Raw genomic sequence first — 264,784 nt, forward strand, 5'->3', positions numbered from 1 at the left:
CACCCCCACTTTGTCACACACCTAGCAGTGTGACGTTCTGATCCCCTCCCCCACCCCCACCTTGTCACACACCTAGCAGTGTGACGTTCTGATCCCCTCCCCCACCCCCACCTTGTCACACACCTAGCAGTGTGACGTTCTGATCCCCACTCCCACCCCCACCTTGTCACACACCTAGCAGTGTGACGTTCTGATCCCCACTCCCACCCCCACCTTGTCACACACCTAGCAGTGTGACGTTATGATCCCCTCCTCCACCCCACCTTGTCACACACCTAGCAGTGTGACGTTATGATCCCCTCCTCCACCCCACCTTGTCACACACCTAGCAGTGTGACGTTCTGATCCCCTCCCCCACCCCCACCTTGTCACACACCTAGCAGTGTGACGTTCTGATCCCCACCCCCACCTTGTAACACACATAGCAGTGTGACGTTCTGATCCCCTCCCCCCCCTCCCCCACCTTGTCACACACCTAACAGTGTGACGTTCTTATCCACTCCCCCACCTTGTCACACACCTAACAGTGTGACGTTCTTATCCACTCCCCCACCTTGTCACACCTAACAGTGTAACGTCTATAGGTGACCCCAATGTTGAGTTTTTGAAAAATAAATTAAACATTTTATTGCACTGCAGCTGTTAATTTATTTCACTATATCTGTGTAGAAGTATGTAGACCGCTAGACTGATATATTGGCAATAATTTATTTCATTATATTTGTAAAAAAAAAAGGATGTAGACCGATAGACTGATATATTGGCAATAATTTATTTCATTATATTTGTAAAAAAAAAAGTATGTAGACCGATAGACTGATATTTTGGCAATAATTTATTTCATTATATTTGTAAAAAAAAAAAAAGTATGTAGACCGATAGACTGATATTTTGGCAATAATTTCTAACACAACCGATCAATTGCGTGATACATTTAAACTGTGGGCCTGGCTTTTGTTTGAAATATACTTCCTGTAGTCCATTTAGTCGAATGTGACACTCTCCCGAAAGCCAAATGTATAATGGATATTTTACCTAAGAAATATAAGTAATCAAAATATGTAATTTTTTTTTTATTGATTGCTAGCCGTGGCGTCATAAGATCGGATGTCTCTCGGTGCCGTTATTTAGGGTTTGACCACACTTCTGGTTGAAGGTGTCATGCCATGATGGATGATAATGATCATCAATTTAAGTTTAACAGCTTTTTCCTTTCCTTCGCCCAGTTAGATAATGTCAATGTGACTTTTCGATTTATGAAGCAGTCATCAGTAACTGCATGTACCCACACAATCTTTTTGTATACAAATTGATTTATTTTCATAAGAAATGTCTTGTATTGCTTATATCGTGCGTGTGGGATACGCCTCCGAAAGTCAACTTTCTAAATGGATAATTGCCTGAAGAAATATTAAAGCCCACATTTAGTGTGTACGTTTTTAAAAAATGCTTCTTAAAAAGTAAAATTTAATGAATTTTTTTTTAATAACTCAAATTCTAAATATTTACAATGTGTTTTTGTATGCGTAAATTTAATGCAATTACTAACATTACAAATACGTCAACACTGCATGGTGTTCTTCACTAATTTTTTTTTTAATTTAGGATATTTTTGGGAAATTTTGTTTTCTATGGACAATCTAGCCTGAATGCCGTTCTAGCTTTTGACATTATTGCAATCTTGTTTTATTGGAAACTAGGCATGCTGCCCAGCTTCGCTTAGGCTTTCGAAAACATTGAGAATTTGAATGCTTAATTAATTCGCCCGAGGGTCGGTCTACGACCTCAGGAGTTATAAAGAGGTTCCTACGTGGACATTTTTTTTTCGATTTATAGCTCATATAAGGCGCCGGTCAGTCGAGGTCAGTTTTGACCCCCTCATCGTAGACTTTTTGGCCAACCGGCCCCCCTGTTCTGTCGCCCCAAGGCAAGATCCTGCCAAATTTGAAGCGCCGAGAAGTGCCCTATCGAGCACCCGACAACTTTGCTTTATATATTATAGAGGTTAGCAAATTGCATAGATAAACAAAGATTTCAATAAAGTAATTAAGGCCTGAAATACTTTAGTATAGAATTGTATTATTTGAATAGATTCTAAATCTAGGTAGGGTCTACATCTGTGTAAGTCTAGTTTTTCCGTAGATCTAGATCATCTAGATCTAGATCTAGAATCTTTAGATCTAGATGATCTAGAATCTCTAGATCTAGAATATCTAGACCTAGAATCCTAATAGAATTTTTTTTTTAAGTTTAGCCCGAGCAAAATTGTATTGTAAAAATTTTATAGCGTACGTAGATCTAAATATTTGAATTTGAATGAAATGTTCATTTCTTTTTATTCTAAACACGGCAGATGACATCATTAGTTACATTAGTGACGTCACTGTTTTATGCATTCTTTTTCACAACTATAAACGCTTTTCCTGTTGCATAATTAAAACTGTTTTTCTGCATTCGAATACGCCTTTATTTTTTATTTTTCTTCTTTAAATAAAGTTGTGGTTATACATTTAAAACATCTACCATATTATTTTCAACAAACGTCCGTAGCAAGTTCTCCATATATCGCTGAAGATTCTGACGTGATATCCGGCGAAAATATTTTGAGGACAGACAGAGAGAGAGAGAGAGAGAGAGAGAGAGAGAGAGAGAGAGAGAGAGAGAAGTGCGCACATGGTCTATTATATATTAGGAAAACAAACAATAATATCGACCATTTACTTGACTGGTTATTTAGAAAAACAGTTCTCAGCCCATTTTTATGAAATAAACTTATTAAAAGATCTTCTGCAGTATTAATAAATTTAAAAAATTTGCGATAGTTATCGTTTGTTACACAAATTAAATGTCAATAATTATCCTTATAAATAAAACGCTATCTAGACCACTCGCCTGAGACAAATGTAAAGTCTATTTTTACAACTCTTGTTTGGTTCTATTAAACAACAGACGGTCATTATATAACGTTTATAACTTTATTTGCAGATAAACATAGAATTTTATGACTTTTTGGAATTCACAAGCTAAACTTATCTGATTGTGAACAATAATCAAGCCTAATGGCTTCATTACTTATAAGGGGAGTGTTTAAAACTTGTCCAATGCTATTGTTAACGAAGTGTGGAACTTCCATAGTGTCCTATAATGAGTATTTTTTTCCTAAAATACAAATTAAAAAGTTTTTTTACTCAAAAACAATAAAACAACATGCAGTAAAAAGTTTCAATTTGCATCAAAGTGCCCAGGTGTCAAGAGAAATTTATTTTTTATTTTTTTGTAAAATATTCAAGTGCAGCCAAGATGAGGTTGAATCACTTACAAGAAAACATCCAAGTTTGGAAACCATGTCTCTACAACTGTTAGAGGAAAAAGTAAATTTGTTGTTGTCTTACAATTTACCTTTGTCTTTGATCACTAAAAATGTAAGGCCATGGCTACACACTTCACTCGAGGAACTTAGCAGGAGGTTGGCGCTATTACAGGCTAGGTCCTTGTTGAATGACAATCCTGTCAGAAGTCAGGACAAAGTTTTTAATTCTTTGGGATGTGGTGGCAAGCAATTTGATATTGGATACAAGAACATGTGTGATGAGCTTGATGCATTAGAAGAATGTGCCAATAAATCTAAACATATTGCTCTAATATTTCGTTGCACTCAAATGGATGTTGGTTTACTTATTACTCAACATCCAGATTTGGGAACAATGTCTGTACCACTGCTAGAGAAAAAAGTAAACTTGTTGTTGTCTTACAATTTACCTTTGTCTCTGATCACTAAAAATCCAGGACCTCTGTATTTTTCATTCGATGAAGTTGGCAGGAGGTTGGAGCTGTTACAGGCTAGATCCTTGTTGACTGACAATCCTGTCAGAAGTCAGGACAAAGTTTTTAATTTGTTGGGACGTGGTGGCAAGGAATTCGATATTGGATACAAGAACATGTGTGATGAGCTTGATGCATTAGAAGGATGTGCCAATAAATCAGAACGTTTTGCTCAAATATTTCGTTGCAATCAAAAGGATGTTAATTCACTTATTACTCAACATCCACGTTTGGACACCATGTCTATACCACTGCTAGAGCAAAAAGTAAACTTGCTGTTGTCTTACAATTTACCTTTGTCTCTGATTACTAAAAATGTAAGGCCATTGCTCAAAACTTCACACGAGGAACTCAAAAGGAGGTTGGAGCTGTTACAGGCTAGGTCATTTTTGACTGACAATCCTGTAAGAAGTCAGGACAAAGTTTTTTATTTTTTGGGATGTGATGGCAAAGAATTTAATATTGGATACGAGAACATGTGTGATGAGCTTGATTCATTAGAAGGATGTGCCAATAAATCTGAACGTATTGCTCAAATATTTCGTTGCAATCAAAAGGATGTTGGTTCACTTATTACTCAACATCCAGATTTAGGAACCATGTCTATACCACTGCTTGAGCAAAAAGTAAACTTGTTGTTGTCTTACAATTTACCTTTGTCTCTGATTACTAAATATCCAGGACCTCTGTATTTTTCATTCGATGAACTTGGCAGGAGGTTGGAGCTGTTACAGGCTAGGTCCTTGTTGACTGACAATCCTGTCAGAAGTCAGGACAAAGTTTTTAATTTGTTGGGACGTGGTGGCAAGGAATTTGATATTGGATACAAGAACATGTGTGATGAGCTTGATGCATTAGAAGGATGTGCCAATAAATCTGAACGTTTTGCTCAAATATTTCGTTGCAGTCAAAACGATGTTGATTCACTTATTACTCAACATCCACGTTTGGACACCATGTCTATAACACTGCTAGTGAAAAAAGTAAACTTGCTGTTGTCTTACAATTTACCTTTGTCTCTGATCACAAAAAATCCAGGACCTCTGTATTTTTCACTCGATGAACTTGGCAGGAGGTTGGAGCTGTTACAGGCTAGATCCTTGTTGACTGACAACCCTGTCAGAAGTCAGGGCAAAGTTTTTATTTATTTGGGATGTAAAGGCAAGGAATTTGATATTGGATACAAGAAAATGTGTGATGAGCTTGATGCATTAGAAGGATGTGCCAATAAATGTGAACGTATTGCTCAAATATTTCGTTGCAATCAAAAGGATGTTAATTCACTAATTACTCAACATCCACGTTTGAACACCATGTCTATACCACTGCTTGAACAAAAAGTGAATTTGCTGTTATCATACAATTTACCTTTGTCTCTGATCACTAAAAATGTAAGGCCATTGCTCCACACTTCACAAGATGAACTTAGCAGGAGGTTGCGGCTGTTACAGGCTAGGTCCTTGTTGACTGACAACCCTGTCAGAAGTCAGGACAAAGTTTTTAATTCTTTGGGATTTAAACGCAAGGAATTTGATATTGGATACAAGAAAATGTGTGAAGAGCTTGATGCGTTAGAAGGATGTGCCAATAAATCAGAACGTATTGCTCAAATGGTTTGCTGCAATCAAAAGGATGTTGATTCACTTATTACTCAACATCCACGTTTGGACACCATGTCTATACCACTGCTTGAGCAAAAAAAAACTTGCTGTTGTCTTACAATTTACCTTTGTCTCGGATCACAAAAAATTTAAGGCCATTGTTCCACACTTCACACGAGGAACTTAGCAGGAGGTTGGAGCTGTTACAGGCTAGGTACTTGTTGACTGACAATCCTGTCAGAAGTCAGGGTGAGGTTTTTAATTTTTTGGGATTTGATGGCGAGGAATTTGATATTGGATACAAGAAAATGTGTGATGAACTTGATGCATTCGGAGGATGTGCCAATAAATCTGAACGTATTGCTCAGATATTTCGCTGCAATCAAAAGGATGTTGATTCACTTATTACTCAACATCCACGTTTGGACACCATGTCTATACCACTGCTAGAGAAAAAAGTAAACTTGATTTTGTCTTACAATTTACCTTTGGCTCTCATCACTAAAAATCCAGGACCTCTGTATTTTTCATTCGATGAACTGGGCAGGAGGTTGGAGCTGTTACAGGCTAGGTCCTTGTTGACTGACAATCCTCTCAGAAGTCAGGACAAAAATTTTAATTTGTTGGGACGTGGTGGCGAGGAATTTGATATTGAATACAAGAACATGTGTGATGATCTTGATGCATTAGAAGGATGTGCCAATAAATCTGAACGTATTGCTCAAATATTTCGTTGCAATCAAAAGGATGTTGATTCACTTATTACTCAACATCCACGTTTGGACACGATGTCTATACCACTGCTTCAGCAAAAAGTGAGTTTGCTGTTTTCATACAATTTACCTTTGTCTCTGATCGAAAACAATCCAATGCCACTGTACCACACTTCACACGAGGATGTTAGCAGGCGGTTGGAGCTGTTACAGGCTAGGTCCTTGTTGACTGACAAACCAGTCAGAAGTCAGGACAAAGTTTGTAATTCTTTGGGATTTAAAGGCAAGGGATTTGATATTGGATACAAGAACATGTGTGGTGAGCTTGATGCGTTAGAAGGATGTGACAATAAATCAGAACGCATTGCTCGAATATTTCGTTGCAATCAAAAGGAAGTTGATTCACTTATTACTCAACATCCACGTTTGGACACCATGTCTATACCACTGCTTGAGCAAAAAGTAAACTTGCTGTTGTCTTACAATTTACCTTTGTCTCGGATCACAAAAAATTTAAGGCCATTGTTCCACACTTCACACGAGGAACTTAGCAGGAGGTTGGAGCTGTTACAGGCTAGGTACTTGTTGACTGACAATCCTGTCAGAAGTCAGGGTGAGGTTTTTAATTATTTGGGATTTGATGGCAAGGAATTTGATATTAGATACAAGAAAATGTGTGATGAGCTTGATGCATTAGAAGGATGTGCCAATAAATCTGAACGTATTGCTCAAATATTTCGCTGCAATCAAAAGGATGTTGATTCACTTATTACTCAACATCCACGTTTGGACACCATGTCTATAGCACTGCTTGAACAAAAAGTGAATTTGCTGTTATCATACAATTTACCTTTGTCTCTGATCACAAAAAATCCAATGCCATTATACCGCACTTCAAATGAGGAACTTAGCAGGAGGTTGGAGCTGTTACAGGCTAGGTCCTTGTTGACTGACAATCCTGTCAGAAGTCAGTACAAAGTTTTTAATTATTTGGGATGTAATGGAAAGAAATTTGATATTGGATACAAGAATATGTGTGATGAGCTTGACGCATTAGAAGGATGTGCCAATAAATCTGACCGTATTGCTCAAATATTTCGTTGCAATCAAAAGGATGTTAATTCAATTATTACTCAACATCCAGATTTAGGAACCATGTCTATACCAGTGCTGGAGCACAAAGTGAATTTGCTGTTATCATACAATTTACCTTTAGCTCTGATCACTGAAAATGTAAGGCCATTGCTCAAAACTTCACACGATGAACTTAGCAGGAGGTTGGAGCTGTTACAGGCTAGGTCCATGTTGACTGACAATCCAGTCAGAAGTCAGGACAAAGTGTTTTATTATTTGGAATGTAGTGGCAAGAAATTTGATATTGGATACAAGAACATGTGTGATGAGCTTGATGCATTAGAAGGATATGCCAATAAATCTGAACGTATTGCTCAAATATTTCGTTGCAATCAAAAGGATGTTGATTCACTTATTACTCAACATCCACGTTTGGAAACCATATCTCTACCACTGCTAGAGCAAAAAGTAAACTTGTTGTTGTCCTACAATTTACCTTTGTCTCTGATCACAAAAAATGTAAGGCCATTGCTCTACATTTCACACGAGGAACTTAACAGGAGGTTGGAGCTGTTACAGGCTAGGTCATTGTTAACTGACAATCCTGTCAGAAGTCAGGAAAAAGTTTTTAATTATTTGGGATGTAATGGCAAGAAATTTTATGTTGGATACAAGAACATGTGTGACGATCTTTATGCATTAGAAGGATGTGCCAATAAATCTGAACGTATTGCTCAAATATTTCGTTGCAATCAAAAGGATGTTGATTCACTTATTACTCAACATCCACGTTTGGAAACCATATCTCTACCACTGCTAGAGCAAAAAGTAAACTTGTTGTTGTCCTACAATTTACCTTTGTCTCTGATCACAAAAAATGTAAGGCCATTGCTCCACATTTCACACGAGGAACTTAACAGGAGGTTGGAGCTGTTACAGGCTAGGTCATTGTTGACTGACAATCCTGTCAGAAGTCAGGAAAAAGTTTTTAATTATTTGGGATGTAATGGCAAGAAATTTTATGTTGGATACAAGAGCATGTGCGATGACTTTGATGCATTAGAAGGATGTGCCAATAAATCTGAACGTATTGCTCAAATATTTCGTTGCAATCAAAAGGATGTTGATTCACTTATTACTCAACATCCACGTTTGGAAACCATATCTCTACCACTGCTAGAGCAAAAAGTAAACTTGTTGTTGTCCTACAATTTACCTTTGTCTCTGATCACTAAAAATCCAGTGCCATTATACCGCACTTCACACGAGGAACTCAAAATAAGGTTGGAGTTGTTACAGACTAGGTCTTTGTTGACTGACAATCCTGTCAGAAGTCAGGACAATGTTTTTTATTTTTTGGGACGTGGTGGCAAGGAGTTTGATATTGGATACAAGAGCATGTGCGATGACTTTGATGCATTAGAAGGATGTGCCAATAAATCTGAACGTATTGCTCAAATATTTCGTTGCAATCAAAAGGATGTTGATTCACTTATTACTCAACATCCACGTTTGGAAACCATATCTCTACCACTGCTAGAGCAAAAAGTAAACTTGTTGTTGTCCTACAATTTACCTTTGTCTCTGATCACAAAAAATCCAATGCCATTATACCGCACTTCAAATGAGGAACTTAGCAGGAGGTTGGAGCTGTTACAGGCTAGGTCCTTGTTGACTGACAATCCTGTCAGAAGTCAGTACAAAGTTTTTAATTATTTGGGATGTAATGGAAAGAAATTTGATATTGGATACAAGAATATGTGTGATGAGCTTGACGCATTAGAAGGATGTGCCAATAAATCTGACCGTATTGCTCAAATATTTCGTTGCAATCAAAAGGATGTTAATTCAATTATTACTCAACATCCAGATTTAGGAACCATGTCTATACCAGTGCTGGAGCACAAAGTGAATTTGCTGTTATCATACAATTTACCTTTAGCTCTGATCACTGAAAATGTAAGGCCATTGCTCAAAACTTCACACGATGAACTTAGCAGGAGGTTGGAGCTGTTACAGGCTAGGTCCATGTTGACTGACAATCCAGTCAGAAGTCAGGACAAAGTGTTTTATTATTTGGAATGTAGTGGCAAGAAATTTGATATTGGATACAAGAACATGTGTGATGAGCTTGATGCATTAGAAGGATATGCCAATAAATCTGAACGTATTGCTCAAATATTTCGTTGCAATCAAAAGGATGTTGATTCACTTATTACTCAACATCCACGTTTGGAAACCATATCTCTACCACTGCTAGAGCAAAAAGTAAACTTGTTGTTGTCCTACAATTTACCTTTGTCTCTGATCACAAAAAATGTAAGGCCATTGCTCTACATTTCACACGAGGAACTTAACAGGAGGTTGGAGCTGTTACAGGCTAGGTCATTGTTAACTGACAATCCTGTCAGAAGTCAGGAAAAAGTTTTTAATTATTTGGGATGTAATGGCAAGAAATTTTATGTTGGATACAAGAACATGTGTGACGATCTTTATGCATTAGAAGGATGTGCCAATAAATCTGAACGTATTGCTCAAATATTTCGTTGCAATCAAAAGGATGTTGATTCACTTATTACTCAACATCCACGTTTGGAAACCATATCTCTACCACTGCTAGAGCAAAAAGTAAACTTGTTGTTGTCCTACAATTTACCTTTGTCTCTGATCACAAAAAATGTAAGGCCATTGCTCCACATTTCACACGAGGAACTTAACAGGAGGTTGGAGCTGTTACAGGCTAGGTCATTGTTGACTGACAATCCTGTCAGAAGTCAGGAAAAAGTTTTTAATTATTTGGGATGTAATGGCAAGAAATTTTATGTTGGATACAAGAACATGTGTGACGATCTTTATGCATTAGAAGGATGTGCCAATAAATCTGAACGTATTGCTCAAATATTTCGTTGCAATCAAAAGGATGTTGATTCACTTATTACTCAACATCCACGTTTGGAAACCATATCTCTACCACTGCTAGAGCAAAAAGTAAACTTGTTGTTGTCCTACAATTAACCTTTGTCTCTGATCACTAAAAATCCAGTGCCATTATACCGCACTTCACACGAGGAACTCAAAATAAGGTTGGAGTTGTTACAGACTAGGTCTTTGTTGACTGACAATCCTGTCAGAAGTCAGGACAATGTTTTTTATTTTTTGGGACGTGGTGGCAAGGAGTTTGATATTGGATACAAGAGCATGTGCGATGACTTTGATGCATTAGAAGGATGTGCCAATAAATCTGAACGTATTGCTCAAATATTTCGTTGCAATCAAAAGGATGTTGATTCACTTATTACTCAACATCCACGTTTGGAAACCATATCTCTACCACTGCTAGAGCAAAAAGTAAACTTGTTGTTGTCCTACAATTTACATTTGTCTCTGATCACAAAAAATCCAATGCCATTATACCGCACTTCAAATGAGGAACTTAGCAGGAGGTTGGAGCTGTTACAGGCTAGGTCCTTGTTGACTGACAATCCTGTCAGAAGTCAGTACAAAGTTTTTAATTATTTGGGATGTAATGGAAAGAAATTTGATATTGGATACAAGAATATGTGTGATGAGCTTGACGCATTAGAAGGATGTGCCAATAAATCTGACCGTATTGCTCAAATATTTCGTTGCAATCAAAAGGATGTTAATTCAATTATTACTCAACATCCAGATTTAGGAACCATGTCTATACCAGTGCTGGAGCACAAAGTGAATTTGCTGTTATCATACAATTTACCTTTAGCTCTGATCACTGAAAATGTAAGGCCATTGCTCAAAACTTCACACGATGAACTTAGCAGGAGGTTGGAGCTGTTACAGGCTAGGTCCATGTTGACTGACAATCCAGTCAGAAGTCAGGACAAAGTGTTTTATTATTTGGAATGTAGTGGCAAGAAATTTGATATTGGATACAAGAACATGTGTGATGAGCTTGATGCATTAGAAGGATATGCCAATAAATCTGAACGTATTGCTCAAATATTTCGTTGCAATCAAAAGGATGTTGATTCACTTATTACTCAACATCCACGTTTGGAAACCATATCTCTACCACTGCTAGAGCAAAAAGTAAACTTGTTGTTGTCCTACAATTTACCTTTGTCTCTGATCACAAAAAATGTAAGGCCATTGCTCTACATTTCACACGAGGAACTTAACAGGAGGTTGGAGCTGTTACAGGCTAGGTCATTGTTAACTGACAATCCTGTCAGAAGTCAGGAAAAAGTTTTTAATTATTTGGGATGTAATGGCAAGAAATTTTATGTTGGATACAAGAACATGTGTGACGATCTTTATGCATTAGAAGGATGTGCCAATAAATCTGAACGTATTGCTCAAATATTTCGTTGCAATCAAAAGGATGTTGATTCACTTATTACTCAACATCCACGTTTGGAAACCATATCTCTACCACTGCTAGAGCAAAAAGTAAACTTGTTGTTGTCCTACAATTTACCTTTGTCTCTGATCACAAAAAATGTAAGGCCATTGCTCCACATTTCACACGAGGAACTTAACAGGAGGTTGGAGCTGTTACAGGCTAGGTCATTGTTGACTGACAATCCTGTCAGAAGTCAGGAAAAAGTTTTTAATTATTTGGGATGTAATGGCAAGAAATTTTATGTTGGATACAAGAACATGTGTGACGATCTTTATGCATTAGAAGGATGTGCCAATAAATCTGAACGTATTGCTCAAATATTTCGTTGCAATCAAAAGGATGTTGATTCACTTATTACTCAACATCCACGTTTGGAAACCATATCTCTACCACTGCTAGAGCAAAAAGTAAACTTGTTGTTGTCCTACAATTTACCTTTGTCTCTGATCACTAAAAATCCAGTGCCATTATACCGCACTTCACACGAGGAACTCAAAATAAGGTTGGAGTTGTTACAGACTAGGTCTTTGTTGACTGACAATCCTGTCAGAAGTCAGGACAATGTTTTTTATTTTTTGGGACGTGGTGGCAAGGAGTTTGATATTGGATACAAGAGCATGTGCGATGACTTTGATGCATTAGAAGGATGTGCCAATAAATCTGAACGTATTGCTCAAATATTTCGTTGCAATCAAAAGGATGTTGACTCACTTATTACTCAACATCCACGTTTGGAAACCATATCTCTACCACTGCTAGAGCAAAAAGTAAACTTGTTGTTGTCCTACAATTTACCTTTGTCTCTGATCACAAAAAATGTAAGACCATTTCTCAAGACTTCACCCGAGGAACTTAGCAGGCGGTTGGAGTTGTTACAGGCCAGGTCCTTGTTGACTGACGAGGACAAAGTTTTGTATTATTTGGAATGTAGTGGCAAGAAATTTGATATTGGATACAAGAACATGTGTGATGAGCTTGATGCATTAGAAGGATGCACTTGTCCATCTGAGTATCTCCAAATGAGACTTGAATGTGACAAAATAACAGCTGATTATCTATCATCTAGTCTATATCTGCGTAACATCAAAACAAATAAACTGAAATGTTCTTTAGACTTTTTTCTTAACGAAGCAAAACTAAATTCAGATTATGTAATTGTGCATAGAAAACTGTTTAAATATTCTGTGCCTAGATTAAAACAGAGATGGGATTTCAGGCAGGCTGCAGGTATACCGGTCGATAACTACTTAAAGCTGTGTGAGAAAAATGGAACTTACAAGAGATTGAATGCAGAACTTGTTGCTTTAGAAGGCTGCCGAACAAAAAGTGAATATTTACAACAGAGACTAAAATGTTCTAAAGAAACAGCTGATAAATTGCTCTCACCTACTAAGCTAAAGGGCACCAGTATCACCAAGATAAAATCTGTTTTAGATGTCTTGTTGTCGGAGATCAAATTACATCCAGAATATATGTTAAAACACTCGAGTCTATTTAAACTTTCTGTTCCAAAGTTGCGTCAACGTTGTAAAACACCCGACTAGCTCCTTGGTTTGTTTTCACAATTTTCCATTACGTCCGCAATGGAATAGGATGTCTACTCACATCATAATTTTGTTTGTATTAGGTTTTTGTTTATATGTATTTTAGTTTCGTGTAGCCTATCCATTTAGTCACAACTTGTTAATGTTGTGGTTAACATTTTGTTACAAGTATGTTGCTGTAAATTGGTACTTGAATACAGAATGTAAAAATTGTACCCACTAGCAGTTTATCTATGTAAAGATTATGCTTTGCCTTATGTTAGATAATGCGACGTGTTTGCTATAGTAGATCATTCCTGTAAAAGTTGGGGAAACATGATGAAGATGTTATGCCATGTCAGTAGGCTAACAATGATTGGAGGCTCCATACTGCTGTCTCCACAAAAAATATGAGTGCGTGCAGATTGGTGTCTTGCAAGATGATTGGTGTCTTGTAAGCAGATTGGTGGTGTCTTGTCAGTAAATTGATGTCTTGTCCGCAAATTGATGTCTTGTCAGCAAATTGATGTCTTGTCAAAAGATTGGTGTCTTGTTAACACGCTGTTGGCTTGTAAGCAATTTCGTTGTGTCTTGTCAGCAAATTGATGTCTTGTTAACAGGCTGGTGCCTTGTTAGCAGATTAATGTCTTTCCCATTGGTCGGTGTCAGACTAACAAAGATAATTTTTTTTGTTAACATTTTGTTGACTTTGGTTCTTTTAAAATTCTTACATTAAAGTATGTTTCAAAAACTGTCATTTGCTTGTGTTTATTGTGATCCATTGTGTCAATTACAATCATGTTCGAATGTTGGGTGGGTACGTTTATTTCAATCTCACAATTTACTACAGTCATCATGGAAGATAGACTGTCCAACATATCTTATGTTAACTAGGTCTAAATCAGGTTTTAGAGACAGATATAATTCACCTGTCTATCTAGTAGTTAAAAGTATTGTGTAGTCAGCATAATGTCCATTTTTCTTGACTTTTACCCAAATTAATTCAGGTACTCTTCAGAGCTGGACAGACTCAGTGAAGGCCCAAACATTCAATTCCTGGAATCCGAGCTTAAGAATTACACGTTAGCATTGTTGAGTTTTGCACTTTATAATCCCACTCCTTTCTTCTTCTTCGTTCTTAATTTAAGAGTTGGTATTGAGTCGCACCACTCCTTCCAAATACTTTAAACATCATTCAAACATCTGAATAACTTGAAACAATGTTACTCTGCTTGTCACTTTTTCTAAAAAAGACTTTACCAATATTAAATACTTTTTATAATACAACCAAGCTATAAGTGATACAGTACACTTACTTAGTTAGCTAAATACAAGTTCTCTTCCAAAATAATGATGTTGTCGTAGGTAACACTATTGTCTCGCGTATCGTGATTAGCAATGCTGCAGTGTAAGATGACGAAGAATGGATAAGTCACACATCTTTTTAATAAAAACCAAGTGATTACTACATACAAGCAGGGTTTCTTTCAAATATTTTTTTCTCTAGGTCAGGGGTAGGCTATTGAAACTTTCTTAAGGGAGTGGGGAGAACAAAGGTTTAGTTACAAAGGTTTAGTAACCTACACACCAAAGTTACAACTTCTATATAAATATATTTTTAATTATTTCCTTGCATTGGGAGGGAGTGTGTACAAGTAACCTACACACCAAAGTATTTAAGTGTTAATGATATTAGACAACAAATTCTACTGTCTGTGTCAATGTTTAGTTCTGTAATTCCTGCAAATGATTTTGACAACAAATTCTACAGACAGACTGATATATATATATATATATATATATATATATATATATATATATATATATATATATATATATGGTGCCCTGTCAAAACGGCCCGGGACAAATCGGCCCCGTCAAAACGGCCCCGTTAATACGACCCCGTCAAATCGACTCCCGACAAACCGACCCCGTCAAAATAGCCCCGTCAAAAGGGCCCCGACTTATTGGCTCCCGTCAAATGGGCTCCCGTCATATTGACTTGCGACATATAGGCTCCCGACAAATGGGCTCCCGATATTTAGGCTCCCGACAAATGGACTCCCGACATATTAACCCCTGACAAATAGGCTCAGGACATATTGGCTCCCGACAAAGCGGCTCCCGACATATTGGCTCCCGACATAAGGGCTCAAGACAAATGGGCTCCCGGCAAATGGGCTCACGACATTTTGGCTACCGACAAATGGGCTCCCGACATATTGGCTCCCGGCAATTGGGCTCCCGACATATTGGCTTTTGACAAAATGACTCCCGACATATTGGCTCCAGAAAAATGAATGATATGACCACTATTGGCATAAAAGTAACCATTGTGTCCTACCTCCAATACCACCATAACCTCTTTTTAATGCCCGAATGAAATTATTTTTTCATGAACCAACATTAATTCACAAACAAATCGAGCCCTTAACAGCTGAATTCCACCAATTCTAAAGTTTTGATAATGTTTAATTTACAACAGAAAAGATCTGTTGCTTAAAAGCGAGCACAGAAGTGTAAATGTATGATTTTGGTCTACATGATGTTAACATGATAACAGGATTTTGTTTTGATAACCTACAAGCACAGTGGCGTAGCGAGGTTGGGTGTCACCCGGTGCGGCACTTAATGGTGTCACCCCCCCCCCCCCCCCAGAGGCGTTGCGACCCTTTCCGGGGACAAACTTTCAAGTTTTCGATTTGCACCCCTCCCCCAAACTTTCGATTTGCACCCCCACCCCCTCAACTTTTTCTCTATATATTTTGCTATTTTTTGCCTTGGTGTCACCCCCCTAAATGGTGTCACCCGGTGCGGTCCGCACCCCCCCCCCCCGCCCCCCCCCCCCCCCCCCACCCCTCGCTACGCCCCTGTACAAGCATATTGCAGTTAGGAAGGTATAGCGTGGACCCTTCTCCCCACACAATGAGTTGGAACAGCCTATAACCGACTCAATTATGGATGTCATAGATAGATGACCCTTAAATTAAAACATACTATATTTTATAATAGATAAACTAATATAAAATAAGGCCTGCCGAACAAGAGATGCATACGTTGTATTACATAAGAGTGTTGGATAAGCTAACTCTAAAGAATATTGATGAAGGGGTCCCACTGGCAGATGTCATATTCAATGAGACCGCTTTGCCGGGAGACTTAGTCTCTACAGAAACGGTATTGTCAGTGCAGTGGCGTAGCTAGGATTTTTGGGCCCCTATGCAAAAATTATCAGTGGGCCCCTTCGTCAGCCGTTAGGCCAGTGGCGTCGCTAGGTCGGGTCTCACCCGGTGCGGCACTTCGTATTGTCACCCCCTCCCAGGAAACAAAGTATATATATATATATATATATATATATATATATATATATATATATATATATATATATATATATATATATATATATATATATATATATATATATATATATGTGTGTGTGTGTGTGTGTGTGTGTGTGTGTGTGTGTCGGCCTACATAGGCCTAAAATTTATATATATGCCACATACTGGTACACGTACGTGTTTAAGCTTTAATCACTGCTGACTTAATAGTAACGATGTTTATCTACAGTCTGTTTATAATACAATTGGATGTAGCATTGTTTTCTTTATAGTTTACGTTTACGTCGTGGTGTCACACCCCCCCCCCCCCCTCTTGATATAATTTTTTTTTTGTACTTAGAAGACTATTTAACTTTAACTAATGGATCTGGAAAATGGCATTTCATTCTATAAATTTTACAATTTTTTGCCTTTGGTGTCACCCCCCCCCCCCCCTAAATGGTGTCACCCGTTGCGGTCCGCACCCCCCGCCTCGCCTTCGCTACGCCTCTGCGTTAGGCTACAGAGGAGTTAAACGAAGAGATCAACTTCTACTTACGATGGATATTTTTTAATATATAAATATTCTGAAGGCAACATTTTGTATTTTATATGTCCTGATTTTGTATTTATACTATATTATTATGCTTGCCTACTACTGCTAAAAAGTTTATTTATAGGCTGATTCTCTCAATGTCTTGCACAACAAAGAAATATAGCCTGTAGTGTTATTATAACGATCGGGCTCTGTTTGACCCACAAATACAAACACTGAATCCCACTGCCGAAACGGTGGGGGGGGGGGCTTTTTGGAACTTTTAACCTTTTTCTTTTTTTAAATTATTTATATGTAACAAATATTAAAATTCCATTGTAAAAGTTTTAATTTTTTATGAGGGAAAAGGGCCCCTATGTGCCTTGGGCCCCCATGCCTTGCTTACGCTAGCTTTACGGTAGCTACGCCACTGTGTCAGTGGTCCTTATGTCTGGAGCCAAATTGACAGGAGCCTTTTTGTCGGGAGCCAAAATGACGCTAGCCTATTTGTCGGGAGTCGTAATGACGGGGGCCGTTTTGTGGAGAAACTAAATGGCGGGAGCCTATTTGTCGGGAGTCGTAATGACGGGGGCCGTTTTGTGGAAAAAACTAAATGACGGGAGACTATATGTCGGGAGCCAAAATGACGGGAGCCTATTTGTCAGGAGCCTTATTGACTGGAGCCCTTTTGTCGGGAGCCTATATAACGGGAGCCTATTTGTCGGTAGCCTAAATGACGGGAGCCTATTTGTCGGGAGCCTATATGACGGGGTCCATATGTCGCTGGCCCTTTTGACGGGGCCGATTTGACGGGGTCGTTTTGACGGGGTCGTTTTGTCGGGGTCGTTTTGACGGGGCCGTTTCGTCATTGGCCGAATTGACGCCGCACGATATATATATATATATATATATATATATATATATATATATATATATATATATATATATATATATATATATATATATATATATATATATATATATATATATATATATATATATATATATATATATATATATATATATATATATATATATATATATATACGTATAGTGAGCTTAGTAATTTGAAACAATGTCAACAAAATTCAGACAAATAAAATTTGGTGTAGCTACATTTTTTGTTTCCGAAATTCAAAAGAGACACATTGGCTTCGTTTGGAGACTAGTGCAAACCGTCTTAGTTCTTACAGAAAAACATTATACGGCCTTCAGCCTAGTTGTGTAGACCTACAGACATATGAAATAGTCATGCAGTTTTAAACACGTTGGGATCCTACAGATTATTTACCTGGTGATACGGAATTTACATTTGTTGGGAAAAGTTTAAATAAAATACTTTTGATCTCAGAAAGTTAGTTTGAAGCATACATACATGTTCTTCGGATGATTATCTTTCACAAAAAAACTTTTAAAAAAAATTAAATTGAAAATTTGTTTTTCAATTAATTATTAAATTATTACAGGAAATAAAAAATGTTTTCATAAAAAACATTTTAATAACAAGCTTTTATGTACTAATGCACTAAAAAGTAGAAAATAAATTATAGACTACTATTTAATAACTACTACTATTTTAATAAATATAAAGAAAAGCGTGGGTCGCATTAGTATCTATTGGATACCTTTACTAATGTTTAGGAAGAGATCCACGCTTGTCTTTATAGTTATTTAAATAGTAGTCTATAATTTATTTTCTACTTTTTGGTGCATTAGTACATTAAAGCTTGTTATTAAAACGTTTTTATGAAAAAAAAATTTTTAGTATTTTACATGTTTTTATTTACAATAGAGTTTCATGACTAAAATCCATTGCGCGCCTATTGAACGTGAAGACGGGCTATTTAACTTGATGACGCGTGTGGTGTGGTTGGATAGAAATGCCTACTAATTTGGTCAAAATTTTAAATAATTAATAAAAAATTAATTAGGCGTCCAATTAAGTCAAATTTAATTTCAGATTGCATTGTCTTGTCCCACGTGCCAACTGTGAACCGAATCTGTCAGTTAGAAGTGTCCGAATATTCGCTCGAGCGTTTCGATCTAGACAGACTGACGACAGACAGAGGAAGTAAGTTAAATAAAAGCTTATAAAAAAACAAAAAAAAAATCGTGTAAAAATAAAACTCCCAGAAAATCGATATCAGTTAAAAGGTTCCAATAGGAAGCCGGAAACTAATGAGCCGGTTGGGCGTGTTCACTCGGTCGTTACTGGCACTAACAGAATGTGACATGACGCTCTAGACTTGTTCATTCGTTTGTTACTGGCACTAACAGTATATAGATGTATCAGATTATAGAAACTGGATACAATGATTTAACTTCAGGTGTAAAGATATAGATTTTTCTGACTCATGTTGGCGTGCGGAGTGCGGAAAACACACGGATTCAAACAAGAAACCTGATTTGGGGAGGTAAATGCGCTCTACTACACATCCACATCTTCTCGTTAGGGCTGGTAAGTAGGTCACCAACCGGTTCTACGGATCAATAAAACCTGCATGAGCCATAGAACTGGTTGGTGACCTACTTACCAGCCCTATTTTAAAACTCATGCCGTACGAATAGCTAAAATTAGCTTATAAACTGTAAAAATGTTATGTCTGTTTGATGGAGTGTTAATTAAAATTGATAAAAAGTGAACTCATAAAAAACGAAACAAAAAACCCCGTAGTATGAAAAACTTTTAAGTCAAGAGATTATAAGAATGTGACCACCTGTTTGATTTATCAGTCAATCAAAACATTGCATGGAACAAAGTAAACAAAGCGGTCTTTGTGAAAGTGACTTTATCTACGTCACTACATGATTGAATGACTTCACTGCGATATATCAACCGATCTTTTTAAATCTAATTAAAGAATAATCCAGTAGAAATTGAAACCGCGTCCCGAGCTAAATAATGATACCTGTACATTTCTAAGATCTTTTTTTTTGACGTAGATATATTGGCGTGACAGTTTTAATGACTTTGTGTCAGTCTATAACTCCTATCGAGTTGAGTGGTTTTTTTGTTGTGTTTGTATGGACGTCAGTGTACGATAATGTAAACACTACAAAACGTGCGGGTTGAAGGTCACTGTACAAGAATGTCAACACTGCAAAACATGGGCTGAGTGTCATTGTAAAATAATGTAAACATTTTTTTAAAAAAGGGTTGGTTAAACGTTAAAAAAAATGGATATGTAAACTGAACAATGTAGTAGTTTAAAGGTTAGTAGAAACATTGCACAGGCGCTGTGAGAAGTGTATTGTGACTGTGTGTGGTAACTATGTGTGGCAACTATGTGGTAACTGTGTGTGGTAACTGTATAGTGATTGTGTGTGGTAACTGTGTGTGGTAACTGTATAGTGATTGTGTGTGGTAACTGTGTGTGGTAACTGTGTGTGGCAACTATGTGTGGTGACTGTGTGTGGTGACTGTGTGTGGTAACTGTGTGTGGCAACTATGTGTGGTAACTGTGTGTGGTGACTATGTGTGGTAACTGTGTGTGGTGACTGTGTGTGGTGATTGTATGTGGTGACTGTGTGTGGTGACTGTGTGTCGTGATTGTGTGTGGTGAACGTGTGTGGTGAACATATGTGGTGACTGTGTGTGGTGACTGTGTGTCGTGATTGTGTGTGGTGATTGTATGTGGTGACTGTGTGTGGTGACTGTGTGCGGTGATTTTGTGTGGTGATTGTGTGTGGTAACTGTGTGTGGTAACTGTGTGTGGTAACTGTATAGTGATTGTGTGTGGTGACTGTGTGTGGTGATTGTGTGTGGTGATTGTGCGAGGTGACTGTGTGGTGACTGTGTGTGGTGACTGTGTGTGGTGATTGTGTTTATTGTGTGTGGTGAATGTGTGTTGTGATTGTATGTGGTGACTGTGTGTGGTGATTGTGTGTGGTGATTGTGTGTGGTGATTGTGTGTGGTGATTGTGTGTGTGGTGATTGTGTGTGGTGGCTGTGTGTGGTAATTGTGTGTGGTGATTGTGTGTGGTGATTGTGTGGTGACTGTGTGTGGTGACTGTGTGTGGTGATTGTATGTGGTGATTGTGTGTGGTGACTGTGTGTGGTGATTGTGTGTGGTGACTGTGTGTGGTGATTGTGTGTGGTGATTGTATGTGGTGATTGTGTGTGGTGATTGTATGTGGTGATTGTGTGTGGTGACTGTGTGTGGTGACTGTGTGTGGTGATTGTGTGTGGTGACTGTGTGTGATGACTGTGTGTGGTGACTGTGTGTGGTGACTGTGTGGTGACTGTGTGTTTATTGTGTGCGGTGATTGTGTGTGGTGATTGTGTGTGGTGACTGTGTGTGGTGACTGTGTGTGGTGATTGTGTGTGGGGATTGTGTGTGGTCATTGTGTGTGGTGACTGTGTGTGGTGATTGTGTGTGGTGACTGTGTTTATTGTGTGTGGTGACTGTGTGTGGTGATTGTGTGTGGTAATTGCATGTGTGGTGATTGTGTGTGGTGACTGTGTGTGGTGATTGTGTGTGGGGATTGTGTGTGGTGATTGTGTGTGGTGACTGTGTGTGGTGATTGTGTGTGGTGACTGTGTTTATTGTGTGTGGTGACTGTGTGTGGTGATTGTGTGTGGTAATTGCATGTGTGGTGATTTTGTGTGGTGACTGTGTGTGGTGATTGTGTGTGGGGATTGTGTGTGGTGATTGTGTGTGGTGATTGTGTGTGGTGACTGTGTGTGGTGATTGTGTGTGGTGATTGCGTGTGTGGTGATTGTGTGTGGTGATTGCGTGTGTGGTGATTGTGTGTGGTGACTGTGTGTGGTGACTGTGTGTGGTGACTGTGTTTATTGTGTGTGGTGATTGTGTGTGGTGATTGTGTGTGGTGATTGTGTGTGGTGATTGTGTGTGGTGATTGTGTGTGGTGATTGTGTGTGGTGATTGTGTGTGGTGACTGTGTGTGGTAACTGTGTGTGGCAACTATGTGTGGTAACTGTATAGTGATTGTGTGTGGTGACTGTGTGTGGTGAACGTGTGTGGTGATTGTGCGAGGTGACTGTGTGGTGACTGTGTGTGGTGACTGTGTGTGGTGATTGTGTTTATTGAGTGTGGTGAATGTGTGTGGTGATTGTATGTGGTGATTGTGTGTGGTGACTATGTGTGGTGATTGTATGTGGTGATTGTGTGAGGTAATTGTGTGTGGTGATTGTGTGTGGTAACTGTGTGTGGTGACTGTGTGTGGTAACTGTGTGTGGTGATTGTGTGTGGTGACTGTGTGGAGATTGTGTGTGGTGACTGTGTGGTGACTGTGTGGAGATTGTGTGTGGTGACTGTGTGGTGATTGTGTGTGGTGACTGTGTGGTGACTGTGGTGACTGTGTGGTGACCGTGTGGTGACTGTGTGGTGATTGTGTGTGGTGACTGTGTGGTGACTGTGTGGTGACTGTGGTGACTGTGTGGTGACCGTGTGGTGACTGTGTGGTGATTGTGTGTGGTGACTGTGTGGAGACTGTGTGTGGTGACTGTGTGGAGATTGTGTGTGGTGACTGTGTGGTGACTGTGTGGTGACTGTGTGGTGACCGTGTGGTGATTGTGTGTGGTGACTGTGTGGTGATTGTGTGTGGTGATTGTGGGGTGACTGTCTGGTGATTGTGGGGTGACCGTTCAGTGTATGATATCTGGCGTATGTTGTCTGTGTTTGATGTATGATTTCTGTTTGGTGTATAATGTCTGTTTGGTGCGGGAAGACCGTGATTTGGTGTGTGATGTTCATACAGCCGAGTTTAGACAAAGAATTAAAATGTCTCTTACCTTCTGCCTGTCTTCTTCTACCAGAACATCAACACCCGGTCACTGAATTCTAACTCGATACAATATTAGGTCACTGCATTCTAATAACTTGATACAACATCAGGTCACTGTATTCTAACTCGATACAACATTAGGTCACTGTATTCTAACTCGATACAACATCAGGACACTGTATTCTAATAACTTGATACAACATCAGGTCACTGTATTCTAACTCGATACAACATTAGCTCACTGTATTCTAATAACTTGATACAACATCCAGTTACTGTATTCTAATAGCTCGATATAACATCAGGTAAATGTATTCTAATAACTCGATACAACATCAGGACACTGTATTCTAATAACTTGATACAACATCAGGTCACTGTATTCTAACTCGATACAATATCAGGTCACTGTATTCTAACTCGATACAACATTAGGTCACTGTATTCTAATAACTTGATACACCATCCAGTTACTGTATTCTAATAGCTCGATATAACATCAGGTAAATGTATTCTAATAACTCGATACAACATCAGGACACTGTATTCTAATAACTTGATACAACATCAGGTCACTGTATTCTAACTCGATACAACATCAGGTCACTGTATTCTAACTCGATACAACATTAGCTCACTGTATTCTAATAACTTGATACAACATCCAGTTACTGTATTCTAATAGCTCGATATAACATCAGGTAAATGTATTCTAATAACTCGATACAACATTAGGTCACTGTATTCTAATAAGTTGATACAACATTCGGTTACTGTATTCTAACTCGATACAACATCAGGTCACTGTATTCTAACTTGATACAACATTAGGTCACTGTATTCTAACTTGATACAACATTAGGTCACTGTATTCTAATAACTTGATACAACATTAGGTCAATGTATTCTAATAACTCGATAAAACATTAAGTCACTAAATGCCACTTGATACAACACTAACTCACTGAAATCCAACAACTTAAAACAACATAAGGTCACTGCATTCTAACTTGGTACGTCATAAACTCACTGAAATCCAAGAAGTATAGAAAACATAAGGTCACTTAAGACACTACACATCCCTATAGAAGTCCATCTACTTCGATGTGATCTGTGTGTAAGTCAAAATGTAAATAACGTGTTATAGGATTGTTCTTCTTGTGTTCAATTCAAAGTGTGTATTGCAAATAACGTAAAGATTGTTCTCCCTTGTGTGTAGTTTTGATGTGTCAACCAAGTATTGTTTGTGACAGGGTAGCGAGTGTGAATGTGAGCGAGTGAGTTCGTGTTCTGTGTCCCACACCTCCCCTCACCCCCAGACCTCGGGTGTTACCTGTTGATATCCGAGTTCATACCAACATGAACACGAACTCAGTCGCTTACCTGTGATACTGGGTCTAGGATAGTGTACCCCCGGGTCCCTACCCCCCCCCCCCCTCCACACACATGAATTACCCATTGTAATTACCTCACTGTAAATGACCCCCAAAGTAGCTACTCATGTTTGTTATCAATTATATAAGAAACCGGCTTTCTAAAACAGTATTTGGCATTCTAATTATAGAATGCTTGAATTCAAGTTGAATTAGATCACAGAGTACGGAATGAGGACTGTAACAGAACCAATGACCGCCATCACGGTTGGATGGACCACCTCTCATCACAGTCTTGTAGTTAAAGAAATGTTTTAACTTACAGAAAAATATGTCTGTTATGTGATGGAAGTTTTAGTTCGTAGACTACCCACATAATTGATATATAATACAGACCAACTTACCCGACCTGTCAGACATTTAGGGGTGTTGCTTGCAACTATTCTCTAACAATTTCAACTAGAAAACATAAAAACAACTAAATAAGTTTAACTGCCTGTTTATTGTACTTCTCACCTAGTTATTAAGCCAGGGCAATTATAAGCTGGTTATAATTAAACAGTAAAAATGCAATTACTTTTATAATCAGTACAAAGAGAAAAAAAAACAAGTTTAATATCAATGTGAAATGAAATTTGTTTCTAGCAATTCAGCAGTGCATAGATGATATAATATCTCCACAAACACACAGCAAAACACTAGAACAATTGGTCAGCCACTCATCCACATCTAATATACTATCTTATACATTCACACTAAGCAAAATAGGTAAAAAAAAATCGTGTGCATTCACTCTAAGCAAAACATGTAAACAATCTTGTACATTCGCGCACTAAGCAAGACATCGAAACTATATTATGTCACTTGACTAATGACACAGAACAATGCAAACAGGCAAGCTGTGTTCTTTCACCACTGGCCAACAGACACAAGCAACAACATCCATTAAACACAGGCTATGGTCCTGTGTATCTAAAAAAAATTGTTCATTCACCACTGGCCAACAGACACAAGCAACAACATCCATTAAACACAGGCCATGGTACTGTGTATCTAAAAAAAATTGTTCATTCACCACTGGCCAACTACACAAGCAACAACATCCATTAAACACAGGCCATGGTCCTGTGTATCTAAAAAAAATTGTTCATTCACCACTGGCCAACAGACACAAGCAACAACATCCATTAAACACAGGCCATGGTCCTGTGTATCTAAACAAAATGATGCAGTACTGAAGCTATGTGTGAAACCAACACATCAAGTATTAGTTCACAAAGAGATAAACCATCCTACAATACAGCTTCTTAATGTCTTGTTGATTCAGGCAACTTCTACTCCCCCTCCCCCTTTTCCATACAAAATTAAACATACAAAATTAAAAACCTTTTATTTTATAATGTTATACATCTTGTATCAGCAAACACACACACTGGCTATTTGTGAATGAGACTATCACAGGTGCAGTGATAATCTCAAGCACAATTACCATCTCAACAAAAACATTTGAAGAATTGAACTGCTAGCTTCAGCTCTTGTATATAATAATGTTAATTAGCATGTTGATCAATTACACAGTATGGGGAATATTTCTTGAAAACATATTCAGAAAGTTACTGAAAAAAATATTTACAGTGAAACATGTACATTTAATCACAATGAGTAAGACTAGAACTCTAGTCAACACATTAGCACATTCATTCTTGCATAGATATTCCTAAAATGTAAGTTTACTCAATAAAGAAATGCTCAGTATCCGACATGGTGAACTGAGCTAAAGAACAGTGGACCACAAGATGGCAAAGGGATAAAGAGTTTAAAAAACTGAAGTCTTACAGCAAGAAAAAATGTTTTCTACACTATACCTGAAGGAGCTATCAACATCTCAGTTTTTGTTTTTATGCAAATGTTAGTCTTCAACTGTACTTGATACAGCCGAAAAGTTGGATACTTGAAAATGGTACATGAATAGTTTTTAACATTTGTATCATTTAGTTTAATTTAAATTATTATGCATGACAGAAGTTTTTTTTCCAATTTATTATTTTTAAATATTGATCAACACAGACACCTAGTATGAATAAAATATTATGTTAAACATTTCAGACATCAGTATAAAAAAATAGTACAGGCCAACAAAAATATTGCTAGCTGATGCTTGATCCTAACATTTTAACCCAATATTTGGCATACTCAAGTTGTAGTTGCGCCTATATTCTTTTAACACACACTTAGATAGTTTGAACCAACCATTCTAGCCCAACATTTAGCAAAGTAGTTGCGCCTATATTCTTTAAACACATACTAAGAAAGCTTGATCCTAACATTTTAGCCCAACATTTAGCATATCAAGAAAGTGTTGCGTCTATATTCTTTAAACACACACTTAGCTAGATCCAAACATTCTAGCCAACATTAAGAATACCCATTATTTTAACACACACTTAGATAGCTTGATCCTAACATTCAAGCCCAACATTTAGCATACCCAAGAAATTGTTGCATCTGTATTCTATTAACACACACTTAGATAGTTTGATCCTAAAATTTTAGCCAACATTTAGCATACCCAAGAAATAGTTGAGTCTGTATTCTTTTAACACACACTTAGATAGTTTGATCCTAACATTTTTGCCTAGCACATCCATCTCCCATAGGTCATCTTAGCAAATCCTAATATCACGTAAACAAACCTTTCCTGTAAATTCAAGCACCAGACAGCCTGCGCTCAGTGAAAGATAACCTACAAAACAAAACAGTCATTAGGATAATTAAGTAGTTATAAACACCAATTTCATCAGCCTCAATACAATATCGTACCTTTTTGTTACCAATACTATTATTGCGATTATATTATTGAACAGAAAATTTTATAAATGTTGTCACTAGATATCTGACCTGAGAGCAAATTCAACTACTGTCTATTGTCAGTCTCTGTGTGGCGGTTTGATCTTTTATGGGCTGGTTTTTTCCTGTACCTGCAAACATACAAATTGGGGGACAGAAATTATCATCAACACGTATAATATTTAGAAACAATCAGATGTGTAATATTTAGAAACAATCAGATGTGTAATATTTAGAAACAATCAGATGTGTAATATTTAGAAACAATCAGATGTGTAATATTTAGAAACAATCAGATGTGTAATATTTAGAAACAATCAGATGTGGAATATTTAGAAACAATCAGATGTGGAATATTTAGAAACACATGTGTAATATTTAGAAACAATCAGATGTGTAATATTTAGAAACAATCAGATGTGGAATATTTAGAAACAATCAGATGTGGAATATTTAGAAACAATCAGATGTGTAATATTTAGAAACAATCAGATGTGGAATATTTAGAAACAATCAGATGTGGAATATTTAGAAACAATCAGATGTGGAATATTTAGAAACAGATGTGTAATATTTAGAAACAATCAGATGTGGAATATTTAGAAACAGATGTGTAATATTTAGACACAATCAGATGTGTAATATTTAGAAACAATCAGCTAAACCAGGGGTTCCCAACCTTTTTTTACTCTAGAGCACATTCTAAAATACTGGTAGGGTGGCGGGAACCACCTATTTTAAATCGACAAACTCCTTCCAGAGGCGTAGCGACCCTTCCCGTCACCCTGGGACAAAACTTTCGATTGCACCCCCCCTCATCTTTTCGATTTGCACCCCCCCCCCCCCCTCAAACATTCGATTTCCATCCCCTTCAACCTTTCAATAATGTTTATGAAAAAAATTCTGTCTCTGTCAAATAGTGAGAAGCGGGCACATACGAATCGTTCGGCGGGCGCCATGGCGCCCGCGGGCACGGGGTTGGGAACCCCTGAGCTAAACTATAGGGTGCTTGCAATTTTTAAAACGTAGTAGTCAGGGTGTGTGTCATTGAACAAGCCACGGTTTACCCTAGCTCATCTCAATCTAATAATCTAGCATTGCTTAGTTACTTGTAATATCTCAAACCTATCAGTGTCTAACCAATTTATCATTGAGGTTAGTGGAAATGTGAGCAGACCATAACAAAAAAAAAGAGTTTTCAATGTCCTGCTATACAGTAGCCAACAGACCAGTTGTAAAAAGGCCATTCAGGGTCCAGGCATGTCAGAAGCCTACAGGCTCTATCAGTTAAGCACTTACTCTCTCCAGTTTCTGTGATCTAGAACAGTGAAGTCCTCTAAGTCTGCTATACAGTCTAGACATGTCAGCAGCCTACAGGCTATTTAAGTTGAGCACTTACTCTCTCCAGTTTCTGTGATCTAGAACAGTGAAGTCCTCTAAGTCTGCTATACAATTCAGATATTCTGACAGCTTTATCAGCTCTGTGTCAGTGCTGCGATTAACCCTTGAATCTCGGAATGCTTTGATCTGTAACCAAAATACATGAGATTTTTATTGTTGAGAGAAAATGTACATCACTATATTTGACTATAAACTAAAGAAGTATAATAACTTTCATAATCATGAGTATGAAAATTAAGTGTAGATTAGCTACTTCTGCTACTAGTGTAAATGAAGGAATGTTTGATCATAATAATATAGAGCCACTTGCAACTTTCCATTACTTATGTCAGGTACTCAACAACAGCTGGGTGGACTCAGGAAGGTCAGACAGTGGTGTGCTAGGAAATAACTAGATATTTGTGTTGTTTTCTTAACTCTTCAAGTCTACATATAACACCTATATAAAATATAGCTCCTAACTGATGCAGCTAAATCTATTTGTTATGAACAGTTTTTTTTACAATCAACCACTGACAATCAATTAAAAATCAGTAGCAATAGTGTATTTAAATATAGACTGAAGATAAGTAATTTAATTTTTAAAAAGTGTGCGAGGTCTTAAGGATATTCAATACCTACCCTCAAACCAGACTGTGGGTTCATAATAAAATTTCTCCTCACATCATCAAACATGATAGTGTTTTTCTCACTCCACTGTGGGTACTTGCCCCATATGACACCTAGTGGCTTCACCTAGGTTCAAGTACAACTCAATTAGTTTACGATTGATAATTAATGGTTTGAAATGATAAATTAGTTACAACGATGACGAAAGAAAAGAAAAAGATACAACTGATAAAATCCTTTCAAGGAAAGGACATTATTTAAGTATTTTTATTATTTAAGGTAAAAGTACTTGTTACGTTCGTGTTGGTTTCAACTCAAGAGACGATTCGTATTTACTTCAATACATTTATTCTGTCTCAATTCTTTACACATAACAGACAAGCCCTCATCCTCACCGCTACCAACTGACCGCTGCCCCCCTACAATCGTTCACTCGCCCTTTTATACCCGCATTCGACCTTGGGATTACAATACATAATACATGGGGGTTACTACACACTAGGGTGAACTCAACTCACACACGCACTCTCCCCTAAGTTCGAGACTATTCTACCCTATTCTAACCTGACCTCAAATGACCCGTAACAGTACTGTAAAAGTAAAGTTTCCTTTCAAACCTAACAGTATACTGTAGTAAGCTGGGAACGTGGGGACTTGGACAAAACAAAACCTACCTCAATAACACCATACTTGGGTGTGTGTACTGAAATCATGGCATCTGCATCCAGGTAGAAACAAATCTTGTACTCTTGATGTGTCGACACACCAAGGAGATTCAGCTTGGTCTCAATCCACTTCATACCAGTGGCGGCTGAAACACAACATATGACCTCATCAGATCTCAGCGGGACATGGTTCAACAGAGGAGAGACAACAGTACAACATTTGATCTCATCAGGACATGGTTCAATAGAGGAGAGACAACAGTACAACAAACTCACAAACAACGCAACAATCGCTATCAACAATACAATGAGAATGCATTTACATGTATAAAGACACTTTTGTTTAAATCAGACACCTCGCATAAACTTTGTTGTTTCTATTTTAAATCTTTTAATGCATTTTTCTTTAACAAACTAGTGTAGCAAATGTAATAAATTATTTGGAGTTGTATGTCATCAGCATACTTATAGGTGCACACCCAATTGGAGTTAGTTAGTCCACTGTTAAAAGTTAACACTAGAGTAGCTCATGACTTACACCAGATAACAATGTCATAGCTCTTGTAGGCCTCAGTGAGGAATTCATGTAAGTACGGACGCATCAACTCATTTGCTTGCTCTGCTGTAGAGCGATGATCTGCAACACATAATAGCATTTTGTATCAACCTTCAGGTTAATAAATAAAAATATCTCAATGCGAATAATATTCTATGCTGTACTATTTAACTATATAATGTTATATTATACCATGGAAATATCTGTAATTATGTTATATTTGATAAGCTTTGATTTGGCTACTTTATATTAAGTCATAATCAGTAAGCATAGGGTGGAAAGAGAAGGTAGTTCAGGATTCAGGTTAGAATTGGGTTTAATTTCTTCCACAGTTAAATTTGGTATTGGGGTTTTAATAACTCTGAATCATTATAACAATTAGGAAAATTCAGGATTTTAATATAATTCGAAAATTTAATAGCATAGTACCAAGTACTTTAGGGAAAGTAAAGGCAGCTGAGCATTGTGCTGATCACACTATCTCTTCATATGCTGAGGTCACAGAAACAAGTGAACTCTACTTCACTTGCCCTATAGACCGTCAAGTTTGAAAGGGAACTTTTTACTTTTACTAAGTATGATAAATGAGAAATATTTCCTTACCAAACAAGGTGTAATCAATGTCTAAAACAAGTAACTTTTTCCCAGGTCGACACTCATTCAACGTGTTAATTTGATATGTCTTGATTCGACGCTCAATTTTACTCAGAAATTCTTCCCTGTAACAAACAGGCAATAGACAAATTTCTACAGAATTTCTTAACGGTTACAAATAATACAAAACTAAGTTTATATAGAATAGAAAAACAAGAGCTTTAAAGTTAAGACAGTTCCTTCTATTTAAGAGTATTTTACGGAATTTTAAAAATTAAGCATATCATATGTTTTAATTTAACAAGTTATTGAATAGTATGATAATATAAACTATATACCTATTTTCTATAGCTATTTCTTCCTCTTCTATATCAAAGTCATTGATAACTTCAGGCAGATCTGCTGGGGCCTCACTTACTTTTTCCTTAAAAAATTTTAACATATAATTTGTTGCTTTGTAAAAAAATAAATAGTTTTTAATTTAGATCTCATTACTGTAGATACCTAATTTTTTATTTTTGTAAATTCCTACAAAACATATATTTTCTGTTTGAACCATCATAAATATTGAATTAAATATAAATGCAACACAGACAGGAGTTATGACTTACAATTTGGTCCTCTTTAGTTCCCATAAGAATGAGTTTCATATTGGGACGTAACTTTAATGCCGAAAGTGGTGTCTCATCTGTAAGCTCACTGGCTAATTGGACAAAACAGTTTCAGAATTAGACACAAATCAAACACAAATTATGTCAAACAATAAAGCCACAGAAGTTATTGTGGATGATTTTAGATACAGATGTCCGATAATACTCTTCCATAAAATAGGAGTGCTGGGTTGTTAGTAGTATTGTAATCTCGACTAATTTTATGGTTAGAAATTAGGGTTAGACGTATGGTAGGATTAGGGTTGGGGTTAGGGACAGGTTTAGCAGTGACATTAGCCAGCAATGTGTGCATTTAGTTAACTACCAGTAACCTAACACCCCCTATTAAAGAAGATTCAATTATCGGACACTGGTATAAAAATCCCCCGTTATTGTTAATTGGGAAAATGTAATGATTTATTACTACAGTCAGTGTCTTGTCCAGACTTTCCTCTCCAGGGGGGCACGATATTTTCGGGGGGGGGGGGGGGGGGGGAGGGGCGACAGTTGTTTGGGGGTATCGGAGCGGACACTGATAAAAGTATATATTTTCTATATAAATTCCATTCATTGGGGGAGGGGGGGGGGGGGGGGTAGATCTAGATAGATATAAATAGGCCAGAGTGAGTTCATTTTATGTTGACATTTTATTTTTAGACTTCACTGTACAACGCAGATCTGATCATTGGCCAGACAAACACACTGTCAGACACTGGTATAAAAATATCATCCTTAAATATATACTCAATGCAACAAGCCCACAGGTTGGTTGAGGCCATGTCGGGGGTTTGTTCTGATAGGCTGCTAGGGATAAAAAGGGTCAACTCCAAATATTGACCGTTTACTAGATGTCTTGATTTAGTCTAGTAGTTAGATCTAGATCTAAATTTAGACAGATTTAGATATAGAACGGCTGCTTTCACTGAGGCGGGGGAAGGGGGGATGGAAGGGAGGGTAGTGTCGAATTCACTAACTTATTGAAGAACTGAAAAGTAGAAAATAAAACAACTAAAAAGAGGCGTAGCTGCAGGTCAGCTCATTTTACTTAATTTTAGACTGATCCTTGAAATCTCAATCTAATAGTAAATAGAGAACCTAGATAGAGTCTAGAATAGATCTAGATATAGATCTAGATCTAGATCTAGACCTAGATCTTCAATCTAGAATAAATAATTTTATATGTAGTTTTATAGTATTATGAATTATTATGTAGATTCTAGAATCTAGATCTAGATCTCTAGATGGTCTAGATCTAGAATAATCAAGAATCTAGATCTAGATAGAATCTAGAGTAGAGACAGACTCAGAGACCCCTAGCTAGACTAGCTACAAGCTAGGATTCTAGTTCTAAATCTAGATCTAGATCTAGATCTAAGACTCTAGATCTAGAAAAGTTCTAGATTCTAGCTAGATCTAGAGACTTATAGAAATATAGATCTAGATTCTAGATCTAGAGTCTGGATTCAAACAGAAAACAACTGCAGCAAACTTTTTTTTTTAACTTGATTCTTGAGCAGACGTGTCAAACAACACATTTACCTACGTTTAATTTTTAGTCCGAGCAATTTCTGACGATTAGGCTGGACAGAAGTCTTACTGTATATCGCTTCTTTCAAGTCTTTAACGGTATCTCCTCCAGACAGCCCTGTTATTTTGTATTCATCTTTCGAAAACTTAACAATCAAATCTCCCACTTCGTCCGCCATTTTGTCCGATTGTTGTTAAAAACTAAGGTAGGCCTACCGGCTAATAACCAACGAAACCTAGCCTAGCTTTTATCTTTTTTTACTACTTTAGTGAAGAGGGGGGGGTGCTATTAGACCTAGATTAGTATGTTAGGCCTAATAATAATCCTTGTTGTTTTATTTTTTATCTCGTTATTATAGAGTATACAGACTGGACTTCAATAGTCATAATCAATAATTATAGATCTAGACTCTAATACTTATATCAAGAGCTAATAGTAATAGAGCCTAGTCAAATCAGTATTCTCCCTTTATTGGTCTCAACTTAAATTTCTGTTAGATCTATTTTTTGATCTAGTTTTGCCTGTGTGCTCTTAAACTTTAATGTATTGATGAGAGTAAAGCAGTTTATTTAATAATGGGATTTTATTTTTACTGAGCTTATTAAAATCAATTTGGGTTTATATAGAAAAGGATGTATTCAATGAAAGTATATTAAATTATTACAATAAATTGTATCATTATATTTAACTTATGACGTTACTAATCACAGAACTGACAGGCAAACAATGTAATAAAAAAACTAACACCACTTGTTTTTATTGCAAATATATTTTAGTTTTTTTTTATTTGTCATTTTGTCTTCACAATTTGCTTTGCCCTTCAAATAATATGTTTTCTCCAGAGCAAAGGATCAACACAAAAATATGGTGAACAACTTTTTTACATTTAACAATAGAATATTCAAATGGCTGAACACACAAATCACAAGACAACCAAGCATACAGTATGCAAGGGTGAAAATGAAGAAAGATTTTGATGCAAACCTTATTTGCCGAAATGTTTGTAATAAATTTTTTAAAAACTTGCATACTGGATACCTTGATGAGATGTTAACAATATATATATATATCCCTGCTGCAAACAACCACTAGGCTAACACAATTAACACAGATTAAATAATAACACTATGTGATCTCACATTTAACTCTTGGTTTACTCTTATTAAGAGAAAATAGAAAACAAAATATTTTGCTGCACTGTGACTAGGTCTTTAAATGTAAACAATAGATATATGTTAAATTTGTTTCAGATTAAATTTAACTTTTGAATACTTTTAGTCTGTGAAATAAAACATTTATGCAAACACCAGAAAGTGATTTGATACAAGCTAATAATAATAAAAAAACTTAAACTTAGCAACTAAAATTTTATTATTTTTGGCAGTGTAGAAACAAAAAGGAGTACAAATGAGAAGGATTTACTTACAACAAAAAAGTATAATAAAAACAGGCTATCTATAAAACAATGCATGACAAATGGTCCACAAATATGGGAACAAAATGGTTTGTGTTACAAAACATATATGCACATGATAAGATGAACATGATTTTCGTGGAATCATTTACATAGTTGTTCACTATAACTATTAGGGTTGGACAACATAAAATCTTTGGACAATTGCCAATTAGTAAGCTAATCATTTGATCAGATCCATTCCAGTTGAGCCTAAGCTCCTTTTATTTAGTTCAAAAGCCAAAAATTTTATGTTTTTAAATGTAACATAAGTGCCAATTAAAAAGCTATGGTTCCAAGCTCAATTAAATATGTCATGTAATTAAATATATTTCTTCATTATTATTCAGGTAAAGCACATGGTGTCAGAACTGTGCAGAGACTTTTAAATCATGGAATTAAATTTTACTTTGTACACCCAACCTTTTACAGACTGTACATCTTCAAAGCACTGACATAACTGTACATTTAATATTATCAAAAATGGTTGCTTCTGGGGAAACAAATTCATGTTAATATTTAGAGTACTTTTGTACTTTTTCTGTCAATATTAAACAACACTATCATTTAAGATGGTATGTAATATCAATGCAAATAATTAGATTTTGCCTGTCACATTAAATCTGCCATATAACTGGAACACCCACTGAGTCATCTCAGAGAACTAGGGATAAGGTTTTATTACAATTGGTTACTTTCTTGTATTTAAGCATAACATGTTGAAACAAAAGCAGAACTGATCAGTACTGGCCTAGATGGTGAGGTTAGTCTTACCCAGCTAAGGCATGTTGCAAAAATAAAAGCTTAGCAAAAATGAATGTGTATGAAACTACAACAAGCTACTAAACAAGTACGTTTTAGTAGACATACAGCAAAAATCAGAAGCACTTTACTACCTGGTAATTATTATATTGTTGTTAATTATTATAAAAAGATCAATACACTTCTAGATTACAATAAAATGAAACACTTTTAAACAATGAATGAACAATTTGTCTTAACTTTTAAAATGTTCCAATATTTACACCAAAGAAGTTAATCTAAAAAATTTAGAGGTTTTACCTAATTACTAAACAAAATTCAGTTATTTTTGTTAAACATAGCTTTAGTTAATAACTCAAAACACTTAGAAAAATTATTAACTCTACCGTTAAAATAAAATGCAGACATAAATAAATAAGCCAGGTGGTAAAGTGCCAACAAAAAAAAACAACATGAAAGTTGACCAGGATAGTGAGTGTTCTAGCTAGAGCAAAACTACTTAACTAACTTTTTAAAATTGAATAAATAAAAGTATTTCATTAAAACAATACTTGTATGTATTGTAGCTCAGAAATTTACAGAATAAATATGAAAATACTTTTACAATCAGAAATCTCAATGGATAAAATGCTTTTCACCGAGTAATACCTACAACATGTACTAACCTTTGTTTGGGCGTTTTTTCATACAATTTTATCTAACTAATACAACATGACAAAATGTAATAAATTAACCCTACTAGAGTACATCTGAAAATAGAACAATGACTATTCAATTTATCCAATACCAAATAAAATAACATGTCTAAAAGTATTATTCAACTGCTACAGAAAACTATCTTTAATTAATTTGAATAGAAACTTAAAACAAAATATTATGAAATTGGTTAACCTTTATGTAGGGTGTAACTGTAACTATATTATTTGCCTGCTGAAATGAAAGTTTTCAAGTCCATAGTTGGTAACTCATTTTATAGAACTGACAAACTCCCATTTGTTGATAACATGACTTGTTTCTTTATACTCCTTTTTAAAGCCATTATGTAGTTTGCGAGAAAAAAAGATTTTCTGGGAATCAGTTCCACAATGAAGATTTCTATCCATATTTTCCTCTTCTTGAAATTATCCACTGCAATGTTTTGTTTATTTGATCATATTAACTCTCCAGACGCTAGCTTGCTTGTGACAAGGGACGGCTTCCTGGCTTGAATATTTTCTGGAGTCGGAATGGTCTCACCAACAGCTTCTGCTTTAATTATCTTTTCTGGTGGTGGTGGAGGTTTAGACTTGGCACTGAGTTTTGCTTTAGCCATGGCATAATCCCCAGAGTCAAAGTACTTTTGCTGAGGAAATAAGTAAAATAATACATATTTAAACAAAAATAGTAAAACAAAGCTAGATAAGTTTCATTAAATTATTTCCATGAAACAGCATGAAGTATTCCTTACCTTTAGGCCTACTTACTTACATTAATTTAAATTATCAAAAGAAAAAACACTTTTAACAACTTACTCCTCCTTTCTGAAGTCTTTTATTTAAAAGAGCTGATCCACCTCCACCTTTAGCAAGATTTGGATACTTGGACTTAAGCTTTTCTTCTTCCCTCTGCTCAACCTGTTTTTTGTCCTGAAAAATAAATAGACCTACTGAGTACCTAGTATTTATATTTAAAGAACTAGAGATCTATTACTATCTATACATTTTAGGAAGTGGCTATTAGGACCCGGGTCCCAATAGCCACGGCCGCTATTGGGACCCGGGTCCTAATAGCCTCGGCCGCTATTGGGACCCGGCATTAAGTTCGTTAAGCATTTGTACAACCTGTATTAATATCTTACTTTTTATATTTATTTGATTTTTTCTTGTGGATTTGCTAGCATTTTGTTGTCTTTTAATGTAATTAGTTATGCGGATTATCTAGCATTAGTTCTTGTGTTGCTATTCCTAAATACCCTATATTTAACTGTATATACATAATTATTAAATACATAATAGTTATTCTAAGACATCGTGGTCGAGTGGAGAACGCAGTACCTCCCGTATCTCGATCAGGCACGGGATCGAAACCTATCAAAGCTCTCGATTTTGCGAGAAGTAAGTGTTTTTATCTAAGTTTTACAACTGAGTTATTTGCGTGTCTTTTTTAGTTGTTTTTTTTTTAAATAGATTTTTTTTTCTAGATTTAGGTTTTTAAACACGTCAATCATAAACATCGATGCTCCATTGATCGCCCGCTCACGTTTTCTGGTCAGCTCAAGAAAAATACAGACACGGTCTAGCCATGGTCACTGCCAGTTCACTTTGCTTTAGATGTGAACAATGTAGGCGTATAGCATACGTCATAGCAAGACCAATGCTATGCGCTTGTCGAGATTTGTCGTCGTTGTAGTCCCCCCCCCCCTCCCAGCCCAGCAAGAGGGGAAAAAAGAATTTGGAGTTCAAATGTTACATATTGCTTCTATTAAAGCGTACTACAATGCATGCGAGACATTCGTGTTCACGAAAACGGGCCCGGGAGCTGTTGTCTGCAGCCTATAGAGCTATTTTATACAATTATATATATATATATATATATATATATATATATATATATATATATATATATATATATATATATATATATATATATATTGAACGGATAGACCTATGAAATCAAATTATGTTTAACAGAAGAAAAAATAAATAAAACACATTTTTACATGCGCGCTCAACATCCGCTCGGCAATAGAAGTTCATACCATAGGCCATAATTACGTTATAGACCTAACGATACCCACTCATCAAAACATTTGTCAGTAATGATATCGGGTATTTAAAGCAAGATCTCAATATATCATTTACAATTACAAGGGAAAAAATCACAACAGAAAAGATACATTCTGCATCTTAAAAGAATTTTTGTATAACTAAATCTAAACAATTCTATTGGCTGGTCCCAATAGCGGCCGAGGCTATTAGGACCCGGGTCCCAATAGCGGCCGAGGCTATTGGGACCCGGGTCCGAATAGATGCATCCTACATTTTAAACTCAAGTAGGAACCTTCTAGATCTAGATCTATAAAATCGAACTTAATATAATTTATAATATTAATTAATATAAAATGGAAAAAAAACTGTTATAGAATTCTGCAACTGAATTATTTTCATTTCAGATTTTTGTCTGTAGGCCCTGGACTCAAGTCCTATTTTAAATTTAATTTTAAAAAATAGATCTAATGTCCCCATACAATTCATGTCATTCAGGCTCACATTTATCTAATCTAGACACATGATGTTTCATTAACACCTTAACAACATTGTGTAACCGTACAACACTAGATCTAACTGAAAATACAATATTTATTTCACCACAATCGTACAAAAACATCTCTACTCTCACTCAAGCACCACTACGGCGCTACTTTTAGGTCTAGAAATTTGGATCTTACTTCTTGAGAATTTTCTTCATCCTCCTCTCTTACTGTTTCACATGTCCTATCTTCACTAGCATCTGAAGCCATCTTTCAAAATCAGGAAAAATTTGCAATTGTGTAATTCTAAAATATAAATATTCCTTGTTGCTTCACACACTGTTGAGCGGTGAAACAAAATGGCTTTTGACTGACGTCACTGTTTTCTGTGTACTTTGTTAGGGCATACTAATCACCAAGTAATTGCATCCAAAAAATATAAACCTTAATGTAAGTAATGTGGGATCCAAATACAACTATTGTAAAAATATATCAAACAAAATGATTTAACTGAATATGTCTGTATTAGTTTTAATAAATGAAAAAGTGAGACTGGCGCTGGGCATCCCGTGGGTCGTTTGATTCTATACTCAATATGCTGAGGCGAAAATCCTCAGTTCAAGTGAAAAGCTAATCTAATCTAACCAGGTTCAAGTACATAACTAAGTTTTAAAGAAATACGCGATAACTGAAAGATTTCTTTTAAACCACGAAGTCTATCTTCTCTCAATCTCTCACACACGATGTAACGCTTTGTTGTTTCGAAATTTCACACGTTTCAACTTCATATAGATCTATATAGGCCCTAGGCCTACAGTAAAACGTGAAACTGTAAGATATTAATCATTCAATGTCGTGAACGTTTAGGAAATAAATGCAGTATCAAAGAGATAATACGGGATATAAAGAAAAAGATATCTCACAATGTAAGCTTACAATGGAGAGGGATTAAGTCAGCGCGCATTCTAACTGCAACTAAGGGAAAGAGAAACCCGCTGACAGAGTTGCTTACTATCAATCATCTACTCTACCGAGCGAAATAGAATTTTTATACACAAAAAATATACTTCAAAAAGCTGTGCCTCCCCCCCCCCCCCCCCTCATAAAAAATCACTCTCTTAATATAAAAATTTATATGTCTACACATTTAATTGTGAATATCAAAACAGATCAATAATTACTTATTAGTATGCAATATGTATGCTTAATACTATTCGTTTTTACAAAAATATGTTGTCTACAATTAGATTAAAATATTTTGTCATCATAAACGCTAAAATATTACAGCCTAATAAACGTCTTTGAAATCAGAGTTGGTGTAAAACCACGCTTTTAGTTCTGATAGAAAAACTAAATTTAATCACTGGAATATTCTGAATAATAGCCTACATATTACTAAAATGGTCTTGCAGTTTTTTTTTGTTTTTTTTTTGTGTTCTTTAAAGATCATTCTTTTAACATAATGATAAGGTATGGGTGAGATCACTGTATTGCTCACACACCTCTTTACTGGTGATTGCAAAAACAATATTCACATAGTTTTACCTGTTTCAAAAGCAATAATTCTGGCGGCATGGAATATGGGTCAACTTCATTCACCACTGCCCGGTGACTTTAGGTCTATTATACTACCCAGCATGTACCTAGGTGTGACATTAATGTCGCTCTACACAATTACGGCCTGTCCAGTTCTGGTGGTGAGGTGGGGGGGGGGGGGGGGGGGGTAACCAACTCAGAGTGAACATAGCGTCAGTTTTTAGGTGACTGTTCTAAATATACATATAAAATTATACATATATACTGATTCAGAAATATATTGAAATAAGTAACAGTGGTATTATGACAATAACATTTTTAAAGAGGGGTCAATGGTGGTGATGGTTGTAGCCCCCCCCCCCCCCTAACCTCCCCCTACCTACGCCACTGGTCGTAAGTTAAAAGAAACAAAGTACTATCTCGCACTTTCATTACCCCCGCAAAAAGGACATCAAGACTTAATCTCTAATCCGAGTAACCGAGACATCTTAGGGCCTTCCAGCGTCATCGTACATCTGATACAGAAACAAACAGCGCCATCTCACATGCAGTAAAGCGACTGCGTTATGACCACATTATAAGCGCCATCTTCTTCTTCTTAGTTCTTAATTCTAGTGTTGGAAGATATCCCCTCCAACACAGTATAAGTATTAGGTGTCAACTTGTTATGCGCCGTATAGGCAGCTGACTCCGATTTTAGGCTGCTTTTCTTTTTGAATTTGGTTCCAGAGAATTTGTTTAACCAAGAACACAGTAATATTGGGTTTTGGAGTTGTCTCTCCTAGATGAGTGTCTGTACCCAGCTATCGAGCCTCATCTAACCGGTGGTTTGAACTCGGGACTTTCCGGTTCAGCAAGTATACCATAATTTCAGAGGCAGGTGCATTTTGTTCAAGGTACATTGTGAACGTGAGTTTGTCCAACGATAGTTTCTTCCAGGCATCTCTTCGGGGGGGGGGGGGGGTCTCTCCGCCCCCCTCCCCTCCAAAGAGTCTACCCCCCCGCCCCCCTAACGAAATGGAATTTATATAGAAAATATATACTTTTAACAGTGTCTGCCCCCCCCCCCCCCGGAAATTTTAGTCCGCCCCCCCCCCCTCCGAAAATTTCAAGTGCCCCCCCCCCCCCCCGGAGAAAAAACTCTGGAAGAAACACTGTGTACAACAACATTAATATCTAGATCTTGCACCAGCTTTATAAAATAGATAATGGTAGTATGCAGGTGAGGCTATCCACGAAAAATCATCATGCTTAATAAATTTACAAACCGGAGAAAAACAATCTTCCATTGAATATGAATACAGGCGTAAATACCCTATCGATTGAATGTTATCAATCCACAATCCAATTGTAAATAGATATAAATATTTTGCAGCTAAAAGCGAAAATCATTTAGCAACAGCCAAGAAATTTTATTCAAGCAATTATATGATTTAAAAATCCTCAGTAAATAATCTAGAGAATGCAATCATTGAGCAACGAAGGGGAAATAATCAATGTGCATTCAAGATCAAGTAATCATCATTTAAATTGATGTGATGAATGTGTAATCAATATCAAGTAGGGGGGGGGAATCAGAAGCGATACTTTATGGCTGAATGTTTTTAAACCTCAGCTGCCATTTTTAATCTCATGGAATGGCGTGCATAGAATTCTTACAACCCATTTCTGAGCGATATGTGAATGCATTGAAAGGGAGGTAAAAATATTAAATATGGTGTATAATATGTTACCTCTCTTAGGTATACATTTCTACACTAAATTTGTATAAATCATATTTACTAATTTTTAGCATAGTCATTTCATAACATGTAGGCCTAGGTTATTTTTTTTTTAAGTAAAGAAGGTGAGATGAAAAAATTCGAACGGTAATTTAGAACCAGCAAAAAAAATTATACCCATTACATCTTTGGTTGCAGTCAGTGTACATGAAACCACCCCAAATAATGAAATATACCGAAACAAACAGGCCGCGCTATGATTTTAGCAGCTGTCGGATCGACGACCTAAGATAGACTTCAAAGATAAAGAAGAATTATTCAAGGGGCGCTACTGAGATCTTAGCAAACGTATTTTTTATCAACTAGGATTATCTACCATAGTTGATTGATTTGGCTGAATTAAGTTGGGGGTCATCCATTTATTCTCATCCGTTGAGCTTGTTTTTAAACACATTATTATACATATATTTATATGTAGTTTTATATATTTTTTTTAAAAAAATATTTTTAAATGGGGGCGTCCATAAATGACGTCACACTCGTAGGGGGGAGGGGGGGGGGGTCGTAATTTTGTGACGGTGTGTGATGAGGGGGGAGGGAGGTTAGATGGTGTGACGTCACACTTTTGCATTATAAATAAGCAATGTTAGAAAACGAGTTTTAGCCGTTATTTCGCGTTTTAGAAAACGGTTTTAATAAATTGTAACAGGAATTGATCAAAATACTCTATGATGACAGAGTTCTGAAAAGATATCGGAAAAATCAGTGGCGTAGCGAGGTCGGGTGTCACTCGGTGCGGCACTTAATGGTGTCACCCCCCCCCCCCCCTCCCCCCAGAGGCGTAGCGACCCTTCCCGCGGACAAACTTTCAAGCTTTCGATTTGCACCCCCCCTCAAACTTTCGATTTGCAGCCCCCCCCCCCTCAAGTTTTTCTCTATATATTTTGCTATTTTTTGCCTTGGTGTCACCCCTCTAAATGGTGTCACCCGGTGCGGTCCGCACCCCACCCCTCGCTACGCCTCTGCCTAAAACTATCTCCAACGATATACTATCAGGTGAGATGGAAATGGAAGCAGCTTCCCACGAAATAATCGGAAAAAAAATGATGATGCTGGATGAGCACGTCCTTAGAATGGATCCAGATGACATCACAGGAAAGGCGCTATACTGGACGCCTCAAGGAAAAAGAAAGCAGAGAAGACCAAGGAATACGTGGAGGCGCACGGCGGGGAAGCAGCTGGCACAGGCAGGACTGTCATGTGTGACTGCCGGGAAAAAATGCTAGTGACCGATACAAGCGGAGGGAGCTTTTTGTGGCGGCCCGAAGTGTCTTTGGCACAAAAATGGAAAATATGATGATCTATTAATTATAACATTTTAATGACTAGATTACCACTCCTTTCGATTTGCACCCCCCCCCCCCTCAAATTTTTCTCTATATATTTTGCTATTTTTTGCCTTGGTGTCACCCCCCTAAATGGTGCCACCCGGTGCGGTCCGCACCCCCGCCCCACCCCATCGCTACGCCTCTGCAAAGGCTTTCTTGGCTTTAGAGATGTGTGTTTAATTTCAGTGGTGCTGTTTTCTTCATAATTGACAATGCTGCCTCAATATGTGAACTCTTTTACTTTCTGTACTTGTGTGTTGTTTATTTTAATAGCTTGACCAGAGGTATTTTGCTTCATAACTTTGGTTTTGTTAATGTTTAATTTGAGTCCAAATAATTTGCTAAATAAATAAATGTATTTAATTTTCCTCGCATGTTTTTTGACTACTTGCTAGTAGGTTATTATATCAGTTCAGGTTGGATAAAGAAAATGTTACATTTTTATCTTATATCGTATGTGCATGATATACTTAAAATAAACTGCCTAAATGTACAGACACACGTAGGTAATTGTTACACTAAATGTATTGAACGGACATTAAGGAAAACAACATAAACGTTAGAATAATATCCAGCGAATAATATCCAATTCAGCAAAACGTTTCAAATTTTAAAACATTTTTTAAAAATGTGAATTCCCGTCGGGTCTAAAACGCTGGCTAAGGTCTAGAAAATCGATTATGAAATAGCCTCAAATTGAACTCACCATAGCACAAGTGCAATGCTAGTATCAGAATCCGATTAGGCTTATCTGAATAAACAAGCACTATCCGATTATGTCTATTCAAATTTCTTGCAAACACGGATCGTTATTTCTGTTTCTTTTAGACCTACTCTCATGGCTTGTCGTGTTTTGTTTAAAAATATATTGATCATAGCAATACTATCAAGTAGATTATAGTAAGTATAGTGTTTCAATCTGTTATGGTCTTGTTTAGATGTGCTGGACCCAAAAAAAAAAGGTTTTAGAGTTCCGATTTTAAAAACTTTCAATGTCGAAGACGAGTTCAGTTTCGTTGCCTTGACTCAAGTTGTTTTAAGTTGTGCATTGTCAGTGTGTGTGTTTGTGTGTGTGTGTGTGTCAGTAAGTATCCGTGTGTTTTTGTGTGTGTTTGTGAGTGTTTAAAGTATGAGACTATTCCTAAACCCAATGGAAGAGGTCGTATGAAAACAAGTCACTTTATTTGCTTCAATTAAAAAAAGTTCCGAAACTATACCCTAACCCTAAAAATTAAAAAAAAAAATCAAATCACTCCTCTTAAAGTGCTTTAAGGGGGCAGTATCACCCAGAAATTTGAAAATTGACAATAAAATTTGCCAAAAAAAAACTATTATACATACACACATAAATCTTTTACCATAATAGTAAATAGCAAGGAGCTATAAAACAGCACATAAAAGAAAGTTAACGTATGATGCAAACATTTTTTAAAAATAATTTTACCAAAAATTTTTACTAAGTAATTTTTGGCTGCGGTTTTCCAACATTTAGGACCTGCCTATGTCCGGGGCTAGGAGATATCCATTGTGACAAATTTTGAAAATTTTAGAATTTTTCAAAGTCAGACCAAATTAATTGAACTTTGAGAATTCCTAAAAAATTTAACTCTCAATAGAATACTAATATCCTAGTCCCGGACGTAGCCAATAACGCAAGGAAGGTTTATACCAAATTTTAAGTACTTTACTTATGGTTTCGAAAAAATGTTTACAAAAAATTAAAAATGTGATAAAATATTAACAAAATAATTTTTTGACAATTTATTACCATACATATATTCTACAATTTATATACTGTATTATAGCAGAAGAAACGTTACTATTGCTGTACAAATTTGACATTTGTATGTCAAATAGTTTTTTTTTGGTGATAGTTTTTGTTTCCCTCCCTTAGTCTGGGTGATACTGCCCCCTTAAAATGCATCCCCTCTTCCTGTTTTTCCTCTTCCCGCTCGGCGCTCTCCTCCCAGATTCCATAACCAACCGTCATCATCTTCTGTTACAGAAAATGGAAGTCGATCCATAAACGCAAACCCATACAAAGACCCCACTAAACTAAATTACATCTTGAACCATGAGTCAAATGTATCGCAAAAGGATCGGCCGCTTCCGTAAACATTGTTCAAGTAAACCTACACTATGTTACTGTGCATTGGAAGAAGAGCACATCAATAATATGTTAACAATAACCTTTTTTAAAAAGTCAATGATAGCAATAACAACCGTTGAATTTACTCAATGATTCGAAAATACCACTGTTGAATTTAACGCAATGCTTAGCAATAACCACTGTTGAATTTCATTCAATGATTAGTAATAATCACCGTTGAAATTAACTCAAAGATTAGCAATAACCACTTTTGAATTTAACTCAGTAATTGCCAATAACCACCGTTGAATTCAAGTCAACGATAACAATAACCATGTTTGAATTTAACCAAATGATAAGCAATACCCACCATTGAATTTAACTCATGATTAACAATAACCATCTTTGAATTTAACCAAATGATAAGCAATAATCAGTGGCGTAGCGAGGTCGGGTGTGTGTCACCCGGTGCGGCACTTAATGGTGTCACCCCCCAGAGGCGTTGCGGCCCTTCCCGGGGACAAACTTTCAAGTTTTCGATTTGCACCCCCCTCAAACCTTCGATTTGCACCTCCACCTCAAGTTTTTGATTTGAACCCCCCCCCCCCCCCTCTCAAACTTTCGATTTGCACCCCCCCCCCCCCCTTTCAAGTTTTTCTCTATATGTTTTGCTACTTTTTGCCTTGGTGTCACCCCCCCCCCCCTAAATGTTGTCACCCGGTGCGGTCCGCACCCCCCGCCCCCCCCCCCCCCCTCGCTACGCCCCTGGCAATAATCACTGTTGAATTTAACTCAGTGGTTAGCAATAACCACTGTTGACATTAACGCAATGCTTAGCAATAACCACTGTTGAATTTAACTCAATGATTGGCAATAACCCCCGTTAAATTTATCTCAATGATTGGTAATAAACACCGTTGAATTTAACTCAATGATTAGCAATAACCACCGTTGTATTAATCTCAATGATTAGCAATAACCATCTTTGAATTTAACTCAATGATGATCAATAACCACCGTCGCTGTAACTCTCTGCCATATAGCATTGTGTGGAAAATAAAATCAATAGTGCCTGGTTGAGATTTCTTTGCTACAAATTCCACCCCCCCCCCTCTTCTGCTCACCGCAGATAGCCCTTTCTCTTCCCGTCCCTCCCCGTGTTAATCCCATAATGTTGATTTGTGCATTGGGTCTGCAAGTAAAAGTTGATAAAAAATATCAATTCGTTTTGACAGTTAATTGCGATGGTTAAAATGGACCGCAGCCATGAGTGGTTCAATGTGGAACGTCCCCTCCTATTATAAGAGTGGATTAACAATATTTTCGAGTTTATCCTGAGTCACAAAGTGGATTTAGCCCAAGACACCTTTTGCACACCAGGAACGCTAACTGAACACCTTTCGTATACGCTGCCCATGACGCGTCCCGTGTGTCACGTGGGAAGACCGTGTCTTCTAGCAAGACCAGTGTTTCTTCCAGACTTTTTTCTCCGGGGGGGGGGGGGGGGCTTTTGAAATTTTCGGGGGAGGGGGCGGTCAACATTTTTCGGGGGGGGGGGGGCGGACACTAGTAAAAGTGTATGTTTACTATATAAAAACCATCTCGTTCGGGGGGGGGGGGGGGGGGGGGGCGGTAGACTTTCTTCGGGGGGGGGGGCAGAGCTCCCCCCCATCCTCCCGAAGAGATGCCTGGAAGAAACTCTGAGCAAGACATCTTGAAGTGAGCCAACTCTCTTAGAACTCAGGGAATGGTAACCCAGAGAAGGCTGACTGGGTCATGTCTGCCGCACGCTTGACGGCCGAACCCCAGAAGACATTCTCTGAGGAGATCTTACCAACATTACCAGATCCAATGGACGACCAGTTTCTTCCAGGTATCTCTTTGGGGGGAGGGGGGGGGGCAGAGGCGTAGCGACCCTTCCCGGCGCCCGGAGACAAACTTTCAATTTGGTGCCCCCCTCGGGAGCAAATTTTCGATTTGCACCCCCCCCCCTCCCCTCATACTGCAAAAATGCAGCTAAAATGACATTTTAATTTGTTTTTACAGCCCATTTTGGCACCCCCTAAGGTCGGCTCCCGGAGACATATGTACCCCTCCTGCCCCCCCCCCCCCCCCCCCATCGCTACGCCTCTGGGGGGGGGGGGGCTCCCGAACTAAATGGAATTTATATAGAAAACATTTACTTTTACCAGTGTCCGCCCCCCCCCCCCCCCCGAAAAATGTCCGCCCCACACGCCCACATCCCGAAAATATCAAGTGTCCCTTCCCCCTCCCTCCCCCCGGAGAAAAAAGTCTGGAACAAACACAGAGAACGACCCCTGCTAAATTACAGAGGTATCAGCAGACAGGAAATGAGGCAAGCAGACTTACATAAACATATGTGGGACTTAATTAGGATAATAATTCGGGATTATAATTCGGGATTAAGACAAAACTGCAACAAGTGTTTTCTTGAAGTGATCATGCGAAATAACGAGTTGTGCATCCGTTAAAACACAGACAAGCACACAATCAGGATCTAAAGCAAAAACAAAAATAAAATTACTCGCACAGTATATCGTTAGAATGTGGTTATGCTAACTTTTTAACATATCATTATACAAGGATATGATTGAGACAAGCTAGATTATTCGACACAGTTTTTTTTAATAAGTTAAACCTAAAAGTCGATACCAGCTGTCGTAGAGCGCAGATATTAGATACAATTGCATTTGCGTGTGGATAGACTGGAACATTATATGCTCTTTCAGTCAGATAAAGAGCTGGGGAAGTAAGGAACAAGCCATGCTAGATGGAAATCCCATCCCTTTTACCTACCTTGGTCACAATATATATGAGCAGTGGGGAGTTGGGGGAGGGGGGTAACAGATGTAGATATGATAACATTGACAGACACAGAAAGAGCTGCCTTCATTCAGCTTAAGAAGATGTGGACCCAGGAGCGTAGCGAGGGGGGGGGGCGGGGGGTGCGGACCGCACCGGGTGACACCATTTAGGGGGGTGACACCAAGGCAAAAAATAGCAAAATATATAGAGAAAAACTTGGGGTGCAAATCGAAAGTTTGAGGGGGGGGGGGTGCAAATCGAAAGTTTGAGGGGGTGGGGGGGGGTGCAAATCGAAAACTTGAAAGTTTGTCCCCGGGAAGGGTCGCAACGCCTCGGGGGGGGGGGGGGGTGTGACACCATTAAGTGCCGCACCGGGTGACACCCGACCTCGCTACGCCACTGTGTGGACCTCGAGAGAGATCCACCTGAAAACCAAAATTTGCATAATCTACTCCATGATAAATTTTGTTTTGCTGTATTGAGCAGAAACCTAGATGACAACCAAAACTAGATTAGGAAAAGCGCAGGCGTTCATCAAGAGATGTCTCAGGAGTATTCTACAGATTTGCTGGCCAGACACCATCAGCAATGCCAACATTAGGCAAAGTAGCCTACCAGACGAAGTCTTTTAAAGGAAGAAGTAAGGAAGCCAAAAGGGAATTGAATTGGCAAACTTTGAAGTAGAACCTACAAGACAAGCGAACGAAAAGCCATCAAATAATATCCCCCCAAAGAAAGTCTACCCCCCCCCCCCCCCCGAAAATTTCAAGTGCCCCCCCCCTCCCCCTCCGGAAAAAAAAGTCTGGAAGAAACACTGATCCTGGTGACGTGAACTTGAGGCAGACACTGGTAGGTTTGGTGAACTCTGGAGACAGCTGACTGAGGAGAGGGTGATCGTGTGCTTCGCGGAGTAGATAATCTTCATAGCTCTACAAGAAACATTTTGCTTAGATTATTGTTCCTTCTCTCTTGTCAACTTAAGCTTAGTGTCAATGGACTCGACCGAGAATAGTCTCGTAATTTTTTTGGAAGGCCCATTAAATATTTTAATTATCATGTACGATCTTAATAAAAAATAAATATGGTTTATAAAAATCTGGCTGATTTTTGTTGGACTGTTGAAAATAATACAACTGTACCGTAGTCTTACACTCAATTTTTTTTTTTTTAAGTTCTCTGGTTTTGCAACTTCCATAGCATCGATTCTAAAAATATTACATTTCTTGTGTTCCAGGCTTACGTTTTTAGTTTTTGTTATTTTTACGGTCGCCTTGATTGCAAAATCTAAAAAAAAAAAAAAAAAAACACGTTTAAAATTTATTTATTTTTTTGCTCGTCAACTCGGTCATGTCCATTCATTTAAAGTGTTCCTGAAAAAAAAAAGTTTTGTATCTGCCTTTTTTTATGCTAAGGAGGTTTGTTTCCTTATCCCTTTCAGAATGTTGCAGAGATGAGTTATATAGATAAGTGTCATTAATTTAAATAGCCGCGATGAGCGATCCGTTGCACTTTTTTCGTATGTCGGGGCACTTATATGTCGAGATACCATACTGGTTTATGTTCTACCCTTTTCAGAGGCGTAGCGACCCTCCCGGCGCCCGGGAACAAAACTTTCGATTTGCACCCCCCTCGAACTTTTCATTTGCACCCCCCCCCCCCTCAAACTTTCGATTTGCACCCCCCCTCGAACTTTTCATTTGCACCCCCCCCCCCCCTCAAACTTTCAATTTGGCGCCCCCCCCTAAGGTCGGCGCCCGGGGACATATGTCCCCCCCCCCTCGCTACGCATCTGACCCTTTTGAATAGTAAACCTAATCTGTTTGTATATACCTCAGCATATTCGTCGACTAGATACATTACTGGGATCGTTCGCCTACCGCCCCGAGTTTCTTCCAGGCATCTCTTCGGGGGGGGGGGGGGGGGGAAGAAACACTGAACCCGAACTAGTGACGCCACTGATCGCACCCTCCTGTAAATAAAAGCTACTCGGTCCTAAATAGGGGTGTATATATATATATAGGGATATATATATATATATATATATATATATATATATATATATATATATATATATATATATATACGCACCTACGTATATATACGCCCCAATACAATCATAGATCTAGCTGTTACAGTTTTATTAGTGTTTATAACTTTATAGTCACTTAGTTAATCGATTGTAGGTCGCGACTCAAGACAGTAATGTATCGATTAACCTTAATAACTAAGCGGCAAGAAAATCTAACTCTTGCCGAGATTTACTTCGTAGTTTACATTAACTTATCTGCATACGGTATTACACCGTTTTTTATCAATAGATTAGATTGAGACTGTTAAGTTTACAATGATGCATTTAATATCAAACAAAAACTATTTTAAATATCTTTTGTTATAAATAATTTCCTTTTGCGAATCGATATTAATTTTGGTATTGTTACAGAGTACATTTTTCGCTGTGGTCCAATGCATTAAAAATCTGGCACACTTACTAGCGACAATTCAACTTCCGTTGCTTTGAGTAGGATCGCTACATGTTTAGTTAACAGTAGTTAACACCAAATATTAACTTTTCAAAATTATGCTTTAGGTTTCATTAAGGCAAGGTAACTTGGTTATCCCTTTTTAATCACCTAATTTATTGTAGTGATGTGGTTGCCATTTAGTTTTGCGTATTACCTTTTATATGTAGATTCTTGATCTATCTTCTCTTGGGTGTGTGCTTTTGTGTACTGCAGTCTGCAGGGCTAGCGTACTTCTTACTTCTTCTTAGTAACGACGGCAACGGTTGTAGATCTAGAAATCTATGTCATTCTATGTTCATGTTCTGCTAGGCCCTATGATAAGAATCTGGCTTGTTGACTAAACTTCACTAGTCTTAGGAAAAATAACTTGACATCTAGATCTAGCATTGAACATTTTACTCCTTTAGTGAAGTTTAGTGTCTAAAAATCATGGCGTTGATTATCCAGTTATTTTTAAAGTTGAATAATAAAACAAAAAAACAAAACAGGCTTAAGTTTTGGGCCCAATAATTTAATAAACTTTTTCTTGTAGTTTCTAGTATTATTGTGAAGGCCTGCTTATTACTTGATAAATGAATCAAATGATCATATCATATAGGCCTAGATCTAGTTAATTAATACTGCAGAGAGACTAGTTTACTAGATCCTCTGGAAGCTTACATAATACTAATAATACATAGAGTAAATCTGCCTGGCCCGACTATGTGCCTCGAAACGAACAACTCCATAACTCTCACTTTGAATACTAATTGCACTGTTATTTGAATGTTTTATACAGAAACATTATAATTGGTAGCAAATAGGCCTATGTCCATTTATAAGTCCATTTATATCAAACTTTGATCCATTTGAATTACCCACAGTGGGATATGACCAATTAAAAGCAACCCGTCATGTAGGCGGCCATTTTATGTTGCCGGGACAAGCAAAGCCTCCTCCCAACTTAGCGTCTTTTTAAAACGTTTATTTTTTTTTCCAGAAAAAATGAACTGAAATTGAATAGGATAGGCTACAGAACATATATTTTTATAGAAAATGCTAATTTTCCTTACTAAATACATTTTTGGGGGGTAGTCATAAGGAGGATGAAAATTTACGTGTTTTGCCTGGAAACGATTACCCATAGTAAACCATAACACAAGCATTTTTATTTGGAAGAGTTATCTCCCCTATTATTTTTTTTCCAATGTTATGAATTATATTATTTTTGGCATTTAAAAACAAATACACACTGAAACACAAAACTAAACTCATAAAATATTAATAGTACAAGATTATTTATTCAACTGAACTGAAAAAAACAGCAAAAATATGACTTAATCGGATGGAGGAAAGACCAGTCGTTTGCAGGCAAAACCGGGAAAATTTTATTCGGGTACAGGACGACTGGGTTGTCTGTTTCGGGGGCATATATTTAAAAGTTATATTGCAAATGGAAAAAAAGGGAATACATATTTTTATTCTTCTTTGGCTGAAGAGTATTTCTATGCTTTGGTTTTCATTCTATGTCAAATAGTAACGAAATTAGGTGTCTCGAACCGGAAAGAAGTCTCCGTTTCGGGCTAAGGGTGTTCGGGGCGGTAATGTTACTCTAGATCTAGATTCTATTACATTTTTTTTAAATGATGGATTTTTTTTACCAGTGTTTGATAACCCTAATTTCTAACCATAAGACTAGTAGGCCATTTAGAATACAATTTCTGGGTTTGTTTGTTTAACCCTCTTAAGAAGTAGCTTTATTGAAGAGCCAGTGTAAAGAAGTCAGGCCTACCTTTAAGATTTGCACTTGAAATCCAATTTTTTAAAAATTATTTTACATGCATGATAATATATATTATCTTTTAAGAAATTGAATAAGCTAATATGATTTTTATAAATCAGTCTTAACATTTATAAATGAGCTTCCTGATTTGCAGAATTTATCCCTGAAAAAAATTTGACTCAACTAAATTAAGTAAATTAGGGTAGTTTTCATTACGTGGTAGATTTTAAAACCATCATCAGTTTTAGAAATTACAAATACCAGTTTCTATTTAAGTCAATTAAGGGGGCACTACACCGTACATACAAAAATTTACAAAAAAATTTTTTTTAAGAAAACAAACACATGTATTGCAGTTATAAAGATATTTTATATACTTTTAGACCAATGTGAATGTGTCTTCAGCGTTAGCCGATTAAAAAATACAGAAATAAATGATTTAGACATATCATGCTTCAATCTGTTTAACTCAATAACCATTTAATGTATTGACTTAAAACTTCTAATTTAAATAAAGGAGAGGATTCCTAACAGGAGAATAGAGAGACTTTTTGAATATATGACAAAATGTTTAAGTTACAAATTTTTTGTTTTTAGATTAAAATATTAACCATGAAATCAACTTTGAAATTCTCTAAAAACAAAACTACTCAAGATAACCTAAAAAAGTCTCTATTACTCTAACAGTAATTATGTTGTGTTTCTACTGTACAAATTTCATTGAAATCTAATAGACAGTATTTGAGATCATAATTTTGAAGTTTTAAAACTGGTAAAAAAACAAAATTGTGAGAAAAAGGGGAAAACGTGTTTGAAAATGAAAAAAAACTGTTAAACACTCTTTATATCTTATCAAAAGCTTATCATATAGTTTAAGCAATGTATACAAGATACTATAATCAAAGTTTCAATCAAATCAAGCAATAATTAGTCTTGGTAATTAGGTTTAATGAGGTGCACCCCCTAAAAATAAATTGTAAATAAGAGTTATCAAAAATATTTTAAAAATTAATAAAAGCTTTTAAATCAAATAATATCCTAGTAAAAGCTTATTAAATAGTTTTAGTATGTACAGAAGTTACTATTATCATTTGGTTTCTGAAATTAAGGAGTAATTATTCTTGTAAATCAGGTTTTATAAATGTACCCCTGAACAAAAAACTTCAAAACAGGTCAAGTAAAATTTACAAAAAAATTGAATTAGCTTACAAAATAGCTACATAGAGGTACAGTATACAACTCTGAAAACATTTGCATATTACTAACATTACAAAAACAAAATAGTTACAGTAGGCCTAATCATTCTCTATTTAGAAAGCCGAAGAAAAATATGATGATCTGCCTTCAGCCTGAACTAGTTTCTGTTGGGCTATGGGTGAAATAACAGCCATCTTTCAGTATTACTAACTGTCATGTAATCCCATGATTGGGGCCATATGCCTAGATGCATGCAGAAAGACTTTCATTTGGGTTGAATCTATCATGCAACTGCTCAATATGGCATTTGTCGTCAGTTGCTAATAAACATTTTGGACAGCTTTGGCAACATGTTCTAAGATGAATGATGAACCTTTGTGAGATAGCGGTGTTGAATTATGTACCATGACACATTTGCCAGAAGCACCAGGAGGTTTTCCCTGTCTGTCAATCCTGGTGTGTGTCCTTTCATCTGTCAAAGGGACATGATTAGAAGGAGCTCCAACTTTCCACCTCAGTTCCCTGTACTGCCAGTCTTACTTGAAACTGCCTTCTTGAAGTAGGTCTGGAGATTTTTTCAGCTGCTGAAATGAGATTGAGACAATATACTGATCTATACATTCTAGCTATCAGAGTGATTTCAAGAATTCAAACAAGTTTGACAAATCCTAATACCTGCGTAAGACTTCCAATCTATCCACTCAGTGCATTACGGCGATTAGACTGCAGAAGCACTAAATTTTCTTTGCGATGGTTGGTGGAAGTAGTGTAGCTGCAACCGATGCATGTGCACTGAGATGCAGGTACTGTAGGTGCATCTAGTGCATCTGTGCAGTCCCAAGTGATGTGCATCAACCCTAGCAAGCTTGGCAGCACTAGCTTTGAGACTTCAGGCATTGACTGTAAAAATATTTAAAAATAATAAGGCATATTGTTATTTCTAGATCTATCTATTATTCTATTATAAACTATTGTTTGTATTTATAGACTCATATTTACCTATATAGATCTGGACTAGAATCTAAATTCTACTTCTAGATCTTGATCTAGGTTTTAGATTTAGAATCTCCAATCTAGATCTAAATCTAGATCTAGATTTCTAGTTCTAGATCTAGAATAGATCTAGATTCGAGATCTAGATCTAGAACGACTCATTATCGATAAGGAATAATAGTCCAAGTTTATTGATGAAAATACAATTAATAACTATATTTTAGAAAATAATTTCAGTAAAATAGTAATTAAATCAAATCTTACCGTAAAAAGAAGCCAACAAACAAAAAATGTGCACTTATTTGATAAAAAAGAAGCACTCAGGTTCGCAGATGTCGAGTAAAGGAAGTCATGCGCTGAGCAAAATAATAGCCGGTATCTCGGCAACCGCTTACATTTCGGTCATATGTCGCCTTGACATGAGCTAATTTTAGTAACTTACAACATGGCTTCGCCTGGTAACCAATGGGAATACAGCTTTTCTTATTTCCATCATGCATTCACCTCGCGATTTCTATTTTAGTATTTAAAACTAGGTCAATGTATTTAGGTTATTTAAATGAGCAATTGCAAGCCGGTCATTCTGATATACGGCTTGCTATGCTAGGTCGCTTAGTTAAGAATCGACAGGCATGTTTATGGAGGCCATTTTTCCGTAAATTTATATTTTTCCAGGCACACACACCTTCTTCAAATGCACAAATATGTATGAAAATGTCAATTTACAGTTAAAACGATAACGGCATTAGGTAAATAAGATGTTAATGTATAGAAATAAAAAATAAAAAAAAATCGAAAAAAAAATAAAAATAAAATAAAAAATCAAGCTGAGTACGGTGTTGTAGCCCCTTAAGAATTGTTGGATGTAGTTTAGACATCATTTCTTTTTTGTCTTGCAAGCGGTGCTTTAGTGAAAGTAGCTCTCCTTATTCTTTGTGTTCTACAAATCAAATAACTCCTAACAGCTTTATTAATGAAAACCAGCATATGATTAATAGATGTTTGAAAGCCTTAGTTTTATATACATGACAACATCTGTTAATACTTCATTTGTATGGTTATATCGTCCAAAATATCCTCCCTCAATAATGCCGAAAACATTGCGGGAAAATGTGTACAGCACCAAAATCTAATCGTTTAGTTAGATGTATTACTATATGTATGCTATGTCGCCTAATTTCTAGAAATAGAATTAATTATGCTTTCCTCATTGCTGATCATTTTTATTATATTTTTTTATAATTGAAAATATGAATTATTAGTTGAATTGCAGTTCATATAGCTTGAAATACTTATTCTCTGTCAATTTAAAATGCAAATATTGTCACAACACACAAAAATATACAGTAGTTCAAACTGCAATGTGCCACTCCATTCAAGAAAGCATATGTTTACTTAGCTGTTAGTCAAACTTTACAACTCTAATTCAAATTAATTTTCAAATTTTTCTTACACATTTAGGTAAGATTAAGTACTCTATTTTGAGTTCAAATCCGGGTACAAATCAGTAGTCCGCCCCTGAGTCAACCCAGCTCTGATGGGTACCTAACTCACGTTAGGGCAAGTAAAGGCAGCTGGGCATAGTGCTGACCAAACTATCCCTTCGTATGCAGAAGTCACAGAAACAAGAGAACACTACTTCACTTGCCCAGTAGACCGTCATGTTTGAAAGAGAACTTTACTAAGTGCTCTATTTACTTAGAATTAAAAGCAAACAAGAATAAACCCAGTTTTAATGGAGGTCACATGCCAAGTACTTGCCCCATAGTTTTTTTTTACAAAAGTGACGAAGGATAGGCCCACTGTCACTTTGGAATTTTTTCTGTAATAATAAGACAAAGATTTACTATATGCTAAATTGCCTTAGTTTACTATTGAAAATCGGATTATTGATACTTTTTGATACATTTTGATATTTTCATAAAACTGCCTAATTTAAGGGATTGGGTTATTAAGCTTATCCTTAGTGTAAAAGAAGATTCTATTATTGTGTCATTATTCGATACAGTATAAACTCCCCAGGTTTTTATCTATACTAGGGTTTAAATTAATTTTGTCCAGCACTTTATTTTAGCCCACTTTTATTACCACCTCTCCTAGCAACACAACAAAAGGCTTGGTTAAAGTAACAATGAAATGGGCAAAGTAAAAAAAATATTCAAGAGCAAAGATGTAAAATACAAGATTGATCACTTAGCAAGATTGATCATGTAGCATTTTTATCCTGCAGCTGTTTCCAACTTGTAGCTTCTATGTGCTTTCATTTTACTGCACCTGAATTTCAACAGTTGGATGATTTTTTTGTCTGTTTGCTAATACTGCATGCTTTGAACTTTTGTCTCATTATCTACTTGTTGCTCAGCACATAATGGCTCATATATGAACCCCACTCTAAAAGCTTGCCTACGCATCACATTTCTTGAACTCTCTCCTAACAAATATAACACATCTCACAAAAGTTTTAACCCATCTCTATATAGGTGTGTGATGTCAATAATAATAGCCCCTTATCCAGTAGGGTTCCTCAATCAAAGGTGGTTGTATCTGGTTGCTATCAACAATGGTACCATGCTCATTTAATTAGAGAATTTTTTGTTTGCTTAGTTCTACTGACCATCAAAAAAAATTTTAACATATGTTTCAAATAACTATAGATGAAAGTAGTGTATATATCAGGAGGGCATAATTTAAAATTTGCTTCTGGTCATGACATTTTTTTTTAAAGACATTAGTATTGTTAAATCTGTTTAAAAATTTTCAATTGGCCGCAGAAAATGACCTAAAGAAAATTTTGAATGTTGTGGATTACTAATTGTTAAATAGGCCTCTGTTGAAGATAGCTGAAGGCGTCCGTGCAAGAAGACTCTGGGAGACAGCTTTGACTGTTATTAATTCATGTAGCACATGTTGCTGTTATACTCATTTTTAATTTAAATTATATCGCTTGATCAGTTATTTCCTCTGTCATATAAACAATGCAGTCATCCTGTGTTGTTTGTTGTCATTGACATTAGTAATAGTGCTTAGCCTGCAATTAACCCTTTCTGCTTTAAAATTTGTTATAATAACTATATTACAATTGTGGGTTTGTGTTTTGTCATCTCTACAAAATTGATAACAAGATATTTTAAAACTTTTGTTGTTTGTATTTCTGAGATAATAAAACTAATTAGTTTTTTGTCCAAAGTTGGCTGTGAGCCACGTTTCGCCATCATATCACAAATCAAATAAGTAGCAACATGTCAATTTAGGAAAAATGTTCAGTTATTTTTACTTGCTTAGACGTGAAAGCTATTTATTTTTTAATGAAGCAAAAAAATAATTACTACCAGTGTTATCTTATATTTCTAAAACAAACACCAGAGAATCCACTGTTGATTTAAATCCCTGTGCATGGTGGACATGTGACTTGCACATTAGCATGGCAGTGATGCAACTGCAATATTGTCCCTAGATTTCTTCAGGAAAACTCCAGCTATTAAATAATAATATGCCCTTTTACTAACAAATTATTAGTTTTTTAAAAACAAGTCAATACATAGGCATATTGTGGTTGAGTTTTATAAAATAGATCCCACTACGTCATTCAGTTGTAACATAAGCTATGCTTAGGATTGTTTTTACTTGTCATCTGCTGTATTTCCCATAGCTATTTATTACATGGGTTTATTCAGAAATGTATTAATATACCTGATTGAATATTTTTTATTTTAGTTTGTCAACCTGGTCCCTTGAAACTACACAATATTTAACCATGAAAATGGGAAGGATGCGATTTCAGTACTGCAAGGTATGTGTAATTTTAGTGTGTGGTAACTTTGGAATTAGCATTTCTGTCACTGTGCTATTTCCACTCTCTTTCTTTCAAATACTATCTAAAGCTTTGCTATTTAATGAAGGTAGTAATAACTAAGCCTAGAATGTGTGTAGTTGATGTACTGATGTCATACAACAACACATGCTCTGACATGGGGTAAAAAATACTCTTAAGATTTATTTAATAACTTAAGCTCTAACTTAAGCTCTGATGTTAACTATGGTCAGCCCTATGTTGTGCCACCATTTCCCTAGTTTAATAACAATGTCATCAAACCCCCATCATGTTTCTGACAATGATTGCTTGATCCCCCAGGTTATCATAGCCACCTCTATGGTGTGGATAATGCTTGATGTATTTGTGCTGATGTATTTCACTGACTGCACCAATGGACCAAGGTGTAGTCCCCCTGAAGGGGATCCCAAAGCACTGCCTGACAAGTCCAAACCTGGTTTCTTAGAAAAAATATTCCCCAAAGGTAAGCAAGATTTTTCTGTGTTGTTTTTTCTTACCATGTACATTTGGCTAGTTTGTTACAAAGCTAACACAGCTTCCATAAATGATGTAATATGTGTCTGATGAAATTTGATTGTTCTCCCTCCACTTAATCATACAGTGTGACACGCTGAGCCAGCCTCCCCATTCATCTTGTCATGACGGCTCTATTATTGTCATATTGGCAATATGTTTCCCTGTCATTACTCACAAAATTAATTGTTACGAGTCTATAGACATGGAAAACTATTTTTTTTCTTCTTTATGTTTGAAAAAGTGTATAATGCAACATTTTTCCTGTTGATTATTGGTGGGCAAGACTCTTTAACTTATTCATGACACCACACTTAGGATAGGTACTGTGGCCCTAACCCCCCATTAAAAATATTATTTATGCAAGCTGCCAGAACAATTTCTCAATTAAAGAGCCAAGCTATGTAGCATTGAAAGGTCTTTTTCTCTCTTTTTTGTTTATGTCTTGTATAAAACCTTAGTTTTTTTGCAATCATCTTTTTTTATGTGTGCATGCATTTACTCTTGGTTGAGTTTAAGATATAGTTATACTTTAGTTGCTCCATACATACAACGTATTCATTACTTATTTGATTAGATTGTCTTTGATGTAGGTAATCTAAACTCACTATTGTGTTTACTTTATTAGCCATTATTTTATTCACCTACTTTCCAAAAACCCTGATTGGTATTAAGTTGGCAGAATAATTCTTAGGAATATATTAATTATATAGCTTTTTACCAAACATTTTAATAACAGATTAGTTGTCTCTCTTGTTCTTAAAAAAATACTGATATGAATGGAATCTGGTAATGTAGGTGTCAAGGTTTAATTGAATTTTGACAGCCCTTGGCTAAATCAGACATGGAGCGGAAATATTTGGGTGAAAGGGGCCAAATGTTTATTTTACAATAAACATTGATTTGTGTGTTAACTTTCAACTCAACTCACATTCAACTTCACTCCTCTACTTTTTTGCAGTAACAACTAAAGGTAATAGTGCCCAGCAATTCTTAGTCTGGTATCTTAGGCTCGGTAATGTGTCATTTTAAATTTATGGTCAGCCAACTTTAAAGCTATGAATAGCAAAAGAATAATTTGCCTAAGATTGAGGAAAAATTGCATTTTCTTAATTTTATTTTGCATTGAGTTTCATTTTTACAATTGATTTTGGTTTAATTTTCTTTACAAAGTGGATACCTATCAATCTATATATATATATTTCATACATTCTACCTCTTATTTTTAGATTATTTTTTTTGTGAAAATTACATTAAGTATTTTGTGTTTTTTTTTTTTAATGTTGTTTTAGCTTTTTCAAAAAAATATACATAGATGAAAAAGCTTGTCTCTCAATTCATGTGTACATTTTTTCTACTAAATGTGATTGACTATACATCTAGATCATTTCATGTAGATTGTATGTACCAATAGACAAAATTTATTTTGTGAAATTTGTGTCTTGCACATAGTTTGTAAATTAGACTTTTTAAGCCACTGCTATTTTTATGGTGAGTCTGTGTACTCTTATTTACTAAAAGCATTTATTGGTAGAGATTTTTCTGTTTTGCCACAGATCTCCTGTTAATTGCACTACCTTCCAAACTGGTGATCATTGTATTACTCTTTCTGTAATTACAAGGTACACAATAAATATTTCCCATCCTAATTACAACCTAGACAGATGGCTCTTTGCCGAATATGTTTCTGGCGCCTCATAGAAAATGGAAAAAATATAATGTGGACAAAATCAATAGGAAGGAGATAGGAAAAATGATTGAGGACTACAGTAATTGTAGTAAAGTCCCTTATAAATCTGGGCTGGGGAGAATGACACTGTTCACTTAGTTAGCTTCTCACAAAACTACTGTTGGTTTTTTTTTCTTTTGTATGTGTGTGTGTGTGTGGAAAATATGACTTTTATTTCAAGGATAAGAGACTTTGGATTAGGATCTGTGTTTTTATAATATGCGGGTGTACTTTGCATTGTAGTTCAACAGTTCTTTCTATAATGGGAGCAGAAATTGTAAACCATTTGGAGTTGTCTTTTAATCTCATGACGTTCAGCTTCCACGGCTGTGCTGGCTTCGTGGGATGAAAACCAACATGCAATCTGCAGGCTTAAAATAACACAATGGCTACTTTAAATAACACAACAGGGTTAAAATAGACCCCTCATCCACTGAAAAGCATCATTAAGGGAATAGAGTATTTCAACCTCGTCTATGTTGATCCCTTCTTTTTACATGGCAGAGGAAAACGCCAGACAACTTGAGAAACCTGGTTACGATTTTTTTATTTAATTTTTTTTTTTTTTGTGTCACATGTCGGGTCTATACGCGTCGGCCATCTTTCCCCGTGCGATAGAAATGTGGGTTGATTCAAAGGTTAACCACGTCGCTACTATAATTAGCTGTTATCGTGTTTCTATGTTCTAGCATTGCACCTCTAGATAGATCGATATTTTTTGTATCAAGTTCCTTGGTCGAGGGAAGCGTCCTTACCTTGACGGCGGGGGAAGTGGTATCGTTGTCTTGAGGCGTAGCTTGCCTGTCCGTAAGGTGATCTGTACTCGACGTTTTCCCTAGCACACCCGCCCGTCTTTAACCAAGGGACCCATGGGGATATTTGTACGCAGTCCTACCCATTGATAGTTCAGTATTGTAAAATCCAGTGTAACACATCGACTAGGCTTAGACTACGTATACCCCTCCCCCCCCTCCCAAGGAATTAGCATTTATTTATATGCAAATTATATATACTTCAACCCGTGTCCGCCCTCCCGAAAGTTACTAGTCGACCCCCCTCCCGGATACATAAAGACTGAAAGAAACCCTGATAATTTATGCTACTGACGGTACCAGTCTGTGATCCATTCAATACACAACAGTACACCAGTTGTTGAGCTGAATGTATCGGAATTACCCTGTATGCCAGCCCTTTGAGCTGTGGCTGTGTGATAATGTCATTTTGAACTGGATAGAACTCAGCTCAATATAGAGTTAGCCTACACTGGGCGTGTAATTACAAACACCTTATCTGGTTAGCGCCATAAAACACCGGCATAATTTTCTTCTCCTGCCTTCATAAGGTAAATATCAATACTTGGGTGGAGAACTGGCTCTGTCTTGCTAGATTTATGTTTCTTTCTTTGCTCTCTGGGATATCTTAACTATAGGTTGTGTCTTAAGATAGGGCAGAAATGATGGTTTAACTTACGGTTGGGTAGAAGTGATGGTTTAACTTAAGGTTGGGTAGAAGTGATGGTTTAACTTAAGGTTGGGTAGAAGTGATGGTTTAACTTAAGGTTGGGTAGAATGATGGTTTAACGTAAGGTTGGAGAGAAGTGATGGTTTAACTTAAGGTTGGACAGAAGTGATGGTTTAACTTTAGGTTGGGTAGAAGTGAGGTTTAACTTAGGGTTAGGTAGAAGTGATGGTTTAACTTAAGGTTAGGTAGAAGTGATGGTTTAACTTAAGGTTAGGTAGAAGTGATGGTTTAACTTAAGGTTAGGTAGTAGTGATGGTTTAACTTAAGGTTGGGCAGAAGTGATGGTTTAACTTAAGGTTAGGTAGAAGTGATGGTTTAACTTAAGGTTAGGTAGAAGTGATGGTTTAACTTAAGGTTAGGTAGAAGTGATGGTTTAACTTATGGTTAGGTAGAAGTGATGGTTTAACTTAAGGTTGGAGAGAAGTGCTTTAAGGTTGGGCAGTCTGATGATGTATTGAGCAGACTGGTGATGTTATAAGTTTTGGCAGCCTTGCTCAAGTGTGTCAATGTCCTTTAGTTTTGTCAGACTCAACGTCCTCTGCCTCTAGAGCTTCACTATGGGTCTTGTGTTTTTAACTGAACTACCTCATTGAAGCCGAAAACTCTAAACCTAGCGTAAGTCAGCGTGCATTAGCCTACATGACCTGAAGGGATGGTGCCGAGATAGATGGCTGATTGGTGATCCAAGCATCGAATTTATTACAGGAAACAAAATAGCCACGCCATAAATCTTTATCAATCTTATATCACACGAGTCGTTTGCCACTTTTTGACATTACGTTATAACTGTTTTTTTAATGATTTGAAATAAGTGTCATTTGGTTTCAGTTGGGGAAATTGTATCTCGATCCTTTGTCTAGGGGGTAATGGATTTTAACGCCATGGTTGTTTAGTGCGGGCTGTTGGTTGGTTCAGGCTTTAAAAATGATTAAGACCCGTCTCTAGGGGGATCGGAGCATGGATTCTATTTTAGTACACAGGCGGAACGTTCATTTTGTCTGACGTTCCTGAAGATTTTTTCCCCGCGATTCCTTGTTTAAAAAAAAAAAGATCTATACCCAGTAGTCAGGTGAAGTATTTCTAGCGTGACCAAGTGTATTGCAGCCAGCGGCTAGGCACAGTGCAACAATACAACCAAATGTTGCTGTGGGCTGTCTCTTGCGTTTATTATTTAATGAGCGTATTTTGATTCGCCCTGTTGTTGTGTTCAGCTGTCGCCACGTCTACACAGTGATCTGCTGTAGGATATATTGATTTGTAGCCTGTATCGAAGGATAACTTCCATGTTGTTGAATCTCCTCCACTTGGGGATAGTTAGTTTTCTGGTTTGATGGGCTTCCTTGACGTGGGTTAAAGGCGTCTGTAATTGACGGTTGTACGGGCTCTATGCTGCTGTGTTCCAGACAGAATGTAGTATACGTGTCTATTTCGCTTACCACCCGCAGTTTTATATTTGATATATATATATATATATATATATATATATATATATATATATATATATATATATATATATATATATATATATATATATATATATATATATATATATATATATATATATATATATATATATAAACTGATTTAGTTCATCTTTTTGTTTTGACTCACCGTAGTATTTAAATATCTGGTGTCCCTTGAAATGTATCTGTTGTTCATGTTTGTTCTGTTATTCTCTGTATCAACTGTAATGAATACCGGGATTAGTCTTTCGCCCTAATCCCTTGCGAATCATTACTATAGCTAATTCAATTAGACGTTTGGCTGAACTTAACAGCAGTTACATAATCTCTATTGATTTCTTCCGTCTAATGATATGGAGGCTTTGAATATTAAATTTTGTTTCATTATTCCCATCATGTTTCTGGACTTTGAGTTTTTAGTGTGTTAACATTCGATCGGCGAGTCATACATCTTTACAAACGGTTCTCAATCAGTCGGATGATCGGTCGGGTTGTTGTCGGTGTGCAGGATAAAGACAATGGCTTGACATGACATACATATGGTTTTTTTTAGGTTTGGTTTACACGTAATAACATGAAAGTCTATGATGGGTCACTGGTATAACAAAGGAAGACCGCTGTATTAAATTAGAATGATACGTGTGTGTCACTGGTATAACAAAGGAAGACCACTGTATTAAATTAGAATGATACGTGTGTGTCACTGGTATAACAAAGGAAGACCACTGTATTAAATTAGAATGATACGTGTGTGTCACTGGTATAACAAAGGAAGACCACTGTATTAAATTAGAATGATACGTGTTTGTCATTAGCTAGGCTAGCTGTCGTACCTAACTAAACGATCGTGTTATAACTACGCGTGCACTCTACTGTATATCCGGGTAACATTAAAAAAAATGAATCGAATAGTTTAGTTGACGAATAGTATTAAGTAAATGTTACTAGTTTGATTAGTTATGAGTGGTTTATTGATATATAAAAAAAAATCTCAGTTATGGGTCAGTTGAACAAATAAAAGGCGGGTAACCGCTGCATTAGACGATAAACAATATAGATCTTCCCGCTTGATACACCCTGTCCACGTCACCAGTTAGAGAACCGCTGCATTATACGATAAACAATATAGATCTTCCCGCTTGATACACGCTGTCCACGTCACCAGTTAGAGAACCGCTACATTAGACGATAAACAATATAGATCTTCCCGCTTGATACACCCTGTCCACGTCACCAGTTAGAGACCGCTGCATTAGACGATAAACAATATAGATCTTCCCGCTTGATACACCCTGTCCACGTCACCAGTTAGAGAACTGCTACATTAGACGATAAACAATATAGATCTTCCCGCTTGATACACGCTGTCCACGTCACCAGTTAGAGAACCGCTACATTAGACGATAAACAATATAGATCTTCCCGCTTGATACACCCTGTCCACGTCACCAGTTAGAGAACCGCTGCATTAGACGATAAACAATATAGATCTTCCCGCTTGATACACCCTGTCCACGTCACCAGTCAGAGACCGCTGCATTAGACGATAAACAATATAGATCTTCCCGCTTGATACACCCTGTCCACGTCACCAGTTAGAGAACTGCTACATTAGACGATAAACAATATAGATCTTCCCGCTTGATACACCCTGTCCACGTCACCAGTTAGAGAACCGCTGCATTAGACGATAAACAATATAGATCTTCCCGCTTGATACACCCTGTCCACGTCACCAGTTAGAGAACCGCTGCATTAGACGATAAACAATATAGATCTTCCCGCTTGATACACCCTGTCCACGTCACCAGTTAGAGAACCGCTGCATTAGACGATAAACAATATAGATCTTCCCGCTTGATACACTCCTTCCACGTCACCAGTTAGAGAACCGCTACATTAGACGATAAACAATATAGATCTTCCCGCTTGATACACATGGTCCACGTCACCAGTTAAACAACAGGTCTTGCCAATATTTGTCTACCTCCTGTTTACACATGGCGATACACACGTCCCATAAATTACCGCTGATAAGCCCTATGATAATGTGCCGCAATTGCTAAAAGTAAAAACACATCGATGGTCTAGCCTGACAATAAAGCCTCATATTTCAAGTGTCCCGGCTCTTGAGTTTAATTATCTCTGCGCATCTCGCACATCGGGAGCTGCCTCCTTAAACTTGAATATTCAATTAGAGTCGTTACTAAACAACTTAACACGTGTGTAGTGTGCATTCAGCACAATAGACATAGATGTGTGTTGTTACGTGAGTTTATTTATTGCTTCTCTATACACAAGTATGTCGTGTCTACTTGTCGGTGTTTAAACGCTCATTAAAGTTGGTTGCATATCTCTTTGTTGTATAGCTGTAGCTGAGGTTTCTTTTCCATCAACATACGTTTGATGTCTACAGTTGCTGTCGTTTGAGTAGCTTAGGCATCTACCAGTCTTTGCTTTAGGTTGTCTCATTTCTGGCATGAGCACAATCTGTCTTCTCACTTAAACATACTGACCCATCTACTAACTCATCCTAACTAACTTAACCAAGGTGACCCACCTACCCATTTGACCAACAGTTAACTCTTACAAGTGCTGAGTGCTAGGACGCGTGCAGTCAACTCCCCCATACCACATTAGTTCAACTTTTCATTAGCCTTTTCTAGGGTGAGGGTAGACTAAATCCATTTGAAAGGTTTCATTTAACTGTCAACTCGTGCAACACCCCACTCCCCCCTCCCCCCCCCCCCCCACCGGCTATGAAATATAAACTGCCCTAGCGCCCCGAGTGTTGCACATATGTCGTAGTAATAATAATAATACTTAGAGCCTGTTATTTCCTTATTTGCTCTAATTAAGCTGTAACGTATCGATAAAGATCTACTAAAAATATCAGGGTCGATACACGGTTTTATTACTAAACCAGTGTCGGCTAGATAGGTGAGCAGCTGATGAGTTTATTTTAGCAATATAGATCTCCCCGCTTGATACACCCTGTCCACGTCACCAGTTAGAGAACCGCTACATTAGACGATAAACAATATAGATCTTCCCGCTTGATACACCCTGTCCACGTCACCAGTTAGAGAACCGCTGCATTAGACGATAAACAATATAGAGAACCGCTACATTAGACGATAAACAATATAGAGAACTGCTACATTAGACGATAAACAAAATAGATCTTCCCGCTTGATACACACTGTACACGTCACCAGTTAGAGAACCGCTACATTAGACGATAAACAATATAGATCTTCCCGCTTGATACACCCTGTCCACGTCACCAGTTAAACAACAGGTCTTGCCAATATTTGTCTACCTCCTGTTTACACATGGCGATACACACGTCCCATAAATTACCGCTGATAAGCCTTATGATAATGTGCCGCAATTGCGCTGAAAGTAAAAACACATCGATGTCTAGCCTGACAATAAAGCCTCGTATTTCAAGTGTCCCGGCTCTTGAGTTTAATTATCTCTGCGCATCTCGCACATCGGGAGCTGCCTCCTTAAACTTGAATATTCAATTAGAGTCGTTACTAAACAACTTAACACGTGTGTAGTGTGCATTCAGCACAATAGACATAGATGTGTGTTGTTACGTGAGTTTATTTATTGCTTCTCTATACACAAGTATGTCGTGTCTACTTGTCGGTGTTTAAACGCTCATTAAAGTTGGTTGCATATCTCTTTGTTGTATAGCTGTAGCTGAGGTTTCTTTTCCATCAACATACGTTTGATGTCTACAGTTGCTGTCGTTTGAGTAGCTTAGGCATCTACCAGTCTTTGCTTTAGGTTGTCTCATTTCTGGCATGAGCACAATCTGTCTTCTCACTTAAACATACTGACCCATCTACTAACTCATCCTAACTAACTTAACCAAGGTGACCCACCTACCCATTTGACCAACAGTTAACTCTTACAAGTGCTGAGTGCTAGGACGCGTGCAGTCAACTCCCCCATACCACATTAGTTCAACTTTTCATTAGCCTTTTCTAGGGTGAGGGTAGACTAAATCCATTTGAAAGGTTTCATTTAACTGTCAACTCGTGCAACACCCCACTCCCCCCTCCCCCCCCCCCCCACCGGCTATGAAATATAAACTGCCCTAGCGCCCCGAGTGTTGCACATATGTCGTAGTAATAATAATAATACTTAGAGCCTGTTATTTCCTTATTTGCTCTAATTAAGCTGTAACGTATCGATAAAGATCTACTAAAAATATCAGGGTCGATACACGGTTTTATTACTAAACCAGTGTCGGCTAGATAGGTGAGCAGCTGATGAGTTTATTTTAGCTCTGACCTCTTACACACACACACACATAGGCATGCTATCTATTGTACCTATGTTAGGGTGAGCTGGATACGGTTAGCCGACATAAGTACTGTCCTAATTAACTTGATAGATACAGCCTTAGTCGACATAGTACTGTGTTGTCACCTTATGCTACCATCACTTTGGCCAGCTGGTAGCTATTATGGTAGATTATGCTACCATCACTTTGTCCAGCTGGTAGCTATTGTGGTAGATTATGCTACCATCACTTTGTCCAGCTGGTAGCTATTGTGGTAGATTATGCTACCATCACTTTGTCCAGCTGGTAGCTATTGTGGTAGATAATGCTACCATCACTTTGGCCTTCGGGTAGCTAATGTGGTAGATTATGCTACCATCACTTTGGCCAGCTGGTAGCTATTGTGGTAGATTATGCTACCATCACTTTGTCCAGCTTGTAGCTATTGTGGTAGATAATGCTACCATCACTTTGTCCAGCTGGTAGCTATTGTGGTAGATTATGCTACCACCACTTTGTCCAAAGGGTAGCTATTGTGGTAGATAATGCTACCATCACTTTGTCCAAAGGGTAGCTATTGTGGTAGATTATGCTACCATCACTTTGTCCAGCTTGTAGCTATTGTGGTAGATTATGCTACCATCACTTTGGCCAGCTGGTAGCTATTGTGGTAGATTATGCTACTATCACTTTGGCCATCGGGTAGCTATTGTGGTAGATTATGCTACCATCACTTTGGCCAGCTGGTAGCTATTGTGGTAGATTATGCTACCATCACTTTGGCCATCGGGTAGCTATTGTGGAAGATTATGCTACCATCACTTTGTCCAGCTGGTAGCTATTATGGTAGATTATGCTACCATCACTTTGTCCAGCTGGTAGCTATTATGGTAGATTATGCTACCATCACTTTGTCCAGCTGGTAGCTATTGTGGTAGATTATGCTACCATCACTTTGTCCAGCTGGTAGCTATTGTGGTAGATTATGCTACCATCACTTTGTCCAGCTGGTAGCTATTGTGGTAGATTATGCTACCATCACTTTGGCCTTCGGGTAGCTAATGTGGTAGATTATGCTACCATCACTTTGGCCAGCTGGTAGCTATTGTGGTAGATTATGCTACCATCACTTTGTCCAGCTTGTAGCTATTGTGGTAGATAATGCTACCATCACTTTGTCCAGCTGGTAGCTATTGTGGTAGATTATGCTACCACCACTTTGTCCAAAGGGTAGCTATTGTGGTAGATAATGCTACCATCACTTTGTCCAAAGGGTAGCTATTGTGGTAGATTATGCTACCATCACTTTGTCCAGCTTGTAGCTATTGTGGTAGATTATGCTACCATCACTTTGGCCAGCTGGTAGCTATTGTGGTAGATTATGCTACCATCACTTTGGCCATCGGGTAGCTATTGTGGTAGATTATGCTACCATCACTTTGGCCAGCTGGTAGCTATTGTGGTAGATTATGCTACTATCACTTTGGCCATCGGGTAGCTATTGTGGTAGATTATGCTACCATCACTTTGGCCAGCTGGTAGCTATTGTGGTAGATTATGCTACCATCACTTTGGCCATCGGGTAGCTATTGTGGTAGATTATGCTACCATCACTTTGTCCAGCTGGTAGCTATTATGGTAGATAATGCTACCATCACTTTGTCCAGCTGGTAGCTATTATGGTAGATTATGCTACCATCACTTTGTCCAGCTGGTAGCTATTGTGGTAGATTATGCTACCATCACTTTGTCCAGCTGGTAGCTATTGTGGTAGATTATGCTACCATCACTTTGTCCAGCTGGTAGCTATTGTGGTAGATAATGCTACCATCACTTTGGCCTTCGGGTAGCTAATGTGGTAGATTATGCTACCATCACTTTGGCCAGCTGGTAGCTATTGTGGTAGATTATGCTACCATCACTTTGTCCAGCTTGTAGCTATTGTGGTAGATAATGCTACCATCACTTTGTCCAGCTGGTAGCTATTGTGGTAGATTATGCTACCACCACTTTGTCCAGCTGGTAGCTATTGTGGTAGATTATGCTACCACCACTTTGTCCAAAGGGTAGCTATTGTGGTAGATTATGCTACTATCACTTTGGCCATCGGGTAGCTATTGTGGTAATTATGCTACCATCACTTTGGCCATCGGGTAGCTATTGTGGTAGATTATGCTACCATCACTTTGTCCAGCTGGTAGCTATTATGGTAGATTATGCTACCATCACTTTGTCCAGCTGGTAGCTATTATGGTAGATTATGCTACCATCACTTTGTCCAGCTGGTAGCTATTGTGGTAGATTATGCTACCATCACTTTGTCCAGCTGGTAGCTATTGTGGTAGATAATGCTACCATCACTTTGGCCTTCGGGTAGCTAATGTGGTAGATTATGCTACCATCACTTTGGCCAGCTGGTAGCTATTGTGGTAGATTATGCTACCATCACTTTGTCCAGCTTGTAGCTATTGTGGTAGATAATGCTACCATCACTTTGTCCAGCTGGTAGCTATTGTGGTAGATTATGCTACCACCACTTTGTCCAAAGGGTAGCTATTGTGGTAGATAATGCTACCATCACTTTGTCCAAAGGGTAGCTATTGTGGTAGATTATGCTACCATCACTTTGTCCAGCTTGTAGCTATTATGGTAGATTATGCTACCATCACTTTGTCCAAAGGGTAGCTATTGTGGTAGATAATGCTACCATCACTTTGTCCAAAGGGTAGCTATTGTGGTAGATTATGCTACCATCACTTTGACCAGCTGGTAGCTATTGTGGTAGATTATGCTACCATCACTTTGGCTATCGGGTAGCTATTACGGGAGATATTTCTGGCATTGTTTCAATGCGTGCACTCTAATGTACCGATGCCAGTAAACGTCGTTAAACTCGGTCAAAATGTTTAGAAAACTTATGTTTGGGTCTGAGGAAAATCTTTTTATAGACTCTCTCGTCTGTGAAAGTGATGTTTAGGTCAGAGCTTAATAAATAGTTGGGCATCACACGGTATGAGATATGATGTATCGGCCTGAGCTAAATGGTTGGTTAGAAATGTCTGTGTGGGTGCAGCAGCTGGCTGTCTCACGTAATAGCGTTGTTTCAGTCACCCGTCTCCCCCCCAGTCGGCCACTTGTATTTGTCGAACGGCAGTAGACGGGCAATAGACACGTTGTGTCAACACTCCTTCTTTACACAGTTGTGTCCCCTTGATTTGATCACACTTTTTTTTTTCTTTCTCGCTCACAATGTTTTTAGCGAGCTGTGTCCCACGATGTCTTGGTGTACACTCAAGTTTTTAGTTTTGCTTTTAAATATTGTTTTCTCCCGCTCTGGAGTATAGCCCTCCTCCCCCCCCTTCCCACACACTAACATCCATTATCTGGACTTCCCCCCCCCCCCTCCCCCTGCACCGTAGCAAAGATCAGTAAACGAGCATCACTTACGTAGAGCCAATGTTGAACTCGACTATCAGGTTTATCATCTATCTCACCCAAAGCATTGTGTGTGCCCAGATTATGCACTACCATAGAGACGTGTCAAGCTCTCTGTTTACATATGGCTGCATTAGTGTATTGTAAACACGATTATCCCCAGCTGGTATACACATGCCATCTTTTTTAACCTCCTGGTATCTCTATATCTGTCTATCCTGAACTACATCTATGTAATGAAGTATAATCTCCTTACATGTGTCTAACCCAAACTAGATCTATGTAATGAAGTATAATCTCCTTACATTTGTCTAACCCAAACTAGATCTATGTAATGAAGTATAATCTCCTTACATTTGTCTATCCTGAAATAGATCTATAGATTGTTTGTGTTTGTGCAACTGTATGTTGATTTAGATATGTTTTTCTTTATGTATCATTACCCCCTTGTTACTTAGGTACTGAATCTTTACTTTGCCTGATCTATCAAATATTATTCTATGTATTTAAAATATTTTCTTTTATTGTGAAACACTATTATTACTTCCTTCTGTTATGTTGTGGTACTATAAGGACTACTATTTTACTTTCATTTTTTTTAATTTTTTTTTGCTGGAATAACGTGGGGCTTGTCTTTCTTTATGCTGGTTAAAACATGTCTAAAAGTATATGGATGCCTCCTACACACTGGCAGATACTGTCATAACAAAACCTTCAAACACGCTGGGAAGGAGAATGTTTAAAAGGTTGTGGAAAAAAAACTGAATGAGAAAACCAACTGTCATATCAGACACCAGCCATCAATCAAGTATAACCTGTCATATCTCTGCCAACTATGGCAGGTAGAAGCTGGTCAGTTTGTTTTCACACAGTGTCACAGCTTGGGTTAGCTAGCCTAGCTCTTGTACTCCCAGACTCCCAGTACACCATGTGTGCATTCTAGAGGAATGTCAATTTTTTTTTTTTACCATGGTGTGGTCTAGGCAGGTAGGTGATTGAAGAGGCTGCCAGCCTCAATGGTTTTACAACTCAATTGATGTTAAATCACAGCCTCTGTGGTTTTACAACTCTGTGATGTGAGTCACGGCCTCAATGGTTTTACAACTCATTGATATGAGTCACGGCCTCAATGGTTTTACAACTCTGTGATGTTAATCATAGCCTAGATGGTTTTACAACTCAATGATGTTAGTCATAGCCTTGGTGGTTTTACAACTCTATGATGTTAGTCACAGCCTTGGTGGTTTTACAACTCTATGATGTTAGTCACAGCCTCAATGGTTTTACAACTCAATGATGTTAGTCACAGCCTCAATGGTTTTACAACTCTGTGATGTTAGTCACAGCCTCAATGGTTTTACAACTCTATGATGTTAGTCACAGCCTCAATGGTTTTACAACTCTATGATGTTAGTCACAGCCTCAATGGTTTTACAACTCAATGATGTTAGTCACAGCCTCAATGGTTTTACAACTCTATGATTTTAGTCACAGTCTCAATGGTTTTACAACTCTATGATTTTAGTCACAGCCTAGGTGGTTTTAGAACTCTATTATATGCTAGAATGATGTAGTACAAAGATGTTTCAAGTTGCTTAGATGTTAGTCACAGCCTCAATAGTTTAAAAACTCAATGATATACTAGTTCTTCAGGCATTAATCACAGCATTGGATCCCTATCACATGTCACTGATTATATTAGCATTCTACATTTAGCCACACTTCTGAGCTATAATGAAAAAATAAATAAATAGGTAGAATAGTTCTAAATGTAAACACAATGATGCTTTAGGTGATAAATCCTGGTTAGCACAGTGGGGTCCTTGTTTACATAATGTCATAGGTTCCTCAGTTGGGACCCCAGGTTACTTCAAGTTTAAGTGAAAATATATAAACAACCATTAAAGAGAGGCCAAAAGAGCTGGATGTTTTTGTTAGAGACAGGGCAAAGAGAGAGGCCAAAACACCTGGATTTTCTATGTAGTGGTGAGTTAGGACTGGAACTAGCACTGAGCTGTGTGGCAAATATGAGATGGCACTGTATATTAGACTTTTCTTGCTCCATTCAAGGTTCTAACCAAGTATTTGCTTGGTACAAGTAGTCCAAATTTAACACAGGATTACACATTTTATAGGCTTACATCACATTAATGTACATGATCTAGCTTTAATTGTGTTTACTTTGTTAACTTTAATTATGTTGCTGTTTATATAATTTTTATTTGCTATAAAGTATGTAGGATGTTCTTTTAGTTTAAAGTAAAATGAATTGAAAGTTTTATTCTGTTGGTTGTTTTTATAAACCTTTAAAAACATTTGTCATTTTCAAATTCACCTTTCTATGTTTATTCACTGTATTGTAGTTCCTAGTTTAAAGAAGGCCCAGTATAAAATAAGGCAACAGAACAGGTTGCATTAATGTATATGTGCAGTAGGGCCCCAGGCTACAATCTCCCTGTGGTGTTCATAAAGCAGAACGTATTGCCCCACAGTGTACCCTTGTAAACATATTAATCCTGCTAACTTTATGTAAATTATGTTTTTCTCTCAGTTGAATAATACTTTCTTCAAAATTTGATCAAGATAGTAATATTAAGAATACATTTGTTTTTCTCTATAAATTCTAAGAGCATTATCTGTAACATTATATTTATTTTAGATGACATTTGTTTTATTTAGAATAATTTTGTTGTCTTGTTTTTTTGCTTTTGTTTTCATTAGAATGTGAACAGACTTAAAACATTTGGTTTTATCTTTGACTGTCTTCTTGTATCTTTATCAGGGTTGTTGTCTGTTAGCCGTCCTAATGGTCCAGGGGATGGAGGAACAGCTGTTAAAATTCCTCCAGAGAGGGAGGCAGAGGCTAAAGATACCTTCAAGATCAACCAGTTTAATTTGGTAGCCAGTGACTTAATGGCACTCAACAGGAGTCTGCCTGATTATAGGATGACTGAGTAAACAAGTTTTTTTATTAAAATTTAAAAAAAAAAATTGCCTGCTTAGACAAATGCACACTTGCAGCAAACAGTTTCTAAAAGGTTAACATGTTACATAGTGAGTTAGATATATCAACAGGTCCCAGAATGCAAATATATCTTGACACTAAAAAAAAACACCTATTAAAAAAAAACATCTATTAGTCAACCATATGTTCCATGTATTATTTTTAAAATTATCTTTAAAAAATTATCCCTTACTGCAAATGTATTGATGGGAAATAATAACGTATTTAAAAAATATGAAAATATGTAAATTTACATTTTTTTTTATTGGATAAGCACATTGGCTGTTGTTGATAAATGCTAGCACGATAATTACAATTTCTTTTATCTGCAAGCTAGTAATAAGATGTCTAAAATTTAAAACATCTATCAAGATGTAGATTAAGTAATAATTTTATATCTTCATCTTCAGATGTAAACGCAAGAAATACCCACCTATCAAAATGTTGCCAAAGACAAGTATAGTTATAGTTTTTCATAACGAAGCGTGGAGTACACTGTTACGTACTGTACACAGTATTATAGATCGTTCACCTCATGAGCTGGTGGAGGAAATTTTGTTGGTAGATGATGCTAGTGAGAAAGGTAATGTTAGAACCTGAGTTGAACATGTCTTCTTGTTTAGTGAAGGAAATATTGTTGGTAGATGATGCTAGCGAGAAAGGTAATGTTAGAACCAGAGTTGAACATGTCTTCTTGTTAAGTGAAGGAAATTTTGTTGGTAGATGATGCTAGTGAGAAAGGTAATGTTAGAACCAGAGTAGAACATGTCTTCTTGTTAAGTGAAGGAAATTTTGTTGGTAGATGATGCTAGTGAGAAAGGTAATGTTAGAACCAGAGTAGAACATGTCTTCTTGTTTAGTGAAGGAAATTTTGTTGGTAGATGATGCTAGCGAGAAAGGTAATGTTAGAACCAGAGTTGAACATGTCTCCTTGTTTAGTGAAGGAAATTTTGTTGGTAGATGATGCTAGCGAGAAAGGTAATGTTAGAACCTGAGTTGAACATGTCTTCTTGTTTAGTGAAGGAAATTTTGTTGGTAGATGATGCTAGAGAGAAAGGTAATGTTAGAACCAGATCTGAACATGTCTTCTTGTTTAGTGAAGGAAATATTGTTGGTAGATGATGCTAGAGAGAAAGGTAATGTTAGAACCAGATCTGAACATGTCTTCTTGTTTAGTGAAGGAAATATTGTTGGTAGATGATGCTAGTGAGAAAGGTAATGTTAGAACCTGAGTTGAACATGTCTTCTTGTTTAGTGAAGGAAATATTGTTGGTAGATGATGCTAGTGAGAAAGGTAATGTTAGAACCTGAGTTGAACATGTCTTCTTGTTTAGTGAAGGAAATATTGTTGGTAGATGATGCTAGCGAGAAAGGTAATGTTAGAGCCAGATCTGAACATGTCTTCTTGTTTAGTGAAGGAAATTTTGTTGGTAGATGATGCTAGTGAGAATGTCTTCTTGTTTAGTGAAGGAAATATTGTTGGTAGATGATGCTAGCGAGTCGAACATGTCTCCTTGTTTGATATGTAAAAAAGAACTAAAACATTGAAAGCTTATTGTTTTTTATGTTGTTTCTCTTAGAACATCTGGGTAAAAAACTCGAGGATTACATTGCTACGTTGCCTGTTCCCGTTAAAGTTATACGCACAGGTTCAAGAGTCGGATTAATACGTGCCAGATTAAAAGGTTAGCTTGATAATTGTGTATTTTATCTACTCAGTTTGCTTTTTTTAGTCGATTTTTATTTTTTTCGTTAACTTTTATTAACTTAGTCATATTGCTAACAATGGTAACGCTGTATCTAATTTAATACATCTGGTATCTAATTTTTAAAAAATGAAGTATAAAATGTTTTGTAAATATGCTGTCCCACCACAAGTTTTGGACTAAAAAAACCCATCTAAAATAATATACCAGTGTAGGCACTTATGTAACTTGAGCCGGTTACCACTGTTTTAAACACTGGGGTGGATTGGCCTAAAGCCCTGCAATTTACCTCTTTTATTATTATGCTGTACTAACCAAACTGGGTTGAACAAGAGAGGAACTTTAAAACCTGAAGATATTTTTTATTAATGAAAATTAAATTGTTCAAAACAGAACTTACGTCAGCTGATTTAAAAGTAGCCATATAATAATCACATATTTAAAATGTTAAAAAATGTTAAGTTCAATATCTCCTATGGGAATTTTAATTTGAAGAAGTCTAGTTATCCAAAACTAAATTAGTTTTCAAGTAAATAACATTTGAAAACACTTTAGTTTAGACTAGCTTTAATGAAGCTAACTTATATATTTCTTTTGAAGAAGAATTAGGTATTGTGAATTTTTAAAGAATCTCCTATTCATTCTTTTAGCCTTTTGAAGATTAATTTTAATGTTGTGAGCACTGATATTTGAGTCAGGAACTTTTCTTCTTGGCCTGTTCTTGTTTTAACCATGCAGTGTCTTGCTTGTTTCAGGTGCTCATATATCTAAAGGTCAGGTGATCACTTTCCTTGATGCACATTGTGAGTGCACTGAAGGGTGGCTGGAGCCTCTACTCTCAGAAATCCATAATGACAGGTAACAATGAGCTCTATCCAACTAAAGTCCACTATATAATCTCATGCTGTTTCTATTTTTGTTAGCCAGAATACCAAAACTGAAATGCTTTTAAAGAAATAGTCTTTGCAGATATCTTTTTTTTGCTTGTTATCAATGAGATTTAGATTCAACTTAAAAAAAAATCTTAATTAATCATCCATATATTTTTATGTTTAGAATATATTGATTTTTTTCACCACTGTACTGTAATCTACTAGGCTACATTTAAATACATTACAAAAAGCAATGTTTTATTTTAATATATCCACAGAACATCAGTGGTGTGTCCAATTATTGATGTCATCAGCGATGATACTTTTGAATACATCACAGGCTCTGACATGACATGGGGGGGCTTTAACTGGAAGCTCAATTTCAGGTGGTACCAGGTGCCGCAGAGAGAACTTGATAGGAGAGGTGGTGATCGCAGTCAGCCAACCAGGTTAGTTTGGTGCTCAGAGATGACTGGGTGGAGGCTCTTCTTTTGTTAAATATTTTTTATGATTTATCACCACCACAAGAAATAGTGTCAGTGATAGTATTGATTATACCTCAAAGTCGTAATTATTAAAACTACCATATTAGACAAAAAAAACGTCGGCAATTATATTTTTAAGTGCTATTTTGTTTACAGGACTCCAACAATGGCTGGTGGTTTGTTTTCTATAGACCGAACTTATTTTTATGAAATGGGATCGTATGATGAAGGCATGGATATCTGGGGTGGAGAGAATCTTGAAATGTCCTTTAGGGTAAGTGTGTAAAGACTTTATATAATAGCTATGCAAAAAACAAAAGTGCCTTTTCAGACCAAATGGTTTCTCTGACCTGAGCAAAAGAAGTGATAGTGTGTCCAAAGCCAACTTTATGGTTATTTTGTTAATGAAATATAATTCACATATTGTCATTGTCCATAACCGATTACACACAATTTAAGCAGGTTCCTTACCAAATGTAAAAAGTGAGCGCCGTTCCAAAACAAATAAAGCAACAAATTTACAACACCCCTAACTATGTTAACTCCTTTGAGCCCTGGCCTCCCTGGCCTAATTTCTCCCATTTCCTGAGCTCCGAGGGCCAAACCAATTGTCACTTATCTACGTCTAACTTTGCCTATAACTTTTGAACCGTTTGAGATAATGAAGCCAAATTTGGTATCCAGACTCAGGATCAAACAACAATGCAGCAAGATTTGGAAACTTTTTATTTTTTCGCAATGTATGAACAGAACAATGTATATAAAACGAACACATAATTATTATCAACACGCCAAGGAGACTGAAGTTTTACAGCACCACGTGCATCAGAACGTACTTGAACAGTTTCATTGTCACTGTCAATTTCAATGTCACTGTGTTCAGTCTCAAATTCAACGTCACTATCATCACAATATAGACCAGGAATATTATCTTCTTCATCATAATCAATAAGTAGTTGTATTGCCTGAGATGCAGTCATTCTGCGTCTTTTGTTGATATTTTGGTCTTTTGCTTCATCTTTTGCACCAAATTTAGGTGCTGAAGTCACTGGCTGTGGCTCAGCTTTTCGTTTCGGCAGCATTGTACGAAATGTAAACACTTTCACTTTTCCTAAAATCTATTTTTAGAATCATAATCCTGCACTAAAAAGACAAATGCGCAGTTTTAGTCAGTCTTCCGCTAATTATATTTAATTAGACGGTATATCGGCCGCTAGGAATATGACGCTAGATCATTGGGCCGGAAAACCGGCTTTTCGGAGATATATGCCTAATGTTGAAGCCGGTTTACCGGCCTGGCGGGCTCAAAGGATTAATGTTAAATTTTTGTTTTCAATAAATATAAAACTATGCTTAGTAACATTTCTTAACATCATTCTTGTTCATCACTCAGTTATCAATATAAAATCAATAAGCAGTATTTTATTTCTTCTCATTTTAATTTTTATGGATATATTTGCTATTAACATTTTTATTTAAAAAATAAACAGCTGTAAATGATGGATTTATTGAAAATAAAATAGTTGTTTTTATGCATGTTCATTTAATTTTATTCAGATATGGATGTGCGGAGGAAAGATTTTCATTGTCACCTGTTCAAGGGTGGGTCATGTTTTCAGGAAAACATCCCCGTATTCCTGGCCAGGTGGTGTAGGGAGAATTATCAACCATAATACACAACGTATTGTTGAAGTTTGGATGGATGATTACAAAGATTTTTTTTACAAAATCAACCCGGGTAATTTACATGTTTCTTTTAAAACGGGTTACATTTTTTAAAAAATAAAATAAAATTCCGTCTCACATTTTTTGCTTGAATGTTTTTGTATGTAGGTGTGAGAGCGACAGAGTATGGAGATATATCCAGCCGAGTCAAGTTGAGAGAGCAGCTGAACTGCAAAAGTTTTAGATGGTACCTGGAGAATGTGTACCCTGAGTCACAGCTCCCGATAGATTATCACTCTCTAGGGGAGGTAATATTCTTTTCTTTTTTCAATTAATGTAGACATTTTTTTTTTAAATTTTTATCACCATATTTAATCCAACAAGTATTTATTCTTAGAAATAATACTGCATAAGAGTAGAAACAAAAATACCTGTGCTTTACAGGGGTCAGCAGTCTTTTCTTCTAAGTTAAGACTAACAAAATATATTTTATAAGCTGCACTTAGGCTTTGGTTAGTAAAGCTGATGTGCCCATGACAAATTTTTTTTTCTTTACTGTTTTATATGGTTAATATTTTTCTAATGTTTGATACTTAGGAACTGTTTCTTTCAATCATGCTCAATAAATTTTAAAAAGTAACTTTTCTAACCTAGCAGTCCATGGGGGCTGGTAAAGTAGAGTTCACCTGTTCCAGTGACATTGGCATATGAAGGGATAGTGTGGACAGCACTATGCCCAGCCGTCTTTACTTTACCTAACATGAGTCAGGTACCCATCAGAGCAGGGTGGACTCAGGGACATCCTATGGACTCAATAATGAGATCTAAATTTGAGACTGTTGGGTTAGCAAGTCAAATGCTCTACCATTTAACCATGCTGTGTAAAATTTTACGCATCTAAACCACAGGTTATTAAATGCTGTACTGGGATTTAACACAACGTAACTTGAATTTTAAAACTTACAATTTAGATTTGACATAAAATTATCATTTCTTAATGTATAATTTTTTACTTTTATTATATCAGATGCGAAACAAGGCCACAGGCATGTGCTTGGATACCATGGGACGCAAGAGTGGTGAAAAAGTTGGCTTTGAAAGGTGTCATGGCCAGGGTGGCAATCAGGTAAGATTGAACTTTTCCATTTCAATTTTATTTAGCAGTTAAAAAACACATTTTAAAAGATGTGGAATACTAAGTGTTGCTAGCATTTTACTGGTAATAATTCATTTGCATCAAGAAAAATTGCAATATTAAGATATGGAACAGCTGATTTAGAACTCCACTATTTTATATACATCTGAAATCTCAGTTAAAAACATAGAAATAGAAATGTTTTTGCCAATTATTATTTTCTGCTTAATATTTTTTCTGCAGGTATATTATTTCCTTTTTTTTTAATAGAGGTTTTTAATGACAATGTGTAATTATTTTTGTTTTGTCCATTATCCAGTCGAAACTTTAAGTTACCATTTTTTTACCCATGGTATGTTTTTTGTGTAATCCAGAGTTGAGCTTTTCTCTTGATTTTCTCCCATCTGCTGTTGATAAAAGTGTCCTCTGCTACCATTTCCACTCTAGGTGTTTTCTTATACAGCCAAGGAAACAATACAGACAGATGATCTCTGTTTAGATGTTTCCAGCTTACGGGGACCTGTCAAATTATTTCAGTGTCATGGAATGGGGGGAAACCAGCGGTGGCACTATGATGTGGAGGTAGCCACCACAGCCTCATTCTGGCTTATGTTTTGGCAACCATCTTGTTTTCTTACTCACCTGCACCAGTTGTTAACTGCATGGATAGGGCTTTTTGTGTTGGACTTTGTGTGCTTTTTTTTAAAACTAGAAGTTGGTGGTGATCTCTGGAAAATTATTGGACCTCAGAAGACAGAGATTCAATTTTTTTTATTATGAATCTATTTTTCTATTTGGATGTAATTTTATTGCTGATAAAATTTTTTTGGAAGCATTGACTGCTGGACTGGTAATCTTGTGCTGCTTGGCTTGAGTAGTTTAGTGGAATGTATTGTCTAGTTGCCTCTTGTCTTATTTACAGGTTTCAACATGACAGTTTCCAGCTTGATTTTTTTTTAATATTATTGATTGGTGACAGGTTTATCAACATATTGGGGATTGTAGGTTTATATTGATAAAAAAAATTTATAAGAGAGTAATAGCAAAAAGGTATCATTAAAGAAAAGTTGTTTTCATCATTTTATAAAAGTTTATTAAAAATTTATCATTTCTAAAAAAAAATAAAATAGAAGTACTTATAGTGCAGTGGTTCTTAACCTGGGGTTGATCAAACCCCAGGAGCGGTGAGTCAGTCTCAGTTATTCGGCGGAGGTCAAAACACACACCCTACTCACAAGATTCACCACCGGATTTTGTCAGTGCAGATGATTGAACCATTAGAAGTGTTCGACGAATGCGCTTATGAAACATGGGGTGCGGTACCTCCAAAAAGGTTAAGAACCACTGACTGAGTGGGATGTAGTTATCCCCCAATAGGCTGGGTGAATCTGTCACTTGTTGGTGTGTTCTAGCATCCCAGCCTCTGGTGGCCTGCAATGCATTTATTACGTGTCTGAATGTGTGTTGCTTGATGTTGTTATCCAGGTGTTTTGTCTGACCAAGAAACAGCAGCTGATGACAGATGATGACTTGTGCATCATCCTTGTCAGCAATGTACTCAAGTTTGGGAAGTGTGATGGGAACACTAACAAATGGGAATATAATACTGAGGTCTGCTCTTTTGTTTACTTTTGTTTATTACCTTGTAATCTGCTGGGGGAGGGTCATATGTGTATCAAGGGAAACATTACTACCTGTAGTTGCTTTTGGGGAATTCTTATTCTTACATACATAATACTTAATTTCCCAAAAATGATTGTATTTACCTAAAAAGAAATTTTAAGTTTTCAAAAAGCAATTTTTTTATATTTTCAAACTTTTAAAAAATAAACATCGAAGACTGGTGTTTTATTTATTTTACGATGAATTTAACTCATATCTTTTTCTGTAAACAGTTACATATAACAGTTTTTATGTCCATTTATATTTACCAGTACCTGACAATTAGTTTAGTGTCGATTCAACCCCTGTATTTAAATTGCATACAAATACATTTTTAAAAAGGGTATATCATTTCTTATCTACTAATATTTATACTTAAATTCTGAGTTAAAATTTTCTTGTTTGTGAAGCAAATTTTTTTTCTTCTGTTACTAATTAGGTTAACTTTATGAGCATAAAGGTTTTTATTCCGGACTAGACAATAAATTTAATTCAAATTAATTTACTAGCAGCTAAATATTTAAAAAAATAGTTTTCTTAGCATTAGTTAATAATGACTCCACCTGGATATACTATTAACAGTGGCAATGGATAATCTGAAGATCTTTGACTTCTATTAATTAAGTTTTTTTTTAGTAAGGTTTAGATTTATGACAAAGGTCAAAACCACCATAAAGATAAGATGCAGTAAACATTTACCGACAAACATTACATTTTAAAGAGATGCATTATGTATCTCAACTTTCTATTTCACCTTTATAACATTTTCTGTGTGTATTATGTCTTGAATGTAGTAACACTGTCACACTTTTAAAGATTTTAACATCAAAAGCTAGTTACTTTATATTGTCTGCATTTGTGTAACTCAAGTTTTATGCAATAGTATGTTTGTGTTGAAATTGTATAAAAAATGCAAAGTTAAGTTAATTACTCATAGAACTCTTTGAAATACATATAACACACTATTTATGTTAATTTACTGTAGATTAAAATGTAATAAGATTTTGTAAAACAGTGCCATTACAGTCTGATAGCGTAGCAATATCCTTGCTAAGTCCCACAACTCAAATAAGAGACAACAAATCCATTTTTTAAAAATATAAAATATTTCTTAAAAATAGAACTAATTTTACCTTGTAAATATTCTAGTCCAAAACACTTCAAAATCACTCCTTTTTTAAAAAAATATTTTAAATGACCAGTACATTTTCCACGGGGGTGATTTTCGGTGCATTGGACTGTAAGGGTTAATAATAAATTGAAAAGTTAGACAATACAATTTGACTCATCATTCTGTTTGCTAATGTGTCTTAATCTTTGTTTAGACTAAAGCAATTCGACATGTAAATACAGACCAGTGTTTAGGCAAGCCAGATCTTAAAGATAAAGATGTTCCTACTCTAGGTAAGTGTTTGGTGAAAGGTCTATAGTCCCTATCATTAATTTAATTATTTTTAGGGAGACTTCTCTTTCACTTAGCCATTGGTAATATCTCTATCCTTTGACATACAGCAGGGTGTAATAAATAAAATTTATGTGTGAGGTAGACCGTCACTATGTTTTAGTCATTGCAAATTCGTCTATTCTTTAACATCCAGCAACTCAATAAACGTTTTTAGATGAGATGTAGACCTTATATATGAGTTGGTCATTGCTAATCCCTCTATTCTTTGACATACAGCAACTCAATAAACATTTTTAAATGTGATGTAGACCTTATATATGAGTTGGTCATTGCTCTCTATTCTTTAAAAGCAGCAGTGTAATTAACTCAATACATTTTTTTTAGATGAGAGGTAGACCCTATCTATGATTTAGTCTATGCCAGGGAGACTCCTATGATTTAGTTATTGCTGATTCCTCTGTCCTTTAATATAGCGCAGGTTTTGATTCATTGAGTTTCTTCCCCAGGTAAATGTTCAGGCTCTGAAGACCAAGAGTGGATACTTGGTGGCCTGAAAGAAAGCGCCCTGTGATCTCTTTCTGTGATTGTGTTTTGGATGGCGAAATTGTTGTGGCCAAATGCTAGCTGATAGTGATGTTGTTTATGTGCTATACACTACTTATTTCCTAGTGAAACTGGAATCAATCTGATTGGCTGAACAAGAGGTATTTTAAAATGTTGGATTGTCTGAGAAAAGAAACGAATCAATCTGATTGGATGAACAAGATGTGTTTAAAATGTTGGATTGTCTGAGAAAAGAAACGAATCAATCTGATTGGATGAACAAGAGGTATTTAAAATGTTGGATTTCTGAGAAAAGAAACGAATCAATCTGATTGGCTGAACAAGATGTATTTAAAATGTTGGATTGTCTGAGAAAAGAAACGAATCAATCTGATTGGCTGAACAACATGTATTTAAAATGTTGGATTGTCTGAGAAAAGAAACGAATCAATCTGATTGGCTGAACAACATGCATTTAAAATGTTGGATTGTCTGAGAAAAGAAACGAATCAATCTGATTGGTTGAACAAGAAGTGTTTAAAATGTTGGATTGTCTGAACACCAGGTTCTAGTTGTGCTCATCATTTCAAATCTCCACTCACCTGTTTTATTTTATAAGTTGACTGGCTGAGGAGACCATCTTTGTTTGATTTTTCTGTTACACAGCCTTAAATCATCATCTCCTCCGTGTAGGGGATGTCAATCACACCCCGGGATAACCTGTGCTCTACAGGATGCTCATCTGTACATGAATGCAATTCACTGTTTAACTCTCTTTTATGTCAAACTTGTTTCAATTATGCATTTCTGTTGTGTTTTTCTTGTTACAAAATTTAATTTGCCATATTTATATCATATCATATTTTGTTTTTATTTTATATTTCAAATGTTTATCATCAAATATAGTGTACCTGTGTTACCTATAATTCACATTGTTTATTTATGAATAGAACTTGTAATATTCTACATTCTGAACTTTCGTCTAATTGAACTTTGTTTTAGTTTTTCCCTCTTTAATTGTTAGTCATGTTTTATTTTTATTAACTATTTAAAAATGTTTGAATACAAATTAGTCCAATATAAAAAATGTCCAATTCAAACCCTCGTTTACACTTTTGAAGAACTGAATCAAGATGAGATCTGAAGACGAGTCTATTGTTATTATAGCCCTGTCAGAGGAAAGAATTTAGAATGTGTGTTTCAGTGTTGAGATGCTGACCCAACCTTTTGTACTGTTACTAATGTTGGACCACTGTTCACATATTTTCATGTTGCGTCCAGGCGTGTTTTTTTTTACTAGTATTAAGGTCAAAGGTCACCAGAATTAAACCCAGTGTAACTTTGTGCCATTGATTTCATTCTCTCAGAGGTTCTTAGCTTTTATTCTGTGCTGTGACCTCATCACATCTCTTTTGTGTTAACTAGTATTAAGGTCACCAGAATTAAACCCAGTGTAATTTTGTGCCATTGATTTCATTCTCTCAGAGGTTCTTAGCTTTTATTCTGTGCTGTGACCTCATCACATCTCTCTTATGTTAATTAGTATTAAGGTCACCAGAATTAAACCCAGTGTAACTTTGTGCCATTGATTTCATTCTCTCAGAGGTTCTTAGCTTTTATTCTATGCTGCGACCTCATCGCATCTCTACATTTACTTTTTAATATACTTAGGAAATTAGGTATTGAGAATAGAGTTTACTGACTAGACCAATCCTTCAGAACTAGTAAAATGTTAGGCAAAGTTCAGTCTTGTATGTTTAAGATGTAAACAGTGTTTGAATCGGTTTTTTATAAATAGCAATTTATATAATGTCTGTGATTGGCTTAAATTAATTCTACTTAGTTTTTCATCTGTTAAAAGTGAATAGATTGGTTGAACTGATTGTGGAGCTAAGTTAATTGAACTGATTGTTGAAATAAATATATTGAACTGATTGTGGAAATAAAAGTAAATTTTGTTCTATGATCTAGTGTTACCCCTCTAAATTGAATCAAAGTGTGTTACGTCCCTTTAAAAATTGGTCATGAACTATTGACCCTTGCAATACAATGATTTTATTATGAATAATCTCTTCATATAATCATCTCATATCACAACAATACTTTATTCCATCAGTTTTTTAAAATTCACATCAGGGTTTCTTATCCAAATTTTGATAATTGCTTTTGTAAGATAAAAGCTTTTTGATGATTTGTCTGCTGTATGCATTGTGTGTGAAGTGTGTGGGTCTATGTGTGGTGAAAGCTGGTTCATACATCACAGTAACAATGTGACAGCTGCCCTTGTCTGAACTGTTGCAGCATGTAATATTTTTTTCTACCCATTTGTGGCCAGATCAATTTTTACTTTATGGGTGTAAGTTTGAGCTTCTGAAGATGACACACTTGACGTTTGGTTTAGTTTACAAAAAATTTTTGTTACCACTAGACGTAGTTAAAAGTCTGGAAGAATACTCATACACTATATAACACATGCATTTCAATAGCGACTTGGTGCAACTTAAAATATCTGGAGGGTGTACATATTTTTATGAAACATTTATTTATCTTTTTTTTTTGTCCTCACTACTGGTCTAAGAAACAGTATGTAAATAAGATTATATATAAATTGTTTCTATTTGGGCTAGATGTCTCTTTACCTGACATAAACTTACTTTAACCCCCTAGGGACTATGGATAAAAATGACGGTAGTGTAAAACAATTAGACTGGTTAAATCAGTACGGTCTAGACAAGATTGAGTAAATCCTTTCAGAATTTGTTATATGTTTACATTATTTTACAGCAAATTTTTGGCCTAATGTATTGTATCAATTTAAAAAAAATTACAACTGACATTAGCCATTTAAAAATTATAACAAAAATGACAAATAGTTTAAAACACATTAGCTTACTCTATCATTTTCATCAATTTGATGTTTCTATTTTTATTGCTTGCTTTGTTTGCACAATAACTTCAGGAAAATTGTTATAGTATTGTGAAGTGAAAAAAAAAATCGGTCATGGTTAAAAATGTATCCATTAAAACTAGTTGATTCTTTCAATAAATAATTGGTCAATTCTGTGTATTATTCAGATCAATTTGTCCCTTGAGGGCTAAACAATTTAGATGTCATTTCAGTGGGATTTAAATCACATTTTTTTTTCCTTTGCAATCAACTGGGTCATCCCAACTTTGTGGAGTGTCCAGATCAATTTTCTTTCGGCTAATGTAAACTGGGAGGCAGCTATGAATAGGTCAGGTTGGTCAAAATACTTAACCCTAGCAAACATTTGGCTGTCTGTAGATGATAGCACCATCCTGTATTCAGATATATTTTTTAAAGTCAAGCCTAAATAATAAGTCAAAACTTTGAATTTAGGAATGTTTGCCTCTCAGTAAATGGTAGTGAAACTGTGGCATTGTCCTATCATTTTGCTACTTTGTCTTGAGGGAGCAGGACATCCCCCCCCCCACCCCACTGTCATTTACACCCAAATAATAAACCCCTCATATAAATCCCCCCCCCCCTCCCGTAAGTGATTTAGAGAGATTGGGATAGGTCAAGAATAAGCTTATGTTACTCAAAATACTTAACCCTAGCAAACATTTGGCTATCTGGCGATGATGCCTCATCCTGTATTGATATTTTTTTTTTTGAAAAGTCAAGTAAAGTAAAAACTTTGAATTTAGGTATTTTCACCTCTTAGGCAATGATATGGATAATGTGGCATCCACCCCACCCCATCTGCCATTTACCCCCAAAGAATTAACCCCTGTTATATAAATCCCCCCTCCCGTCAGTAATTTAGAAAGTTTGGGTTAGATTAAGAATAAGCTTATGTTAGGGATAAGAAGCTGATTTTGGATTGGCAGCTGGATATTGAAAAGGATGGGTTAAAGGTACCATATGTATTCTAAATCTGGGGGGGGGGGGGGGGTATGTCAGAGACCCAGATTTTGAAATCTGGTATTGTACCCACAAACTAATCCTTTAGTCTGTAGGTCTGTACATTGATCAAACTTTAAGGTATAGCTTTATTTCAATACAACTCCCTCTCATGTATTTATCAAGCCTGTGTCATATTCCAATATTTATTTCTTGTATAACATGCTTAGTTTTAAGAACAAAATGCATTTTATTTTTAGCTAGACAGGGCCATGAAGTAGTAGAGTATATATGTGTGCAGTAGCTGGGTATGAGAGTGCTACTTGTTACATTGTTAGTATTACAAGCACAAGTCTGTTAACTATAACTTGATGCTAGGTTTAGTGGAGTGGATTGGAAAAGTGAGAGTCCAATTGTTTAGTTTTGCTATGTGCACTGTATTTTCTAGATTACTAAATGTCACCTAGCCCTTGTTATTATGAAAAAAAAAATATTTTCTACAAAGTCGTTTTTTTTTTTGTTTTTTTTTCAAGAGCTTTTTAGATTTTTTTTTGTACATAGCTTGATTAATTAATTAAGACAGGGTCTTGTTAAGAAATAAAATGACAAGTTTTCAAATTTTGGAAATGTTTTATGTTTTGTATTTCAAACATTTTACTTTTTTCTTTAATGTTTGATTGATATCTCAAGTAAAAATTCACATTTTCTTTCTGACATTCAGCTAATGGTTTATTTACTGATTTGTAATCAGAGTTTTTTTCGGGCATTTCTCCCCCCCCCCCTACAAACGAAATAGAATTTATGAAGAAAATATATACTTTTACCAGTCCCCCCCCCCCCCCCCCCCCCCCCCCACCACCACCACCGAGAAAAAAAAGATTGAAAGAAAATAAATAAGAAAATTACAAGGGAAGCAACAAAGGAAACAATGAACACAAGTCAAACAACAGTTGTGGAACACGTGTTTATTTTTCACAGCACTAATTAAGTCTGGAACCGTTTTTTACAGTGATCCCTCCCAAATGGAACAGCATTGATTTTTTTTTTTTTAATCAGCCATCAGATTGTCTCAAAACTCCACCTCTCACTGGAGTCAACTTGAGAACCACTGACTTGAAATGATACATTTTTAATGCCGTGCAAATAGCAAAAGGCCGGGTTTGTTTTACCCTAATTAAACAGGATGGCTAACCCCATTTTTTTTATAGTATAAAAAATGTTGGTTCTTCCTTGAGACAAAATAAAAGAATAGTTTCCCATCATTCTCATAGCTTCTACCACAGAACATAAGCTATTCTTTTTGTTTTATAAATTATCATACCTATTGAGGTAAATGTTTTTAGTATCATCAAGTACTGCCAATGATAAATTAAAAAAATAAACCGGGAGTGATCTCCCCTAAACTTTCTCGAATATTTTTATATAAAATAACAGGGGATGGGAACTCGGGCTATATACATGATTTTTAAACCATTTTAAATACTTAAAGTTTTAAAAATAGAATAAAATCTCGTAGACAAATTAATTGCATACCGAGTGAACGCGAAATAAAAAAGCGCATAATAGTGCGCAATATTATTAGTACTTTTAAAATTTACATTAGTTTTTTGAGAAATCGGAATTAGCGTAAATTACTACTTCCGGTCAACGGAAATTACTCAAAATTTGACAGAAGGTAGAGAATTAGATATTTTACTTACATGTGAAATTTCATTTATCTATCTGAAATAGTACTCAAGTTATAGGCTTTTGAAAAATTCAAAGTAGAAAAAGTACCACTTCCGGTTATCGGAAATCGCTCAAAAGTTGATACGGATCTACGATTTTGATAAAATACTTATATATGAAATTTCATCAACCTAGCAGTAACGGTACTCAAGTTATCGTGTTTACACACGGACACACAGACACACACACACACAGACATACGGAAAAGATTGCAAAATTATGTTTTTCCGTATCAGTGAGGTGTAATACGTCGAGATTTGTAAAAATTCTGCGTGAATGTAGAACTAGTTCTGCTAAAATTGAGAAAATTGAGAAAGAAGAGTTGAAATCTTCTGTTTGTTAATAATAGACTTGGATTCTAATAGCCAGGTTTTCTTTCAGGCATCTCCTCATTCTGTGTGCCCCCCCCCCTCCCACACACACACACTATTTCGGTCCGTTCGTCCGAAGTTTTAAATGCACCCTGAAAAAAAAACCTGCTGACAGTTCTAATTTGACATATTGGTTTAAACATTTTTTTTCTAATTGTTTTACTTGGTAAAAAACCCAATGTCCTATGAATTACGAAAGTAAATTATCAGATTCCAGAAAATGGAGTAGAACGTCAATGACGTAATTTTCAGCTAACATTAATTTTAAAACTCAATATATTTTTTTGTTGTAAAAATGGGTTAGCGTTTTATTTATGCTTTCGTATTTTTAACTTGTCATTTTGCAATACTCAAATGGGGGAAAGGGTGAGGGGGGCTTCGGATTTGTGTGTTTTTAAAAATCTAATATTGACTAGGATTTGCGAAATTTTCCAGTAATAATAAAACAATTATATGCGAATCAACACAGTGTACATACGGTTAACTGTAGCTCGGTATTTTGTTAGTTGTGTATACTATTTCAGAAATACAGAGGTTGTATCTTAAGAGTTAAAAAAAAAAACAGCTTCCCGTTTGTGGGAAGATGGAGAAAGGGGGGGGGGGGGGATAAATTGTGATTGTTTAATTTAGCAAAAAGTGCGACTTCTCTTGTAGACAGCGTCCCTCTTCCCCACCCCCTCCCCTTCTCTCCCCCCCCCCGCCCCCCACCTAACAACTAACACCCTATTGTTTATCTTTCATCTATTTTAAGCCTGATTAGTTAAAATAATAAAACGAACAGTTACGTATTTTTACGTCGTACAAACAGTTAGGCAACTAATCCATTGAACATGTGCTAGTGGCACACAATTCATAAATACAAGAGCTGCTGACTCTCCAGAATGTTGCATTACAACAGACGTACAGCCTTAACTTGGTGTCAGTGGCGTCACCAGGTCGGGCGTCATCCGGCGCGGCGACTCAGTGTGTCACCCCAATTCATCCAACACATTTTCATTTTGGTGTCACCCCCCCCCCCCCCCCATCTCTTTTATTATCTTAACAGCGTAACACATTGTTTTTTGCTAGTAAACTTCGATTTGGTGTTACCCCCCCCCGCCCCCCACTGTTTTATTATTTTAACAGGATAAAACTTTGTTTTGAAAGCGTAAATTTCGATTTGGTGTCACCCGGTGCGGGACTCAACCCCCCCTGCTCCCCCTTGTGACGCCATCGGCTGGTGTTGGCCAACACATACGCCCTAATTGTCCTGCAATCTCTTATATGACCATGACTTAGACACACAGCAAGATTACAATCACATTTAGTCCTCTCATATCCGTGTTTACTGAAACAACAAAACAAAAACAACTCCTGTTGATCAACAATAATAGCTCCCGTGGGAGGGGCCAGAGTACACAGGACACCCCCCACCCCCCGGGATCAATAATTTTACAAAATTACTTTTAAAGTAGTTTACACGGAGAAAGCCTGTCAAACAACAACACAACAACACAGACTGTTGTTGAAATAGTTGCTAATGCGAATTATGTGGAAAGGGAGTGGATGTTAGTCTTCTCTATTATTGTACCTGAATCAAAATATATTTGTTAATATTGTTTTTTTAAATATCTTAAAAAATGAATTCAAAATTTAAATTGGCGTATGTTGTCTCATATTTCAGCAATATCGGGCTATGTAAACAGGTTAGGTTTCGGCATTTCGGGTTATGTAAAAAGGTTAGGTTTTTCGGCAGTTGGGTTAGTCCTTTAAATTATTTTAATAATTTACTTTAGGCGTTTTGGACTGACTGCATTAAATCTTATTTTCTTAAGAAACGCGATTGACCTCCCCTGTTTAAAAAAAAATAAACCTCACTATTTCATCAGTACTGTCTGGTTCTAGCCTTGTAGCAAAGTAATCTCCCCTTAAAAAATATCACTGTGGCGCCTATGCCTCATGTTTGCCTAAATCCTTCCCTCGGCTGGCATATTTTCGTTTACCAGCCAACATGACACAGTAACGATCCAGCAGTTCACCAAAAACAACAAAAAACAACATCTCGCCAACGACAGCATGAATATGGGCGTAGGTTTTTAATACAAGTTCGATAACTATGAGCAGTTCGCGCACGTAACCTTAAACCAAAAAATACAATATTGATTTTGTGGTGCGGGGCTATGATTTTTTTTTTCTTGCTCATTTCACTCCCAAGTACCGATGCTGTGGTAAATTATGACTTCAAAGTCATGTGGCTTTGACTGAATCAGGCGTGTCGGAGCCGAGGACTGTGATACATTAGCACCATCAAAGACAGTTCGAGCTTCATTTTTTAGAGCAGTATTTAGCTTATAGCGTCATTAAACGGGGGGTGGGAGGAGGGGGGGGGGCTGCGGGTCCCAACCGGTTGACACTCAATCAAAGGGGGTGAAACCAAGCCGAAACAAATTGTTAAATTTGGTGTTAAAACAATATTTAATCCGGTTAAAAAGGAATGAGATAGTATGGGGAGGGGTGACACCTAAACTATAAATAAAAATTTGTTGCGAGAGGGGGGGGCCTTAAATTATCATTCCGGGTAAGACTTAACTTAGAGACGCCACTAGTATTAACTAGCATATTGAGCGCTACCAGTGTTTCTTCCAGACTTTTTTCTCCGGGGGAGGGGGAGGGGGGCACTAGAAATTTTCGGGGGGGGGGAGGGGGGGCGATAGACTTTCTTGGGGGGGGGGGGGGGCGGACACTGTTAAAAGTATAATTATATTTTCTATATAAATTATATAAATTTCATTTCGTTGGGGGGGGGGGGCGGTAAAAAAAATTCGGGGGGGGGGGGGGTCTGGAAGAGAACTCTGAGCGCTACGGAAAATAAGAAATATATTTGGATCCATCATAAGTACTCATACAGAATGTCGGTATATGCAAAGAAGATGTGCAGAGTTCCTAAGATAGGCATACACTAGTCTTATACACTAGTGTTGAGAGCAAGTCTAAATGAACACTGTTTAACACATTATTTATATGCCAATTGAACATTTTAATACTGTAATTTACATAGGTTGAAGCCCTTTATCTTATGGCCCGTAGCCCGTGTAGTGAGTGATAAAATGATCTCCGCTGACAAGCAAGTCTTAGGCACCTTCAGACCAGTGTTTCTTTCAGGCATGTTTCCGTGGGGGGGGGGGGGGGGGTTGTCCCTCCCTGCCTCCAGAGCACGTCCACCCCACACCCCCGCTTGAAACTTACAAAATATAATTTTTAAATAAAATACATGCTTTCGTTAACCAGTGTTCACCCTTCCCCGAAAGTTTCAAATGCCCCTCCCCGATCCGTAGAAAAAAAATGGCTGAAAGAAACCGTGCTGTGGGCATCTCCTTAAAGTGCAAACCACAAATGACCACAAGGGCTAGGTTACCCCCCAACCCCCTACATCAACACACATAGGTGTCATCTTCCCTCTTGTAATGACGCCGCCCATTTTACATTTCGTAACATCTAGTTACGATCGTGACGTCATACACAATGAAAAAACAGGATCCGCCACGCAGTTTTGTGAACTGGAACTCATTACAAAAAAGTAATTTTCCCTTTGGTGTTGACATTGGTTATGACCAAATCTTTCACCTGTGTTTGATTGCTTGACATGTGGTACTGCGCTCTGTTTAAAAAATAATGGTCCCTTTCTAACAGTGGGCGTAACGACAAGATTCTTTTAAAAGCTTGTCGGAATTCGGTGTTGAATATACTATAAATAACTGGGTTCAAACATGAATTGACATAACCTAGCCACGTGGATACTAGAAAAGCTGTTTCATTAATATTTGAGTTGAATGCAGATATCGGGTTTATAATAAAAAATGGCAGCCAGCAACAGAGAAAAACGCCGGTAATGACACCAAGAGTATAAGCAGCTTTGTAATCAGTGGAACGCAAATCAATTTTAAAACTCGTACCGTGGAGAGTTCTTTTTTTCTCCTCCCCTGGCGGAGTCACATGACGCGCCGTGTTTCGGATGCTCGTCACGTGACTGCGGGATACTAAAAATAGCTTAAAATACAAAACAAGCATGATGAGGCAAGGGGCGTAGAAGCTGACGGTGGAGGAGAGGATGGCGTAGAGGAAGTTGAGTTTGATGATGCACTCCGCGTCGTTGTAGGAGGTGTCGTTGGCGTGTAGGTTCAAGTGCCAGCCCATTTGGATTGGAAGAAACGAGATGAGAGCGGAGAGGATCCAAACAAAGGCGATAAAAGTCACCGCTTTTCTCGTGGTCATCCAGCTGAAATAAAACATGGCGTTTTTGATCTGTTTGTATCGATCAAAACAGATGACGCATAGGTTTAAAATGGAGGCGGTCGAACACATGACGTCAAATGAAATCCAGATGCGGCAAAAAATCCCGCCAAAAATCCACTTGTCCAAGATGTCGTTGGCCATGGAGAAACTCATCACGACGCATGCCACGAGTAAATCGGCCACCGCCAGAGAGACGATGAAGTAATTGTTCTTGCATTTTTTCAGGCGCCGGTCCGAAAACACGGCAACACACACCAACAAATTGCCGCCGACGGCAAATAGAATACACAGGGCAAAAAACAAACCCAGAACAATCTTCCATCTAGTGTTTATGTGCTCTAAATCATTGTCACTGCTGTTTGATTTAGAAACTGAACTATTAATATAATTTACGATAGATCCTTCAAAGTTTGATATCATTTTATTCATGGTTTAAAAACAAAAACACATCAACATTTGGTTCTAGAAGTTCATAAGAACAATACATTCTTTTAAATTTTACGCGTAACTTTTCTTTTCCACCCGCTAGCTTGTATCTCTGAACTTGTATTTATAATCGTGGCAAAAGTTCATAAACACTTTCTTTTACATTTTGACACTGTACAATTTTTTGTGCTAGTTTGTATCTTTGGATTTGTATGCAGACTCTATTCGGGGCAAAAGTTCATAAAAACACATTCCTTTTGATTTTTACTTTACCACTTATTTGACACGCTGGTATTTAAATCCGTATTTTATATCACACTTTTCAAGAGATTTCCAAGTAGTCTGGCATCGTGGTGGACCTTGCAGTTGCCGTATTTATCATTTATTAATTATTCCAGCAGCTGAAAAACAAAAAGAAAGTATTGATTATAAAATACCAGTAGGCCACTTTAATAAGTTTCACTGACATTGTGACATTGTGCTAGCGTGCGAATTGTCATGCCATGAAATATTGAAAGCCAGATGAGACGCAGATGAAACATACAAGAATACACTGGTGAATCCAACTAATTGTTTGTACATTAAATCTTTTAAAAAATGTATCACGGAGCTGAGTTTGGCTTTTATAAGCTGCTTGTCTCAGTCGTGGGGAGGCAAAATCTGGTGTTAGTTGGGCGGACTTTCTTTTTGTTAAGTAGAACTTTAAGGCGAATGGGGGGGGGGGAGGGGTATTTGTTAAGTAGACTTTTAAGGCGAATGGTGTATCACATGGTGGGGGGGGGGGGGTATTTGTTAAGTAGACTTTTAAGGCGAATGAATGGGGGGAGGGGTATTTGTTATGTAGACTTTTAAGGCGAATGGTGTATCACATTGGGGGGGGGATTTTTTAAGTAGACTTTTAAGGCGAATGGTATATCACATTGGGTGGGTGGGGGGGGTATTTGTTAAATAGACTTTTAAGGCGAATGGTGTATCACATTGGGGGGGGGGGGGTATTTGTTAAGTAGACTTTTAAGGCGAATGGTGTATCACATTGGGGGGGGGGGTATTTGTTAAGTAGACTTTTAAGGCGAATGGTATATCACATTGGGGGGGGGGGGAGGGTATTTGTTAAGTAGACTTTTAAGGCGACTGGTGTATCACATTATGGGGGGGGGTATTTGTTAAGTAGACTTTTAAAGCGAAATTGTGTAACAGATGTGGATGGAAGTTCACGTGTGTGTTAAACTAGTTAAATAAAATTAGCAGTGGTATTTTTCAGCTTTGAGAAGCGTCGATCTGATGAAGATATGTATTGTTGGTTATTGTGGGCGGGGGGAATTTCAACATCCGTTACCAAGGTCTGGGTCACGATATAGGATGGTGGTGTTGATGGGGTGGGGTGGGCTAGTTATGGGGGTCGGAGGCAATGATGGGCAAGAGGAATTTAAGTTTGGAGCTATAGTGATGTGGTTGGAGCAATTATGTGAGTGGGGCATTAATATGGGTGGGGTAATGATGTGGTTTGGGCAATGATGTAGGTGGGGTAATGATGTAGGTGGGGCAATGATACACGTAGGGCAATGATGTCGGCTGGGCAATGATGTGGGTGGGGCGATGATGTGGGTGGGGCAATGATTGACTGGAGTACTGTGAGAGACAGCTGTGTATCTCATCTTGTTACATATAAGCCTACACGTCCTTGTGCGTATATTATAACCCAAGTATGCGTCTGATCCCAAAATAGGTTAGTACAAGTATCCTAAAGAAATATCGGCTACATGCTGTATAGTTAACTAGAGCAAACGATGCTAATATTATGGCGGACCTTGCTGTATCGCTGAAGGACTAATGAGAACAAACTACGCCATGGTATTTAGTGAATGTTGATCCCGTCTTTACGTGAAAGTGTGTCAGGGTTTGTATGAAGCTACAGGTAATGTGCTGGGGGTGTTCTAATAATTATTATTATCATCATCATCATCATCATCATCATCATCATCATCATCATCAGCATCAGCATCGTCATCGTCATCATCATCGTCATCATCATCGTCATCATCATCATCATCATCATCATCGTTATCGTCATCATCATCATCATCATCATCATCATCATCATCATCATCATCGTCATCGCCATCGTCATCATCATCGTCATCATCATCGTCATCATTTTCGTCATCATCATCATCATCCTCGTCATCGTCATCAGCATCAGCATCAGCATCAGCATCAGCATCAGCATCATCATCATCATCGTCATCGTCATCGTCATCGTCATCGTCATCGTCATCGTCATCGTCATCATCATCATCATCATCATCAGCATCATCAGCATCAGCATCATCATCACCACCATTATCATAATCCGTATCAGCATCGTCATCATCATCATCATCACCATCATTATCATATTCCGTATCCTCATCATCATCATCATCATCATCATTATCATAATTAGTATCGTCATCATCATCAACAACAACATCATCATCGTCATCGTCATCTTCATCATCATCATCATCATTTTCGTCATCATCATCATCATCATTTTCATCATCATCATCCTCATCATTATCATCATCATCACCATCATTATCATAATCCGTATCATCATCATCATCATCATCGTCATCATCATCATCATCATCATCATCATCATCACAATCATAATCATCTTTATTTTAACATCATCATCATGATAATTCTCATCGTCATCATCATCATCGTCGCCACCTCTGCATGTCGGAAAGAGAGAGCTCCCTCCTTCAACTCCTCCTCCACTCATCTACTCCATGTTCCATCGTGCTGCTCTTGTTTTCTCATGCCCTGTGGTGCCCATCTAAAAGCTGCCTAAACCAATTTGTCGGATCTCATTTTAGCACCTGCTTCAACCATCATCTGCTGATGGGGCCCCTTTTCTGATGTGCTCTTTTTATAGTAAAAGGAAAGTGGGGCAACTCTCGTACATGATAGTGGAAAACAAAAACTCAAAAATATATGACGTCATAATTTTAATTATTTTTTTTTTAATTTTTTTTTATCTGACGTCATTTATGTACAACCTCTTTTTTTTTCAAAGAAAATCATATGAATTTTTTTTTCTTTTTAAAAATTGCAAGATATCGAAATTTCACTCAAATAAACCGTCTTTTGTCATATCTACTAGGAATGTGCCAAGTTATTTGACATTGTTTTTAAATATGTGTTTAGTTATTTTGATTCTACTGTGTACCTCAATATTGTTTACTTTGACCCCAAATTTCTCTAATATGTAAAAATTGGCCACAAATAAATTCAATATTATAATGTTTAAAGAATTTTTTTTAATGCTTGCAATAAAACAAATTACAACATATTTAACAGTAACAAGAGTTAAGTTAACAATAATTTACATCATGTCCAATATGTGATGGTTGATATATAGGGCCTACAGAAAGAAAAATAAATAACAAAAGTGGAGCCAAGGGGGAATAATTGTAGGGGTTAAGTACACAAAAAAATAGTACAGATTACAAAGGGTCAGAGGTTACTATAAATCACCTAAGTTACCTAAAAGGGGAGATGACTCTTCCAGTATCACCTAATAAAATATTAGGACCACCAGGCTTAGTGATTTACATCCTAGATGCCTAGAATTCGTAAAGGGTGATGAGTGATGTTCTGCTATAGTGTCGTCGATACAATTAAAGTTTGAATATATTTCATGTTTAAAATATTTTAAAGTCTATTTCATTCTTTTTTTTAAATTATTATTATTTCATTCTTTTTTTTTTCTGACCGTGAATAATAACAGTTTTCAGCGATTAAAAGTAATTATCAATCGTGAGAAAGATTACAACTAAATGTAAATGTTAAAAATAAAATGTGTCTTAACGATACGTGATTTTAAGAAACGGGTACAACTAATTAAAAATTACTTAGTGTTTATAATCGGTCAACGTAGTTAAGTTAGCTGATTATAATTACCGTGTCTAAACAATAAAAATACAAAAATATGTTAAGTAAGAATGTATTTTCAAAAAAATGAAACTTAAATATTGCTTACGTCCCATTATCTCAGTCACTCAAGACGAATTACCTCCCTTTAATTAATGCCACCATTTCCCCCAAGATTATCAACGTGACACGACTAGTGAAAGTTAGACAACTCAAGTGACTTTATGGTATCTCATCTTACATTATTGTATGTAGTAATCTTTAAATTATTTTTAATCAACAATTTAAATTGACACGGCAAAGTTGGATGCAGGATTTCATCTAGAATGATAGACACACACACATACAAACAATTTATTTCCAAATCACGAATAGCGCCTCCGTGATATAAAATAGGTATAATACAAAGGAAATTATTTTTGTAACCACCTATGATACATGACATTTTTTGGGTAGCACTTTAAGTATAAGTTAGTTTCAACACTCACACATAATACACAGTGACTCATACATAATACATAGTAACTCATACATAATACATAGTAACTCATACATAATACACAGCGACTCATACATAATACACAGTGACTCATACATAATACATAGTAACTCATACATAATACATAGTAACTCATACATAATACATAGTAACTCATACATAATACATAGTAACTCATACATAATACATAGTAACTCATACATAATACATAGTAACTCATACATAATACATAGTAGCTCATACATAATACACAGTAACTCGTACATAATACATAGTAGCTCATACATAATACACAGTAACTCGTACATAATACATAGTAGCTCATACATAATACATAGTAACTCATACATAATACATAGTAACTCATACATAATACACAGTAACTCGTACATAATACATAGTAACTCATACATAATACATAGTAGCTCATACATAAAACATAGTAACTCATACATAATACATAGTAACTCATACATAATACATAGTAACTCATACATAATACATAGTAACTCATACATAATACATAGTAACTCATACATAATACATAGTAACTCATACATAATACATAGTACAGCTCTGACGAGCCAGATTCCCAACAGACTAATTCAGAAGCAACTCACTCACAACAACATAGCTACATAGTCGGCTAAAAGAGACTCGACATTCAAGGGACATCACTGAGATATATATATAACATATGGGACGCAACAATAACTAACAAGACATAACGTAATTAACAACGTATATTATAATTATATTTCGTACAATGGAAGATATACATAATTGAAAAGCGCCAAGACACGACAACTAGACTGTGGATAGCACATACTCAAATAATTTGGAAAACCTCTCGTTCAACGAACGGCTAATCCTGAAATTGGCGCCAACCGTAAAGTGCAAACGATCACACATGGTACTCAGTTTATGACGCCCACTAAAAGAAAATTGAATCAAAATTTTCCAAATTTTCTCCCCTTTGTTTACATAGTTCAACTTTGGACAAACCCCTATTTTTTTCCCGGCATCCCCCCCACGTATACCCCCACCCTTTCTTCGCAAGCACTGAAGAAATATTGAATTAAAATTTTATCCCTTAGCCATTGTCCGCCCCTCCCTACGCAATTTTAAGTCCCGTCCCCCTACCGCAGAAAAATGTCTGAAAGAAACCCCCTGCCATGTAGACATCTACACAAAATGTAGCTCTCTTTAAACTTTCAATTCAGTAATTTTAATAGCAATATTGTGTTTGTGCAATACTGATAATATATGAAGTTATTTTTATAGAAATAATTAATAAATAATTATCAAGAGTAGAATTAATGTAATTTGAAAATGTATACAATGTTCTTGAAAGATTCAAACTAGGACTACGGTTTAGCTTATCCTAATTGTATTTTTTAAATTACCACACAGAATAAAAAACTGTTGCAGAGAAAATCTATAAAGTCTGCAATTAATTTATTTTTGTGTATTCAAATTTCACATCCTTGTGTATTATCTTAACGGCTGGCGTTCATTTGATTCAAAGTAACCAAAATTGTAACCTATACTAGATGCTGCAAACTGGAGAAATCAGCCTGCAGCAAAAAGATGATGCGTTTTGGGGGAATTAAAAAAAACGTCAAATTATACTGGGGTATAAGGTTACCAATGTTCAATCACATTTGAATCAAGATATTTTAGACGTATTGGTTTACAAATGATATCACTGTGCAGCGGTATTGGTGGAGTCTCTCAAAGTTGAGTTAAGAAATGCCAGAATCAGTGGCGTAGCGAGGTCGGGTGTCACCCGGTGCGGCACTTAATGGTGTCACCCCCCAGAGACGTAGCGACCCTTCCGGGGGACAAACTTTCAATTTACGTTTTTCACCCCCCCCCCCCCCGCCACAAACTTTAGATTTGCACCCCCCCCCCCCCTCAAACTTAATTAAGTGGAATTATCATTTTTCTATATATATTTTGCTATTTTTTGCCTTGGTGTCACCCCCCCCCCCCCCAAATGGTTTCACCCGTGCCCGCCCCCCCCCCCCTCGCTACGCCACTGGCCAGAATATTTAATATATTTTTTTCTTTAATTAATATATCGTCTTGAAAACTTTGAAATAAAACACCGACCAAAATTCAAGGTTGAGATTGATAGAAATTTTAATCAAATATTTTTATCTCATTTGTCAACTTAGACGTATGGGTCTTATTCTAGACTAGGCATGCTGCCCAGCTTCGCTTAGGCTTTCGAAAACATTGAGAATGTGAATGCTTAATTAATTCGCCCGAGGTTCGGTCTACGACCTCAAGAGTTATGAAGAGGTTCCTCCGTGGACATTTTTTTTCGATTTATAGCTCATATAAGGTACCGGTCAGTCGAGGTCAGTTTTGACCCCCTCATCGTAGACTTTTCGGCCAACCGGCCTCCGTGTTCTGTCGCCCCAAGGCAAGATCCTGCCAAATTTGAAGCGCCTGCGGCGCCGGGAAGTGCCTTATCGGACACCCGACAATCTAGATCTAGAATCCTAATTGAATTTTTTTTTTTTAAGTTTAGTCCGAGCAAAATAAAAAAAAATACATTAACCAAGTTGACTTAGTGGGTCTCGAACCCGCACCACCTGCGTGGTTTATAGTACACTAACATCTCCGCTATTTAGGCACCTTATAAAATACAGAGAATGAAAGACGTATTTTAAAATCTTAACTTACGCGAATATGCCTATTCTTTCAAATTAATTTTTGTATCCCAAATTAGCCAGTTCCAAACAAAGATTTTGTATAAATAAATGTTATGAGTTTAGGCCGGAAAAATTGTATTGTATACATTTCATAGTGTACGTAGATCTAAATCAAATTTGAATGAAATAGTTCATTTCTTTTCATTCTAAACACGGCAGATGACGTCATTAGTTAATGTATAAGCAATAGTGACGTCACAGTTTTATGCGTTCTTTTTCACATATATTAATGCTTTTCCGGTTGCATAAATAATACTGTTTCTCTACATTCGAATACGCCTTTAATTTTTATTTTTCTTCTTTAACTAAAATTGTGGTTATACATTTAAAACATCTCACATATTATTTTCAACAAAAGTCCGTAAAAAGTTCTTCATATATCGCTGCCGATTCTGACGTGATGTCCGGCGAAAATATTTTGCGGACAGACAGAGAGAGAGAGAGAGAGAGAGAGAGAGAGAGAGAGAGAGAGATGTGCGAACGTGGGGATTTATATATTAGGATAATATGTCATCATATAGTTAGGGTTGGTTAATTTATTTTATATTGTTCAAATTTTACATCATTAAAAATAATTATTTTTTTACTAATGGATAAGGCAAGTCTACGCAAATTGCGACCCTGTTTTACCAGCGGCCTTAAGGTGACCCCGCAAGAAGATGGCAAAAGAGGTCGACTAAGAAAAACATGGCGAGCGACCTTGAGCTGACATCACATAGATAAGCTTCACCTAGAGACAGGTTGAGAAGATGGCATAGGACAGAGGACTGTGGAGATCTGTGGTCAGCGCCCCTTACCCCAGCAAGACAGAGGACTCTGGAGATCTGTGGTCAGCGCCCCTTACCCCAGCAAGACAGAGGACTCTGGAGATCTGTGGTCAGCGCCCCTTATCCCAGCAAGACAGAGGACTCTGGAGATCTGTGGTCAGCGCCCCTTATCCCAGCAAGACAGAGGACTCTGGAGATCTGTGGTCAGCGCCCCTTACCCCAGCAAGACAGAGGACTCTGGAGATCTGTGGTCAGCGCCCCTTACCCCAGCAAGACAGAGGACTCTGGAGATCTGTGGTCAGCGCCCCTTATCCCAGCAAGACAGAGGACTCTGGAGATCTGTGGTCAGCGCCCCTTACCCCAGCAAGACAGAGGACTCTGGAGATCTGTGGTCAGCGCCCCTTATCCCAGCAAGACAGAGGACTCTGGAGATCTGTGGTCAGCGCCCCTTATCCCAGCAAGACAGAGGACTCTGGAGATCTGTGGTCAGCGCCCCTTACCCCAGCAAGACAGAGGACTCTGGAGATCTGTGGTCAGCGCCCCTTATCCCAGCAAGACAGAGGACTCTGGAGATCTGTGGTCAGCGCCCCTTATCCCAGCAGGACAGAGGACCCTGGTTGGCGACCCATACTCCAGCAGGACAGAGGACTGCAGATCTTTGGTTGATGGTCATTCCCCAACAAGGCGGAGATGACAATGATGATTTTTATAATAAGATTTTAAAATCATCATTATCATTCTCGTTGACCCATTGTGGTGCATATAGACGCAACCACACCTCGCAATCACACTCGGTTTTTTGGCAATTTCTCCAAGTTGAGTCCGGCAGCTCCTGCTTCACTGACAACTGATCTATTTTAAGTTGTTTTTGACCGACCAAATGTCCTCTTTTCTTTGGGATTCCAATGTGTTTCGTGTTGAATTTCAGTCTAGTGTCTCTTTAGTGATGTTGTTTGTTGGTTTACGCAAGGTGTGTCCAAACCATCCGAATTTGCCCGTACTTTAGCGAGGGTAAATTTTTCAGACCGCCCGACGTTCAATATGCGACATATCCGTTATCGATAGTCGGAAGATTGTTGTAATTTGGTTTGTGTTACTCTCTATATCCCAGAAACATTGAGGAGAACAGGTTTTACGTTCCTTTCGAACGGCCGTAAAGATTTTTAAAAGGTAGTCGTTGAATTTTTTTAAAATAAAAAGATTCTTACTCACTCACTTCTTTTTTGCCTTGACAACCCACTAACTCCCCACCTCCCACAACCCCTCCCACCATTTATAGATCTTGCCTTACTGCTAGATATTGTTGACCATGAAAAATCAGCCCGAATCGACACGCGGGTTAATTAATTGGTTCATTAAAGTAGAAACATGATCGCACAGCCCAAAATTAGAATCCAGTAATCATTTTATTTGAATCGAGAGAATAAAAAAATCGTGTGTTTGTGTGTGTGTGTGTGCGTGTGTGTGTGTGTGCGCGAGTTTCTGAAATGTAAGTTGATATGCCTGTGTTTTAAATTCAAGTTAAAAATCTTGGGTTGAATAGAAATATTTTTAAAACGAATTTTAACTAATTTCTACATGTAACTTGAGCACGCTACTTTTTCGATGTATATTTTCGACAAAATTGAATTGGAGAGTTATATCAAAATGATAATAACATTAGGTTCATATTTTACTTGTGGTGTTGTATTTAATTGGTGCAGTTTACACACACATATATATATATATATATATATATATATATATATATATATATATATATATATATATTCATTAAAACTATATAAACCTGCATATATATATATATATATATATATATATATATATATATATATATATATATATATATATATATATATATATATATATATATATATATATATATATATATATTACGATGGTGTTGGAAAATATAGAATAAAGCTAAAACATGAAAACATGAGGTAATGAGTTTCGTATCTGCAAATATATGCGTACAAGAATTCAGGACAGAATAAGATATTCATAAATGAAAATCACATGGTACAAAAGTACTCAATTAATTCATTGAGCATGCGTAGAATTTGTTCAGTGATGCAATGTAAAGGGAGACGATAGAGAAGGGCGCACCAAATTACATACTAGGAGCTATCTAATTAAATTCTTGGAATTTTAATTAGACGTACTAAGGTGCACTTTCACTTAATTATGGACAGTGGATTAAAATCAGCGGACGTAAACGAGGCTTTGTGAGTTCACTTTTCAGTTAGCATAGAGATCATGACGTTTTAACTCATCCTCAATCTATATAATTATATAATTCTCTTCTGAGATTAGTTAGAAAACAAGCTGCAAGCGCGCCTTTGCAGTCCCCTCTCTTCTTCTCTATCACTATCACTACCACCCCCACCCCACCCCCACATGATCTTGTGAGCGGTGTTCACTCTGTTTACATTTTACAATCATAGAGACGGGTTTAGTGACGGCTATTAGGGGCAGATAATTTAGTTTGAAACGATTTTAAACTTAGAGGAGGTAACTAAGAGGAGGGTGCTTTCACGTGGGGGCGGGGGGGGGGGGGGGGGGTAGTGTTTTTAAGCAAATATTTTCAATGGCAGCATTGGTACTGTCGAATTCACAAATTATAAATTACTGAAAAGTAGAAAAAAAACAACTAAATAGCGGCGTATGATACGCAGCGGGTCGGCTCGTACCTTATATGTTACCTACCGCTTATATAAATGATTCCCCATTAAACCGTTGGGCAGATGAAGTAGAGTTAATATGTTTCTTGACCTCGCCATATTAAGGGATAATACGGCCTATGTGGACTATACCCAGCCGACTTTACTTTCCCTAACGTGAGTTAGTGGACTCAGGCACGTTCCACTGACTTGAACCCGGATTCGAACTCGAGATTTACGAGTTAGAAGTCTAGCGCTCTACCGCTAGGCCACACCGTCTCACCGCTCATATAACATCCCCATAAACCACCCGTCCCTTCCCTCCCCACTACGTTTTAAAGAAACATCGTGTTCATCTCGTTATTTGGATACAAAACTTTGTATTGAGTTCAAAGAGTTGAGTATCTTATTCATTATCTCTCTTCTCATCTGTTCCGTAACCTAGACGGACCGTAGTGGCGCCACTAGTCTACTATTAGTCGCATTTCTTCAATCCACTCCTTTCCCCCACCATCCTCAAAGTCTCTCCCAATATCAAACCCGTCCAATCCATAATGTCGGCTGCCCATTATCTGTCTCCGTTTGTCTGACACTGTTGGCTATAATTGTAAGAAAGTTTTTTTTCTTGAACTGACATGTCCGTTTTATTTTTAGTTTCCTCGGGTCTTTATTTAGTGTCTGCTATTGCTGGAGTTTCTGGTATATCTGTTGATGGTAGCTAATCGTCTGCAAGCTAGGACTTTTACTGTGTTAGGTTCTAGTCTATCTGTTGATGCTAGTTTATCGTCTACAAGCTAGGACTAGCTGTGTTCCTAGAGTTTCTATCTGTTGATGATAGTTAATCGTCTACAAGCTAGGACTGGATGTGTTCCTAGAGTTTCTATCTGTTGATGCGAGTTAATCGTCTACAAGCTAGGACTGGCTGTGTTAGGTTCTAGTCTATCTGTTGATGTTAGTTAATCGTCTACAAGCTAGGACTGGCTGTGTTCCTAGAGTTTCTATCTGTTGATGCGAGTTAATCGTCTACAAGCTAGGACTGGCTGTGTTAGGTTCTAGCCTATCTGTTGATGTTAGTTAATCGTCTACAAGCTAGGACTGGCTGTGTTCCTAGAGTTTCTGGTCTATCTGTTGATGCTAGTTAATCGTCTACAAGCTAGGACTGGCTGTGTTCCTAGAGTTTCTATCTGTTGATGTTAGTTAATTGTCTACAAGCTAGGACTGGCTGTGTTCCTAGAGTTTCTATCTGTTGATGTTAGTTAATCGTCTACAAGCTAGGACTGGCTGTGTTAGGTTCTAGTCTATCTGTTGATGGTAGCTAATCGTCTACAAGCTAGGACTGGCTGTGTTAGGTTCTATTCTATCTGTTGATGCTAGTTAATCGTCTACAAGCTAGGACTGGCTGTGTTAGGTTCTAGTCTATCTGTTGATGCTAGTTAATCGTCTACAAGCTAGGACTGACTGTGTTCCTTCCTAGAGTTTCTATCTGTTGATGCTAGTTAATCGTCTACAAGCTAGGACTGGCTGTGTTCCTAGAGTTTCTATCTGTTGATGCTAGTTAATCGTCTACAAGCTAGGACTAGCTGTGTTCCTAGAGTTTCTATCTGTTGATGCTAGTTAATCGTCTGCAAGCTAGGACTGGCTGTGTTCCTAGAGTTTCTATCTGTTGATGCTAGTTAATCGTCTACAAGCTAGGACTAGCTGTGTTCCTAGAGTTTCTATCTGTTGATGCTAGTTAATCGTCTACAAGCTAGGACTGGCTGTGTTCCTAGAGTTTCTATCTGTTGATGCTAGTTAATTGTCTACAAGCTAGGACTGGCTGTGTTCCTAGAGTTTCTATCTGTTGATGCTAGTTAATCGTCTACAAGCTAGGACTGGCTGTGTTCCTAGAGTTTCTATCTGTTGATGCGAGTTAATCGTCTACAAGCTAGGACTAGCTGTGTTCCTAGAGTTTCTATCTGTTGATGCTAGTTAATCGTCTGCAAGCTAGGACTGGCTGTGTTCTTAGAGTTTCTATCTGTTGATGCTAGTTAATCGTCTACAAGCTAGGACTAGCTGTGTTCCTAGAGTTTCTATCTGTTGATGCTAGTTAATCGTCTACAAGCTAGGACTGGCTGTGTTCCTAGAGTTTCTATCTGTTGATGCTAGTTAATTGTCTACAAGCTAGGACTGGCTGTGTTCCTAGAGTTTCTATCTGTTGATGCTAGTTAATCGTCTACAAGCTAGGACTGGCTGTGTTCCTAGAGTTTCTATCTGTTGATGCTAGTTAATCGTCTACAAGCTAGGACTGGCTGTGTTCCTAGAGTTTCTATCTGTTGATGCTAGTTAATCGTCTACAAGCTAGGACTGGCTGTGTTCCTAGAGGCCGGGCAAATTTAGGAAGGGGCCCCAAGCCCTAGATTGGATTTTCAATTTGTTTTTTTCCGTCAAAGACTAATTTTTACGCCTTGGTATGAATGAATGAAAGTGGTAAAATGGAGAAATACCAACAAATTATTTAAAAAAATGAAAATACTAATAGAACTATCACAGCACCGTTCATGGGGGCCCATCGAGGCTTTTTTTCAGGAGGCTCGCCAAGATTTTTCCTTCGGGGCCCACCAAGCTTTTTTCCTGGGGGCTCACCGAGATGTTTTTCTTGGGGCCCAATCGGGAAATTTTTTAGGGAGGCCCAACGAGACTTTTTCCAATGGGTGGGGCACACCGTTATTTTTTCCTGGGGTCCACCGAGACTATTTTCTGGGCGACCACCGAATCTTATCCTGTGGGCCCACCGTATTTTTTCCACGGTATTCCACCCCTGATGATCTGATTAGTGCGCGCCATGTCACGCTCCATCTTCACTTGTCTTGCATGTGTTTAAGCAAGAGGTAGACAAGCAACGTACCCAATTAGACAAAAAGCTGGGCGGTCAAGAACCTCTCTATGGAGACCAAAATGATTTAAATCGGATTCAAGCGGTGCCCGTTTTAATGACGGTGCTTAGAAAGGCTTAATTTCCTATTAAGTGGACTATCCAGGTGCAAGTGGAATTATGGTCTATTGTAAAAAAACGGGACCCAATCTAAGACGGCTTGGTTGCCATGGTATTGTGCGTCTTTAACTTCAGGTCGTTAAGTGTGTTCACCACTTTACCGATATCTGTCCGCAGTCTAGCGCGGACGTGCTTCATTTATATATATATATATATATATATATATATATATATATATATATATATATATATATATATATATATATATATATCATCGGTAAATCGCTAGACTGCTAACCCGAAAGTCTGAATCCAGGTTTAAGTCATTAGAAGGTCCTAGAGTTAACCCAGCTCTGAAGGGTACCTGACTCGCGTTAGGGAAAGACTATAGGGCTGGAAATAGTGCTGACCACATTATCTATCCGTTCATATGACGAGATCACAGAAACAGACGAACTCTGACGTAACATAGCGCACCCAATGGACAGTCTGGTTCAAAAAGGGAACTTTGATATAAATATAAAATCTTGTAAGATATATAAAACTATCTTTTTATGCTTGCTATCAAAATCTCTGCCATAATTAATCGACAGATGAGACCGAGGCCAGAGATCAAGCTCGAACAATCGAATAAAAAAACTGTCATTTTTACAAGTAGAAACTGTAGCTCTAAAACATTAATCTTGGAATTACAAGTATAGCGCGAGATTTTTTAACAATCAGATGTTCAAGGCTACACAATATATAGGATCAATACAGACAGACGGAAAGATGTACAGAAGGAAGGACGGACGGACAAACAGGCGAACAGACGGACAGACGGAAGAACGGACGGACAAGCTGACAGACAGACAGACAGACAGACGGACAGACGGAAGGACAGACAGACAGACGGACGGACAGACAGACAGACGGACAGACAGACGGACGGACGGACGGACGGACGGACGGACAGACAGACGGACGGACGGACGGACGGACAGACAGACAGACAGACAGACAGACAGACAGACAGACAGACAGACAGACAGACACACAGACACACAGACACACAGACACACAGACACACAGACACACAGACACACAGACACACAGACACACAGACACACAGACACATAGACACATAGACACACACAGACACACAGACACACAGACACACAGACAGGAGGAGGAGAAAACAAACCGAAAACCTGGCCTCCGTTTTGTATCAAAATAAAACATTCATTTATTTATAAGTTTAAGCTATGACTTAAATAATTAAAAAAAAAAATTTGCAGTCTGGAAACAAGAACGCGCAACATATTTTCTTCTCGATATCAAACACAAGACCAAGTATAAAAAAAATATAGTCTATGTATTTGTAATTTTGCATTACCGGCATTCGTATAAAGGCCCTTAACCCACATAAACAAAAAATAAAACTTACCCAAGAGGACAAATGAACTCCGATCGAAGTCGTTGGTTCCTATCTGATATATTTATATTCAGCTTTTATTGTTAGCGCTGGCTAATGTTTAACATTACTAGAACCGGACACGTAACACACGAGCGTGGCTGAACTGAGAATGGTGTACGGAGTTTGTAAAACTCTATTTGGCTCGGCCAGAGACGTCGGCTTATCTGGCAAGTCTGTTAACTAAAATAAATATAAAAACTATCAAATCGTTGCACTCGATTCGCAGACGAGTGTCTGGTAAATCGACTTGCTCCTCATTCATCAAATCGGAACGCAAAGCGTAAATAAAATTGGACGACGGAGGTCAGATTTCGACCTTCCGACATCAAAAAGCAATAAAGTCAAGTTAAACTAAGCGGAAAAAAAATATCGCATTAAATTTTTGTAATGCTTTCGGGAAATGTGAAAGAGAGTAATGGGAAATCGATTTTGATATATCGCTTTATATTTTATAGTACATGTGCAGTTAAAGTCGACGTGGTAGTTAGTGAGTTAAGTAATTCTCTAAAAGTATGGAGCACTGCCGACTTATGATTCTAAACCGCGTTACTTCTTTCGTTCAGTAATTCAACTTCAAATGAAAATATCATCAGTTCCATTACATTAAAAAAAAAAGGATCATTATTTTTAATCTTTTTTTTTCAGAAATGCTAACCTGTTTAAAGTTTATATTTTTCGATTAAAACCTTTTAAAGACCGAGTTTTAAAATTTGACTTTGATATTTATTGATTAAATAATTGCGAAAGGCAATTTTCGTTTGATTTCTGCTGCAATTATATTATGTTGTCCATCTTTAAAAAAAAAAAAGAATTGAAAGAAATGATCTGAATGTAAATAGACGGCAGCTATCTATCAAGTAGAGGAACTAGGAAAAAAGTCCTTACTTCTCCCCCCCCCCCCCCACGCCCACACACCCCCGGAAATTTTCTTTTTCGGCCAACACCCTCGAGTTTAAAATAATGTGTTTTTTATTATCTTATTTTTAATGTATTAATTTAAAAGCAATAAATCATGAAAGTAATTTGAACGTTTGCCTATCTTTCACACTACAGCTAATGTAGTGTTGTTTTTTTTTTTGTGTTAGCTACTGTAGAACAAATACTACTGTAATAGATATGTTTTCACCCTACAAAACCGTTATCAAGGTGCAAGAAAAAAACATTATCTTCAGATTTTGGGCCCCATAAACGGCCTGCCCCGCCCCCTCCCCGCATTATGGGGTATGGCGGTATGGTAGTTTCGCCCCTGTGGCTGTCTTTATATCATTTATAGATGCGACAGGCATGCTAATTAAATTATATAAAATCAGAGTTTATTGGCTACGTCTTATTTAAAACCAAACTCTATTGCTTATCAATAACTTTACTGACACTACGCCAGATAAGCTACGTGGGTGTGTAACAGTATTATAAATGCCTATTAAACGAGGCCATTAAAACGTAATTAATAAATCATCTTTTAAACCTACCTGAATGTGAACTATAATTTTTTCCCCCCGAATGTTTTAAACTCACAATCGAAACGAATCCATGTATTTACTCTCTGGGTTATTTGTACGTACCGCGTACATCAGCTTTTAACTGGGGTTTAGGTGGACAGCACTACAATACAGCTCCTCTCTCGTTTCGTTATCCTCTCTCCTCCCCGCCCCATCTGTTTTTACTTCCCCCTGCCATACCATCGCGAAGTTCTTCAATGCTGCTGTCTCAGGTTGCTTTTCATCTTAAAAATAAAATGTACACCGTATGCCATTACTTTGGCGTGTTTCCCAATTAGCCTACTCGGCATCAACATTCTCGAGGGTATTTTTGTCTCGGAAGTTAATTAGTATTAATTACACGTAGAAGATAATAGTTTTAAACTTAGGAGATTGTGCAAGAAGTAGATAGGTACTAATACGAAAAGTGGAAGAGAATTGTTAATCGGTTTGTTATGAAGACAGGGGATGGTTAATCATTTCGTAATAGGGAACTGTTTATGGCTTTGTTTTAAGAGACAGATCAGTGGCGTAGCGAGGTCAGGTGTCACCCGGTGCGGCACTTAATGGTGTCACCCCCCAGAGGCGTAGCGACCCTTCCCGGGGACAAACTTTCAAATTTTCGATTTGCACCCCCCCCCACCCCCTCAAACTTTCGATCTGCACCCCCCCCCTCTCAAGTTTTTCTCTATATATTTTGCTATTTTTTTGCCTTGGTGTCACCCCCCTAAATGGAGTCACCAGGTGCGGTCCGCACCCCCCCCCCCCTCGCTACGCATTTGAGACAGATAATACTTTATTCCTTTATTTAAGGGGCAGATATTAGTTTATCCCTTTGTGTTAATGGGCAGATAATATTTTATCCCTTTGTGATAAGGGGTAGATAATAATTTATCCAGTGATACAAGGCAGATAATAGTTTATTTCTTTGTTATAAGAGGCAGATATTAATAGATTATCTCTGTGTTATAAGGAACAAATTATAATTAAAGGATAAGTTGTTGATTTATACTAAGTTTTACACAAAAATAATAATAAAAAATACTTAATTATAATGGAGACGCCATAACTTTTTTAACAAAATTGTGTCTTTTGTTCACTCGCCCATGTTTAACGTATGTTCCCGACATATTCACGTTTCCGTTCAAGCACAAGATATTCATTTTGTCCTATCCTGACTCAGTCAATTGAGGATCGCTAGTGTGATGATATAATTTGTGTACATTTCAAATGTATTACTATGTGGGTCTCTGCAGATATTGTGCTACTTCATGATCTGCATGGCTGTCTGAAGATATTTCAAAAGTGTTGCTGTGTGTGGTTGTCTCCAGATCTTATGATGCATAATATATATTTCAAATGTATTACTGTTTAGTTATCTGTAGGTAGGACGTTATTAAGTGGTAATCTACCATATTCTACATTTCTACTAAATTCTATTCTATTTTACCCCACCTTTCCCCTTCTACCCACTTCTACTCTCTTCTACTATACCCAACCATCTCTGCTGTATCATCTTCCATACGTCCCCCACCTCCCCACTGTGATCTACTACCCTGTCCAGTACGCCTAGTGTGGGGTGGGTGAGATGGATATAGAGGGTGGGGGTTAAGTGGAGTGTGGGTCGTGGTGTATGGGGTAGTCGGAATGGGTATTGGGATTAGGGTTGTGGGATATGGAGTGGGTATTGGGATTAGGGTTGTGGGATATGGAGTGGGTATTGGGATTAGGGTTGTGGGATATGGAGTGGGTATTGGGATTAGGGTTGTGGGATATGGAGTGGGTATTGGGATTAGGGTTGTGGGATATGGAGTGGGTACTGGGATTAGGGTTGTGGGATATGGAGTGGGTACTGGGATTAGGGTTGTGGGATATGGAGTGGGTACTGGGATTAGGGTTGTGGGATATGGAGTGGGTACTGGGATTAGGGTTGTGGGATATGGAGTGGGTACTGGGATTAGGGTTGTGGGATATGGAGTGGGTACTGGGATTAGGGTTGTGGGATATGGAGTGGGTACTGGGATTAGGGTTGTGGGATATGGAGTGGGTATTGGGATTAGGGTTGTGGGATATGGAGTGGGTACTGGGATTAGGGTTGTGGGATATGGAGTGGGTATTGGGATTAGGGTTGTGGGATATGGAGTGGGTACTTGGATTAGGGTTGTGGGATATGGAGTGGGTATTGGGATTAGGGTTGTGGGATATGGAGTGGGTACTTGGATTAGGGTTGTGGGATATGGAGTGGGTATTGGGATTAGGGTTGTGGGATATGGAGTGGGTACTGGGATTAGGGTTGTGGGATATGGAGTGGGTACTGGGATTAGGGGTGTGGGATATGGAGTGGGTATTGGGATTAGGGTTGTGGGATATGGAGTGGGTACTGGGATTAGGGTTGTGGGATATTGAGTGGGTATTGGGATTAGGGTTGTGGGATATGGAGTGGGTACTGGGATTAGGGGTGTGGGATATGGAGTGGGTATTGTGCAGGAGTGTGGTTTGGTTCGGTGTGGGGTGTAGTTGTGTGTGAGGTGTGGGTATGGTGTGGATTTGGTGTTAGTGTTGGGTTTGGTGTTGGATAGGAGTGTGGGGTGTAGTTCGGGGTGTAGTTTTGTGTGAGGTGTGGGTATGGTGTGGGTATGGTGTGGGTATGGTGTGGGTATGGTGTGGGTATGGTGTTGGGTAGGAGTGTGGGGTGTGGTTCGGGGTGCGGTTTTCTGTGAGGTGTGGTATTGTGTTGGTCAGGGGTGTGGGTGTAGATTGGGGTGTAGTTTTGTGTGAGGTGTGGAGCTATGTGCTTTCCCCTTATGTCATTTAAAAAACCCATCTGTATGCAGCTGTTTATAACGATTTTGAGAACGTTTATGACACTCACAATTTGTCAGCTGATAGCATAAAAGCATGTAAGCAAACCGATAGAGACAGCTATCAGCTTTGGGTTCCATGTTCTGGTGATGTGCCGGAGGGGGAAGGGGTGGGGGGGGGGGGGGAGACTCATTGTAACCGTTTTTCAACATTCGCAGTTTTGAAAATAAAATCATCTTGTATTTAAAAAAAACGAAATAAATGGAAAAGGGGGAAAGCAGCTTTAAAATTGCTTTGAGGAACTCGTCACAAAAGACCTTGTCCACCCCCCCAACCCCCCCCCCCTCCCCACCCCCATCACCAGAGGTGTGACGTTTGTCTCGGACGATCCCTTATGATTACACATACTATCGTGCGTGCTCTATACTGTGCACTCTGTATATTTGGTGTGGGAGATGTGTTCGTATTTCTGTGATTATTGTTGTAGAGATGGGGGGTGAAAAGGTGTTTTCTCTGACTGAATAAGCAGTAATGTATTACTTACTTAATCCTCATGGATCCCTGTAGAGCAATAGCCTGCAACAAAACGTCAATTCCCCCCCCCCCCACCCCCATCGTCCTATGTGAGAGTCACTTGAGTTCGTGCCAGGTTTTGCTTGTGGTCAGCTTCTCTTCTTCCCACTCTCTCCTCCAAGGTCTACATGGTTTTTCCATCCTTCGTTTTCCAGGGGATTCTATCCAGTGTTTCTCCGGGGCGGGGGGGGGGCGACGCTGTTAAAAGTATATATATATTTCTATATAAATTCCATTTCGTTCGAAGAGATGCCTGGAAGAAACACTGATACTATCTCAGTGCCATGTTTGTGAGCCTTCTCTTCATCATTTACAAGACAAGGAGACCCCAACCATCACCACCTTCTTGCTCTTAATTCACACAGTATATCGTTAGGGTCCTTCCTTAATCGTATTTCTCTGTGTTTAACGTTCCTCCTACTCAATATTTAGAATAGTTAACACATTAAGGGTGGTTTTAGCGCTTCAAGAATGGAAGCATTTGTTATGAAAAAAAATTAAAAGTATAACAACATAAACATTATTTTGTGTGCACAATGATTTTTATTAGAGGAAAAAAAGTCTACAACAGAATGAGACAAAGTATGCTCCAAACGATTCATATACAGTTTATACACTGGATGAATACAATGATATAATTGTAATGGGATTCAGTTTCCTAACAGGCAGTGTTTCTTCCAGACTTTTTTCTCCGGGGGGCACTTGAAATTTTCGGGGGGGGGGGGGGGCGGTAGACTTTCTTCGGGGGGGCGGACACTGTTAAAAGTATATATTTTCTATATAAATTATATAAATTTCATTTCGTTCGGGGGGGGGGGGGGGGCGGTAAAAATTTTTCGGGGGGGCATGGCTGGAAGAAACTCTGCTAACAGGTGGCTTCAAATATATCTTGATTCAACATAAGAAATGTACTTGCAAGAAAAATGAGTTTATTATTTTTTTCCAGATATACTTTGAATCACAAACAGTACACAAAATATTGCTCTGAAGGTATAATTACAATTATAAGTAATTACACACACACATTACCAGTTGGTGCACGCACACACAAATTACATTAAACAACTTTCACACAAAATATCTGAGATTCTCACCGCCAGTGTTATCTGTGTCCCACAACTGGGGCTTAGACACTACACAGATACCACAGATAACTGGAGGGGAAATGTTATCTGTAAGGATTTTGGGAAATTTTAAAACTACAAGTACCCAGGCTAAATAGAATAGTTAGACTGATCAGCATTAATTTTAAAAAATATATATTTCATTAAAATTTCAAGAATTTTTCCTTCTACATATAATTAAAAATTACAGTACCAATGCTAAACTCAACTAAAATGTACAGTACTGATGCTGAGCTTTACTAAAATTTTAAGTATTGGTGCTAAGCTTTGCTAATTTTTACAATATTATTTAAACTAATAAATTTACAGTAGTGATGCTATACTTCACTAAAATTTAGTTTTAGTGCTGAGCATTACTAAAATTTACAGTATTAGAGTTAAGCATTACCATAATTTACAGTATGCTTCACTAAAAAGTATGTACTGACACCATACTAAAATTGACAGTTCAAGAAAGTGGAGATAATTCCCACTATTTTTACAGATTCTTTTTAACATAATTAATTTAGCTAAAATAAAGACACATTCATTAAGTATAGATCCATCAGAGAAAGTAATGAAACGTCATCCTAGTATGTTACATGACACAAGAAACTCACTCCAGTTTAATGACTGGTCAAGTCATGTAGTGTTAGCTGAGATTTATTATGGTTAAAATCATTGTTTCTGTTGCCGAAAATTTTACTGACCACAAACTTTTCACAAATTTTAAAAACAAACAAAAATACTACATGCTATCTATGAAGATTTGTCTAGTAAAATTAAATGTAAAAAATGAGTATTTAAAATTCAAAGTTTAGTTGTTTTTTTCTCAGGAGTTTTAATTAAAAATTATTGCCAATATGAATATATACAAAGACGGAAATTGTATAAAAGATGAAATGAAAAAAACAGCAAGCCTGGGAAATTTTATTTGGATTTTTTTTTTATTCCAATAAAAACACAAAATTTTGTCAAGCAATTGATCAGCAACCACATATTTCTTACAACAACATATTCCCATAGACATTCACTAATTTAATGTACAACCCTACAAGATTTCAAGTCCAAGATATTCACATAGACATTCACTTCTATATTGTCCAGCCCTATATGAATTTAAAGTCACAAGATATTTCTATTGACATTCACATCTGTAATGTACAGCCTTATAGTCAACAGATAATAGTGCATTCATACTGCTAACTTTCCCTATATCTTTAAGTATAAATGCAACCATTTTGAAAAAAACTTTATTAAGAAAAAGAGGCCATAAATTAATGATTCTGAATAATTAATAAATCCTAGAAATGTTTACATTTTACCAACAATTTAGCTAAAATTTTACCAGACTACAATTTAGTTTAAGAAAAACATTTTAATACTAGTTTTTAAAGTACGATACACAACAACAATCAGTCCCATCGACTTCTCTTCTTCTTTTTAGATGGGCCCTCGCTGCCTAGGCCCATGCGTGAAGCCCCCCCTGCCCCTGAGGGTTGTATCATCTGTGGTTGTAAGGAGGAGTTCAGCTGTGAGGCCCCGCCGGCTGCTGCGTAGTTTTCTTCACTGGCAGATTTGTCTTGTTCAATGGCTGACACAAAGCTGCTCTTAAACTGGGACTGTTGGGGGGAGAGAAGGAGGCTATTTTAGCACTTGAATTCAATCTTTGAATGTCTCATAATGATTTAGGAATGATTGAACAAAACAAAATTATTGTTTAATATAATAGAACTAGTGTATCTGCTAAAAGGATGATTGTGTTAACTGAAAGACAGCTGCTAGCAAAAAATGACTAAAAAATGTGCATTACATTTTATTTTGTATTTTTTAAATTAAAATCTGTGCTATTGTTCAGTAAGACCATTTATAAAAGTGCTACATACATAAAAGGCAGACTTCATCGCAGAGAGTCTGTCTGACTGCGGACCTGCATTTGCTGCTGCCCTGAAACTGCTAAGACTTATAGAATCTTGAACATGTGTACTCTGTGATGGAAAGAAAAAAATTTATTCATCATTACATCCCTTTTGTGCATAATAAAAGTAGACGCCTAAAATTTATTTGTATTGAGCTGTTCTTGTCTCCATTTCTCAAAACTATAAGGCTTTCAACAAGAAATAAACACAAAATTTCTTTTTAAGAGCTTTAGCACATTAGTTTTGCATAATAAATATAATACGACAATTATTGTACTTTTGGTTATTGTAAGTGTCATGTACAAGTTTCTAATGGAAGTAATGTGAACATTTTCACCAAAAAACAAGGGATAATTATTAGATTTGGTGATACATTGAGCCATGTTGAATGGGTAACAGATCTGTGGCAAACAGCTTGACTTTCACAAGCCAAATCCATTTACAAACTATCTGGCAATCCATTTACAAACTATCTGGCAATCCATTTACAAACTATCTGGCAATCCATTTACAAACTATCTGGCAATACATATACAAACTATCTGGCAATCCATTTACAAACTATCTGGCAATCCATTTACAAACTATCTGGCAATCCATTTACAAACTATCTGGCAATCCATTTACAAATTATCTGGCAATCCATTTACAAACTATCTGGCAATCCATTTACAAACTATCTGGCAATCCATCTACAAACTATCTGGCAATCCATTTACAAACTATCTGGCAATCCATTTACAAACTATCTGGCAATACATATACAAACTATCTGGCAATACATATACAAACTATCTGGCTATCCATTTACAAACTATCTGGCAACAAAAAAAACCTTACATTTTCAGATCCAAGTCCAGGTCTTTCTTTACAGCCCAGCCCTCTTCCAGCAACAGTCTTTCCTTTTCCACCCTTGTAGCGATTCTTTTTAAACCATGGACACTGTTGAAAACAAACAAAAAAATTATTACCAACATTACTATAGTATAGTTTAAAAATCACAAGCATAGAATTAACAACATAAAATAACCATACAAACTTAAGTTTTTTAATTAGATTGATGTTTGTATTACCTTTTGTGCTAGTTCTAACAGAGCAGGTGGCACATGCTGATTTGCACCCTCCAAATTCCTCACCAAGTGAGGAGCAAACTCCTTGTCTTTTTCTGTGATGAGTGTATACGCATGGCCCTTTGTTCCTGGTTAGAAAAATACAAACAATGTGTTCAAGAGACATTATGTGGAAAAAAAATGAAACACAAAAAAAAACCTTTACACTTGACTAATTAATTATATATGTGAATCTGCATCTGAAGTTTTTAATTAGTAAGTTATAAAAAGTACCTTTTATAACATTTTATAACTACAAAAATTTATTTATCATAACTTACTGACATTAGTAAATTTACCTCTGCCTACAACTACCAGTAAGTTTACCTCTGTCTATAACTACCAGTAACTTTACCTCTGCCTACAACTACCAGTAAGTTTACCTCTGCCTACAACTACCAGTAAGTTTACCTCTGCCTACAACTACCAGTAAGTTTACCTCTGCCTACAACTACCAGTAAGTTTACCTCTGCCTACAACTGCCAGTAAGTTTACCTCTGCCTACAACTGCAAGTAAGTTTACCTCTGTCTATAACTACCAGTAAGTTTACCTCTGCCTACAACTACCAGTAAGTTTACCTCTGCCTACAACTACCAGTAAGTTTACCTCTGCCTACAACTACCAGTAAGTTTACCTCTGCATACAACTACCAGTAAGTTTACCTATACCTACAACTACCATTAAGTTTACCTCTGCCTACAACTACCAGTAAGTTTACCTCTGCCTATAACTATAACTAGCACTAAGTGTGTCCACTTACCAGCACGCCCAGTCCTACCAATCCTGTGTGTGTGTGTATCAATGTCTCTGGCCACATCATAATTTATGACTGTCTTAATGTGGGGGATATCCAAACCTCGAGCTGAAAGTTTGATCAGTGTTAAATAGAATTTAGGTATTTTGAAAACTGAATGGCATGTAAAACATGATGGTAATACTAAAGTGAAATATTTTTTGCTTATAGAAATGTTAGTTAACACACAAAAAATATCATTCAAATAATAGGTGCTGTAAATCTTTAAGCCGTAGGAAAACAGCTCAAAATTAGAGGGGGGGGGGGGGGTGGTTCAATCAAATTGTAAGTCATATATATCTGTGAGCCCTATGTGTGAGATGAACAAAGGAACTCAGTGATAAGTGGGGGGGGGGGGGGGAGATAGGGAGGGTTCAGTCAAATTATGGGCCTTATAAATCTGTGAGCCCTATGTGTGAGATGAACAAAGGAACTCAGTGATAAGTGGGGGGAGATAGGGAGGGTTCAGCCAAATTATGGGCCTTATAAATCTGTGAGCCCTATGTGTGAGATGAACAAAGGAACTCAGTGATAAGTGGGGGGAGATAGGGAGGGTTCAGCCAAATTATGGGCCTTATAAATCTGTGAGCCCTATGTGTGAGATGAACAAAGGAACTCAGTGATAAGTGGGGGGAGATAGGGAGGGTTCAGCCAAATTATGGGCCTTATAAATCTGTGAGCCCTATGTGTGAGATGAACAAAGGAACTCAGTGATAAGTGGGGGGAGATAGGGAGGGTTCAGCCAAATTATGCGCCTTATAAATCTGTGAGCCCTATGTGTGAGATGAACAAAGGAACTCAGTGATAAGTGGGGGGAGATAGGGAGGGTTCAGCCAAATTATGGGCCTTATAAATCTGTGAGCCCTATGTGTGAGATGAACAAAGGAACTCAGTGATAAGTGGGGGGAGATAGGGAGGGTTCAGCCAAATTATGGGCCTTATAAATCTGTGAGCCCTTTGTGTGAGATGAACAAAGGAACTCAGTGATAAGTGGGGGGAGATAGGGAGGGTTCAGCCAAATTATGGGCCTTATAAATCTGTGAGCCCTATGTGTGAGATGAACAAAGGAACTCAGTGATAAGTGGGGGGAAATAAGGAGGGTTCAGCCAAATTATGGGCCTTATAAATCTGTGAGCCCTATGTGTGAGATGAACAAAGGAACTCAGTGATAAGTGGGGGGAGATAGGGAGGGTTCAGCCAAATTATGGGCCTTATAAATCTGTGAGCCCTATGTGCGAGATGAACAAAGGAACTCAGTGATAAGTGGGGGGAGATAGGGAGGGTTCAGCCAAATTATGGGCCTTATAAATCTGTGAGCCCTATGTGTGAGATGAACAAAGGAACTCAGTGATAAGTGGGGGGAAATAAGGAGGGTTCAGCCAAATTATGGGCCTTATAAATCTGTGAGCCCTATGTGTGAGATGAACAAAGGAACTCAGTGATAAGTGGGGGGAGATAGGGAGGGTTCAGCCAAATTATGGGCCTTATAAATCTGTGAGCCCTATGTGCGAGATGAACAAAGGAACTCAGTGATAAGTGGGGGGAGATAGGGAGGGTTCAGTCAAATTATGTGCCTTATAAATCTGTGAGCCCTAAGTGTGAGATGAACAAAGCAACTCAGTGATGTGTGTGTGTGTAGGGGGGGGGGGGGGGCGGGGGTATTGAGGGTTCAGTCAAATTATGCACCTTATAAACCTGTGAGCCCTAAGTGTGAGATGAACAAAACAAATCAAAGTGATGATGATATAAAACACAATCAACAAACCTGCAACATCTGTGGCCACAAGTATGGAGAAATCTTTTCTTTTAAAAGCACTGATGATCTCATTCCTTTCGGCCTGGCTGATATCACCGTGGAGTAAGCCCACTGGTAAGTCAAGAACAGGTTCAATTATAGCAAGCAATAGGCGAAAAGTAATAGTGTTTAGTTTCACTTGGCAGCAAGCAATAGGAAAAAAACAATAGTGTTTACAGTTTCAATTACAGCATGCAATAGGAAAAAGGCAATAGTGGTTACAGGTTCAATTACAGCATGCAATAGGAATGTTATGATAGTTTACAAGTGAATTTATGCATCTTTTACTTTTCTTCATTTTTTTATTGTAACATTGGAAAGATTTACTCTAATATATGGCCTAATGTGCTAATATTTTATGCACCATATAGCCTGTTGACTACGATTTACACTTGTTTTTCTTTTGGGATTTGCCTCCATAGCCTTTGTCCAACCAAGAACAAACTACAAGGCAGCAGTTGTTTGATTTATGAGTTTTCTTTCCTAGATGGGTTGCTGTCAACAGCTAATGAGCCTTGTTTGCCCAGGGGCCAGGGAAAGTAACTCTGGACTAACAGGTTAGCAATCACTTCTATGTATCTGTTTAATCTAATCAAATAAAATCACACAAGGATGCAGGGGCAATGAACCTAGAATAAAAAACTTACAACTCATAAAGACTTTCACAATGAAAACATCACAATGAAACAAATTTCACATGTACACGTTTTTTTTTTGGCACTCACTTTCAAAGTCTTTTGCTTTTAAATTTGCAGCCAATTCCTCTGAATTAGCCTTTCGTGTCACAAAAATAAGAACACTGCCCTCTGAAACAAAACAAAACGTACAAGAATAAAATACTATTCAAAAAAATTTGTGTCTTTTTTTAGTTATAGAATTTTATGTTATCCTTCAGGCCTAATGATCAATAGCACAGAAGAAGTAGAGTTCAATTTTTCTGTAATTACAGCACATGAAGAGATAGTGTAGTCAGTACTAAGACCAGACACCTTTAGTTTCCCTAAAATAAGTCTGGTTCCCATCCAAGCTTGGTGGACTAGAGTCTGAGAATCGAACTCAAAGCATTTAGGTTAGTAGACAAGAGCTCTTCTGCCCAGCCATGCTATCCCATCAGAATGTTAAGTACCACAGATAAATCGTAAGTAAATCTGAAGCAAGACACACCTGATGTGAAAGACACCAACCGCCTCATCAACCAGGTCCATTTGGCTGGACCAAGGGGGAGAACTTCAACCACTTGCGTCACATCTTCATTAGCCTGTGAAAAAAAAATTTATATCACTCAATTAGACACTGACATCACAGAAAAATTGTTTTACATATTGTTATTTGGTGTTAATTTTTAATGTGAAAATATAAACTGGCCTACCTCTCCAACTTCTCCCTGGACAACTCTAACTGGATCTGCCAGGATGTCTCTGGCTAATTTTTCTATTCGTTTTCTGAAGGTGGCACTGAATAAAAGTGCTGGAATAAATGTTCACAATGTTAAACAAACTCTGAATTTTTTTTCCCCACACATCTACTTGTACATTAATACAAACAATGTAAACAATTGTATTAAGACATATACAGTTATAAATGAAAGGAATAAAAAATACAACATACTCTGTCTGTCTGGCCTTACATGATCTGCAATAGATCTGACTTGCGGTTCTAAAAAAGTAAAATTTTACAAGTTAAACAATATCAACACAAACACTAATTTATACTTTTTATCTAATTCTTTTTTTTGGAATTCAAAATTTTATTTACTAATCTAAGTTTTTGATAACCAACAAATTAAAAGATGACACATATTAGCATATGTTTTACATTTCCAACAAGCTGATGAATAAATTATTCTTAACAAAAACTCATTTATCAGCATACTTATATGTAAAATATACACACATATATATATATATATATATATATATATATATATATATATATATATATATATATATATATATATATGTATATATATATATCTATATATGTATATATATGTATATATATATGTATATATATGTATATATATATATATATATATATATATATATATATATATATATATATATATATATATATATATATATATATATATATATATATGTAACTAGGGTAGTTACCATACTGTTGTAAGAACGTATTACAGTCTGATGCAACAGTTGCAGGACTGATAACGAACACAAAGCCGCGGCGCAGTTGACAGGCTGATGCAACTAATGGTAACGATTACATGTACGAGGGGATATATGGGAAGGCGACTGGTAGAGAGGGGCAGTATCAAGTTGGTTACTGAACGGGTTAGACGTATTGTGTTAATAGGGACGATAGACATGTGCATTCGGTTATGTGAAGACTAGTGAGGACGGTTGGGGGTCAGTTGATTAATTATATTATTGTGAAGCATTTCTTTTGATTCATGTAATAAAAGGATCAATGGTAAACCTGCATCTTCGAGTATCTATATTGTGGTCGATGTTGTGTAGAATGAGTAAATACACTCGTTAACATTTGGCACTACAAGCAAATAGACTCGCTACATTTGGCGTTGTCGAGCAGAAGATGCAACTAGACTCGGTTACATATATATATATATATATGATACACAGAGTTACAAATATATATATATTCAGCACACTTATTATATGTAAAATATTCTTACCAAAACCCATATCAAACATCCTGTCAGCCTCATCATACACTAGATACGTCACTCTCTGGAGGTTTGTGACTTTTTTCTTCACCAGATCAATCAATCTGCCCTACAGGTGGGAACATAGAACTTTCATTTTGATGCACAACAAAAGGGTTTAAACAAAGATAAGCTAATTAAAACTAGTATAGAACATACATCCATTTTTTATGATGGGTCTACCATTTACTACAATTATATCAGTTATTTAATAATCTACCTTAAACTCAATATTGCAAAATAATTTTTGAAATTCCAGAAAGGATATTTTTGTTGGTTGAAAGATATTGGCTTCCACTGTAAACATGGTAATATGCTCATAATAATAAATTACAATGCAGAAGGCACTTGTTAATATGTTATATGCCTTTTATCATAATGAACTTTGTTACTTCTGTACTTTGACAATGCAGGCACAATTACAATAACAGGGGACATAACCAACTTACTGGGGTGGCCACAATGATCTCTGCCCCTTCTTGACAAGCCTTGGACTGTTCCCACATACTCCCACCACCATATGCGCACACCACATTGATGTTGTAAACTTTGCCAAACTTTTTTGCTTCGTGATAGATCTTAGAAAATGAAAATGTTAAAATGCAATCACTATGTAATCTTGTTTGAGTTCAGCATTTTATTTTTCAATTTTAAAATAATTTTTTTTTCAATTTACTGGTTTTAAACTTTATCTTCAGTATTAAATTTTGTAAAAATGTACATTATTATTAGCAGTAATACACCGTGGACCCTTTCTTCTGTTATTGGAATGAATTGTTCACTGTGGTAAATTAAATTACAACTCAGTATCAAAATTGTAACTATATTCTATTATATTTCAAGTTACCTGTTGTGACAATTCTCTAGTTGGCGCAAGGATTAAACCTATGGGACCATCTCCTTTACTTAACTCTTTCTAAAAAAATTAAAATAAAATAAACGCAAGTTTAAAAATAATAAACCAGTTTGCAAAGATAAAGAATAATGTTGATTCATGTAGTTCTAAAAACTATGTTAGTGAAATGCCATTTGCTGGATTTGTTCAACTGAATGAAGATATGTGGAATCGATGAAAGGGAATCATGTGAAGAAGTGATAAGATGATCACATAAATGATAAAAATTACAAAAATATTACAATTCATAGGCAAACTATATTTATAATAAAGAAATCTAACGAGTTAAGTCTAGTCATGACAAACCTGATCCATGATGTGTATCAGCAACGGCCACAGGAAAGCAGCTGTTTTACCACTTCCTGTCTTTGCTATGCCAATCATATCTCTGCCACTCAGTGCCACTGGTATTCCCTGTGGTGCAATAAACATTATATCATTAAAATATTTAAAAGAATCTTTAATATCCAACTAAAACACATAACTAAGAAATCCAATTTTTTAAATTTTAAATACCACACAGAAAAAATTTATTTAAACTATTTCAGCAAATAGTTCCATTGAGGTAAAAGAATTGAAAGCATGATGTAATGTGGCTGATAAAAACCTGAGCTTGAATCGGGGTAGGCTGCGTGTATTCAGATTTCCTGATGGCTGCGATCAAGGCTTCGTCAAAGCCAAAGTGAGCAAAACTGCTGACTGGACGAGGTGGTGAAAGCCCTGAGACCTGGAGAAAAATTGTTATGGAGATTTACACTGAGACCTATGACCTATCATAGTTCAATAGTTCACATGAATTTATATTTAAATCTAGCCTTGATCATTAACAAAACAATTTTTAAAACCAATTTCCAGTCAACAAAGAAGGCTCCTACAAAAGGTTGAAGCTGTAGCAGTACCTACAAAAAGATGATAATGTACCAACAAAAGGATGATAATTTAGCAGTACCAACAAAATGATGGGGATATAGCAGTACCCACAACTGACAATGTAGCAGTACCTACAAAAGGATGATAATGTAGCAGTACCTACAAAAGGATGATAATGTGGCAGTACCTACAAAAGGATGATAATGTGGCAGTACCTACAAAAGGATGATAATATAGCAGTACCTACAAAAGGATGGGGATATAGCAGTACCTACAAAAGGATGATAATATAGCAGTACCTACAAAAGGATGGGGATATAGCAGTACCTACAAAAGGATGATAATGTGGCAGTACCTACAAAAGGATGACAATGTAGCAGTACCCAATAAAGGATGATAAAGCAGCAGTACCTTAATTCCTAGTTTCCTTCTCAGGTCATCCACTTGGCCAACGGTCAGAGCTTCAATCTCTTTGTGCGGTGTATAAAAGTTTCGTTCAAATGGCTCATAGTCAATTTCTGAGTGGTCCATTGGTGGAAGAGGATCAATTACCTACATTCAGTAAGGAGAGGATTTTCAAAAAGGTCAAAATTAACAGAAATAATTTTGCATTGGATAATATTTTTAATAGTTTTAAATTCTTACAAACTGTTCTGTTTCCTTAATTAACCAATAACAACTGAATTTTTAAAACTCAAGACCTTTTTCCTCTCCATAATTGGATTTCCATCGCTATCATAATCCACAATATCCTCATCTTCGTTGATGACACCAGCGTTAGGATTTTCCTCCATGTAACGGAAGTAAGATTCTTGTACATCTTCATTATCTATGTCATCACGAGTTCCCCTGTAACAGTAACCAAAATTATTGAAGTTATTTTTTTCATCCTCTTCAAGAAATATATACCAATTTTTAGAAAAAAAGATATTGAATTTCCCCCCCCCCCCCCCCCCCCCCCAAAAAAAAAACAACAAAAAAACAAGAATATAAGAAAAAACTCTGCATTTTGTTAACAAATTTATCAACACCAGAATACAAATAGGTATACTAAACAATAAACTTTAAACAGTGAATATTTAAACTGCAAATCCAACTGGTAAAGTCAATTTATTTTCTAATAAATGAAAAAGATAACTTTACTGACTGAATTAGCAAAGTTTTCAAACAAATTTACACAAGAATAGACTTGACTATTACAATCACTTACTTTTCTTTTAACTTCTCTTCAACTGTTGAGATGCGTTCCTTGGTCTCTTCTACTATCTCTTTCTAAAACAAGTATTAATTATTAAATTTGTAATAACTATTACAATCACAAAATGCTTTTTTAAATTTAAGATTTAGACTTCTGTATTGATTGAAATGAGGAATTTGTAAAACTGCGAGGAATACAACTACTTTTTGTATTTTGTTTTGATTACAGTATTACACTCACTAAGATCTACATAATTTTGTACCTTTTTAATTCTATTTTTCAAAATTAAAATATATAAAAATAACTTTATCATTAAACAGTTTCACCATCCTAATAAATCTCTACTGTCATAAAAACCCAAAAGATGCCTTTCACATAACAAATTATCCTGGCTCACAATTTATTCAATTCGCCATACTGAAAGGAACACATTTCCTATGTAATCTTGATTCAATGTACCCATAGAAAACTAAAACAAAAATTTCAAGGTTTGCTCTTAAGCTAACTACTCAACTCTTTTCCAAAAAATATTCTACAAAAAATACTAGTCATCATAATAAAGAATATAAACAAAATGATAGTACTATTAAACAGCGATGCATTTTTTAAACTACAAAAAAAAAAAGAAATAACAACATGTATCTAACGGAATTACTTCAATGCCTGCCATGAATGCATCAAGTGGATCATCACTATCATTACTTGCTGCTCCAGGACTGTCGGAACCTTTCTGATAAGTATCTTTCTCTCCAGGTGTTTCTTCCTCTTCATCATCATTAAAATACCTAAATCAAAATTGTTTTTGTTAGTATACTCATTTTACCTACTTGTTTTCAATAAAAGTAATGACAATATCGACTGTACAGAAGATAAAGGCAGTATGTCAATTTTGTTGTGAAATCCGTGTACACCAAGAGTCTCCAAACTTTTCGTTCCGAGGGCCGCATTAACTATCAATTTTCAGTACGGGGGCCAGTTAGTTCCAGGCATGTCTTTGATTTTTCTGGGCAAAGTTCCTCAGCCATCAACAACAAATGTTTTTTCCGTGGACAAAAAGATCTCCGCGGGTCGGATGAGAGGATCTTGCGGGCCGCATCCGGCCAGCGGGCCGTAGTTTGGAGACCACTGGTGTACACTAATACTTATGTTGACAAAAATAGAAGCTACCAGAGCATTTACGTTAAATGTCACAAAACTATAATGCAAATATTTTTTAACATAAGATTTTGCACCATTTTAATATGAGAATGAGATTTCTCAACTTGTTTTTCTCAAGATAATGTTTTTGGACATACTGCATTTGTCCTCTCTACAATCAATATAAGATTTGTAAAATAAATAATGTTACATTACATAATGAAAATCACGCAATAAAAAATATGTATATAATGGAGTTGGTACTCACTCCTCTTCAGTCATAGCTCGCCTCTTTCCCACATTAGCAGTATGGTAGTTTAACGTCCTCCCTGGAACAAAAGTCTTGCTGTTACTTGCCCCTTGCATGGCAGCATATCCTGAAACGGGGGCAAACTGACCCTGACCTCTCCCAAATCCAGGGTAAGACATGGTTTAGCATGCGCTTTTCTTGAAATCAAATTCAAAGGCTGGAATACAATTATTTGTAGAAAGTGTTACTGTTATTTAAAAGTGTAAACATAATATTAAATATTATTAGGCTGAGGATGTGTTGTACATCTTTTAAGATATTGTTAGCAGTAAGTCAATTTTAGTATGACCAGTTAAAAGACACATAAATTCCAACCTTAAGTGGCAAAAAGAGGTGTTGTGTATGGATCATATTTGAATTTCACAAAGGTGGACGGACAAGCAAAAAGATAAAGAAAACAGGTATATTTTAAGGTCATTAATCCAGAGTATGTATTTTTTTTAATCACATGCTACATCCAAATCAAATATTTTGATTTTAATATTATCAAGTAAATTGTAAACCATGCCCTATTGCTAAGTAAAAAAAAGGTAATCTATCATTTTAGGTTTGTAAAATTGTCTGAGACTAGTAATGTGAAAAAAACGTGACTCATTTAATTTTAGTAAATATTTCACATTTATAGGAGGTTTTATGTTTTGAAAGTTATAAAAATGTATCAAAGTTTCACTCATGTAACTGTTTTAAAACAATTGTATTAAAACATTTCAGTAATAAATAAAGACCAGCGATGTTTACATCAGATGCAACCATGCTCATTTACTTAAGCAGCCATGTTGTTTAAGTTTTTTTTTGTAAAATTATATTCATTGTAGGAGATTCAGGGGAAACCACTCTTATTTACAGATGTCCACTGTTTATACAGCAAATCTTGCTTGCAAACACTGCTGTTTAAAGTTAATTTCTGGCCTATATTAAATTTAGCCATTGATTTGGGTTTATTATTTAGTTATCTATAATATTTGACACAATGTATTACAATGTACTTCTATTAAAGCAACTTTTCTTCACATTACTAGATCTAGCCTCGACCGATTTTACACACCAAAAATGTCCTAACCTAAATAAAACAACCTGATGGATTACCAAAAATTCCAAATATTAGGGCCTAAATAAAAATAATAGGCCTAGGCCTAATATCTTTTTTATTAAAAACTATTCCATGTTTTTGATTTTATAGCTATTGTAGCTAGTAGTTACTAGCTAGGGTAAATTTTGTTTGCCAGTAAAACTATAAAAACAAAAACTTGTAAATGTAGTGTAGTACTATTACAATAATATTATGGATAACTTTATTTTTAACAATAACATTAACAACAGTCTCAGGGCTCTCAGGCTCTTGCATCGCTGCTCAGAGCTCTGCTGTGCTCAGTGGTGTGCAAGCACCAAATCAGCTAGTTTCTTTAAAATTCATTTTTTGTTGCAACATAAATTATTTCTATTATCAGGGAATTTTAAAATATCATGCAATTACCTGTGATTTATATACAATAACGTTATTTTAAAAGTTTATTTATGTAAATTTTTGTGGGTATTTAATTGTTCGTTGTTTACTTCCCAATTGTTTTGGAAGAAAATGTTAATTACTTCCCCTGATTTTACGGTGCATAATGTTTATAAGCTAGACCAATAGTCCTATTCTGATAATTCTATCATGTATTATTTTTCTTTTAAAGTATTTTACACAATACAGAAAAGGAGAATAAAAAGGACAATAATGTTAATTATTGTTACTTAAAATAAAATTTCACAGTTTATTTTTTTTATTTGTAGTTACAAATGCTTTGTCATTTTATATACAACTCAGTTAATTTTATAGTACAACTATTTATTGGTATCACCGTATGTATTTACTGGGAGCATTCAATGTATTTTTTGACGTCCCATGATAAACTAAGAAGAACATAAAGACCTGTACTGAACTTTGAGCTTTTATTTTTAAAAGATGCTTTTACCGTCTATACATAATACAAACAACTGGTTTCATAATACAAGTACAAGATCTCCATCTGCAGACGTAAAGCTGTTTCTTAAATCCCCCTTTTCAGTCTTTTGCTTTTCTTTTGCCCACTTGAAAATCGAATGAGATGAGCTTGTCTTTACTCAACTTTACTGTTTTGTGAATGACTTGAGTACTCTTGAGTTGAGTGAAGTTTTAAGTTTATTTAGTTAGTCTGATAGTCATTAATGATTTTGAACTAAAAAACTAATTAAAACAACTTTAACTGAACTCAGTAAAATTGAGATTATATAAAATACATGGAATACTGAATACAGTATTACAGGCCTAGATTCTGGAATTGAAATATTTAATATAAATTTAAAAGTAATTTTTAGTCTATAGCTATAGACTATTACTATAGACACTAATAAGTTAAAGTAATAAATTCAATAATAGTACTTTAGTAGGGGCCTAATAAATTAAATAATAAATTAGGCCCATTTGTCTACTGGTTTGACAAAAAAGAAATTGAATACGCCATAGATGACGTCACGCTTTTTTGACGATTTTTACCTCTCCCCTCCGTCACACGTCATCACAAAAAGCCAGACATCCCCCCCCCCCCCCCCCCCCTAAAATGACATCACACCTCAGCCTACAACCCTCCTCAAAATTGCAGTTGAATTTTTTTTAAACAGCTATATTTTTCCAAAATCTTGTCTGAACTCTGTCAAAATACAGTATTTTAATCAATTGTTATTACAATTTATTAAAGCAGTTTTCTAAAACGCAAAGTAACGTCTAAAATTCGTTTTCTAACATTGCTTTTTTATAATGCAAAAGTGTGACATCGCACCATCTGAACCCCCTCCCCCTAATCACACACCGTCACAAAATTACGGACCCCCCTCCCCCTTACGAGTGTGACGTCATTTATGGACGACCCCATAGGCCTAACCTAGCTAGTAAGTTGTAGATCTAGCTACAGGCTACTTGTAACTTTTCGTCTTATATAAGTTATAGTTAGGGCCCTAGGCAGAATGAATTTAATTATAATAATTAGGGGCCTATTTATTAGTAATTAGGCCCTACGCTATTTTAATTTAGCAGATTTGGTCTCCTTGAATTTATTAACTTGATTTAAAATAATAAATGTTAATTAGCCTAAATAGGGCCTAGGCCTAATTATTTCTTAATTACTAATTAGGCCCTAAGCCCATTTTTTTTACTATTTTAGTTTGGCATTTGGTCTCCTTGAATTTATTAACTTGATTTTAAAAAAAATTAATGAAATAGGGCCTAATTATTAAGCTCTTAAGTATGCCTTTGATTAGTAATAATTAGCAATTTTATTAGGCCTACTACTAAACTTATTGTTTTTGATATGTTGTACTTCATTATTAGTGTTATCGCTTAGAATAATTGAGCCTATATTGAATTCTATGAAATTTAGGGCATGTCTAAAACAGTGTTAAAGTATTTTGATTTCTTAGTAAAACTATCTGTAATTGGGGGCATATAAGAACTAGTTATTTTTTCAATTAACAGTAGGGCCATCTGTAGAGTTTGAACCCATATTGATTTAATTAATAAGAGCCGACCCGCGGCATATAATACGCCGATATTTAGTTGTTTTATTTTCTACTTTTCAGTAATTCATAATTTGTGAATTCGACAGTACCAATGCTGCCACTGAAAATATTTGCTTTAAAACACTATCAGTAGGTCGTTAAGGACGATACTACTACTACCCCCACCCTCCTTTCCCCCAACCCCTACCCTACACAACCCCCCCCCCCCCCCCCCCGTGAAAGCAGCCTCCTCTTACTCTTAGTTACTTCCCCTAAGTTTAAAATCGTTTCAAACTACATTATCTGCCCCTAATAGCCGTCACTAAAGCCTTGTATTAGACCTGAGATGGCTGGAGAGGGGTGATTTCAAATCTCGTCCGAGCTAGAGAGAGAGGGATGGTTATATACTGTCCAAGGTAGAATTGTTTTTTTTTAAGGTTGTATGGTGTGGTAGGGCAGGTAACTATGTCCAACCAAGTTTCTCTTCTGTTATATTAATCTTCACTGCACAGTCTCACTGGTATTAATTACACTACAGAAATTCCAGAACAGGCCTTGAGTGAAGTAGCTTATAAATTAAGGTGTGCCTGATGCCCTAATTATAAACATAAGTGTCATTTTTGTGTGTGCTAACCACACTATCCCCTCTATATCCTGAGGTCAAGTAACATGTACTTATTAGATCTGGAAGGTGAATTGCAGTTAAGTCCACCCAGCTCTGATGGGTACCTAACTTAAAGTAAAAGTAGCTGGGCATAGTGCTGTCCACACTATCCCTTTATATCCTGAGGTAAAGAAGCATATGAAATCTGAAAAGGGTACTACTTTATAGCAAAGCATACTGTATTGTAAATCTGGATACTCTTTTGTAGGACATGGCATATTGTCCCCCCCCCCCCCTTCCCCCCTATTAAGGTAGATTTTCAAATTGCCAAACATTCCTTTAATTTTTGTAACAACTTGTCTTTTTTATACAGGCCTCCACATAGACAAAAACAACAAAAATGAATTCAGATTTTGTTGATAACTTGGTTAAGTTTAATTCCCTTTCAAATGGTAGAGATAAGTTGTTCAGGTATAGTACAATTTTCTCTATGCCCAAAATTTATGATCATTTTTTATTCTCATTAGCTGTAGTCTATTATTTTTCTATAATGAGAAATTTGGCTAATGTTGAAATTTGATTTGTAACTAGCTCGATGATGGGGTTTGGTGTCTAGAAGAATATTAAAGGATTGTAATCATAATCATTAATGTATCATGCACTAATCTGTAAGTGTAATTCTCATTATAGACTTGTGCAGTATGGAAGCAAGTTTGCTTGGTGGTACTTGCAGAAATATGATGTTAGTCCAGAGGTCGTTGACCGCTTACAAAAACTGGGAAATGCATTGAGTACAACTAGAAAGTGTAGGTTACACATATTTCATTTTGTTTGGAAGTGTCATTTTTAACTATCTGAAGACTATGAATGTGATGATTGTTGCTAGCTGCTGAATGGTAGCACAATCGACAGCTAGCCTGAAAATCTCAGGTTCAGATCTCTGTACTGACTCAGGACTACATGGCGTTTTTGAGTCCACCCAGCTCTGATGGGTACCTGACTCAAGTAGGTGAAAGTAAAAGCAGCTGGGCACATTGCTGAACACACCGTCCATTGTGTCCCGAGGTCAAGAAACATGAACTTGTTAGGCCTGAAAAGGGGAACTAGTTACTTAATTATAGAAAAAATAAATTAAGACTTTGGCTGCAGTTTGACAAATAAGTATTTCATTAATTCAGTTTGAATGAGAAAATGAGCAGCTGTAAACAAATTCATCTTGAAATTTTTTACTACTTTTAGTATGCAATTTGAAACCTTACTGAAAAGATATTATTTATTAGCAGTTACAAGTAAGCATTTAAGTGTTATGTACTGGTTACTGGTAGTTATAAATTGTCATTTTTACAATTATCTTATGATAATTTTCTTCATTTCTTTAACAGTTATGCAACTTGGAAGAAGTGTTGACTTCGTTCATGGTGCATTACGCAGTCTTCATTTAACAGATCCAATTCTTCGCTGGTCAATCACAATGTCCAAGCTAAACCAGGCTGTAGCTCTTCTGTTTGACCACATCATTTGGGCAGGTAGAATAGGCTTAGCAACAATTGACAAGGACAAATGGAGCAACCTTTCTGCACGCTTTTGGATTGTAACTCTAATTTTGAACCTTACCCGAGATATCTACGATATTATCACAGTAATTTCACGTGAAGTTAAAATTCGAACGGCCAAATCTTCCAGAAGCCATTACAAAAATGGAATATCAGATCACAAAACTATTAGCAAACCTAAACTGACAAATACACAACTTTTTGTGAAATGTGTCACTGAAAACCAGTCTGTCTTTTTAGACCTATTGAAAAATCTATGTGATTTGGTTCTACCCCTTGAATCACTGGGGTATGTCAAAGTTTCACCAGGTGTGCAAGGGTTAACAGGTTCTGTTTCTTCTTTAGTTGGAATTGCATCAACTTGGAACCCATTGCTCAAGCTTGTGCCGTCATAATTTGGAATGCCCAGAGTTTATTTATATTTATAGCTCATTGTGACTTGAGTGGATTACTAATTTCTCTGAGAGACATATGTTTATACACAGCTTAAACATACTATTTAAATATGCAAAAGTGTACTCATTTTATTTTACTGTATGTATTTGTTCGTTTCATTTAAATTTTCTTGTATTAAAATAAAAATGTATTGACCTATTCTGATGTTTGATACTATTAGATCATTTTGCATTCTAATACTATGTACTCCCACAGAAGAATAATTGTGTGTAAATTTATGATTGGAAAGTATTTATAAATTATAATTATGAATTATCATATTGAATAATGTTTTTTTTTTTTACATTTTGATTAAATTGAAGCTGTTTAAATATTCTCTTTGTTGATGCAAAGCTTTTATTTTAATATTTAAAAAGAACTTATTAAAACCCCCTTAATCTGAAGCTGCTTAACAAAAGATTGACTGACACAGCAATGGTGGAATAACATTTTCTGGTGTAAATTTTTTTTTATTTTTTTTGCATACATGTGATACACAACAGTAAAAAAAAAAAAAACATAAGGACTCGCATTAATACATTTTAGTAGAATAACATGAATGCATTTCACTTCAGGTCACAATCACAATAAGTTTTTTGTGTCTAGTTTGAAACATTTTTAATCTCACTGAACTTTATCACCTGAGAACTGCATTTGTTTTAGTCTTTTAAGCCTCTTTTGTATCCTTAAATTTCGGATAAAGGATATTCTAGACAACCGAGTCCAATACTCTTGTGTGTTGGGGTCAAGCTGTGATAAATCTACTGCTTTCCTTTCCAGGCGTAGATTCCACAACCAGTCTGGGTATTCTGAATCTGGCTTGATTTCAGGATCTTTTCCATCAACATTAATGTTGGCACCACAGCAAAAATTGATTAATTTTTCTGGATCAGTTTCAACCTCCATCCTGACTTTTTTAGCAGTTGCTGCAGCACCAACTTTGCTAACTGAAAAATAAAATGTAACCATTAGTGATACATCTCAAAAAGTATCTGGCACCTTTTTTAAAATGAGTTTTAAATGAGTAGGCTGAATTAGATTAAAACATTTTTTTTTTTTTTTACTATAAACATTCAATTATAAAATTCCTTATAAATGACAAATGACAGAAATCGCTTTTAAAACTAGTACATATATACTATTAAATGTTTTGTAATAAATCCAAGAATGTATGATATAATACAGAGCTTCAAATATTCTAAAAAAATCTGTTTGAATATTTTATCAAGGAAGTATTTTGCAATCTAAATCATTACATACAATTTATAGTTCTCCCCCTTTTTTTGTTGAGAATACTGTTTTTGAAACTAGCAAGTAAAGCCAATAAATATACTTTTGGACAAGCTTGAAATTTTTGTAGTAAAGTCTTCACCATAAATTCCGAATGTGTTCAACCAATTTTAAATTAACACGTTTTTCTTAACTCAGCTTCGCGTTTGTTTGTTTGTTTGTTGTTAAAATTGACATCGAAAATTAGCCCACTTCTGATTGCTCTAGAGACCTGAAATTTGGCATGCATGCTACTTTCGCCTAACAATTTCAGATGCAAACATAAAAACTACATACAGATAACTAAACAGTAATACATTTGAAATATATATTATGCATCATAAGATCTGGAGACAACCACACACAGCAACACGTTTGAAATATGTTCAGATAGCCATACAGTAGCACAATATCTGCAGAGAACTACATAGTAATACATTTGAAATGTACACAAATTATATCATCACACGATCCTCAATTGACTGAGTCACGATAGGACAAAAAGCGAATTTTTTTTTTGTTTAACTTTCGTTTTTTTCCATTTTTAACACGTTTTTATTAACTCAGCTTCGCGTTTGTGTGTTTGTTGTTAAAATTGACATCGAAAATTAGCCCACTTCTGATTGCTCTATAGATCTGAAATTTGGCATGCAGGTTACTTTCGCCTAACAATTTCAGATGCAATCATAAAAACTAGCAATTAGAGACCGTAATTAGCTTAATTTAATTACGCCCCAAGGACCATAAAATTGAGGACATGATTTCTAAAGATACCGACAAGACTTGAGGCCTATTGACACAGTTACTTCGGCCCCAATCGATGTGAGCGCGCTGGCCGTGATCGTATAGTGGTTAGTACTTCGCGTTGTGGCCGCGACAACCCAGGTTCGAATCCTGGTCGCTCAAGATTTTTAGTCCGTGTATTTATAAACACTTTTTTAAAAACCACGTTTTTCATGTGTAGCAACGGACTAAAAGGAGAAAATAAAATACTTAAAAAAAACTTTTTAAAAAACCACGTTTTTTATGTGTAGCAACGGACTAAAAAAGGAGAACGGACACGGTAACACATTGTTAACGGTGACACGGTTGGTACGCTGGGCATGCTAAAATACACATAAACACGTTTTTCCTTAACTCAGCTTCGCGTTTATTTGTTTGTTTATGGGAGATTTGATCACGTGATTCGTGAGTAGATCTCCACGCCAGCAACGTAAATTACACCCTTTCTCTGTTTAAAGCGTATCGGTCGCTCAAGATTTTTTTAGTCCGTGTATTTAAAAACACTTAGTCAAGTCATACTTAATCAAGTGATTAGATAAAGTAGAAAATAAACTATATAAAAAACTTTTTAAAAACCACGTTTTTCATGTGTAGCAACGGACTAAAAAGGAGAAAATAAAATACTTAAAAAAAAACTTTTTAAAAAACCACGTTTTTCTTGTGGACTAAAAAGTAGAAAATAACTATTTACATACATTTGATGACAAAAAACGTGGGTCGGGCAGATGGGTCGGGAAATTTGATGGTGAACGTACCCACGTTTTTTGTCATCAAATGTATGTAAATAGTTATTTTCTACTTTTTAGTCCACAAGAAAAACGTGGTTTTTTAAAAAGTTTTTTTTTAAGTATTTTATTTTGCCTAGACATATTTTGTCAACCATGTTTAACCTTTCTTAGTTTCTATTCTCCTCTGCCCAGCTTACTTTGCTTGGTGGTGGAAAAGAACCAGTTCCCTTTGACTCAAATATTATAAGTTGAATTACAGTAACATTTAACTTTCAGTAGGCCTATATGAATATAAATTTAGTAAGTCAAGGGTCAAGGTAGTAAGTTTTGAGCCTTAATAAGTGGACATATTCTGGCAAATGTTAACTTTCAGGACATTCAACTTGCTATTTAAAGATTCAATATGCCTGATAAAATCAAATTTGTTATTAGCTTTACATTACTAATTATAAATAGTATCTTAAAAATGAGGTTAATGGACTAGGAGATGTATGTGCTGTGCTCGCCATGTGGCAGGTGATGCTTCTCTCACTGACAAAGCAGTGAGTGCACCATCTGTCAAGTGCCATGTGCTGCCAGTGACAATGCTCGAATTTCTCACTTTTGGGTGAACAAATCAAATAGATACAAATCTTAATGAAATATTTTGAACTCTGTTTACAAAGAACTTTGTGAATATCATGCCAGTCCCAAGCTCTTAATGAGTTGGGAGGAGGGTTGGATTCATTTTGAAATGACAAATCAAGCTCATAGGCCAATATGTTATTTATTTTTTGGTTCATTCATTACTGTTTGGCCAAGATGATTTATACTAAATAAAGCCTACATAACAAATTTGCAACTATCCTTTCGATAAGCATAATGTTTTTGTTGCACTGCACTTGCAGCATCACACAGTCCTAGTTTTACACTTCACACATTTTTATTTGAGCTTCCAAATGAAATAAAATTAGGCTAAATGATTTTTTGCTAAATCTAAAAGTTACTGAATTTTCAATTTAAACATAACCACTGAATAATACACATCAATATTTAAAACATTAGGCACTAATTTTGAGGTTTTTAGTTCATTTTAAAACTAAATTGCTTAATTTAATATTTATTGTCACTCACAGATACGGCACGACACACCCTTCCATAACAACCATGTTATATCACTCGTACGTTTGAGCAAGCAACGAATCGGTTCGACTTTTTAATTGGCTATACACCAAAGTTCCTCATTAGTGATCAACAAATAGGGGTCATGTGGTTTTTAGAAAATATTTTAAAAATTGGTTGTGATATAGTCAGATATAGCACCAGTGTTTTTGAAAAAAACAGCTCATAATATTTGATTTCTTTTTTCATGGACTGATAAAACTAATAATGCTCTGCTGACTCGCTCATTTTCTTATACCTACACCGTTGGTATTTTAAAAGTTCAATTAATTTTAATGAAACCAGCTATTGAATTTAGCCTCCCTTCTCCAAAACAAATTTTAAAATGCTTTTCTGGCATATATAATATATATCCCTGCCACCTATGGTATATTTTTATAACGTGAAAATCTTGCCAATTTGCTCATTTTAAACAGTAATTCTAAGAAGTTCACTGGAACTAAGACGAAAAATCATCAAGTTAATAGCGAGACTCACTAACTTAAAAGCGTCCTTGGTTGCTAACCAGAACATGGCTACCACACCTTGGCCTACGATTGGGCAATTTTTTCTGCTTTGTTCGAGAGACCACCTTAACATTAACTTTAAAAATAATTATCAAGCGAAAAATGGCGTTTTTTTCGCGTATTTTAAGCAATCTAATGATGACAAAGCTATTTTTGGCAGATTTTTTTTTTTTTTTTTTTGCTTCCGACATTGAAAGGTCAAACGTAAACATGGGTACAGTTTGAGTAGCTCAAAAACTTTAAATAATGGTCTCTAAGGTGTCAAAACTGCATGCCTAGGTCGAGTATTATTAGATTGATCGTTTAGTGAAAAAAAATTGTAAATATTATGTTCGCCGTTTAAGAAATCGGCATCGCAAAAAGGTCACTGAAAGCACGTTATTTTTTATTGTGACGTCATCGCTATTGTTACGGAAGCTGTACAGTAGTATCCTCTCGCTGCTTATATAATTGTGTTTTCTTTTCACTTGACACTCCTTTTCAGCTTATTTTGCTAGCGTAATTAGACTAATTAAGCCTAATTATGGATATTTCACCTGACTTTTGGATTATACTATGACTCTAAAAACCCTTAAACCACAACGATCTGTTATTTTTTTTTTTTTTGTTGATCCCTGGAATTAGATCTAGATCTAGTAGTGAGCGTTGGTCTTTGTGTGCTTACTTAGGCTAATGACTTAGGCCTAATTATTTGTTTTCAAATTTGTTATAGCTTAATTAATTTGTCTTAATTCTTATTGATTTCATAAATTTTAATTAGGCTAATTATAATATTATTTTCACTGGTCTTCGTTGCCTCATTATTTGTTTTCAAATTTGTTATAGCTTAATTAATTTGTCTTAATTCTTATTGATTTCATAAATTTTAATTAGGCTAATTATAATATTTTCACTGGTCTTCGTTGATACATTTATTAGGCTTAATAATGTTAATATTATTACGATTTTATAGGCCTGATAGATAAATTAAATGATTTTAGCGTTGGGTCTAAGTTTACATTACTAATTAGTACTAAGTAAACCAAGTACGCATGGACTAGGACATGTGTGCTGTGCCCGCGCTGTGGCGGGCGATGCCTCTCTCGCTGACAAACCAGCGCGAGCGAGCGAGTCGTTTGACACACGAGGTCTGTGTCGATGTTTGGAATGCATAGGCATAGGCCTAATTCTCGCTCTCGGGTGATTAATTTTTATGCGCTGACATTTGAAAAATCAAATAGACACACATCTTAATTAAATACATTTAATTTGAACTTTATATTAATCTAGACCTATAATACTAATTAGGGCCTATAACTTGGGATAACAAAGTACTTGGACTAGATTTAGCGCATGCGCACACTGTGCTATGAGTTTTCTCTCGCTGGTTGACAAAAGAACGCAGGCGGGCTAGCGATGTTTGTAATTTGCATATATCTTTGCTCACAGGCGATCATTTTAATGAGATTGGCCTCTTTTTATTTTATAGGCCTAATTAATTGTATTTGATAGGCTAACTTTTCTGGTTGACAAAACTAAGCGAGCGAGATGTCTGTCACGCGCACTGCCCGTGACGCTGTTTAGAATGTATTTCTCGCTAACTTGATGAATTTGAATACTATTGCAGTGTTTTTTAAAATAAATCAAATACTTACAAAGCTTTACAATTTAAACTGAGCATAGACAAAACTTTGTAAATAACACACCTGTCCCAAGTCAAGTGAGAGAAGAGGGTTAGATTAATTTTACAATGACATCGCTATATTTTATGAATTGCCCTAATTAAGCAATGCTAAAACACACTAGTTAATAAAACATGCATGGGATTGAATATCTTTAAAAAGATTAGATCTATAGGCCTACTATATATTCTTGAACATGTTTTTCATTAATTTGAATTTAGTTTTCCTTTTTAAACACCTTTCCATTTAAAAAAAAAAATTAAATAAAAATATTTAAAAATTCTAGATCTAGATCTAATTCCATTACGTGATTTTTTATTCTGACGAAGACAGTGTACATACGAATAGAAATGCGGTAATAAAATCAAATGTACTGTGCATATTCTGCTAAAATCAAATCATCTGCAAGGTCAACCCTGCAGAGTTCGTCTCTTCAGAAAAGCTATGGCGATCTGGTTGTCACGGATTATTTTGCTTGCAATGCTTGGAGTGGCCAATTAATAAAAATCAGTAATTAAGCTCCAAATGAGTTTATTTTCAACAAATTAAGTATTTGATTAATTAGAGATTGATCTCTAGTTTCCATTGGTAATGTTAAAATCGAAAAATAACGAAATTTAAAATTAGTGAGTATCTCTACAAGTTAAGCATCCCCGGTGACGGTGTGAACGCCATTTGTTGTTAGCAACCGGCCAAGCCTCCATGGTAGCGTGCAATGCTACTAAAAATTTATAGGCCTATTTTGTTTAGCCCCAAATGAGTTAGTAACATCAAATTTAATTTTTTTAAAATTTAGTGTTGTGCTGGTTAGAGATAAAAATTAAAAAACATTTGAGTTAGTTTGTTCATCAACAACAATGTCCCATATACCTGCACATAGAATATAGATCTATTTAGCCTAAATATAAGCAGAAAAGCTTGGTTATTAATATTTTACCTATTTTCTTTGCATATGATCTAGTAAATGTAAATACATGGTTTTGAATATTCGCTAGCGGTAATGAAAGTAGGTAACATCTTCTCAAGGCCGCAGCCATTTTGAAACATGCCCTGCTAAAAAGTTGGATTTTAAAAGTTGGCTAATAATAGATCTACATTTTAAAAAAATATATCAATAAATGAAAACATTACTTTAATTTTTCTATTTTTCATGTTTTTTAACAATTAAATGAAAATGAGTGTAAACAAAATGTATGTGTTTGTTATTTCCCTCTCAGATCTAGTTTTAAATTATTATCTTTTTTAAAATATAAGACTCATAAAATTTATCGAAACAAATTATTTTCAAATTTCATTGCTAAAAAAAAATGCTAAAAATATCTCTACACTAGTTGTGTTATGAGAGCTGTCTAATGTATCCATTTCTAGATCTACGTCGTTAATAAGATTAATACCATATTTTAGAGGGGGAATCTATGTATTTGCATCGTTATGGGTAATTTTCATTCTGTTCTCAGGCTTATTGTGTCAATTATTTTTTTAGAGACGTAGACTAGAGTAGAGATCTGTTGTACGCGACAACGCCAGGAGTCGCCCAGGAGGATCAGCAGCCATCCATTATGGACCATTAAATCCATTCCTTCATTGCAACTTTCAAGTGTCTCGTCATGTTTCTAGACTAGAATCTAGATTACATTATAAAAATATAGACAAGATCTAATCTAGATCTAGGCTAATTCAAATGTTTTTTTAATGTAAACTGGCATCTGTTGTAGATCTAGCTCTTTAAACAAAATTGTTAGGCCTAAATAAGTAAATATACTAAATACTAAATAGGCTACTAAAAAAAATATTCCTAAATAAATATATAAAAAAAATAGGACCAGAGTCTAGATCTAGCTCTAGACTCTAGACAGACTTACTTACATTAGCGGAGCGCTTATTTAATATTTAGGTAGGCCCTAGTGACTAGCCTAGTCCTGGGCCTTTTAAATTATTTATTACATTAATGATTATTAATTATTAGGCTTATTTTATTACTATAGTGAACTTAAAACTATAGGCTAGTTGTTTATATTATTGAAGTAGGGCATAGGCTTAGTTATATTACTACAATAATATATAAGCAACTATAGCGTCTATAGGGCCTAGATCTACTTAAAAAATATTAATGAATGGAGAGTGTTGTAGGCCGAGACTATTTGAAATCAAATTATTAGCGTAATAAGAATTATTGGTTTAAGTCACCTTATTATATTAAAATGAATAATTACAAAAAATACTTCAGTTGTAAAGTAGGCCTGCCCCTTCAAGCTAACAGTCTATGGGGCAGGTGAAGTAGGTTATCATCCCCAAGGGATATATGGAAATCAGGAAAGATAAATGGAGACCTAAAGAAACAGGTCGATGAAGAAAATGTTGAAGGAGGTTGGCTTATCATTCATAGCTAGAGACAGGAAAAAAGGCACTCATTTGTTGATGCCATGTGGGTGTTGACAGATGATGATGATTAGTAACATTAACTAGAACTAGGCCTAATACTAGTTAAAAACTTTGTATTATTTATATGCTGGTATTACTTCTGACTCAAGTAACCCAAACGCATAAGAACATAGATGATTGATGCAACACTATAATAGGCTTTATTCCCTATCATCATTTTATTAAGTTTTTTTAAGCCTAAAAGTGAAAGGAAATACCATTAGGTTTTCTTTAATAGTAAAGTTTATTTTCACTACTCATCTCTTATCACATCTAGTTCTGTGTTAATGTTTATATTTTCTTATATTTGTGTCTGTTTTGCACTGTTGCAGATGGTGGCCCTTTAGATGACATTCCTGAAGAAAGTCCAGTTCGTGGAAGAAGTTTTTCACTTTCCCCAAAACACCAGACACTCGCCAATAATGTAACAGAAGTAACAGCAGTAAAAAATATGCCCTTACCCTGCACCTCAAGCTCTATAATTTCTCCTAGTAGAGAAGCAGAAGTATCAATGGATGAGTCCAATTCTTCACCATCCTTAAAGATGCAACCAAACAGGCTCCACCTTCAGCTTGACTTCTCTCAAGGCAGCTCATCAAGAAAATCTTCCAAAGTACTCAGTGCTTTATTTACCCACATATCTGACCCCTATTCGTGTGGAGAGGAAATCGAACCTGCTCAAATGTTTACAACAAGTCCTACCTCTCCATCTTTTAAATTGAAAGAAATGATGGATGATATTGATGTATCGCAAGATGATGAGAGTAAAGAAGAGGTAACTGTTTTGGTTGACTAAGTTAATACAACATAGATTTAAAAATAAAACATTTACCCTAGTTAAAGTAAACTTTAAAAATATTTTTTGCATCCTCATTTAAATTTGTGTTAATTTTGTAAACCAGGATTTTCTAAAGCGACAGTCTAAACCAAGTATACGACGATGTCGGTCTCTTGAAATGCGGAAACACCTGATAGATCTGTCCAACACTCCTGTCAATGCTTATAAAAAAAATGTGACCAAACGACCACCCGAGTCTTTAAATCAGGTGTGTGAACAACTTTTAACAACCATTTGTGCTCAACTCATTCAACAAAACATTCCTGACATACATTTGGAACACTAGTTTATTATATTAACACAAGTTTTGTCACATGTTTACTAGTAATACACTGGCTGAGTCTAATATGATGGTTATGATATGAAAACTTTGTTTACTCTTTTCATTTATCCTTAGGAAATTGTGTTGCCAGTCAGTAAATAATGTAACATGTAACACTTTTATATATCTACATACATTTCTTAGGCAACCCAGAACTAATTTTTAATTTAACAAATACTTCTTTACCATTGTTATTTTTATATAACATGGATTCTAAATTTGTGATAAAAATAAACACATGACTTGTAAATTAATAACATAAATATTCAATTAATTGCTGTAACTATTCCCATCTTAATTAATTGAAAATCTTCAAAATATCACATCTCAATTTTTATTTTCGCTTCTCTTTTTTTTTTATTGCACAGGAAAAATCTGTAAAACGATGTAAAGACTTTACCACTATAGTTCCAAAGATGGGCGCCATAGGTACCAAGCCAATTTTATCTAGCCTGTCTATTTCTGGTGCTTTTGTTCAGGATGAGAACACAATCCACGAACGTATAAAAACAGCAGTAGATGCCCTTGAGTCACCAGATCTGATTGCAGATGGCACAAGGGTAATAAAAGTTTTTTGATAGCTAGCATACATTTAATGATGAACAATTAATTTTTCAAGCATCTCTGGTTTTGTCCATTCTCTAATTTTGTGTGTGTGTTCTGCAGGAGTATTGCTTACCTGTGATCACAGGCAAACACAGTGACCTGAAAAACATTGATCACCAAACAGTAAGTTTACAGTTTGAATTTCAACTTTAGCTGGATGTAATATACTGCATGAAAATCATTTTACTTAATTATCATCATGAATTGTAGTTATTACTTTTATTTTATCATGATAAACAAAGATTTCAAGTTAAAAATTTGAGATAGTAACATAAAAATATGTGCATATTTTCAGATGGCTGATCTGTTGAATAGAAAATTTGAGGGCTCCTTTGATAAACTGACCATAATTGACTGCAGATACCCTTATGAATACAGTGGAGGCCATATTAAGGTCAGTTTTGATTTTTAAGATTAATAATTTTATCTTTTAAAAATAATTATACAATATTTTGTAATACAGTGTATGCATTATTTGGATTAATTTTAAGAATATTATGTTTAGTCATGGTCATTTGTCCCATTAGAAAGTTCGATTGTATCCAATCGTTTATTTCAAATTTGTAACCATCATTGTGGTATAGTGAGTGGGAGTAAACTTTGTGGTTCTTAGGGAGATGGAGTAATAGCTCTTCATTGTGGCAAGTGTTGTCTCGCCACCCCCTCAACCATTTTTCACTGACTGGTTGGACTTAGGGACATTACTTTTAACATCACATGTCCACCATTTGATAAATTGAATCCTTGGATTTATGAAAGCACAATAGAACAATATCCCTTTTCGAAACTGATGTTCCTTGGAGCAAGTGAAGTAAAGTTGGGCGCCGTGAGTTAGTTACTCATCAGAACTGGGTGGTGACAGGGATGATCTACTGGCTTGAATTCAAACGCGAGACTTTTGAATTAACGGTCTGGCTCCCTACCACTAGGCCACGCTGTCCTGTTATAAGGAGACCTTGTGAAAACTCTACAATGTTTTATAATGTCCCCTGACAATTTTTGCAAATATCAGTTGTCGTAGCCAACCATTAGCAAGTTGTTGTAATCCAGGATGCAGTGAACATCTTCACAGAGGAAGAAATGGTTGAGTTTTTGAATCTAGAGATGAAGGAGGTAACAATGACATCCCACAGACATATCCTTGTGTTCCATTGTGAGTTTTCTAGTCAACGGGGGCCAAGCTTGTGAGTAATATTATTCATAAACATAGTTGAATTGTATTTTTGGATCCTCTCTTTAATATCTGAAAATTACTGGTTTTTGTTTTTGTTAGTTTTTACTAACAGTTTGAACTTTTGTATTCAGGCTGCGACATTTGCGCAAGTGTGACAGGCAAATGAATGTCCTTCACTACCCTCAGCTGACTTTTCCTGAGGTTTACTGTCTGTATGGTGGCTACAAAGATTTTTTCCTCAATCACCCTGTAAGTGTTAAGCCAAGATTTACGTTGGTGATACTTAGGGATGCAATGTGGCTGGAAGACATGGTTGGTTGGGGGAGACAGGTCACATATGAATCTTTTCCTGGTTGTTTTTTGTTATGTGGTAATCCATTCTTTGATACACATCATCAGTGTTGTTTCTTCCAGACTTTTTCCTTGGGGGGGGGGTAGACTTTCCTCGGTGGGGGGGGGGGGGAAGAGGGCGGACCCCGTTAAAAGTATACATTATCTATATAAATTTCATTTTGTTCGGGGGGGGGGGGGGGGGGTAGACTTAACCCCCCCCCCCCCCCCCTACAAGATGCCTGGAAGAAACTCTGCACATCATCACATGAGTACAACCCCTCCCTCCCCTCCCCCATGGTTGAGGTGAGAGACATGTTTATCTGTGGGAAACACATTTGATATGGGGACACAGTTGGGAGTTGGAGACACACAAACACTTCCTCAATGATAAAACCTCTGTTGTGATTTCACCATGGTAGAGGCACATATATGTGGTGCACAAAAACTGCTTGGGTTTCTTTTTAATTAGACAGGTTTGACAAATTTTAAGAAATAATTCTGATGCATCATTAGTTAATATGACATAGCCTCAATAGTTTTTAATATTATGTATCACATTAATAAAGTTATTATGAATTTAATGAGATCTTAAAATTTGATTGACAGTGTGACAGCTGTGCTTCCTAATGATAATTAGTCAATGTTGCATCAAGATATGTTACCAATATTCTTATCTACTTTATCACTGTTCACGTTAGTTGATCTTTAATGTAGTTTTATTTCTTTCAGGAGCTCTGTGAGCCCTCTGCCTATATTCCCATGATTGATGAGAAATATGCTGAAGATCTGCGCCATTTTCGTGCTAAAGCAAAATCTTGGGCGGCTGGTGAGAAGAAGATTGCAGACATGGCATCCTAAAGTAACTCCATTCACAGAAGATCACAGACATAGCATCCTAAAATAACTCCATTTACAGAAGATAACAGACATAGCACCCTAAAGTAACTCCATTCACAGAAGATCACAGTCATAGCATCCTAAAGTAACTCCATTCACAGAAGATCACAGTCATAGCATCCTAAAGTAACTCCATTCACAGAAGATCACAGACATAGCATCCTAAAGTAACTCCATTCACAGAAGATCACAGACATAGCTTCCAATATGTAACTCCATTCACATAAGAGCACAGGCATCCTAAAGTAATTCTATGCACTGAAGATCAGTGACTTAATGGATATTATTAGAACCAGTATTGTAGTAGCCTTCTATACAATGTATTAGACTAATTGTGCCTGATGCTTGACCATTTAAATCATAAGTTTACTGATCCCAAAACAAATTCATGTGAAAAGTTACAACACTATGTCTTTATGTTGGTTCACAATGTTTAAAGTGTAGTGGAAATATTTTCTAAAATACAGCTAAGATTTATTTTTTAAACTGTACATTTAATCTGGTTTTCAAGATATTTCCTTTTTTATTCTAGACACAAAATATTTAGTGATTCTTTTATATTATGAGATTTTTATAATTTTGGTGAATTTGTGGTTATTTCTATCCATCCAATTTTTTATTCTTATTTTTCTATATATTGGAAGCACATTTGGACACTACATGCCAATATGGACCTAAATCTGTGTCTATTGGACTAAATTTAAAAGAGTTTAAATATTCTGATGGGTATAAAGTTTGATTGGATTGACACATTTTCCTGGGTTTGTATTAGTATTAAGATTTGAACCATCAAAAAATTTGCCATTATATTGTGCCTTCCTAGAAAGTTTAGATTTTTTATGTTGTGTGTTAAACTTAAATGTAGCCATCTTTAAAAGTTGAACAGTTGTCTTTGTAGACGTGTGAAATTGCTATTTTTTGAGTTATAAAATCAAAATGTAAATATATAAATACAAGCAAATATGCTTGATAAAAATTATGAAAGAATTATTTTAATTAATTCCCATCCTTTATGAGGATGGTCTATAAAAGATGACATTACACATTTAGTGTGGTGGTTCTGACTTCCGTGACAATGTCCTATGTTTATGTGAGGGGTTAGTATATGGGAAGCTGAAAACATTTTGTATTTCTTAAAATATTTTTTTTAAATGGGGAAAACAAGTCAATCTTAGAAGTATGGTTATTTTTTGGAGTAGGTGTGGCTTTGGGTTAAGGCGGGGCTGGGTGCAAATCAGCTGACATTGTATGATATTTATGGATGGCTTGATCCATCAAACGAGGATACCACAGATCTGTTCTTTATTTTATAACCCCTTGTTTTTAAATAGACTATTTTAAAATTTGGAATGTTATCAATTATTTTAGTACTTTTTATAAATTATCAATGAATACTAAATAGGTTTTCCCATTAAAAAATAAATATGGAATGTGTATGTAAAAATAATGAACTAAAAGAAATTGATGAAGTTTTAGATGATGACATTGAACGAATCCAGTGAGGAGTTTGCTATATGTTCTAATTATGTAATATCTGTGTCTGATTTTTAAATGTTATATATGTACTTTGGTATATGGTTTTATACAGTTTTTATTGTTCTTTTATGGAGATTTTTAAGATACAATTAATACAATATTTGACTTTTTTTTTTAAATAGCTCACAAATAAATATAGTATAATCCTTTGAATTGAGTGTTTTATTTGTTGTCCCAATGATGATTGACTGGGTAGGCACACATTAAAATCTACTAGTAAAGAAGAAATCTCATCACAACTTAATGAATGGTACTGAGGTCTAAGTCTACAAGCCCAGATGCAGACCAGGTCAGCCTGACAGACGAGTTGGCTTGACCACTACAGTGACATAGGCAGATACAGTGGCCTCGACCAGTACAGTGATATTGACTAATACAGCAAATAATGGGCTTAGTGAAAATCTAGCCATTACTACTGATTTAATTTATTTGTAATAAGACGATTCAGTTTTGATAAAAGAACACTTCAATCATATTAAAAAGGTTTTTCAAATTTTATTTTTAAAAATCAAGACACAGTTCAATTCACAATATGTAATTGATTTCTTTCAGTTTGGAATGTCAAATAAAAAAAAAAATCATTCGTAATTGTAAACATAGACCGATACATTATGAAGATCACCACATCTGATCAAGAGGCTTTACCTAGTTCAGAGTAGTATTTAAACAATATTTACTTTACAAATATAAGCTTTTGTATATTGGTTTTAGAAGTTAATTGAATAGAGAAATTTAAAACAGAACTTTTTAGATTATGGGTCTCTTTTTCATAGCTTTTTTAACATGACTAATGTCATAAAATTAAATCACCTAAATGACATTGTTAATTTTAGTTCTATATTTTTACCTTTGTTTTTGTTCTAAAAAACATGATATTTCTTTTATATATATATAACACATACAAACTTAGCAAAAAAATATACGGTTTCATTTTGCATCTTTGAGTGAAAGCAAAAATGTTGCATACAAAATTTCAAGGACATCGAATAAAAAAAAAGTTTGATATTTCCTATTCTATAGTGAGACTTGGGCAACTAAGCACAAATTAGTATTTAAAAAATCCACTTCAAACAAATTACTATCTAAGATCGGGTGGTTTAACGATAAAATTGAAACATTATTTAAGTGCTACAGGTTAACTATTGAGTAAAAAAAAATAAGACACAAACAAATAGATACATTTTTAAAATCGTGATTAGTTCATTTTGTTAAAGATAATATTGTTGAAACAAAGCCATAAGGATTAAGTAACAATGTAAAAAAATTGTTTTCAAAAATTGTAATACCAGTACTACAATCAAATGTATTTACATCGCATTTTCTAATTACAGTAATAATTTAAACAGTATAAAAATATATGAGGATGAGCAAGTTGAGCTATCGGAATGATTCATTTTGCTGAAACATGTTGGCGGTGAAAAAAAATGTTGGTCATGAAAACACTACGGTAAAAAATATTTGGGTATTTTATTATTTTATATTAACCATCCTAAACTGGTCTTAGAATTGATGAGGGCACTCAAGCGAGAATTACAGCTAATATTTTATAGTCAACCTCAGCGATGACTGAACAATCTGAAACTGTTACAGGGCACTACATTTGGCAAGGTAATATGCCAGTCAGCCGTGCTTACAATAAGTATGTCAGAGGGTGGGGGCAGTGTGGTTGGGTGATAGGACACACAATTGCCAGCCTGAACATTCCAAATGCAGACCCCAGGGATGGGTCTGTCTCCTGTCCGCCCAGCTCGGATGGGTACCTGACTTAGTTAAAGTAAAAGCAGCTGGGCATAGATTTGACCACACTATCAGTCTCTATGGGGAGGTCACAGAAACGGATGAACTCTACTTCATCTACCCCGTTCAGATGGGGTAACTTATGTGACAGCCGACCGGTATAAATAAATGAGAATATTCTGTTCCATCCTTTCTCAACCTGCACTTTCTAAGGCACTGTCAGAAATTAGTTCCCTAAACCTATTATTTCTGCACGTCAGTGCTTTTGTATTGCTGCAGCTATAGTGATTATTTAAAATAAGTAAAAACTGAGCAGAAACAGGATTTTTTTTTACATGTTTGGTGCTTAAAGTCGTAACCTGCTGTAATAGAAGGTGGGTGATATAATCTAGTTCACTTCCCAGCACTTCTCAATTTTAAACCTCAAACTATGCAAGTCAAACTCTAACTGTATAGGGTTCAGGTGAAATAAACAATTCTTACCAGTTTCAGAACAATCTTGAGGAAAATTTTTATAAATGCTATTGTAAAAGTAAAGTTTCCCTTTCAAACCTGACGGTCTATGGGGCAAGTGAAGTAGAGTTCACTTGTTTCTGTGACCTTGGCATATTAAGAGATAGTGTGGTCAGCACTATGCCCAGCCGCCTTTACTTTCCCTAACGTGAGATAGGTACCCATCAGAGTTGGGTGGACTCAGGGACGGTCTACTGACTTGAACCTGGATTCGAACTCAAGACTTAGGGGTTAGCAGTCTAGCTCTCTACCGCTAGACCTTTTTGTCCCAAATGCTATTGTAGAACACACTAATCTGGATTTGTTTTAAAAAATGTAAATTTAGTTCTTAAAAGACAAAACAAAAACAAATATGGTTTCTCATCATTCTCGTAACTCAAAACCATGGGAGATAGAAACAGAGCCTAATGCATAAGAAAAATCAATAGCTTGAAGGCATTTTTTCTATGTGGTCAAATACAACAGGCATGAGATTATCGAATTACACTTAATTATCACAGCATCTTAAATACAATCATTAGAACTGGTTAAAATTTGTAAAATAACACATCGAATGTAAAATTTTTAAAAATCATATCTGGAATTACTTTTGAAACATTTTCTGAACATAACCTTTCAAGTGAGGTGCATGTGTAATTCAAAACACTTTATATTCAAGTAACAGCATTACACATATATTTAGGTCAAATTAATAATACACATTCAGGTCACAACTTTACACATTTAAATCACTACACTATACATCCAGGCCACAGCAAAATCAATTCACAACATGACATGTTTTTTAATCACAGCACTCTGCATTCTAGTCACAATACTACACAATTGTGTCACAGCACTCCACATTCAACTCATAAGTTTTCCCAATCAAGTCACTATAAGACATTCATGTGACAGCGCTGCACATTTGACCTTTATAATATCTTTCATTTTCACAACAAAAATATTTTTTTTATTTCATATACTGTGCATTCTTTTTTTCTATCAAAGCTAGAATTTCAAATTTTCTACCAATGAATGAATGAATGAAACTATTTCTTAAAAAATGTCGACTAGCTTTTACAAATAAACACTGATGACTTAAATTATAGTACATTACAAATGCAACATTGCGGCTTTTAAATAAAACTTAAAAAGTAACGTAACATCAACGATAGATCAGTAGAGAATCATTCCGCTGTCCACCTCCTTCTCCCCCGACCTGGAATAACTGCAGGAACACTTCTGGCCAGAACAGAGCAGCACAAACAGATTGAGAAGAAAGGCTCCCGCCGCCCCCACCACAAAGTAAAAAGACATGTCCAGGTACGTAAGGTCTTTGGATGTGAATGTGGCCAGCTCCTGCACGGTCAGCAGGTTGACCTTCAGCTGGGTGAAATACAAACCCAGGTACACACCTATAGCGGCGGCTGAAAACAGCACTGAAATAAAAAAAATGATGTATCCATTAGAAAGAAGTAGCTAATATCATTCAAGGAACTAGAAGTTAGAATGAAGTTTCTTCTTCTTTGTTCTTAATTTTAGTGTTGGAAGGGATCCCCTCCAACACAATTAAGTATACGTGTCAACTGGTTATGCTCCATTGAGTCTGATTTAAGCCTTCTTTTATTTTTGGATTTGCTTCCATAGCCTTTGTCCAACCAAGAACAAACTACATGGCAGCAGTTGTTTGATTTTGGAGTTGTCTCTCCTAGAAGAGCGGCTGTCCCCAGCTAACGAGCTTCATCTGCCCAAGAAGTTTAATAACTTTATTATATAAAAAATTGTTTACAATTTCTTTAATATTTTACATTTATGATAAGAAGCCTGTAGTTAAAAATATCTTGAGATGAATAAAGTAACCAACATTATAGGCCTAGTTTTAGTAGTTGTACTTTTATACAACACAAAATAGTTGATACACAATGGGCTACACAGTAAAATCGGTGTGAACAGTACATAAAAACATTAAGTTTAATAGTAAGAAAACAACACCTTTTGCTTAAGTGAAAGAAGCCTAACTTTGTAAGTATCTTTTTTTGCAATCTAAAGATGCAGATATGTTACTTTTTAAAATTTGTTATTACATAAACAAGAACTCTACTTCATTTTTTAAAATTTGGCATATGGAATAACAAATCTGAAATCACTTTCAAATCCATAAATTTCAAACAAAGCAACAAATCTGATATCGCTTACAAATCTGTAAATTTCAAACAAAGCAACAAATCTGATATTGCATACAAATCCATAAATTTCAAACAAAGCAACAAATCTGATATTGCATACAATTCCGTAAATTTCAAACAAAGCAACAAATCTGGATCCACTTACATGCTTGAAAGTTCCAGACATAAAGTCCAGCTGGTCCAGTAATAGTCTCAATGGGACGCCCAAATACATTGAAAACACCAAATCCAATGGCCACCAGTCCCCAGACTATGGCCAGGACAAGCATAGTCAGGGTGGCCACATATAAAGGAAAACTAAACAGGCCAAACCATTCCATAGACTTGGCATTTGCTGAAACAAAAAGATTATATTTTTATGTGTGGTTTCTGTAATGAATTATTTAATCAAAGTTAAATATCAGAGTTGTGGAACATATAAGAAGGTAGTATTAATTTAAACAAGTTAAAGACCTAAGTATCCCATAATTCATTATTATTTACATTAAGTCAAAGTGTTTGAAGGTTAAAACTACAATTTTAAATTTTGATTGTTTTTTATTATCTCTCAGTATTAAAACAAACTGTAAAAATATTTGTGTACATTTAAGTAGGCTATGCTAAAATACATGTTATGTGTTGGTATGGACATGTGGAAGAGTGCATGAGTGCTAAAATGAAAGTTCATATCCCAGTCTCATTCACATGGGATGTCGCTGAGTTCACCCAGCTCTGATGAGTACCTGAACTACATCAAAGAAGGTAAAAAAACCGGGCATAGAACTGACCACACAACTGATTGACATGTCAAGGTCACAGAAACAGGTAAACTCTTTTACTGACCATCAGATCTAAAGGCTATACAATACAAGTTATTTAAATATGATATGGTTGGTCCTAGCCTACATGTTGTAGAGGCTATGCTGGGTATTCTCAATGACACAAAAACAAAATTTTACTCTATTCAAATATTAATAAGCTGAGAGAAACTAGTAGTTGTATATCATCTATCTCTCAGGGCAATGAATAATTAAGTAAGAGATAAACATATTCATTGTCCACTGAAAAAAATTGAAGCATCGCATTACTCATAAAAATCAATGTATCAAAATACAAGTAGATGATATGGTTGGTTCTAGCCTACATGTTGTAGAGGCTATGCTGGGTATTCTCAATGACACAAAAACAAAATTTTACTCTATTCAAATATTAATAAGCTGAGAGAAACTAGTAGTTGTATATCATCTATCTCTCAGGGCAATGAATAATTAAGTAAGAGATAAACATATTCATTGTCCACTGCAAAAATTGAAGCATCGCATTACTCATAAAAATCAATGTATCAAAATACAAGTAGAAGAATAAATTTAAAAACCGCAATGGATCAACTGATGCTTCATTCTTCTGATTAGAACAATGGTTTTGTTGAGATTTCTATTCAAAAAATAAGATGTGTTAAAACTAGATCTAATATCAAATAAAACTGAAAGCTGAACAATAAAAAAATGTTAGTTGTAAATTGAACAAGCATAGCAGAAAATAAATGAAGAAGCAATGATCTGGGAATGTTAATGTTTCAAAAAACTAAATTGAAGGTCTGATGTGACACACTGTGTAGTCCTTTCCCCAGATAACATTATTGTTACATTGATAGAGCCAATCGCTGGCTACTGCTTGCCAAGGAAGCAATATGCTAGGGCACAGTACTTTTGTTTAACATAATGTGCAGAGTTTCTTTCAAGCATCACTCAAGGAGAGTGAGGGAGGGGATGCCTAAATAGGAAAAAAATAAATAAGTTATACAGAAAATATATAGCCTACTTTAACCAATGTCTGGCTCACCCCTGGAGAAATATATTTGAAAGAAACCCTGATCAAATAACAGCACAAACTGCTGAATATCGTTAGTGCTAACATGATGCTGTTGTTCATCATAAATTGCTAGTCTTTTAGGTACGGCTAGTATTCTTGTAATGTCTTAGAAAATGCTAGCATGATGCTTTTATCATAAAATGCCAGAGACAATTCTCATGTGTAATAAGGCGCTAGCACAATGCTAATTTTCATCCTCAGCACCTTTCTGCGGTGTCATAAAATGCTAGCACAATGCTGTTGTGTCATAAAATGCTAGCACAATTCTGTTGTCTGTCATAATATGCTAGCCCAATTCTGCTGTCTGTCATAAAATGCTAGCACAATGCTGTTGTGTCATAAAATGCTAGCGCAATGCTGTTGTGTCATAAAATGCTAGCACAATTCTGCTGTCTGTCATAAAATGCTAGCACAATTCTGTTGTCTGTCATAATATGCTAGCACTATTCTGTTGTCTGTCAATATATTGCTAGCGCAATTCTGTTGTCTGTCATAATATGCTAGCACAATTCTGTTGTCTGTCATAAAATGCTAGCACAATTCTGCTGTCTATCATAAAATGCTAGCACAATGTTGTTGTGTCATAAAATGCTAGCACAATTCTGATGTCTGTCATAAAATGCAAGCACAATGCTGCTGTCTGTCATAAATTCTGTTGTCTGTCAAAATTTTGCTAGCACAATGGTGCTGTCTGTCATAAAATTGCAAGCACAATTCTGTGATTTCATAAAATGCTAGTACAATGCTGTAGTCTGTCATAAATAAAATGCTAGCACAATTCTGTTGTCTGTCATAAAATGCAAGCACAATGCTGCTGTCTGTCATAAATTCTGTTGTCTGTCAATATTTTGCTAGCACAATGGTGCTGTCTGTCATAAAATTGCAAGAACAATTCTGTTATCTGTCATAAAATGCTAGCACAATTCTGTTGTCTGTCAATATATTGCTAGCACAATGCTGTTGTCTGTCATAAAATGCTAGCACAATTCTGCTGTCTGTCATAGCGCGCTTATCTCAACACAATATGCCAGGACAATGCAGTTGCCTGTCTTCATTAAACGCCGTAACATATTACAGCTACTGTTCTCCCCGCAATATCAGCTGCCACAATTTCAGCCCGTCATTGTTATGTAGCCAAGAAAAAAAAAAACAATGTCTGAAACGTCAAGATAACAGCCACTTGAAACAACACGAACTGCAAATACTAGACAGAGGTACAGTAGCTCCAGGAAGATACTATCTGCACAGATACGGCAATCTACAAACGTAATTTTTTTTACTGCTGTTTTAATAAGGTCACGGCAATCTAAAGTATCAGAGAGGGGGGGGGGGGGGGAAGAAAGAGAGAGAATCAATTGTGCTTTGCGGTTGAGAAAAGGGGAGAGAAAGGTAAAAGGGGAAGGGAGGTTACTCTAACAGATTTAAAGAAAAAAACCTAATTTAATTAAATTTGCGTTAATTTAAATATACAATCAAAAATAATAATTGAGAAAGTTAATAAACGAACACATACGCACACTAATTACTACATCGTAGCATACATGTGAAATAAAGTAAGGTACTAGCCTTAAAACAAACTAATATGATGGTGGGGGTATCCATAAATGATTTCACATTTTTTTTTAAAAAGTAGGCTATATTTTTTTTTTCTATTTGAATTATATATTTTTCTATTTCGAGGGGGGGGGGGGGGGGGAAGCAGCGCACATTCGGAAAGATGCCTGAAAGAAACACTGACTCTAACCTTTATACCCTAACAGCAATAGCAACAACTTCACCTCTACCCCCAACAACTAAGATGTATGGCGCTAACATACTAACAACGTCAGTACGGGGAGGTAACTACGGACCATCAGAACTTCTAACGACATAATTGCTAACACAATCTACATAAGTAGGACTCAATTAGCAGCACGCTGAACTTTATCACTTTTTAAATAGTTAATAGCCACCATGGCCATTATTGAAGAGTATACCGCGGTCATTGGCCTTTAGTTTCCAGAGTAAACAAGCTATAAATAGCAGATGTCGAGTACATTTTAATGATTTTCATTTAAAAAAAAAATATCCTCGGAAGTTCGATAACTTCCCCCGTATCAATAGTTCTGCTCGATTTGTTTACCAAGTGATTATAATAACATTTATAACCTCTCAACTTTGACCCGGGCTGAGGCGTTCTTGTTTACTCGAGCTGTCTGTGATGTTAATGCCAGGATTTTTCTCGCAGATGCCGCGCCATCTGTTTGTGATGACGTCAACAACAATATCACATTGATACGCGCTAGTATTTTTTTTTTATTGCGTCTTTCACTACACAATCCGCAAAAAAACGCAAACGATATTTTTTTTTAAATTGTAGATAAAATTTTGTAAGATTAAGCAACTTTGTTTAAATGAAGTCATATTTCTAGGATGGGTACTGAGCTTTGAGAACAAAAAAAAGTCATACAGAATTTTAGCAATTATTTTGAATTTTTAAAACACTTTTAAAAAATGTGATGAAAATTGATTATGAATCAAATCTTGCTCCGGATTTGTTTAAGATTTTCATTACCGATTAGTTTTATGCAAAAAAAAAAACTTGTTTAAAACTGTGGGAGGTGTGGGTGAGCACGTGTGTTTGGGGGTGAGGGGTTTAAAGTCAGTTTAAAAAAAACATGGCATCAAGTAAAGATGACACGATACGATCTCAGTAAATGATGACGTATGGGCTATAAGTCAGCCTAGTTCTAGAAACAGTTTTGTTTGGAACACTTGACATTAAAGTACAGGCTACATCTAACATAAGTTGACCAAATCCACCAAATAATATCCAACTCGTCACAACACGCATGCCTGATGCCCTGATACAAAAACAAAAAAAAACCTGACGCGAGCATTAATCAAACGATCGATAGTTCGATCATGAAAATTTCACCATCTGGAGTTGGGACAAGGAAATCTACTTTGAGCAAATCAATCGACCTGGGCTAAAATCAATGGGAGTCGACGGTCGACTGATAGACTAGCACTCACTCCCACATGCTAGCAACAATGGAGGATTGACATGGGAGGGGGGGACGGCTTCAGGTGATGGGGCTTTCCGTCTCTTAATCACGGCACTTCACAGCAACAATAAAACCCAAGCTTTTCTGAATAACAGCACTTTAATAGAACAATAAGACAAACCCCGCCCTTTGCTGAATTACAGCACTTGAATTGAACAATAAAACCCAACCTTTGCTGAATTACAGCACTTGAATGGAACAAGAAAGCATTAAAATAAGTTAAGTTTATTAAATAAACAAATGAATATCTTAATCACAGCACTTTATTGCAACAAAAAATCCAACCCTTTTCTCAATTACAACAATAGAAAAAAAACGTTCTCTTTAATTACAGCACAAACCCCACCCTTTTCTGAATTACAGCACTTCCTTGGAACAAGAAAGCATTGTAATAATTAACGTAATCAAATAAACACACCAGTATCTTAATTACAACATTTCGTTGGATAAAGACATAAATACAATAGGTTTAGGAAGTAAACCAAACAGTCTTTTAAACACAGCCTATCACGGGGGCAAGATAGAATAGGGCTGATAAGTAGGTCTCCAACCAGACCTACTTACCAGCCCTATTACACTCAAGTTTATCAAATGAACCGATCCCAGGTTTAAAATTAAGGATTAGGGTTTAAGGTAAATCCTTTGATAGAGTTAACAAGTCCTACATTAGGCAAGGCGATGTAATCACGATGTTGGATACAAATAAATCAGCGGTGTGGAAATAAATCAAGCATATCAATAAAGGTAAAGATATGGGCGTAGTTCGTAGTATATCAACGTATCGGTCAAGCAGTGAAGTTGACTATGTTGTACGTAATACACATAAACATATTGGCCAAGTTGTGCAGCCGATTATGTTGTACTTAATACACATAAACTCATAAACGTATTGGCCAAGTTGTGTAGCTGATTATGTTGTACATGAATACACAAAAACCTATGGGTAGAAGAGTAACATTAGTACATGCTTGAAAGATCTAATTACAGTAATCTACTGAGTCAAAAACTTGTCAAACTCTCCGTGTGTCAAAAAGTAATTTAAAACTATTTCTTTACTGTAGCTTTAAATGTAGCTGTTCACATTAAAAAAAAAAATTCAGTGTGTGATGGTTAAGCTGGTGAAACAATTAATAGCCAAACATATAAAAAACATTAGTCGTCATATTAATTAGAAACAAAATGTCATTAGATCTCCTCCCTTTCTATAATGTTAGCTCATAACAAATCGCCCTACATACGAACACACAGCTCGAGTTAGTCAATGGAGACCTTTTGTAATCTACACAGATAAGTTTTATCGCGCATGCGTGCTGTAAGGACGAGGAAGTCACTTTTTAAAAACAAAACTGATCAGCTAATCTCACCATCTTAGTTTTTTTTTAATCGTAGATTTTAGTAATTTATTCGTAAAAACCCTTCCAGCAATAGTTTATAATTTAAAAGCGTACACAATAAAAGCCTATATATTATTGTAACCTGTTTAATAAGGTAAATCATTACTTGTTATAATATCACAGCTGTATACCTACACGTTACAGTAATTCATTTTCCTTGCATTATTTCACCAATGTGGATCTGTCCATACAGTTTTTAAATTTTTTATCTAGCCTCCAATTTGCGTCAGTCCAATTTAATACTGGGCTAACTTTTACCAAATTCTAAAATTTTATCCCCTTATTTCATGCTTCATTTTGATGGTTGTCTAGATAGAAGCTATGCAGTAACGCATATTTTGCGATGTTAATGTTTTTATGTATGTCGGCCTTATGGTTTGTCGGCCCCATAATGTGGCGGTCTTTTGGTTGTCTGCTTTTTGGCTGTCGGCCATTTGGCTGTCGGCATTTTATCCTACATCCCCCCCTCCCATTTATGTACGTCCAATACGATGCTAAGCTAACAACTCAAATTTGATATTTCTTGGTGACAATGATCTCATTATCCACGCCTCATCATCTGCTAACGTGACATATTAGCGGTGAAGTCGCGTAGAAAAACGATACCGCTTATTGTGAGGACGGCGTGTGATTGTATTTCTGAACAAGCGCCATCACAATCACATCGCATTAAATGTTATTTAAATAATAACCAGAACTAGACAACAGAACGTGAGGTGAACTCTCACGAAAGAATAATTTGGTTACTGTATTTAGGTATTTTAAAAAAAAAATACTTTTCCTATTTACCAAAAGGCGCGAATGACGGCTACGTCGGGAAAATGAAATTTTTTTTTTTAAACTTTATGTGTCAGCATAATGGGAGAGTGTTGACTTCCTTGACTCAGTAAATGTTAAGACATTTACAAACCAATCGAGATAGAGCTCTCAAATTTATTGAGGAAACTTTCCAGTAAGGCCTAAGTTATCATTTGCTTTAGAAACGAATGATAATTTTGAAATCTCAAGACCCATCTATTTGATAAATGGATTTTTAAAGTTAAAGTAGTAAGCATTTCCTGAATTATAATAAATATAATAATTTTAAAATCTCAAGATCCATCTATTTGATGAATGGATTATTAAAGTAAAAGTAAGCATTTCCTGAATTATAATAAATATAATAATTTTAAAATCTCAAGACCCATCTATTTGATAAATGAATTTTTAAAGTTAAAGTAGTAAGCATTTCCTGAATTATAATAAATATAATAATTTTAAAATCTCAAGATCCATCTATTTGATGAATGGATTATTAAAGTAAAAGTAAGCATTTCCTGTATTATAATAAATATAATAATTTTAAAATCTCAAGACCCATCTATTTGATGAATGGATTTTTTAAAGTTAAAGAATGCATGTCCTGGACAATGAGTAGTGGTATGAAACCATCAATACGTCTCCGTCTATCTGAACATGACAGATAGTTTAAGACCCCCGGGCAGTGTTAAAAAAAAAAGAATTCCCCCACAATAGGCCCAGGTTAGGACAGGTAGAAAGGGGTGCGGTGTGTAAACACGACGGTCGTGGGATCAGAGAGACGCCAGACAACAATATGGGGGATAACCCACACACCAGGGTTGACCAAATGCCTGGACAATGGGAGGAGCGGCATGTCGCCCGGCGCTCTCTAAACAACTGGACGTCGGTCAACACGCGAGAAATATGCCAGGCAGCTGTCCAGTGGGAGGGCGTTTCACTGCGGGTTCTGTAGAACTGTACGGGTTGTGTCTGTTGGGGTTGTAATGGTTTGTGGGGGTTGTCATTGGATGTGGGGGGTTGTCATTGGCTGTGGGGGTTGTCATTGGATGTAGGGGTTGTCATTGGCTGTGGGGGTTGTAATGGTCTGTGAGGTTGTCATTGGCTGTGGGGGTTGTCATTGGCTGTGGGGGTTGTCATTGGCTGTGGGGGTTGTAATGGTCTGTGAGGTTGTCATTGGCTGTGGGGGTTGTCATTGGCTGTGGGGGTTGTCATTGGCTGTGGGGGGTTGTCATTGGCTGTGGGGGTTGTCACGGTCTGTGGGGTTGTCACCGTCTATTGCGGGTTGCCATCATCTCATGACAGATGCCAGCGTTTCTTGGGGTTGCCACACTATGTTGGGGTTGTCGCTGTTTATTTCTGGGTCGTCATGATCTATTGGAGTTGCCATCATCTATTGATATTTGGTAGCGCTTGTTGTGGGTTGTCACTGTTTGTGGGGTAGCCATTGACAATTGGGGGTTGCCACAATATGCCGGGGTTGTCACTGTTTATTTCTGGGCTGTCAGGGTCTATTATGATTGTCATCATCTGCTGAGGGCTGTCAGCGTTTATTGGGGTTGTAACTGCTTGTAGGGTTGTCATTGTCTATTGGGGGGTTGCCACAATATGCCGGGGTCGTCACTGTTTATTTCTGGATTGTCAGAGTTTATTGGGGTTGCAATAATCTGATAGGGATGCCAGCGTATGATGGTGACATCACGTGACTTTGTTCCATACAACATGCCAGTGGCAGCAGACATAGATCGCTGATTAACTAACTTCATTTTATCAGCCTCTAACAGATAAACACAACAAATACAAGGAATTATTGCCACATTAAAAACGATAGATAAATGAATTCCACAAATTGGCTTAATGAAACTCGACTGAAGGAAAATTTAATTAAACGTGGGAAGAGAAAAAAACCACACGCTAGAATTAGCTGATGGGAAACCATTAACTGCCCCAGTCTAGTGTCGTCTATAAATGAGAGGGGTGGAGAGGAGGGAGGGGGTCCAGGTTGTTGAGACGAGGTGCTATATGGTAGAAGATAGAGACTTGACATTTTTCATTTCATATGGACCAAAATAAAGGAAAATGTGGAATATGTCTATTAGTCGCCCCCCCCCCCCCATCACCACTACACAAATACTAGCAACATCTAAGTGAAGAATTTTGAGCATTACATAGTTCGTGACGCTTCTACAATAAATCAAATGCCGCGTGCCATCATCCATTTTGGTTTTAAGGAATTGAGTTACGGTATTCTTAATTAATTAAATTTTAACCCGACTTTACCTAGTCCCCCCCCCCCCCCCCCATTTCCCTGGGCTACAAATTAGTTTAAAAATTAACTTGACAATGCGCATTGATTTTTTTAACAGTTGTGAGAGGGTCGTCACAAATAAGCTTAAACGCCTAGCCGTGATTTTTAGAAGACAGAAATAAATTTTAACTCAAGGAAGAATTAGCTCCGTGGTCATGAAGTGGGATGGTGCTATCAATATTTAGTGTAAAACTTTAATAGTGTAACAGGAAAACTTGGCGAATAACACAGATATATGTGATCACAGAATAAAACAAATAAAGTGTCATTCTTGGGCATGATTTTTATTTTTTGGACTTTTTCCAACAACTTTACCGCGAGTTTTGTCTATAAGAGAAAAATAAAAGGAAGTAGATTTCACCGGTTTTCGTAGAATATAAAGTCAATAGTACGGCCAGTTCTATGCTCAGCCGCCTTTCTCTAACGTGAGTCGGGTACCCATCATAGCTGAGTGGACTCAGGAAGGTCCTACAGAATCGTGCCCGGGATACGAACTAGAGATTTAAAGGTTTATTTTTTTCGTGAGCTCTACTCGATCGACCACAAAATCCTGCTATAATGATTCTCATCCACCAACAAATACGGGGGGGGGGGGGGGGGGGGGGCATGTGAAGCAGGGGTGGGTATAACACAGATTGCTGGCTATTTTAATGTACGGGAAACTCATTTTAAATCGATCCACATTGAGAAAAGAGAGTGGCAATGTAGGCTCACGAGGCATCGACACGAGACATATTTACATGGCTATGTTCTACCAGGTAGGTCTGGTTAATCGTTTGTCCAATGCTGTCATCGAGCTTCACATGAGACGTATTTACATGGCTGTGATTTACGTTCACATGAGACATATTTACATGGCTATGTTCTACTAGCTAGGTCTGGTTAATCGCTTGTCCAATGCTGTCATCGAGCTTCACATGAGACGTATTTACATGGCTGTGATCTACCATGTTGGTCTCATTCACATGTCTATGATCTACCAGCTAGATTTGGTTCACATGAGACATTCACATGGCTGTGATCTACCAGCTAGGTCGGGTTAGCCGCTTGTCCAATGGTGTTATCGAACTCACATGTGACATGATCTACCACGTCAGTCGTGCTGGTTAGTCGCTCGTCCAAAATACTATTGAGCTACACGCGACATGTATGAAGTAGGCCAGCTGTGGGGGCGAGCGGTAGCGGACACAACGTTTTAACGGCAATTGTTACTGGAAAGCAACCACAACTAACATCCGATCATCGGATTACTCCCAAAGGATAAGAGGCACCCATAGACCCTACACCATCTCAAAACATGTCATCAAGAGAAACTGAAGCGATAGATAACAAGAGAGTGTTGGATGGGCCATGTAGTGAGACAGGTATTAGGCCATGTACTGAGACAGGTATTGGGTCATGTACTGAGACAGGTATTGGGCCATGTACTGAGACAGGTATTGGGCCATGTACTGAGACATGTATTGGGCCCTGTACTGAGACAGGTATTGGGCCATGTACTGAGACAGGTATTGGGCCATGTACTGAGACAGGTATTGGGCCATGTACTGAGACAGGTATTGGGCCATGTACTGAGACATGTATTGGGCCATGTACTGAGACAGGCATTGGGCCATGTACTGAGGCAGGTATTGGGCCATGTATTGAGACATGTATTGGGCCATGTACTGAGACAGGTATTGGGCCATGTACTGAGACAGGTATTGGGCCATGTACTGAGACATGTATTGGGCCATGTACTGAGACAGGTATTGGGCCATGCTCTGAGACATGTATTGGGCCATGTACTGAGACATGTATTGGGCCATGTACTGAGACATGTATTGGGCCATGTACTGAGACATATATTGGGCCATGTACTGAGACAGGTATTGGGCCATGTACTGAGACATGTATTGGGCCATGTACTGAGACATATATTGGGCCATGCACTGAAACAGGTATTGGGCCATGTAAACTACCAACAGGGGCTCTAAATTGGTCTTCATACGGGAGAACGAAACTGGGGAGGCTATGGAAAACACGGAGACGCACAGCCGAGAAACAACTGACAACCAACGTTTCTTTCAGACATTTTTCTGGAGGGGCAGGGCCGGGGGGGGGGGGGGGGGTAGTAGGAACCTAGTTACAGTATATATTTTCTATTTACATTTTTTTTCTATTTCGTCCGTGGGGGGGGGGGGGGGGCTGGCGGGGACGACAGGTTTGATGAAACACAGCTGGCGATAGACGTGCTTTCTGGGGGAACTTTCAACAGCGTTGACAGTAACCGCAGCAAATACGGAAACAACTTTAAGTGTCGGCCCCGTGTGAAGCGGGTACCGACGAAAACAGGGTGCTGATGATGACGTTTAAACTTAAAGAATACATCCTAATTCAGTGTCGGTCCTTTAAAGTTCGCGAGGCAACAATATATATATATAAAACAAATCAGCTAGCTTGTCTCAAACATGCCTGTTTGACACGTTTTAACTCATAGAATACATCCTAAATTCGTCTCGGCCCTATAAGGTTCGCGAGTCAACAATATAAAAAACAATTCAGCCAGCTTATCAGAAACATGCCTGACTTGACTAAGTCCAACCTGGCATGGGTGAGGCGCGTGACGGGGTGGTAAATGGTATCGACCGGATGTGAGAGTGCTGGCGTCATCATGGTTTATTTAGACACGCTCACTACCTGGCTCGGACTGACTCAACAGATTCCTTCAATAATGAATGGTTTTATTTTTTTACTGGAGTGAAATTATGGCAACTACATTATTTTTGTTGTTGTTGTTAACAGCAGCACTGCTTCTTTAGAACATTTTCCTCAAACAGGGGGGGGGGGGGGGGGGGGGGCACGTAAAACTTTGGTGAGGGTGGAGTGGACTTGAATTGCCGGGGATCGTGTGGGAGGGGGTCGGACACTGGTTAAACTATATATTTTCTATTTAAATGACTGTATTTTTTCTATTTAGTTGGGGGTGGGGGGCGAAGAGATACCCAAAAGAAACCCCCGAGCAATAGATTTATAGAAGTTTGTTTTAAAGTAAGATTTGCACTGAAGGGTCGATTTAAAAAATCCATTTATTTACGATAAAGGATCGACCGTAAATGTCGTCACACTCGTATTAGGGAGAGTGGGGGGGGGGGGGGGGGTATGACTTTTTTAAAACTATGTGTAAAGTGGGGGAGGGGATTCAGAAAGTCTGACGACATACTTTTGCATTAAAAAAAAAGAAGTAATGTAGAGTTCCCACTCTAACTGCTTATGGTGTAGCAGACGATTGTAAATCAACCGCAGTAAGCTGCTGAGTTTACATTTCTTGCCAACACCCCATGAGTTAAAAAAATAATTTGAAACAAAGCAGTTGTTGCATGCTACTGTACAAGTTTTATAAGGAGATTACTGATCTGAAGCAATCAATAACTAGATCTAGGGCTTAAATTACTTAAAATAAAAATTGATTTGTAGAATCAATATTGACTGAGTTGAGTAATTATTTTAAGAAAGAAATAGCAGGTTTTTTTAAAAAAATTGCAATTGTTGGGGTGTGGTATGCTAAAGTCAGCCAGATGTCATTTTATGGGAGGGTGTGGTTTTGAGTGCGACAATAACAAAGGGGGGGGGGGTGAATTATAGCAGGTAGACCAGATATTGATGAGATAAATGGGATTTAAACAAATCAATGTCTTGGTGTTGTGTACACTTTTTAAAATACAGCTTTTCCTGGCAAACCATTCAAAAAAGTAGTATAGAGAGATAAAAATGCATCTAACTGAATAGACACAGTTCAGCATTTCAAAGAAGAAGAAAAATTTAGGTACAATTAACTCTGGACAACCACTTTAAGATAACAACACAGGTCTAATTTAATGACTTAAAGAATAGACTTTGCCCTAGCTTCCCACGGCATTCTTTGAGTGCTCTGCCCTTGGTTAATGCCAAGACATTTCTTTATTTAAATTTTTTAAAATTCTTTGTGTTTGTTAGGTCTGTAGAGTGGGTCACTGTGAAATATTAAAACTATGTACAAGTAAAATAAGATTTGTAACAGCCAAAGTTTGTAGCAAATGTTTGCCTAAATAGAGGCCTACACAATAATGGTCACTGACACTTGGCCTCTGGAAACTTCTAAACCATTATTTATGTAGAACTTCTTAAAAAGTAGCAGAAAAATAAATACTAGAGTTAGCAACAGAACTATTAAAAAGCTATAGGTATAAAAATGTGTTAGACAAAATATGAGGAGAAAAGTTTGATTAGAAGAAAGTGAAGCCAAGAAAATTATTTTACAGTTGAAACATATTTAATGAATTGCATATATGTGTGCATGTTAATATATACAGGTGTTGATTAAAAGAATAAAAAAAAAAACTAAATAGAATGTTGTCTATTATAGAGTTTGCAGACTTTATCTGACTGAATGTTAGTTTTGATAGTAAACTCTTACCTTAGGTATAAGCTTAAATGTGGGAAATAAAATGTACTTATTTATTTAAACTTATTTTTTAAAACTGTTTAACTCAGACAATAAAAATTTAGTTTGGAAAATTCATTTATAAACAGGCAAAAAACAAACACATCAATTCAATTAAGCCCTAAATATCCTTTTCCTTGCATTACACATAGGGGTTAAACAAAAACCATTCATATTTGAAAACAAAAAAAGTAGGATTGTACAATTATAGTGGAATAAAAAATATTTAAAATCCTACCTCCACTCTGGTTTTTGAAGTCCTGGACCATGTCAGCAAATGTGTAGTCTGCGTCGTCATCTTTGCTTGCGTATGCACACACTTTGACTGATGTGTTACAGCGAACTGCAATAGACATGTTATGTTGTTAAAACTTGAAGTCTTTACTCACTATTTACTGATCAAAAACTCTCAAGTTCAGATCAAAATGACAAGACTTCATTCAGTAGAATATAACAGAGCTCCACACTCCCAGTCCAACGGTGAGCTTATTGCTGAACAATTTTATATGGTGAAATAAAGGAAACATATTGACACATACAAGGTAAAAATGTTCCTATTTCAAACATGACAGTCCATGGTGCAGGTGAAGTAGAGTTCACATGTTTCTGTAACCTTGGCATATAAAGGGATAGGGTGGTCAGCACTATGCCCAGCTGCCTTTTACTTTTCCTAACATGAGTTGGGTACCCATCAGAGCTGGGCTGACTCAGGAACGTTTTTTTTTACGTGAACCCGGTTTCGAACATGAGACACCTGGGTGAGCAGACTAATTCAAGGCCACGCCATCCCATGAGATGGGGTGGTTTATAATTTTTTTATATGGGGGTGGTAAAGTGAAATGTTATATATCATCATTTGACACTAGCTTTCAACACAATACAAGTGTATCTGCAACATTGGTCACTGGGTTGTGGGGTAACGGTAAAGGTGTATGGTAATATAGCAGTTACTGTATTATTTAGTAGAATGTTATGTTGATAATATTATAACCGTAGTCACATTATATACCTGCTAGCAGACTGTATAAAGCTATATTTTAAGGCTAAAGAAAAGGTGTAGAAGTAACTTAAGACTGTATAAAATGTGTAAGGTTACATTAGACTAATATTTGTGTTCTGGTTTATGTTTTGGTTATTTAAGACTATAACATGTGTACATAACGCTATAAAATGTGTACTGGTAAACTGGTTACTCAAGACTATAAAATGTGTACAGGCTACTGAAGACTATGAAATGTGTACATTTTACTTACGCGCTAAAGAGCTTGGGCGTGGTCCTATACCAAAGTCAATAAGCTTGTACCCCGTGAAAAGCCCAAAAGTAATGTTGGCTGTGTATCCGCTGGCCGAGCCACCTTTCTCTGTTCCATTTGAGTGAACTGTGTCGTTGCCTTTAGGCGAGGATGTAATCCAGTGATCCGTGGCGAACGCCGCCACAATCAGCCCAACACCAACCATCGCAACTATCACAGATAACGCTAACAATTTCCGATGTGCCAAGACCATTTTGCTTTAAGTATTCATCAGCTGATCAGTATTTGAAAAGTAAATTCCCGGAAGAACACTTTTTTTTTAAAGTTGAATTTTGGGACACTTTAGCTATTTATAATAGTCTCATACAGGCCTACTATATGCTTAGTAATTAATTTTAACCACAGTTAATAATCACACAATGGGCCTAGGTAGGCCTATAATAACTTTTATTAATGAAGGTGTTTACGTTTTTTAAAGTGCAAGGCACTATTATTTCACTACTAGTTTAGGGCTCGACGCCTACTTGAATTTTGTTTGACAATAGGAACTGTAACACTAAAAATGAAAGAAAAATTAATGTTAAACTATTAAACCTAGTAGCCTAAGGCCTATCTCTTTCTAACCCTAAACTGAACTAGTCCATCAAACAAGATGATCCCTACGATATTTTAGGACACTGGTAAAAGTAGGTCTATATGTTTTCTATAGGTGCAAAAAATTCCATTTTGTACCACTCACCGACTATGTTAACAAAAAAGAAATTAAATGGTGTGGGAGGGGGGAGGACACTGGTAAAAGTAGCCTATATGTTTTCTATAGGGCTACTCAATAGTCAATAGGCGCAGTGTTTCTTCCAGACGTCTTTCTCCAGGGAGTGGGGGGAGGGGGGGAACGATGACTCTAGTAAAAGTATATGTTTACTACAAAAATTCCATCTTGTTCGGGGGGGGGGGGGGGGTAGACTTTCTTCGCGGGGGGGGGGGGGGAAATACCTGGAAGAAACTCTGAATAGTGAATAGATACTACTAATAGATAGGCCTATACTTCATACCACCCACTGACTATGTTAGCAAAAAAGAAATTACATTAAAAACCAAGAACAATGGTGTGAATTCAGAATGAGATTAGTGAATCACTGAATAGAAATATGATGAAATAAATTATTTAATAATAATATAATTATTTATATAATAATAATATAATAAATTATAATATGAGACGGACTCAATAATTTCAACTTTCAACACCTGTGTGACACACGCATGTGCCCTTTGAAAATTTATTAGTCCATTATGAAATCCACATAAAACTATCAGTAGATCACATTCACGAAAAGGTAACGTACTTCTAATCTTCTTCGTTCGCGACCTAGATATCAAGATTCTAGATCGAATTGATTGCCTTCGCAGTGCAGGGGACACTGTGTGACAGTCGGTACAGGTTGGTGTTTACCTGTTAGACTGTTAGCCAATGAGAAGACACGCACCTTTATTTTCAATGGCTGACAATCCGCAACAATAAAAGAGATGGCGAGCGAGGTTTACTATTAATACGTAACTGTTCGTTCCAGTGAAATAAAGTTAAACATTGTAAATGTTAATGTCTCCTCTAAACAATTAAAATAAAAAAAAAAACAAGATGTTAGCCGTTATTTCGTGTGAGTCAATCTCAGTGGTTCGTCGAAGGTCAAAACACATACCCGACTAATGAAGTGCTATCGGATTTTGTCAAGGGGGCGTCCATATGTGACGTCAGATGGTGCGACGTCACACTTTTGCATTATAAAAAAGCAATGTTAGAAAACGAATTTTAGACGTTATTTCGCGTTTTAGAAAACTGTTTTAATAAATTGCAATGGGAATTGATTGAAATACTCTATTTTGACAAGTTAAGACAAGATTTTGGAAAAATATCGATGTTTAAAGAAAAATTCAACTGCAATTTGGGGGGGGGGGGGGTTGTAGGCTGAGGTGTGACGTCATTTTAGGGGGGGGGGTCTGGCTTTTTGTGACAATGTGTGACGGAGGAAAGGGGGGAGGTAAAAATCGTCTAAAAAAGCGTGACGTCATTTATGGATGACCCCCAATGAGGACGATAGAATTAGAGGCCGCGGCCGATGACATAATAATTAAGTGCGACAGAGCGAGATAACACGTATAGGTATCGTGATATTTATAAATCATGGAACTTTTGACGTCACGACACACATACGTCACGCAGTTGTATCAACGCCACCTATACAGGTTCGCGTTGATCCTGTATTTACGCGCTGTTGACACGTCGTGTGATTACTTATAAACTTAAAACTATGTAGAGCAAAAAAAAAAGTAGTTGGACGAATATTTACAATATGGATTCACATGTATAATGGAACTTGATGGAAGGCAGCGTTCTAACTGCGTGATTTGCAGACTTTTTCTCCGAAGGGGGGCACTTGAAGTTTTCGCCCCCCCCCCCCCAGTCTAGATAGAAACGCAGGAGTGAAAATTCGGACAGTTCTACTTGACCGATACGATTCACAGTTGGCACGTGGGTCAAGACATAAGACAATGCAATCTGAAACTAAATTTGACTTAATTGGATGCCTAATTAATTTTTTATGAATTAATTAAAATTTGGACCGAATTACTAGGCATGTCTATCCAGCCACACCACACGCGTCATCACGTTCAGTAGCTGCGCCATCAGGTTCAATAGCTGCGCCATCACGTTCAATAGACGCGCAATGGTTTTTAGTCATGTAACACTATTGTAAATAAAGCATGTAAAGTACTGAAAAAAAATTCATAAAAAAACGTTTTAATAACAAGCTTTTATGTACTAATGCACTAAAAAGTAGAAAATAAATTATAGACTACTATTTAAATAACTAGAAAGAAAAGCGTGGGTGTCTTCCTTAACATTAGTAAAGGTATCCAATAGGTACTAAAGTACTCAAGTGACTTACGCTTTTCTTTCTAGTTATTTAAATAGTAGTATATAATTTATTTTCTCCTTTTTAGTGCATTAGTACATAAAAGCTTGTTATTAAAACGTTTTTTATGAATTTTTTTGTGTTTTTGCGCGAAAATTTTAATGTTTTTTCTTCTTTGAAAACTTAGATGTTGCTGTGTGTGTGTGTGTGCATGTGTGTGTACGTGTGTTTGAGTGTGTGTGTGCGCAGTGCGCAGTGCGCGCACTAGTAAATCATGTACCTATGATCTGAATTTGAAAAAAAATCATATTTTATTTTTCCTATTAAGAAGGGTTCGGTGAATACGCATTTATGAAGCTGGTTGGATTCGGTATTTCAAAAAAAAAAAAAAAAGGTTAAGAACCATTGCCATAAATAATATCACTCGATGCCTTCTGGTGCTACATGTAATGCTTCTTTGTATAGTCTGTCGATATCAACAGCTTATCAATCATCTCATCATTCCTAAAAAAAAATCAATTTAAAAAATCATTGAGATGTGGTATGAATCCAATTTCTAATAATCTCTGTAAATAGTTAAATGATATATGTGATAGAAAGACTATTTATTTAATTACGACCATTCCTATATTGAAATCCTTAAAAAAGCACAAACATAATGTTCGGATTAATATTATTGGGACTAAAGGCCTAAAAGTGAGAAGAGGTAGGGAGTAAAAATAGGTTAAAATTAAAATTGATAAGCAATTTTTTTTGGTTAAAAATAATTACAAATTTAGTCAAAGGGAAGCAAATCAGTTAACTATTAATTTATATGAAAATAAGAGTACCTTCCCTTAACAGATTCTCAGCAATTTTATTTTGTGCTTAGTGCTGTAATATTTCAATCTATCCAATAAACGAGGACAAGAAAATTACACCTTTAGACGTAATAGTCGGCTGGGCAGATGAAGTAGAGTTCACCTGTTCCTGCGACCCCGACCCACAAATTTTGTTGGCATTTTATTATTTTTTTTAACGAAATAAACTGTTTCCATATTATTTACAAACAAAACAATATACTGACTGATAAAAATAATATCAATCTAGGTCCATTTTTGTAAAAAAAAAAAAAAAACAAATAAAAAAAACATCGGTTATCGTTGCTTTATTCTAAATAATTTACGATTTACAAAAAAAAAAACAAAAAAAAACAAATTTTATAAAATAAAAAAAAATTAAAAACGAAATAACTGCTAAAATTTAGTTTTCCCTCTTCGTTCTTAATTTTAGTGTAGGAAGGGATCCCCTTCAACACAATTAAGTTTACGTGTCAACTGGTTATGCGTCATGGAAGTTTTTACTTGCCCTTGAAAACTGCATGAAAAAAAAAACCCTGGATACGGGTCAATGTGGAGACGGATGCAGCACGCCATCTTTACAGGAAAGATAACTCAAGGAGCCCTATGTATACAGACGGCACTGATAGACGTGGAGGCGAACGTTAAATGCCATGGGTGCAGTGTTTCTTCCAGACTTTTTTCTCCGGGGGGGGGGGGGGGCACACGAAATTTTCGGGGGGGGGGGGGGGGGCGGACACTAGTAAAAGTGTATGTTTACTATATCAATTCCATCTCATTCCGGAGGGGGGGGGGCGGTAGACTATCTTCCGAAGAGATGTCTGGAAGAAACTCTTACCCAGTCAGCACACATATATTGGCCCAATATTGGCTAAACATTGGTTACCAATATTGGCTACATCTTGGTGCAACATTGGCTTAACCTTGGCGAAACATTGGTAGTGAAACTCGGCATGATGTTGGCGCAATGTTGGCACAATATTGGCTATATCCCGGCTACATATTGGCCCAACATTGGCTAGATCTTGGCCAAATATTGGCTATATCCCGGCTACATATTGGCCCAACATTGGCTATATCCCGGCTACATATTGGCCCAATATTGGCTACATCTTGGCTCAATATTGGCTATATCTTGGCCCAATATTGTCTATATCATGGTTACATCTTGGCCCAATATTGGCTACATCTTGGCTCAATAATGGCTATATCTTGGCCCAATATTGGCTATACCTTGGCTCATCCTGTATTATATCCTGGCTACATCTTGGCCCAATAATGGCTATATCTCGGCTATACCTTGGCTCAGCCTGTATTATATCCTGGCTACATCTTGGCTCAAATTTTTATTTTTAGCATACAAAAAGATCCATTCTCATATAAGTCATAATATTTACAAAGGTAATTTCAAAATGTGAAAGAAATTTTAATCAAAATGTAGTAAAGCAGCAATACATACACAAGAACTGCTCATCTATTAAAATCTGTATTATACCATCCATTCAATTGTAAGAAAATTATAACTATACTATAAAGTATTGATTGAAAAAGAATATGTAAATAATAGTGTAGTAACTTTCATTTTGACTTTTATACAAACAAATTAAAACAAATATACAAAACATTTTCATATAATGTAACAGATGTTAAGCAGGCCTACAGTTTAAATTAAACTAATGTAAAAACTTAATTTACTGTACAAGAATACAGAAGCTGTCTTGTACTATGATACGTAAACATAACATTAAAAATAAAAAGTATAAAATATTTGTCTAACAACATTTAATTGCATAGCTCGTTTAAGTATTCTAATTAAGGTTTACATTTTAATGCTGGACCAGTCTGCCTTGTCCATAAATAACAGAACGAAAATATGTTCAGGATCTCTAGATTATAATTGTGGTTAAATAGTGTTGAAATGAATGCCATTGGGTATACAAAATGTACAATCTTTCAAAAGACAGATGGTTCGAGGGTTTATACGCATTGTGTAGAACAGGAATATCACTGCGATATTCAATAAATGTTTTTTTGTCTCGAGTATGAGGTATTTAATTATAGTAAACTGAATATATATTAATTTACTTCATTAATTAGAAATAAATATCACCAGCAGAAGTATTGTCAATACAAATGTTGCAAGCTTTTTTCAGATTGTACAGTGAAACTAAATAATGAAAGAAATTTGCAACTATTTCTTTAAAGAAAAAAATGTCAATTGTATATTTAATTTAGGGCATTAAATCTACACTAAACATACATACAATGCCAACTTAAATTATTATATTATTACAAAAGTAAACAATTTATTAATTTAAAATCAGCATTGTTCTTAGACTATTTTGGTAAGAGCATCTTTTCTTTTCATAAAGCACTTAAATGCAATATGTATTAAACTGTTAACCTGATCCATCTGATCAAATTTTTTTTTAAATCTGATCTAAAATTATTACGAAAATCACTGTTGTCCTCATTCTTGTGGACCCTTGTGGAGCTGAGAGACACAACCACACCTCTCTATTTTTATACTTGGTTTTAGGAGATTCCCCAAAGTTGGGTCCATAACACTCTGCCTGCTTGTGTTTTGTTGGTTTCTGATATTTTCCATGTTTGTTTTGGAAAACAAACTTTCTCTTTCCTTTGGGATTCAAATCCAATAAAAGCCTGGTTGTTGATTTGTGCAAGGTATGTCATAATCCATCCACATTCTAAAAAAGAAAAGTTACACACTAAAAGTCATTTATGAAATAATTACAACCATACACTGCTCATTTTGCACTAAATTTATTATGTTTATTTTATTTTGCACTGCACTGAACATACAACAAGAAGCCCCTAACATCATGTTTGCTACCTTGTAACGATATATTATATAGGTATAAAGACTGGTGGTCTGGGGTGTTCATGCTACCCAGGTAACACTTATACTGCATATATATATATATATATATATATATATATATATATATATATATATATATATATATATATATATATATATATATATATTTATAAACAAAAGTGAAAAAAAAAGACCTGGTAATAAAAAAAATAATAGTATGTATATAAATATTATAAACCCCTTACCCTATGTCTCTGAGTTAAGAAGGTGCCAGACAACTTTTGAGCAATTTCATCAACTTTATCAATTCAGTAATTGAACGATTAGACCCTTCAGAGTGATCCAGAAGTAATGCTTGTGGTCTGAAATTATTTTACTAATATCAGTAAAGGCATTAACTACACATGCTGATCATTACATGCAAGCAAAAATTACTAAATGAAAATTATTATTCACTTTGAAACAATGTAAACTTACAGTTATTAGGTGTTAAGAACATTTAGTCATTTTCTGGTGTAGCCAGTATTTGGTGAAGTATCAAGCAGTGGGGACCTTATAATTTATTAAAAGATTGATATATCTCCAGTGGGCTGATTGATACACACAACACCTGGAGACCTGAAAATAAATGGCATTCTTAGTTATTAAATATAATAATAAAATGAGTGAGTGATACAATAAATGATATCCAGATTAGATACTAATTTTTAAGTATCTCTGTTTATTTGATCTCTGTATATAAAGGATTTGTGTAGTCAACACTATATCTAGCCACCTTTTTTATTTCATAGTCTTAAATTGGGTATATATCAGACTTAGGTGGAGATGTGTGGTTGCAGCCCTTTGCTCCCCAGGGACCACAAAGGAGTGATGATGATGACATCTTATTCTCCCATAGGGAGCTGTAACAGTAATAGAAATTTGAATGACAATCTTGAATCAATTTAGAATTCTAGTTGACTAATTTTTTTCAAAATTAATACCTATCAAAATACACTGTGACTGTTTGTTTAGCATGTAGAAATTTGTTCTATAATTGTGTCTACTGTTCCTCTCTCTCTCTCTCTGAATTAATTATTAAAGACAGTTTCAAATCCTTACACAAATAGGCCTAGAACAATAAAATTAAGTTTTTTTTAAAAGTTAAAGTGAATGATTATTTATTAATTTATAAACATTTAAGCCCCCCCCCCCTTCCCCTGTGCGTGATAATTATACCTAAAGTTGAAAACCAATAAATACATCGATCTATCAATAATCAATATAACCCCAAACGTACTTGCATACTTTTCAATACAAAAAAAAAGTGCTGTCAAAATTAACCGCCCTCTGATTACGATTTTTAGTTATTTAGTATGATTAGAATCTAGATCTATCTAGATCTATCATAAAGGAGATTATTGTAAAATGTAATTATAGCCTAATGCCAAAATAAACAGAATATATAGACTCTAGTATTATTAATATATAGATCTAGCTGATCTAGTCTAGATCTAGATCTAATCTAGGCTCATTTTATTACCTCAAATAAACTACCTTTTATAACTTTTATTTGATGACTTAGGCCCATAAAGTTAAAGTTTCCAACAAAAAAATACGAGTTTTCCAGATTCTGCATACATACAGTTATACTACTTCTCACTGTTGAACTAAAATGGCTACAGTGGGCCTACCTGTTTTACTGTGACTGGATACAAAGTCTTTTGTTAAGAAAAATGGCGAAGCACCGGGATGCTGGCTTGCGAACAATAGGAAGGAATGTGAACAAAGCGACAATGGGCGACAGGGGGCCGGTGGCAGTAGCGCACACAATTTTAAAAAGATTAACAAAATGTTTAACACATCAACGTAGTCTGTTATTGATGCTATGTTTACATTAGAGCATGATATTAAAAGATAAATTAATTTTAGTTAACATATATTAAGTTTAACAAGCATATTTAACTAAAATTTCTGCAGTGAATACATAAATCAGTGTAATCTTGGCAGCCAAGGTAAAAACGGTTAAATATCAAGGTATCAAGGGATGCAAGCATGTACAAATCTTGGCTGTACCCTGGCGTAAGCTTGTCCAATGTTTGGCCATGATTACAACATTGGGCCAAGCTTGGGCCCACAATGGTATTACATACTGTGTTAGCTGGGTAATGGGTGATCCAGTCCTGTGGGGGTCCCATGTAGAGATCAGGTGTGATTAAGGTGGGAGGGGGGGGGTCTGCCTACCCATCGCGGGCTAAGTTTGGTTATTCATCTCAACTTCTGGAGGCAGTTTTACTTTTATCCTCAGCATTTTCAATGGTTTCAACTGAATTTACCCGAGGTATTTAGTATATGTTCGTTAAGTACATCTGTACGTGCTGACTATCATGAAGTTGTGTGAGAATGTACATTTTCTGTACATTTATTCAGCTTCTTCCCCCCCCCTCCCCACCCCACCCCGTCCATATAGTTGCATTATTTTTTTAACACAGCTCACCTAAAAATATGTGCATATGTGCATATGTGCAAGGTGCCTTTTGGAAAATGTTCTAGATCAGCTGACAGACAAGGGACTTGCAACTTCACTTTCTGCTAAGTAAACAATTAACCTACGTCTCTAGACTTTTAACCCAAAGATAATAGCCCCCCCCCCTCTAAATACAAAATGTATATTGAACTGGGTCTAACAACTCGCTAGGCTCCGGGAAGTAAGCCATGATGAGTCATTTAAAAAAATGTGAAATTTAGGCTACATAACATGACAGGTTTAAATGTGTAGTTTCTGTTAGGTATTTTTGTTTGCTGTTTTTTTTTTTTGAAGACTTGTTTTAAATATTATTTAATTATTCTCCGAAAAAGGCGCAACTATCCTCAAAATGATCGTATGGGGGAGCGTCCGCTCCCCATGCTCCCCCCTGCGTACGCTACTGCATCCCACCTTCCTAAAACAACCATACTTCTAACATGTTTATCACCATTTTTATTTTGCATTAAAAAAAACCTCGTTACTCCACCCCACCTCCACCCATGTAGCATTCACATTGTCACTTATGCTCCACTTCCATCCCCTTATCCACTGAGGTGTGGAAAAAACTTTCTAGATCTAAATACATTATAATAAAAATCTGTCATGCGGTCCCGCAGTTTCATTTTCAAACAAACATTTTTTTCCAGGATTGTTTATTTTTAACCTGGGGATTTCTTTACAAAATGAAAGTGTAACATAAGTAAAAGTGTCGTATATCTAGGATTTAGACCAGTATAAATACCTGGTGGATTCGTGCAAAAAAAATTATTACGTATAGAACTCCAGATCGCATCTCTTAATTTAAAAAAACATTTAAAACTAAAAATAATTCTGTTGTTCTCATTGAATAGGTACGTATTCTTAGTAAAAACTAAATTAAGCTTAAAACGGTTTTAATTTAATTTATTTTGCATTATCACTTTTCACAACGTCAAATTAATGCTTTCATTATTACGTAATAGATTTATAGGTTGGCTTTAATTATTAATACATTAATGCTTTTAATATAGCACATTGATAATTATTTTATATATCAGAAAGTATTCGAAGGTTTATAAAATAGCCTACTAAATAAATTAGAATAATTGAGCATATTGTTAGTTTTAAAGATGGGGGGGGGGGGGTGTCATTCATAAATAACGTCATTTAATTTGAGCATATTTTGTGAATACTGCATACAAAACGTTACGATACGTCAGTCGTCACACTTCCAGCGTATCTTTTTTTTTTTCTTGAAATCCTAAGCTGTCCCCTTATGAGAAGGGAATACAATATCAAAAGAATTTAAAAAAACAAACAAACGTTGCAAGTTGATTTGATGTAGAATCTAGCTAAACATTTTGCTAAGTGGAATCCTTACATCACGAGACGCTGTTTTGGCGGATTTAACACGTAGGTTACATATACAATAATATATACAATAGCTCATACAACAGCACAAACAACACCACATAAACATAGAATAAGTAAAGAATCCTCGTTAGACCTAGCGATCTATTGGGCAGATGAAGTAGAGTTCAATGTTTCTTGACCTCAACATATGAAGGTGTGTTCAGCACTTTGCCCAGCCGCCTTTACTTTCCCTAACACGAGTTAGGAACCTATCATAACTGGGTGGACACAAGCAGAGGCGTAGCGAGGGGGGGGGGGGGGGGGGGCGGGGGGTGCGGATCGCACCGGGTGACACCATTTAGGGGGGTGTCAACAAGGCAAAAAATAGCAAACTATATAGAGAAAAATGATAATTCCACCTCTGGGGGGTGACACCATTAAGTGCCGCACCGGGTGACACCCGACCTCGCTACGCCACTGGGCTCAGGGATGTTATGCTGACTTTCGGGTTAGAAGCCTAGCGCCGCCCACACCTAAAAAGGCTGTATGCTAAAGTTTATCCTCCACACCTACAAAGGCTGTATGCTAAAGTTTATCCTCCACACACACAAAGGCTGTATGCTAAAGTTTATCGTCCACACCTACAAAGTCTGTAAAGTTTATCCTCCACACCTACAAAGGCTGTATGCTAAAGTTTATCCTCCACACCTACAAAGGCTGTATGCTAAAGTTTATCCTCCACACCTACAAAGTCTGTATGCTAAAGTTTATCCTCCACACCTACAAAGGCTGTATGCTAACGTTTATCCTCCACACCTACAAAGGCTGTATGCTAAAGTTTATCCTCCACACCTACAAAGTCTGTATGCTAAAGTTTATCGCCCACACCTACAAAGGCTGTATGCTAAAGTTTATCGCCCACACCTACAAAGGCTGTATGCTAAAGTTTATCCTCCACACCTACAAAGGCTGTATGCTAAAGTTTATCCTCCACACCTACAAAGGCTGTATGCTAAAGTTTATCGTCCACACCTACAAAGGCTGTATGCTAAAGTTTATCCTCCACACCTACAAAGGCTGTATGCTAAAGTTTATCCTCCACACCTACAAAGGCTGTATGCTAAAGTTTATCCTCCACACCTACAAAGGCTGTATGCTAACGTTTATCCTCCACACCTACAAAGTCTGTATGCTAAAGTTTATCCTCCACACCTACAAAGGCTGTATGCTAAAGTTTATCCTCCACACCTACAAAGGCTGTATGCTAAAGTTTATCCTCCACACCTACAAAGGCTGTATGCTAAAGTTTATCCTCCACACCTAAAAAGGCTGTATGCTAAAGTTTATCGTTCACACCTACAAAGGCTGTATGCTAAAGTTTATCCTCCACACCTACAAAGGCTGTATGCTAAAGTTTATCCTCCACACCTACAAAGGCTGTATGCTAAAGTTTATCCTCCACACCTACAAAGGCTGTATGCTAAAGTTTATCGTTCACACCTACAAAGGCTGTATGCTAAAGTTTATCGTTCACACCTACAAAGGCTATATGCTAAAGCTTATCATCCACACATACAAAGGCTGTATGCTAAAGTTTATCCTCCACACCCACAAAGGCTGTACGCTAAAGTTTATCCTCTACACCTACAAAGGCTGTACGCTAAAGTTTATCCTCCACACCTACAAAGGCTGTATACTAAAGTTTATCGTCCACACCTACAAAGGCTGTTTGCTAAAGTTTATCATCCACACCTACAAAGGCTGTATGCTAAAGTTTATCGTTCACACCTACAAAGGCTGTATGCTAAAGTTTATCCTCCACACCTACAAAGGCTGTATGCTAAAGTTTATCCTCCACACCTACAAAGGCTGTATGCTAAAGTTTATCCTCCACACCTACAAAGGCTGAATGCTAAAGTTTATCGTCCACACCTACAAAGGCTGTATGCTAAAGTTTATCCTCCACACCTACAAAGGCTGTATGCTAAAGTTTATCGTCCACACCTACAAAGGCTGTATGCTAAAGTTTATCGTCCACACCTACAAAGGCTGTATGCTAAAGTTTATCCTCCACACCTACAAAGGCTGTATGCTAAAGTTTATCCTCCACACCTACAAAGGCTGTATGCTAAAGTTTATCCTCCACACCTACAAAGGCTGTATGCTAAAGTTTATCGTCCACACCTGTAGGGGCTGTATGCTAAAGTTTATCCTCCACACCTTCAAAGGCTGTATGCTAAAGTTTATCCTCCACACATACAAAGGCTGTATGTTAAAGTTTATCGTCCACACCTACAAAGGCTGTATGCTAAAGTTTATCGTCCACACCTACAAAGGCTGTATGCTAAAGTTTATCGTCCACACCTACAAAGGCTGTATGCTAAAGTTTATCGTCCACACCTACAAAGGCTGTATGCTAAAGTTTATCCTCCACACCTACAAAGGCTGTATGCTAAAGTTTATCGTCCACACCTACAAAGGCTGTATGCTAAAGTTTATCCTCCACACCTGTAGGGGCTGTATGCTAAAGTTTATCCTCCACACCTACAAAGGCTGTATGCTAAAGTTTATCCTCCACACCTACAAAGGCTGTATGCTAAAGTTTATCCTCCACACCTACAAAGGCTGTATGCTAAAGTTTATCGTCCACACCTACAAAGGCTGTATGCTAAAGTTTATCGTCCACACCTACAAAGGCTGAAGCTATAGTTTATCACATTTAAAAAAAATCAATTTAACTTAATTTTAAATAAACCGGGAGGGTTCCATGACAAATGATCTCAGGACAAATGATCTCAGACAAAATATCTCAGACAAAATATCTCACGGACAAATGATCTCAGGACAAATGATCTCAGGACAAATGATCTCAAGGACAAATGATCTCAAGGACAAAAGATACCAGGACAAAATATATCAGTACAAATGATATCACGGACAAATGATCTCAGACAAAATATCTCAGACAAAATATCTCCCCTAAACTTTCTCGAATATTCTTATATAACTTGGAATACAGACATGATTTTTAATTACTTAAACTTTTAAAAATAGAATAGAATCTCATAGAAAAAATAATTGCGCACCAAGCGAACGCCAAAACAAAATGTGCATAATATTGCGCTATATTATTAGTACTTTATAAATTTACTTGCGTTTTTCGAGAAATCGGAAATAGCGTAAATTAGTACTTCCGGTCAACGGAAATTACTCAAAATTTGACAGAACGTAGAGAATTAGATCTTTTACTTACATGTGAAATTTCATTGATCTGTCGGAAATAGTACTCAAGTTATAGGCTTTTGAAAAATTCAAAGTAGAAAAATTACCACTCCCGGTTATCGGAAATCGTTAAAAAGTTGATCAGGATCTACGATTTTGATAAAATACTAATATATGAAATTTCATCAACCTAGCTGTAACGGTACTCAAGTTATCGTGTTTACACACAGACAGACACACAGACAGACACACAGACATACGGACAAGATTGCAAAATTATGTTTTTTCCGTATCAGTGAGGTGTAAAACGTCGAGATTTGTTCAGTGGCGGAACTAGAAAAAAATGGCCCCCCCGCAAAATTTTTTTTTAGGCCCCTATATATATATATATATATATATATATATATATATATCTATATGTATATATATATATATATATATATATATATATATATATATATATATATATATATATAAGTAGTATATTAGGTCCCTTTTGGACCGATTTTTTGGCGGAGCAGGGGAGGCGCAGGCGCAAAGGTTATACAGTAAAATACTCGGGAGCAGGATGTGGGCCTGGTACAATGACATATAGCAAAATACTACGCCAGCTGCCGCAGGGTGGGTGAGCAGGATGCGCAGCCTGGTACAACGACATATAGTAAAATACTACGCCAACTGGGGTTGGCGGAGCAGTGAAGGGTGAGTCACCTTTTGGTGACCTTGTGACGTAATCATTGACCTTGTGACGTCATCATTGACCTAGTTACGTAATTTTAATGCGTTTTTTAATGAGTTTTAATGAGTTTTTTAAATTTTAATTAATTTTTTGACCTAGTTACGTAATTTTAATGTGTTTTTATTACGTAATTGTTTAATTTGTTTGATTTAAATTGTTTAATTACTTTGTTTATATTGTGTAATTATTATTAACGAGTTACGTAATTTGATTATTTGTTTACTTTTTAATTATTTTTATTTTGTTTATTTTTAATTTTATTTTATTTTATAATTAGTTAAATTATTATTAACTAGTTACGTAATTTGATTTTAATTACTTTGTTTAATTTAATTACTTTGATATATTTCTTTTCTTTGTTGTTTAATTTGTTGGTTTGTTTGAATGTATGTATGTTTTAAATAAAAGACTAACACTAGCCGTGTACTAGTCTTTGTATAACATCCATTTAACCAGACATGTAACATCTGTTACTTATCGATCAGCGATCCTTTGTTGACACACGCTGCGCGTTTTTAATGGGTATTATATCGATCGCAGCCGCTGGGCCATTACAGCATGATGCCCCACCTAATTAAATTGGTTATGCTTCACCGAGTTTCCCCCGCTCGGTTGACGGGTTATGGTAATTACGACGTACATTAAGTAGCTTTCCGCGTGATCCTTTGTTTTTGTCAAACACTGGACAACGGTCCAGTTAATATTGATTCCACCCACTGACCATCAGTATGATGGCCCACCTAATTAAATTTTGGTCACGCATCGTGGGTTTATGTCGACTACAAACATCCATTAGAGACACCTGTTACTCGCTAATGGCACCCGACACGTATCGATCCAACAGCGATCCTTTGTTCTTGTCAAATACCGTACAAGGGCCAAGTTAATATTGATCGCACCCACTGACCATCAGTATGATGGTCCACCTATGTGTAATTTTTATTAACGAGTTACGTAATTTGATTTTAATTTTTAAAATTTTTAAATTTTTAATTTAATTTTATAATTACTTTAATTATTATTAACGAGTTACGTAATTTGATTTTAATTTTTTAAATTTTTAAATTTTTTTAAATTATTATTTTTAAATTTTATTTTTAATTGTTGTTTACTTGTTGTTTAATTTAATTACTTTGTATAATTTATTTGTTTGAAATTCATTTTAATTAGTTTGCTTTTAATTTCTTTGTTGTACGCCGTTTGAAATAAAAGACTAACACTAGCGTGTACTAGAAAGTGTCATTGTGTATAACATCCATTTAACCCCAAGCTGTTACTTATTAGCGACAGCTTGTACTTATCGATCCGCCCGTGATCCTCCCCGGCGCTCCCCGTGGTTGCTTAATAGCGGGCTCACTGAAGCGATCACAACAGGTAATTAATCGAAGCCATTAAGTCCCTCTCCGCGTTAAGTGTGGCGACAGCTGGTGCTGTAATTAGTCACGGCTCTCGGATTTTTTCATTAGACTACAGCTGTACATGAACTATGTTCACATATCATACGCCCGGTCATTCTTTGATCAAATTAAAAAATTTTGTTTCCACATGTCATGCGAACCGTCCCTTGCTATGTATGAAAGATTAATGGTTGTAACTATTCGCTTATAGCGAGGGTCAGCGAAAACAAAAATATATTTAAGGGTCGGAATTTTCTTTCAACCACCGTTAAGTCAGGTTTTGAGACGAAACGAAGTCTCGGTAGGTTCGTGTTTTTTAATGGGCGACAGGGCGACTTGGTGCGTTGGTACGTAGGTATGCGGGGTAGACATGTTTTTTACAAGTCTGGAAAAGTAATTACGTTTTTTTTTTTTTTTTTTTTTTTTATGACCGTTCCGATTTTCTTTTGATCTGACCACCATTTGACCACACTGAGCCAGATAAATTTAACAATCGTCGCAGCGGGGTTTATTTTAAGTGCACCCCGTGCACGCTTGTTTACATTTTAAAAGACGCGTCGCGTGTCTTCCCCTTACGGCTTCCCTAATAGAGAAACGAGAGGAAAGACAACTGTTCTAAAATTAGAACAGCCTTGTTTACAGCCATGAGTATCGTCCCTTGTGAAAAAATTCGCGTCAGAATCATTAACTAAACATTCAATTTCTTTAACAAGTTAAAAAATAATTTAGGAAGACAAGGGTTAACAACATTAGACGCCACCGTTTTTGTTTCCTGCGACGACAAGGCACAATACACTTTTTTATTTTATGTCTCAAGTAGAGGGTGGGATATTTTTTCTTTGTAAGCGTGTTGTAAACAATAGGTAGACGAAGCGATTACTAAGTAAGAGGGGAGAGAAGTGACGTACATCGCGATATTTGAAAACATGGCGATGTTTAACCTCAACCAAAAAAGGCAATGAACCTAGAAGGAAGACGAATATATATCTTAGTCTTGCAGCAGATTACCTTCCCATGTTCGCTTTAGTATTACAGTTTTCATCAATCTTCTTTTTGACTTGAACTTCTTTAATTTTTAAGAAAGTTTACTTATACATAATACATTACGTCTAATGACAATTTTTTATTTTTACCACTCAATGTATTTTCTTTTTCTATATCTTACATTGTCATCTTAATTTTTGATCACCTTAGGTGGTGGTAAGGTGGTAAGGTGGTGGTAAGGTGGTGGTAAATTTGCTTAAGATTATAAACTTCAAGTTTTAAAAATCAACAACGTTATAGTACGTCGTGTCAAATGACACACCGTTAAAATGTCTACATTTAAATTTCACCAAAATAATGATGTATAAACTAAATATGATATGACGTTAACATACATATCATTCAATCTAATCATTCTAAAGTACAAATCAATAATTTTTATTTATTAAGGGGCTGGGTGAGTTATTTTTATCACTATTCGCCCTTCCCCTTCCCTTTGTCCGCAACCCCTTTCCCCTTCGCCCATCCCTAACCTCAATACCAACCGTACCACTACCCATTCTATTCCATTAAAGAGACAAAGGATTTATGACAATCCTAAAGACAAATATTTATTCAACTAATATCACAACCCCTAGACACTACTCCAACAGACTGGGATACATAACTTGTAGACACCACTCCACGTTGAATATCTCTTGCACCCTAGCTACATCGACAACTTTGTCCGCCGCCCTCGCCCCCGTCCCTAAACAACCGATAGATAAACACACCGTACCACTACCCACACTATTCCCTTGGACAGACAAAGGACAAAGTAACAGACAAACATTTATCCCCCTTCGTTTACTGTCACAAGTGACAACGTTCCCATCCAACTCCAAAACAGCCATGGCCGAATTTCGAAACCTGTCTTGTTGAAAACAAAGACCGTCCCACTCTAGTGTAAACTCTACCCCGACCAACTCCGAAACAGGGATGGTCCACGTTTTAAATCTACCTTAGTGAAAACAAAAGCCTTCCCACTCTAGACTCGGCCCCTAACACTTCCAAAACATACCTGTACTAACTTTGAAACCACCCTCGGTGAAAACTTCACCGACACTAGTATGGACTCTACACCTACCGATTCCAAAACATGAATGTTCCGAGTTCAAAACCAACCTTCACCGACACTAGTATGAACTCGGCTACCAACAATTCCAAAACATGCATGTTCCGAGTTCAAAACCAACCTTCACCGACACTAGTATGAACTCGGCTACCAACGATTCCCAATCATGCATGTACCAACTTTCCAACCTGCCTCAGTGCTAACAAAATTCCCCGACCCTAGTATGAACTCGACTGCCAACAATTCCTAAACATCCATGTACCAACTTTGGAAAACTTCACCGACCTTAGTTTAACTCTCCCTAACAATTCCAATGATGCATGTACGAACTTTGTAACCTGCCTCGGTTAAAACACCCCCGTCCCTAGTATGAACTCGGTTACCAACAATTTCTAAACATGCATGTTCCGAGTTCAAAACCAACCTTCACCGACACTAGTATGAACTCGGCTACCAACAATTCCTAAACATGCATGTACCAACTTTGCAACCTACCTCGGTGTTAACAAAAACTCCCCTGACCCTAGTATGGACTCTACACCTACCGATTTCAAAACATGCATGTTCCGAGTTCAAAACCAACCTTCACCGACACTAGAATGAACTCGGCTACCAACAATTCCTAAACATGCATGTACCAACTTTGCAACCTACCTCGGTGTTAACAAAAACTCCCCTGACCCTAGTATGGACTCTACACCTACCGATTCCAAAACATGCATGTTCCGAGTTCAAAACCAACCTTCACCGACACTAGTATGAACTCTAGCCCTACCGATTCCAAAACATACATGTTCCGAGTTCAAAACCAACCTTCACCGACCCTAGTATGAACACGGCCCCTAACAATTCCAAGGATGCCTGTACCAACTTTACAACCTGCCTCAGTGTTAGCAAAACTCCCCGACCCTAGTATGAACGCGACTGCCAACAATTCCTAAACATGCATGTCCCAGCTTTGTAACCTGCCTCGGTGAAAACTTCACCGACCCTAGTATGAACGCGACTGCCAACAATTCCTAAACATGCATGTCCCAACTTTGTAACCTGCCTCGGTGAAAACTTCACCGACCCTAGTATGGACTCTCTACCTATCAATTCTAAAACATGGATGTATCAACTTCGAAACATCCCTCTGTGTTAACAAAACTCCCGCGACCCTACTATAGACTCGACCCCTAACGATTCCAAAACATGTATGGTCTAGCTTCGAACCCTGCCTCGGTGAAAACGTCACCGACTCTAGTATGAACGGTGCCCCTACCCAACTCCAAACCTTCCCTGGGCACCCGAATAAAAAATAACTCACCCAGCCCCTTAATCAATAAAAATTATTGATTTGTACTTTAGAGTGATTAGATTGAATGATATGTATGCTAATGTCATATGATATTTAGTTTTTACGTCATTATTTTGGTGAACTTTAAATGTAGACATTTTAAACGGTGTGTCATTTGACACGACGTTGTTGTTTTTTAAAACTTGAAGTTTATAATCTTAAGCAAATTTACCACCACCTTACCACCACCTTACCACCACCTTACCACCTTACCACCACCTAAGGTGATCAAAAATTAAGATGACAATGTAAGGTATAGAAAAAGAAAATACATTGAGTGGTAAAAATAAAAACTTGTCATTAGACGTAGTGTATTATGTATAAGTAAACTTTCTTAAAAATTAACGAAGTTCAAGTCAAAAAGAAGTTTGATGAAAACTGTAATACTAAAGCGAACATGGGGAGGTAATCTGCTGCAAGACTAAGATATATATTCGTCTTCCTTCTAGGTTCATTGCCTTTTTTGGTTGAGGTTAAACATCGCCATGTTTTCAAATATCGCGATGTACGTCACTTCTCTCCCCTCTTACTTAGTAATCGCTTCGTCTACCTATTGTTTACAACACGCTTACAAAGAAAAAATATCCCACCCTCTACTTGAGACATAAAATAAAAAAGTGTATTGTGCCTTGTCGTCGCAGGAAACAAAAACGGTGGCGTCTAATGTTGTTAACCCTTGTCTTCCTAAATTATTTTTTAACTTGTTAAAGAAATTGAATGTTTAGTTAATGATTCTGACGCGAATTTTTTCACAAGGGACGATACTCATGGCTGTAAACAAGGCTGTTCTAATTTTAGAACAGTTGTCTTTCCTCTCGTTTCTCTATTAGGGAAGCCGTAAGGGGAAGACACGCGACACGTCTTTTAAAATGTAAACAAGCGTGCACGGGGTGCACTTAAAATAAACCCCGCTGCGACGATTGTTAAATTTATCTGGCTCAGTGTGGTCAAATGGTGGTCAGATCAAAAGAAAATCGGAACGGTCATAAAAAAAAAAAAAAAAAAAAACGTAATTACTTTTCCAGACTTGTAAAAAACATGTCTACCCCGCATACCTACGTACCAACGCACCAAGTCGCCCTGTCGCCCATTAAAAAACACGAACCTACCGAGACTTCGTTTCGTCTCAAAACCTGACTTAACGGTGGTTGAAAGAAAATTCCGACCCTTAAATATATTTTTGTTTTCGCTGACCCTCGCTATAAGCGAATAGTTACAACCATTAATCTTTCATACATAGCAAGGGACGGTTCGCATGACATGTGGAAACAAAATTTTTTAATTTGATCAAAGAATGACCGGGCGTATGATATGTGAACATAGTTCATGTACAGCTGTAGTCTAATGAAAAAATCCGAGAGCCGTGACTAATTACAGCACCAGCTGTCGCCACACTTAACGCGGAGAGGGACTTAATGGCTTCGATTAATTACCTGTTGTGATCGCTTCAGTGAGCCCGCTATTAAGCAACCACGGGGAGCGCCGGGGAGGATCACGGGCGGATCGATAAGTACAAGCTGTCGCTAATAAGTAACAGCTTGGGGTTAAATGGATGTTATACACAATGACACTTTCTAGTACACGCTAGTGTTAGTCTTTTATTTCAAACGGCGTACAACAAAGAAATTAAAAGCAAACTAATTAAAATGAATTTCAAACAAATAAATTATACAAAGTAATTAAATTAAACAACAAGTAAACAACAATTAAAAATAAAATTTAAAAATAATAATTTAAAAAAATTTAAAAATTTAAAAAATTAAAATCAAATTACGTAACTCGTTAATAATAATTAAAGTAATTATAAAATTAAATTAAAAATTTAAAAATTTAAAAAAATTAAAATCAAATTACGTAACTCGTTAATAAAAATTACACATAGGTGGACCATCATACTGATGGTCAGTGGGTGCGATCAATATTAACTTGGCCCTTGTACGGTATTTGACAAGAACAAAGGATCGCTGTTGGATCGATACGTGTCGGGTGCCATTAGCGAGTAACAGGTGTCTCTAATGGATGTTTGTAGTCGACATAAACCCACGATGCGTGACCAAAATTTAATTAGGTGGGCCATCATACTGATGGTCAGTGGGTGGAATCAATATTAACTGGACCGTTGTCCAGTGTTTGACAAAAACAAAGGATCACGCGGAAAGCTACTTAATGTACGTCGTAATTACCATAACCCGTCAACCGAGCGGGGGAAACTCGGTGAAGCATAACCAATTTAATTAGGTGGGGCATCATGCTGTAATGGCCCAGCGGCTGCGATCGATATAATACCCATTAAAAACCGCGCAGCGTGTGTCAACAAAGGATCGCTGATCGATAAGTAACAGATGTTACATGTCTGGTTAAATGGATGTTATACAAAGACTAGTACACGGCTAGTGTTAGTCTTTTATTTAAAACATACATACATTCAAACAAACCAACAAATTAAACAACAAAGAAAAGAAATATATCAAAGTAATTAAATTAAACAAAGTAATTAAAATCAAATTACGTAACTAGTTAATAATAATTTAACTAATTATAAAATAAAATAAAATTAAAAATAAACAAAATAAAAATAATTAAAAAGTAAACAAATAATCAAATTACGTAACTCGTTAATAAAAATTACACATAGGTGGACCATCATACTGATGGTCAGTGGGTGCGATCAATATTAACTTGGCCCTTGTACGGTATTTGACAAGAACAAAGGATCGCTGTTGGATCGATACGTGTCGGGTGCCATTAGCGAGTAACAGGTGTCTCTAATGGATGTTTGTAGTCGACATAAACCCACGATGCGTGACCAAAATTTAATTAGGTGGGCCATCATACTGATGGTCAGTGGGTGGAATCAATATTAACTGGACCGTTGTCCAGTGTTTGACAAAAACAAAGGATCACGCGGAAAGCTACTTAATGTACGTCGTAATTACCATAACCCGTCAACCGAGCGGGGGAAACTCGGTGAAGCATAACCAATTTAATTAGGTGGGGCATCATGCTGTAATGGCCCAGCGGCTGCGATCGATATAATACCCATTAAAAACCGCGCAGCGTGTGTCAACAAAGGATCGCTGATCGATAAGTAACAGATGTTACATGTCTGGTTAAATGGATGTTATACAAAGACTAGTACACGGCTAGTGTTAGTCTTTTATTTAAAACATACATACATTCAAACAAACCAACAAATTAAACAACAAAGAAAAGAAATATATCAAAGTAATTAAATTAAACAAAGTAATTAAAATCAAATTACGTAACTAGTTAATAATAATTTAACTAATTATAAAATAAAATAAAATTAAAAATAAACAAAATAAAAATAATTAAAAAGTAAACAAATAATCAAATTACGTAACTCGTTAATAATAATTACACAATATAAACAAAGTAATTAAACAATTTAAATCAAACAAATTAAACAATTACGTAATAAAAACACATTAAAATTACGTAACTAGGTCAAAAAATTAATTAAAATTTAAAAAACTCATTAAAACTCATTAAAAAACGCATTAAAATTACGTAACTAGGTCAATGATGACGTCACAAGGTCAATGATTACGTCACAAGGTCACCAAAAGGTGACTCACCCTTCACTGCTCCGCCAACCCCAGTTGGCGTAGTATTTTACTATATGTCGTTGTACCAGGCTGCGCATCCTGCTCACCCACCCTGCGGCAGCTGGCGTAGTATTTTGCTATATGTCATTGTACCAGGCCCACATCCTGCTCCCGAGTATTTTACTGTATAACCTTTGCGCCTGCGCCTCCCCTGCTCCGCCAAAAAATCGGTCCAAAAGGGACCTAATATACTACTTATATATATATATATATATATATATATATCGGGTGCAGTGGCGTAGCGAGGTCGGGTGTCACCCGGTGCGGCACTTAATGGTGTCACCCCCCCAGAGGCATAGAGACCCTTCCCAGGGACAAACTTTCAAATTTTCGATTTGCACCCCCCCCCCTCAAGTTTTCGATTTGCACCCCCCCTCAAGTTTTCGATTTGCACCCCCCCCCCTCAAACTTTCGATTTGCACCCCCCCCCTCGAGTTTTTCTCTATATATTTTGCTATTTTTTGCCTTGGTGTCACCCCCCTAAATGGTGTCACCCGGTGCGGTCCGCACCCCCCGCCCCCCCCCCCCCTCCGAAAATTTCAAGTGCCCCCCCCCCCCCCCCCCCGAAGAAAAAAGTCTGGAAGAAACACTGCCAAAGACCCACCCATATTATAACCGAATATAACCCCTCCACGTTACGGGCTAAACATGAAATTAAACATTAATACATTCAAAGGTGATATAGATCTTTTGGTTGTTTTTAGGCTTAAAAGCTAGATCATTGTATCCTAAATTTGATTAACTTTAATGTATTTAGTGTTAATAACTAATGTTCAATTAATACGTGTACTAATTATAAAACAATTAATAATATAAGGACGAGCCTTACCTTCCTTGTTGTGTGAATTAGACTCGTCAACAAAATACTTCATCAGGTAAATGAACAACTACTGACTAGTGTCTTTAACAAAATGTGCAGAAGTGGTCAGTTTACAGTTCAGTAGTTCATAGACGGTTCGTTAATCTATGCATTACATCTTATTGTAAGAGTAAGGGTGTGGTGAGGGGTAGAGGTGAGGGGTAGGGGTGAGAGGGGGGTGAGGGGGGAGGGGTGAGAGTTGGGAAGGTTCAAGGGAAGGGGACTAGAAAGTGCCGATAAACATCTACATCAATAGTGCCGACTTTTTCCGGTCGTCTAGAAGACCAGAATAGTCGCCGCAACATTTCCCCAGCCCGATTTCAAAGCGTGCCGGCAAAAACTTCAGATGCTTCGCTAAAGGGAGATAACTTAAACTTTCACAAGTTTATTGATACAGTTGTTAAAGTAAAAATGAACGCAATTATAAATGTATGACATCGAAATAAATAATTATATTTTTTGTAGAGTCCAGGCCAGTAGTTTAAACACACAATCATATATTTATATATATATATATATATATATATATATATATATATATATATATATATATATATATATATATATATATATATATATATATATATATTTAATAATGTAAACAATATAACAATCCTTTTTTGTTCTCCTAATCGACGCCACTAAAAGTAAAAAGGTAGGCTACGTCTTTGAAGTTGTCTATATGTCTGGCTGTCTCTCGAGCTATAGTCTGTGCATTTTTCTCAAAGACGTTTGCCGACTATCGTGTTTTTTTGTAACTGTAGAAGAAAGATAACTCAACCTCCACCTAATTTAAAAAAAAAAAAAATTAATTTAAAATTTTTTTTTTTTTTTTTACATTTTTTTAAAAAAATAATTTAGCCAGGATTTTTGGGCCCCCAATCGGTCTGCCCCCCCCCCCCGCATTGCGGTGTCTGGCGGCACTGTTGTTCCGCCCCTGCGTCTTTGAAGTTGTCTATATGTCTGGCGGTCTCTCGAGCTATATTCTGTACATTTTTTTCAAAGACGTTTGCCGACTATCGTGTTTTTTTTGTAACTGTAGAAGAAAGATAACTCGACCTCCACCTAATTTAAAAAAAAAAAATTTAATTTTTTTTTTGTTTTAATTTTTTTTTTTACAGTTTTTTTAAAATAATTTAGTCGGGATTTTTGGGCCCCCAATCGGTCTGCCCCCCTCCCCCGCATTGCGGTGTCTGGCGGCACTGTAGTTCCGCCCCTGCGTCTTTGAAGTTGTCTATATGTCTGGCGGTCTCTCGAGCTATAGTCTGTACATTTTTTTTTCAAAGACGTTTGCCGACTATCGTGTTTTTTTGTAACTGTAGAAGAAAGATAACTCGACCTCCACCTAATTTAAAAAAAAAAAAATTTAATTTTTTTTTTGTTTTAATTTTTTTTTTTACATTTTTTTTTAAAAAATAATTTAGCCAGGATTTTTGGGCCCCCAATCGGTCTGCCCCCCTCCCCCGCATTGCGGTGTCTGGCGGCACTGTAGTTCCGCCCCTGCGTCTTTGAAGTTGTCTATATGTCTGGCGGTCTCTCGAGCTATAGTCTGTACATTTTTTTTCAAAGACGTTTGCCGACTATCGTGTTTTTTTGTAACTGTAGAAGAAAGATAACTCGACCTCCACCTATTTTTTTTTTTTTTTTTTTTTAAATTTTTTATTTTAAATTTTTTTTTAAAATAATTTAGCCGGGATTTTTGGGCCCCCATTCGGTCTGGGCCCCCCCGCATTGCGGGGTCTGGCGGCACTGTAGTTCCGCCCCTGGATTTGTTAAAATCTCGATTTTTTTTTTTTGCACGATTACAATACTTTCTCTATACTTCGTTTATACGAGAAAGTAAAAATCCGAAATCATACTAAAAATAGTTGTCTTTATACATCACGGAAGAAATCAGCTATAGTATTTTTATGAAGGCTTTTAAAATAAACCAACTGAAGAGTACAACGTGATAATTAGACTATCGCAATTATATTATTTAAGAGTATGTAAGTCTTAATAATAAAAGATTATACTTTAAGAATTTTTAATTCAATCAGTTTAATTATATATAGACCTATATATATATATATATATATATATATATATATATATATATATATATATATATATATATATATATATATATATATATACATACATACACAAAAAACTGTTTTCATTTGTTTAAGAGAATGTCGAGGTGTTACGTAGACAATGAACAAAACAGAAAATTAGGGAGAGTTGGAAAACCAATAGGTACTGCTGTCAATAGAGCTGGGAGCAGTACTTCAAGGTAAGATGGGTTCAGAGGCGTAGAAATGCGGGAGCATTGGGGGCGGGGGTTGGTGGGGGGGGGGGGGGTGAGCGGGGGCTCCCTTTGAGAACAGTTTTAAGACATTGGCTCCTTTTTCGGAGAATTGAAATAAAAAAAACTTATGAAAACAATCACGAATAGTCAGCGATGAATAATTAACATAACGAGGGTGATATCGATGCTCCTGTCTTGTGGTTGGTGCCTAACTTTTGTTGAATGAAGGCGTCTTTTTTTTTAAACAGTGGGCTTTCTTGTTTTCATTAGAAAAGGTCTGATAAACATTTTATTTTCCAGAATGGGAAAATCTTAATCTTTTAATCCGTTGTTTGATCAAGTTTTTAAAAAAGATTCTTTGATTGTTCCACCATTCTTCAGATCTACTGACATCCTGACGCCTCAAATGGGGCAACTAGCATTAAATAATGGCAGGTAAGATCTACTCACCTGTGTATTACTCATACTATATATATATATATATATATATATATATATATATATATATATATATATATATATATATATATATATATATATATATATATATATATATATATTGTGTGTTTTTAATTTTAGTAAGAAGAAAATATGAAAGGGCAATAACTGTAACAATAAACTTATTAACTTGCTTCCCATCGTTCTGTAAAATGTTATTTTATAGAGGTCTTGTCAGCTTTGTTGTATTGAAATTAAAAATTGAAAGCAATAATGATGTTCTCCATATCAATTCATCATCATCATTCCCTTGAAACCCATCGCGGAGCATATTTTAACGCAACCACACGTCTCCGTCGTACTCGGTTCTGGGAGATTCCTCCAAGTTGCGTCCACGACATTCCGGGTGCTTCTGCTTCACTGACAACTGCCCTTTTCCAAGTTAATTTACCATGTTAGAGAAACAAAGGCGGGTGGGCATAGCGCAGGCCACACTATCTCCTTGTATGCCGAGGTCGTTGAAGCAGATGAACTCCACTTTATCTGTCGTGGTGATGATGGTGATGACACTTACATATTGCACGTGAAAAATTTTTTTTCTGAAAAAAGTTGAAGCCGTTTCACAAATGATACCTAACCCACATCTAACTTAATCTACGCAGCTGGCAAAACTGTATCTACCTTAAATCTATTTTCGATGTGTTTTGTGTTAAGTTCGACTTCCAATAAACGATACCAAAACATTTATACATAATTAAATAGGAATAAAGATCAATGCAATAATAAGTGACCTAACGTATTTTAATAAAGAAATACAGTTGAGTAAAATAATAAGGAAAACAATTTACTTGATTACAGCAGCAATGTGTACAAAGATAACGCCTTGAATCGAAAGCTTGGACGTGTTGGTCTGCCACTTGGATCAATGTCACAATCCTCACAAGGCGCTACAGCTGCTACATCTAAAACGTGGGATATGTTAAGCCTCACTGCATTATTGATTCTCCTTCTTCTTCTTAGCCCTTTTCAACTCCCAGTGAAGTGGGAACAGGGCATTACCCCCGTGTTAATTACCCCCTGGCCCAGTAGGAAATTACCCCTCCCCCGGTCATAGCTTAGGGTCAGAGCTAGGGTTTGGGCTAGGTCTAGGTCTAGGGTTAGGGCTAGGGCTAGGGCTAGGGCTAGGGCTAGGGCTAGGGCTAGGGCTAGGGCTAGGGCTAGGGCTAGGGTTAGGGCTAGGGCTAGGGCTAGGGCTAGGGCTAGGGCTAGGGCTAGGGCTAGGGCTAGGGCTAGGGCTAGGGCTAGGGCTAGGGCTAGGGCTAGGGCTAGGGCTAGGGCTAGGGCTAGGGCTAGGGCTAGGGCTAGGGCTAGGGCTAGGGCTAGGGCTAGGGCTAGGGCTAGGGCTAGGGCTAGGGCTAGGGCTAGGGCTAGGGCTAGGGCTAGGGCTAGGGCTAGGGCTAGGGCTAGGGCTAGGGCTAGGGTTAGGGTTAGGGTTAGGGTTAGGGTTAGGGTTAGGGTTAGGGTTAGGGTTAGGGTTAGGGTTAGGGTTAGGGTTAGGGTTAGGGTTAGGGTTAGGGTTAGGGTTAGGGCTAGGGTTAGTATCAGGGTTAGGCTTAAATCAATGTCTAGAGTTTGGTTTGGTTTTGGATTAATTTTAAGGGTGAGGTGAATACTTACGTTTTTCGTCTTTGTCTTAAGGTTAGGATTAAGGTAATATACAGGTATAGAGTTGGAGTTAGAATCAGGATTCTATCTTGCTGGATGGGTGGGGGTGGTATTTGACAGGGGGGTAATTGACAGGGTGTAATTGATCCCGGGGGGGGGGGGATACGGGGGATGTCCGGGGGGGGGGGGGGGGTAATGTCCTGTAGCCCAGTGAAGTATATGCCAATTACAGCACTCTTTATTGTTTTTCTATTATTAGCAATTTTTTCCACTTCTTTTCAACTCTCTCCCATCATGTGTACGTTTTTCTCTGCGCCTGATGTTATTGAGTGCTAGTAAAAAAACTATAAAAAAAAAAAAACCTTAAAATTTCCATACATGTTTAACAAAAAAGATAAATATTTTTATAATTTAAAATTAACATATTTATGTAGGCCTATATAACAGACTAAAGTAATATATTTCACTTAATGGTTGGAATTTTGTATTTATTTAGCAAAACCAGCAGTTCAGCCAGCTCCTCTGGGAAAGTGTATGCAGACAATGACTACAACAGAAAGCACAACAGAGTTGGTAAACCACTAGGTAGTGTGCCAATACCAGCCAACACCCAAGTGTACAAGGACACACCTTTGAACCGCTCCTTGGGTAGGGTTGGAAAACCGTGGGGAACCTATGCAAACAAGAAAGGGCCACATGCAGATTTGCTACAAAAGTTGATGTATATGAAAGAGGTAAATTGAGATAATTTGTTTGTGTTATGAGCGTAGGACAGGTGTGGGTATGCGGGAAGAAAGTTAAAAATAACACACTTCATTAGGGATGTGGGCGTGTGGATTTTGTGGAGCGTTTTCACATCTTAGGGTGAACATGATGCAGAATGTCGTGTTCATTGGTCATTTTTATTGCAGATAGTTAAGTAAACTCGATGTTAGGTTTTATTTCTGACAACTGTAAAAAGTATAGCAGCTAGTTTAGTGAAATACTCAATTAGATTGATGTAATTTACTAGTTTAAATGACAAATTCTAATACACACATATACACAAACACTCGAACATGCACACGACAACGCAACACACACACACACACACACATACACACCCATTTTAATACGTGAATACAAACACACATTCTCATATTTTACAGGGCGACGATTTTCCCGAGGGCGTTGAGGAAATTTATGAAAAAAATAAACTTGCTAAAGATTTCATCAACAACTACTTGGATCTGATAAAGAGAGAGAAAACGGTCAGAGAATGGCTGGAGCAAAAAGGAACAGGGTGGAAGGCTCAGTCTCATTTATCTCTGCAAACCCTTGAAAAATACAAGGGTAACGTCATCCCTTTTGAGGAGTTTGAGTTAATTTCACAGATAGGGAGCGGGGGGTTTGGGGTAGTTCACATGGCGGAATGGAAAGATGGAGAGATCGTAGCCGTGAAGAAGCTGAACGTAGAACGAGTGTCTGAAAAGAGAAGAAAACAGTTTGAAGATGAGATTGCACTGTTTTGTACCTTGCAGCATCCAAATATTGTTGGGTTTTTGGGAGCCTGTGTGGTGAGCCCCAATCTGGCCATTGTCATGGAATACATGGATTTGAGCCTTCATGAAGCTCTGCATATGAAAAAAGTGAGTTCCTTGTAGAAAACCTTAGTATGTCTTTCTTTTTTATTTTAAAGTACAGTATTGAAAAACGCTTGAAACAGCACACGTTCTGCTTGGTATTAAGTTAATGGGTAAACTATATGTGGTGAATTGAAGTCAAATGATAAGAAATTGTCACATAACACTTTTCCATTTTGGGTAATGTTTTTGGATGCATAATTTATAGGCATTTTTTTCTTTACTGCATTACTTTTTTTTAAAACTGGTAATCGAAACTTGTGTAGTTTTAAAAATAAAAAAAATATTACGATTGGTGGAGAGCAATGTGGGGATGATTGCTTAAAATCTTCTTGTTTTAATTGTGATTAACCATTTTGCTTTTTGACTAAATATTCAACTCCATAGTCTATTTAAAAAAAAAGACAGCTTCTGTGACCATTTTAATCACAGGCTTCGAAGCGAACCATCAATGTCTTTCAAAATCAATTTATCATGGGAGAAGTGTCCACTTTATATCGAAACTCACTCCACTGTAAACAGAACGCGTCGTGGCTATTCGTTCAGTCATTGTATCTGATTAATACTCATTTATTCGTTGATTCCCCCAATTCTTCTCTATAATCTAGCCTAAAAAAACGTATTAAACTATGTTAATCAACATTGCTTGAATGATTTTTTTTCGAAGGTTCATTAATATGTTAATATTGTAATTCATCTTATATTTTTTATATCTCCACAACTTATACAAATCTGTAATTGGTTTCATTGATAAACTGTTAAACTAATTTCAACGTTTTTCAGGTGGAATTTGATGATAAAGAAAAACTAAGTATAATGAGAGATGTAGCACAAGGCATTGATTATTTACATGAGAAGAGCATCGCTCATTGTGACCTGAAAACACAAAATGTTCTTCTCAAAAATGTTCCTGGTCAAGAAATAACGGACCCACAAGAAATGGTTATTGCAAAATTAACAGATTTCGGTCTAAGTATGATGAAAAAGGAAATGGGATCCGGCGCTTCTGCTGGCACCGCTGTGAGTAACATTGGAACACCAAGATATTCAGCACCAGAGGTTCTCCGGGGTGAATTGTTGAATGTGGAGCAGCTGATGAAAGCTGATGTTTACTCTGAAGGTCTACTCATCTTAGAGCTGGTGGTTGAGGAAATAGCTTTTGAAGATTTGACCATACAACAGCTGAGGGTCCAAGTTGGGGAGAAAAATTTGAAGCCTGACATTCCCAGAGGTCTGACACTAGACAAGCAACTGAAGGAGATGTTGGAGAAATGTTGGAGCAGCAAAGCAGATGACAGACCATCATCACATTCTGTCTGCCTGATGGTTGATAATATTAATAACCTTATCATTGAGAAGTGAATAATGGCGAATACATATTTCTGTGTAACCCCCAGTGGGTACAATTTTTGTCAAGCTTCTATCATTTACTCTATGCTATTAATGCCTAACATTTCCATATTTAAACAAAAACACTAGTATACTTTCAAGAAGCTCAAAAAAATAAAATAAATAAATAAATAAAAAAATTAGCTAATTAGAACTTTTACCAGTTTTTGTAAGTTTGCACATTTTACTTGTTAAGTAATTATAAAACAATGAATTTGACAAAAGTAATTTCCTTTGCCAATGCATTCAAAATTTGTATTAAAAGCAAAGTCGAAAAGCATCATTTTAAAACTATTTTATGCTGTAAAGGAAGAACGATCTGTGTGTTAAAATGATTTTATTATTTTAGACGTGTAGGTACACAATTGTTGTTTTATGCCTTTACCTAACATGGCTTACAAACTGCATTTTATTCTTTTATATCTGTCAGTAATATTATTATGTAATAATAAAAATTTTACAAAATATACAAGGGGCTAAGATTGTCCAGTTCACGCGTTGTTGTGATGTTATTTGCTAAATTGTGTGCATAATGCGTTGGTATCGTCTGGATACTATACAGAGTCAAATACCAAATACTCATACTTTCGAGTTAAAACCACTTGCATTTTTAGCGCAATTTCCATTCTGGAGAATTGCGTTTATTAACCCGTCATTTCTGGATGTATGAATGAATGGATGGATGGATGGATGGATGGATGTGTGTCCGCAGCTTTAAGTCGTATCTCCTCCTCAACGAAGCAATATCGATGACTAGTTCCAAAAGCAATTATGTTAAGCAAATTACGAGGATGAACATAGGCCATAAAAATTACGGGTTTCTTTCATGGATTTCCCGGAAAAGCCAAAAAACCTCGGAAAAAAGCAGTTTTTTGCCCATATCTCGGCAACCAGACCACTTAGCAACTTGAAACATGTACCAATCGATTCCTGCCATAATTTAGAACAATATTGCCAAAGAAAGTTTTCAAAAATATCCTTTCGTTCGGTCACAAATTTTTTTTGAATTAATTAAAATTTGGACCGAATTAGTAAGCATATTTATCCAACCACACCACACGCGTCATCACGTTCAATAGCTGAGCCATCACGTTCAATGGCTCCGTCATCACATTCAGTAGGCGCGCAATGGTTTTTAGTCATGTAACTCTATTGTAAATAAAACATGTAAAATACTGAAAAAAAAATTAATAAAAAAGGTTTTAATAACTAACCAATGGTTTTACTAACCCTGCTCTTTTCGCTACGACAGAGCTATTTTTAGATAACATAAGGAAATTGCGCTTAAATGTCACTAGACTTTTTAATTAACTTGTTTTCATATATTGTTTTAAATTTGCACCAATATCACGAATATTACGCCCCTATTTTATTGTACTTTATTTTAAAAATATTATTGAATTTTTTTTTTTGAATTTTCAATCTGACTTCCATACAACTATACAACCCAACCTGTAGTACTGTCGAAAGGACACATATCGTAGATAAAGTCAAAATGCAACATTAGATATACTATTCAAATTAGTGATAATCAGAATTATAGGTAATAAATGTACATTGATCTAGTTGTTTCCATTTTATGTGAAGATTTCATATTCTATTCTATTACTGTATTTGGTGAATTTTTCTTGATGTTGGGATATTTATTTCTCATGTAATAAAATAATGAAATAGAAGTTATCATCTTTCCTGATTTCTGCTCTTCTTCATGCTTATGTTAATATTGAGTGCGTCTCTGACTGCAAAAAGAATCAGACAATCATCAAACGAAGGTAGAAATATATGGACTATATTTCAGACCTGACGGGGAATTTTGTTGGGTCTAGAAAATTTCCAAACATTGTAGATTGACAACCGTGGACAACAGATTGAACCGAGAAGTTACACTAGGTCTAGCTTACTACGGATCTCATTGCATGTACTTCAAGAACCACATCACTCTTTGAGAGCTATCTCCACCAACCACACACGTTTTTAATCATAAATGGTTTGCTGTCCCCAGTTAACGTCATTTTTCTACTCTAGAGTGGTTACTACCCCTTGCTAACATCAGTTTTCTACCCTAATTGAGTTACTGCCCCTTGCTAACATCAGTTTTCTACCCTAATTGAGTTACTGCCCCTTGCTAACATCAGTTTTCTACCCTAAATGGGCTACTGAACCTTGCTAACGTCAGTTTTCTATCCTAGAAGGGTTGCTATCCCTTACAGTTTTCTACCCTAAATGGGTTGCTGCCCTTTGCTAACGTCAGTTTTCTATTTTATTTCTAACCTATATGCGTTGCTGTCCTAGTTGGCGAGTCATATCTGATCGTTAATCCGGAAACCATAGAAACTCCAGTCAAGTGCACTTAAGAACTGGACCTCGAATTCCCCTACTATAGCTTTTGAAATATGTGACACACTCAATATTACTGTCAGAATTACCGTTGGGCTGTTGTGAGTAAAAAAAAAATCTTTGGAAAACGCAGAAGTACATCTACAACCGAAAGACTTTATAATTGAATATTTTTACATGTTATAATAAATATAACATGTAATTATATATATATGACTATATATATATATGACTATATATATATATATATATATATATATATATATATATATGACTATATATATATATATATATATATATATAAAATTATATATATATATATATATATATATATATATATATATATGAAGAGTTGATTTTCAAAACGCGATAAGCGCCATTTTTGAAAAAAATGAGATAATGTGCCCATATTGTAAAGCTACTCAGTTACTATTAGGAAAACTTAATTTTAATCTTCACGGCGCAAAATTTTCATTTTATTTCTATTTTGTAGCTTAACAAAAGCTGGATATACCTCATTTTGCAACGAAACGCAAATTTTGGGACAAAAAAAAAGCATCTTTTTATGCAGGTACATTTCAAAAACCATTCTAGTCCTATTTATATGAGGGTTATGAACCTAAAAACAAGCTGTACTCTTCAAATTAAAGTCTCTCGTTAGAGATTTGCATCATTTTTGAAAAATGTTCAAATAACTGAAATTACTCACTAAAAACACTTTAAAGTAACAGAAAAACATGGTACAATTGTAGTGAGATGATAACACTGGGAATATAAGTGGGTCTTAATAAAATAATAAACTAAAATATTGGACATCAGATGTATTTTCAGAAAAAAAATGGATATACTGCGTTTTGTAGCTTAACAAAAGCTGGATATACCTCATTTTGCAACGAAACGCAAATTTTGGGACCAAAAAAAGCATCTTTTTATGCAGGTACATTTCAAAAACCATTCTAGTCCTATGTATATGAGGGTTATGAACCTAAATTGACAAACAGTTTTAGCATATTGTACAATGGCTTCGTGTAGGAGAAAAGTGCGATTTTCTCGAAACCCAAATTTTGGATATATTGCATTTTGAAAATCAACTCTTCATATATATATATATATATATATATATATATATATATATATATGTATATATATATATATATATATATATATATATATATATATATATATATATATATATATATATATATATATATATAAAATTATACAGGTGAAGGTGGGGCTAAAAGTGGTGCGTATATGTGCACCAGTCTATTCCCATGACCCAGAAAGCTGACAACGCCTCCACCAGCCCCTACCCCCTTAACCCAGTCGGTGTCTAACCTCATGTTTGATGGCCCCATGTTTGTAGCCACGACTTGCCTGTTACTGTCAAGAGCCATTCATTTCCCCGTCTAAGTAGCATCACGATTCCATTCAACGCCTACTATTAAAACCATCAATGTTTCTTTCAGAAATACCAGCAGAGCACGTCCATCCCCCCCCCCCCCCCTAAAAAAACAAACAAACAACGAATTGAAAAAAAATCATATAATGTATATAGAAAATACTTTACCCAGTGTTCGCACCCTCCCTCCCCCCACCCTCTCTCTCAAAGTGCTCCTTCCCACGTCACCCGGGAAGAAAAAGTTTTCTTCACTTCTGCTTGCAGTATAAAATGTTAGGTCACGACTTTCATCCCCCTCTTCGCCGTTCCGCCCCCCCCCCCCCACCACACACACGTATATAGCTACCACATTACCCCTCAAGCCCTACCTCCCCCAGCACTTATCCCCGAAAGTATGTCAACAAACTGTTCTAACAGTTGGTGATTATTAAAATCATACTGCGGTCTGGTTGTTTCATTTTCGATAAGCCTAGATCTGCATCAGTGTCATTCCAGGAATGTTTATTTTTAGCAACGGGAACTTTTTAAAAATGAAAGCATAGAAATAACATTAGTAAAACGCCGTACATATTTCTTAAATCTAGACTTATTCCCTGTGAGTTATAATAAACCCAAGGGGTACTTTTATAGATTATTGTACAAAACAATTTAAAAAGTAAGATTTATATGTGTTGTGAGTAAAAAGTCTACGTATTAAAAAGGTGGGTATGAGAATTAATTAGTAAATTGTAGATTATAATATTAATAGGCCTAGTCACAAAGTAGTTTCAATTTCATTTATTATGTATCGCAACATTAAATAAATTGTATTAAATTGTTGTTATTACAAATATATTCTAAAAATATTTTCAGTTATTTATTGTAGGCCAACTAATAAAAGATTTAGATCTACTACTCTAGGCCATAGGCTAAATTGATTATTTTTTTATTTATCAGAAAGCATTACAATCTAGACGTACTAGATCATCTAAAATCTAGATAATAGCCTTTTAAGTTATAAAATAAATTAGTAGCATATTGTTGAAAATACTGCTAAATATTATGAAGACTTAGTTCAAGTCCGTCCTCCCCTCCGTCACACATCGTCACACCCCCCCCCCTAAAATGACGTCACACCTCAGCCTACGACCCCCCCCCCTCAAAATTGCAGTTGAATTTTTCTAAAAACATCGATATTTTTTCCAAAAATCTTGTCTGAACTCTGCATAGAGTATTTTAATCAATTCCAATTACAATTTATTAAAACAGTTTTCTAAAACGCGAAATAACGGCTAAAACTCGTTTTCTAACATTGCTTTTATACAATGCAAAAGTGTGACGTCACATCATCTTAACCCTCCCCCCACCCCCTCATCATCCCTCATCACACACCGTCACAAAATTACGGACCCCCCTCCCCCCTATGAGTGTGATGTCATCTATGTAGACCCCTTATTTTTTATTATTGCAACGTTAATCTTTTAGTTTTTATAATACATTTTATTGATTTAAATACTATTTCAAACACTTTTATTTAAATGTTTTTGGCCTGATGTAGTTAGGCCTATTTACTAAAGCTTTCATTTGAATTTTTAAGATTTTAAAGTTTTATAGTTCTGTTAAATTAATTAGCTATTAACTTAATTATATGTATATAGGCCAATAATAATTTTTTTATTTATTTCAGAGAATGCCACATAATTACGTGGACAATCCCATGAACAGAAGGCTGGGCAGAGTTGGCCTGCCTAGGGGTTCTGCTGTCCATAGTGCTGGGAGCAGTACTTCAAGGTAAGATTGGTTTTGTTGTGTAGTGCATGGAGCAGTACTTCAAGGTAAGATGGTTTTGTTGTGTAGTGCATGGAGCAGTACTTCAAGGTAAGATGGTTTTGTTTTATATATAGTGATTGGAGCAGTACTTCAAGGTAAGATTGGTTGTATTTTATATATAGTGATTGGAGCAGTACTTCAAGGTAAAATGGTTTAGTTGTGTAGTGCATAAAGCAGTACTTCAAGGTAAGATGGTTTGTTTTATATATAGTGCATGGAGCAGTACTACAATATAATAGGTTTGTGTTATATATAGTGATTGAAGCAGTACTTCAAGGTAAGATAGTTTGTGTTATATATAGTGCTGGGAGCAATATTTCAAGGTAAGATGGTTTGTTTTATATATCGTGCTGGGAGCAGTACTTCAAGGAAAGATGGTTTGTTTTATATATAGTGCTGGGAGCAGTAATTCTAGGTAAGATGGTTTGTTTTATATATATAATAATAAGATTGTTTATATTATATATATAATGCAGAAATAGTACATCAAAGTCAGGTGGCTTTTACTTTTATGTGTCCATATTATCAGGTCTGATAAACATCTTGTAGGTTTAAAATATTATAAGAAATTTCAACACAAGATATTGAGACAGTCCTGACCAACAGAAATCACCCTCCCAAAGGTGTAGGACTGCGATGTAGTGAAGCTAGTTTTAAAGTTGAATTTTCTAAAAAAAATTGTTTTTTAATATAAAACAATCAGAGATGATATGTGGGATTTTTTAAAAATAAATGCATCACCATCCCTTCGGAAGAATCAAGGGAGAAATGTTCTTGTTATTTATTGAGGGAAATTTTGTCTTGTGGGTTTGTAGCATGGGAGATCATTTTCTAGCTGTCAGCATCTTGTAGAGAAATAATTGAGAAATGCTCAGGTCATTACCATGACCAAATAACTACTAATAAAACAAAATATTTAAAAATTCAAACATGTTCCACAATTTTTTTGTTTAGCCGATCAAACTACTATGTAGACATATAACTTATACATGTTCTCCATTTTTTATGTTTAGCCGATCAAACTACTATGTTGACATATAATTTTGACATGTTCCTCACTTTATGCTTAGCAATCAAACTATTATGTTGACATATAACTTTGATATGTTGCACAATTTTTATGTTTAGCCGATCAAACTACTATGTCGACAATTCACTGAACAGAAGTCTAGGGCGGGTAGGCTTGCCACATGGGACTGCTGTACACTCCAGGTATTCTGGCTTTTCCAACCAATTTGTACCCCAAAAATATATGTGTTGGGATGGCGTGGCCTAGTGGTAGACAGCTAGACTGCTTACCAGAGAGCCTCGAGTTTGAATCCAGGTTCAAATCAGGGGAACAAAGGTAGCTGGGCATAGATCTGACCACACTATCCCTTCATATGCCGAGATCTCTGAAGCAGAGTAAATCTACTTCATCTGTCCCATGAGTCTTGGGCATGAACAGGAGATGTTGATGAATGTATGTGTATCTTTATGGTCTTACAAACTTTACCACAAATAATGATTTGTGTTTTTTTTTTGTTGTGGATTTTTAACACACCTTTTAAATGTATAAAACAGTTTTCAAATTTTTATTAGACACCTTATGGTTTTTAAAAACTAGAACATCTCAGTTAAACATTGTATTAATTGTATTTTTTCATTTCGTGTTATCCTAACATTAGACAGATGTTTGTTGACATTATGACACAGATGTTAACAATTTGTTGACATTATTTCACAGATGTTAACATTTTGTTGACATTATTTAACAGATGTTAACATTTTGTTGACATTATTTAATAGATGTTAATATTTTGTTGACATTATGACACAGGCATTAACATTTTGTTGACATTATGACACAGATGTTAACATTATGTTGACATTATGACACAGACGTTAACATTTTGTTGACATTATGACACAGACGTTAACATTTTGTTGACATTATGACACAGATGTTAACATTATGTTGACATTATTTAACAGATGTTAATATTTTGTTGACATTATGACACAGACGTTAACATTTTGTTGACATTATAACTCATATGTTAACAATTTGTTGACATTATGACACAGATGTTAACATTTTGTTGACTTCCTCAGCTCCAGTAGTAGCAGCAGCTCCTATAAAACTTATGTAGATAATCCCTTGAACCAGTCTCTAGGGAGAGTGGGAATGCCCCACGGTACAGCTGTCCATTCCAGGTACATTTTACAAATTTGTTATCTTCATCCTAATCCCGCGTTAACACCTGCAACATGTGTTCTATACATGTCTAGAAAAAATACTTCATCATAACTTAATTTTGTCAGAACATGTATAGAGGGACCTACTCACTAATTGTGAAGTTTTTTTAAAATAGTATACATGTTGCAAGTGTAAAGGCTGTATAACATGTGTGGTAAAAAGGAATTATTTATTTGTGTTATACTAAAAATAATATGAACTTTACTCTTTAGTTATAGCTGTAGAATTATTTTCAAAAACTTGTTAAGTGGTTTTTTTGTAGTGTTAAATATTTTTATTATAAATTTACTAAATATATAACTTTCAGATGCAGTTTGTTAATTTGAATTTTTGCATCTAACTTTCTTGTAATGGATCTGATTTCCACAAACTTTATCATTATATATCCAGTTATTGTTAACTAAAATTTGTCATAGAAAATTATACAATTATAGATGCAAATAAATTTTAAAGTACTGCTTATATTGATAGGGATAAATAATAAATTTTTTTTTAAAGTTTGGTCACTTAAAATATTTTTCATAACTATTTTTTAATTGTTCCATCAATTTCAGATCAATTACAGATCTTTTGTCACTTAAAATATTTTCAATTGTTCCATTAATTACAGATCTTTAATCAGTTAAATTATTTTTCGATTGTTCCATTAATTACAGATCTTTGGTCAGTTAAATTATTTTTCAATTATTTTGTTGATTACAGGTCTGATAACAGCCTTACTTATAGACTGCAGCAACTAACCACAAGTGATCACAGGTATGATATAATCCTAATCCATATAACATGAAAGTCAATAACTGTAACACAGCAATTAGCCCTTCTTTCAATTTTTTAAATGCAATTTTAAAGCAGAGTTATGTATTGATGAATAATGAGTTTAAAAAATAAAATTGGAAATAATGACATTTTATTTTACATTATTTGATATTTGATTTGTTTTTTATGAAAAGTTTTATTATTATTTTTAATAAACAAATTTGATAGACATCTTACCTGTTGCATTGAAATAGAAATTTAATAAAAGAATATTTATAGTTTGAAATATTTGCAAAAAATATATTTATCCTAATCTTAACTTCATCTTTAGCCATGTGTATTTTCTACTTAAAAATCAAAATAGCAATGCATTTTTAAAGTTTCTGGCATAAGTTAGACTGCCGCTAAATTATTAGGGTACTAAAGTATATTTGTATGCATTTACATAAAATCTGTTAGAAATAAAGGTCTCTAAAATTAGCAGTGATTTTGTTTATTTGTCTACAGCAGCAAGGTGTATAAAGACAACAAATTGAACAGAAAACTTGGACGTGTTGGAATGCCACTTGGATCAATGCCACAATCCTCACAAAGTGCTAGAGCAACTACCCCAAAAACGTAGGATATTTTAAACAAAATTATATATTTATAACTTGTATTAATTTTATGACAGTATTAGAATAAACAAAAAATCAATTAAAATCTAAATCTGCAAAGAAAAGTTAAAATATTAATGAAGACTAAAAATTTGAACATATAATTAAATTTACTACTCTTTTACTATTTTGTTTACAATTTAGAAGTTTATAATCTTTTTAAATAAAAAATTAATTATAAAATTAAGACAATTAACAAATTTCACGTAGATATAATCTTTAATCTGTTTAGTACCAGTAGCCATTCAGCCAGCTCCTCTGGGAAAGTGTATGTAGACAACTACTACAACAGAAAGCATAACAGAGTTGGTAAACCGCTAGGCAGTGTGCCAATACCAGCCAACACCCAAAAGTACAAGGACACGCCTTTGAACCGCTCCTTGGGTAGGGTTGGGAAGCCGTGGGGAACTTGTCCAAATAAGAAATGGCCACATGCAGATTTGCTACAAAAGTTGATGTATATGCAAGAGGTGAGTTAAAATGTTGTAAACATCTAAGGGCTAACAGAATGATTGAAACTGAGTGTTTGTTTAATTGTTTTTTTCAATTGCAGATATATATATATATATATATATATATATATATATATATATATATATATATATATATATATATATATATATATATATATATATATATATATATATATATATATATATATATATATATATATATTTTATATTATATATATATATATATATATATATATATATATATATATATATATATATATATATATATATATATATATATATATATATATATATATATATATATATATATATATATATATATATATATATATATATATATATATATATATATATATATATATATATATATATATATATATTATATATTATATATTATATATATATATATATATATATATATATATATATATATATATATATATATATATATCAATGTAAACATGCAAGTTGAGATGTACTTATACACATAGCTGTTTACAAAATTATCTATTTAAATTTATCTTATGAAATAAACAAGATTAAGTATCGTAATTTTAAATATTGTTATCGCAGTTAGTTGAGTTACATATCAAAGTGAATTTACATCAATTAATTTTTTTTTCATTTTCTTATATATAAGCATGTACACATACACCAATATATATATACTTGTACACTAGCATATGTTAAAATAATTTACAGGGTGAAGATTTTCCTGATGAGATTGAGGAAATTTATGAAACAAACGAAGTCGCTGAAGATTTTATCAACCACTTCATGGACCTGGTCAATCGGGAAAAAACCATCAGAGGATGGCTGGAGCAAAAGGGAACAGGGTGGAAGGCTCAGTCTCATTTGTCTCTGCAAACTATTGAAAAATACAAGGGCAACGTCATCCCTTTTGAGGAGCTTGAGTTAAAAAAAAAGATAGGTCACGGAGGATTTGGGGACGTTCATCTCGCGGAATGGAAGGGTGGGGAAGCTGTAGCGGTGAAGAAACTGAGAGTGGAGCGGGTGTCACAAAAGAGGCGCCAACAGTTTGAAGATGAGATTGCACTGTTTTGTACCTTGCAGCATCCAAATATTGTTGGGTTTTTGGGAGCCTGTGTGGTGAGTCCCAATCTGGCCATTGTCATGGAGTACATGGATATGAGCCTTTATGAAGCCCTGCATGTAAAACAGGTGAGTTTTTTTTTAATAGTGGACATCCATGTAATACTTTTTAATGTTTAAGTATTGTATATTATTTGTTAAGCTCATGATAAATCCTACTTTTGTATTATTCAATAGTTACTATAGGTAACAATGGTAATTTAGCTACTGCTTGTGAATGGGATTTTAAGGTTCAGTAAGAGGGGCTAACACTTTTATTTTTTTTTTTAATTTTAGCAGTAAAAAATTCAACTTAATTTTATTAAAGAAAAAAAATTCCTCAGCATTTTATATTAATTTGTAATAAACAACACCCTTTTAAAATTATGCTGCTTTTGTTGACATTTTTTATTATGAATCATGACCTATGGCAGTCAACTAATTGTAGCCAAGGTGGCCATTGAATATAGATCCCTATCTCAGTGTTACTAATTTATGCAGTAGCAGCTATTAATCAACTAATTATTAATTTATAAAATAAAGAAAATCTTATTAGATCCATTCATAGGTTGATCCCTCCTATTTTTCTTTCTAACATAGATGGCTTTAAAATTTATTTTAATTTTCTGATCAGTGTAGTTTGATTCTTTAATGTATTATGTAATTTATATTAATTTTTAAAATTGTAATGTATCTTAAATTACATGTGAACAGCTTATATTGCTTCTTCACTCTCTACAATACTTTTTAATAATTTCTTCTAGGTGGATTTTGCAGACCACGATAAACTAAATATAATGAGAAATGTATCACAAGGCATAGATTATTTACATGAGAAGAGCATCGCTCATTGTGACCTGAAAACACAAAATGTTCTTCTCAACAATGTTCCTGGCCAAGATTTAACGGACTCACAAGAAGTGGTCATTGCAAAAATAACAGATTTTGGTCTAAGTATGATGAAAAATGACATGGAGTCAAGTGCTTCTGCTGGCACAGCTGTGAGTAACATTGGAACACCAAGATATTCAGCACCAGAGGTTCTCCGGGGTGAATTGTTGAATGTGGAGCAGCTGATGAAAGCTGATGTTTACTCTGAAGGTCTACTCATCTTGGAGCTGGTGGTTGAGGAAATAGCTTTTGAAGATTTGACCATACAACAGCTGAGGGTCCAAGTTGGGGAGAAAAATTTGAAGCCTGACATTCCGAGACGTCTGACGCTGGACAAGCAACTGAAGAAGATGTTGGAGAAATGTTGGAGCAGCAAACCAGATGACAGACCATCATCACATTCTGTCTGCCTGATGGTTAATACTATTAATAACCTTATCATTGGTGAGGAGAGAAGTGAATAAATTCAGATTAGTGCAATGGTGTTGCTCAGAATGGGTAATGTTAAAAGGGAAATATTTTTCTCAATTTTATATTTTTGGTTGCCAATACATCCTTGAGTCTGACCAGTAGCGTACGCAGGGGGGGAGCAGGGGGAGCGGCCGCTCCCCCTCTGGCCAATTTCAGCAAAGTGGCGCCTTTTTGGAAACTTTTTAAATTCAAAGTTTTAAACAATGATATTTGTTAAAAAAAATATTTTTGGTCGGCACATCTATGTAAATCACAAGATTTCTTTTCATGCAGCAATTAAGCATTATTGTTTACAGCAGCTGCATCAGTTTGCCATTCTAAAAATAACCATTACGATGCATTGCAATGTTTAAAAAACCTCTACGGTAGTACCACTTGGCAAGAGGGGTGTAAAGTTTAAGGCAACTGTGTAATGTATTTTCTAACGAATAATTGAATTAGAAAATGTTATACATAAAACTTCACACATAATTACTTTATATATATACAGTTAGAATCGTGTGATTAATTTAAAAAAATTACAATACAGAAACAAATACAACTGATGTGGCATCTCTATTTAAATTTACTTATGAGCAAACTGCGTAGTGGTGGTGAAATTTTGACAAGGTCAACAGCGTCATCACGATGAAGTAGTTGTATTCTTACAGTTTGGGCGATAGTGATTACGATTACAAATTATATGAAACAGTTACAACCCCCCTCCCCATGGACCCCTCTGTAAAAAAATATTGCCATAATACCACTGCTACTTATTTAAATCTATTTCTGTAATATATATTTGTGTAGTATATCTTTGTGTAATATATATGTATGTTTAGAACAGTCATCTAAAAACTGACGCTATGTTCACTCTGAGTTGGTTATCTCCCCCCCCCCACACACCTCACAACCACAATTGTGTAGAGCGACATCAATGTCACACCTAGGTATACACTGGGTTGGATAATTGACCTAAAGTGAACAGACAGTGGTGAATGAAGTTGAACTCTGTGAATATTGAATTTGCAATTACCAGTAACAAGGTGTGTGAGCAATACAGTGATCTAACCCATACCTATCACTATTAAAAAAAATGATCTTTAAAGAACACAAAGTAGTTAATTATAATATATAATCTGAACTCAAAGACCGATATTTAGTTAAATGTAGGCTGTTATTCCGTATGTTGTTATATTATATCGAAAAGCGTGGTTTTATACCACCTCTGATTTTAAAAACTTTCATTATGCTGTAATACTTTAACATTTATGATGACGATATATTAAATTCTGATTATAGACAAAAACATATATATATATATATATATATATATATATATATATATATATATATATATATATTCACGTATATAGAACGTGTTAAAAATTCGGCGCCTTTTTTTTGCTCTTTTCGCTCCCCCTACAACGAAAACCTGGATACGCCTCTGAGTCTGACATTGCATCTGATTACAAATAAATGTCCTCTCTTTTATCTGAATTAATACTTACACAAAAATCTCATTACAAATCCCTGTATTCACTCACACAAATCTCATAACAAATCACTGTCTTCACCTACATAAATCTCATAACAAATCACTGTCTTCACCTACATAAATCTCATAACAAATCACTGTCTTCACCTACATAAATCTCATAACAAATCACTGTCTTCACCTACATAAATCTCATAACAAATCACTGTCTTCACTCACATAAATCTCATTAAAAATCTCTGTCTACTCTTTTAGCTGAGCATTGGGATACAAATCTCTGACATTCTCATTTTTTAGACTAATAATCCTCAAATAAATTGTAAAAACTTGTCATTTTATAATGCCTTTTGAAACATAATTAAATGTAAAATTAGATTATGTGTATATTATGAAGAACAATTTGTATCTTACTCAAGCATAATTAACCTATATCTTTTATATGATGTTTGTATTTCTATGATTGTGAAATATGTCTGTTGTATATCTGTAAATGGGTATCAGTATTTCTGTTTGCAATCAGTTTTTTGTTATTTTGTTTTTACAAATTAAATTTTGCATTTCAATTTATTAATAGGAATTTAAAGGTTCTTATTAGCATTATGAAAAAGTTTGTCCATTTACAACAATTTTAGATAAACTCTTTTGAGTTTAAGTTTTTAATTGTACATTTTGAATCTTGTCAGTTTTATTAAGTGAGTAAATTCAGTAAATTTAGTAAATCAAATATCTTGATATCTGATTGTTTATTCTACACTGTAAATTACAAATTAAAATTAAAATGAATTGACTAATAAGCAACAAAAGAAAAAACAAAGAACAGCAAATAACAATTTTTTTTTAAACTTGAATATTTTTGTTTTTAAATTTTTCATACTTTCATAACATATTGAATTAGGGAAAAATTTTTTTTCTTGACCCCATTACTTTCTTTTTTACAAGTTTTATTTAAAAAGACAATTTAAATAATTTTCTTTGGAAAAGGGGAATTTGTGTATTGATAGATTAAAACAAAATGTTGATGGATAGGCCTATAACATAAAGTTCACTTTAAACTTGTTATTTTATTAGTGTTCCTTACTACATTTTATAATGTTATATCTTTTAATAATAATTATGTTACATACATAAATGAACCCTATTTGTTTTGTTTGTAATATTGAAACAATTTTTTTTTTGTAATATATATATATATATATATATATATATATATATATATATATATATATATATATATATATATATATATATATATATATATATATATATATATATATATATATATATATATATATATATATTTATATATATATATATAGGCCCCTATATATAATACATAAATATAGATATATATAAATATAATTCATAAATATATATTTATATTATATCTACAAATATATATGTGTTCAAATTATTTATTGTTATCTCAATTTTTGTTTGGACTGCAAGGACTTCTACTTATTATGTTAAGTTCTGGAATGAGCACAAAAGTTGATGTTACCATGAAAAAATTAAAAACCACGTCCAGATCTTTTAGCCATGTCCAGATCTTTTAGCCTAGTCCAGATCTTTTAGCCAAGTCCAGATCTTTTAGCCACGTCCAGATCTTTTAGCCACGTCCAGATCTTTTAGTCACGTCCAGATCTTTTAGTCACGTCCAGATCTTTTAGCCACGTCCAGATCTTTTAGCCATGTCCAGATCGTTTAGCCACGTCCAGATCTTTAAGCCATGTCCAGATCTTTTAGCCACGTCCAGATCTTTTAGCCACGTCCAGATCTTTTAGTCACGTCCAGATCTTTTAGCCACGTCCAGATCTTTTAGCCACGTCCAGATCTTTTAGCCACGTCCAGATCTTTTAGCCACGTCCAGATCTTTTAGCCACGTCCAGATCTTTTAGCCACGTCCAGATCTTTTAGTCACGTCCAGATCTTTTAGCCACGTCCAGATCTCTTAGCCACGTCCAGATCTTTTAGCCACGTCCAGATCTTTTAGTCACGCCCAGATCTTTTAGCCACGTCCAGATCTTTTAGCCACGTCCAGATCTTTTAGCCACATCCAGATCTTTTAGCCATGTCCAGATCTTTAAGCCATGTCCAGATCTTTAAGCCATGTCCAGATCTTTAAGCCATGTCCAGATCTTTTAGCCACGTCCAGATCTTTTAGCCACGTCCAGATCTTTTAGCCACGTCCAGATGTTTTAGCCATGTTCAGATCGTTTAGCCACGTCCAGATCTTTAAGCCATGTCCAGATCTTTAAGCCATGTCCAGATCTTTAAGCCATGTCCAGATCTTTAAGCCATGTCCAGATCTTTAAGCCATGTCCAGATCTTTTAGCCACGTCCAGATCGTTTAGCCACGTCCAGATATTTTAGCAACGTCCAGATCTTTTAGCAACGTCCAGATCTTTTAGCCACGTCCATATCTTTTAGCCACGTCCTGAACTTTTAGCCACGTCCAGATCTTTTACTGACTTCATATATGGACGACGCCTTCGACCAGTGTTTCCTTCAGAATTTTTTCCTGGGGGGGGAGCTTTGAAATTTTCTGGTGGTGCTTGGAGGGTGGACACTGGTAAAAGTATATAATTTCTATATAAATTATATTTCGTTCGGGGGGCAGTAGACATTTTTCGAGGGGGTGGGGTGGAGCTCCCCGAAGAGATGTCAGAAACTGCCTTCGACTATTAAAGGGATGGTTTATGCTTTTACGTTTAGCAGACTAAAAAGTATCGGCATCCTGTATCAGCTGTTTGTACCAAACTACCCAATATAGAGTAGTTTGAACAACCGCGCGAGAATTTAGGGGGGGGGGGGTCTGGCATCCCTGTGGTGCCGTGGATTCTATGTTGCTTGCCCATGCCATCAAACCAGGACCGGCGCTACCTAAAAGGCGAACTAGAAGGTTCGCCTGGAAAAACAAATTGAAAGTTTGAGGGGGATTGCAAAGTTTTAAGGGTGCCGGGAAGGGTCGCTACGCGTCTGATAATACGGGGACACAAAAATAATTGCGGGGGGGGGGGGGCGTTTTAATACATTTGGCCTAGGGCAGGGGTCGGCAACCTGCGGCTCTTTTGATATCAAGATGCGGCTCTCCAGCTCCTTGAACAATTACTAATACTTTGAAAATTGTAACTTTTGGCTCTTCCGCCTCAAAAGGTTGCCGACCCCTGGCCTAGGGCGATAAATAACCTGGCGCCGGCACCGCATCAAACACACTCTGACAGACCGCACGCCATGATGTGAACATGTGACAATGTTCTCTGGAACTTCCCTTTTTTCGATCTGAAGTGTTAAGTTGTAAGGGATCGACTCCAACACAATCAAGTATTACGTCTGGACTGGTTCTGCGCGCTTGACCCCGACGTCAGATTGTTTTTTTTTTCTCTTTTAACTTGCTTCCATAGCCTTTATTAACCATCGAGCCTCATCTGCCTAGGGATTCCACCTCGGGAATTTACTGTTAAACCAGTGTTTCTTCCAGACTTTTTTCTCCGGGTGGGGGGCACTTGAAATTTTTTTTTGGGGGGGGGGGGGGGCGGTAGACTTTTATCAGGGGGGGGGGGACACTGTTAAATGTTTATATTTTCTATAAAAATTCCATTTCGATCGACGGGGGGGACGGGGGTGGTAGAGTTTTTTCGGGGGCGGGGGGGGGGGGGGGGAGCTCCAACCCCCCCCCCCCCCACCCCCGAAGAGATACCTGGAAGAAACTCTGCTGTTAAACAACCATGAGCTTTACCGACCCAACAACGTTCCCCCCCTACCCCCCCTCCCCCCCCGTCCGTCTCTGCAACTGAAGGCTACGATTCCAGATTTGCGATCAACCGGATTTCCATTTGTCTAAAACGTCATGTTCCTTTTCAAGCCCCGCCCCCGCCTTCAGCATCCCCTCCCCCTTACAACACAATCTCTCCAGTAAGAACATCAAACAACAATATTTAGACGACATGCTGGAATTTTAATTTTACTTTCAGTTTCGTACTCGTAAGTTAACTTTCTTTTCCAGGAACAAGTTTATTTATAGCACAAGGGTTTATCCGTTTAGTTAGGGTAAAAGTAAAAGATATTTTTATTGAACATTCGATCTTAGCCTTGATGGTTTGTCATAGTAACACTCTACAAGTTAGTATCATTTTTTTTAAATTATTAGAATCATACTGAAATAAAGTAGGCATTTTTTGTAGATGTAATTATAGTGAAAGTAGCACGTACTCAAATGACAATCACTTGACACATATTGTAGTAGTAATTATTTCCGGCGTCATCTTCGTACTGATAATGTTAGATAAGTTATTTAATACAGTAACATTGACACGGCTTCGCATAAAGCTATAGATAAAGTAAACACATCACTAGGCTACTTCACAGAATACAAGTTTAAGTGTTTCAAAAACTAGTTCGCCTCATAGGTAGCGCCGGCCCTGTATATATATATATATATATATATATATATATATATATATATATATATATATATATATATATATATATATATATACATTCACACACCTTCGTAGAGAAAGAGAACAGCAATACACTGAGGCTACAATTAACTGCAGCCAGCCATCTTGTAAAGGGGAAACGAAGCAATAGGCTCATTACATAGTATGTGTGTGGGCTTATTGTGAAATGAATTGATGATCACATAAATTAATACTTATGTATTTTTATTTATAACGGGACTTTTTTTTAACAGCATGGCCAAAAAGGGTGCTAAAATGTCGTTATCTGACAGTCATAGAAGCCCTAGGTAGGATGTATTTCCAACGTGTATATAGATACATAAACACCCATATATATATATATATATATATATATATATATATATATATATATATATATATATATATATATATATATATATATATACATATGTATATATATGTATATATATACATATATATAAATTTGTAATATGTATATAATTGAGTGTGTATATCGGCATATTAATATACATATATATGTAGCCTATCTATGAGTGTTTATATGCATATAGATGAACTTATTTCTCATCTATTTTAATAGTTCCAAGACCTATGTTGATAATGATGAGAATCGCAGAATGGGAAGAGTTGGAATGGTAAAAGGTAGTGCTGTATATTCCAGGTACACATTCTTTAGCAATCTAATCTTTACTACATATAACATACAGAAGTTCCAATTTGTAATTTCAAACTACAATTTTATTTCCAGAGCTGAGCAGACTCTGACGGTTAAAATGGATCAGTTGAACTTAAGTGGTAGCAGGTGAGAAATGTGCGATTTTAAGAGATGTGGTTAAAGAAACAGGTGAAACAAGGTGTCTCTTGTAGTCAGTGGCGTAGCGAGGTTGGGGGGTGTATGCGGGGGGTGCAGACCGAACCGGATGACACCACTTAGGGGGGTGACACTAAGGCAAAAAATAGCAAAATATATAGAAAAATGATAAATCCACTTAATTGATTAATTCGAGTGTTAAATAGTCTTTTAAGAGGTGGAAATGGAAAGTTTGAGGGGGGGGGGGGTGCAAATCGAAAGTTTGAGGGGGGGCGGGCAAATGGAAAGTTTGAGGGGGGGGGTGTAAATCGAAAATTGAAAGTTTGGAAGGGTCGCTACGCCTCTTGGGGGGTGACACCATTAAGTGCCGAACCGGGTGACACCCGACCTCGCTACGCCACTGCTTGTAGTCACTCAAACAGGTGTGTCTTTATCTCTTGTAGTCACTCAAACAGGTGTGTCCTTAACTTGTGCAGCAATAGGTTTTCTTATAAACTGTGATACAACAAATGTATTACCAATAGCGTTAACTAAGCGTTGGAACATCATGGTATAGAACTAATATTCAGCGGAACATCAAGTTTACTTACTAGATTAGATGTTAAAATTCTTAACATTTAATTTTCAAACCAGTCGTTTGTATGGTTAAAGTTGTTATAAAATATTCTAAATAACAATTAACTTATATGTTTAAGTTAAAAAAAAACAGAATAAAATTCTGTGTAAACGAAACCGTTTGATTAAACTATTTTTGTTACAATGCAGCAAAAAGGTCAAGTCGGGTCAAAGAGCATCTGCTGGTGCATCAATGGGTGCAGTGCCCCGCCCAGCAGGAAGTCGAGACGGTCCCACACATAGGAGGTAAGGTCATTGGTCCCACACATAGGTCCCACACATAGGTCCCACACATAGGAGGTATAGTCATTGGTCCCACACAAAGGAGGTATGGTCATTGGTCCCACACATAGGAGGTATGGTCATTGGTCCCACACATAGGAGGTAAAGTCATTGGTCCCACACATAGGAGGTATGGTCATTGGTCCCACACATAGGAGGTATGGTCATTGGTCCCACACATAGGAGGTATGGTCATTGGTCCCACACATAGGAGGTATGGTCATTGGTCCCACACATAGGAGGTATGGTCATTGGTCCCACACGTATCAGGTATGGTCATTGGTCCCACACATAGGAGGTATGGTCATTGGTCCCACACATAGGAGGTATGGTCATTGGTCCCACACATAGGAGGTATGGTCATTGGTCCCACACATAGGAGGTATGGTCATTGGTCCCACACATAGGAGGTATGGTCATTGGTCCCACACATAGGAGGTATGGTCATTGGTCCCACACGTATCAGGTATGGTCATTGGTCCCACACATAGGAGGTATGGTCATTGGTCCCACACATAGGAGGTATGGTCATATAAGGTCCCACACATAGGAGGTATGGTCATTGGTCCCACACATAGGAGGTATGGTCATTGGTCCCACACATAGGAGGTATGGTCATTGGTCCCACACATAGGAGGTATGGTCACTGGTCCCACACATAGGAGGTATGGTCATTGGTCCCACACATAGGTCCCACACATAGGAGGTATGGTCATTGGTCCCACACATAGGAGGTATGGTCACTGGTCCCACACATAGGAGGTATGGTCATTGGTCCCACACATAGGTCCCACACATAGGAGGTATGGTCACTGGTCCCACACATAGGGAATATGGTAATATAAGGTCTCTCCGTAGGATGTAAGGTCATATGAGGTCTCTCCGTAGGATGTAAGGTCATATGAGGTCTCTCCGTAGGATGTAAGGTTATATGAGGTCTCTCCGTAGGATGTAAGGTCATATGAGGTCTCTCCGTAGGATGTAAGGTCATATGAGGTCTCTCCGTAGGATGTAAGGTCATATGAGGTCTCTCCGTAGGATGTAAGGTCATATGAGGTCTCTCCGTAGGATGTAAGGTCATATGAGGTCTCTCCGTAGGATGTAAGGTCATATGAGGTCTCTCCGTAGGATGTAAGGTCATATGAGGTCTCTCCGTAGGATGTAAGGTCATATGAGGTCTCTCCGTAGGATGTAAGGTCATATGAGGTCTCTCCGTAGGATGTAAGGTCATATGAGGTCTCTCCGTAGGATGTAAGGTCATATGAGGTCTCTCCGTAGGATGTAAGGTCATATGAGGTCTCTCCGTAGGATGTAAGGTCATATGAGGTCTCTCCGTAGGATGTAAGGTCATATGAAAACACGAGGTCACTCCATAGGAAATATGGTCATCGGTGTTTCTTTCAGGAATCTCTTCGGCACACCTCCCCCCCCATCGAAATAAAGCTTACATAAAAAATATATACTTTTACGAGTACCCCCCCCCCCCTCCCACCCAAGGAAAATTTAGTACCCTGCCCACCCCCTCAAAAGCTTTAAGTCTGAAAGAAACACCGATGATCATATGAAAACAGGAAGTCGCTCCAACACACATAAAGCATGCTCATATGTATGCAAGTACTGCCAGTCCAACATAAGAAGATATTTCAAATGAAAATACTGTCGTGATTTTTACCGAATGATATGACTGGTATGCTGGGTGAAGCTGAAACAATTGGAACATTTTCTTCTTACGAGGCTGCAGTGTTTGTTCTAGACTTTTTTCTCCGAGGGGGGGGGGGGCTCTTGAAATAGTTTGGGGGGGGAGGACACTGGTAAAAGTATATGTTTGCTAAATAAATTCCATTACGTTCGGGGGTAGACTTTCTTCGGGGGATGAGCCCCCACCCCCCCTCTCGAAAAAGATGCCCGGAAGAAACACTGCGAGGCTAAGCCCCAACATTGGTCAGTCTCCCAAAGTTTTGCTTTTTCTATCTTGTTATATTTAACATATGAATATTCCTTATGCATCTGTGTATAAAGCTATCCTGTATTATGATGTTATAAGATTAAACATTGACACTCAATTTACAATCTGGCAGCTCCTCTGGAAAGGTTTACGAAGACAACGACTTCAATAGAAAACACAACAGAGTCGGTAAACCAAAAGGCAGTGCCCCGGTCTCAAACAACAGTCGATGATAGACGCAGTTCAAATAGAAAATACAAGATAAGGCAGTTTCATCATATAATACAATATAAGGCAGTTCAAAAAAGTAATGCAATATAAGACGCGAGTCCTATGATGTGTGCCTAAGTAATTTCCATTATACTCCGTCGGGCCAGTGATCAAAATGATTTTTTGTATCTCTTTTTTTCTTGTTTGGACTTGCATTGGTATAGTCAGTGGTGCTCACATTATAATGTTTAACAAGATAATAGTCCATTATCATTAAGATTGACTTTAAATAATTTTGTTTATATCAGTTTTCGAACTAGTTCATCACAAGGACTTTATTTTCATTTTTATTAAATTTGAGATAAATGACAACAGTGAGTTTAAATCAAAATGTTTTTTTGTTTTTATCAAATTTGAGATATGTGACTAGACTACTACTCTGGCTGAAGTTTTTCTCGTGATGATACCAATATACCTGGATGTTTTTTCTATGTAGCTAAATCCTAAAAACACCAACCTGTGTTCCCCAGCCAACGTAATTAACCTGATACAAGCAATTAATTTAATTAAGCGACAGTGTAATTTAAGATGTCATATATAACAAGCAAGACTTTCTCTATGTAAAATGTGGGGGAAAAAAATCAAACAGCTAAATCAGAATTTTAAAAATGAAAGGCTCTTTATAAGAAACGATTGTTATAATGTTGTTTTCTGTATTCTTATATAACTAACATGTGTTCATAATATTGTTTCATGTTATACAAACTTGTTGTATTTCAAATATTCAAATACTAATCATAAAATAAAACGAAAAAGTATTCAAATACAAATCATAAAATAAAACGAATAAAAACATGTTGGTTTACAAAGAAGAGAGTCAGTGTGTTCGATTGCTTGTTAAATATTTTAATAAATTTTGTGTTCAAATATCAAGGCCTATAGTCTACATTAGACCCTATCGATGCCTATCCCTATATCTATTCGAAAAGTCACGCCAAACCACTTGTGTATTGATTTCTCGTTAACAAAGAGCATCCCCCATTTAATGATATACATTTAATATAGCCATAAAACTTTGCATGGGCTAAAAAAGTCAGATAAGTATATTTATGTGTTTTACAATACGTTAATTCAATACTCCCACCCCTACTTTTAATGTTTACGACCATTATAAGATTAGCATTTTTTATTTTAGTTTGAAGAGTTACAAGCAATCCCATAAAGTATAAAACTGCAGAGCTTTAAAAAAAATCTGGTTACTTCAATGATCATGTCAGCAACAACGTCATTATGTGGTAGAGCGCATGCGTAGTGAGACACAGAGCAACCAACACCAAACAGAACTCAACACCACGGTAACCAACACTAAACAGAACTCAACACCAAGTAACCAACACCAAACAGAACTCAACACCACAGCAACCAACACCAAACAGAACTCAACACCAAGTAACCAACACCAAACAGAACTCAACACCACGGCAACCAAGACCAAACAGAACTCAACACCACGGTAACCAACACCAAACAGAACTCAACACCACAGCAACCAACACCAAACAGAACTCAACACCACAGCAACCAACACTAAACAGAACTCAACACCACAGTAACCAACACCAAACAGAACTCAACACCACAGCAACCAACACCAAACAGAACTAAACACCACAGTAACCAACACCAAACAGAACTCAACACCAAGTAACCAACACCAAACAGAACTCAACACCACGGCAACCAACACCAAACAGAACTCAACACCACGGCAAACAACTCCGCTGTCCATGCCACCATTTTGATTTGGGTCCAGGTTTGGGGGTCCATAATTCAGGTCCTTAATTAGGGTTCATGATTCGGGTCAGTAATTTGGACCCATCATTCCGGTTCATAATTGGAGCCCATCAATTGGATCCATAATTGGGACCCATAATTCGGCTCCATTATTGGGACCCATAATTCGGGTACATAATTGGGGTCCATCATTCGAGTCAATAATTGGGGTTCATCATTCGGGTCCATAATGCGGGATCATTATTCGGTCCATGATTGTGGTCGATAATTAGGGTCCATCATTTGGTCCAAGTTATTCGGGTCCATCATTGTATCAGAAACACCGAAATCTTTCAAAATAAGCTACCATTACCAACGAAAGACCTTTCAAAGTCGAATTCCCTCTAGAGCATGTTTAGACTGAATCGATGTATTAGTTTATGTCTAACCGAAATATTTTTTCACTTGACCCAAAGACTAGTAGGAAGCTTAAAGAAGAGTATTGGCTATCCCTCGTCATTCATGTCAACAGGCCTACACTGTTAGTTTAAACAAATTCTTACAAACAAGCTTTATTTTGTGGGACAATTTTTGTTTCAACATACATTTTACAGTTTACGCCGACCTCCAATTTTCAAGGAAAGCAGTAGCCTATTATTCTTTTCAAGCACTGTTTTTTTTAATTTTCATTACTTGAAAGTAACCCAAAACTATTTTTATTGCGTTTTCACAACTCGGTAACGTACCGCCTATCCCACCACCTTTCGTTCAATTTTTTTTTGCCAATATCTACTTTCGTTTTACGGGTTCAAACCCGTTCCTTTCAGATCCGGCTGACAAGGAACTGTTGTTGTTGTTGTTGACGTTTAAAAAAACAATTGAGTCACCGGCACTTTATTTTCATTCACTGGAATTGTAGGCCTAATTTAGTTTCAGTATCGCTTCTTTCTGGGAAATGTATTTTTGTGTCTTTGGTTGCCATATAGATCTAAAATAAACATCATGTAGTAGACTATTTAGCCTCTGAGGAGAAGGCTTTGTGTTTATTCGGTGTTGAAGAGCAAAGTTTCATGCTTGGAGAAATTAAAGTAAGAAAAACATTATTTACAATTATATTAAAACAAAACATTGATATTATTATTAAACTATGGTAACTGCATTGTTTTTCTAACAAAGTTAAATTATTTTAGCTGATAACTTAAAAGTAACAATGATTCGTGAGGGCTGTACCGTTTCATATTTATTGTAATAAAATAATTCTATAAAATACTTACTATTTACTGTGTAGGCCTTTATGTAGGCAATTATTAAAAAGACAACATAAAATACTCTTATTAACTTAAAGACAATTGAAAAATTTCAATATTTTAATGCATTTGTGGTCTGTAACTTGTGTTACCACTAATAAAAAGTCACCCTTTCGTAACGGAGGGTAGCGGGTAGATAAAGAAGAGTTGTTTAATTTCGGTGTCCTCGATCACGAGGGCGATCCTTTGCCCAGCCGACTTTATTTTCATTAACTTGATTTGTGTACCCATCAGCGTACCCGAATTGGGTACCCATCAGCGTGCCTGAATTGTGTACCCATCAGCGTACTCGAATTGTGTACTCGAATTGTGTACCCATCAGCGTACCCGAATAGGGTACCCATCAGCGTACCCGAATTGTGTACCCATCAGCGTACCCGAATAGGGTACCCATCAGCGTACCCGAATTGTGTACTCATCAGCGTACCCGAATTGTGTACCCATCAGCGTACCCGAATTGTGTGCCCATCAGCGTACCCGAATTGTGTACACATCAGCGTACCCGAACTGTGTACCCATCAGCGTACCCGAATTGGGTACCCATCAGCGTACCCGAATTGAGTACCCATCAGCGTACCCGAATTGTGTACCCATCAGCGTACCCGAATTGTGTACACATCAGCGTACCCGAATTGGGTACCCATCAGCGTACCCGAATTGGGTAACCATAAGAGTACTTGAACTGGTTATCAATCCGAATCCTATATTGAGCCCCAAATCTGATCCTTCAAACGACTTAACCATACATTTGAAATGGCATTATAAATTAATGTTCTTTCTTCTTCTTCGTTCTTAACATTTAATTTTGTAAGGGATTCCCTCCAACACAATTGGGTATGACGTGTCAACTTGTTATGCGCCATAAAGTTCGTTGACTCCATTTTCAGCCTGCCTTACTTTTTCAACCAAGAACAAACAAGTTAGCATGTGTTTGACCTTTGATTTGTCTCTCTTAGAAGAGCTGCTGTCCCCTGCGGCGCCCCTGCCTCGTCTGCCCGGGGTTCGAACTCGAGACTTTTCGGTTTAGCAACCATGAGCTTTACCTGTAAATTAACCAATATCTTCCAATCATTCACGCAGTATCCCCCCCCTCCAACACGGATATATCGATGACGTGTTGATGTATACCATCTTTCCCGCAGCTTCTTTTATGTGCAGCGGTGACGTCAGTAGTTTCACTTTCATTCTATTATTCCGGGAATTTTTTTTTATTTATAGCTCAAGGATGTCCTTTTATATTACGTGTTAATTTTTTTATTTTTTTATTCGTATATTAAGAGATCTAAGCATGTGCTACGTGTTGTTAACATGTGCAACTGTAAACTTAACTTTATATTAATTTCACTTTGAAACTTCAGTGATTATATTTTTAAAAAATAATAATATATTGCAGGACAATAAAATATATCATAAACACACACAGCCAACTCGTTGGTGATATTTTAATTGTTCAACTTGAATTAGCGTGAAACGGATCGTGTTTTCATTTGTGGAGGCGTGATTACAACTGTTATTTTACAAGAGAGTCTAGTCTATTTTTTGTCATTGGAGAAATTTCATTAAGAATAGAGGATACAGGTAGGTTGTTTTTTCCCGGTTCTATAAATAATCAATTATTTACTACATTAATATTAGCCCCTCATCCGAAGCCTAGCAATAACTCTTTGCTAAAGGGGCAGAACCCTACTCGAGAGAGAGACTAATGACGAGCAGTGCCATTATATTTTTTACATAAAGTGTAAAGACAAGCGGTTCTCTGATCGTTGTTGCCAGTCGCCTGACCAGAGAGTAGGCCAACTACCCCCCCCTACTCCGCGGAATACGTCGACCCCCCTGGGACGATATATATATATATATATATATATATATATATATATATATATATATATATATATACATATATATAATCTCCTGTATATCGTGACTTCTTGATCTTCTTGCGGGACAATGTCAGCCATTTGGTTAAGAGTCGTGGAAATGCAGTTGCAGGGATGTCCAAGGGGCCAGGAAAATTTTAAAAGGGTCGCCCAAGTGGTCGTCCATAAATGACGTCAAACGCGTAGGGGGGGGGGGGGTCCGTAATTTTGTGACGGTGTGTGATGAGGGGGAGGGGGTTCAGATGGTGCGACCTCACACTTTTGCATTATAAAAAAGCAATGTTAGAAAACGAATTGTAGACGTTATTTCGCGTTTTAAAAAACTGTTTTAATACATTGTAATAGGAATTGATTAAAATACTCAATTTTGACAGAGTTCAGACAAGATTTTAGAAAAATTTCGATGTTTAAAAAAAATAAATTCAACTGCAATTTTGAGGGGGGTTGTAGGCTGAGGTGTGACATCATTTTTTGGGGGGGGGGGGGGGGGTCTGGTTTTTTGTGATGACATGTGACGGAGGGGAGGGGGGGGGAGATAAAAATCGTCAAAAAAAGCGTGAAGTTCCCCAACCCCTGGTTAAAATTTTTATGATGCATTTTTCTCCACCAAAGTCTGAATTTTACGCCATAGTATGTAGGAATGCTACCATTGTTAAAATTCCAACAGTTAAATAAACCGGGAGTGATCTCCCCTAAACTTTCTCGAATATTCTTATATAAAATAACAGGGGATGGAAACTCGGGCTATAGACATGATTTTTAATCCATTTTAAATACTTAAAGTTTTAAAAATAGAATAAAATCTCGTAGACAAATTAATTGCACACCAAGTGAACGCGAAATAAAAAAGCGCATAATAGTGCGCAATATTATTAGTACTTTTAAAATTTACATTAGTTTTTTGAGAAATCGGAAGTAGCGTAAATTACTACTTCCTGTCAACGGAAATTACTCAAAATTTAACAGAAGGTAGAGAAATAGATCTTTTACTTACATGTGAAATTTCATTTATCTATCTGAAATAGTACTCAAGTTATAGGCTTTTAAAAAATTCAAAGTAGGAAAAGTACCACTTCCGGTTATCGGAAATCGCTCAAAAGTTGATACGGATCTACGATTTTGATAAAATACTTATATATGAAATTTCATCAACCTAGCTGTAACGGTACTCAAGTTATCGTGTTTACACACGGACAGACACACACACAGACACACACAGACATACGGACAAGATTGCAAAATTATGTTTTTCCGTATCAGTGAGGTGTAAAACGTCGAGATTTGTAAAAATCTCGATTTTTTTTTTTTGCACGATTACAATACTTTCTCTATACTACGTATATACGAGAAAGTAAAAAACCAAAGCAAAGCACTAATAGGACTATTAGCACCGTTTCTGGGGGCCCATTGAGATTATTTTTCCTGGGGGCCCACCGGGATATTTCCCGGTAGACCGGTGGGCAGTTGCCTAATGTATAGACTCAATAAGCTTTCATTTGTTAAATAGAAACGTTTTTTCTTTATTAGAATGTCCAGAAATTATGTTGACAATGCTATGAATAGGAAATTGGGGAGAGTCGGCATGCCACTAGGTTCTGCTGTGCATAGTGGAGGAAGCAGTTTTTCAGGGTAGGTTGATTTTAAAGGTATTGACCAACGTTTTTGCAATTATTGAAGACGAATTGGTTTATTGTATGTTTTAAAATACATTCAGCTGATTCGGGAATACATTTGCAAGTGGTGATAAAAAATCTTTGCTAAACTACATAGAATTCTATTATAAAACGTACCATTGCTTTATTTTTCACATTTCAATATGTTTTTCACTATAAAATATGAGTATGACTGTGATAAAAAACAGACAAAATTGAATTGCTAGTCAGGGGCGTAGCGAGGGGGGGGGCGGGGGGTGCGGACCGCACCGGGTGACACCATTTAGGGGGGTGACACCAAGGCAAAAAATAGCAAAACATATAGAGAAAAACTCGAGGGGGGGTGCAAATCGAAAGTTTGAGGGGGGGGGGGGGTGCAAATCGAAAACTTGAGGGGGGGTGCAAATCGAAAATTTGAAAGTTTGTCCCTGGGAAGGGTCTCTATGCCTCTGGGGGGGGGGGGTGACACCATTAAGTGCCGCACCGGGTGACACCCGACCTCGCTACGCCACTGTTGCTAGTTCACACAGAGGACTTTTCAAATTAGTTCTTATGTCATAAAACGTAAAAGGCTTCAAATGCTAAAATATCTGGCCAGAATGGCATGTAAACATATTACCTTCTTTACAAAAGACAACAACCGTAGCAGAAGACGTTTTTGCCTGCGTTAAATTATTTTTGAGTAATTTTTGACACTATTCGAGTATTCGACTAATCATAGATCTAGAATCTAGGATCTAGATTCTAGATCTAGTTTTTAACCAACTGTCCAGTATGAGTTAGACTCTAGAAACTCTAGATCTAGATCTAGTTACTAGTTACAGCAAGTTTCACTAGATTACTAGATTCTAGCTAGATTATTCTAGATCTTAGATCTAGAATCTAGATTCTAATCTAATGCTTAAACTTAAGTCTTAAATGGTAATCTATCGTTTTGGGTACGTAAAATCGCCCGCGGCTTCTAATGTACGAAAAAGTTACCTCATTGTCAAGGCTTTAATTATATAGATGTATATTTTGATATATTTGTGTCAAATATTATAGATAAATGAATAATAAACCTAAATCAATAGTTAAATTACTTAAATATATATATAGGCAAGAAATTAACTTTAAACAGCAGTGTTTACGAGCAGGATTTCCTATATAAACAGCAGCCATTTGTAAAATAGAGTTGCCTTCCCCTGAATCTTGCGCTGTAAGTTAATAAAGAAAGAACTTAAGATGGCTGCTATAGTAAATGAGCATGGTTGCATCTGTTGGAAACATCGCTAGTCTTCATTTATTATTGAAAAGTTTTAATTCAATTGTTTGAAAACAGGTAAATAAATGAAACAAGGAAACATTTTTGTATTTTTCAAAACATAAATCCTCCTCAAAATGTGAAATAATTATTAAAATTTAAGGAGTCACCTGTCTTTCACATTACTAGTCGCGGGCGATTTTACGTACCCAAAACGATAGATTACCACTTAAATAAATAGTAAATACACAGTCAAGATGATCTTTCAAGATGTCATCGCTCCACATCCTACCCGACAACCATTTAATTTATAACTAGACTCTAGATCTATAATAATAATATTAAATAATAGTAAACTAAAGCTATGCCACAACACTCAACCACAACTCCTGCTATCCTCCCCCCCTCCCCCCTTAAAAAAACAAGAACCACAATTGCGGAAATAGTATTGCAACAATGTGTCAGTTTTTTTATATATATATATCTGATATAAAAATCTATTTTATAAAAACAATGCTAAATGATTTTAAACTTTGTCTTTATAGTTCAAGCTTCAGCAGTGGCAGCAGCAGTAGCAATTTCAATACTTATGTAGATAATTCTATGAATAGAGGACTTGGGAGAGTTGGGATGGAATATGGTACAGCTGTACATTCAAGGTGAATTTTACTTACCTGTCTTACATTACTTACAATTTTTTTTAACCTACCTATGGTTGCATGATTAAAATGGTGTGATACCATGATCATTGTTATTGATATCATTTTAATTTTTCTAATTTTTAAAAAATGTTTTAGTAATTTGCTACTTTCTATTGGTATTAATATTGGAATAAAGACCTATATAGTAAGCCTTGGCCTATATATCATCATTAAGCTTTGTTTAAGTTTTTAAAAGAATTATTCATAGTAATTGTACAGCAGTTATTCCAACACTTAAGTCAGTATACAGACAAAAATTATGTTAGTGGGCCTCAATGGCGCATAACCAGTTGACACGTAACGCTTAATTGTGTTGGAGGCGTGGTCGAGTCGGCAAAAAAAAACTGATGGTTGATAAATTCGAACAAAGTCTTAAGTTCAAACCCACTGGCAGATAAATCTCGATCCCCTTCAACACTAATAATTAAGAACGAAGAAGAAGAAGAAGATGTTTTTATTTTCTCATTGTAATATGTATTAATTGTACAGTTTTATGTGATCTTATCTACTTTAAGTGATATTGAAGCAATATTATGAATTTATTTTTGTTCAAAACTTGCATAGGTCTAGCCCAAGTAGTAGCAGTAGCAGTTCCAAAACTTATGTAGATAACTCTATGAATAGAGGACTTGGAAGAGTTGGGATGGAATATGGTACAGCTGTACATTCAAGGTAAATTTTACTCAGCTATCTTACAATTTTAATTGTATTTATATAGTTGCAGGATTAAATAGATAGGTTGTAATGGACATCTTGATGAATTTGGTTGTATTAATTCAAAAGCAAATTTCTATCAAAATCTTAATGTCATTTTAATTTTTCTTAATTTAAAAACTGTTTTAATTATCTGCTACTCTGTTAGTATCCTTTTTTTAAAGACATATATTTGTAAGCCTAAATAGGATATTCTTTTATCTTGATGCATTGCTGTATTAAATATTTTAAACATAAAATATTTTACATTTTTTTATTGTAACAATTGCAATATTTAGTGTTTTATCTAGACAAATTAATGTTAGTAAATAATCTGTTTAGTGAAAATAATATTTTTAAAAGTGCGAATGTTGTGTTAAAAATTATACAGATTTTTGTGATCTTAACTAATTTAAACATTGACGCAATATTATAAAATGATGTTTTTCAAAATTTGAATAAATCTAGCGGAAGCAGTAGCAGCTGCAGTTCCAAAACTTATGTAGATAATTCTATGAATAGAGGACTTGGAAGAGTTGGGATGGAATATGGTACAGCTGTACATTCAAGGTAAATTTTTTCTTTTCAAGGTAAAGGTTTTCTTTTTGGATCAATAATTTTTTTTACTAGATTGCTTCTTCTTCTTTTATTTCTGTTTTTTCCTTTTGAAAAGATCTTAATTAAAAAAACAACAATAAAACAACTGTTCTGTAAATTTAAATAAAAACTGTCATAACAATTCTGTATTTTCTATTTAAAAGTTTTGGAAGGCACTTTTTTCTCATTGTTAAAAAAATTGTTAGCATTTCTTTTTTATATTAAATATTTCACTTTATCATGTTTCACTTGTAAACAGAGACTTATGTATAAGAACAGCGTAAATATTGTGTAATGCAAGTGCTATATAGATGAGGTAGTTTATCATTTAGTAATAATTGTTTTATTAAATAAAGTGTTGCCACAGAGTCATTTTTCAACCCATTATTTTTAATTGATTTTTTATGAATTATATCAATACTTTTTATTTGCAAAAGTTTTGTTTGATATTGTGGTTGGATGATAAGAGGGTTAACAGAATAGTCGCAACTTTTATTCATTCAATTAATGATTTTGTGTACAGCTTTCTTAAAGTAATTCAGGAATGAGTTTATAATAGCCTACAGATTTGGATAATCCTTTGACACATAATTCCCCCTTAATAAAATAAGTGGCTGTAGTTTTATATCCATTTAATGAGGCTAGTTGTTTCTAAATCAATCCTACTTGCTTAGACCCACCAGTATGAGTCATTAAAGTTATTGTTCACTGACTGCATACTGATTTTGTTTTACTTAACATATACATTAGACTTTAATATTTACAACACTATTAGATATAGATGATAGCTGAAGACAAAAATGATGAGATAAGCGTGGTACTTTATTAATTTAGAAAATCTATAATTTTTGGAAGGTGATCTAACCATTTTGAAATAATTTTAACAAGTATTGAAGGGCAACAAATAGGAATATTTAAGGTTTTTTGGATACTTTCAAGACCTTTAAGTAGGCCTAAATAGTCCTTCTGGTCATAAAACTAATTGGGGAATTAAACAAAAATTCAATATTTGGTAAAAAAATAAACCTATCTATGATAGTATATGGTATGCCCTAATGTGAGTCAAATCTGGGTGGATTCATGGATGTCCTACCAACTTAAGCCTGAGATCCGAACTCGAGACCTTAGGTTAGCAATCTTGTGCTCTACCACTCGGCCACACCACCCCCAGAAAGATGTTATTACTGAGCGCAAAAGACTATTCAAAATAGAGTTTGATAGTATTCTGGTTATTCTTAAAGGAACCAATCCCCATAAATTTGCTTAGCTTGTCAAGTGTAGGATCAAATAAGATCACATCCTATATTCTTGAAAATGCATTGCTGTTCAGGACTGTGGTGCTTTTATATTAGCTACATGTTTAACATAGAATTTTTAAATACTTTATATAGGCCTAGCTCAAGCAGTAGCAGTAGTAGTTCCAAAACATATGTAGATAGTTCACTAAATCGAGCGCTTGGAAGAGTTGGGTTGGAGCATGGTACAGCTGTGCATTCCAGGTAAATGTTTTTTTTATTAACTTTCTGTTTTATGTAGTATAGTATTATAGGAATAAATATATAGGCTCTAATCCTTTCACCCTTTAATGACATTCATAATGTATTAAGAAAAAACTAAGAAGGAAAATACAACTATGTATAATTTTCATTTTACTTAATTGAATTAATTGGTAGGCCTATATAGTATAATTATGTTTGAGATAAAGGATGCCTAATTTATGAGCCATGTTGCTTAGACTTAATTCCTGAATGATTGATAAACGAATTTATTTAATAAGTGGATATTGAGTTCTTCTTGGTAATTTTTTTTCTTTTATTAAAATATCACCATCAAATACCATTTAATGATCCACAATTTTATTTCATGTCTTCAAAGAAAAATTTCAATATCAATTTTTATTAATATATTTTATAAGATTTATAGGAACATATTTTTGTTTTAAAAATTTTTATTTCGCATTTAGTTAATGAATCATAAACCACTGTTAATGGGGATGGCTGACCTTGGTGTTTTTTTTAATTTGTCAATGCAATTTAATGATAGAGATTTAGTCTGTGCTTATACTAGGCTTATTTTATATAAATTGGAAATGGCTACTCACTTGACCCCCATAATGATATGTGTTTGTTCACTCTGGCTGCATAGTTTTAGCATTTTATGAAAAAACCCCCCCTCATGTTAACAGAACAAATCAAAATATAATGCTATTTAATATCACCACACACCAAAAAAAAAAAATGGCAGTTTACTATTTGTAATTGTAAAAGTTATGTCAGACACTTTATTTGAAATAATTTTTAAGTAAAGACTGGTGCTAATGTAACAGTTGATAACTCATCAAAGCAGAAAAATAATTCTGAATTAAAGTTAAGGGTAAACACTAAAAAAACAACTTAAAATTATTAAAAACATAATTCTTATTTACAGATCTGATAGCCTTAATGACAAGATGCAGCAGCTAACAACAAGCAGTCAAAGGTAATGTTAAAATTTTTTGACATGTTATATATGATAATGGTGCATTTATGGATTGAAGAACTCACTGTATCTCAGTATGGCATTTATTTCACATGGGTTAGCTATCTTTAATCTATTTCACTACAGCATGAAGGTGTATAAGGACAACCCATTAAACCAGAAACTTGGACGTGCTGGTCAACCATTTGGATCAATGCCACAATCTTCACAAAGTGCTAGTGCAGCTACTCCAAAAAAGTAAGACATTTGAAAATAATTTCAAAAATTGTATTTTTGTTTTTAAGTTGTAGACCTATGACCAGCAAACTACATATTTTTGACACGAAAATACAAAATGATATTGTTTGCAAGATTTTCAAGTAATGTATTATTAAATCCCTCTCAGTTTATGTCATTGATAACTTTAATCAGAGGCATAGCCAGCTTTACAGGTTTGGGCATTTTAAAATTTAAATACCGGTGTTGTATGTAACTGCAACTAGCCTCATCAGAATAATGCAAGACTGAGGTCAGGTGAAAGGACCAGGGTTGAACAATGGGATAGTCTCTCTTGTTCTTAATAACAAGCTCTACAAAATTACAAATGGGAAAACATTATACTGAGTGCCAGGAGGGACAATGGACAATGACCATACAAATGGCAGCATCAAGAATTTCAACATAAGCTAATCCATTGCAATGACTCTGATGACAGTTGTCCTGGCATCTTACCAGAATGATGAAGCGTTAGGTTGATAGACGTAATCATTCATATTGTAGTTTGTTCTTGATTGGACAAAGGCTGTGGAAGCAAATCCAAAAAGAAAAGCAGGCTGAAATAGAAGTCAACTGCCTTTACAGCGCATAACAAGTTGGCACGTAATACTTAATTGTGTTGGAGGGAATCCTTTTCAACATTAAAATTAAGAATGAAGAAGAAGAAAAATAATTATCTTGCTACTACACTAAAACTCTACATCACTTTCCAGGAGGTATTTTACATTAATTTCATCATAAAAATATCTGGAAGCCTAAATACAGGATTTTAAAAGTTGCTTTAACTCATTTGCATCCCACTTATGCAGTTACCAATTCATGAAAGCCTTTTGGTTCAAAAGAAGTATTAAAAGTAGGATGTTGCTCACCTACAACTAGATTTTGAAGATGTCCTACTGAAAGGGCCTTCATTAACTAACAAAGGCATAATGATGCTTACCTCAATACAGAGATGAACACCTGAAGTTAGGCACAGATGTTCACTACTTTTACACAACTTTATTAAGCAAAAGGTGTAGCCTAGACAAAAAGGCACTTAAATGACATAACCGAGCACTAAACTAAATGTGAGAAAAAGGAAAGAAGATTGCAAGCTAGGCTTTTTCTAAAACTCATCTCTGAAGATGATTGATGGCACAACATTGAACTCAGATGTTAAATGTTTGTAATGAATGAGTTTTATTATTGTTACATATTCCTGCCATCCCTAACTTACATTATAGCTCTAGTTGTATAAGTCTACAAAAAGTTGCTTCTGTTCCAAACATGCCCTCGTGTGTCACCCTGGCTATGCCTCATACTCTACTGTAATTATTTCACAAAAAATATTAAACATAACTTTAAAGAAATTTTAAAAATTCAAATGTGTTTAATATAAACTATTAACCTGTTTAATAAAATAAGTTGTAAGTAGTTAAAATCTAATTAAATTTATTTAATTATTCTCAGATCTGACAGCAGTCATGCCTATAGAAATCAGCCATCAGCATCAACTGACAGAAGGTGAGAAAATTTATTGCTAATCTGAGTTTTATTTTTGGCTCCCAATTTTAGGATAGGCTCAAATATTGTGCTCCGTCATCTATGAAAGGAATGCATTGAAGTAGCAGGATTATCTATGGCCATATTAAATGTCTCCTTAAAATACATACAAAAGCCTACTTAACAAGATGGATCATCTCCTCTTCCAAAAACTTTAAGAGTAATACTAGATAATCAGTTGCAGCCTATTTCAGTTGTGTTAAAACAGTTTTATACAAATTGCTGCTCTGGATCTATAGACAGATTATTTGTCAAAAATTAATGTTAAACTTGAATTTATCTACAAGTCTTCAAATGTAACTATACAAATGATATCTCATTCAATACATGAAAGATTATGCTAAAAGCTTTCAATGCAATGTCAAAGCCAATTTATGCTACAACAGCATTTTATGAGATGATTTTATTTCATCATGTCAAACTAGGAGGCCCTATATACCCCCCTATACCCCTATTTATCAATAAAAAATGAGTTTACATGAACTATGCTTCTTCACTGATGTTGACTTACCATGTCAAAATTAATTAGTAAAAGGTTGTTGTCTTTGTTTACAACTTTATCTGTTCAGTGACTTCTTGATGAATGAGATAAAATGATGGTTTCTTAATAAAGCATACTGATGATAAATTGGTAAAATGACTGAAGAAAAGTAGGAGATCATCAAAGCCATTTGCTTTGAATCTTGTTATGAAAAGGGAATATATGATATCCAAACAGAAGTATTGTAATGACATTATCAATGTCCTAACCATTGCAGTTTACTCTTTTAATCACTATAACTATTGTTGGATCCTCATAAAATTTACATGTCTTCTCTTAGTCATATGTGCAATCTAATGTCAGTAAAAACTGCTGTCTATAAACTTCTTTGTATTTCCTCTCCATAGTTTTAAGTATTGGAACGACAAGAGCAGTTAAATTCTAGAAATAATAGAAAAATGTCATTGTCTTTAGATGACTCAAACCTATCTTCTTTCATCTATGGGTATGGGTTCTGATAGCTTGGAAGGTTTGGTACTTCTGTACATTCATTTTATTGTAAAAGTTGATGTTGACAAAAAAAATATTTAAGTTTATTTTCACTTGGTGGCCAGCCTAGCATGAGCTCAACTAACTCTTGACAATCTGACCTAACCAAATATTATCTATATTGGTGAATTACAGTATGAAGGTTTACAAAGACAACAAATTAAACAGGAAATTAGGACGTGCTGGTCAACCATTTGGATCAATGCCACAATCCTCACAAAGTGCAAGGGCAGCTACTCCAAAACAGTAGGATATTTGAAAATCATTTGTTTATAAAATACATATCACATTCATTTATTATTTTTGCTTTAACATCATTTTTTTTTTTATATATATATTGTAATACCTATATTTTAGACTAATAAACATTAGAGAGTATTATGTTGTATTTTTTAGAAGCAGTTCAGCAAGTTATTCAGGGAAAGTGTATGTAGACAATGACTACAACAGAAAGCATAACAGAGTTGGTAAACCACTAGGTAGTGTGCCAATCCCAGCCAACACCCAAGTGTACAAGGACACACCTTTGAGCCGCTATCTGGGTAGGGTTGGGAAACCATGGGGAACTTGTCCAAACAAGAGTTTGCCCTATGAACATTTGATGCAAATGCTGATGCAATTGAGAGATGTAAGGAACATAAAACATTATTTTTTTTATAATGCTGTGAGAAGATATAAATAACAATAGTTAATTTGCATGTTATTCAAACACCTTAGATTTTTAAATAAAGGGGGATAGTTCATGTCTTCTTTTTCTTTTCTCATCTAATCTAATGTGGTTTTTGATTCTCTATGACATCTGATCTGTAATAAGATTAAAAGTTGATACTTTCATGGAAAAACACAATGAACTTTTAGTGTTATAAGTGTCATATTAGATAATATTAAAGAAGTTATATATTCATCATAGATGTGTGTATATTTTGAGGTATAATAGTTATATTTTCTATATAATAATTTTCTAAACATTTGTTCCCATTTCTTATTTTTTAGGATGAAGAAGTCCCTGATGATATTGCAGAGGTTTATGAAAGAGATGAAGTGGCAGAAGATTTTATTGATCATTTCATGGATCTCAGGAATCGTGAAAGAACTGTCAGAGAACAATTAGAAGAAAAAGGAACAAACTGGAAGGCACCAACACACAAATCCTCTCACACTTTTGAGAAATACAAGGGCGCTATCATTCGATTTGAAGAGCTTGAATTCATGAACAAGATAGGGCATGGAGGATTTGGTGATGTCTACATGGCTAAATTGATAGATGGGCAGGTTGTAGCCGTGAAGAAGCTGAGAGTAGAGCGAGTGTCCCAGAGAAGGCGCCAACAGTTTGAAGATGAGATTAAGCTGTTTTGTACCTTGCAGCATCCAAATATTGTTGGATTTTTGGGAGCCTGTGTGGTGAGCCCCAATCTGGCCATTGTCATGGAATACATGGATTTGAGCCTTCATGAAGCTCTGCATAACAAACAGGTTAGTTATATCTTTTATTTTTCATATTCAGATTAATAGTTTTAATTTAGAACCTTATTACATGTTGATTGATTGAGTGAGTATATCAGTGAATATAATATATTTCTGATTGTTGATTACAAGCCAGCAGTAACAAATAGCCTTAGCCATCTCAAACAAAAAACTAATGTTTTAGTTTGTTGTAAACATATAACATCAGGAAAATATGCAGTGCTTTTGCTCAGTGGCTAGTTTTTTCTTTGGTGGTAGGTTGGGGTAAGCTGTGTCTTGACAAAATGTGTGCTTAATTTTCACAGAACATCCAGTGGTCATTTCCCATCACTCCTTTACCTAGTTTATCAAAAAAGCTTTGGTCTACTAAAAAGAAAATGCAGAAGTGTGACTTTGATGAACCTCCTAACTCCCCCTCATTACAAAAGTCAGATACTCTCCTCCTCCTAGGATATTTATAGATGACCCCTACTAGGTTCAAATAGAGAATTATGTTTAAGAATATAGAAGAATTTAAATACACTTAGTAACGTGAAAAATGCTTTGGACTTTGAACAGGAAAAGTCAGTCTGTAAGTAAATAAAAATATTGAAAAGAAGAAAAATTAACATTCTAGCTAATAAAGCGAAAGTGATCTCCCCTAAACTTATTCTTAAAAAGTTCTACAAATTTTATTCTATAAAGTCACCAAAGTTTAAATATATTAACAATAATGTCAAAAGTATAATAATATATTCATCTCTTGTAACAAACCAGACATAAGGTCATATCCATCTTGCAAAGAGGGATCATTTGTTATCTCCCCTAAACTTATTCTTAAAAAGTTCTACAAATTTTATTCTATAAAGTCACCAAAGTTTAAATATATTAACAATAATGTCAAAAGTATAATAATATATTCATCTCTTGTAACAAACCAGACATAAGGTCATATCCATCTGGCAAAGAGGGATCATTTGTGATCTCCCCTAAACTTATTCTTAAAAAGTTCTACAAATTTTATTCTATAAAGTCACCAAAGTTTAAATATATTAACAATAATGTCAAAAGTATAATAATATATTCATCTCTTGTAACAAACCAGACATAAGGTCATATCCATCTTGCAAAGAGGGATCATTTGTAGAGTTTTTTTTCCTGAAGAACCTTCAGTTTACTTTTTGAATTAATTTTACTGTACAATGTTAATGGACTAATCAGTTGAGTTTATTCATATGAAATTTATTTATTCCAGAGATCAACTTCTGGCCCTTATAGTTTTCTGCATTGCTTGCATTTTTGAATACATAATTATTTTAAAATTCACTAAGAAATGTGAAATTTGTATGAGCATAAAATAAATGGTAAATAATAAACAGAATATGATGTGTGGGTGGGAGAGGGGGCATGTGGAATTTCACATTGGGCCTGAAACAGTAGTCTCCTACTCAATTTGGTAATACAACTCAATGGTTAGGTACAAGGCAATTGGTTGCTGATGTGGATTTGTGTTCTTGGATCACGGCATGCTGCACTATTTTCTGTCTTCGATATTTCTATTCATTTGTCTTGATATATCAGTTTAAAACTACAAATACTATATGTTTAATATTTCTATCACAAATAGGCCTACACGAGGTCTAAACATATTTAAATGTTGTTTATTCACAGGTAGATTTTTTAGACCAGGATAAACTGAATATTATGAGAGATGTATCCCAGGGACTTGACTATCTACATGGAAGAAAGATTGCTCATTGTGACCTGAAAACACAAAATGTTCTGCTCAACAACGTTCCTGGGCAAGAGACAACCAACTCACAGGGTCAGCTCATTGCAAAAATTACAGATTTTGGTCTGAGTATGATGAAAAATGAAGTGGAGACAGGTACCTCTTCAAAACAAGCAGTGAGTAACATTGGAACACCAAGATATTCAGCACCAGAGGTTCTCCGGGGTGAATTGTTGAATGTGGAGCAGCTGATGAAAGCTGATGTTTACTCTGAAGGTCTACTCATCTTGGAGCTGGTGGTTGAGGAAATAGCTTTTGAAGATTTGACCATACAACAGCTGAGGGTCCAAGTTGGGGAGAAAAATTTGAAGCCTGACATTCGCCGAGGGCTGACACTAGACAAGCAACTGAAGGAGATGTTGGAGAAATGTTGGAGCAGCAAACCAGATGACAGACCATCATCACATTCTGTCTGCCTGATGGTTGATAATATTCAGCACCTATTGAAAGAGAACAGAGATAATTCTAGTACTAGTAGTAGTAAACTGCTGAACTCCTCTTTTAATTTGCATTCACTTAATTTTGATTAGCAGGTTCTGTTGACCATGAGAAGCTATCCATTTGCTTTAGACAATGGAACTTATACTATAGATAGCTGACCAAGCTAACTTTAACCCTTTTATTTTAGAACTGTCCAACAAAATTAGACCAAGTTATTTTAGATTTCTGAAATAATTCATGGACAAAAAACTCTTTTTCATTATATATTTCTGACTGTATACATGGAGAAGATAAATATTAGATTATTTTAGGGTTAGCCCTTTTGTCAAAACAATGTGAGATTCTAGATGAAAAAAGTGAAAGACTGGACTAGAATTACTAAAACTCACTAAGGTTAACCTATAGGGCCCATTTATTGCATTGAAAGATTACCAGTCCTCTGTACTAAATTTAGTAAATAGATTTACTACTTTACCACTAGTAAACACTAGTTTGCTATCAATGTACTTTACTATTTTCTCCACATATTTTTTAAAGTAAAGCTGAAACAGTTTTCTTTGTCAACTAGATCTAGATTATTCTTCAGTTTTATATATTTATATTCCTTACCTCAGATATTAAAAACAAACTGTCTTAGTAAATTACTTCTATTTTGTAATATGCTATTTAAACTTCTAGAATTATATTTTACTTTTTATGATGGATCAGTATGTATTGACATACTCTGGTTTTTTAAAAATCCTATACTTATTTAACCACAGTATTGTAATTATGTTCATCCATTTCATCCTGTTTTTTTGTTTTACTGAATATTGAACAGATAATCATATAAAAAAAATATCAATGGCAAGCAGTCATTTTGTTTAGTGTTTTAGTGTTTCATCACACATCACTTTTTTCTTTAAGACGTTTTAAAAGCCTACTGTCTAATCACTTCCCCTTATCGAACCATTAATATCATTTATGATTAAAATATGCAAGTAGTAAAAGTTTTTTACTAGACTCTTTTATTTCAACTGAACAAAAACCATACCCTGATGATTTAGACTTGTGTGTTAGACTTTGTGTTAATTATATCATATGAATTGTATGAATTATATACTTATATTGTACTTCATAGGTTAAAAAAAGATATATATATATATATATATATATATATATATATATATATATATATATATATATATATATATATATATATATATATATATATATATAAAGTTTTATCTATTAACGATCATTATTAGTTAAAGACGTCAGGGAAGGCATTCCTGATTTTAAGCTTTGAGTGTTAAAATTCATGCTTGTAATGTTGAAGAATCCAGTGGTGTTGTTTTTAAAAAAATTCTGTTCTACATGTGAAGCTTTTTATGTATTAAGTCTTTTTAAGTCTTACTTGAGCTGTGATATTTATCTTTTTGGTAATACTTTTGATTAATAGCCAGTGGTGTTACAGTTTATTAATTTTAATATTAATGATAATGAGATTTTTTTTTGTTACTCTTTAGTCTTATTATAATTAAAAAAAAACCAAATATTTTCTGCATTTTTTGAACAGGGTGATTGTTATTTTCCTAGAAAAACCCAGAAAGACCCAGTAAATAAATAATCTAATTTGTTTTAATGTATAAGGCGTTATTTGTTATTACTTTGTTATGTTAGGGGTGGTATAAAAGGTGTGACAGGAAGGTAGCCTATAAATTAAAATATAAGCATATAATAAAATTTTAATTTACATAATATTAACATTTTGTCTGTGGGTATTGTTTAAAAGATAATTCACAATATTATTGCTAAACTATAATTGGTTGCTTTTGTTTTCTTTTAAGAAAAGTCTCACTTGTGTGGGCGGTTTATAAAGTTTTGATGCATAAGGGTTATGTTTATATTACTATCTAGGCTCCAAAATTATTTTCTGTAATAATTTACTCAGCACTTAACTGTTGTATTAAAACAAATTGTTTTAGAAAAATGTATTAATTTTTAATTTTTTTTATCATTCTTAATTGACACAACCTTTTTTGGCGATTTTCATCTCCCACTCTCTATCTCACAGCCAGACGTTCCCCCCCCCCCCCTCCCCCCCCCCCCCGCCACACTTTAAGTTAAGCCTATTTATTTAGCCTATGTATCAATTTCTATTACAATTAACGAAAACAGTCTTTTAAAAACGTGAAATTAAGGCTAAAACTGTTACATTAAAAAAAAAATGTGTTTCTGATTTATCTCCCCCCCCCCCCCAACGGCTCCTCGTCACACAATTCCGAATAACCCGTTCCCTGCTGGATTATGGCAATTATGGCCCTCCAAACACAGATCTGCTTTGTTCTCTATCCTGAGCCATCCTTGTCAGCTGTTTCCAAGCGTAACCAAAGCTCTTGATGTCTGACTCGGTGTTGCTTTCAGACTTTTATTTTATCCGGTGGGGGGGGGGGGGGGCGGACACTGGTAAAAGTATGTTTACTCTATAAATTCTATATACATTCAAATTCGTTTGCTTCACCCCCCACCGCCACCTCGAAGAGACGCCTGGAAAAAACTCTGTTCAAGTTCACGTCATCAGGTCATTCTTGGACGTCCTTCGCTCACCACTTCAAAGCTTGTCTGGGGATGCTTATCTGCTTATTAATGTGTGCTGTAGAATTCTACAAAGGCGGCTATTTGTGAATAACTAGACTTTTACAAAAATTGTCCTTTTTCTGCTTTGTATAATATACGATACAAAATCACTGGACCCGGACATAAAACCCACCATAACATTACCGCCCCCCCCCCCCCCCGAATTTAAATTTACATAAGACGAACAAATGTATTGACAGTTTTGTTGACCAAACAAATTTAACGACCCTACTATAGACCAACCATCAGCTGCTTGTAACAAAGCCCTAGAAGATGTTGACTTGCTTGTATGTAAGCAATGACTAACACATGGCGTAAAAATAAACTCCTCAAAATGTTAACATGTGACTGGACTCTTTATTACACCTACTCGTCCTTTTTCATTAACGCTACGGCTCGGGGCTGTAACAATAAAACACTGTGTACGCGTTTTAGTTTTAATTACTACCCACAAAAATGTGTTTAGGCAGTTTCTTTCAGCCATCTACCGCTCCTCCTCAGAACGAAGTAGATTTTATACAGAAAATATCCCCCCCCCCCCCGGAAAATTTAGTCCAACCCACTTCCCCAAAAAATGTGCCCCCTTCCTCGCAGTGTTTCTTCCAGACTTTTTCCCCCGGGGGTGCACTTGAAATTTTCAGGGGAGGGGGGCGGGGGGAAAAGTGCGTCACTGGTAAAAGTATATATTTTCTATATAAATTCTAATTCGTTCTCTGTTTGGGGGGGGGGGGGGTGGTAGTTTATCGGGGTGGGGGGGGGGGGGAGTAGAAAAAAATTAAAAAGTCTGAAAGAAACACTGTGTTTAGGGTTTCCCCACAGGGATAGCCTAAACACCATCGCTCTTTTAGCTCATGTAGACACAACCCACCTCAGACTAGCCCATAGAGAGAATAATCTCCGAACTTTGGTCGAATAAAACGCTTTTTTATCTGCAGGTTTAACCTATAGTTGTCACAGCTGACTAGGAAAACATGCCGGTACAAAGTTCAGACAAAAGGGGGTCATGTATTTTAAGTGTTTATGTTAAGGAAAATAAAGGAACATATAGTTTTTGTGTGATGCCAGAGTGCCACTTCGTTTAGCCTTATTCAGGACTGTTTTAGCCTGTAGACTACTACTAACTTGTGTTGTTGATAAAGTTATTTAACCCCTCCTGCACTCGAACAAATAAGTATAAGGTTAATGACGCTATACTCGATACGGTTCATGGGGACTTAGAGATTATAGGCAGTTTCTTCCAGGCATCTCTTCCGCCCCCCCCCCCCCCCCCCCCCGAAGAAAATCTACCGCCCCCCGAACGAGATGGATTTAACATACACTTTTACTAGTGTCCACCCCCCCCCCCCCCCGAAAGTATCAAGTGCCCCTCCTGTGGCAAATATGCTCTAGCGAGTCATACCGCACATAAATAAATATAGCCGCAGCTACAGAATGACCTGTTAGTCTAGGGTTTGTCTCGTTGGACAAGAGGTCCCTTAATAGTAATATTGAGTTTATTAATGTTGTATTATTATTATTAACTGATTGCCGATATTTGGCTCAGTGAAAAGGGTTAAAATTAGGATTGAATAATTAAATCAGTTTCCAATCCTTTAACTTTTATTAATTAATACATTAATAATTGACAACGTAATAACGATACAATTTAAAGTAGCCTGGAAGGGGCGACTGGTCTCCAGGGCGGCGTGGTTACACTTCCTCACACACAGACCTCTGTACTAAGTTTTAGCCCCAAGCTGGCCGGCTGTAAAATACATTAGACAACTTCCTAACATATGTGTGATATACACATTCATTCAGACACATACAAGTTTAAAATTGTTACCCAGATAATACATTTACATTAGCCTTACATAAGGCCTACAATAAACATTACTAGGAAATATGCTTTCATTCATACATTGTTTTATATTCATTCCATACTTATTAATTAATATTATAACGTTACAGCTAATAAAAGTAAGTGTTAATTACCTTCCAAAGAAGCCACACAATCCTCTACACACGTTGCCAAACGTACGTTTAATTTCTCCGAGGAGAACAAGTGCCGTAGCACCAAAATAATTATAATGTAATAATGGCTAGTGCCTAAGCACCAAAATAAACGTGTACCTCCGAAGAGGGGAGAAGGTAGAGTGACCGGACTGTAGCGTCCCTACCCTACAGGTCACATGACTCAGGCTCCGCCCTCACGACCGCAGTCTGAGGTCGAGGCCCGGTCAGCCTTACAATACCGCCGGACTCAGGTCCAGGTGTGTACTGTTACCTGTGGGGTAGCAAGAAGGGGGGAGAGGTGGAGACACCATGATAGATATTTATAATCTATCATAACACCTCCCCCCCCCCCCGGAGAAAAAAGTCTGGAAGAAACACTGTATAGGAGGCATTTTTTGTTTTAAAGTAGCAGGCACTTCTTTGAGAATATCACATTTTAATTCCAGACGTAACCGACCCTTAGCTCGTCCTTAACTAAGCCTAAGTTATATCATCATCTTTTCACACGGGGCAGATGATGAAGAGTTGATCTACTTCAATTACCTCGGCATAGTGTGGGCAGCAGTAAGCAGTGTTTCTTTCAGTGGGAAGTGTGTGTGTGTGTGTGTTGGGGGGGGGTACCCACCAGAACTTAGGGACGTCCTACAGACTCAAATTCGGGATCCGAACTCAAGACTCTTGTGTTATCAGCCGTATACCTGTCTTACATTCCTACTATTATACTTGAAAATAATCTGTGAGCTTGAGTTGCAGACGAGTTATATTGATTATTGGGCTGCTATCAAAATGATAGTTCAGTATACCAGGCCCTGAAACGTGAATCTAATTATTGAAGCTGAAGCAGATTGTGGATGGATGTCACGACCCAAAGTTTGATAACACGAGAACTGTAACGGCAGTCTGCAGTGATTTGTATCGCTTCGTCATCCCGACACACCCCCAGTACCCAGACACGGTTACACATCTTTATCAGGCCAAAGGTCACGGTCAAAAGTATGACAACACAAAGTGTCATTGATTGCACCCGATACGCCGCTACATTTCTAAAGCGTGTAATCAAATGAACGATAACGTAAGAGCAATAGGTACGTGACTGGCAGAGTCGTCTAGTGAACAGCTGAGGTAAATACAAAGCAATTTTCTATTTATCTTATATTATATAACTTAGATCTATAGCTTATTTACAAAGTAGATGTACACAATTTAGTCTAATGTATCCGTTTACAATAACTAAAAACCCAGTTATCGTTTTATTAAAGAATAAATATCGAATAGTGGGTGAATAGCCAACTTTCGTTCACAAGCTAACTTCGTGCAGATATAAATAGAGTAAATACATGCGAGGGTAAAGGTCATAACACGAACGTGCCGCTAATCTACTACACATACATGATCTTTGTTTCAGTGTACGGCAGTGTATACGTCTATTATGTTATAACTGCAAAATAGTAGACAGGATGAAGTGCTGGCTTTGATAAAGTGATCGATGATGCTAGGCATAACATTAATCGCAGGGTATTGATTTGTGTTTCCTGTGTTATGTGTGTCTGCCGCACACGAAAGTTAGACCTATCTTAGATGTTTACATTAGCGGGTGTACGTCTATCGACGCCTCCATTTTTAAAAATTGTCTCAGAGCAGTGGCGGCAGTGAGATCGGTTATTTAAATCTTGAGACAATGTGAATATTGAGTTGTATTGTTCGTAAGGGGGAAGGAGTGTCGTCATCCTGAGTTTGTGGGTGGGTGGGGGGTAGGAGTGTCCGTCATCCTGAGTAGGGTGGGGGAGGCGGTGGTTGCGTTATTTGAAATTTCGTGAAGATATGTGATCAGGGGGAGGTCGTTGGTGATGTTAAACCTTTTCATTTAGAATTGTAATGTTGTAATGTTTGAAACTGAATTATAGACGTTATTTCGCATTTCTTACATAAAAAGACAAATTCTTTTTAGCAAATCGTAATTAAGCTGAGTTAATCTATCTAAATTCTAATCCTTCTCATTGTTCAGTTATATTTTATAAATTAATCGCTGTGTAAATTTTTATTTTATTTTGGGGAGGGGTGTGTTGGGGAGGGATGTGATGTAACTTTTTCTTTGGTGGGGGGGGGGGGGGGCATACTTTTTGTGACTAAGTGCAGTGTTTCTTCCAAACTTTTTTTCTCTGGGGGGGGGGGGGGGCACTTGCATTTTCAGGGGGGGGGGGGACGGTCACTGTTAAAAGTATATATCTTCAATATAAATTCTATATAAATTCCATTTCGTTAGGGGGGGGGGGGGAGGCGGTAGACTTTCCTCGGAGGGGGGAGGGACTCTGCTCCCCCGAAGAGATGTCTGGAAAAAACTCTGACTATGTGTGACGATGGGGAGAAGGAGAGGTCAATCATATTAAAAAGAGTGACGTCGTTTTTGAACGGCTATGTTTTTTTTTACGTAATGCACAATTGGTTTGAGTATTGTTGTTGCAATATATATATATATATATATATATATATATATATATATATATATATATATATATATATATATATATATATATATATATATATATATATATACGAGAAAAATGGCCCGTTGAGGAAGGATACACCGGGCGCTAGGCTGATAGTGCTGTCTCTTTTCTCTAAACTAAAACCACCCCCCCACACCCCCCCACCCCACCCCCCACCCACCCCACACCCCCCACACACACCACCCCCACACACCCCCACCCCCACCCCCACCCCCCCACACCCACCCCACACCCCCACACACACCACCCCCCCACCCACACACACACCACCCCCCACCCCCCACACCCCCACCCCCCACACCCCAAAAAACATGTATACCGTCCCATTCAACGAAATATAATTATATACTTTTTCCAGTGTCCGCCCCCTCCCCGAAAATTCTACCCCCCGCCCCCGAAAATTTCAAGTACCCCCCACCCCTCTCCGGGGAGGAAAAAGCCTAAACTAAAACCACCCCACCCCCCACACACACCACCCCCCCACCCCCCCACACACACCACCCCCCCACACACACACACCACCCCCCCCCCCACACACACACACACACCACCCCCCCTACCCCCCCCCCCCCCCCAAAAAAAAAAACATGTCTACCGTCCCATTCAACGAAATATAATTATATACTTTTTCCAGTGTCCGCCCCCTCCCCGAAAATTCTACCCCCGCCACCGAAAATTTCAAGTACCCCCACCCCTCTCCGGGGAGGAAAAAGTCTAAATTAAAACCACCCCACCCCCCCCCCCCCCCCCACACACCTAAAAAAACATGTCTACCGTCCCATTCAACGAAATATAATTATATACTTTTTCCAGTGTCCGCCCCCTCCCCGAGGGGGGGGGGGGGGCTCAGACGTTCTTACGCGGGGGTGGGGCTTCGCCCCTACCCGAAGAATTGTATGAAAGAAACTCTTCACGCAAACCACTTAGATTAGACAACATTTCCTCTGTATTCAATGTTTACGCCAGAATCAATGACGTCATTATATTACTGTGAGATTATTTTCAACTCTGTGCGCTAAATGTGTCGACGTCATACTTCGTTTTTCGAATTACTATGCATGTTTTTAAATTGCTTGTCTTTTCTCTAGAGCGTTCTTGTCAGACAGATAGATAGATAGATAGATAGACAGACAGCGAAACTATTATTATAGATATATATCGTGTGCCTAAGTGTGTAATGAGACCGTAGTTTTGAAAGTCCATATACCACTATTTATTTTACACATTCATAATAAATAGGCCATTTCTTAACACACTGTCCAGCCATATGTGTTAACTGACACAATTATCGTTTCTCAACAGAGTACGTCAAACAAGTATCAAAATGGCGCCTAGCCTAGACAGTGGCCTTTCTGTCAAAAAGATCGAGGAAAAAACAGGGGCGATAATAGATTATGTAGATCTTAAAAAGCTACCCCAGTTCGGAGCGCTTAGTGAGAAGGTAAACCTATTAAACACTTTAGTTTCCTGCAAAGATAAAAAAAAAATTATGTCATAGAATGCACTGTTTGTTGTTTTCTAAAAATAATATTGTAAAAGTTGAAATTGTCTTTTGCTATGGGCACACCCGTTTTTTCTAATAATATTTACTCTTACAATTGTGGGCCAAAACTATGAAGTATTGTTGTAAGTTGTTGTTATAATTTTTTTTTTAAATTTTTAAATACTTTAGAAAACGAAAAAAAAAAAAAAAGTAATGTTCACCATTTTCTTCATGTAATGATAATTTTTGTAAATGTTTGAATTATGTTACAGACTAACACTCACACACATTTGTATATGCTGATGCTTATTTCTATTTGAAAATAAAAGCATTGAAAAAAAAAAAAAAATTCTTTTTCAACAAACAAAAAAAAAAAAAAAAAAAAATGAACAAACCAAAATAAAAATAAAATTAACAAACCAAAATAACAATGGTACTTGCGATTTAATTTAAGTAACATCTTAATAAATCATGTTCCTCACAGCTCCCACACCCTACACTTTAAACACAATATACACCTGACAATGATTATTCATCTTATAAACACCCCGCACACCTCACAAACATCATAGGCTACATCTAATTAAATACCTCGTACACAGCACAAACATCATAGGCTACATCTTATTAAACATCACTTATATCTCACACACATCATGGGCTACATACAAACATCGTAGGCTACATCTTGTAAACACCCCATAACCTCACAAACATCATAGGCTACATTTTATTGAACAACACATACACCTCACAAACATCATTAAACACCATTAAACACCACTTATATCTCACACACATCATAGGCTACATACAAACATCATAGGCTACATCTTGTAAACACCACATACACCTCACACAGGCTACATCTTCTGAAACACCAAAAAATACACCTCAGATAGGCTACATCTTATTAAACAACACATACACTTCAAAACCAACAAAACACCACAAGTTTTACAATAGTCCTACATACAAACATCATTGACTACATCTTCTAAACACCTCACATAGGCTACATCTTATTAAATACACTTCAAAACCAACAAAACACCACAAGTTTTACCTAAGTCTTTAGTTACAATCGTTTTTCCTGTACCCCCCACTTATAAAAATGATGCCCTACAGTCACTCTGTCTCTAGCATGACTTTGCTCTGTCTTTCAATGTAAAAAAACAACGTTATTGTTCCACATCCTAAACGACACATAAACGGGTCTGTAACTTGAGATGTCACAGATGTTCAGATGACATTGGCAAAAGGCCTTAAAATGGGAACATATCCTAGCCATTTAGAGGTCATACGTTTATGTCGCCTTTATTAAAGTGGGGTTTTAGCCCCCCCCCCCCCCCCCCTTTCCTCACCCCAACGAGACACTTTCACTTATGGTGACCCCCCAAACACCATGTGGACGTCTACAAAAATTCAACAGAGCTATTAAAAGCTACTACACATTTACTAATGTATTGTGGATGTACCATGCAGTGCTTATTATGATATGCTGTCAAATAGCTGCATTATATTTTTTGTATACTATATTGTGTTAAGGACGATGGGTGATTTCTGTTATATAATAATATGAGATTTGCTGGTCTTTAGAAAAGTTATACAGTTATATGGGCAGACGGGTGGGTCTAAAAAATCTTCTTTCTGTTGTAATTTAATACTTGCATTAATCTTAATCTCTCATATGAAAATTGATTTTCCCCGTATAGGTAATTTACACTTGCTTTAACCCTAATCTATGTTCGATGTATTTTCCCCGTATAGGTAATTTAGAACGTGCATTAATCCTAATCTCTATATATTAATCTCAATCAATAAAATTAATCACCCCCATGGCGGTAATTTGTTATTTAACACTGCATTAATCCTAATCTCTCTATGTTCAATATATTTCCCCATGTAGTTAATTTAATACATGCTTTAATGCTAATCTGTATGTTCAGTGTATTTTTCCCTGTGTAGGTAATTTAACACGTGCATTAATCCTAATCTCTATATATTAATCTCTATAATTAAAATTAATCGTCCCTGTTGCGGTAATTTGTTATTTAGCACTGCATTAATCCTAATCTCTGTATTGCAATGTATTTCCCCAGTGTAGTTAATTTAAAACGTCCATTAATCCTTAATTAAATGCCCCACTGTAGTTAATATAATACATGCATTAATCCTAATCTCCATTTTCAATGTATCTTCCCTTGTGTAGTTAATTCAACACGTGCATTAATCCTAATCTCTATGTTCGTTGTATTTTCCCCGTGTAGGTAATTTAAAACCTGCATTAATCCTTAATTAATGACCCCACTATAGTTAATTTAACACGTGCATTAATCCTAATCTCTATGTTCGTTGTATTTTCCCCGTGTAGGTAATTTAAAACCTGCATTAATCCTTAATTAATGACCCCACTATAGTTAATTTAACACGTGCATTAATCCTAATCTCTGTATGTTCAATGCATCTTCCCCTGTGTAGGTGAATAGTATCGTCGACTCCAGCTCGTGGTGGGAGCGTCACGGGGTGGACATGTGTCTCCACACCGCGGGTTTCATTGGCTGGTTCTACAGCCACTTCCTGTTGGCCTCGACCAATCCCCTCGTCTTCACGGCCGGGATTCTCCTCCTGGGGTGCTGCCACGGGATGATCACCATCAAGTCCGCGCACATGGCCGTCCACGGCGCCGTCTGCGCATCGCCCTTCTGGAACCGGATGTGGTGCTTCGTCGCGTCCGATATCGTCGGCACGTTCTCCGCGGACGTCGGGTACGCTATCCACGTCAAGGGCCACCACCCGCACACCAACATCATCGGCCTGGGTGACTCCAGCACTTTCAAAGCGCCTTTCGTGCCCAGCATGCTGTATATGTTTGTGACTCCGCTGCTTTTGCCGATTATGACGCCACTCGTCGCGCTGAAAGAAATTATCCCGGAGTCTTTTTTCAAAACAGTCCGCCATCTTGTTTTAGCATACTTAGGCCTATCCTTTCATTTATATCTCCTAGCAACCATATCACACCTGGACATTGTCACGTCCATCCTCGTCATCTTCCTTAGCCGTAATGTTCTCGCCATCCCTTACATCCACGTTAACATCTTCCAGCACATCGGACTCCCGATGTACTCCCAGAAACACCGACCCAAGAAGATCTACCAGATGACGACGGGGGTTCTAAACCTGCCGAGGAACCCGGTGCTGGACTACTGCTTTGGGCACGGCATCATCAGCTGCCACACGGAACATCATCTGTTTCCCCGGCTGTCGGACAACATGTGCCTGAAGGTGCAGCCCGCGGTGAAGAAGTTCTGCCTGGACCATGACCTGCCGTACCACGAGGACTCCTACGGCAGGAGGGTCCAGCACTTTGTGCTCAACTACAAGCAGCTGATGGTGGACGCCCCGCCCATCACCAAGTTTGTTGGTCTGCAGTAAAGTCAGGAACTCTGTTGGTCTATAGGGTGGTGGTCTTCAGTAGAGTGACCTGTTGTGTTAGTCTACATTAGGGTCACCTTTTGTGTAGGTCTACATTAGGGTCACCTTTTGTGTAGGTCTACATTAGGGTCACCTTTTGTGTAGGTCTACATTAGGGTCACCTTTTGTGCAGGTCTACATTAGGGTCACCTTTTGTGTTGGTCTACAGTAGAGTGACCTTTAGTGTTGGTCTCGAGTGACCTTTATTGTTGGTCTCGAGTGACCTTTAGTGTTGGTCTACAGTAGAGTGACCTTTTGTGTTGGTCTACAGTAGAGTGACCTTTTGTGTTGGTCTACAGTAGAGTGACCTTTAGTGTTTGTCTACTGTAGAATGACCTTTAATATTGATCAACAGTAGAGTGACCTTTAGTGTTGGTCTAGAGTGACCTTTTGTGTTGGTCTACATTAGAGTGACCTTTAGTGTTTGTCTACTGTAGAATGACCTTTAATATTGATCAACAGTAGAGTGACCTTTAGTGTTGGTCTAGAGTGACCTTTTGTGTTGGTCTACAGTAGAGTGACCTTTAGTGTTGGTCTACAGTAGAGTGACCTTTAGTGTTGGTCTAGAGTGACCTTGCTAGTTGGTCACCTGTAAGGTCACCAAGTTTGTTGCACAATAAGTTTGTTGGTCAGTAATTATATTGGTCTACATTGATTTCACCTGTTACGCTGGTCAATGTTAATGTCACTCTATTTATAGGTCTACAATATATTAATACATTTGTTAATTTAAAAAAACAGGGTCACTAATTTTGTTGGTCTTCAGTAGGTTAGGCCTCTACTTTTGTTTTGCAACTTTTTGTTATTAATGTTATTAAAACTTACAATGCAATTTTTTTATGTTACCATGACTTTTATATGGTTTTCTAAACTTTTTCATATTTATATTTTCTTTTGTTTATTCATAATGTTCTCATCTAGCTAAGATGGTTTGTATTTAAAAATGCCAATTAGTATTATAAGTTAAATTATTGATTTATGTATAATGGCAAAAGATATCTATTTGTATTTCTGCTTACAATTAAAACATTGCTATTGAAAGTAAAATGTTTATCGGACTAATTGTATTCAATAAAAGTTATTGAATTTGTAAATTAATCATAATTGAAGCTGTCATCCACTCGCGCACGACATTTATAAAAAATGAAAAGTATTGACTATTGTTGAACAATGTCAGTGAATTAGATACTTAGCAATCGAAATTAAATATTTTCATCACGTATATGAAATAAACACATTCATAAAAAAATCTGGCTTATATTTTCAGAATAATTCTTAGCATATTTATTTTGTTTTTTTTTCTTAACATTATTTATAAATGTATAACAGTGATATAAAGGCTATGATATATTTTAAAAAAAATTGTAACTTTAGATCAAGTTTAAAAATAAGTTTCGAAAATTTTCATCGCAAATTTTAGTTTCTGTCACAGCCTTTTTTCTCCTACCTATTTTATGGCACACATTCAAAACAAAAATCAACCCTTGTTCCGTTAATTTCCATAATTTTATTGGTTCATAAGAACATTGCCTTCACTCCCAAACATCGCCATGTTGTTCCCGCGCTGTCTACCTCTCTCCTTCCTTTCCTTAGCGCATGAGCACACCCACCTTACATTTTAGATCCATATCGCCTTTTTAAGATACACACTCGAAACATACATTCATCTACATTTAACTGTTACAGTTTCCGTTTCTGTTAAAAATAATATTCAGTGGATATAACCTAAACTTGAGGGTCTTTTATTTTTATAGCTTCCCTTTCTGAAAATATTTGAGTATTTATTTATCTAAACAAGTGTAAACCATAATCACTATGATGCATAATTTATTGATTCTGTTAGTGCCAGTAACGACCGAGTGAACAAGCCCAACCGGCTCATTAGTTTCTGGCTTCCCCTAGGAACATATTAAACTGGCATCGATTTTCTGGGAGTTTTATTTTTACACGATTTTTGTTTGTTTTTATTTCCTCTAATAATTTAAAAATTAATTTAAAAACAAACTTTCAATTTAATTTAGAAAAAAAAAATCGTTTTTTTTTGTGAAAGATAAGAATCCGAAGAAGAATGTATGCTTTAAACCAGGGGTCTCCAAACTTTTCAGTCCGAGGGCCGCATTAACTATGAAATTTCAGTTCGGGGGCCAGTTTCTTCCAAGCATGTCTTTGATTTTTCTGGGCAAAGTTCCTCAGCCATCACCAACAAACGATTTTTCCTTGGACAAAACGATCTCCACGGGCCGGATAAGGGACATCGCGGGCCACAGTTTGGAGACCCCTGCTTTCAACTAACGTTTTGAGATAAAAAGCATTTGATATAGAAGTTGTAACTAAACCTTTGTTCTCCCTACTCCCTTAAGAAAGTTTCAATAGCCTGCCTCTGACCTGGAGAAAAAAATATCTGAAAGAAACCCTGCTTGTAGAAATCACTTGGTTTTCATTAAAAAGATGTGTGACTTATCCATTCTTCGTCATTTTACACTACAGCATTGCTAATCAAGACATGCGAGACATTATGTGAGACAATAGTGTTAACCTCCAACATCAATTTTTTTTAAAGACAACTTGTATTTAACTAAGTACGTGTACTGTATCACTTATAGTTTGATTGTATTATAAAAAAAATATTTAATATTGGTGAAGTCTTTTTTAGAAAAAGTAACTAGCAGAATAACCTTGTTTCAAGTTATTCAGATGTTTGAATGATGTTTGAAGTATATGCAACCAGGTTTTGGAAGGAGTGGTGCGACTCAATAGCAACTCTAAAATTAAGACCGAAGAAGAAGAAAGGAGTGGGATTATAAAGTGCAAAACTCAACAATGCTAACGTGTAATTCTTAAGCTCGGATTCCAGGTATTGAATGTATGGGCCTTCACTGAGTCTGTCCAGCTCTGAAGAGTACCTGAATTAATTTGGGTAAAAGTCAAGAAAAATGGACATTATGCTGACTAAACAATACTTTTAACTAATAGATAAACAGGTGAATTATATCTGTCTCTGAAACCTGATTTAGACCTAGTTAACATCAGATATGTTGTACAGTCTATCTTCCATGATGACTGTAGTAAATTGTGAGCTTGAAATAAACGTACCCACCCAACATTCGAACATGGTTTTAATTGACACAATGGATCACAATAAACACATGCAAATGACAGTTTTTGAAACACACTTTAATATAAGAATTTTAAAAGAACCAAAGTCAACAAAATGTTAACAAAATAAATATTATCTTTGTTAGTCTGACACCGACCTATGGAAATCATATCAATCTGCAAACAAGGCACCAGCCTGTTAACAAAACATCAATTTGCTAACAAGGCACCAGCCTGTTAACAAAACATCAATTTGCTAACAAGACACCAGTCTGTTAACAAAACATCAATTTGCTAACAAGACACCAGTCTGTTAACAAGACAAATTTGCTGACAAGACATCAAATTGCTGACAAGACACCACCAATCTGCTTACAAGACACCACCAATCTGCATACAAGACACCAGCGTGTTAACAAGACACCGTTCTGCTAACAAGAAACCAATCTTCTGTCAAGAAACCAATCAGCACGCATAATCATATTTTTTTGTGGAGACAGAAGTATGGAGCCTCCATGGCATCACATCTCCATAGATGATCATGTTTAAGCCTACTGACATGGCATCACATCTCCATACATGATCATGTTTCCCCAACAGTTACATGAATGATCTACTATAGCAAACACGTCGCATTATCTAACATAAGGCAAATCATAATCTTTACATAGATAAACTGCTAGTGGGTACAATTTTAACATTCTGTATTCAAGTACCAATTTACAGCAACAGACTTGTAACAAAATGTTAAACACAACATTAACAAGTTGTGACTAAATGGATAGGCTACACGAAACTAAAATCCATATAAACAAAAACCTAATACAAACAAAATTATGATGTGAGTTGACATCCTATTCCATTGCGGACGTAATGGGAAATTGTGATGACAAACCAAGAAGCTAGTCTGGTGTTTTACAACGTTGTCACAACTTTGGGACAGAATATTTAAATAGACTCGGGTGTTTTAAAACGTTGACGGAACTTTGGAACAGAAAGTTTGAATAGACTAGAGTGTTTTAACATATATTCTGGATGCACTTGGATCTCCGACAACAAGACATCTAAAACAGATTTTATCTTGCTGATACTGATACCCTTTAGCTTAGTATGTGAGAGCAATTTATCAGCTGTTTCTTTAGAACATTTTAGTCTCTTTTGTAAATATTCACTTTTTGTTTTGCAACCTTCTAAAGCAACTAGATCTGCATTTAATCTCTTGTAAGTTCCATTTTTCTCACATAGCTTTAAGTAGTTATCGACCGGTATACCTGCAGCCTGCCTGAAATCCAATCTCTGTTTTAATCTAGGCACAGAATATTTAAACAGTTTTCTATGCACAATTACATAATCTGAATTTAGTTTTGCTTCGTTAAGAAACAAGTCTAAAGTACTTTTCAGTTTATTTGTTTTGATGTTACGCAGATATAGACTAGATGACAGATAGTCAGCTGTTCTTTTGTCACATTCAAGTCTCATTTGGAGATACTCAGATGGACAAGTGCATCCTTCTAATGCATCAAGCTCATCACACATGTTCTTGTATAGAATAGCAAACACCTTGATACTCCTGCCCAAATAATTAAAAACTTTGTCCTGACTTCTGATAGGATTGTCAATCAACAAGGAACTAGCCTGTAACAGCTCTAACCTCCTGCTAAGTTCCTTGTGTGAAGTGTGGAGCCATGGCCTTATATGGTTTGTGATCAGAGACAAAGGTAAATTGTAAGACAACAGCAAGTTTACTTTTTGCTCCAGCAGTAGTAGAGACATGGTTTCCAAACTTGGATGTTGAGTAATAAGTGAATCAACATCATTTTGATTGCAACGAAATATTTGAGCAATACGTTCAGATTTATTGGAACATCCTTGTAATGCATCAAGTTCATCACACATGTTCTTGTATCCAATATGAAATTTCTTGATACGCCATCCTAAAGAATTAAAAACTTTGTCCTGACTTCTGACAGGATTGTCAGTCAACAAGGACCTAGCCTGTAACAGCTCCAACCTCCTGCTAAGTTCCTCGTGTGAAGTGTGGAGCAATGGCCTTACATTTTTAGTGATCAGAGACAAAGATAAATTGTATGTTAATAGCAAGTTTACTTTTTTCTCTAGCAGTGGTATAGACATGGTTTCCAACCCTGGATGTTGAGTAATAAGTGAATCAACATCATTTTGTTTGCAATGAAATATTTCAGCAATACGTTCTGATTTATTGGCACATCCTTCTAATGCATCAAGCTCATCACACATGTTCTTGTATCCAATATCAAATTGCTTGCCATCAAATCCCAAATAATTAAAAACTTTGTCCTGACTTCTGACAGGATTGTCACTCAACAAGGACCTAGCCTGTAACAGCTCCAACCTCCTGGTAAGTTCCTCGTGTGAAAAGTACAGAGGTCTCGGATTTTCAGTGATCAGAGACAAAGGTAAATTGTAAGACAACAGCAAATTTACTTTTTTTTCTACTAGTGGTATAGACATGGTTTCCAACCCTGGATGTTGAGTAATCAGTGAATCAATATCCTTTTGATTGCAACGAAATATTTGAGCAATACGTTCAGATTTACTGTTGCATCCTTCTAATGCATCAAGCTCATCACACATGTTCTTGTATCCAATATCAAATTGCTTGCCATCAAATCCCAAATAATTAAAAACTTTGTCCTGACTTCTGACAGGATTGTCAGTCAACAACGACCTAGCCTGTAAAAGCTCTAACCTCCTGTTGAGTTCCTCGTGTGAAGTGTGGAGCCATGGCCTTACACTTTTAGTGATAAGAGACAAAGGTAAATTGTAAGACAAAAGCAATTTTACTTTTTGCTCAAGAAGTGGTATAGACATTGTTTCCAAACTTGGATGTTGAGTAATAAGTGAATCAACATGCTTTTGATTACAACGAAATATTTCAGCAATACGTTCAGATTTATTGGCACATCCTTCTAATGCATCAAGCTCATCACACATGTTCTTGTATCCAATATCAAATTGCTTGCCATCATGTTCCAAAGAATTAAAAACTTTGTCCTGACTTCTGACAGGATTGTCAGTCAACAAGGACCTAGCCTGTAACAGCTCCAACCTCCTGGTAAGTTCCTCGTGTGAAGTGTGGAGCAATGGCATTACATTTTTAGTGATCAGAGACAAAGATAAATTGTATGATAATAGCAAGTTTACTTTTTTCTCTAGCAGTGGTATAGACATGGTTTCCAAACCTGGATATTGAGTAATAAGTGAATCAACATCCTTTTGATTGCAACGAAATATTTCAGCAATACGTTCAGATTTATTGGCACATCCTTCTAATGCATCAAGCTCATCACACATGTTCTTGTATCCAATATCAAATTGCTTGCCATCAAATCCCAAATAATTAAAAACTTTGTCCTGACTTCTGACAGGATTGTCAGTCAACAAGGACCTAGCCTGTAACAGCTCCAACTTCCTGCTAAGTTCCTCGAGTGAAAAGTACAGAGGTTTCGGATTTTCAGTGATCAGAGACAAAGGTAAATTGTAGGACAACAGCAACTTTACTTTTTTCTCTAGCAGTGGTATAGACATGGTTCCCAAACGTGGATTTTCAGTAATAAGAGAATGAATATCCTTTTGATTGCAACGAAATATTTGAGCCATACGTTCAGATTTATTGGCACTTCCTTCCAATGCATCAAGCTCATCACACATGTTCTTGTATCCAATATCAAATTCCTTGCCATTACATCCCAAATAATTAAAAACTTTGTCCTGACTTCTAACAGGATTGTCAGTCAACAAGGATCTAGCCTGTAACAGCTCCAACCTCCTGCTTAGTTCCTTGTGTGAAGTTTTCAGCCATGGCCTTACATTTTGAATGATTAGAGACAAAGGTAAATTGTATGACAACAACAAGTTTACTTTTTGCTCAAGAAGTGGTATAGACATAGTTCCCAAATCTGGATGTTGAGTAATAAGTGAATCAACATCCTTTTGATTGCAACAAAATATTTGAGCAATACGTTCAGATTTATTGGAACATCCTTCTAATGCAGCAAGCTCATCACACATGTTCTTGTATCCAATATCAAATTGCTTGCCACCACATCCCAAAAAATATATTACCTTTTCCTGACTTCTGACAGGATTGTCAGTCAACAAGGACCTAGCCTGTAACAGCTCCAACCTCCTGCTTAGTTCCTCGTGTGAAGTTTTGAGCAATGGCCTTATATTTTCAGTGATCAGAGACAAAGATAAATTGTAGGACAACAGCAGGTTTACCCTTTGCTCCAACAGTGGTAGAGACATGGTTTCCAAATCTGGATGATGAGTAATAAGTGAATCAACATCATTTTGATTGCAGCGAAATATTTGAGCAATACGTTCAGATTTACTGGTGCATCCTTCTAATGCATCAAGCTCATCACACATGTTCTTGTATCCAATATCAAATTGCTTGCCACCACATCCCAAAAAATATATTACCTTTTCCTGACTTCTGACAGGATTGTCAGTCAACAAGGACCTAGCCTGTAACAGCTCCAACCTCCTGCTTAGTTCCTCGTGTGAAGATTTGAGCAATGGCCTTATATTTTCAGTGATCAGAGACAAAGATAAATTGTAGGACAACAGCAGGTTTACCCTTTGTTCCAACAGTGGTAGAGACATGGTTTCCAAATCTGGATGATGAGTAATAAGTGAATCAACATCATTTTGATTGCAGCGAAATATTTGAGCAATACGTTCAGATTTACTGGTGCATCCTTCTAATGCATCAAGCTCATCACACATGTTCTTGTATCCAATATCAAATTCCTTGCCATCAAATCCCAAATAATTAAAAACTTTGTCCTGACTTCTGACAGGATTGTCAGTCAACAACGATCTAGCCTGTAACAGCTCCAACCTCCTGCTAAGTTCTTTGTGTGAAGTTTTGAGCAATGGCCTTACATGATTTATGATCAGAGACAAAGGTAAATTGTAGGACAACAGCAAGTTTACTTTTTGCTCTAACAGTGGTAGAGACATGGTTTCCAAACTTGGATGTTGAGTAATTAGTGAATCAACATCATTTTGATTGCAGCGAAATATTTGAGCAATACGTTGAGATTTACTGGTGCATCCTTCTAATGCATCAAGCTCATCACACATGTTCTTGTATCCATTATCAAATTTCTTGCTACTTAATTCTAAATAATTAAAAACTTTGTCCTGACTTCTGACAGGATTGTCAGTCAACAAGGACCTAGCCTGTAAAAGCTCCAACCTCCTGCTAAGTTCCTGGTGTGAAGTGTGGAGCCATGGCCTTACATGATTTGTGATCAGAGACAAAGGTAAATTGTAGGACAACAGCAAGTTTACTTTTTTCTCAAGCAGTGGTATAGACATGGTTTCCAAACCTGGATGTTGAGTAATAAGTGAATCAACATCCCTCTGATCGCAATGAAATATTTGAGCAATACGTTCAGATTTATTGGCACATTCTTTTAAAGCATCAAGCTCATCACACATGTTCTTGTATCCAATATCGAATTCCTTGCCACCACATCCCAAATATTTAAAAACTTTGTCCTGACTTCTGACAGGATTGTCACTCAACAAGGACCTAGCCTGTAACAGCTCCAACCTCCTGTTGAGTTCCTCGTGTGAAGTGTGGAGCCATGGCCTTAAATTTGTTGTGATCAGAGACAAAGGTAAATTGTAGGACAACAACAAATTTACTGTTTGCTCTAGCAGTGGTATAGACATGGTTCCCAAATCTGGATGTTGAGTAATAAGTGAATCAACATCCTTTTGATTGCAACGAAATATTTGAGCAATACTTTCTGATTTAGTGGCCCTTCCTTCTAATGCATCAAGCTCATCACACATGTTCTTGTATCCAATATCAAATTCCTTGCCATTACATCCCAAATAATTAAAAACTTTGTCCTGACTTCTGACAGGATTGTCAGTCAACAAGGACCTAGCCTGTAACAGTTCCAATCTCCTATTAAGTTCATTGTGTGAAGTTCTGAGCAATGGCCTTACATTATTTGTGATGAGAGACAAAGGTAAATTGTAAGACAACAGCAAGTTTACTTTTTGTTCTAGCAGTGATAGAGACATGGTTTCCAAACCTGGATGTTGAGTAATAAGTGAATCAACATTATTTTGATTGCAACGAAATATTTGCGCAATACGTTCAGATTTGCTTGTGCATCCTTCTAATGCATCAAGCTCATCATACATCTTCTTGTATCCAATATCAAATTTCTTGCCATTACATCCCAAATATTTAAAAACTTTGTCCTGACTTCTGACAGGGTTGTCAGTCAACAAGAACCTAGCCTGTAACAGCCCCAACCTCCTGTTGAGTTCCTCGTGTGAAGTGTGGAGCCATGGCCTTACATTTTTTGTGATCAGAGACAAAGGTAAATTGTAAGACAACAGCAAGTTTAATTTTTGCTCTAATAGTGGTAGAGACACGGTTTCCAAATGTGGATGTTTTCTTGTAAGTGATTCAACTTCATCTTGGCTGCACTTGAATATTTTACTAAGTGAAAAATAAATTTCTCTTGAAACTTGGGCTCTTTGATGCATATTGAAACTTTTTACTGCATGTTGTTTTATTTTTTGTGAGTAAAAAAACTTTTTTATTTGTATTTTAGGAGGAAAATACTCATTATAGGACAATATGGAAGTTCCACACTTCGTTAACAGTAGCATTGGGCACGTTTTAAACACTCCCCTTATAAGTAATGAAGCCATTACGATTGATTATTGTTCACAATCAGATAAGTTTAGCTTGTGAATTCCAAAAAGTAATAAAATCCTATGTGTATCTGCAAATAAAGTTATAAACATTATATAATTTAACCAAACAAGAGTTGTTAAAATAGACTTTACATTTGTCTGAGGCGAGTGGTCTAGATAGCGTTTTATTTATATGGATAATTGTTGATATTTAATTTGTGTAACAAACGATAACTATCGCAAAAATTCTAAAATTATTAATACAGGAGAAGATCTTGTAAAAGTTTATTTCATTAAAATGCGCTGAGAACTGTTTTTCTAAATCGCCAGTCAAGTCAATGGTTGATATTATTGTTTGTTATCTAACTATCTATATACTACTAAAACTCAAGTTTGTTTACATGTTTGAATATTTTTTTTTTGTTTGTCTGATTGGCTACAGCAGAGAATCTGCACTATGTGTAGAGCTCAGGGGCGTAGCGAGGGGGGGGGGGGGCGGGGGGGTGCGGACCGCACCGGGTGACACCATTTAGGGGGGTGACACCAAGTCAAAAAATAGCAAATATAGAGAAAAACTTGAGGGGGGGGGTGCAAATCGAAAAACTTGAGGGGGGAGGTGCAAATCGAATACTTGAAAGTTTGTCCCCGGGAAGGGTCGCTACGCCTCTGGGGGGTGACACCATTTAGTGTCGCACCGGGTGACACCCGACCTCGCTACGCCACTGGTAGAGCTGTAAAATAGTAAGCAGGTGGATAACAATTTTTGTTTTCAGACAGAATGTTAATCACGAAATTATTTAAAGACGTTAATTAATTCATTGATTTATTCATTGATAGATTAACCACATTAATTATAAAAGTTTCAAACAATGGCTTTACTTTGAGTGAATAGTGACGTCACATGATTTGTTTACTTTTTAGTACAATAAATGGCGGCTTCAATACAAGATTTCGTTGCCCATTCAGATCTATAACGCGTTATACTGCTAATTTTCTGTCGGCTATAACTTTACAATACGCCCGGTTGCTGTTTTTATGGCTTTTTAACACTATTATCAATGTTTTAACAGTTCTTTTTATTTTATTATACAATACATTTCTCTAGATCTAGAGATCAGCTATCGAAGGAAGGAAAAGTTATGAATCTAGATCTAGATCACTAGACTTATAGTAAATTCTAGATCTAGACTTAATGTAAATTCTACATTTAGAATCTATTTCAGGCCTTAATTATTTTATATAAATCTTTGTTTAGCTTCAATGATCATCTAATTCGAGAATACATGTGATTTATCTATCTAGGTTCTAGATCTAGATATAGTAAGATTACTCGCTAACTTGAAGGCGTGGTCGTTTGCTAACAGCAATATGGCGTTCGGACAGGACGCATGACTTCCGACCATTTTTAGGCCAAATTCCAGAGACCTTCTTAGAATTACTATTAAAAACGTTTACCACGAGCAAAATGGCGGGTTTTCACGTTATATAAACTCGCTATGGGTGGCCAGGGCTAGAAATGCCAGAAAAGTATTTTAAAATTTGCTTTGGCGAATGAAGGCCAAATTTTAAAGTCGGTGTCATTAAATTTAATATAACTTTTAAAAGGTCACCTGTGACGTCAGCATATGAAGGGATAGTATGGTCAGACCTATGCTCAGCCAAAATCGGTGTTTTTAAAAGATAAAAAACGTCTTTCTGAATGTGGGGTCTGGTTATTTTGTGATGATAAGTCACAGACATGATGTCATTTATGGATGACCCCCGAAACCCACAGTTATCCAAGGGATGACGGGTAAGTCTAGTTTCCAATAAAACAAGATTGCAATAATGTCAAAAACTAGAACGACATTCAGGCTAGCTTATCCTTAAAAAAAAAATTTCCCAAAAATGTCCCAAACTTTAAAAAAAAAATGTAATGAAGTACAACATGCAATGTTGACGTATTTGTAATTTTAGTAATTGCTTTAAATTAACGAAACAAAAACACATTTGTAAATATTTAGAATTTGAGTTATTTAAACAAAAAATTTATTATCCATTATCCATTTAGAAAGTTGACTTTCGGAGACGTATCCCACCAGCATAATATATGCGATACAAGACAAAAGATTTCTTATGAAAATAAATCAAATTGTATACTAAAAGATTGCGTGCATTGTTTCTTCCAGACTTTTTTCTCCGGGGGGGGGGGGGGGCACTTGAAATTTTCGGGGGGGGGGGCGGTAAACTTTCTTCGGGGGGGGGGGGGGGGCGGACACTGTTAAAAGTATATATTTTCTATATAAATTATATAAATTTCATTTCGTTCGGGGGGGGGGGGGGGGGGCGGTAAAATTTTTTCGGGGGGGCAAAGACCCCCCCGAAGAGATGCCTGGAAGAAACTCTGATTGCGTGGGTACATGCAGTTAGGTTTGAAAAGCCTTGGCATCTTTATATTAAGCCAGTGGCGCTTCTTTTCGGACTACAAAGGGTGACACCATAAACGACAATACACCAACGTGAAACAGTGCATATTTATCTGATAAATCTACTGATGACTGCTTCATAAATCGAAAAGTCACATTGATATTATCTAACTGGGCGAAGGAAAGGAAAAAGCTGTTAAACTTAAATTGAAGATCATTATCATTCAACATGGCATGGCACCTTCAACCAGAAGTGTGGTCAAACCCTAAATAACGGCACCGAGAGACATCCGATCTTATGACGCCACGGCTAGCAATTAATAAAAAAAAATCACATATTTTGATTACTTTTATTTCTTAGGTAAAATATCCATTAGACATTTGGCTTTCGGGAGAGTGTCACATTCGACTAAATGGACTGCAGGAAGTTTATTTCAAACAAAAGTCAGGCCCACAGTTTCAATGTATCAGGCAATTGATCGGTTGTGTTAGAAATTATTGCCAACATATCAGTCTATAGGTCTTAATACTTTCTTTACAAATATAGTGAAATAAATTATTGCCATTATATCAGTCTATCGGTCTACATACTTTCTTTACACATATAATGAAAAAAAATATTGCCAACATATCAGTCTATCGGTCTACATACTTTTTTTTTTACAAATATAGTCAAATACATTATTGCAAACATATCAGTCTATCGGTCTACATACTTCTACACAAATATAGTGAAATAAATTAACAG

The 264,784-nt window shown here is 36.3% G+C and overlaps 15 protein-coding genes and 2 long non-coding RNA genes across 27 annotated transcripts; 9 read left to right on the forward strand and 8 right to left on the reverse strand.

Moving 5' to 3' along the window:
* Window positions 1-24,573: 24,573 nt before the first annotated feature.
* Window positions 24,574-33,120, reverse strand: LOC131934629 (ubiquitin-like domain-containing CTD phosphatase 1). Its single transcript, XM_059290700.1, has 10 exons — window positions 32,956-33,120; window positions 31,374-31,465; window positions 31,101-31,186; window positions 30,772-30,887; window positions 30,151-30,249; window positions 29,622-29,758; window positions 28,960-29,073; window positions 28,337-28,464; window positions 26,989-27,068; window positions 24,574-26,833 (listed from the first exon to the last, which is right to left on the reverse strand). Exons 1-9 carry the CDS (start codon window positions 33,116-33,118, stop codon window positions 27,005-27,007), a joined length of 999 nt encoding a protein of 332 aa, XP_059146683.1. The 5' UTR covers window positions 33,119-33,120; the 3' UTR covers window positions 24,574-26,833; window positions 26,989-27,004.
* Window positions 33,121-33,686: 566 nt separating this feature from the next.
* LOC131934615 (cAMP-regulated phosphoprotein 19) lies at window positions 33,687-38,770 on the reverse strand. Its single transcript, XM_059290685.1, has 3 exons — window positions 38,583-38,770; window positions 36,667-36,780; window positions 33,687-36,497 (listed from the first exon to the last, which is right to left on the reverse strand). Exons 1-3 carry the CDS (start codon window positions 38,652-38,654, stop codon window positions 36,306-36,308), a joined length of 378 nt encoding a protein of 125 aa, XP_059146668.1. The 5' UTR covers window positions 38,655-38,770; the 3' UTR covers window positions 33,687-36,305.
* An 11,673-nt stretch (window positions 38,771-50,443) lies between these two features.
* On the forward strand, window positions 50,444-88,177 carry LOC131934608 (polypeptide N-acetylgalactosaminyltransferase 13). 4 transcript variants are annotated; one of them, XR_009385814.1, is made up of 16 exons: window positions 50,444-50,542; window positions 58,133-58,208; window positions 58,551-58,713; window positions 73,994-74,165; window positions 74,626-74,798; window positions 75,796-75,900; window positions 76,677-76,779; window positions 77,072-77,242; window positions 77,435-77,552; window positions 78,836-79,016; window positions 79,112-79,251; window positions 79,971-80,069; window positions 80,526-80,660; window positions 83,066-83,144; window positions 83,652-83,849; window positions 83,975-83,991. XR_009385814.1 is itself a non-coding variant. In XM_059290670.1 (15 exons), the coding sequence occupies exons 2-15, from the start codon at window positions 58,173-58,175 to the stop codon at window positions 83,714-83,716; spliced, it is 1,740 nt and encodes a 579-aa protein (XP_059146653.1). In that variant the 5' UTR covers window positions 50,444-50,547; window positions 58,133-58,172; the 3' UTR covers window positions 83,717-88,177. The 4 variants fall into 4 exon arrangements, 3 of the variants coding, with proteins under 3 accessions (XP_059146653.1, XP_059146651.1, XP_059146654.1); XM_059290670.1 differs by having other exon boundaries at window positions 50,444-50,547; window positions 83,652-88,177; XM_059290668.1 differs by having other exon boundaries at window positions 83,652-88,177.
* On the reverse strand, window positions 52,809-55,230 carry LOC131934609 (uncharacterized). 2 transcript variants are annotated; one of them, XR_009385815.1, is made up of 3 exons: window positions 54,683-55,230; window positions 54,101-54,325; window positions 52,809-54,009 (listed from the first exon to the last, which is right to left on the reverse strand). It is a non-coding gene; the product is annotated as an uncharacterized LOC131934609 (long non-coding RNA). The 2 variants fall into 2 exon arrangements; XR_009385816.1 differs by lacking the exon at window positions 54,683-55,230 and adding an exon at window positions 54,425-54,514.
* Window positions 88,178-93,201: 5,024 nt separating the features above from the next.
* Window positions 93,202-94,626, reverse strand: LOC131934633 (dopamine receptor 1-like). The gene has a single exon (XM_059290703.1). It carries the CDS (start codon window positions 94,354-94,356, stop codon window positions 93,202-93,204), a length of 1,155 nt encoding a protein of 384 aa, XP_059146686.1. The 5' UTR covers window positions 94,357-94,626.
* A 21,609-nt stretch (window positions 94,627-116,235) lies between these two features.
* LOC131934628 (ATP-dependent RNA helicase DDX42-like) lies at window positions 116,236-129,608 on the reverse strand. The gene is made up of 21 exons (XM_059290699.1): window positions 129,494-129,608; window positions 127,978-128,176; window positions 127,228-127,357; window positions 126,585-126,646; window positions 126,076-126,223; window positions 125,786-125,926; window positions 125,112-125,231; window positions 124,811-124,918; window positions 124,457-124,525; window positions 124,059-124,187; window positions 123,580-123,679; window positions 122,535-122,582; window positions 122,296-122,393; window positions 122,091-122,184; window positions 121,652-121,732; window positions 120,897-120,998; window positions 119,099-119,200; window positions 118,302-118,426; window positions 118,069-118,170; window positions 117,196-117,297; window positions 116,236-116,931 (listed from the first exon to the last, which is right to left on the reverse strand). The coding sequence occupies exons 2-21, from the start codon at window positions 128,136-128,138 to the stop codon at window positions 116,725-116,727; spliced, it is 2,229 nt and encodes a 742-aa protein (XP_059146682.1). The 5' UTR covers window positions 128,139-128,176; window positions 129,494-129,608; the 3' UTR covers window positions 116,236-116,724.
* A 312-nt stretch (window positions 129,609-129,920) lies between these two features.
* On the forward strand, window positions 129,921-134,359 carry LOC131934618 (peroxisomal membrane protein 11B). Its single transcript, XM_059290688.1, has 4 exons — window positions 129,921-130,036; window positions 132,510-132,607; window positions 132,827-132,942; window positions 133,519-134,359. The coding sequence occupies exons 2-4, from the start codon at window positions 132,537-132,539 to the stop codon at window positions 134,082-134,084; spliced, it is 753 nt and encodes a 250-aa protein (XP_059146671.1). The 5' UTR covers window positions 129,921-130,036; window positions 132,510-132,536; the 3' UTR covers window positions 134,085-134,359.
* Window positions 134,360-134,568: 209 nt separating this feature from the next.
* On the reverse strand, window positions 134,569-141,296 carry LOC131934645 (large ribosomal subunit protein mL54-like). The gene is made up of 2 exons (XM_059290715.1): window positions 141,170-141,296; window positions 134,569-135,071 (listed from the first exon to the last, which is right to left on the reverse strand). Exons 1-2 carry the CDS (start codon window positions 141,267-141,269, stop codon window positions 134,749-134,751), a joined length of 423 nt encoding a protein of 140 aa, XP_059146698.1. The 5' UTR covers window positions 141,270-141,296; the 3' UTR covers window positions 134,569-134,748.
* Window positions 141,297-141,549: 253 nt separating this feature from the next.
* LOC131934607 (M-phase inducer phosphatase) lies at window positions 141,550-148,487 on the forward strand. Its single transcript, XM_059290667.1, has 9 exons — window positions 141,550-141,667; window positions 142,986-143,428; window positions 143,556-143,699; window positions 144,182-144,373; window positions 144,480-144,542; window positions 144,715-144,813; window positions 145,470-145,603; window positions 145,725-145,842; window positions 146,656-148,487. The coding sequence occupies exons 1-9, from the start codon at window positions 141,664-141,666 to the stop codon at window positions 146,782-146,784; spliced, it is 1,326 nt and encodes a 441-aa protein (XP_059146650.1). The 5' UTR covers window positions 141,550-141,663; the 3' UTR covers window positions 146,785-148,487.
* Window positions 148,488-148,834: 347 nt separating this feature from the next.
* On the reverse strand, window positions 148,835-169,347 carry LOC131934627 (clarin-2). Of its 3 annotated transcripts, none has more exons than XM_059290698.1 (5): window positions 169,237-169,347; window positions 167,891-168,446; window positions 166,876-166,980; window positions 152,923-153,111; window positions 148,835-152,030 (listed from the first exon to the last, which is right to left on the reverse strand). In XM_059290698.1, the coding sequence occupies exons 2-5, from the start codon at window positions 168,141-168,143 to the stop codon at window positions 151,768-151,770; spliced, it is 810 nt and encodes a 269-aa protein (XP_059146681.1). In that variant the 5' UTR covers window positions 168,144-168,446; window positions 169,237-169,347; the 3' UTR covers window positions 148,835-151,767. The 3 variants fall into 3 exon arrangements, with proteins under 3 accessions (XP_059146681.1, XP_059146680.1, XP_059146679.1); XM_059290697.1 differs by having other exon boundaries at window positions 169,139-169,347; XM_059290696.1 differs by having other exon boundaries at window positions 169,116-169,347.
* Window positions 169,348-173,058: 3,711 nt separating this feature from the next.
* Window positions 173,059-176,283, reverse strand: LOC131934639 (uncharacterized). The gene is made up of 4 exons (XR_009385817.1): window positions 176,160-176,283; window positions 174,964-175,104; window positions 174,732-174,848; window positions 173,059-174,352 (listed from the first exon to the last, which is right to left on the reverse strand). It is a non-coding gene; the product is annotated as an uncharacterized LOC131934639 (long non-coding RNA).
* A 1,404-nt stretch (window positions 176,284-177,687) lies between these two features.
* On the forward strand, window positions 177,688-199,122 carry LOC131934644 (uncharacterized). The gene is made up of 7 exons (XM_059290713.1): window positions 177,688-177,843; window positions 193,779-193,882; window positions 194,279-194,332; window positions 195,194-195,304; window positions 196,497-196,734; window positions 197,149-197,628; window positions 198,406-199,122. Exons 2-7 carry the CDS (start codon window positions 193,782-193,784, stop codon window positions 198,982-198,984), a joined length of 1,563 nt encoding a protein of 520 aa, XP_059146696.1. The 5' UTR covers window positions 177,688-177,843; window positions 193,779-193,781; the 3' UTR covers window positions 198,985-199,122.
* LOC131934634 (fibrous sheath CABYR-binding protein-like) lies at window positions 178,943-180,514 on the forward strand. The gene has a single exon (XM_059290704.1). It carries the CDS (start codon window positions 178,943-178,945, stop codon window positions 180,512-180,514), a length of 1,572 nt encoding a protein of 523 aa, XP_059146687.1.
* Window positions 199,123-203,271: 4,149 nt separating the features above from the next.
* LOC131934611 (dual specificity protein kinase splA) lies at window positions 203,272-211,227 on the forward strand. Of its 5 annotated transcripts, none has more exons than XM_059290676.1 (9): window positions 203,272-203,451; window positions 204,417-204,520; window positions 205,688-205,771; window positions 206,654-206,755; window positions 207,501-207,554; window positions 208,065-208,172; window positions 208,443-208,680; window positions 209,386-209,865; window positions 210,540-211,227. In XM_059290676.1, exons 2-9 carry the CDS (start codon window positions 204,420-204,422, stop codon window positions 211,128-211,130), a joined length of 1,758 nt encoding a protein of 585 aa, XP_059146659.1. In that variant the 5' UTR covers window positions 203,272-203,451; window positions 204,417-204,419; the 3' UTR covers window positions 211,131-211,227. The 5 variants fall into 5 exon arrangements, with proteins under 5 accessions (XP_059146659.1, XP_059146662.1, XP_059146657.1 ...); XM_059290674.1 differs by having other exon boundaries at window positions 203,273-203,451; window positions 208,062-208,172; XM_059290675.1 differs by having other exon boundaries at window positions 203,279-203,405; window positions 208,062-208,172.
* A 5,419-nt stretch (window positions 211,228-216,646) lies between these two features.
* On the forward strand, window positions 216,647-221,777 carry LOC131934612 (uncharacterized). The gene is made up of 6 exons (XM_059290680.1): window positions 216,647-216,733; window positions 217,308-217,361; window positions 217,637-217,717; window positions 217,805-217,858; window positions 218,633-218,728; window positions 220,843-221,777. The coding sequence occupies exons 2-6, from the start codon at window positions 217,309-217,311 to the stop codon at window positions 220,940-220,942; spliced, it is 384 nt and encodes a 127-aa protein (XP_059146663.1). The 5' UTR covers window positions 216,647-216,733; window position 217,308; the 3' UTR covers window positions 220,943-221,777.
* Window positions 221,778-227,404: 5,627 nt separating this feature from the next.
* LOC131934613 (uncharacterized) lies at window positions 227,405-240,932 on the forward strand. The gene is made up of 12 exons (XM_059290681.1): window positions 227,405-227,505; window positions 229,317-229,430; window positions 230,037-230,144; window positions 230,634-230,735; window positions 232,154-232,261; window positions 233,190-233,240; window positions 233,367-233,477; window positions 234,945-234,998; window positions 236,203-236,313; window positions 236,464-236,695; window positions 237,061-237,540; window positions 239,182-240,932. The coding sequence occupies exons 1-12, from the start codon at window positions 227,405-227,407 to the stop codon at window positions 239,830-239,832; spliced, it is 2,223 nt and encodes a 740-aa protein (XP_059146664.1). The 3' UTR covers window positions 239,833-240,932.
* A 4,417-nt stretch (window positions 240,933-245,349) lies between these two features.
* LOC131934642 (fatty acid desaturase 6) lies at window positions 245,350-252,883 on the forward strand. Its single transcript, XM_059290711.1, has 3 exons — window positions 245,350-245,479; window positions 248,167-248,305; window positions 250,829-252,883. Exons 2-3 carry the CDS (start codon window positions 248,189-248,191, stop codon window positions 251,780-251,782), a joined length of 1,071 nt encoding a protein of 356 aa, XP_059146694.1. The 5' UTR covers window positions 245,350-245,479; window positions 248,167-248,188; the 3' UTR covers window positions 251,783-252,883.
* The last annotated feature ends 11,901 nt before the right edge of the window (window positions 252,884-264,784 follow it).

The sequence above is a fragment of the Physella acuta genome, unplaced genomic scaffold (genome assembly GCF_028476545.2).
Source record: "Physella acuta isolate Inbredline_101_S28 unplaced genomic scaffold, ASM2847654v3 ptg000114l, whole genome shotgun sequence".
NCBI classification, from domain to species: domain Eukaryota; kingdom Metazoa; phylum Mollusca; class Gastropoda; family Physidae; genus Physella; species Physella acuta.

Excerpts from the sequence above, each read along its gene's own strand:
- LOC131934629 (XM_059290700.1), bottom strand. The coding sequence starts at position 33,118 with ATGGCGGACGAAGTGGGAGATTTGATTGTTAAGTTTTCGAAAGATGAA. Across the intron at positions 31,466-32,955 it reads GCTCGGACTAAAAATTAAAC|CCAGTGAGCTTACAGATGAG; the intron begins GTAGGTAAATGT and ends TTGTCCAATTAG. Across the intron at positions 31,187-31,373 it reads GAACTAAAGAGGACCAAATT|GAAAAAGTAAGTGAGGCCCC; the intron begins GTAAGTCATAAC and ends AAATTTTTTAAG.
- LOC131934615 (XM_059290685.1), bottom strand. The coding sequence starts at position 38,654 with ATGGCTTCAGATGCTAGTGAAGATAGGACATGTGAAACAGTAAGAGAG. Across the intron at positions 36,781-38,582 it reads ATGAAGAAAATTCTCAAGAA|GACAAAAAACAGGTTGAGCA; the intron begins GTAAGATCCAAA and ends TTTATTTTTCAG. Across the intron at positions 36,498-36,666 it reads AAAGACTTCAGAAAGGAGGA|CAAAAGTACTTTGACTCTGG; the intron begins GTAAGTTGTTAA and ends TTATTTCCTCAG.
- LOC131934608 (XM_059290670.1), top strand. The coding sequence starts at position 58,173 with ATGAAAATGGGAAGGATGCGATTTCAGTACTGCAAG. Across the intron at positions 58,209-58,550 it reads TGCGATTTCAGTACTGCAAG|GTTATCATAGCCACCTCTAT; the intron begins GTATGTGTAATT and ends TTGATCCCCCAG. Across the intron at positions 77,553-78,835 it reads ATCTTGAAATGTCCTTTAGG|ATATGGATGTGCGGAGGAAA; the intron begins GTAAGTGTGTAA and ends AATTTTATTCAG.
- LOC131934633 (XM_059290703.1), bottom strand. The coding sequence starts at position 94,356 with ATGAATAAAATGATATCAAACTTTGAAGGATCTATCGTAAATTATATT.
- LOC131934628 (XM_059290699.1), bottom strand. The coding sequence starts at position 128,138 with ATGTCTTACCCTGGATTTGGGAGAGGTCAGGGTCAGTTTGCCCCCGTT. Across the intron at positions 124,919-125,111 it reads CTACCCCGATTCAAGCTCAG|GGAATACCAGTGGCACTGAG; the intron begins GTTTTTATCAGC and ends ATTGCACCACAG. Across the intron at positions 122,583-123,579 it reads GATGTTTGATATGGGTTTTG|AACCGCAAGTCAGATCTATT; the intron begins GTAAGAATATTT and ends TTACTTTTTTAG.
- LOC131934618 (XM_059290688.1), top strand. The coding sequence starts at position 132,537 with ATGAATTCAGATTTTGTTGATAACTTGGTTAAGTTTAATTCCCTTTCA. Across the intron at positions 132,608-132,826 it reads GGTAGAGATAAGTTGTTCAG|ACTTGTGCAGTATGGAAGCA; the intron begins GTATAGTACAAT and ends TTCTCATTATAG. Across the intron at positions 132,943-133,518 it reads ATTGAGTACAACTAGAAAGT|TTATGCAACTTGGAAGAAGT; the intron begins GTAGGTTACACA and ends TTTCTTTAACAG.
- LOC131934645 (XM_059290715.1), bottom strand. The coding sequence starts at position 141,269 with ATGGCTGCGGCCTTGAGAAGATGTTACCTACTTTCATTACCGCTAGCG. Across the intron at positions 135,072-141,169 it reads ATCATATGCAAAGAAAATAG|TTAGCAAAGTTGGTGCTGCA; the intron begins GTAAAATATTAA and ends TTTATTTTTCAG.
- LOC131934607 (XM_059290667.1), top strand. Across the intron at positions 144,543-144,714 it reads AAAACATTGATCACCAAACA|ATGGCTGATCTGTTGAATAG; the intron begins GTAAGTTTACAG and ends GCATATTTTCAG. Across the intron at positions 145,843-146,655 it reads ATTTTTTCCTCAATCACCCT|GAGCTCTGTGAGCCCTCTGC; the intron begins GTAAGTGTTAAG and ends TATTTCTTTCAG.
- LOC131934627 (XM_059290698.1), bottom strand. The coding sequence starts at position 168,143 with ATGGTCTTGGCACATCGGAAATTGTTAGCGTTATCTGTGATAGTTGCG. Across the intron at positions 153,112-166,875 it reads CTTCAAAAACCAGAGTGGAG|CAAATGCCAAGTCTATGGAA; the intron begins GTAGGATTTTAA and ends TTTTTGTTTCAG. Across the intron at positions 152,031-152,922 it reads TGTCTGGAACTTTCAAGCAT|TGCTGTTTTCAGCCGCCGCT; the intron begins GTAAGTGGATCC and ends TTTTTATTTCAG.
- LOC131934634 (XM_059290704.1), top strand. The coding sequence starts at position 178,943 with ATGCTAAAGTTTATCGTCCACACCTACAAAGTCTGTAAAGTTTATCCT.
- LOC131934644 (XM_059290713.1), top strand. The coding sequence starts at position 193,782 with ATGTCGAGGTGTTACGTAGACAATGAACAAAACAGAAAATTAGGGAGA. Across the intron at positions 196,735-197,148 it reads AGTTGATGTATATGAAAGAG|GGCGACGATTTTCCCGAGGG; the intron begins GTAAATTGAGAT and ends CATATTTTACAG. Across the intron at positions 197,629-198,405 it reads AAGCTCTGCATATGAAAAAA|GTGGAATTTGATGATAAAGA; the intron begins GTGAGTTCCTTG and ends AACGTTTTTCAG.
- LOC131934611 (XM_059290674.1), top strand. The coding sequence starts at position 204,420 with ATGCCACATAATTACGTGGACAATCCCATGAACAGAAGGCTGGGCAGA. Across the intron at positions 205,772-206,653 it reads GGGACTGCTGTACACTCCAG|CTCCAGTAGTAGCAGCAGCT; the intron begins GTATTCTGGCTT and ends TGACTTCCTCAG. Across the intron at positions 208,681-209,385 it reads AGTTGATGTATATGCAAGAG|GGTGAAGATTTTCCTGATGA; the intron begins GTGAGTTAAAAT and ends AATAATTTACAG.
- LOC131934612 (XM_059290680.1), top strand. The coding sequence starts at position 217,309 with ATGGCCAAAAAGGGTGCTAAAATGTCGTTATCTGACAGTCATAGAAGC. Across the intron at positions 217,718-217,804 it reads GGTAGTGCTGTATATTCCAG|AGCTGAGCAGACTCTGACGG; the intron begins GTACACATTCTT and ends TTTTATTTCCAG. Across the intron at positions 218,729-220,842 it reads GACGGTCCCACACATAGGAG|CTCCTCTGGAAAGGTTTACG; the intron begins GTAAGGTCATTG and ends ACAATCTGGCAG.
- LOC131934613 (XM_059290681.1), top strand. The coding sequence starts at position 227,405 with ATGTCCAGAAATTATGTTGACAATGCTATGAATAGGAAATTGGGGAGA. Across the intron at positions 233,241-233,366 it reads CTAACAACAAGCAGTCAAAG|CATGAAGGTGTATAAGGACA; the intron begins GTAATGTTAAAA and ends ATTTCACTACAG. Across the intron at positions 236,696-237,060 it reads TGCTGATGCAATTGAGAGAT|GATGAAGAAGTCCCTGATGA; the intron begins GTAAGGAACATA and ends CTTATTTTTTAG.
- LOC131934642 (XM_059290711.1), top strand. The coding sequence starts at position 248,189 with ATGGCGCCTAGCCTAGACAGTGGCCTTTCTGTCAAAAAGATCGAGGAA. Across the intron at positions 248,306-250,828 it reads TCGGAGCGCTTAGTGAGAAG|GTGAATAGTATCGTCGACTC; the intron begins GTAAACCTATTA and ends TCCCCTGTGTAG.